This window comes from Scyliorhinus canicula, chromosome 3, assembly GCF_902713615.1.
Source record: "Scyliorhinus canicula chromosome 3, sScyCan1.1, whole genome shotgun sequence".
Lineage (NCBI taxonomy): Eukaryota > Metazoa > Chordata > Chondrichthyes > Carcharhiniformes > Scyliorhinidae > Scyliorhinus > Scyliorhinus canicula.
Genome location: NC_052148.1, coordinates 85,799,978 through 86,088,335, shown reverse-complemented (window position 1 = coordinate 86,088,335; position 288,358 = coordinate 85,799,978). Strand labels below are relative to the sequence as shown.

At 47.8% G+C, this 288,358-nt stretch overlaps 1 protein-coding gene across 3 annotated transcripts; it reads left to right on the top strand.

The window, feature by feature from the left end:
- The first annotated feature begins 89,816 nt into the window (after positions 1 to 89,816).
- Positions 89,817 to 261,931, top strand: fgf10a (fibroblast growth factor 10a). 3 transcript variants are annotated; one of them, XM_038790850.1, is made up of 4 exons: positions 89,817 to 90,044; positions 145,250 to 146,006; positions 256,864 to 256,967; positions 260,438 to 261,931. In XM_038790850.1, the coding sequence occupies exons 2-4, from the start codon at positions 145,718 to 145,720 to the stop codon at positions 260,654 to 260,656; spliced, it is 612 nt and encodes a 203-aa protein (XP_038646778.1). In that variant the 5' UTR covers positions 89,817 to 90,044; positions 145,250 to 145,717; the 3' UTR covers positions 260,657 to 261,931. The 3 variants fall into 3 exon arrangements, with proteins under 3 accessions (XP_038646778.1, XP_038646776.1, XP_038646777.1); XM_038790848.1 differs by having other exon boundaries at positions 144,824 to 146,006; XM_038790849.1 differs by lacking the exon at positions 89,817 to 90,044 and adding an exon at positions 90,978 to 91,047 and having other exon boundaries at positions 144,824 to 146,006.
- Positions 261,932 to 288,358: the final 26,427 nt, after the last annotated feature.

Here is a 288,358-nt window from a genome sequence, read left to right as displayed (position 1 = left end):
TTGCCACCCCCACATTGATTCTGTATACACCTCCCGCTGCCTCAGGAAGGCAGACAGCATTATCAGAGACCCCTCCCACCCAGGCACTGCCTTCTTCCAGACCCTTCCATCAGGTAGAAGATACAGAAGTCTGACGACCCGTACATCCAGACATAGGAACAGCTTCTTCCCCACAGCAACTGAACTCCTCAACGACTCCCCCTCGAACTGATCTGTTCCCTGTAAGAACACTATTCACGACGCCCTCTGCTGCTCTTGCCCATGTACTTGCTTTGCATGGCCCCTTATTCCGCACTGTAACCATTACTGTTTGTCAATGTATCATTTGTCAATGTTCTCTGTTGATTGTTGTTTTGTCTACTATGTATGTGTTGTGTACGTTCCCTCGGCTGCAGAAAAATACTTTTCACTGTACTTCAGTACATGAGACAATAAATCAAATCAAATCAGGTGACCTTACTGAGACATATAGGATTCTCAGGGGGCTTGACAGGATAGATGCTAAGAGGTTGCTTCCTCTTGTTGGAGAGCCCAGGACTAGAGGGTATAATCTCAGAGTAAGGGGTTGCACATTTAAAACAGAGATGAGGAAGAATTTCAACTCTCAGAGGGCAGTGAATATTTATTTTACTAATTTATGGGATGTGGGCATCGCTGGTTAGGCCAGCATTTATTACCCATCCCTAGTTGCTCTTAAGAAGGTGGTGGTGAGCTATCGTTTTGAACCACTGCAGTCCAAGGTGTAGGTATACCCATGGTGCTATTAGGGAGGGAATTCCAGTGGTTAAGGCGGCTAATGCCGCAGAGAGGCTCCTGCGGGCGCAGAGTGCTCAAAAAGTAGGCACTCCCTGAGCACACAGGGAGGCTACCAGGATTCATCTTACAGTTTTTCCATGTGGTGGAAGGCCTGGCAAAATATCAGCGGCAGTGGGAAGAGGCTCTTAATTGGCCACACATGGTTCAACCTGTCTGTGGGTGGGAGGGCTACTTCCACCTTCCTCACCACTTCTAAAATGATATAGTGGCAGGAAGACAACCAACCCTCCATCCTCCTGCCTTCCCTCACTATTATACAGGCCCCATCCATCCACCTCCCAACCTATATCCAGAGGGCTCATAAAATCCAGCCCATAACTTAAGTGGAAGATCGTCAACAATTTTCATCCCTGTCTCCATTGCCTCAGGCCTCAATTATATCCCATATAAACTCCAATATATCTAAAAACCTGCTCTCATATTCTATCCAGTACTAAACCTTCTGCCGACCCTAAACGTAGTGATTTCCACCCCCACAGTAAATTGAGATTATAATTTCTCAGAGGCTGAAGTTACCTGTGAGTTCTTCTACAAGGGTGGTAGCCAGTCAGCCTCTTATCACTGTCGTAGAGCACAAAAGAGTCTAGCTCCAGTGTGGCACAAGGCATCATGCAGAGTATGGAGCTGTTCCTTTCCAGCATAGAAATGGTGGCCAACTCTGTTACAGTACTTGTAGATCACCTTTGATGGAGCACTTAATGGTTGATATCTCAGCTTCCAGGACAGCACAGACAGAAGTTAGCCGTGCTGCTGTAAAGCTCAGATAGAGGTCATGAGGTACATGCTTGCTGCAGACTTAGACAGATACCAACACTGCTGCAGATCTTACAGTTCAAAGAGGCTTGCAGCCCATGCCAGTAGTTCAGATACGTATCCCCTAATAGATTATTAGGATCATTGAGGAGTTGTCTTGTGGAATGAATGGCTCCATGGAACATACAGCTGCTCGCCTCTTTCTGGATGATAGATTTCATGCTGCCGTCCCTACCGTTGCTCTTGCTGTTGCCTGTCAGCCAGCCAGCTAGACTTCTGCCACCCGTGCCAAGCGGGTGCCATCCTAGCTCTGCTGTGAAATTGCAGGTCCTGTTGAAGGAATTGCCACAGTTCTGTGACCATCTCATTGGTGAATCCTGGGTTCCTCGAACATTGCTCCATGTATGCATCAATTGTGATGGATCCAGGCAGCTATCGTCTCTGCATCCACATCCCTCCCTATTTCTTGTGTTTTTGTGTATGGTTCTCCAAATATTGTCAGATTACTTGTTCTGTAGTTACACAGCGTGCAACAAAACAACTCCATCAGAAATGAAACAATGAATGACCATGCACACAACAGATTTTCATTTTGGAAATGGGTATTTTTCCAGATTGAAGATTAACCACAATCTTCATTCTAATTGGCATGAGGTTGATATTTGTTCAACTGCCCAAAATTCATATTTAAATTAGAAATATATGGTACAATTCTTCCAACTTGAGACTGAGTGCTCCTGCTAGCGTGATAACCAGGGTGACTCTCACTGATGTTAAGAGCGACCCCGACATGCCATTCAATGACACTTAGAAAAACTTTGGGGCAAGGGGTACGCACAACTTCAGCCTGTCTGCAAGCTCCTGATCTGACCTCACCCAGGCTCATTACACAGCACTTTTCAAACCCATGACCTCTACAATCTAGAAGGACAAGGGCATCAGACACACAGGGAGTAGCACCACTTGCAAGTTCCCCTTATGCCACTCAGCATCTGATATGGAAATATATTGCCATTCCTTCTGGAGGTCAGCATGTGGCAACCAAGTGAGGCCCGAATGCAAAATTATCTCTCTATAACGTAGGTTTCCTCCGGGTGCTCCAGTTTCGTCCCACAGTCCAAAGATGTGATGGTTAGGTGGATTGGCCATGCTAAATTGCCTCTTAGTATCCAAAAGGATAGGTTTGGGTTACCGGGTTACGGGGATAAGGTAGAGGCATGGGCTTAAGCAGGATGCTCTTTCCAAGAGCCAGTGCAGACTCAATGGGCCAAATGGCCTCCTTCTGCATTGTAAATTCTAGGAAATACCTAATATGCCACGATCGTCAGACAAGAAAGGAGTTCTGATGATATTTGGAATTATCAACCTTATAGGCAAATTTATTCTGAATTTGTCCGCGAAGACAGCATGCCTGAGAGACGTCATAAAGAAGACTAATATTTTTGAATAGTCGGAGAGGCATGAGAAACAATGGCTCCAGTGCAAAACTTTTTTGACCTGACCAAGAAAACAAAAATCTCCCCTGATGCATCCAAAGATTCGTTAGGTGCAATGTTGTTACAGCAGGAAGGTGGCGAAGATTGGAAGTCAATTGCCTACATCGATGACCGATTACGAATGTCGATATGCTCAAATTGAGAAGAGTTGTCTCGATCAGTTAATGGTTTGGAAAAGTTTCAGAGCTATGTGTATGGCTTACAGACTTTTCTGGTCAAAACAGATCACAGACCATTAGTAACCATTGTAATAAAAAATTAAGTGAGATGTCACCATGACTCCAGAGAATGATGATGAAGCTCCAGCGGTATGATTTTAATCTCGTTTACACTCCAGACCAGCACATCGTAGTTGCAGCTGCACTATAAAGGGCTACAGCTGTGCTGGAAGAAAACCATATTGACAAAGATATGCAAGTGTATGTCAATATGATAACGGAGGCACTGCTGGTGTCTGATAAAAAATCAAAGCTAATAACCGAGGAGACCAAAAAGGATGAAGTTCTGCAGATGACAATCAAAAATCTCAATGAGGGATGGCCAAAAGGGTCATGCTCAAAGTATCACAGTTTTTGAGCAGAAATAATTAGCCAATGGATTCCTACTAAGGCAACAAAGAATAGTAATACCACAGTCTCTGTGAGCTGAAATGTTGCAAAACATTCATGAGGGCCATCTCAGAATTGAAAAGTGTAAAAGGAGAGCACGAGGCATGGTATATCGGCCAGGAAACAGCAAAGATATTCAAAGGATGGTAGAAGAGTGCGCAACATGTCAAAAATTCCAACACAGACAAATGAAGGAACCGGTGGCGATGGACGACATTGTGACACTTCCATGGCAGAAAGTAGGGTTAGACTTGTTTAATCTCAAAGAGAAGGAATATTTGTTGGTCATAGACTACTTTTCCAAATTTCCTGAAGTGGCACAGCTATCCAGCTCGTCGTCCAGGTGTGTCATCGCACATACTAAAGCTTTATTTGCTCATCATGGCATTCCACAGGTTGTGACAATGAGTGACAATGGTCCACATTTCAGTTGTCAGGAATAAGACCATAAGACATAGGAGTGGAAGTAAGGCCATTCGGCCCATCGAGTCCACTCCACCATTCAATCATGGTTGATTTCAACTCCATTTACCCGCTCTCTCACCATAGCCCTTAATTCCTCGAGAAATCAAGAATTTATCAATTTCTGTCTTAAAGACACTCAATGTCCCGGCCTCCACCGCCCTCTGTGGCAATGAATTCCACAGACCTACCACTCTCTGGCTGAAGAAATTTCTCCTCATCTCTGTTCTAAAGGGGGTAATATGCGCAGAAGTATGATTTCAAATGTGTCACGTCCTTTATATCGACAGTCGAATGGAAAGGCAGAGAAAAGTGTAAAAATTGTGAAACAGTTACTAAACAATCGATGGACAGCCAGGATGACCCCTATCTAGCATTACTCAGTTATCGACCATCACCGTTGAGCACTGGCTTATCACTGGCTCAGATATTGATGAATAGGAAGATAAGAACAATGTCGCCATATCTTTCGAATCAGCCCAATAGTAGTAAAATAACAAATCAATTGAAGTCTCAAAAGAAAAGGCTGAAGAGATACTATACAGATCAACCAGGTATCCACAGCCTTCAGAATGAAATGACACAGTCAGGGTGGAAGATCCTGATGGCTGGTCGAAATGTGCAAAAGTCATGCAAAAGATAGGTCCAAAGTCGTATAGAGACGTCACAGAACAAGGACAAGTACTGAGAAGGAACAGGAGAGCTTTGTTCAAGATTCAGCAACCTGTTACTTCATTGCCAGCAGATGATGAATGTGACAGTCTCTGTCTATCCAAACCAACGCAATCTGAACAAGAAGGAAGTAAACGATCTGAAAAATAAAATGAAATGAAAATAAAAATCGCTTATTGTCACAAGTAGGCTTCAATGAAGTTACTGTGAAAATCCCCTAGTCACCACATTCCGGCGCCTGTCCGGGGAGGCTGGTACGGGAATCAAACTGTGCTGCTGGCCTGCTTGGTCTGCTTTAAAAGCCAGCGATTTAGCCCAGTGAGCTGAACCAGCCCCAGGGGCTGTGATGCACACAGTAAGGTAATTCTACCAGAAACATCTTCAGAACCACTCGAATGCCAACCAGATTCAGTGAATCAACAACAGCTTAGAAGGTTACCAGGCAATGAAAGATGCCAGACAGACTGAATCTATAATGGACAGTGAAATAGTCAATAATTGGAATTGTTATGTTATGCATATCATCTGTATGATAATGATTTAAATGATGTACGTTAATTTTGTTAAACTCAAAAGAAAAGGGGATGTAATGATATGCATAAGCAATTCTATATGTTAACCCTTCAGGCCTCCAACCAGCAGGTGGCAGTAGAGATGTACCACCTGATACTGCAGCCTCGAGGAGTCTGGGGTTAGGAGTCATCGTGGATAGACATGTTTAATGTTAGCTCTCATATTATAGTTATTAACAGTTCATTGTTCAGTGGTATTAGTATTGTTTTCCTTCCCACTTACTGTAATTTAATAAATCTTGAACTAGTCATGAACCAGCTGTTCTCTGGTGCACTGGCTCAATTACTACAACGCACTAATACGTAACACCTATTAGCAATAGCCTTCAGCGGCACAGCCAGAGGCTTCGGCAGTTGGTGGCAGTTATGGGTGGTCGTTGGGGCAAATGGGCAGGGGCAAGGGTTGCCTCCGGAATGGGTAAATGATCCAGGGGTTAGCATGGTGTAACCACGAGCGGTTGTGCCCCCAATGTACCCTCCCCCCCCTCCTATCCTTGCGGGGGGGGTCCCCCACCCCCAGCTGAGGGTCCTCCATCCCCCACCAAGCACAGGGGTGGCAAGCCCAGCACCCCGAACTCTTTGTCTGTGAGCAAAGATGGCTACTCACCTCCTCGGCTTTCCACAGAAGCCCTTCTGCCAGGTTGGTGTTTTTCAAAATGAGTACTAATCGGCGCCAGCGTGAGCACTTGCTGGGGAGGCCACTGAATGATGGGAGGCCATTGGGATATGGGGTGGCTCCTGTTAATTGTATGGAAATAGGGCTTAAGCGGTGATAATTGGTTTCTCGCTGCGCTATTCCGATTTCGCCTACGGGAGCGGGCTAGTTATATCACCAACTATTTGGCGCCTGGCGCAGATCTTGTTCCTTATTTTAAAATAAGTTTTAGAGTACCCAATTCATTTTTTTTCCAATTAAGGGGCAATTCAGCGTGGCCAATCTACCTACCCTGCACATCTTTGGGTTGTGGGGGTGAAACCCACGAAAACACGGGGAAAATGTGCAAACTCCACACGGACAGTGACCCAGAGCCGGGATCGAACCTGGGACCTCGGCGCCGTGAGACAGCAATGCTATCCACTGCGTCACCTTGCTGCCCCGGATCTTGCTCTTGGCCTCTCCCGATATTCATCGGCCTCTTATGCTTGAGCGAGAGTGCAACGAGGGCGGAGAATCGTGCCCTCGGTCTCCTTAACGGACAGTCTCACCCACTGTGTGTGTTTGCATATCCATCAGTGTAGTTAAGTGTACTGTTGTAGTGTATTATAGTCCTTCTTATGTGTTTTTCCTTTAAGGTAATAAATATTCTTTATTAATTGATTACAAAACGTCTCATATTATACCAAAATATGGAAATATACACCACGAAGACCTGATGATTCAAATTACCTTCCTGGGTTTTGTGAATTCCTCACATTTAACATCAGAGGGGCTCTTCACACAATTATATCAATGTGAAATGCCTATCGCAACTGTAAATGTATAACCAACAAATAGCTAATGCGACACAATATTTATGCCTTCTGCATTTCATCCATTAACTCTATCTACTATTTCCATACTCTACTTTTAAGTGCTGCTAAGATTCAAAATGTCATAAATAATTGTTCGTTTGTGATTTTTTTGCCTGTTTTTTTTATCACTGGCAAGTGCTAATTTATTTATTTACTGAGTTGCTTGTATAGTTACTAATGAAAATTTGGTCTTATAAGTTCTATTATATTCCAAATTGGTTGATTTTGGCAAGCCAAAATTTAGCATCTTCAGAAATCTAAACATTGACCAATAATAAAGAGCTCTATTTTGAAGGTTGTTCAAAATAAAAATTGGATGGGATGTACAGCAGACTGCCAACATGTGTTTACCTGTTTACACTATCACCAAGTCAAGAGTTACTCCCATAATACATCAGAGTCATTGATGCTGTAAATCTAAGTAGGCAATTTGCATTAGATTGCATATACAAACTGGATGCAGGTTGTAATTTAATACATTTTAAATGAGATTAGGAATTATAATAGATTTGCTGACAACAGAACAGTCGTTATGGAAAACAGACTCACAGCCAAAGGTATTTTCAAAGAAAGAGTTGGACAAACTTTTTTATTGGGACTGAAGATTATAAACATTGTAACAGATAGATATGGGGCTGAAGATGGGGATTGGGGGGGTGTTGTGGGAGGGTGACAGAGAGTATCATCTCTGCAAGGCAACCGATTTGAGTTGAATTTGAGCAGGGATGTGCAGGTAAATTCATATTTTGGAGGCTAGTTTGATTTCCTTATAGGACTTCTGAAAAACATTAACTCAGTAGGCTAAACATTTAGATGGAATTTATAATAGGATAGATTACGTAAAGTCATCGCTCAACAAGAACTATGTGGCTCCTATTAATGCTGTCACACATGGATGTATTTGCAACAGCTAGATTAGTGATGACAAGGTCAAGCAGATTTTTCCCATGTTTGTTCTCTCACCACTTCCCTATCCACCCTGTCCGTGCCACTCATAATCTTTTTAAAAATAAATTTAGAGTGCCCAATTCATTTTTTTTCCAATTAAGGGGCAATTTAACGTGGCCAATCCACCTAGCCTGCACATCTTTTGGGTTGTAGGGGTAAAACCCACGCAAACACGGGGAGAATGTGCAAACTCCACATGGATAGTGACCCAGAATCGAACCTGGAGCCTCGGCGCCGTGAGGCAACAGGGCTAACCCACTGTGCCACCGTGCTGCCCCTGCCAATCATAATCTTGTACACATTGACCAGGTCTCCCCTCAGTCTTCTCTGCTCCAACGGAAACAACCCAAGCCTATCCAACCTCTCTTCGTAACTTAAATGTTCCATTCCAGACAACATCCTGGTGAAACGCCTCTGCTCCCCCTCCAAGGCAAGAACATCCTTCCTATAATGTGGCGAACAGAACTGTACACAGTACTCCAGCTGTGGCCTCACCAATGTTCTTTATAACTCCAACATAACTTTCTTGCTTTTGTAATCTATGCTACGATTGACAAAGGCAAGTGCCCCACATGCCTTTTTCACCACCGTATTAACCTGCCCTTCTGCCTTCACAGATCTATGGACAAACACGCCAAGGTCCTTTTGTTCCTCAGAACTTCCTAGTTTCAGGCCATTCATTGAATACTTCTTTGTCAAATTACTCCTTCCAAAGTGTATCACCTCACACTTTTCAGGATTAAAATCCATCTGCCACTTTTCTGGTAATTTGACCATCCCGCCTATATCTTCCTGTAGTAATGTCCCCAATACTTGGCCAGCTTGGATGGTAATGGTGCTACTAAGCCACACTTGGTGATAGACATTAAAGTTCATGTTGTGAACATTCTGAGCAGAGCATATTCTGTGCCCTTGCTACCTTCAGTGCTCCTTGCAGTTGGTGTTCAATGCAGAGGGATACTGATTCATCAGCTGAGGGAAGGTGGTAAGTGGTAAACAGCAGGAGGATTCCTTACCCATGTTTGACCTGAGTCAATGTTAAGGACTCCCAAAGCAACTCCTACTCGACTCTATACCACCGTGCTGCCACCTGTGGTGGGCCTATCCTACCAATGGGACAGTACATATCCACGAATGGTCTTGGAGGAATCTGGTTGCAAAGTATGGTTTGGTGAATATGACAATATCAGACTATTACTTGACTGGTCTGTGAGACAGCTTTCTCAGCTTTGGCACAAATCTCTGGATGTTAGTGAGGAGGACTTTACAGGATTGACTCGGTGAGTATTCTTCTGTGGTTTCCAATGTCTAGATTGTTGCATGGCCATCCATCTAGTTTTGTTATTTTATTTACCTTTAATTCATAGTTTGACACATATGGGCCACTTCAGAGGACTCTTGAGAAACAACCACACTTTTTTTCTGGAATCTCATGTAGACCAGACAAGGCCACGTATGGAGGATGATAGAGTTCCTTCCTTACAGCACATTAATGAACCAATTTGTGTTTTATGGCAGTCCAGTGGTTTGATGGTAACTATGACCGAAACAAGCTTTTTATTACAGTTTATTTAATTAACTAAACTTAAATTCCCGGCTGTCACGGTGGAATTGATCCCATGTCTCTGGACCGTTAGTCCAGAATTCTGAACTACTGGACCAGTAACATAACCATTACGGGGGTGAGCCCAGTAAGAAGTCTAACAATATCAGGTTAAAGTTCAACAGGTTTGTTTCGAATCACTAGTTTTCGGAGCACAGCTCCTTCCTCAGGTGAATGAAGAGGTGGGTTCCAGAAACATATGTATGGACAAAGTCAAAGATGCAAGACGATACTTTGAATGCGAGTTTTTGCAAGTAATTAAGTCTTTACAGGTCCCAACAGAGCAGCTGGAGAGAGGGATAATCACAGGTTAAAGATGTGTGAATTGTCTTAAGCCAGGACAGTTGGTAGGATTTTGCACGCCCAGGCCAGATGGTGGTGGGGGATGAATGTAATGCAACATGAATCCAAGGTCCTGGTTGAGGTCAGACTCATGTGCGGGGAACTTGGCGATACGTTTCCGCTAGGCGATTCTGCGTTGTCGTGCATCCTGAAGGCCGCCTTGGAGAACGCTTACCCGAAGATCAGAGGCTGAATACCCTTGACTGCTGAAGTGTTCCCCGACTGGAAGGGAACATTCCTGCCTGGCAATTATTGCACAATGTCCATTCATCCGTTGTCGCAGTGTCTGCATGGTCTCGCCTCGGGACATCCTTTCCTGCATCGTATGAGGTAGACAATGTTGGTCGAGTTGCACAAGTATGTACCTGATGGGTGGTGTTCTCACATGTAATGGTGGTACCCATGTCAATGATCTGGCACTTCTTGCAGAGATTGCCATGACAAGGTTGTGTGGTGTCGTGGTCGCTATTCTGAAGGCTGGGTAGTTTGCTGCAAACAATGGTCTGTTTGAGATTGCGCGATTGTTTGAAGGCAAGTAGTGGGGTTGTGGGGTTGACCTTGGCAAGATGTTGGTCTTCATTGATGAAGTGTTGGAGGCTGTGAAGAAGATGTCGTAGTTTCTCCGCTCTGGGAAAGTACTGGATGACGAAGGGTACTCTGTCGCTTGTGTCCCATGTTTGTCTTCTGAGGACGTTGGTGCGTTTTTTTGGCGGTGGTGCGTTGGAACTGTCGATTGATGGTTCGAGCACCATATCCTGTTCGTGCGAGGGCATCTTTCAGAGTCTGTAGATGTCTGTTAAGCTCCTCCTTATCTCGAAAGATGCCCTCGTATGAACGGGATATGGCATTCGACTCATCGATCGACAGTTCCAATGCGCCACAGGAAAAAAACCGCGCCAACCTCCTCAGAAAACAAACATGGGACGCAACCGACAGAGTACCCTTCGTCGTCCAGTACTTCCCTGGAGCGGAAAAACTACGACATCTTCTTCACAGTCTCCATTATGTCAACGATGAAGACGAACATCTTGCCAAGATCATCCCCACAAATGTTTCCTTTTATGACCACTTTAGGGTCCAGGAACAAAATGGCAACTTTTTATCGAAGACCAATCTTACAGCTCCCTCCAGTTGAGTGATGCTCACCTGTGAAGCTAGCTGTAAGCTGCACTCACAAATGTTTTGAATGGGATGCTCTGAGAGGTTCCTTGTAACTGATGTTTCTGCAGCAGCATATCAGGGATTGAAGAGTCTCCACATCAGAGATCAGTTTAATGTCAATTTTATTTTATACAGTTTGTATTCCCCTCAGACTCCTCATCTGGCATAAAAGAGAGAAAATATCAAAATATTCAATTTTTATCATAAAATAATATTCAAACAATTTACTTTCATTTTGCAACTATCCTCTTTTCTCAATGGCTGCATCGCTTGTCTTTTTTGAGCGAATTGTTCTTTAGCAACGAAATTGTAACTGAAAATTTCTTAATTGATCAATAAATTTACCTGGTGGTTAGCTGCCATGCATCGTCATTTAGGTCCATAAAATGTTTACAGATAGATATGTCAGAATAATTATTTTCCTTCATGGGAATTAAGCCTCACCGGCAAAATTCTGAGGCGGGATTCTCCGACCTCCCGCCGGGTCGGAGAATATCTGGGGGACAGTGCAAATCCCACCCTGCCGCTCTGACGCCAGCTGCCGCGAAAAACCCCGCCGACGGGAACCGCGCTTTGCGTCTCGCAGAATGGCGAGAATTGGCGCGATGCAATGGTCCCCGAGGCTGCTGCAAATCTCTGGTCTGGATGGGCCGATGTCCCGCCGATATGACCACAGGTCACACCGGCGTAAATCAAAGTAGGTCTTAAATGGTGTCAACCAGTGGTGCTGGCTGATGCCGGCGAGCGAGGAGGTAGGGGTCGGTTTGGGACGGCCGCCGGAGAGGAGACGGCCCGGCCATGGCTGGGGAGGGAGGGGGGGGGGGGGGGGGGGGTGTTGTGGGTGTTGGTGGAGGATGCTCCCCAGGGCTGGAGGTGCATGCTGGTGATTGGGGTCATGGCGGGGGTGGAGGTGCCAGGGATGGGAGTGCCGGGTATGCGGGTCAGGGGTGCCGGGGGTGGGGGTGCCAGGGATGGGAGTGCCGGTGATCGGGGTGGGTGCTGGGGGTGGGAGTGCTGGGGATGGGGGTGCCGGGGATGGGGGGTGGGGGGGGGGGTTTGCCTGGCCAGGTGCCAGCTGGCAACAGTCGCGACCATGCAGCCCACGGCTGCGGAGGGGGGAATGGGAAATGATGACATGCCGTCTACCCCTACCCCCTGCAGACCGTTATGTTTGGCCATCACCCAGCGATGTTGGCCACCGTAGCGGGAGCCGCCCTTCTACATGTTGCCCTGTGGGTACTGGAGCAGTGACGTGCCAGGGAGGTGGCAGTGGCTGCCGCAGAGGAGCGTTCCGCAGAGGGGCAGGTGGCAGCTGCCCAGGCTGGAGAGCCGCCCGTCCGACAGGTCGGTGAGGAGGAGGAGGAGGTGGTGGTGGTGCCATGGCGACGGAGGCGCCTGATGAGGCCCCCGTGTCTACCGGCGCCACTCGTCGTACCAGGACCACACGGATGGGGCATGCAGGAGGAGACTCAGGATGACCCGGGAAACTGTCGCCCATATCTGCCACCTGATGGCACACCTGGCACTGCATGGCACTGGGGGAGGACACCCTCACCCGGTGTCCGTCACGGTGATGGTGGCCCTGAATCTCTATGCCATGGGGGTTGTTCCAGTCGCCGAGTGGGGACCTGTCCAGTCTCTCCCGGGCGTCGATGCACCGGTGACTGACGCCCTGTACGACATCGCAGACCACTACATCCAGTTCCCTGTGCACCATGCCCACCAGGATGCCCGGGCAGCGGGCTTTTCTGCCGTGGCCAGGGTACCCTAGGTACAGGGGGCGATCGATGGGATGCACGTTGCCATGCGGCCACCAGCGGATAACAGGGTGGTGTTCATGAACAGGAAGGGGTACTAATCCATGAACATTCAGGTGGTCTGTGACCGCCGCATGAAGATCCTGCACGTCTCTGCCCGTTACATGGGCAGTGTACATGACTCCTTCGTATTGGCACAATTTATCATCCCTGCCATGTTCGAGAGACACCCCCCTCCCCCCCCCCCCCCCCCCCCCCCCAGGCTGAGGGGCTGGGTTCTGGGTGACAGAGGTTACCCATTGCGGTCATGGCTGATGACGCCCATACGGAGGCCACAGACTGACGCGGAGACCCACTGCAATGATGCCCATTCAGCGACCAGAGGTGTGGTCGAGAGGTGCTTTGGGTTGCTAGAAATGTGCTTTAGTTGCCTGGACCGCTCTGGAGGGGCCGTCCAGTATCCGTTAGATAGGGTTGGCTGCATTGTGGTGGTCTGCTGCACCCTGCACAACATAGTCCAGCAGAGGGGTGATGTGCTGGAGGCAGAGGAGGGAGAGGGGGAACACGACGAAGGGCAGGCCTCCCCAGATGAGGAGTTTGGGGGCACAATGTACGGGGCAGACGGGCTGGACATGGATGGGAGGCTGCCCACCATCACCGGCTGGGCCAGCGGGTTGATAGCCACCCGATTCACAGACTACGGGGGGTTGGGAATCACCAAGAATGGGCACCGACAACACAGTAGGGCACCAGCCCACCACCCTCACCCTGTCCACCACCCACCACCCTCACCCCGGCCACCAACCACCACCCTCACCCCACCCACCACCCACCACCCTCACCCTGTCCACCACCCACCACCCTCACCCCGCCCACCACCCACCACCCTCACCCCACCCACCACCTTCACCCCACCCGCCACCCACCACCCTCACCCTGCCCACCACCCACCACCCTCACCCCACCCACCACCTTCACCCCACCCGCCACCCACCACTGTTAACCCTGCCCAACACCCACCACCCTCACCCCGGCCACCAACCACCACCCTCACCCCACCCACCACCCACCACCCTCACCCTGTCCACCACCCACCACCCTCACCCCGCCCACCACCCACCACCCTCACCCCACCCACCACCTTCACCCCACCCGCCACCCACCACCCTCACCCCACCCGCCACCCACCACCCTCACCCTGCCCACCACCCACCACCCTCACCCCACCCACCACCCACCACCCTCACCCCGCCCACCACCCACCACCTTCACCCCACCCACCACCCACCACCCTCACTCTGCCCATCACCCACCACCCTCACCCCACCCACCACCCACCACCGTTAACCCTGCCCACCACCCACCACCCTCACCCCGCCTACCACCGCATCACCCGCATGCACACCACCCCTCCATTGCACATCCGCCTGCGGCACAATGTGCAAGGCTCACATGGTCGCCAGTGGAAGCGGGTCTATTGCATGCCATAGAGGATGATCACAGTAAGAAGTCTTACAACACCAGGTTAAAGTCCAACATGTTTGTTTCAAACACTAGCTTTCGGAGCACTGCTCCTTCCTCACCTGATCAGTGCTCCGAAAGCTAGTGTTTGAAACAAACATGTTTTAACCTGGTGTTGTAAGACTTCTTACTGTGCTCACCCCAGTCCAACGCTGGCATCTCCACATCATAGAGGATGATGACAACCCACTCTGCAATGAGCTCTGGGCTCTACATCGTTAGACAATATCTGACTCATGGCCACAGTAACACCTTCCACCTGGGAGATCCCTGCATGCGGCCTGGACACTGCGGCGCACGGACCCGTAGTCTGCCTGGGGGTGAGATGGCGAGGGAGACCCGAAGAGAGGGGGGCACACTCACCTGAGCACCCCTCACACACACACACTGGCGCTCGGACAGAGCACAGAGGCAACTTCTGTAGGTGATTTTAATGACAAACAGGTCATACATCTGCCCTCACCCCTATAGCTAATCTGTGCCCTGCACCCATACCAACTTATTCAGTGCATCATTTTCTGGCCTTACGAGCACTATGACTACATCTAGGTGGTTCCCCAGATGGTACAGCAGAACTGGATGTGGTTTGCTGTGATTCCTGCCCGGTGACTAGGGATCCCTTTGGTGGCCGTTTCCTGGGGCGGCCCAGCATGGATGGGCCAGGCTGCGCCTTGGGCGAGCGGAATGGCGAGCTGCCAGCCTGTTCTGCCTGTTGCCCACCAGATGCACCTGGGACGGAAGGGGGGGGGAGTCCGAGGTGTCGTCGTGTTTCGGGACTTCCCTGCAGGGGGACCTGGAACGGGCCCCAGCACCTCCTCCTCCCTCGGGGTGCCCGATGGGTCTATGGGTGGGTGTGGCAACTCCAGGAACTCGAGACCCGTCTGGGTGGCAGCTGGTTGCTGGGGCCTTGCTGCCTTCGACCATCCGGCCCCTCGGCTGCTCCGACCTCCAGCTGCTGTACCGGGACGGCTGTGTGGTACGCATCAGTGAGTGTACCAGAAGCCTCATCGCTAAAGTGACCAACCGAGGTGAGTGTCTCTGTGATGGTGGAGGGTGTAGGAGATAGCAGTGGCGTAATGTCGAGGTCCTCATCGGACTCGAAGTCCGGGATCCCCTGGGGTGGTGTTACCTGCCCGTCCGTCCCCTATCTTTGGGTGTCCTGGGTGGGTGTGTCCTGTGTGTGGGTGTCCTGGGTGGTTGTGTCCTGTGTGTGGGTGTCCTGGGTGGGTGTGTCCTGTGTGTGGGTGTCCTGGGTGGTTGTGTCCTGTGTGTCAGAGTCCTGGGTGGGTGTGTCCTGTGTTTCTGTGTCCTGGGTGGGTGTGTCCTGTGTGTGGGTGTCCTGGGTGGGTGTGTCCTGTGTGTGGGTGTCCTGGGTGGGTGTGTCCTGTGTGTGGGTGTCCTGGGTGGTTGTGTCCTGTGTGTCAGAGTCCTGGGTGGGTGTGTCCTGTGTTTCTGTGTCCTGGGTGGGTGGGTTCTGTATGTCAGTGTCCTAGGTGGGTGTGTCCTGTGTGTGGGTGACCTGGTGGGTATGTCCTGGGTGTTTGTGTCCTGTGTGTTGGTGTCCTGGGTGGTTGTGTCCTGTGTTTCAGTGTCCTGGGGTGACTGGGACGGGGGCCTGTTGGTGTGGCTGCCCTCCCCGTCGCCACTCTGGAACTAGATGGGGGCGATGGACACCTGATGGTCCGGGTCTATCCCTGACTCGTGAGAGCCCCAGCACTGAGTGGGGGCGTCGTATGCCTGATTGTCCAAATCGGTCCCTGTTTCGGGGGCGCCCCGGCACTGGGTGCGGGCATCGTATGCCTGATGGCCCAGGTTGTTCCATGTCCTGTGGGTGCCCTGACATGTCCTGGGGGCGGTCGGCATCTGCAGGGACAGGTGGGCCGCGTTTGGTCCTGCAATACACAATACAGCATGCATGGTTAGATACGCAGACGGGGAGGGGGGAAGGTGGGATGGGGGAAGGGGATGGGGGAAGGGGGAAGTGGGGAAGGGGAGATGGGGGAAACGGGGAAGGAGGGATGGCTGGAGAGGGCGCCAGGCAGTGGGGGAGGGTCCCACTTGGCGCTGCGCCCCCAACCTCTGCCTCCGCAACCTCGCGGTCCTCGGGTCTGCCTGCAGGGCCCGCTCTTCATGAACGGTGAGGTTGCGCAATTCAGGTTGACCCCCTCCGGTCCTCTCACGTTCCCAAGTGGTTCGCGCCGATTTTGACACTGGCGTCGGGTTATTGCGCCGATTTCGGAGAATCCTGCCTTGGGATTCACTCCACCCCCCGGCCATTCCCCGACCCGGCGGGGGGTCCGAGAATCCCGCCCGATTGCATTCCCAATTTTAATTACTCTACGATTGGTCACTGTGTCTCCAGTTGTCTTAAGCTTTAAACTCTGGGAATATTCTCCCTCCACCTCTCTGCCTCTCCCACTCCTGCTTTTAGGCACTCCATTAACCCGACCTCTTTGACCAAGCTTTTGGTCATCTGAACTCATTTCTCGTTATGTGGTTCAGTGTCATACTTTGATTTTGAATGCACCTTTGAAGCACCTCGGATGTTTAGTTATGTTGAAGGTATTATATCAATACAAATAGTTGCTGCTGTTGGTGTTATATCATCCATGACAAATTGCCCTTGAGAAGAGGGTGGTGAGCAGTCTTCATGAACCACTGTAGTCCATGGTGTAGCTACGCCCACGGTGCTGTTCAGGAGTGACCTTTGACCCAGTGATGGTGAAAGAGCAGTAACATAGTTCCAAGTCAGATTGGTGTGTGTGGCTTTGAGAGGAACTTGCAGGTGGTGGTGGTGTTCCCATTCTAGGTGGTAGAGGTCACAGATTTGGAAGGTGCTGTCTAAGGAGCCTTGGCAATGATAGACATCTGTATCTATAAAATTACTACACTGTGCAAAGAAATGAAAAAAGCTTCCACAAAATAGCCAGTACGTGTTAGTGGCAGGGAGATGTGTGTGTGTTGGGGGGGTGGGGGGGTTGCACAGGGTGGGGTGGTTGAATACCTTTTTTAATTAAATTGCTTTTATTTCATTGCGCAATTGAAAAATATTCTGAAAAAAAGATGTGAGGCACACATCTGCTGAGGAGCTTGTTAAAACAGCTGGGGAATTAAGCCTTGACATTTTCCTATGAAGATCAAGGAAATTTGCTCAGCTCATTTCAAATGAAACGCAACAATTCAACGTCAGGATTTACAAGATGAAAGCAATTGATTCACCAGGGTAAAAAGTATAATGGAGGAGGACAGACACAGAACACCAGGGAGCTTAGTAATACTAATATCAATGGAAACACTTAAAAGAGATCTAGGAGAGGAAATATCACCCCATAATAATAAACACAAGGTAGTGAATAATATTTGCAAACAAAGTCCAAAGCAACAAATGGACTGCTAAATGTGATAAGCTGAATGTTTTTCTTGAAAGAGCAGCCAATACAGACATATTTTAAGGTGTGGTATAAGGATTTTTGCTTCCCCAGTAACATAAAAGTAGAATCCCTACAGTGCAGAATGTGGCCATTCACCTCACTGAGTCTGTGTCGACCTCGAAAGAGCATCCTACCCATACTCACTCCCCCGCCCTATCCCCATAACCCCATAACACCACCAAACCTGCACATCTTTGGACTGTGGGAGGAAACAGGGGCTCCTGGAGAAAGCCCATGCAGACACGGGGGGGAGAAGGTGCAAACTCCATACAGACAGTGACCCAAAGCCGGAACTGAACATGGATCCCTGGTGCTGTGCAGCAGCAATGGTAACCACTATGCAATGGGAGATCATGGTAAATATCAGCCTCTGAGAGTCAGACTTAATCATTTTTGATTTGTAATGTTAATTTTGATATTTTTCACCATGGAAAATAAGCTTTGCTCTCTTTTGCAAACTGACCTATTCTTTTTGTCCATAAGTAGAAAGTTAACAGTTCCTTGATGTTAACAGAAGAAAGCAAGGACTCACTGAAAAAGACCAGCCCAGTTTGCAATTTATTTCTGATACTTCCTGAATGAAAAGCTTAGAACTTACTCAATTTAAGACCACAAATGGCGACCAGGAAGAACGGCACTTGGCAGGGTCTCCTCGGTGATCGGAAGCCCCCAGGTTGTCGACCTATGGAAAGGGTGGCACCCTGGCACTGCCAATGCCACCTAAGAACCTTGACACTGCCAGGCTGGCACCCAGGCAATACCATCTGGGCACCCCGACAGTGCACCTGGGTGCCAGCCTGACACTGCCACCCCTGGGGATTGGGTTGGGAGTCCCCTGCTTTTATGAAGTGGGGTGCAGGGGGCTCAAGGACCCCCCAACAGGTAAGTTGGGGATTTGAGGGGGTCTGTAGATCGCATTACCCTGACCATCCAGGGCCTCCAATTGCCTGGGAGATCCTCCCCAAGTGCCAGTACACCAGTTCCACATTAATGGAGACCAGTACTAACCGGTGCTTGCTCAGGGTCTCCGAGGCATGGGGTTAGATCTCTTGACTTGGGTAACTTGGCCGAGTGCATATTAAAGTGTGCCCATTGCGAGCGGGATCCAGATCGTGATGGCTCATGAGACCTTGTTAGGTCCCGTGAGGCGTAGCGAGCTGGGTAAATCACACGAACGGCCTCTCGCGAGATTTACTGGCTGCGTTGAGTCCTGGTCAGGTCTGACGCGGCTGTTTGATTTCACCCTTAAAACGTGAAACCTTGATTCTGGGACTTGGAGTGGCCAATCCACCTAACCAGCACATCATCGGACTGTGGGAGAAATCCAGAGCACCCGGAGGAAACCCACGCAGGCACGGGGAGAACGTGCAGTCTCCACACAGACAGTGACCCAAGCCGAGAATCGAACCTGGCACCCTGGAGCTGTGGAGCCACAGTGCAAACCACTGTGCTCCCATGCCGCTATCTGTAAATGCCTTTCAAAGATTGACACATGCTAATTTGAAGCTGGTGGCAGAGGAATTAAGAGTCCTTTAAAGGGCAGGATCTGTTGAAGTATTGGCTTGACACCCAAACCTTGAGGAAGAAAAGGGTAATCTCAATAGCATGCAGGTTCAGTTCGCTAGGTTTCTGCTGCAAATTAGACAATTGGAATTGAAAGAAGAAATGGAAAAAATTTTATTTGAGGAGGAAAGAGAAATGTGAAAACTTTAATTGGAATTCCAAAGAAAAAAAATAAACAGTTCCAAAATGAAACAGCAAAAAATGGCACGTGAAAACTTTGAATTCCAGAGAAAAAGGATATTTGATCTCGACAAAAAAAGGTTAGATCACGCAAACGGGGGGGGGGGGGGGGGGGGGGGTATAGGAAAAACTAGTGATGGCTCAGATTGACCTCCTGGCTTTGATTTCTCAAAGAATCTTCACCTCGTGCCTAGATTCAGTGAAGAAGAAGTTGAAATGTGTGCTGTTTGAGAAAATTACTACAAAGTTGCAAAGGCCAAAAAAACGTTGGATTACTTTATTGCGAAGCATGATCATGGGGAAAGCATTCGAAATATACGTATCTCTTTCAGATATTCAATCTAGTCATTATGATAGAGTGAAAACTGCTGTTCTCAATGCTTCTGAGTTAGTTCCAGAAGATTATAAGCAAAAGTCTAGAAATTCAAAGAAGATTCAGAATCGGACTTTTGTGGAATTTGCTACAGAAAAGAAAATGGGATTTGACAGGTGGCATAAGGCTATGAAGGTTAAACAAGGTTTTTAAAACCTGAGAAAGGTAATACTACTAGAAGAATTAAAAAATTGTTTCCCTTTAGGAATAAGGTCCCACCGGAAAGACCATAACATTTCTAAATAAGGGCAGCTGTTATAATGGCTGACCTTTATAAATTGTCTTACAAGTATGTAAGTAGAAGTCAGCCTTTGTTTGCAAACTTGAACAGAAACTAGAGATAAGAGATCAATAATGAACTAAATTATGGTTTCAATGGGGTAGAAAGCAGAAATCAAAAGACAGATACGCATCAGATTAGTAAAAAAAAACGCAGGATGCAGAATAATGATGATTCAAGGGAGCAAACATGTTATTTTGTCATAGAAGAGCACAAGTAAAGGCAGATTACTGGAAATTAAAAACCAAAATTGTAGAATTTGTGGGAGTGCATAGCATGTCTTCTTAGAGCACATTCACTGTGATCATCCAATTTAGTAACCTGTTCCTGCTTTTCCCCATATCCTTTAATCCCTTTAACCCCGAGAGCTATATCTAATTCCTTCTTGAAAACATGTTTTGGCCTCAATTGCTTTCTGTGGTAGCGAATTCCACAGGCAAACCACTCTGGGTGAAGAAATTTCTCTTCAGCTCAACAGTCCTAAATAGTTTACCTCGTATACTTAGACTGTGACCCACTGGTTCTGGGCTCTGCCGCCATCGGGAGCATCCTTCCTGTCTAGTCCCCTCTCAATCGATAGTCATTCAGATAATATCTGTCTTCCCGTTTTTGCTATCAAAGTGGATAACCTTGATTTGATTTGATTTGATTTGATTTATTGTCACGAAGTACAGTGAAAAGTATTTTTCTGCAGCTGAGGAACGTACACAGTACGTACATAGTAGACACAAGAACATTGACAAATAGTACATCGACAGAACAGTGATTGGTTACAGTGCGGAACAAGGGGCCAAACAAAGCAAACAATGCAAATACATGAGCAAGAGCAGCAAAGGGCATCGTGAATAGTGTTCTTAAAGGGAACAGATCAGTCCGAGGTGGAGTTGTTGAGGAGTCTTGTAGCTGTGGGGAAGAAGCTGTTCCTATGTCTGGATGTGCGAGTCTTCAGACTTCTGTACCTTCTGCCCGATGGAAGGGTCTCGAAGAAGACAATGCCTGGGTGAGAGGGGTCTCTGATAATGCTGTCTGCCTTCCTGAGGCAGCAGGAGGTGTATACAGAATCAGTGTGGGGGTGGCAATTTTGTGTGATGCATTGGGCTGAGTTTAACCCTCACGTTTATCCACATTGTCCTGCATCTGCCATGCATTTGCCCACTCACTCAACTTGTCCAAATCACACTGAAGCATCTCTGCATCCTCCTCACAGCTCACCCTCCTATCCAGCTTTGTGTCATCTCCCCAATGGAGATGTTACATTTAGTTCCCTCACCTAAATTATTAATAAATATTGTAAATATCTGGGGTCCCAGCACTGATCCATGCAGTACCCCACTAATCACGGCTTGTCATTTGGAAAAAGGCCCGTTTATTCTGATTCTGTGTTCCCTGTCTGCCAACCAGTTATCTATCCATCTTAATACAGTACCACAATCTCATGCACTTGTATTTTTCATGCTAATCTCTTATGTGGACTTCGTTGAAATCTTTCTGAAAATCTAAATAAACCAATCCACTGGCTGCCCCTCGTGAACTCTATGAGTTACATCCTCGGAGAATTCCAGTAGATTTGAAAAATCTTGAATTCCCCTTCATAAATCCATGCTGACTCTGTCTGATTTTGCCACTGTTTTTCAAGTGCTCTGGTATTAAATCTTTTATAATGGACTTTAGCATTTCCCCACTACTGACATCAGGCTGACTAGTCTACAATTCCATGTTTTCTCTCCACCTCCCTTTTTAAATAGTGTGGTCACATTGGCTACTGTAGGAACTGTTCCAGAGACTATGGAATCTGGAAAGATGACCATCAATACATTCCTTATCTCTACGGTCACTTCCTTAAGTACTCTGTGATGTGGATTATCAGGCCCTGGGGATTTATCGGACTTCAATCCCATTAATCGCCCCAATACCATTTCCCTACTAATGCTGATTTCCTTCAGTTCTTCCCTCTCACTAAACTCTGTGTTCCCCGCCATTGGTATGTTATTTGTGTCTCCTTTGTGAAGACAGAACTAAAGTATCTATTTAGTTGGTCAGCCATTTCTTTGTTACTCATTATAAATTTCCCTGTTCCTGACTGTAAGAGATCTACATTTGTCTTCACCAGTGTTTTTTCTTTTCACATACCTATAGAAGCTTTTATAATCAGTTTTTTTTAATGTTCCCAGCAAGCTTACTCTTGCACTCTATTTTCCTCTTCTTAAACAATGTTGTTGCACTCCTTTTCAGAATTCTAAGCTGCCCCCAATCCTCAGGTTTACTGCTTTTTCTGGCCAATTTGGATGCCTTTTCCTTGGATCTAATACTATCTTTAATTTCCCTTATATGCCATGGTTTGGCCACCTTTCCCATTTTATATTTTCTCAGCTCTATCCGTACAGATTGCCCATCATCGAAGCTAATGTCCTTCCTCACTATTGTGTTAATTTCTTCTCAGTCAGAAATGCAATCATACTGCCTATCTTTTCTGTCTGTCCTTCCTAAATATTGAATACTCCTGATGTTCAATTTCCATCTCTGCAGCCATCTTTACGTAATCCCAACTACATCATACCCATTTACATCTTTTGCGCAAATAATAATAATCTATGATTGTCACAAGTAGGTTTACATTAACACTGCAATGAAGTTACTGTGAAAACCCCCTAGTCGCCACACTGTGCGCCTGTTCAACTACACTGAGGGAGAATTCAGAATGTCCAATTCATCTAACAAGCTCATCTTTCTGGACTTGTGGGAGGAAACCGGAGCACCTGGAGGAAACCCACACAGGCACAGGGAGAACATACAGACAGTGACCCAAGCCGGGAATCGAACCCGGGACCCTGGTGCTGTGAAGCAATATTGCTAACCACTGTGCTAGCGTGTCGCCTGAGTGCTATCTGCCGCCCATTTCATCCACTTTATTGTGATTGCCCTGAGCATTAAAATGCAAAGCCTTGTCCAGTTCCTATTATATTCCCTGTGGCCCTGTTTGATTCTGGTCTTTGATATCTCTGCCGATCACTTTTTTTATTCTCCTATTTGGCTTTTGTTCTTGTCCGCATTTTCCCCTCTCTGGACTCCTTGGGCGCGATTCTCTGCTCCCCACACCAGGTGGAAGAATTGCGGGAGGGCCGGGAGACTCACAACACACCGCCCTGGCACCCCCTGCGATTCTCCCACCCCCCGCTCGGAGAATCGCCGCTCGCCGTTTTTCACGGCGACCGCCGATTCTCCGGCCCGGATGGGCCGAGCGGCCTGCCGTTCCCGACCTGTTCACGACGGCGGCAACTACACCTGGTCGCTGCCGTCGTGAACATGGTGCCAAATGCTCGTTTGTGGCTTGTGGGGGGCGGAGAGGGGAGTGAGCACCACGGCCGTGCTCGGGAGGGGACTGGCCCACGATCGGTGCCCACCGATCGTTGGGCCGACGTCTCCAAGAGCTGCACTCTTTCCCCTCCGCTGCCCCGCAAGATCAAGCCGCCACATCTTGCGGGGTAGCGGAGGGGAAGACGGTAACCGGGCATGCGCGGGTTGGATCTGGCCAACCTGCGCATGCACAGCTGACATCACTTAGGCGCCACCGTCGCGTCATTCTCGGCGCGCTGCCTTGACGCAAGTGTCAAGGCCCGGTGGCCAAGGTTTACGGAGTGCCGCTCCTAGCCCTCTGCGGGGGTGGGGGGGGGGGTGAATAGGGTGCGAGGAGCGGCCTCAGAGGCCGTCGTGAAACTCGGCTGAGTTCACGCCGGCCTTCCCGATGCCGCCCCTTGTATCAGTTCCTATCCTCTTGCCATTTTAGCTTAAACCATTCCCAACCACTCGAGCAAATAATTTCCCGAGGACATAATTCTCAGTACTCCCCCGGTGTAAGCAGTCTAGTCTGCACTGGTCCCTTCTCCCCCCGAAACTCGTCCCAATGTTTAAGGGTGACATATCACCATTTTGGTCCCCTAAAGCAGACAATCAGTTTAATATACTTAGACATACGGCATCAGCTCAATTGTAAATAGTGGAAGGCGATGGGGATTTCTCTCTGGAAGATTTCCTGTATGAAAATGTTTTGATTCACATTATTCTTTTTTTCCCATAAATTTAGAGTACCCAATTCATTTTTTCCAATTAAGGGGCAATTTAGCATGGCCAAGCCACCTACCCTGCACATTTTTGGGTTGTGGGGGCTAAACCCACGCAAACACGGGGAGAGTGTGCAAACTCTACACGGATAGTGACCCAGAGCCGGGATCGAATCTGGAACCTCGGCGCCGTGAGGCACCAATGCTAACCATTGCACCACCGTGCGGCCCTTTCATTCACGTTATTCATAGAGATTGTTTAACTGCTCCATTGCATAAAATTAATTTAAACTGTGGTTTAATTTCCAGCATTGTATCTGTGAGGATTGTGTTTCAGTTAACTTTGAAAGATGTTGGGTCGGAATCTCCGTTGGCTGTGCCGAAATCAGGAAGGCGATTGGGCGGAGAAAAGTTTCCGCGCCAAAATTGCGTGAATGCTGATTTGACGGCAAATCACAATTCTCCATCACCTCGATAGCAGCGTCATTGCGGATAGAATGCATTTACAGTAAACACCGTTTTCATGTCATTAGCAGGCTTGACCCGGTATTCTCCGGGGCCTCCGCGATTCTCTGTCGCCGATGGGCTGAGTTCCCGTAGACGCGGTTCACTTGTGCTTTTAAAAATCGTGAAACCAGCAGTGTGGCTGCTGAGGGAGAAAGAAGGGGTATGGAGCGTGTCCAACATCACCATAGTTTGCTGACAGTCGTGCCGCTGGCTGGGAGGCTTCTGCCAGAGCCGGTGTGACTGGCGGGGAGTGGCCAGGAGGTGGGTTGTGGGGTCGGGGTGCTGAGGCATGGGGCACCATTGCTGCAGCCCAAAAGGCAGCCATGCAGCTGCACACGCCGCTGACAGCCCGCTGTGAACTTAGGGTCATGGGTCCTATGGGTGTTCCTCCAGGCCACCCCACTAGGTGCCCTCTGACCCCAGCCGACCCATCAGCTGTATGGGTGCACTCCAGCACAACCAGTGCTATTTTGTTGGCTGGGATGACTGTGTGTAAGGAATGTAATGTGTATACCCGGGGCAGCTTGCCCGACTCCCGAGTGTCAATCACAGACCTGGCGAATCCCGCACTGTTTTTCATTGGAATTGATTGTGTTCCATGTGGCGCCAGTGCTGGCCCCTCCACAGTTTCGGCGCTAGTTTTGCTGTCATGAAAGTCATTGAATTCTGCGCCAGCGTCAACAGCATAGTCTCAGAAACGGAGAATCCCTCCCGTTGATTTGATATTAGGAAATGACCTAGCTTGAGATAAGGTACTGCTGTCTCCAATAGTTCCAGGAAAAACCAGTGAAGTTGCAATAATTGCAAATGTACAAGAGAAATCAAATGACATACAGAAATCAATGGCTTTCTATAATCCTATTATGAAAATTACTGTTTCAACTTAAAGATGTGTCCAAAGAGTCAAAAGTTAAATAGTCATTGGAATATAAGGCTAATAACAAACGGTTAATGGCAATTAGAAAGGGATTGGACTTGTCTGAATTAAACTTTCAGACTAAATCTAAAAAAGAGGTATCAAAGCAGATAACATCTCCACTCAAAGCTGATGATAGAACAAAGTAACGCATTGTTTGAAACTGAAAGACTCCAATCAATAACAATACCGTTCTTGAACATAAATTCTAACTTCAGCTTATGAAGCTCTTGCTCTTTCCAGAAAAGAATTGATCAAAGTTCATGATAAGTGGAAAGATGAGAAACAAAAATAATTTAAAATAATTTGTGAACCGGCCAGAAAAGAGTATCAGGATTTTCTGTCTGATTACTAATATAACAATGAAGTTCTTAAAGCAGTTAAGGAATGTTTTATTTGCGAATAGAATGTACTACTTACGCAGAAGGAGGCAGTATAAAGCCTTCATACAGTGGAAAAGGACATTGAAATTTAAATCATGGAAACAAACTTAAAGATTAAAAAGTAACCCAGCATTTAAACAGGAGAAATATAATTCATGTTTGACTGGTTAAGACATTCTTTACAGACTTACACATTAAAACATTTGCAGACATGGAAAAGAATGGAGCTCAGTGGTTAAAACCTGATCAGGGTGATTCGATGACAGTGCCAATTTAGAGCTTTGGCAAAGAGTCATTCAGAATTGAAGCATTAGCTCCCTTCTCTCTCCACAGTTGCTGTCAGACCTGCTGAGATCTTCCAGTATTTTCTGTTTTATGCCAGTTTAGTGTCTATCAAATTCGGTGGGTAAAAGGTATTATGAAAGATAATTTTTTATCACACCTGCCAGCAGCAGAAAGCTGAGCGGATTATCAGAAATCAACAATGTTGATGAACATTGACAAAATTAACTAGACTAAACCAAGCATACAATTTTCTAACGTGGAAAAGCTGTAAACCATGCTCAAAATGAGAAAGGTGATTTGCTGCGACGAGTGACAAAAAGTGAAGCCACCAATAGTAAAACAAACTCTCGTTCAGAAGGGCATTGGAATTCCAAGAACTAATATTAACCGAATTTCAAATCCTTATTGTTACATAACATTGGGTATGACGGTCAAATCTTATAATATTGCAAAGACGCAGACCATTGAATTGAGAAATGTGTCACCACGGGAGAGAATATTGCTTATACTGTTTTAGAAGTTTGTTGGTAAAAAGTTTTCAATGGTGCATTTTGATAGTGTTGTGGAAACATTCTCAGCAATTTTTTCATTTTTCAAGGAGAAGGTGATATGGCTGCTAGGCGTCATTAGATGTTAATGTTTTAAACTGCCTTTTTAAAAGCAGGTAAAATGGAAAACCTGACCTCCTACTAGTTCTGCCTGGTGATAAGTCAATGTGATCTGGTTGTTGTTGGGAAAGTGGGGTCCAGATCAAGTCCTATTGAAACCAAACTGTAAGATTTAACACCAAGACACAAAGGTTTGGATTTGTGTAATGTTATGATCGCATTAAAGACCAGTAACATGTTTATTTATTCTTTCACAATCTAAAATCTGAAAAGAATGAAGCCACAAGGTTCCTGGTTTAAATCAAAAGAATTTTACTGAACAAAAAAATCAAAGAAGGTGAATAAACGTAACCACACTCTCAGAAATAGTTACTTATGGTCACGATATTAAAAACATAATGAACACAGTGACTTATTTCTGCACCACACTTCTTCACTCAAATGCCTAATATGATAAATGAAAAATCTTGCAGCGGATATCTCATCTTAAATTAGATGTTTTCATCAATTGCACAAAATTTTAATTTGCCTACATTTTAACTGATAGCTTCTGGAGGGCAGGTCCTGCTATGTGTTATGCTGTTATTCCATTCTATCATTCTAATTCCAGATGTACCTTGCTGCAAATGACAAGAAGATGTGGTGAGTTTGATGCGGCATTTCCTGAAATGGTCATTTATAAAGACACTCTGTGAAGTTCACAATTAAGGAAATGATGGGTGAGTGCATAAGTTCATAAAGTCATTACCAGACAGCACAAAGAGTATTCCAAAATATGAAGTTGAATGGTTAAAATAAAGCAATAACTGAAGTATCCAACTTGAAACATCCGTACTTAAAATGTTACGGTTCCATTGGGAGGAAGATTTAGTGACATTAAAATACATTATAAACAATAAACTCCTACTCTGCTGTCTACTTGCAAATTTAGGCATTAGTACGGGAGATGGGCAGTGCAATCCAATCCTGTAAGACAGAAGGAAAAGTATAAGCTATCAGTGGTCACACAATAGGAGAGTTCCTTTTACACACCGACTCTTCAAACACGGGAAAAAAAAGCTTTGCTACAAAGAATTTATCAGAAAGCTGATATTAACTCGCTAAAAAATATCCTATACCTAATCCTGTTGAGATGATAAACCTTGAAAAGAAATGTACAGGTGAACCCGGTCAAATGTAATGGTGCCTTTGATGCTGGTATTCAGTTACCCATTCAGCTTTTTCTAATGCAATTCAAGTACATTAGATTTGAGAGTGCAAGTGAGTTACTTCCCTATAAGAATGGGGATTCAATGAGAATGCAGGTTTAGAAATAAGCTTTGAAAATGTTCTGCTCTCTATCTTTTAGTGCTTAAACATTACCAAGGTTACAGAGACAGTTTCATTCCTGCCTACAATATTTATTCCAACCTGTACTCCAATCCTTAAATGCAACAAACTAAAGAGTAGTCACATGGAACAGTCATTATTAACTATTGATTGCTTTTTTAAGGATTAATTCTTTGTCAGTGCTGCAAATGGTTAATAAACTAAATTGAAAATGAGGTGTACAGTGTGACCATGACGCCAACTCAAATTTGTAACGTAGTCTCTGAATTTGTGAACTATTAACAAAAGAATTTTTTTTAAAACATAAAATGTGCAATTAAAAATTGCATTGGCCATCCTCATATATTTTCTAAATGCAAAGACGGTGAGTCTGAGAATACAGAGCACATACATACATATATAATGCACAAAATGTTTGCCTACTTATATTAAAATCATCTCTTCACTATTTTAATTAAAGCATTCACCCATTTTACTTTAAATAAGTTACCTACCAATTCTGATCAAGCAGTGGAAATTGAATATGTTCCGAACACATTAAATACTTAAGAATCTACTTTTTGATAGCACTTCTCACATGTGGAAGGCATCTTAAGACCCGGGCTTCTCCCAATAATATTTCTCATGTCTCATACAAGAACACAGCTCTCATAGACAAGCCCACACTTCACATGAGCTGAAGCGTGACCTTGTGTGCAAAGCAATCAGGAATCATGTATCCTGAACAAACAATAAGTCTGTTTATTTTCTCTGAATTATATGTAGCATTTTTATTACTTTTCCATGCACTTCAGAAATAAAATGAGTAATAGCAATCATGCCAGACATGTTTACAATGCACTGAACTTACAAAGGTTTATTCACAGATCAGGCTAACTAACTGAGGTAGTGACAATAAATTGTTAAAATCAGTCCACATAACGCAGCAACTTTGGACCTGTTTATAAAGGGTTAAACAAGCAAAACCAGCAGTTTTTTTCATAAATTTCCATTGCAGATCTTTCAGTGAACAAAAATAAAACACTTGCTTTCAGAATGGTTGGAGATGCCTGATGCCCATTGGATAAAGGGAGGGAAATTGGTTTTGGCCTATTGTCAGGAGGAAAATGGTCACGTTCTCAGAATAAAAGGAAGAATTTTGTGTAAGCTGCTGAAAGCAGGTAAGAAATTGAAGGTTCTGATAGAGGAAGTTCTTGAGAACAAGATCACAGTGTAAAAGAGAGCTGAGCAAAAGGAGGTGGAGACATGGACATATTGAAGAGTGAAATGTGTGTAAAAGCAGTTACACTGAAGGAAATCACTGAGATAGGTGGGCAGCACGGTAGCATGGTGGTTAGCATAATTGCTTCATAGCTCCAGGGTCCCAGGTTCAATTCCCAGCTGGGTCACTGTCTGTGTGGAGTCTGCATGTCCTCCCCGTGTGTGCGTGGGTTTCCTCCGGGTGCTCCGGTTTCCTCCCACAGTCCAAAGATGTGCGGGTTAGGTGGATTGGCCGTGCTAAAAATTGCCCTTAGTGTCCTAAAAAATAAGGTTAGTGCGGTGCGGGGCGGGGGGGTTACTGGTATAGGGTGGATACGTTGGCTTGAGTAGGGTGATCATTGCTCGGCACAACATCGAGGGCCGAAGGGCCTGTACTGTTCTATGTTTCTAGATGCTGCAAGGTCATAATTGGATTTTTAAAAATAAATTTAGAATACCCAATTCATTTTTTTTCTAATTAAAGGGCAATTTAGCACAATCAATCCACTTACCCTTCACATGTTTGAGTTGTGGGGGTGAGACCCACGTAGACACGGGGAAAATATGCAAACTCCACATGGACAGTGACCCGGAGCTGGGATCCAAACTGGGTCCTCGGCGTCGTGAGGTAGCAGTGCTAACCACTGTGCCACCATCCCGCCTTGTCATAATTGGATTGTAAAGCAAGGATAGAATTTTCAAGTCAATTCAATTCACGGATCAACAATAGGTTTTGGAAAGGGGGGAGTAGAATGTTTCAATAGTGGAAGAAAGTAGTTTTGGCAATGCAACTTTTGCAGATGACAAATTCAGTTTGTCTTCAATCGCCCACCCTTCCCATGACACCTTCCCATGCAAAGGCAGGAGCTACAATTTCTGTCCTTTTACCTCCTCACTTATGTTGCTTGTTATGCTTTCCTTAATTTGCTCTGTTTTAATTACCTTTGCTCAAAAGTTGCCAGGTTTCTTTTTGATACCACCACAAGGTTCAAAACCGAATACTGATCAAAGACTCGATACACCAGTTAGTAAGTTTGAAATCAATGCACATTTATTTACACACAGTCAATCATACTCATGCACAAACTCTACTCACTAAACTACAACTACTACTAAAAGCCTATACTTAGCTTTGGGTGCCCACTCAGAGGAACAATGGCCGTTGTCCGATTCTGAGGCTGCTGGCTTTGAACTGGTGTAGAATAGTAGCTAGGAGCGCCTATCTCATAGCGTGCGTTGACCTTAGACTTACTTGGCTAGTGCTTGGCGGGTCTCTCGTCGCTGAGAGCCAAGGCCAAGATGAAGGTGAAGAAGAAGAGAGCGATCTGATCTTGGAGATTCTTCTTTATACCCCAAAGGGATTTGCGCCCTTCTGGGCGGGCCTTGAACTTGGCCCCAATTAATTGGACCATGTCCCAATCATTTGTATTGATTCTCTCCAATAAAGGGGTCGTTGCTTGATCACTGGGCGGGCCCGAGGTAACCGTTGGCCTGCCTTTGTTTTGGTCTCCACTGGCGCCGGGGAGTCTGCCCTGGTATCAATTGCTTAAATGTTTCTCTTTTGCCCCCGGAGATAGCTCATTACTATGCTAATGGCTTGTAGTATCAGTTTTGTCTGGGAGTTGCAAGTTCCAATCCACAGGCAAACCTTGCACCTGCTTGTTTCCTTAGCACTGTCCAATTTTCCTTTTACTCTTTGCAAGTGTCCATTTTGAAATCGGGACGTGGCCACCCCAGGTGGCTACACTTCCCACTGACTTGGATTTTCCTTCCAGGTGAAACAGTTGGCTGGACTTTGCTAGTTATGTCATGCTCCTGTCATCAGTCTCATTGCTGGGCAGGAACCACAAAACATCTCTGGCAGGACATCAATTGTAATTTCCTGGAGATGGACAATGAAGAAGAACCTCCAGGAACTCCTTTCCATTAAGGGTGTCAGATGTACCAAGGAAATAGTGAGCCCTAATCAAAGCGCTCATAGCAATGTCAAACTGGCAGCTCCATCAGGAAAGATTGGCTCTTCTAAGGCAGTCTGAGGAGCACAAGACCATCTCAACATGGAGGTTCGCTTGGTTGTCTGCAGAGGAGTAAGCAAATAAAGAGACCCAAAGCCAGCAGGGTCATTGGAGTAAAGGGAGTACCCCTTCACAGGAGTAAAAATGAAAGAGGTTGCAGCCTTTCATCCCCACATTTTGGTGTAGGGTCTCTAGCCATAATGACCGCCTTCCACTAGGAGTCCCCCTCAGATGAGCTGCCATACCCTTCACAAGGTTGAGGGAGGGCAGAGAATCCAGCCATTCTTAGGTAAGAAGGTCATGGGATATGAGTAGGATAGAGATTATGCAACTAACAGGAGGAGCCAGGTCTGCAGCAATCTGTTTTGGATGTTGAAATGTTTAGGCTGACAAAGACAGAGGATCTGCAGGCTGTTCCTGAAATAGTCTCTCTCTCCCTCTCTCCAAGCAGTCTTTGCAAGAAAGCTCTACACAAGAGTACAGAAAGTATCCTTCTACTTGCTAACTTCATTTAGAAAAGGCTTTGATCTATAATGGGCTTTGCTTAATTGGAAATATAAAAGGTATAAGGTAGGAATTAAAGTGTTTCCCTGTTTTTTTTCAGAACTGTTAAACTGTTGGAGCTGTTTTTCTGTGATGTTAATGTGGTTAATAATAAAGTTTGTTTTAATATAAAAGATCCCGATTTGTCAGTGGAATCACTTCTAGGGTGAAGAATCCTTTCCTCATAGTTTTGCAAATTGAAAAATTCTTGGAGTTACTCGTCCGGTTTCCGAATATAAATTGGGGTCTGGTCCGATGCCGTAACAAAAATTGGGGGATCTTGCTGGGATTTAAAAGCATAGTTCCCAGTTTGATTTGGCATAATTGGATTTAAAGACAGTGGGCGGGATTTTCCGTCCCGCTGCACCAGTTTTCTGGTGTGGCGCGCCCTCAACGGTGGCAGGATCTCCGTCTCGCCAGCCGACCAATGGAGTTTCCCATTGTAGGCAGCCCCGCGCTGTCGGGAAATCCCCAGGCGTGGGTGCGCTGCCAGCGCAACAGAGAATCCCGACAGCGGAGAATCCAACTCCGTGAGCGTGAGGGTCAGGTGCTTTCTTTGAGGAGTGACTGGTAAAAGGATGGCTGAAACAAAGCTTTTGGATTTGGCGGCCGAGCTGCAATTGGTTTGAACTGTAGAGGCGAGGAAGCTAAAGATAATTACAGCGATAGCTCAGCATTTAAATTTAGAAACGATGCCGGAGACACAGTCTGAATCATTTAAATGAGCTAAAACTGAATTGCAACTCAAATAGTTGCAACATGTACTGCAGAGGCATGTCTTGTTCCCCCTGGGGGCTACAACCTGTGCACTGCCGGCAGGTTCCTCTCGACTGCCTCATATTTGTGAAAAACAATTCTAAACCTCACCGATGTGACGTCTCGTCGATGAGGAGAGAATTCCAAAGGTGGGAGGACAATATAGTCGAGAAGTCTGCTAATCATTCTTTTAAAAATTTAAATGTATGGAGATGAGGTTCCCACCCTTCCTGGGCAGGAACCTCGTTATACCACCAGCGAGGGGCGGAGAGAATCAGAAAATGAGTTCTCGCTTATGAGATTTTTGTTTCCTGACTTTCATGATATTTTGCGCCTACATCATCATTTGTGCTCGTGGCAAAATAAAAATGCAAATGGTGAGAGCCAGTTACAAGTTTCAATTCGTTTTTAAAGTAATTTTTGATATCAGCAGATATGAAATTCTGGAGGAGGTTTATCTTGGCATGTCCTAACTGTGAACTGATCAACTTGTAATACCAGATGAGTTGGCAGCTTGTGGCAGTCACCTCAACTCAGTGACTTTGCTTACTTTACGTTTTTTCAAATAAGTACAATATATATATTGACCAGCCAATTAAATTAAAGATTAATACTAAACATGCCCATGTCGTAGAATCATGACAGTCTGAAGATAGAAAAAAAAGACAGCCAATAAACGACTACATTTTAAAGAAATGAAACAATGAAACAATGTGCACCAATGGTAAAATTAGAAGATATATGGAATTGTAAGATCTGAAAAGATATTCAAAACATTACAAAGTTCTCGACCACAAAGTCTGGCTCCTTAATACCTAGATTTTAATGCTGCTAGTCCCCAGAATGTCGCCCGTGGTGCATGCACACACTTCTGGTGTAAGCTATATCAGATGCTGTTCGGATGAGGGCTTAGCACACATACAGCATACAATCATAGAATGGGTGCAGCACAGAAGGACACCATTCAGCCTAACGGGACTGTGCTGGCTCTCTGTAAGATCACCTGCTGGAGGTGCACAGAATAGACATATTGTAGTGTCAATCAGCGTGTAATCAGCTACCATCTTGAAGCACAACATTCCAGCTAACGTGCTCTCTTAAGCACCCACAACTAATCAAGGGTTCAGCAGTAAGAAGGATAACCCAATAACACCCCAAGAACACTATTTGAAGAGAACCTCTCCTGCTGAGAACCCTTCTCCCACACCTCCTCCCTCCTCCAGCAAATTGCCCTGCTCCAAGTCACCACTTCTCATTTTCCTTGCTGCTATGCTATAGTTCAAAGGGAATGTATATTATTGCACCCATGTCTGGGAGAAAATGATTTGTGCAAAAGTCAGGATAACGTCATTTAGCATATGCCACACCACTCTTTATATTCTTTAGCAATTTAAAAGTCCAGAACTACCAATTCTATCATCACATAAAGAGCCTGTAGAAATCAATCAGTAACCAACTTGTATGTATTTGATGACCTATTGCCTGATGGAAGCAGGAGTAATAAGCATCAACATGTGTGAGGGTTGCAGTGTAAGGGGGTGTGAGGGAGGGACAGTGTGTGAGGGTGTGTGTGAGGGACAGTATGTGTGTATGAGGGTGTGTGTGAGGGACAGTGTGTGAGGGTGTGTGCGAGGAACAGTCTGTGAGGGTGAGTGTGAGGGTTGTGTGAGGGTGTGTGTGAGGGACAGTGTGTGTATGTGAGGGTGTGTGTGTGATGGATTGCAAACTTCCACATGGAACAGGGTGCTCATGTCAGCAAATACATTGATCGGAATTCTACAGCTGTTGTGATTCTCTTTTCCCGCCAGTAGCACACCCCCGCCTATTGGTTTCCCATGGCATGGGGTTGCTTCATTGGGAAAGCCCATTGACAAGTAGAAGAAGTATAGAATCTCGCTGCCAGCGAATGGCATGCCACCGAGAAACACGCGCTGGGGGACTGGAGAATTCAGCCCAGTGCTTTGCATGTCAACTCTGAGACCTGCCAGAACTAAAAAGGGATCCATTTCATCTATGTGCAGCTGGTATGTAACCACACACAATTTACCACACAGGTCAGTGGCAGCAGGCATGGTGCTTCATTATGCAACTGCCCCCTCCCCCCGCTGAAAGTCCGACCAACACAGGGTGTTGGGCCCTGGTTGGCAGAATCAACGGGTCTTGTCCGTGTGGTGGAAGATGATGACGACTCACTGTGAGATGAGGTCTGGTGCTCCAAAGTGTCTGACAAAGTCTGACTCTTGTCTTTAAGATAACATACCACTGTCCACCTGGGTGATCCCTGCATGTGTGTTGGTGATTCCTTCTCATGGGCCCAAATGTCTTTCGGGGGGGGGGGGGGGGGGGGCGGATTTGTGGGAGAGTGTGACTGGGTAGGGCTCACTTGGGATGCAGTCATACAAGGTAGACTCACACTACTGCCCCTAGGCCCTGTCACTTCTCAGTGAGTGTGTAAACATCTGGAACGTTCATGTGTCAGGGGCGCACTGCCCCCCATCTCTCCACCACCCCCCCCCCCCCCCCCCCCCCCCCCCCGCCCGGCCCCAGCCCACCCAGCCAGCGCACAACACCCAGCTCCAGGACATCCTTTACAACCATGAGACAGAGGCTAGAGGCAGATCGGACTAGTGGTGTAAAAGTGTTTAATTGTGACTATTTAGAACATGTGTGCACTTCCCCTTTACTATCTACTACACCTGTGCCAACTTAAATATCATTTATCTTTCTTGTCTTTTGTGGCCTACGCTTCTTCTACATGTTTCCCCAGAGAGACCATCAGCACTGGAGGCGGCCTGCTGCTTGCCTCATCCTCTGTCCCGTGCCATGTTCTGCAGACTGGCCAAAGTGAATGATAATCTTCAGAACATGTCGTTTAAAATAATTTATTTGAGAACAAACTGGGTGGTCGGATAACTAGGATAAATTAACTAACAAACAATTAACACTAGTCTATCTCCCAGCACGGCCAACTCCCAACTCCCAGATCACATGGTGATATGATATAAGCCAACAGTCATTTCCTGATTATATTTTCAGGTGTTCTGTTTGAATGAAATCAGCTTTTCATTCACGCCTTTATTCTGTTCATGGTTTCCAATGTGGAAAATTAGTTGGTTTGGAAGCAGTAAATGCACTGAGTATGAAATGCACTTTCCATTAGCGGAGCAGAAACAAATAACTCCACAAGAATAACAGTTGTTGACGAACCACTGCATTCAGTTAATCGCTTTATTGGTCAATTCTGCATAAATAACAAATTATTTTAATCGATTTTTCTGCACATTAAGGTGGAGTATTTCCTTGGTAAATTGCACTTTTTGATACCCTTTCGCGGGGATTGCTCAATATCTTATGCCTGACACTTGAGCAGTTTAATCCCAACCACCAAAGAGAAGCCCTACAGTTTATTAATGTTTCCATTTCTTGTTCAGATGCAGGATGGGAGAGGGGGCTGGTGACCGCACCAGAGAGGGTGAATAGGAGTTTTCTAAAATGTTGTGCACGTCGGAAACACAGGGATGAGTCGGATATGGTGGGGCTTTTGGAGGGATTGGAGGGCCCCATAGTGGAGAAGGAGGATAGGGCGGGGCTGGAGGAACTGTTGGGGATTGAGGAGGTTCGGATCGCTCTGGGGCAGACAGGGAAGTTACTGGTGCAGGTGATTAGAAACTGAACTGGACTAGCCATATAAATACTGTGGCTACCAGAGCAGGTCAGAGGCTAGCAATCCTGTAGCAAGTAATTGTCCCCCCAAAAGCTCTCACGGATGGGACTTCCTGTCCCTGAGGAGTTGAAGTCGCACTCTCAGTTTCATAGGATTGGGATTGGGATTTCTAATACAAATTATGGTTATATAAAATGACTACACTGAAGACCAGTAGCTCCTTGCAATTTCCAAATGGTGAGTCAGTAATGCAGCTCCATGACAGCCCATCATGTGCCGTGTGTGCCTGTGCTTCATACAGCTGGCTTTACCCATAACGTGAGGTCAGACAAGTGACATAATTTGTCACTGTACTGTGAATGGCAGCTGGGAGAATGTGAATATGCTGGGAGTGGTGTTTTGGGTATCAGTAACCACTAAAGGGTTATTGGTCGATTGCAGACTATTCCTTTTTTTGTATTAAATGTTTATGACACACAAGAACCTCATTCAATACCAGACCACAAATGCATGAATGAAGAGAAGAACATAGATTGCCCCTGTTGAAGGTACAGGATCACCCATCGAATCATGGAATAGCATCCCTACAGTACAGAAGGAGGTCATTCAGCCCATCGAGTCTGCACCAACCCTTCGAAAGACCACCCTACCTGGGCCCAATCCCACACCCTATACCTGCAACACCACCTTAAGGGGCAATTTAGCATAGCTAATGAAGTTATGTAGAGCATTCCCTTGCAATCCTGGCTATCACTTGTAGAACTTTATAAAAGGTCCAAAGGACTTACAAAAAGTCCAAAGATGTGCAGGTTAGATGGATTTGACATGCTAAGGTTAGGAGGAAATATGGGGTTACGGGCATAGGGGGGAATTGGCCGGTGTGAGTGCTCTTTCAGATGGTGGGTGCATACTCGATGGGCCAAATGGCTTCCTTCTGCACTGTAGGGACTTTCTGGACTCTATGAAGTTGACTGAAAGACTAAAGCCACTGTTTTGGTTCAGAAGCAACCTTATGGAGCTTTGGCCTCATTTAACAGAACTCTGGGCCATCAAAAAGATATGTGCTGACTTTATCTGACACACGCCAAGTAAAATGTCAATGAGAACCTCCTATTATGGACAGAAAAGTGCACAGCACCCAGTTAATCGAGGTCCCAGCCTTCTCCAGTGTTTCGTCTTTAGTTTGTTCAGCTGAACATTCCACACCCTGCCCTACGGCCCCTTCCCCTCCCCTCCTCACCAGAAATACTCATTGGGAGAGAGTCGGAACATCGAGTGACACAAGCCCTGTGTCATCAGTAAGGTTCTACGTAGAGTGGTCAAACCAGGCCAAAATCAAGCCCTGGATTCGAGCAGAGGAGCTGGATCCTTATTTTTCTTAATTTTCAATGAAACTCTCTCGTCAAAGGAGTTGGAGGGACCAACACAATGTTATTCTGAGGACAGGGAAATCCTTGCAATCTGCATGGCGAGGCATCCTCCCTCAAATCTCTTTCTACCTGAGCAACAACTCCAAAAGCTTCAGATGTTTTGCCTATTCCCAGCTGCCTCAAACTCTCCCATCTCCCAGGACAATGCTCGTGCTCCTGATTCTGGTGTGAACTCTCCAGGACAGTCTTTGAAAAAAGAGTATTTGAATTAAAATCTGATCCTTTCAACGAAACGTTAACGGTCAGTGGTATTTTATTGAGCTTCGAAAAATACTTTGTAAAATGGACGATTTTATGTGTGAGCTTGCTGTGGCTTGTGTTTGGGAGCCAGTAAAATAAAATCTTTTCACGATTGAAGTTCATCTTTTATTTTGTAATTTCATATCATTCAGAACATCATGTAAACACCAGCATCTTGCTGAAATGCCATAATGGGTGTCCAGCACAATGCAGATTGATGCCATTTTTGTCCTTGTTGTCAATCAAGGTTAAGTCTAGAAAGTTACTAGTATTAAATTTTCAGGGGTTAAATGGCTCTGGTAGACGGTCAGGAGTAAAAACGATGCTGATCCATCCTGGATCTTATTCTGTTAACAGCCATAAATTAAATTACAACAGGTGCTTGCAAGGATACATTTTAAAATATATATTTCTCCTACATGGTAGGCTTTGTGATATATTTTTACCAAGTGTGTGTTTGCTGGAGACACCGGTTTATACACAGTGCCTCCATTGTTTATTGCTCACATACAGTTTATGATGCCGTGTAACTTCATATCCTAAATCTCTGTCACCTTTATGAGCCTTTCACATAAGTTGTGCATTCAATACACCCACCACATAATGGTAAATTAAGTATTTAGTATATAATCTCTTCAAAATGACAACTCAGTGTACATATACACCAGAACAGCAGCACATAAGCTTCAACATCCATTTGTGACAAATTCGCATTATTATCTAATCAAAATAGTTTGGTTCATCAATTATCCTAAACTAGATTGGGAACATATTCATCCTTTTCTGATGATCTGCATTAAGTAAGATCTTATAGAGGAGGTAGTGGTGTAGTGGTATTGTCGCTGGACTAGTAATCCAGAGACCCAGAGTCATGCTCTGGGGATCCAGGTTCAAATCCTGCCATGGCAGATGGTGAAATTTGGATTTTAAAAAAAAATCTGGAATTAAAAGTCGAATGACGAGCATGAAACCAATGTTGATTCTTGTAAAATCCCATCTGGTTCACTAATGTCCTTTAGGGAGGGAAGTCTGTTGTCCTTACCTGGTCTGGCCTACATGTAACTCCAGATCCACAGCAATGTGGTTGACTCTTAAATGTCCTCAAGGATGGGCAAGCCAGCGACGGCCACATCCCACGAACAATTTTTTTAAAACTCAGTTAATTTGGTCAGATTAATCATGGAAACATGAGCTAAAAGTTCAGAATCAGTTACTTTCTTTTGCTCTGATGTTTGTTTAAGAATCTTTACCTATAGAAAGACTAAAGTAATATTTCTGTTTCTTTCCAGGTGAGACTGACTATTCCTGTGCCTATTCCAGGATCAACAAGAGCGGTCTTCAGGACACGCGACAACGCAGAATTGCCGAGCAAAAACTTATAGCTAAGTTCCGCACGCATGATGCGGCCTCAACAGGGATCTTGGATTCATGTTGCATTACATCCACCCCCCACTATCTGGCCTGGACTTGCAAATTCCCACCAACTGTTCTGGCTTGAGACAATTCACACCTCTTTAACCTGTGATTATCCCTCTCCCTGGATCTGTAATGATTTGATTACCTGCAAATGCTCGCATTCCAAGCATTGTCCAGCATCTCTGACTTTGTCTATATAAATGTTTCTGGAACATACCTCGCCATTCACCTGAGGAAGGAGCTGCGCTCCGAAAGCTCGTGTTTGAAACAAACCTGTTGGACATTAACCTGGTGTTGTAAGACTTCTTACTGTGCTCACCCCAGTCCAACACCGGCATCTCCACATCATAACTCTTGATTATGTGATAGAGTGCTGTGTATTGTGCTGTTCTCCATCTTGCAAAAAGGATATAAAAGGTGGGAAGAGGTCAGAAGGAGCATAAAGACCAGCAGGAAACTCTTGGACCTAGTGGCCAGTTTCTGTGCTCTAAAATTCACCATCACGTCTCTTGATTCCTCCACGGGCAAAATCATTGGCAATCCAACATCGAGTATCGGACAAGCAGGAATATTTTCCAATTAAATGTTGGATAAACAGTGATATACACTGATATAGATTAACGCCTGCTACAAATCATCGTATTGATATAAATCGTTTTGATCTATATTCTGAAGAGAATTGTTTTAAAGTTCAATGCAGAGTGTTTGTCTGACAGATGTCCATAATTTCAAAAACTATTTCACTGATACCATTCAATGTTGACTGCTGGGATGTTAACTGTCTCATTTGATGGTTCTAGCTCCAGGGAGACAAAGCAGGATTCTCCAGTCTGCCCGCCGAGTTTCCTGGGCAGTTAGCCCTCGCCGGCAGTGGGATTTTCCGTTCTTGCCACCTTCCAATGGGATTTCCCATTGTGGCATGGGTTCCAGCACAATGGAGAGGTCTGTTGGTGGAGAATGCCACTGGTTATTTTTAAAGATTTCTTTTGGTTAGCTGTTGATGTGTTGAGGACCAAACTCATCTTGTCAAATTCTTTAAAAAGATAAACGGGCAGTAATTGTGGCTCTCTATGTGTGTAGCTCTACATTTCATTCTTCTTTCATGTTTACATTTGTGGGAGACTAAGTTGGCCATTGCATTTTTCTCTTCATTGTTGGGAATAGCTTTGTTGTGGTAGGCAGTGGCTGGGGTGGAAGGAATCAGCAGTCCCCATTGTGGTCATACAGAGAGTCGGATGGACTACAGTCAATGTACTACAATTAGGAAAATGACATTTTGTTCGTGAGTATATTTACTCCTCGAGGCATTTCTCTAGTCATTTAATGTGAAGCATTCCACAAACTGAGCAAGTTTAGGCAACCTTTGATACAATTCAACAAAACTTCAGTCCCTGGCAAATAAGCTACAGCCATCTAACAAATATAAAGAAACGAATTGCTGTTAACTGGTAAAAAAAACAATTGTAAAAGCATTTTTGGTTTCTTTTCACTAACAGATGTAATAGTTAACTCCTCTCTTAGAGAAGAACAGTATTTGCCAGGATATATGGGAGTTTGCCGATTACATTTTTAAGTGATGGCCTGTGAGAATGAAACATCCATAGGTTTTATTTGGAACAGGGCTACGTGGTGGTCATCCAGGTTAGAATTTAAAGCACAGGAAGAAACAGATTGTTCATCCCAATGGACCTATGCCAGTGTTTATACTCCACACAGGCCTCACCACCTTAATTTGACACATCCTGCCAGGATATCTTTCTATTCCTTTCACCCTCATGTATTTACCTAACTTCCCTTCAAGGCATTTTTTTCAACTACCTACTATATCAGTGCGAATGAAGTTTTTAAATAATTATAATTTAATCTAATGGAAACACGTCTGTAGCCTGAAAGGATAAAGACAATTCTAGACCCAAACCTGTGTACTTAAATATTAGTTCCTGTGACATCACCTTTATGATTTCTAACTGTGAGTTCGGTGCTCAGTTTTTAAAGCTGTCACAGCAAGATGTACATTTTAACAGTCAACTGTTGGCCATTTTCATGTCGACATCAACCAGACTATATGTTGATTTGTGAGGCCCCGGGTGAATCATTAACTATTGTATTCATATTTGGCACCAATTCCATCAGAAACTGTTGCAACTCATCCTTTCTTTCCCGTCACATTTTCATTTTCTTCTACTCAATACGACAGCCCTGTTTTCTAACACCTTGCTTTTAGTTTGATGTGGGATAAATTTCAATTCCTGAGCATTGCTTACTATAAAATGTTATTATTTACAACTCACCTTTATGATTTAAATAATATTTTGGGTTTTAAAAAAATAACAATGATGGATTGTGAGAGTGAAGCTTCCCTTGGACATGAGCACAACACAGACATTGGTGAACCAGCAACCAGCATATTCCACCTGATTCTTTGGCTTCAGTGGGGAATGGTGAATGAGGTGCCAATCAAACTTTGTCCTGGATGGTGTCAAGCTGCTTGAGTATTGTTGAACTGCATTCATTCAGGCAACTGGAGACTATTCCATCACACTCTTGACTTGTGCCTTGCAGATGCTGGACAGGCTTTGAGCAGTCAGGAGATGATTTACTCATTCCAGAGCTCCCAGCCCCTGACTAGTCAATGGATGTCTATGGCGGGGGATGCAGCTATGTGTCTGTGTTGGTTTCCACCGGATACTCCAGTTTCCTCCCACAGTCCAAAGGTGTGCAGGTTAGGTGGATTGGCCATGCTAAACTGTTCCTTAGTTTCTGAAAGGTTGTGTGGAGTTACTGTATTACGGGGATGGGGCAGAGGCATGGACTTAGGTCGGGTGCTCTTTCCAGGGGCTGGTGCAGACCTGATGGGTTGAATGGCCTCCTACTGCACTGTAAATTCTATGATTCTAAATCTGGCTACCAATGTAACGCTGGCTATTGATTTGTGGAATAGAAATCTGGGTTCACGATTCATGAAGCATAAAGCTGCTTACCAATAGGCACAGTAAGAAGTCTTACAACACCAGGTTAAAGTCCAACAGGTTTGTTTCAAACACGAGCTTTCGGAGCACGGCTCCTTCTTCCGAAAGCTCGTGTTTGAAACAAACCTGTTGGACTTTAACCTGGTGTTGTAAGACTTCTTACTGTGCTCACCCCAGTCCAACGCCGGCATCTCCACATCATGGCTACCAATAGGCAGACTATAAAGCTGGTTACTGGTACTCAGAATTTAAAGCGGATTACCGATACACAGAATATAAAGCTAGTTACTGATAGGCAGACTTTAAAGCTGGATCCTGATTCACTATCACCCGTTTTGCATTGCTGCCCAAGACAAATTTCATCTCCAAAATATCAAATAAGGCAGCTGATACCTTGAGACAGTGAGCTTTGTTTTACTGACTAGTATTACTAATTGAGTTGGCAAGAGTAGTTTACTCAATGATGCAACCTCCTTATGCTTTGAATGTAAATGATCCTTAGTCATGTATCTGATGACATGGAACAAGCTCCTTTATTACCTACCTAAAATGATTAAATTCCTTCACCAGGCCAGGGAATACATCTGCTCATCTCACAGTAAAAACATCAGCAGCGCTGGCTCAAATGGGGTCCCAGGACCAACATAATTTTAAACCATTCGCAGAGGTGACAGTTTTTATGGTCCAACTGTATATTATTAGACAGCTGATTATATGTTAGTTTACAGAACAGTGAACGCAATGTTGGAACGATAGGGAACCAAATAGTAAATCCTGAAGACAGTGAAATTACTCGAGGTCACTCTCAGACTTGTAAATCAATCCCGAGTCACAGTGCTTTCTGTTGTTCTTCCAGTGGTGCAACACATTGCGACAGTCCATTAGCTCACATCTTCAATACACACTCAACCCCAATCTCAAGTCCCGCCTGGCAAATCATTCAGTCTTAGCCATCGCTTCAGAACAAGAACAGAGGATAAAAATGAAAACAATGCGGAGAACAAAATTAAGGAGCAAAAAATGTTGATATTTCAGCGTTACCATTTTATATCTCGAATACCATGACTACATCTGAACATAGAAAAAGAAAACTCATGAAATCTCTGTATTGTTGTAATGGCACGAGATATCATTGAGGAAGCTTCTTGTATAACAGAGGTTTATTGGAAATGACAATGAGGTTTAACTAGATACAGGCACAGAGGTATATCATACAGGTCTTTGCTCCTTGACTCCCAGATTTACATGCAAGATCCTCAACTGAACATCGCAGAGAATTAGCACATTTAGTGACTGATAAACATTCCTGATGATATAAGTGATTGTTTCCTCAAATGATGGCTTCAATAGCCCACCGTACTCTTGGGAAGCCAGCAAGCGAGTGGACGTTCCTGTGTGGGGGAAATACAGTACTTTATGAAGCTTTTGAGGGAAATAGATTCTCACAGTTACTTAGCTGATGTTACAAGTGTCCTGTGTCTGAGTGGAAAGAACTAATGTCAGAGAAATCGAGGGCTATCGTCACCTTCATTCACACAGCTTGGCCCCATGGGAAGTGTTCGAATTTTAGGTCTTAACCGAGCATCTCACACAAGTAGGCGACTTGATTCTTGGTGAAGTTCAGTTCGCGCTAACACGGCTCCTCTGACAATGGGTCAAATGATTTCCTTTCTCTGTGGGTTGAGGCAGGGGATGGTATTGCCTCATGCAATCCGCTTGCTCCCTCCGTTTTTCATTCAAGTAATGCATAATAATCAGAAAAGGTGAATGCCCAGCGGATGGATCAGTAAAGTGCTTTCATGTTTCTTACATGTAGGAATAGGTGGGAGGCCTGTAAGGAATAAATTGCCAAATCAAAGAGATTTAGGAAACAATTGCTGTCGGCTGCTGACAATGGAGGGCTGAACACCAAGAACAGATTTCTATCAGCTTTGGTGAAGATAACACTGGAGAAGCACAGATGATCCAGCAAACTATGACATAGCACAACCCATGGAATAATTCACACCATTCTTTCCTGGGACCTTTACTTTTTAAAGCCGGTGCACAACATTAATGTGTAATTTCCATGGAGCAAGTTTGCAGAAAATTCAAGCCATTTATAATATGAATGACATCAGTTCACATATATTGCAGTGATTCTTAAATCTTTTTTGGTTGAAGGGTCCATGTTCAATTAGATTAATAATAACAGAGCTTCATTCTAAGGGCACGATTTAATGCCCAAAAAACAGAGTCCCATTCTGGGCACAATTCAAGGGGTGTCTCCCGACACCTGCAGCATCGCGAACAACCCCGCTATCAAACGCGACTTTGTTTTATTTTGGCCTCGGCGAGGAACGCTCTGCTGAGGCCGCACTTACCTTAATTTCCTGCTAAGTCGCCAGTGCAGGAAGAGATCGGGACACCATTTTTGAATACCGCCCCAATCACTTGACCTCCCACTGTGACCTCCGGATCCCCCTCCCCAGCGCCCCAACGTACATGTCAGGGGATCCCCCCCTCACCAACCTCATGAGGGCAGGAAACCCTGGAGGTCCAATCCCTGGCACAGCCAACCTGGCACCCAGGTACTACCAGCTGGCACCCTGGTAGTGCCACCCTGGCACCCAGGTCCTACCAGCTGGCACCCTGGTAGTGCCACCCTGGCACCCAGGTCCTACCAGCTGGCACCCTGGCAGTGCCACCCTGGCACTGCCACCATGCCCATGTGCATTGGCAGGATGCCCAGGTGGCAGTGCCAATGTGCAGGAGTGCCAGGGTACCACCCTGCCCAGAACCCGGCCACCACCCTGCCCAGAACCCGGCCACGCGGGGGCCTCCAATTGCCTGTCTCCCCTGACCCTCCACCCCCCCAGGTGCCATTATGCCTGGTCTATGCTCAGGGCAGCACGGTAGCACAAGTGGATAGTACTGTGGCTTCACAGCGCCAGGGTCCCAGGTTCAATTCCCCGCTGGGTCACTGTCTGTGCGGAGTCTGCACCTTCTCCCCGTGTCTGTGTGGGTTTCCTCCGGGTGCTCCGGATTCCTCCCACAGTCCAAAGACGTGCAGGTTAAGTGGATTGGCCATGATCAATTGTTAGGAGGGGTTATTGGGTTACGGGGATAAGGTGGAAGTGAGGGTTTAAGTGGGTCGGTGCAGACGCGATGGGCCGAATGGCCTCCTTCTGCACTGTATGTTCTATGTTCTATGTTCCATGTTCTATGTTAGCGTGAACCAGTCCTAAACAGCTCCATGATAAGGTCTCCCAGGTGCAGGCATCCATTCCGGGGCTTCGGGAACATCTGGCGCAGACACATTTAAGTGAGCCTAACTGGTCACTTGAATATGTGACTCTGGATCCCACCCATCAACATCGTGCTAGACTTCGCAAGGCATTCTGAGCGTCTCAGATGTAGGGAGATGGCTCATCGTGTCACTGAGTCGGGAATGATGAGGCTGCTTGATCGCGCATTGAGTTTTCATAATAGGCACAATTCAACCGAAATATTTCAAGGTCCGGATTTAGACGGGTTTTAACGGGATGTTTCTCAATTCATTGCAGGTTTCAGCCAATTACTTGTTTGTCTTAAAGCAAAGTCAAATCTTAAATTTGGGTATAATGCTCGTGAACTTTATTTGCTTCTGTTCTACTTAATAGTGTTTATGGTTGCGATGTTTACACTCGATAACCTAGAAATTCAGATGCACCGCAGCATGGGCATGCAGGGTACAATTTCTGAGTCTCAGTGATGAAATCCAAAGTTTCCCCAAATTTGAACCTTATGCCTCAGTGCAACAGAGCCTGTGGCTGCCAGTTAATCATAATTGTAGATTGCCCTGAAGTAAATGAACATTATTGGGTCAGATGCAATTGGCAGCCAGTTGGAGCCTCTACTACAGGGGTGGGCAAACTTTTCCGTGCAAGGGCCACATTCAGAAATTCACAATTCACAAAGGGCCGCATAGTATATTAAGTAAAATAATTACTTCACCCGGTTATGATTCTGGGCGCCTCATATAGAACAGTACAGCACAGAACAGGCCCTTCGGCCCTCGAAGTTGTGCCGAGCAATGATCACCCTACTCAAGTCAACGTATCCACCCTATACCAGTAAGTAACCCAACAGCCCCCCACCATTAACCTTAAAAAAAAAATTTAAAAAAAAAAAAAAAAAAAATTTTTAAATAAAAAAATTTTTTTTTTTTTTTTTAATGACTTGGTGGGCCGCAGAAATACCTTTGGCGGGCCGCATGCGGCCCGCGGGCCGTAGTTTGCCCACCCCTGCTCTACTATCACTATCCATAGCTCCAGGCTACAACATGCATGTAAAAGTGCATGTTGCCATAGCAGCTTGGACTTCAAGTGATTTGTAATACACACATGCATCGTGATTAGATGTTATGAGCATGGGGGAGGCAATGCTTAGTAGTGTTGTGGCTGGACTGGTAACCCAGAGACTCAGGGTAATGCCCTGCGGACCCAGGTTCGAATCCCATGGCAGATGGTGAAATTTGAATACAGTAAGAAAATCTAGAATTCAAATTCTACTGAAAACTGTGAGATCATTGTCGATCGTCACAAAAACTCATCTGGTTCACGAATATCATTACGTGATCTGGCCTACATGTGACTCCAGGCCATTAGCAATATGGTTGACTCTTAAGTACCCTCAGAGATAGCAATAAATGCTGGTCCAGCCAGCGATGCCCACATCTCATGAACGAATAATAAAAAGACTCAAATCAGATTCACAGCAAATCAATATTGGGCGGGATTCTCCGACCCCCCCCGCCAGGTCGGAGAATCGCCAGCGGGCCGCGCGAATAGCGCCACACTACCCCGATGCCGGGACGCGATTCTCTGCAGAGCGGAGAATCGGCACCATTGGGGCCGGCGTGGTCGGTGCAGCGTCAGTCGGGGTATGCAATGACTCTCCGGCCCAAGCCGGCCCGGGCCGGCGCCCCGATTCTCCGGCCCGGGCCGGCGCCCCGATTCTCCGGCCCGGGCCGGCGCCCCGATTCTCCGGCCCGGATGGGCCGAGCGGCCATCATCAAAAAAGCCGAATCCCGCCGGCACCGTTCTAACATCCTCTGAGCCAGCGGGACCTCAGCGTTGAAGGGTCCGGGGGTGGCCTGTGGAGGGGGAAGGGGGTTCTGACCCCGGGGTGGCCTCCATAGCAGCCTGGCCCGCGATCGGGGCCCACCAATCGGCGGGCCGGCCGTTCTGTTCCCCGGCCTCCTTTCCTCCACGCCAGCTCCTATAGCCCTGCGCCATTTGGCGTCGGGGCCGGCGCGGTGAAGAAGGCCACTGCGCATGCACTAGTTGGCCCCGGCCCAACTGCGTATGCGCCTACCCCATGGTGCTGGTTTCAGGCGGGGATCGACAGTTGTAGCGGCGTAGGCTCCCCCAGCGCCATGCTAGCCCCCTGTGGGCCGCAGAATGGGGTCCCGGAATGGACGTCAACGCCAGAATAAAACACTCCCATTTTTACGCCGGCGTGGCACATAGCCACCCGATGGGAGAATCCCGCCCATTGTTTTTGCATTCCCAAGTACAGAAGGCACCAAGGCAGCACGGTAGCACATTCGTTAGCAATATTGCTTCACACTGCCAAAAATGGAGTTTTATTCCTGGCTTGGGGCACTGTTTGTGCGGAGTCTGCACGTTCTCCCTGTGTCTGTGACGGTTTCCTCTGGGTACTCCGGTTTCCTCCCACAAGTCCTGAAATTGTTAGGTGAATTGGACATTCTGAATTCTCCTCAGTGTACTTGAACAGACTAGGGGATATTTACAGTAACTTAATTGTAGTGTTAATGTAAGCCTGCTTGTGACACTAATAAAGATTATTATTATTAGAAGTTTAAGTAGATAGAGAGAAACAGAGATGATTCTTTACAAATTTCATAGCAAACAACTGCAGAGAGGATGTTTTGGAGATTAGTGGCATGTTGGAGTGTGGAGCCAGCAGAGATGGTGATTTTCCCTGCTCCTCCTCAGCCACTTCATCTTTTTTTTCTTCCTCCCCCTCTTCAGATTTGTCCTCAGACCAGATGTGATAATCACTTTGTTCCTCCTACAAGTCCCATCATCAGTGCTACGCAGTGTTGTGTAGAGCGCAGCATAGTGTGGTATTCTGCGGATCCTGGCTGGCCAGTACTGAAGTGCGCCTACAGCCCTGACCAGTGTCTAAACACCATCTTGACATGCCATTTACTTGCTCATTGACACACCTGGCTGTCAAATGAGCTTTGTTTCTCACTGCTGCCATCTGCCAAATTTGAAGGGGAAATCCTTTGTCTCCAAGCATCCACCGCTTAACTATGCTTCAAGATCCAAAGATGTCAGGGAGTTTTGGCAGGCACAGGATGACAGCACCAGGGCAACGCTCCAGAAATCTGCTGCATTCCTACATCAACCTTTTGCTATGATTGCACAGCAGCTGCACATTGATGGAATGGAAATCAAATACTCCTGGTTGATCTGGACGTCCATGGATTGACACATGTGTGGGCAGCACGGTAGCACAATGGTTAGCACCAATGCTTCACAGCGCCAGGTTCCCAGGTTCAAACTCCAGCTTGGGTCACTGTCTGTGCGAAGTCTGCACGTTCTCCCTATGTCTGCATCAGTTTCCTCTGGGTGCTCCAGTTTCCTCCACAAATCCCAAAAGATGTGCTGTTAGGCAATTTGGACATTCTGAATTCTCCTTCAGTGTACCCAAACAGGTGCCGGAATGTGGAGACTAGGGGCTTTTCACAGTAACTACATTGCAGTGTTAATGTAAACCTACTTGTGGCAAAAAAAGATTATTAAATTAAACACCCTGCACCTGTGAGAAGCTAGCCAGAGATGCAAACCCAGTGCTGACTCATTCTGATCAGTGTGATCAGAGGTGCAATTGGCATAATTTCCAGCCATGACAAATAAGATCCATCTCCTCGGGTGACAACCTCAGCCTCTGGAAATACTGCTGTTCCCAGAGGTCAAGAAAACTGACTCTGCCTGTACTGTCCATTACATATCACAGAATCAGAATCTCAGAAAAATACAGTGCAGAAAAGGCCCTTCAACCCATTGAGTCTGCACTGCCACATAAAAGGTACCTGATCTGCCAATCCTAATCCTATTTGCCAGTACTTGGTGATAGCCTTGAATGTTAAGACGTGCGTAGTGCTCATCCAGGTACTTTTCAAAGATTGTGAGGCAACCCGCCTCTACCACCCTCCCAGGCAGTGGGTTCCAGACCGTCACCACCTTCTTGGTAAAAGGGTTTTTCCTTAAATCACAGCTGAACCTCCTACCCCTCACCTTGAACTTGTGTCCCCTCGCAACTGACCCTTCAACTAAGCGGAACAGCTGTTCCCTATCCACCCTGTCCATGTCCCTCATAATCTTATACACCTCGATCAGGTCATCCCTCACTCTTCTCTGCTGCAGTGAAAACAACCCAAGCCTATCCAACCTCTCTTCATAACTTAAATGTTCCAACCCAGGCAACATCCTGGTGAAATGCCTCTGCATCCCCTCCAATGCAATCACATCCTTCTGATAATGTGGCGACCAGAACTGCACGCAGTACTCCAGTTGTGGCTTCACCAATGTTGGATATAACTACAACATAATGTCTTTACTTTTGTAATCTAAGCCACGATTGACAAAGGCAAGTGTACCATATGCCTTTTTCACCAGCTGATTAACCTGCCCTTCTGCCTTCAGAGATCTATTTACAAACACGCCAAGATCTCTTGGACTTCCCAGTGTGGTGCCATTCATTGAATATTTCCTTGTCAAATTGCTCCTTCCGCAGTGTACCACCTCACACTTTTCAGGAATAAATTATGTAGTGCCTCCTGCCAGCTGCACCCCTCTATTAGTCCTCTCTTTGCTAACCATCTGCAGGTCTCTCCTCAGGAGGTTGTAACAGTGGGTGGTCCACTATTTGCTGCTCCACTCTGTCATCAGATTGGTTCCAGGTTTGGGACATGAATAAGCTTTTACTGGTTTTAACGCATTGCTCACACATAAATACATACACTCTTTCAACTTAATATTTCCCTCATAAAACCTACACATGGAACCTACACATGGAACTGTAACATCGGAAACATCAATAACATCCTGAAGCGTATTTACATAGCATGCTTCACTTAGTAAAATATCCCAAGTTACTTCACAGAAACATTATCAAACAGAAGTGACATCAAACCACGTAAGGAGATACTAAGGCAAATGTATGGGAAAAGAAGTAGGTTTGATTAAGTGCCTTAAGTGGGAAAGAGAGGTGAAAAGTGAAAGGGGTGTCGGGAGGATATTTCACAGATTAGGGCCTAGGTAACTGAAGACACTGACACCAATGGTGGAGCAATTAAATTTGGGGATGCTCAGCTTGAATCAGAGCAGTGAAGGGCTATGAGGCTGGAAGTGGTTGCAGCGATAGAGAGAGGTGGCACCTTGGAGGGATTTGAGAACAAGTCGGGAATACTAATTCAAGAAAGTAAGGTAACAGAAAGCAGGAACCCATAGCTTAGTATCTATCATTTAAGAAACTAGTAGAATATTGAGAAAATCTTCATAAAATCAAGTAGTCAGCACGGTTTTACGATAGGGAAATAATGCATGACAAATCATTTTGGTTTTTTTAATACTAAAATCAAGGCATTGCTTTATCGGGAGCTCATGAACGTCAGCAAGCACAGGCATGATTGTGTGAGCAGGACCCGATGTGAATTAAGGTATGAGCAGCAGAGGTTTGGACACCTTCAAGTTTATGGAGAGCAGGACAGCTGACAAACATTATAATTTCAGAATGACCTATTTCTAGCAAACCCCTGTTTGGACCAGCGTCCTGTAGAGGAACATTCTAAGAGTGGATAGTTTGAGGAAATTCTGTTTCCATTACAGTAAATAGGAGCTTCAATTTCCACCTAAATATTTAAGCAGACGAATTGAGAAACATATTTCCTCTCAGTATTGTGTTTCCCTGATTAAGATTTAGCCATTTGGTCAGACACTCGTCATGTAATCCCTAATCATGTAACTATGCCCTGGTATTGCTGTAGTCACACATCGCCAGGTAAACTCATCTAAACTACAAGTTTGAATGGAGAATCCTGAGTCGCTACTTTATTCATACACTTCCAAAATAGTGTTAAAATTCTATTTCTTTTTTTAAAAATAAATTTAGAGTACCCAATTCATTTTTCCAATTAAGGGGCAATTTAGCATGGCCAATCCACCTAGCTTGCACATCTTTGGGTCGTGGGGGCAAAACCCACGCAAACACGGGGAGAATGTGCAAACTCCACACAGACAGTGACCAAGAGTCGGGATCGAACCTGGGACCTCAGCGCTGTGAGACTACAGTGCTAACCATTGTGCCATCGTGCTGCCCCGTTAAAATTCTATTTCACTCCAACGACGCTTCATACTTTTCAAACGCCAGACAGAAAATTTGGACCACTTCACTGAAAACAAGCTCCATTCTTCTGAAGAAAAGTGAATTTGATATACTTGAAGAAAAACAGTTTCTGGATCACGGCATAAATGTCTTGAAAATGGAATTATCGGATTGATTACCTTCTTTACTAGTTGTGCTGCTTTGAATATAATCCACATTTATGGCAATGTTTTCCAAGACCCCATGCCAATGGCAGAGTCTCAGAGGGAGTAGGTACTTTATCAGAACATCACGGGTATGCTGCCAGCAATTCTCCATTCATTGAAATCACTGGACAGAAGATTAGGCAGTGTGCCATTGATTTTCTGATAAGCTGCCAGCTACATACAACAGGTCTGCAGGATTCTTTCCTGCTATCATTATATGATATATTTCAGCCCTGCTGCATAAAAATAGCACTTGACGCACTGGACCCAGAATTCAGCGCTTTCGTCCCATGGGCTTCAGTGCTACAGGAAGCAAATTTCATTAAAATGATAAGGCATTCGCTGCATTGACTTCCAGCGCAACACATGCCAATCACCAGATTACAAAGGGCAATAGCGTGATCTAGAAGCATACCAAGTCGAATGTTTGTGACGTCAGTCAGTGTCTAATGCTGTTTACATAAAAACATGTCTCGCAAATAGAAGCAGGAGGAGGCCATTCAGCCCTTCAAGCCTGCTCCACCATTCATTATGATCATGGCTGATCATCAAATTCAATACCGGGATCCCACCTTCCTCCAATATCCCTTGATTCCTTTGGCCCCAAGAGCTATGGGCGCGATTCTCCGCACCCGCGGAAAATCGCGAAGTTGGCCGTGAAAACGGCCGACTTTTGCGACGGCCCGACACGGCCCATTTCCCGAGGTATTCACGTCCGGGAAATGGGCTAGGATCAGGGCCGCGTCAATCACGTGCGCGATGATGCCGGAACGCGGCGACGCTACGAACACGCCCACGTGACGCCGCCCGACGCTGTAAAAAGGCGCGGGCGAGCACAGAAACTAGGCCAGGATGTCGGAGCTCAGGAGAGCAGACCCGCGATTCGTTGAGGCTGACGTGGAGATGCTGCTCGAATCAATCGAGCAGAGGAGGAGCATCATCTGCCCGCGTAGAGGGCATCGCCACCCTTCCAGCGCGGTGCGCCAGGCCTGGCGTGAGGTGGCTGCTGCCGTTAGCGCTGTGGGGCAGACCCCTCGCTCTGCAGACCAATGTCGGAAGAAGATGCACGACCTCACCAGGGCTGCCAGGGTAAGTGCCAAGAGGGTGCCCCCGGGTCACAACCATCCCTCCCCCCTTAACTTAATCACCCACCTCACCCCCCCCCCCCCCCCCCCGGCACGGGGGGTGGAGGGGGATTGCGGCAGAGTGAGTTGAGGGTGGCTCACAAAGTAGTCACAGACCCAACGCTCTGGCCCTCGTGGAGAGATGCAATGGTCTTATTACAACTTGACCCCCAAACTGTGCCAGTATCTGAACGGCCTGCTGATACCTGCCGTATTGTAATGATATACCTATGCCCCCTCCCCCAACAGGACAAGACCGCTCACAACACCCGTGAGCGGAGCAAGACTGGAGGGGGTTCGCCCATCCTGCGCCCCCTCACCACGTTTGAGCAGAGGGCACTGGACCTTGTTGGGGGATCTGCCACCCGGGAGATCGCGCAATGCGAGGTTGGAGGAGCTGCAACAAGTGAGACAACCCTGCATGACAAACAACCCCCCCTCCCCCATCCTCTGTCCCTTCACACCCTGCCCACTGGGTCACCTCCCCCATCCTCTGTCCCTTCACACCCTGCCCACTTGGACACCTCCCCATCCTCTGTCCCTTCACACCCTGCCCACTTGGACACCTCCCCCATCCTCTGTCCCTTCACACCCTGCCCACTGGGTCACCTCCCCATCCTCTGTCCCTTCACACACCCTGCCCACTGGGACACCTCCCCCATCCTCTGTCCCTTCACACACCCTGCCCACTTGGACACCTCCCCCATCCTCTGTCCCTTCACACCCTGCCCACTTAAACACCTCCCCCATCCTCTGTCCCTTCACACCCTGCCCACTGGGACACCTCCCCCATCCTCTGACCCTTCACACGCTGCCCACTGGGTCACCGTCCAGCGGCCGGCCGAGCGAATCTAAATAACCCGTTTCATTCTCTTCCCTAGGAAGTGATGTCGAACGACCAGGGCCATCTGCCTCCAGTCAGACACAGGCATCTGCCCCCACCTCACCCAGGGCTGCACAAGAGAGGGTGCCCGATCAGCGGGGAGTCCCATCCTCCCCAACCGAATCTGTGGAGCAGGACGCCCAGAGAGCGGCAACAGAGCAAGAGAGAGAAATGGCCCGTGAACGCCCTGCGGCCTCTCAGCGGGCCGATGACATAGAGGAGGCGTCAAACCAAGACGACCTCGAGCTTGCGGCACAGCTATCTCCCACACCATCCACCATCCCAGTGACACTCACCCCGGTTGGCCTATTTAGTGATGAGGCTCCTGGGTCACAGTCTGGGTCGCACACCACAGCTGAGCAGGTATAGCAGGTGGAGGTCGGAGCAGCCGAGGGCCCGGACTGGCGGAGGCCAGGCCAGGCCCAGCATGCAGCTGGCTCCCAGACGTTTTCCGAGTTCTTGGACTTTCTCAACCCACCCGCACAGCCGATGCATCAAGAAACCCAGGGACACAATGACGGGATGAGGGCTGTCTTCCAGACTCTGCAGACGCTGTTAGATGAGTTGAACCGCGTCCACGAGCAGGGAGTGGTGCCGCTCATGGCAGCAACCCAGGCCGACACCGCACGGGTGGCATCCGCGGTGGAGGCAATGGGTCAGATTATGCAAAGCATTGGGCTTAATGTGCATCCTCGGCCCTGGACAGGGTTGCCCTCTCAGGCAGCAATGCGCCAGAGCCAACACAACATTGCCGGCGCGCTGCGGGCCTTGGCCGAGTCTCAGCAGGTCATGGCCCAGTCGCAGCACGCCATGGCACAGTCACAGCAGTCGATGGCCCAGTCCCAGCAGTCGGTCGCGGAGACCATCAACCGCCTGACACATGTGCTGGATGGTGTCGTGCACTCACAGGTTGAGATCGCACAGTCCCTGGCGGGAATGTCTAACTCCCTGGACTCCGTCTCTGCAAACCTTTGGATCCTGGTGGATACTGTTGCAGGCCTCCAGGACTGGCAGCGCCAAGTGTCGGTGGTGCGACGGGGCACCTCCCCGCTCGCACCTCTGTCCCAAAGTGAGGCCCGGGGGCCACCGGGCTCCCCGAGGGAGGAGGCGGTTTCGGGGCCCGTCCCATTAACTCCATCACGGGACGTCCCGGAATTCTCGGCCTCCCCCCGTCCCATCCCTGGTGCATCGGGTGGGCAGCAGGCAGAGCAGAGTGGCACAACGTCACCCGAGACGCCCGCAGAGCAGCCTGGCCCATCAAGGCCGGGTCGCCCCAGGAAATGCTTGCCGAAGGAGAAACGAGTCGAAGGGGGCGATTCGCAGCAGTCCTCCTCCACTCCTGCTGTATCATCTGGGGAATCACTTAGATGTAGTGGTAGGGCCCGTAAGGCAACAAAGATAGACACTGAGTAAGTTGGCACGGGTGAAGGGCACAGTTTAGTTGTAGGGGCTAGGGCACCTGTAAATTTTTGTTCACATTAAACGCACTGTTCCACCTTACTTGTAATACCGTGTGATTGTTCCACAGCCACAGGAATCGTGATGGTGACCGAGTGTCGCTGGGGTTGACGAGCGATGAAACTTCGGTGCCGGGTGTGCAGTCCCTTCCCCCCCACCCCCTCCCACAGCTAGCCCACGCGGGCGCGTGATGGAGTGTCCGTGACGATCTCAGCGGCCACCAAGGTGGATGGTTCAGCTATTGCCATGGGTCAGACTCTCTCTAACGATTCTGAGCTCACATCTCTTCGCAGAGCGGGCTGTCATCATTCCACATGGCACTGATCACACCCGCTGACACAGCCATCAATGTTGTTCCATACCGTCTGGACCCAGTGATAAGGGTGATGTCGAAGTGGAGCAATGTACACTGAGAGGGGGTGGGGGGGGGGGGGGGGGGGGGGGGGGGGGGGGTTGTGGTGGTGGCAGTTATGTGTTGACCCTCTGCACGACTAGCGATGCAGGTGGTGGTTTGGTGTTCAGCGGGGACGTCACATGCGATGCGTGAACCGTGCTGCCACCAAGGCGTCGCGTGCCCGCCGTCCTCGCCGGGTCCGTCGTGCCGCCTCCTGGACATCACCAGCACCAGGGTCGTGGCTGTGTGCTGCGCCCGCCACTCCGCCAGCCTCCTCCTCCTCCTCCTCCCTCTCCTCTTCCTCCTCCTCCTCCTCCTCCTCCTCTGTGCTGGCACCACTGCCACTTGCTTCTCCCTCCGCCTCCTGCAGCAGGTCATCTCCCCTCTGCATCGCAATGTTGTGCAGCGCACAGCAGACCACAGCAATGTGAGCGACCCTGTCGGGTTGGTACTGCAGGGCCCCTCCGGAGTGGTCCAGGCACCTGAATCTCATCTTCAGGAGGCCAAGGCAGCGCTCCACCACACCCCGGGTTGCTGCATGGGCATCGTTGTATCGGGTTTCCGCATTGGTCTGAGGCCTCCGTATAGGCGTCATCAGCCAAGACCTCAGCGGATAACAAGTGTCGCCTAACAACCAGCCCCTCAGCCGGGGTGGACGTCCCTCAAACATCGCAGGGATGAACGACTGCGCCAGTATGTAGGAGTCATGCACACTCCCTGGGAACCTTGCACAGACGTTCATGATCCTCATGTGGGGGTCGCATCCTACCTAGATATTCATGGAGTATGTCCCCCTCCTGTTTGTGAACACGTCCCTGTCCCCTGCAGGCGGGCGCATGGGGACGTGAACACAATCGATTGCCACCTGCACCCTCGGTATCCCGGCCACGCTGGCAAATCCACGAGCTCGTGAGTCTTGAGTTGCTTGGTCCTCAGGAAAGGTGATGTAGCGATCGGCGATGGCATAGAGGGCGTCGGTCACATCCCGGATACACCTGTGGACCGATGACTGGGAGATCCCGGAGAGGTCCCCGCTGGAAGGAGCCGGTCGCATAGAAGTTAAGAGCGACCGTCACCTTGATGGCAACCGGGATCGCATGTCCTCCCCCCGTTCCACGTGGGGTGAGGTGCGCCACAAGGTGACAGATATGTATCACCGTCCGCCTACTCAGCCAGAGTCTCCTCCTGCAGGTGATGTCGGTCATTGTTAGGAAAGAGACCCGGACACGGTACACCCTCGGCCTTGGTCGTCGCCTCTGGCACCGTGGCTGCACCCTCACTCTCTCCTCCTCCCCCTCCTCCTCCTCCTCCCCCCCATGCTGCTCGACGACTGGCAACTCCTCGGCCCTTCCCTCTGCTGCTGCAGCTGGCCCTGCATCCACTGCGGGTTGTGGCTGTGGCTGCTGCTGCATCTCCAAATGCAGTGCAGCGGCCCCAACCACTGCGCAGAACATAGGCGTTCTGTTCCCATACATTGTGCTAACCTACAGAAGGGTGGTGGGGGGCAGAGAAACGGGACATGTTAGACGGAGGTTAGTCGACAACTCGGCAGCCGCCTGCCACGGGATACCTGTGTGTCCTGGTGGCCTGGTCGCGCTGCTGACACGCGGGCAGCCTAATCCCTGGTTACTTTCTGCATCCAACGGGCAGTTAACTACGTCCTCTTCACCGATGCGTCAGTGGCCTGTGACGGTAAGCCACAGGGGAACCAGCGGCCGTGTCCTCGTGACCGGCACACCATGGCATGGTGGCAGACATTTTGTAACCGGGGTTGGACGGGTCACTCGCTCACTCTCTCCCTACCCCCCCACTCCCACTCCCCCCCGTCTCCCCCAATCCCCCCTCAGACTCCCCCACTCCATCTCCCCCACTCCCCCCTCAGTCTCCCCACTCCCCCCTCAGTCTCCCCCACTCCCCCCCTCAGTCTCCCCCACTACCCCCTCAGTCTCCCCCACTCCCCCCTCAGTCTCCCCCACTCCACCCCTCAGTCTTCCCCACTCCCCCCTCAGTCTCCCCCACTCCCCCCCTCAGTCTTCATCACTCCCCCCTCAGTCTCCCCCACTCCCCCCTCAGTCTCCCCCACTCCACCCCTCAGTCTTCCCCACTCCCCCCTCAGTCTCCCCCACTCCCCCCCTCAGTCTTCATCACTCCCCCCTCAGTCTCCCCCACTCCCCCTCAGTCTCCCCCACTCCCCCCTCAGTCTCCCCCACTCCCCCTCAATCTCCCCCACTCCCCCCTGCATCTCCCCCACTCCCCCCTCAGTCTCCCCCACTCCCCCCTCAGTCTCCCCCACTCCCCCCCTCAGTCTCCCCCACTCCCCCCTCAGTCTCCCCCACTCCCCCTCAGTCTCCCCACTCCCTCCCTCAGTCTCCCCCACTCCCCCCTCAGTCTCCCCCACTCCCCCCTCAGTCTTCACCACTCCCCCCTCAGTCTCCCCCACTCCCCCCTCAGTCTCCCCCACTCCCCCGTCAGTCTCCCCCACTCCCCCCTCAGTCTTCACCACTCCCCCCTCAGTCTTCACCACTCCCCCCCTGCATCTCCCCCACTCCCCCCTCAGTCTCCCCCACTCCCCCCTCAGTCTCCCCCACTCCCCCCTCAGTCTCCCTCACTCCCCCCTCCGTTTCCCCCACTCCCCCCTCAGTCTCCCCCACTCCCCCCTCAGTCTCCCCACTCCCCCCTCAGTCTCCCCACTCCCCCCTCCGTCACCCCCACTCCCCCCTCAGTCTCCCCCACTCCCCCCTGCATCTCCCCCACTCCCCCCTCAGTCTCCCCCACTCCCTCCCTCAGTCTCCCCCACTCCCCCCTCAGTCTCCCCCACTCCCCCCTCAGTCTTCACCACTCCCCCCCTCAGTCTCCCCCACTCCCCCCTCAGTCTCCCCCACTCCCCCCTCAGTCTCCCCAACTCCCCCCTCAGTCTTCACCACTCCCCCCTCAGTCTTCACCACTCCCCCCACAGTCGCCCCCACTCCCCCCTCAGTCTCCCCCACTCCCCCCTCAGTCTCCCCCACTCCCCCCTCAGTCTTCACCACTCCCCCCCTCAGTCTCCCCCACTCCCCCCTCAGTCTCCCCCACTCCCCCCTGCATCTCCCCCACTCCCCCCTCAGTCTCCCCCACTCCCCCCTCAGTCTCCCCACTCCCCCCTCAGTCTCCCCCACTCCCCCCTCAGTCTCCCTCACTCCCCCCTCAGTTTCCCCCACTCCCCCCTCAGTCTCCCCCACTCCCCCCTCAGTCTCCCCACTCCCCCCTCCGTCACCCCCACTCCCCCCTCAGTCTCCCCCACTCCCCCCTGCATCTCCCCCACTCCCCCCTCAGTCTCCCCCACTCCCCCCTCAGTCTCCCCCACTCCCCCCTCAGTCTCCCCCACTTCCCCCCTCAGTCTCCACCACTCCCCCCCAGTCTCCCCCACTCCCCCCTGCATCTCCCCCACTCCCCCCTCAGTCTCCACCGCTCCCCCCTCAGTCTCCCCCACTCCCCCCCTCAGTCTCCCTCACTCCCCCCTCAGTCTCCCCCACTCCCCCCCTCAGTCTCCCCCACTCCCCCCTTAGTCTCCCCCACTCCCCCCCACTCTGGACCCCCCTCCCGTTCTCGGGGATGCCTTCCCCGTTGTGGCCAGACTCCAGCAGTGCGCTGAGCGGTGCGCTGAGCGGTGCGTTCACCTAATCGAAGCTCTCGTCAGCTAGCACGACTGGTTGACGAACTTGAAAAGCAGGTGTGTTGGCCGGCGTGAAAACAGTGCGTGATGACGTCAGGACTTCGGCCCATCTGGGCCGGAGAATAGCGGGGGGCCAATAAGTAGCGATTCTGGTCGTGTCGGGGGCGCGTTTGAGGCCTTTGCCGGGAATCCCGACGTGTAGTTTGTGCGGGGTTCAGAGAATTGTGGGAGGGCGTTTGACCTGTGTCGCCGTGAAAATTTGCGCGGCCCGCTATTCTCCGAACCAGCGTGAGTGCGGAGAATCGCGCCCTATAAAATCCTTCTTGAAATCATACAGCGTTTTGGCTCAACTACTTTCTGTGGCAGCGAATTCCAGAGGTTCACCACTCTCTGGATGAAGAGATTTCTCCTCACCTCAGTCTTAAAAAATTTACCCCTTATTCTCAAACTATGTCTCCTAGCTCTGGGTTCCCCCACCATCGGGAGTATTCCTTCTAAATCTACCCAGTATAATCTTGTTAGAATTTTATAAGTTTCTATGAGATCCCCTTTCACTCTTCTAAACTCAATTAAGATAATCCTAACCGACTTGGTCTCTCCTCATATGACAGTCCCGCCATCCCAGGAATCACTGCACTTGCTCCATAACAAGAACATCCTTCCTCAGATAAGGTCACCAAAACTGCACACAATGCTCCAGGTGTGGCTTCACCGATGCCTTGTACATTTGCAGTAAAGCATCTCTATTCCTATACTCAAATCCTCACATTATGAAAATGAAAATGAAATGAAAATCGCTTATTGTCACGAGTAGGCTTCAATGAAGTTACTGTGAAAAGCCCCTAGTCGCCACATTCCGGCGCCTGTTCGGGGAGGCTGGTACGGGAATCGAACCGAGGACACCAAGGTCTCACTGAGTATTCACCTCTCTCAATTTACACCCAATCGAATAATAATCTGCCTTCCTATTTTTGCTACCAAAGTGAATAACCTCACACTTATCCACATTATACTGCATCTGCCAATCATATGCCATTCACTCAGCCTGTCCAAATCCCGCTGAAGCATCTCTGCATCCTCCTCACAGCTCACCCCCCCACCCCCCCACCCAACCTTGTGTCATCTGCAAATTTGGAGATAATGGGCCAGATTTTCTGTTCCTGAAACCAACTGTTGATGCCGGGGCAGGATTAGTGGACTTCTCTGATAGCAAAATTGGCGCTGCTAATGGGCTAGCACCGGCACCACATAGAAGACAATGGATTCCAATGAGAAACAATGCCGGATTCACAGGGTTCGGAATTGAAACTCAGGAGGCTGACAAGCTGCAGCCACATATACACACTGCTCTCCCCACACACACCATCCCAGCCAACAAGATGGCAGCAAGACAAGTGGCACCAAAGTTTAGAGATGCCGAACTGGAGACTCTGCTGGATGCCGTGGAGGATCGGGGTGGGAGGGAGGCTGCCAGCCACCGCCGTTCGCAGGGCGCAAGTGGCAGAGGTTGTCGGTGCCGTGAGCTGATGTGTTGGGTAATGGTGTCGAGATCGGATGCTGAAATGAGGTTCGCCGATGCGCTGGTGTCCAGCTTGAAACGGATGCGGGCCTTGTTAACTGTGAGGACAGCACACCACTCGTCGTCAGGATCCACGCTTAGAATTGGGAGGTGTTTCACCATCTTTGAGAAAGGCAGCGCATGCTTGGTAATGATGCCCATCCGGAATGGAGATTTGAGGCACTCGGCGTCAGGATCCGATGGGCTGTCGGGGTCAGAGTCCGGCACGGCCTGCTGAATCGAAAGGACACTTCTGCGCCGTGGCTGTGATCACTCGATGCTGGGCACTGGAGCAGATCTGCAAAGGGCTGCGTAGTGGCCAAGCTTGCCACACTGTAGACACCGTCGTGATTTTGCCGGACATTGCCGCTTTAAATGGGCGGAGCCACAGTTCGGACACGTCATGACGCCAACGTCAACACGTTCCGTGCGCCATTGCACATGCGCAGTGCTATTGAATCATGTACGCACCTGCGCAGGCTGTTCGTCGGTTTCGCCGTCCCCTCGGTCGTGGCGCACATGTGCTGGAGCCCGGGAAAAGTGCGCAAAATAGCCACTCTCATCAAGACTCAGGCCCTGCATTTGTGCGATGGCCTGCACCCGTTCTGCCTTGTGGGGGGTTAGCTTTGCCATTTCTGCCGCCCTGATGTGGGCATACCGGTTGTTAGCGTGCTCGTGGAGAACGCACATTTCGATGGCGATGGTGAGGGTGAGCTGCTTGACTTTCAGGAGCTGTTGGCAAAGGGAATCGGAGTGGACCTCGAAAACGATCTGATCCCGGATCATGTTCTCAGTTGTCGCGTCATAGTTACATGACTGCGCGAGGATGCGGAGATGGGTCAAAAAGGATTGAAAAGGTGACTTCCGGTGGCGGCGATGATGTAGGAAGCCACACATTTGGGAGCTCCCGTTTTAAACAGACTTTTCGGCTCTTTTTAGAGCCCAAAACGGAAGAGTTTCGACGTCTCCCGTTGGGAGAAGGTGTGCTGATCGACTTTCCCCGCAGTCCATGACTCGAACTCAGAGTGGAAAGGGGGAAAAAACGGCAGCAGCTCCCCAGAAAAAACGGGGGAAGGAATCCAAGATGGCGGCCGGCGGAGCTCCAGAGGAGTGGAAGCAGTGGGCCCAGGAGCAACAAGCTGCTCTCCTGCGCTGCTTTACAGACTTCAAGGCTAAGGTACTGAGCTCTCTGCAGGAAACAAACAGAAGGCTGTCGGAGATTCAGACGACCCAGGGTGCTGCCATCAAGGAGTTGCAGACGCAGGTCACTGAACGAGAGGAGGATGCCGTGGTCCTCGTGAGTAAGGTGGAGGGGCACGAGGCACTCCACAAGAAGTGGCAGGAACGCTTCGAGGAGCTTGCTCACCGCATGAGGCGGAAAATCCTGCGGATTTTGGGCCTTGCAGAGGGGCTGGAGGGGTCGGACCTGACAACCTACGTGGCTACAATGCTGAACTCGCTAGTGAGGGCCGGGTCTTTCCACCTGCCCTTGGAGCTGGAGGCAGCACACAGAGTACTGGCCAGGAGGCCTAAGGAGAATGAACCCCCGCGTGCGGTGCTGGTGAGGTTCCACCGGTTCAGTGATCGGGAGTGTATGCTGCGCTGGGCCAAGAAGGTGAAGAGCAGCAAGTGGGAGAATGGGGTAGTACGGATCTACCAGGATTGGAGTGCGGAGGTGGCTAAGCGGCGGTCTGGATTTAATCTGACGAAAGAGGTGCTTTACAGGCAAAAGATAAAGTTCGGAATGTTGCAGCCCACGCGCCTGTGGGTAACTTATTCGGACCGGCATTATTATTTCGATTCCCCGGAGGAGGCGTGGGCCTTCGTGCAGACGGAGAAACTGGACTTGAACTAGGGGTTGGGGGTTGCAGGGTCGGTTGTAATGCTTTATTGCTGGTTTCTGCTGTTGCTGTGTCCTTTTTTTTGTTGTTTTTTTTGTACTTTTGCAATTTTGATCTGGTTATTTATGGGGGTATTGTTCTGCTATGTTTTTTTTGCTGTGGGGCATTGTTTGAGTTTTGTATCTTGCGGGGAGGGTTGGGGGGTTTGTTGTATTCTATGTCGGGTTGGGGGTATGGAGTGGGGCTGATATTTGGGAGCTGCGTCAGAAGGGTGTGGTGGGGCAGTGCGAAAGCACAGGGTTTCCTCTGGTTTCCCGCGCTGCGGGGCTGGGGGGTGGAGACGATGACGGGGAGGGGGGGGGGAGGCGGGGCCTTAACTGGTTCTTCCCCGCGCTGGAGCGGTGCCTGGAGGAGGGATAGATTGGGGGATGATCCCACTTTGGGAGGGGTCGGGTTATTGGCGGGAGTTTCCAGGGTCAGCAGAAGTTAGCTGACCCACGGAAGTACAATGGAGGACGGTTGCTAGCCTGGGGGGGAAGGGAGGGGGGGAAAGGGGAATACCGGGTTGCTGCTGGTAGGGTCAGGAAGGAGCTGGTGGGGGCTGGGGGGACAGAGGAGAGGTGTTGTCGCTGTGGGGACTGGGTCGGGCAGGGGGTGCTGGCCTGGGGCGGGCAGTCGACGGGCTATGGCTAGTCGACGGGGGAGGGGGGCGGGACGCCCTCAGATCCGGTTGGTCACCTGGAATGTGAGAGGGTTGAATGGGCCGGTGAAGCGGTCGAGGGTACTGGCTCACCTGAAGGGGCTAAAGGCAGATGTGGCAATGCTTCAGGAGACCCACCTGAAGGTGGCGGACCAGGTCCGCCTGATGAAGGGATGGGTGGGGCAGGTTTTCCACTCTGGGTTGGATGTGAAGAACCGGGGAGTGGCGATTCTGGTGGGGAAAAATGTGTTGTTTGCAGCATTGGAGGTGGTGGCAGATAAGGGGGGTAAGTATGTTATGGTTAGGGGCAAGCTACAAGGAGAGAAGGTGGTACTGGCTAGTGTGTATGCCCCAAATTGGGACGATGCGGGCTTTATGAGGCATATGTTGGGATGGGTCCCGGATCTGGAGGCGGGAGGTCTGATCATGGGGGGGGGGGGGGGGGACTTTAATATGGTGTTGGATCCTTCACTGGATCGGTCCAGCTCTAGGACGGATAGGAGGCCGGCGGCGGCCAAGGTACTGAGAGGGTTTATGGACCAGATGGGTGGGGTGGATCCATGGAGGTTGTGAGGCCGAGGGCACGGGAGTACTCTTTCTTCTCCCACGTACATAGGGTCTACTCTCGGATAGACTTCTTCGTGGTGAGTAGGGGACTGATTCCGAGAGTGGAGGAGGCCGAGTATTCGGCCATTGCAATCTCCGACCACGCTCCGCATTGGATAGAGTTGGAGATGGGGGAGGTGCGGGACCAGCGCCCGTTGTGGCGGTTGGATGTGGGGTTGTTGGCGGAGGAGGAGGTGTGTAGGAGGGTCCGGGCAAGTATTGAGGAGTACCTCGAGGTGAATGATACGGGGGAGGTTCAGGTGGGGATGGTCTGGGAAGCCCTGAAGGCAGTGATTCGTGGGGAGCTGATATCCATCCGGGCACACATGGAGAGGAGCGAGAGGAGTGAGAGGGATAGACTGGTGGGAAGAATGCTGGAGGTAGACAGGAGGTACGCAGAGGCACCAGAGGAGGGACTGTTGGGGGAGAGGCGCAGCCTGCAGGCTAAATTTGATTTGCTGACCACTAGAAAGGCGGAGGCACAGTGGAGGAAGGCACAAGGGGCAGTGTACGAACATGGTGAAAAGGCGAGTAGGATGCTGGCTCATCAGCTCCGTAAGCGGGATGCGGCTAAGGAGATTGCTGGAGTGAGAGACAAGAGTGGGAATGTGGTGCGGAAGGGGGTAGAGGTGAATGAGGTCTTCAAGGACTTTTACGGGGAACTGTACCGGTCGGAGCCAACGGGGGAGAGGAGGGGAATGGAGAGGTTCCTTGACAGGCTTCCTTTCCCGAAGGTGCAGGAGGAGATGGTGGAGGGGTTGGGTGCGCCGATTGAGCTGGAGGAGCTAGTTAAGGGGATCGGGCAGATGCAGTCAGGGAAGGCACCGGGGCCGGATGGTTTCCGGTGGAATTTTATAAAACATTTGTGGACCTAGTGGGCCCCTTGCTGGTGCGGACACTCAATGAAGCGTGGGAAGGGGGGACTTTGCCCCCGACGATGTCGCGGGCGGTAATCTCGTTAATTTTAAAGAGGGACAAGGACCCCCAGCAGTGTGGTTTATACAGGCCCATATCTCTCCTCAACGTGGATGCTAAGGAGCTGGCAAAAATCCTGGCCACCAGGATAGAGGACTGTGTGCCAGGAGTTGTGCACGAGGACCAGACAGGTTTTGTGAAGGGAAGGTAGCTGAACATGAATGTGCGGAGATTGTTGAATGTCATCATGATGCCGGCGATGGAGGGGGAGGCAGAGATACTGGTGGCGCTGGATGCGGAGAAGGCCTTCGATAGAGTGGAGTGGGGGTACCTATGGGAGGTGATGGGGAGGTTTGGATTTGGTGAAGGGTTCATTAGATGGGTAAGGCTGCTATATGAGGCCCCGATGGCGTGCGTGGCCACGAATAGGAGGAGGTTGGAGTACTTCCGGCTTTACCGAGGGATCAGGCAGGGTTGCCCCCTGTCCCCCTTGTTGTTTTCACTGGCAATCAAGCCGCTGGCGATGATGTTGAGGGATTCAGAGAGGTGGAGAGGCTTAGTGCGAGGTGGGGAGGAACATAGGGTGTCGTTGTATGTCGATGACCTGTTACTGTATGTGGCGGACCCGGTGGGAGGGATGCCGGGGGTGATGGAGCTGCTAGCTGAGTTTGGGACCTTTTCAGGTTATAAATTAAATTTAGGCAAGAGTGAGGTGTTTGTGGTGCACCCTGGAGACCAGGAGGAAGGAATTGGTAGGCTCCCGCTTAGGCGGGCAGGGGAGACCTTTAGGTACCTGGGGGTGCAGGTGGCCAGGGACTGGGGGACTCTTCACAAACATAATTTCATCAGACTTGTAGATCAGATGGAGGAGGAGTTCAAGAGGTGGGACATGCTGCCATTGTCGTTGGCAGGGAGGGTACAGTCCGTCAAAATGACGGTGCTTCCAAGGTTCTTGTTCCTCTTTCAGTGCCTGCCCATCTTTATCCCCAGGGCCTTCTTTAGGAGAGTGACCAGCAGTATTTTGAGCTTTGTTTGGGCACATGGGACTCCGAGAGTGAAGAGGGTGTTCCTGGAGCGAGGGAGGGATAGCGGCGGGCTGGCGCTGCCCAAGCTTCTGGGGTACTATTGGGCGGCCAATGTGTCACTGGTGCGTAAATGGGTGATGGAGGGGGGAGGGGCGGCGTGGAAAAGAATGGAGATGGCATCATGTAGAGGTATGAGCCTGGGTGCCATGGTAACGGCGCCGTTGCCGCTCTCCCCTAAGAGGTTTACCACGAGCCCGGTGGTGGCGGGGACCCTAAGAATCTGGGGACAGTGGAGACGGCATCAGGGGGAAACAGGGGGCTCGATGGAGGCTCCACTGGGTGGCAATCATCGGTTCATCCGGGGGAACAGGGATGGGGGATTTAGGGGGTGGCAGAGGGTGGGCATCAGTAAATTGAGGGACCTGTTTATTGGCGGGAGGTTTGCGGGCCTGGGGGAACTGGAAGATAAATTTGGGCTTCCTCAAGGGAACATGTTCAGATACCTGCAGGTAAAGGCGTTTGCTAGGTGACAGGTAGAGGGATTCCCTCTGCTGCCCTCGCGTGGGACGATGGACAGAGTGCTTTCGGGGGTGTGGGTCGGAGAGGGGAAGGTGTCTGACATCTATAAGGTAATGCAGGGGGTGGAGGAGTCGTCAGTGGAGGAGCTGAAGGCTAAATGGGAGGAGGAACTCAGGGAGCAGATAGAGGACGGGACTTGGGCGAATGCCCTGGAGAGAGTCAACTCTTCCTCCTCATGTGCGAGGCTTAGTCTCATCCAATTTAAGGTGCTGCACCGGGCCCACATGTCCGGGACTAGGATGAGTAGGTTCTTTGGGGGTGAGGACAGGTGCACCAGATGTTCGGGGAGTCCAGCGAACCACACCCATATGTTCTGGGCATGCCCAGCACTGGAAGAATTCTGGAAGGGGGTGGCGAGAACGGTGTCGAGGGTGTTTGGATCCAGGGTCAAACCAGGGTGGGGACTCGCGATTTTTGGAGTTGCGGTAGAGACGGGAGTGCAGGAGGAGAAAGAGGCCGGTGTCCTGGCCTTTGCGTCCCTAGTAGCCCGACGAAGGATCCTGCTACAGTGGAAGGATGCGAGGCCCCCAAGTGTGGAGACCTGGATCAGTGACATGGCGGGATTTATAAAATTGGAAAGGGTCAAATTTGCCCTGAGAGGATCAATACAAGGGTTCTATAAACGATGGCAGCCTTTTCTGGACTTCCTGGCTCAAAGATAGGTAACTTGGTCAATAGCAGCAGCAACCCGGGGGGCGGGGTTCCTTATTGTAGTGTCTATTCTGTAACTTTATATTGTGTTAATTTGTGTTGTTAAAATGCCGTGTTGTTCATGGAGGTGGGGCGAATGTTTATGATTGCTAATATTATTGTTATTTTTGGTATCTTACTATGGTATAAATTCAAAATTTTTCAATAAAAATTATTTCGAAAAAAAAATGGATTGAAAAGGTTCATCCTTACCCTGAAGCCTCTGCTGGAAAACATACCGTTCAAAGCTCTCATTCACCTCAATGTCGCAGTGGCTGTCGAACTTCAGCAGGACTGTTTTAAATTTCGTCTTGTCTTCGCCTTCAGCGAATGTAAGGGAGTTATAGATGTGGATGGCGTGGTACCCGGCTGTGGAGAGGAATAGTGCGATCTTCCTGGCATCCGATGCGGCCTCGAGGCCGGTGGCTTTGAGATAGAGTTGGAACTTTTGTTAGAAGATCTTCCAATTTGTATCGAGGTTGCCGGCGATGCGGAGCTGCGGAGGAGGGCGGACATTGTCCATGTCACCGGATGGCTGTTTGCTGGTCAACGCTGATTCACTCAAGGTAGGTCCATCAAATTTCAGCATCAATCACAGGTACCATGATGTGTTGGGCAGGCTGGGTCGATGTGGACTGCACTTGATGTAGCGAGAGACAGACCTCCAACACTTGATAAGATGCAACATGATTTTATTTAACGTCTTAACTACTATACATGTTCAGCTGTGGGTTGACACTATGCTGACTTGACTGGAGACCTGAGGCTAGCCTGACCAGACTAACTGACTACCACATATTGTTTGTACTGGCTATGCTCACGAGCTCTGACTGTCTCAGAGGCTGGGTCCCAAGAGAGCGGGAAAACTGGTGCCCTCTGGCTTTATAGTGGTGGTGTCCTGTCTGGTGATTGGCTGCTGTGTTCTGTGTGTTCATTGGTCATCCTCTGTGTCAATCACTGCCTGCATGCACTCCATTATATACATGGATGTATATTATGACATGGGCAACACTGCGAGGACCGGCCAGCAGTGCCGGAAAAAACTGCACAACCTGCTCAGGCCGTTCAGGGTGAGTAGGCAGCATTGTGCCCCTCACGCGCCAACCCACGCCCCACACTCCCGTAACCTCCCCACCACCTGAAGAGCGGCAGAACCCCCACCCTGCACCACATGCTGGCACCCATACCAGCCGCCCTGGCCACTGAAGCCACCAGCTACCCACCCCTTGGACTGCATGTGTTGGAATGTTTAACACTGTGCGTTTTCTGTTCCCCCCCTCTCCACTACCTCCCCCCTCCCCCCCGGAGAAGGAGGGGGGACCCCCGGACCTGCGGCCCCTGACCACTGCGGAACAGAGGGTACTGGACATGGTCAGAGGGCTCCAAGAAAGGGCAGTCGCCAGGGTGGAGGTCGGCATTGGGTGAGGAAATTAAACCCCGCTGAGTTGTGGTTCTCCATGGCACATGTGTCACCCTGATCATCCCCACCACCCGCAAACCCAGACCGCCCCCACACCTCCTCTCCACCACCAGCCCCCTCCCCACACACCCCCCTCCCACCCCCCCCCCCACCACCCCCAGTCCCTTTCCTTCCCCCCCCCCCCACCCCCGGCCCGCAATGCAGTCAATGTGTCTTGCCGGAGCTGCTGGTGATGGGACGCGCCCTTGTGGTGTCCCCGAACTCCGGCTCCAGCCACAACCCCAGGTATTGCGTATCGATGATGATGACACCGATATGGACAGGAGCCGTCAACCCACGTCCTGTGGCACCCTGGAGCTCGAGTCTGTGGAAGACATCGATTTCCCGTCTCAGCTGTCTCCAACATCCTCCACCATCCCAGAGAGACTAACATCGGCTGGGCACTTTAGTGAAGAGTCTCCTGGGACCCTATCTGGTGCGCGCCACACAGCTGCACCAGTACAGCAGGTTGAGGTAAGAACCCCCGAGGGGGCGGACAGTCTGAGGGTGGGCCGACCCCAGGAACTAGCTCCCTTCCAGACAGGTTTCGGGCTTCTGGAACAGAAGATCACATCGATTGGGACTACATGAGGGGTAGGAGGCGAGCATCCAGTACCTCAGAGGAGTCCAACCACGTGCAGGAGTAGGAAGTGGTGCTGTCGATGCGTTCCACCCAGACCAACACCGCACGGGTGGCGTCTGCTGTGAAGGCATTGGGGGTGAAGGTTTTGGCCACGGGTCAAGATGTCCAAGGCCTGGGGCAATCTGTGCAGGCAGTGGCTGAGGCCCAGAACAGGGTTGCCCCATCACAGGCAGCCATGTACCAGAGCCGCCTGCACATTCAAGTGGCGCTCCTCAGCATGGCCCAGTCACGGCAGTCGATGGCTGAGAATGCTGGCGGCATTGCCCAGGCGCTAGCCGACATGACACAGACACAGAGGGAGGTGGCCCAGTCCCAGAAGAGAGATGACGCAGTCACTGGCTGATGTCACACAGACCCAGAAGATGGTGGCACAGTCACTGGGTGATGCGGCCCAGTCCCAGATGGAAGTGCACCACTGCCTGTGCTCCATATCCACGCGCATGGATACCCTGGTCAAGATGAGAGTGGGCCTCCAGGACTGGCAGTGCCAGGTGGCGGGGAAGCTTCAGGGGTTAGCTCTGTGTGGTAGTCACCACTGTTTGTATATATTACGTATATGAGAGGTAATACGGTAAGGCTCCTGTACTACAGGTACGGGGTAGATCCCTGCCTGCTGGCTCCCCCCAGTAGGCGGAGTATAAATGTGTGGGCTCTCCGAGCTGCAGCCATTTCAGCAGCAGCTGCAGGAGGCAACACATCTCTGCGTAGTAAAGCCTCGATTACTCCCTACTCTCGTCTCGTGATAATTGATAGTGAATCAATTTATTAAACAGAGATTTTACAGCGTTGGACCGACACATCAAGCCAGATCGCCTGCAGCTGCACCCTCAAGCAGACAACGCTAGCTTGCTTTGAGGACTACATCGGATCAGCGACAGAACAACCCTCAGAAGCACAGAAACTCCAGATCCTGTACACATGGTTGAGCTCCGATATTTTTCCCCTTATCCGGGACGCGCCCAACGACGCTGAGGCTATGGCGCTTCTGAAAGGGAACTACACCTGGCCGATCAACAAACTCTACGCCAGGCACCTCCTGTCGACGTGGCAACAACTCTGCGGTGAGTCATTGGAATATTTCTGGCGTGCCCTGCACGCCCTGGCGAGGAACTGCGACTGCCAGGCTGTTTCGGCCGTTGAACATTCCGAACTCCTAATCAGGGACACTTTCGTTACAGGCATAGGGTCGGCGTACATCTGCCAGCGCCTCTTAGAAGGGGGTACGCTCGAACTTGCGGCAACCAAGAAACTCGCGACCTCATGAACGGTAGCCTCCCGTAATGCACACGTGTACGCCCCTGACCGCACGGCGCCCCCCTTCCTGGACATCGTGGACCCCACCAGCGACCGCCCCCAGCCAACCACAAGCCTGCGCCGCGCGGCAGCCAGCCAACCCCGGGGGGCCCAAGTGCTATTTCTGCAGGCAGACAAAGCACCCCCGACAACACTGCCCGGCACGAAGCGCAACTGCAAGGCCTGCGGGAAGAAGGGATATTTTGCTGCGATGTGCCAGGCCCGGTCGAACGCCACTGTAACCAGGCCCACTGTTCCTGCAACCCCCCACATGCGACCCGTGGGTGCCGTCAACTTCATACCCGCAACCCATGTGCGGCCCGTGGGTGCCGCCATCTTCCTCGCATCAGAACACGTGCAGCCCATGGGCGCCACCATCAGACCTCGTGCGGCCATGGGTGCCGCCATCTTTAACGCCGCCCGCCACGTGCGCCCCGTGCTGCCATCTTCAGCACCATTTTGGACGGCGCCTCAGGACCCCTGCATGTTGAGCACCTCATCGGGCCGCTCATCGCCCGCCAACCCGGGGCCCACCAACACCAGCCGCAGCTCACCTCCATCAAACTCGACCAGTCCCGGCCACACAACCTCACAACCGTGACAAAGGTGGTGAAAGTCGATGGCCACAAGACACCTTGCCTTCTCGACTCTGGGAGCATGGACAACTTCATCCACCCCAATACGGTAATGCTCTGCTGCCTCGTGGTGCACCCCAATACCCAATGAATCTCCCTGGCCTCCGGATCCCACTCTCTGGAGATCTGGGGGTACTGCACCGCCACCCTCACCATCCAGGGTGTAGAGTTCAGCAACTTCCAGCTCTACGTCCTCCCCAACCTCTGCGCTGCCCTGTTACTCGGCCTGGACTTCCAGTGCAACCTCCAAAGTCTAACTCTGAAATTCGGCGGGTCCCTGCCACCCCTTACTGTATGCGGCCTCACGACCCTTAAGGTCGACCCACGTTCCCTGTTTGCAAAGCTCACCCCGGATTGCAAACCCGTCACCACCAGGAGCAGACGGAACAGTGCCCAGGACAGGACCTTCATCAGGTCGGAGGTCCAGCAGCTACTGCGGGAAGGTATTATCAAGGCTAGCAACAGCCCCTGGAGAGCCCAAGTGGTAGTTGTAAAGACTAGGGAGAAACACAGGATGGTCATTGACTACAGTCAGACCATCAATCAGTACACGCAGCTCGACGCGTACCCCCTCCCACGCATATTTGATATGGTCAATCAGATTGCACATTATCGGGTCTCTACAGTGGACCTGAAATCTGCCTACCATCAGCTCCCCATCCGCAAGGCAGACCGCCAATACACTGCGTTCGAAGCAGACGGCCGCCTTTACCATTTCCTTTGGGTTCCCTTCGGCATCACTAATGGGTCTCGGTCTTCCAATGGGAGATGGACCAAATGGTTGACCGGTACGGACTGCGGGCCACCTTCCCGTACCTGGATAATGTCACCATCTGCGGCCACGACCAGCAGGACCACGACGCTAACCTTTCCAAATTTCTCCACATTGCCAAACTCCTGAACCTTACGTATAACAAGGAGAAGTGCGTGTTCAGCACCAACCGCTTAGCCATCCTTGGCATGTGCCCCCTCATGGAACTCCCCCTCCCCCACTGCCCCAAGGCCCTCAAACGATGCCTGGTGTTATTCTCATACTATGCCCAGTGGGTCCCTAACTATGCGGACAAGGCCCACCCACTCATTCACTCCACAGTTTTCCCCCTGACGGCCGAAGCTCACCAGGCCTTCAACCGTATCAAGGCCGACATCGCCAAGGCCATGATGCTCGCGGTCAATGAAACCCTCCCCTTTCAAGTCGAGCGCGATGCATCAGACGTCGCTTTGGCTGCCACACTCATCCAGGCAGGCCGACCCATGGCATTCTTTTCCCGTACCCTCCACTCCTCCGTCGAAAAGGAGGCCCAAGACATCGTAGAAGCTGTGCAGCATTGGAGGCATTACCTGACAGGCAGGAGATTCCCTCTCCTCACTGACCAACAGTCGGTTGCCTTCATGTTCAATAACACACAACGGGGCAAGATCAAAAATGATAAAATCTTGAGGTGGAGGATCGAGCTCTACAATTACGAGATTTTGTATCGCCCCAGTCAGCTCAACGAGCCCCCCGATGCCCTATCCCGAGGTGCAGGTGCCAGCGCACAAGAGGACCGACACGATGGTCTCTGTCAGCCAGGGGTCACCCGGTTCTTTTCTTTCATCAAGGCCCGCAACCTACCCAACTCCATTGCGAAAGTCAGGGCGGTCACCAGAGACTGCCAGGTCTGTGCGGAGTGCAAACCGCACATCTACCGGCCAGACCGAGCGCACCTGGTGAAGGCCTCCCGCCCCTTTGAACGCCTCTGCGTGGATTTCAAAGGGCCTCTCCCCTCCTCCGACCGAAACACGTACTTCTTTAACGTGGTAGATGAATACTCCAGATTCCCCTTTGCCATCCCATGTCCCGATATGACGTCTGCCACAGTCATCAAAGCCCTCAATGGCATCTTCACCCTGTTCGGTTTCCTGGCTTACGCCACAGTGACCAGGGATCCTCCTTTATGAGCGATGAGCTGCATCAGTTCCTGCTCAGCAAGGGCATTGCCTCGAGCAGGACGACCAGTTATAACTCACGGGGAAACGGACAGGTGGAGAGGGAGAATGGGACGGTCTGGAAGGCCATCCTGCTGGCCCTACGGTCTAAAAATCTCCCGGTCTTCCGCTGGTAGGAGGTCCTCCCCGACGCCTTCCATTGCATCTGATCACTACTTTGCACTGCGACTAATGCAACCCCCCATGAACATCTCCTTGCCTTCCCTAGGAAGTCCACCTCCGGGGTTTCGCGACCAATGTGGCTGGCAGCTCCAGGACCCGTTCTCCTCCGCAAGCACGTGCGGCTCCACAAGGCGGACCCATTGGTCAAAAGGGTACAGCTACTCCATGCAAACCCGCAGTACGCCTACGTGACGTACCCCGACGGCCGCCAAGACACAGACTCCCTCAGGGACCTGGCACCAGCTGGTTCCCCACCCTCCCCCAACTGCCCCGGTACCACCCTTCCTCCCCCCAGCGCACCTCACCACAGCCCCCGCTCCAGGACGATCCGTCCTCCCCTTGGTCCCACCTGGGGATGAAGATGAGGACTACACACTCCCGGAGTCACCAGCGACCAAGCCGGCACCTGCATCGCCACCGGGATTGCGGCGCTCACACCGGAGGATCATGGCACCCGACCGGCTAAATTTGTGAACTTTCCCCCAAGCTGTACACTTTAAAAATGCTCACATACATGTAGTTTTTCTACCACCCCGGCTGGACTCTTTTTTAACAAGGGGTGTATGTGGTAGTCACAACTGTTTGTATATAATATGTATATGAGAAGTAATACGGTAAGGCTCCTGTACTACAGGTACAGGTGTAGATCCCTGCCTGCTGGCTCCGCCCAGTAGGCGGAGTATAAATGTGTGTGTACACCGAGCTGCAGCCATTTCGGCAGCAGCTGCAGGAGGCAACACATCACTGATTAATAAAGCCTCGATTACTCTCTACTCTCGTCTTGTCCTAATTGATAGTGCATCACTCTGCTCACACCCCCATCACATGGAATAGCCCAGGGGCCATCAGGCACCCCGAGGGAGGAGGAAGCGATGGGGCCCGTGCCGGTGACTCCCGCAGGGGAGGTGCCGGAACACCACAGCATCTTGGACTCCCCCCCCTCCTGTCCCTGGCGCATCACATGGGCAGGAGGCAGAACAGAACAGCACCAAGCCACCTAGACACCCAAGAGACAGCCGGGCCAATCCATGCTCGCTCGTCCCAGTAGACAGCCGCCAAAGGTGACCCAGGGCACATGGTGGGAATCGCAGCTGGCCGCCTCCACTCCTCTTGTAACAACTGGAGATCCACCTAGGCATAACATTGGGGCCCATTCGGCCAGGAAGGTATACTCCAGTTAAGTTGGCACAGGTGCAAGGCACAGTATAGTGTTAGGGGCTCGGGCAAACCTGTATATATTTGTTCACATTAAACCTGTGCACAACGTTACAACCTGTCTTGGCACTCTGTCAGAAGGGTGTGAGGGGTGGGCTGGTCTGGGCTGGCTGTAGAGGGGGCGCAGGGGAATGGGGGGGAATGGGTGGACGTTGTGTGTGATTGGCCCAGGGACCGCAGTTCAGCCAGTGTTCACCACTCCGGCGTCCCCCCTCCATCCCCCCCCCCCCCCACCCCCATCCCACCACCACCACCATCCCCACAGCTGTCACCCCAGGGATCAGATGGGACCGTGTGGTGGAATGGCCAGCTCACATGCAGTTTTCACCCAGGTGGACGGTGGAAAGTGCTACTGTGGTCAAGTGTCAGAATTTGCCAAATGATGCGGAGCACCAGAGCTCATCCCAGAGCGGGTTGTCGGCATCCTCCAGACCTGCTGTTATAGTCAACCCAGGGCCCGCACCCCATAGTGAAGCAGGTAGGAATCACGGAGGAGGTTGCAAAGGGCGGGGGCACAGGGAGGGCATTCATGGGAGGGGTGGCCGGGGTGGTAATGGTTGTGGGGGTGGGATGCAATGTCCATGCCCCTGGCCAGTCCCCCTCATTGATGAACCTGGAGGCGATCTGAGTATCGCGTGTGCATCGGCCCAGGCGCACACACTGTGCGGCCTCCCATATCCTACCCATCCTCACCCTCCACCATATCCTCCTCACCGGACGAGACCTAGCTTTCATCCTCCTCCTCCAGCACGCCGCCCCTCTGTGCAGGATGTTGTGGAGAATGCAGCAGGCCACTATGATGTGGGAGATCCTCCCAGCGCTGTAGTGGAGGGCCTCTCCAAAGCAGCCCAGGAACCTGAATCGCATCTTCAGGATGCCAGAGCATCGCTTGATCACTCCTCTGATTGCGGCATGTGCATCGTTGTGGCTTGTCTCTATGTCGGTCTGTGGCCTCCGGATATGCATCATCAGCAACGTCCGCAGTGGATCACCCAAGTCGCCCAGGAGCCAACCCCTCAACTGTGGTGTGCCTCGAAGAGGCCACGGACCGTCGAGCGTGCACTCTGCCCGGCTTCAGGCACAGACATGCACGATGCACATTGCATGGTCACACACCAGCTGCATGTTCAATGAGTGGAACCCCTTTCAGTTTGTGAAGACTGGCTCATTGGGTGACATGCATCCTGTCGATCCCTGCTGCACGGGCATCCTGGTGGGCTCGGTCCACAGTGAAATGGATATATGGTGCCGACCGGGTTTATAATCTTTATTATTGTCACAAGTAGGCTTACATTAACACTGCAATGAAGTTACTGTGAAAATCCCCTAGTCGCCACATTCCGGCGCCTGTTCGGGTACACTGAGGGAGAATTCAGAATGTCCAATTCACCTAACAGCACGTCTTTCGGGACTTGTGGGAGGAAACCGGAGTGCCCGGATGGCACGGCTGCACCTGTGCACCGAGCTCTGTGAGATCCCTGACAGGTCCCCACTCGGCACCAAGAAGCACCCGTGGTGTAGACGTTCAGGGCAACTGACACCTTGACGGCCACCGGAGGTAGGTGCCGTCCCCTATCCCCCTGCGGTGCCAAGTGTACCATAATCCAGCAAATCTGTCACACTGTCCCCCTGCTCAGCTGGAGTCTTCAACATAATGCCTGGTCCAGCAGATCCTTGAATGACAGGCGCTGCCGGTACATACGAGTCCTCATGCAGCACTCCCTTTTCACCTCCTCCTCCTCTGTCTGTTGGGTGGCCGGCTCTCCACCTTCAGTGGCTCCACTGCTGCAGGGTCCTTCTCCTCGAGCAGCTCCAGCTCGTACAGCCTCAGTGCATCCCCCCAGGGCTTCAGCAGCTAGGGGGAAGACCACCATTATCCATTGTCTGAAAGGCCAATATGTTTACACAGTGCATACCCCCATGCCCAATCAGGTCCAACGAGCTACATGGTGGCCCCGGTTGGCATTGCAGACCCTGCCCCCGCATTTCTCCTCCCACTCTTCCTCCATCTCCACACCCCTGGTCTCTGTCTCTGGCGCCCATCCCTGCTGCCAGGGGTACCATTGCTGACACCACATCTGGCAACCATATGACCGCGGCCCACAACTAGTGCTCCCTGTAGGGCCTACTGTGGGCGTTGCCCTTGGCTGGAACATGTGATGGCCGACCGACGGGTGACGGCTGGTTGGGGGAGTTGGGCGCTATGTGACAGGAGCTGGATTGCGGGGGAGGTGGGGTGGGGCACCCATATCGCCGGTGTCGCTCTGCACAACCAGGAGCCACGGTGGATGGTCAGTTGGGGGCGCAGCAAGATGACTACATTTGCAGGCCGCAGCACCTGGACACCTCAGTACTCTGGGGAGTCACCCTGGCCCCACGGCCCATCCCCTGGTCACCTTCCATCACCCCCCTCCCCCGACCCTCAGTCCATCACTCTGGCAGGTCCCAGCCAGCCAGCCCAGCCAGTGATAGGACCGGCAGCCCACGGTCACGTCTCTGTATGTCCTGTCCTCCTCTCTCTGCCTCATCAGCCACGGCGCCTGTTTCCTGATTGTTAAACGCACAAATGAACCTTGCCATCGGGAATTCCCTCCCGGCAGAGGCAGAGGATCGCGGAGGCCTCGGAGATTACTGGGTCAGGCCACCTAATGAAATTCCAACAGCGTTTACTGTGCTTGCAGAGTGGAACGCATTGACGCCGCCGTCGAAGCGACGACGAATTGCAATTTGCCATGACACAATTTCAGCGCCAAGACCGAACCTCCGCGCAATCGCGTTTCGCAATTCCGGCATCGGCCGACATCGAATCCCGCCCAATACATTTAGTTCCCTCCTCCAAATCATCAACATATAATGTGAACAGCTGGGGTCCTAGCACTGATCCCAGGAGTCACTGCCTGCCAATCGGAAAATGCCCATTTATTTCAACTCTTTGCTTCCTGTCTGCTGACCAGCTTTCCACCCATCTCAAGACACGACCCGCAATTCCATGCACTTTAACTTTACATAGTAATCTTCTATGTGAGACCTTGTCAAAGGCCTTCGTAAAGTCTAGATAAACCGCATCCACTGGTTCTCCCTAATTAACTCCACAGTTACATAGTTTGATGCCCAACCTGATATTTTGGGCCTTGGTACTGTTGTTAGCACCCTCTTATAAACATGCGTTCATGTGTCCAGCTGCACAAGGAAGCCCCCACTAGCGCTACTAAAGGCACCTGCAGGGGACTTTCGTGTGAAGTACATTGGACTTTCATTTGCTGCTGCAGTACCTTGTCCTGTATTGTTGAAAGATCCCACGGAAGTTGTTGGAGACAGAAACGAGTGGGATTGGGATTTACAAAGACTTGAGTGAAGTTTAAAAGCCTCTGAGCAGAAAGCTTGCTATGACTCATGGGGTCTCGAGCTACAGAACAGCAGGGAGATGGAGCACAGGTTGTCGAGAGGGGAAGCAGTGCACAGAGGAGGGAAGGGTCTCCCACAAAAGACCCTACCCAGCTACAGCCATCAGGTCGTACTTCTACAACCTCCACCTCAATCAGTATCTGAAGTGGTTGCACTTCACCAAACAGATGGTCACTGAACTCGAGCAGCTCTGGGCCGGGAGGGTGTAGACATGGACTGCAGCACTTCCACATGGACTGCAGCTGTATGGGGTGGCTGTCTGAGAGGCAGGGCCACTGGAAAAGTGGCAGTGATGGGAGGAAGAATGATGTCACCTCGAGAGAAAGCAGCATATTCCACAGAGCCACCATTCCCCTCGGGGTATACTTCAACAATCCGTGATCCGCCAGAGCACAGATTTCTGGACTGCTGTCAGAGCCTAAAAGCCCCTTTTGAGCAATGGTATTCACAGACCTGACAGCAGCAGTCTGAGCCTGCATGGCAACAATCATAGATCTCATGAGCTCAGCCTGAGAATCCACGGTAGCACTCAAATGTTGGGTGGTTTCTACTTGTGTTGCAGACACTGGCAACCACACTGTTTTGTAGCTGGGTCTGCGCAATTGCTGGTTTGTTGACGTGAAGTTGGTTACCACTCGCACGCTGGAAACTAAGGTTTCCACACTCTGTTAAAAGTCCTGTGACAAGTGCGAGCCAGATTTCTCCGTGCTTCTTGATATTGATGACAAGCTCTGTAGCAGACAATGCACCAAGCATTTTTGTGTACATGCTTGTCAGCCATCTCACTGTACATCGCTCCATCAAAGCTCTCAACTTGAGTTCTCTATAATAAAACTTGGCTGTGGCCTCACCCTCTGGGGAGTTCACACACAAATCATCCTTTCCTTCTGGCCAGGCTGTAGCTCAATCATTCTCGATGACTCACCATTTGCAGATCCCACCTCTGTACTTCCCTTTAAAGCTCACACCGTGCCAGTATCGGGTGACTACGAGAGTCAGATCAAGTAACAGTACTTCTTCATCAGACACCACTCTTCTTCTCACCCTTCATTGTCAGTCTGCACTGGCTGGCCGGCCATGGGTATCTGAAACCATAAATTGTATGAAGGTTGGGGTGAGAGAAAGGGGGGGGGCAAGGACGATTGTGGTTGAATGGGTCAGAAAGAAAGGGTACATAGCCACATAGCATCTGCAACTTTTACTTCATGCCACGTTGCAGGATGAGGGTGAAGTGAGATTTGAGAAGTTGCATAACAGAGGAACATAGCATCGTAGGAACACAAGAACATATGAATAGGAGCAGGAGTAGACCACATGGACCAGGGAGCCTGCTCCATTATTCAATACGATCAGGGATGATCTTGGACTTCAACTCCTTTTCCCCACCTGCCTCCCATAGTCCTTTAATTTCCCAGAGACAAAAAATCTGTCTATCCCTATCTTAATCTTCTGGGATAGAGAATTCCAATAATTCACAGCCCTTTGAGTCAAGAAACTTCTCTTCATCTCAATTCTAAATGATCGGCCCTATTCCTGAGAACGTGTTTTATGTTCCCTGAGCAGCAGAAACAATCTCTCAGCATCCCCCCTATCAAGCCACTCCCAAATTTTGTATGATTCCATGAGAGCGTCTCTCATTCTTCAAAATGCCAGGGAATATTGGCCCAATCTACTCAGCTTTTGATCATAGGACAACCCCTTCATCCCAGGAACCAACTTAGTTTGCTATACTGCCTCCATTGTAAATATACCCTTTCTTAAATGTGGAGGCCAAAGCTATACACACTACTCCAGATGCGGTCTCACCAAAACCCTGGACAGCTGTAGCAAAACTTGTCATTCTTGGACTCCAATCCCCTTGCAATAAAGGCCAACATGTCGTTTGGTTTCCTAATTACTTGTTGCACCAGCATGCCAACTTTCTGCATTCCTTGTACCAGCACATCCAAGTCTCTTTGGACATCTATACTTGCAAGTTTCTCACCGTATAAAAATATTCTTCTTTTCTATTCTTATAACCAAAGTGAATAACTTCCCGACATTATACCCGATCTGTCACCTTGTTGCCCATTCACCTAGCCTGTCCATATCTCCTTGCAGCCACTCTGTGCTCTCCCCACAGCTTACTTTCGCTTACTTTCTATGTAGCTTAATATTGTCAGCAAACTTTGATACATTACTCTCTGTTTCTTGAATTCATTAATATCAGCTGTAAAGAGCTGAGCACAGCACTAATAGCATCCTACTGTTCCTTGCCAACCAGCTTGAAAATTCCCCCTATTTATGCCAACTCCCTGTTTTCTATTCATTAACCTGCCTCTATCCATGATAAAACATTACCCCAACTTAATGAGCTCTTATCTTACCCATTAATCTTTTCTGAGGCATTTATCGAATGCCTTTTGGAAATCCAAGTATGCTGCATCTACTGCTCCCCCTTTATCTACTCCAAAGGTTACATCCTCAAAAAATTCTAATACATTTGTCAAACAGGATTTTCCTTGAGCTAAGCAATGTTGACTTGTTCTAACCATACTATGTTTTTTTCTGAGTGCATTTTTAAGCTTTCCTCAATAATAAAATCCAGACTTTTCCCAACAACTGATGTAAAGTTCACTGGCCTGTAGTTCACTCTTTTCTCTCTCGCCCCTTTCTTGAAAAATGGTGTAAGCGTTGCCCACTTCCAATATGATGGGACCATTCCTGAATCAAAGCAATTTTGGAAAATCGTAACCACTGACTCGCCTCTAACTCCATCTGGATGTCATCCTGATGGTTTCAGTGTTCATAGAATCATAGAATTTACAGTGCAGCAGACCATCCGGCCCATCGAATCTGCACCGACCCTTGGTAAGAGCACCTAGTTAAACAACGCCTTCACCCTATCCCAGTAAACCCACCTAACCTTTTGGACCCTAAGGGCAATTTAGCATGGCCAATCCACCTAACCTGGACATCTTTGGACTGTGAGAGGAAACCAGAGCACCTGGAGGAAACCCACACAGACACCGGGAGAAAGTGCAAACTCGACACAGTCAGCCGCGGCCGGCATTGACCCCGGGTCCCTGGAGCTGTGAGGCAGCAGTGCTAACCACTGTGCCACTGTGCTGTTGGAGTTTGAAACAGTCTCAGTGAAGGTGGAGCCAATAATTCAGAACAGTATCTCCTCCAAGGGGCTCAGGAGATGCAACCGGGCCAGATTCCTGCCCTTTTCTCTACTGCTACCTCCTGTTATGTGCCATCTTGTCCTGCAAGAGAAAGGGAGGAATATAAGTGAGTATGTTGCAATGCAATGTGTCTGTCATAGCTAAGTACATGGAAGCTGTGACTATGAATCTTGCAACATTAGTGCGTATGTGTTGGGCAAGGTGGAAAATCTGAACTTCAGGCATAAGTCACCAGTACTGAAGTATGTTGTTGGGTGATTGGAGGGGTGTACATTGAGCAGTATGATGTGCAGTGGGCAGGAGGTAATATTTGAAGATGTACTTACTGACCTTGGCCACTCATGTGAACTCATTGAGCTTTTTCTGAAACTGCAACCACAACCTCGGGCCTGACTACTTACATTGGAATCTGTGGCTATCTGCTCCCATTCCCTTGACAGTGCATGTCTGCAGGGTCTCCTGACATCATGATACATGACGTCGGGCAGCACATTGGCACAGTGGGTTAGCCCTGCTGCCTCACGGCGCTGAGGTCCCAGGTTCGATCCCGGCTCTGGGTCACTGTCCGTGTGGAGTTTGCACATTCTCCCCGTGTTTGGGTGGATTTCGCCCCCACAACCCAATAATGTGCAGGGTAGGTTAATTGGCCACACTAAATTGCCCCATAATTGGAAAAAAATGAATTGGGCACTCTAAATTTTTTTTTTTTAAAATGATACATGACGTCTGTTATCCTTTCCATCCCCTGAACTATAGTCTCCGCCTACCACTGCATCGGAGGAGCTGTAAGGCCTCTCTCTGGCCTGTTGCTTCATTAATCCCCACTGTTTCTTGTGAGAAATACTTTCAGATATGGCTCCAACATCCACTGTAACCAGAATGCACCTCCTCTTTAAGAGATAAAGGCTGGTTTTAAGAAATTTAGGGCGAATTTTAACTTGAGTTCGCCTCACATGAACCCATGCCCCATGCCTGCATCACCTCAATGGAACACAGGGAAATCACAGGAATGGGATTATTTACATATTTGGAATAGGTCCCCCTGTACCAATAGTAATAAGGGCATCCAATCTTCAATGATGGTGGGTCTCAAGACAGTATCCCATTCTGGTGCTCTGAGAAGGGGTTTCTGAACCAATGAGGGAGACAAGGCTACAGTTGAGCTACAATTTAAAGAAGAGCCCCTCAGTAGCCCCTACAGTCATCCTTCTGTTGCCATTTGGCTTTGGAGTGACAACCCTCACTTTATTTTTTTAAAATGTTTTTATTAGTTTTCACATCTTATATTTCACAATTCAATTCATAGGTTAAGTTACACATTGCATAACCGCACAAAAAGGGAAAATTAACAAAGAGACAAAGACAAACAGAAATCAGCGCATATATTTCCAGGCAATTGTCTTCCCTCCCGGTATGGCTGTCTACCTCAGTCAGCCTACATCTGTTATAATCTCCAGTGTGGCCTGAGCACGTATTTACAGGTGTGTATTTACATTTTAATTTGGGTTTCCGCTTGCATTCATGCTCGTCCCCTGAGGCTTTGTCCCTTCGCTCTCTTGCCAGTGCTTCCCCCCCCCCCCCCCCCACGTTACCCCCTCCCTCTCCCCTCCCTCTCTCCTTTTCCCCTTTGTCCTATGGCTTGCTTATGTCTCGCACCCCCCCCCCCCCACCAAACTTACTCTACTGGTTGCTGGATCCAATCAGATCTTGGAACAAGTTGGTGAATGGCGTCCACATCCTGTGGAAGTCCTCTTGCAACCCCCGGATGGCAGATTTTTTTTTCTCCAGCCTGAGAACCGCCTCCAGGCTGGACAGCCAGTCTGCAGCTTTGGGGTGCTGCCGATCACCAGGATTCTCCAGCGGGATACAGGAGGCAAGGCTGGGGCGCAAGCCTCCTCTCCCAACACAGGGTTCTGGCTTATCGGAAACCCCAAAGACTGCCACTTTTGGGCATGGCTCCATCCTCACTCCCACAGCCTTGGACATAGACTCAAAGAAGGTCTGGTGGAGGAAGTCAAAAGGGACCTGCAGAGGTGGGGCCTACTCTCACTCTCGCTGGCAGGGACACTGCAGATGATCAAAATGAATGCAATGCCCAGGTTCCACTTCCTGTTCAGATCCATTCTGGAATACATCCTCAAGGCCTTCTTCAACATGATAGACAAGCTAATCATGGTGTTTGAGTGGGGGGAAAAAAAATCCAAGGATCCAAAATAGTCCTACAAAGGAAAAGAAACATAGGAGGCTTGGTCCTCCCAAACCGACAGTTGTACCAGTGAGGGGATGGGTGAAGAAACAGGGAGCAGAATGGGTGAAGATGAGGGAGAGTTCTTTCATAGGGCCATCCTGCTGAGCCCTCGCCACAACCGCACTCCTCATTCCCCCGGCCAAGTACTTGATAACCCCAGTGGTAGTAGCCATGCTCCGGATGTGGTACCAAATGAGACAACACTTCAGCTAACCACGATAACCACTATGACCCCCATCTGCAACAATCACAGGTTTACTCTCGCAACATTGGACGCCACCTTCAAAAGGCGGAGGCAGGACGAGGGGACACTGATGGTTAGGGACATGTACACAGATGACAGAAAGTCATGGAGAGGTTCCAATAACGAAAAATAAACAGATTAAGGCATATACAATGGACAGGTCAAAAACTTCCTCTGTAAGGACATGATAACGTACCCCCAGATACCAGGACATTCTCTAATTGAGGAACTGTTGGATGTGGGCGACTTAGAGGAGGGAACTGCGGGGGCCTGTACAGGTGACTGTTGGAGGAGATACGCTCCCCCCTGGATGGGTCAAAGGAAAAATGGGTGGAAGAACAAGGAAAGAAGAACTGCACAGGACGCATTCCACCTCCATATGTGCAGGGCTGAGCCTAACGCAGATAAAGGTGGTGCACAGTCCACACCTAACCAGAACCCTAATTAATAGGTTCTCTCCAGAGGTGGAGGACAAATGTGAACAGTGCCAGGGAGGCCAGGCCACCCACACCCACTTGTTCTGGGCCTACCCCAGACTTGTCGGGTTCTGGACGACCTTCTTTGAGGCAATGTCCAGGGTTGTGGGAGTGATGGTGGAACCGTGCACAACCCCCCACATTAAGCTCATAATGATTTACTACCTGTTACCAGTAGACAATGGGCATGATTTAATGGCCACGTTATGTCCGGCGTGGATGTGGGCATGCCAGTTATAAGCGGGAGAAGCCAGAATCGGGGTCCATGTCAGCCACAAATCAGTTTGCATTCTAAACGGTCCGCTCCCGGTGGTGGGTTCCGGATCCTGTCCAGATGTGGTGGGACACCAGTTGACACCAATTAACACCAATCTCCATCACATTAGCAAGGTGGAAGTCCAATACAATGCCATCCCGCGAACTAACCGGCTCCCCAAGCGAGATGTCACTCGGGTGCCGAGTAAGTGAGACACTATTTCCATTCCCTGGCATGCAGCCCAGGGGCACTGGAACTGCTTCCCCTGTGCTCACAGAGATGGGGGAACCTCAGGGGGGTTGGGTCTGGTCGGGAGGCTGGGAGTCATAGGTGGGGGGTCGCCCCTAGGTTGGGGGTGAGGGGCTTGTCAACTGTGGGGTGTGCAGGCCATTATCCAATATTGTGCACACCCATAACAGGGGCAACTTCAGCTGTTGCTTGTCCATCCTACCAAACACTTCCAGAACAGAGCCCTGATCTTGGTTATATGCTTTTGGTCACTTTCACTCCCTTTGGCTGTGATCAGCCTCTGGCTGCACAGCTGAAGGCTATTGCTAATAAGGAATTGGCATTGTTAGTTATGTAAGGACATCACCAGCTCTCAAGTGCATTACACATGTCATGTCTCAGATGAGTGTTATTGCCTGGCATTCCAATCAAACTGTGAGGCCTGGACACTTTACCTGAACCCTGCGGGCCTCAGCACCACAGAAACATCAGCCAACCAACAAACACCCAAGAGCTGGGCTTCAGCACCAGGGATATCACCGTGACCAGAGGGTAAGTTTGTGGGTCAGGGGGTACCTGAGCTTGGTCCCTCTAATGTTCCTACCAGGGGTCAAGGACCTAGGGGCTCTTGCTGTTGCAGGGGGTGAATGTACTGAGCGAGGTTCTCCAGCACACTGGCTCAGTGGATGACACTCTGAGAGAAGGTGGTATACATAAGGGTGGGAATGTTTTGTGATTTGAGAGTCCTGGGGTGGAAGCCCTAACTGGTTGTCAGTCTCTCCCCAGGATGGATGGTGTTGTCGACCCCGCAGCGGCAGCCCTCGTGGTGCTGGTGGCAATCCTGGCGGCCAGACATCACAGAAGGTGGAACCAGCGTAGACGCAGGCTAGAGGCAATATCCCATGTTCAGAGGACCACAGCACTCCCTGCAGACCCAGCCGGCCATCAGGCAGAGGACAGACCCAGAGGGGGATGCTGGCGAGGGCCCAAGTTCAAGGAGATGACAGACAGCATGTGCCGCAGGAGCCTCCCTCTCAACAAGGAGACAATGCAGCATCTGTGCCATGTCCTTGCAGACTTCGTATCCCTTGGAGGAGGAGGAGACCCGTGTCGGCCGTTAAGATCACCGCAGACCTCAACATTTATGCCACTATCATTCCAGGACTCGAGCAAGGGCTTGTGCGGCTTATCACAAGCTACAGCCCATAAGTGCATCTGTGAGGTCATACCTGGACTGCTCTGGTGGTGCACTGCAGTGCACCCCCCAGAGTGTCTCCCACTTCGTGATGGTTTGTTGTGCCCGTCACAACCTGGCACATAAACGGGGCGAAGAGGAGGAGGAGGGACATGCGGCCTCATCTGAAGGGGCTGGGCCAGAAGGGGCTGGAGGACGAGCCCAGGAAGGGCCCGTGGGAGCAGCTGAAGGATGGAGGACAGGTGGCGGTGAGGGTTTGGAGGGTCAAGTAGACCCTCATTCCCGTCCGCTTCTCATAGGGCAAGACTTTGACCATCAACTTTCCCCCTTTTGCCCACTAACTCCCCGCTACATTCACTCCCACTCACATCCCCCTCCCTGACTCCCCTGTTCCACCCTCCCAAGTTCTGTGTAACATCACCCCACAGGGTGATGGGCCTGTGTTGGCACTGTCAGCGAACGGGTCAATATACAAGGCAGGAGAGTGACAGCAATCCACTGTGAGGTATGCTCTAGTGCCCCCTCAGTCTATGCCAAAGTCTGACTCCTGTCTTTCTGTTGATAGCACACTCATAATGGGGTCTGTATCAGGGGATTTTGCGCTAGGACCACAGGCAGGTGGGGGGAGTGGACAGCACTCCCCCCAGCTGGGGATGGGGGTGCAGCTTAACGTGACAGAGGCTGCACATGTATCAGGTGTATCATGCTTTAATAGTGAACATTCGAAACCTCCATCGTCTCTAGCTACAGGTGGTGCCACCCTCCAATCCTCCAAGTACCCCCTGGTGCTCTCTCAGTGATCTCAATCTTTTTCATCTTCCATTTTCTGCTGCTACATCTAAGTGTTACTCCAGGATGCACATCAGATGTGGAGGCAGCCTGCTTCTTCTCATGCCCTGTGGACTTTGATGCCCTTGGCAGGCATCCTCTGGGGGGCCTGGAGCTGGATGGCCCTAGCTGACTTACCAGTGTCACTGGAATCGTCATGCCACCCTGTTCTGCCCATTGACTGTGAGACATGCCAGTGTCACAAAGTGGGGGGTGGGAGGATTTGGGTGAGGTAGAGACCACCATCATCTTCCTGGTGGCAAGCACCAGGTCTGCCTCCAGCACTCCCTTCTCCCAGATGGTGCCCATAGGGCCCGAGGGGTCTCCATGGGACGGAGGGACAGCTGGAGTGAGTTCCAGAGTACTTTGCACCATTAGGATCTGCTGGCCCTGGTGCCTTATCATTATCTGAACCATGGTGTTGACGCCCTCAGCAATGCTCCTCAGTCACTGGGCAACGCTCGGCAGTGCCCGGCAATGTCCACCTGCATCTGGGACCCATCCTTCAGCGACTGGGACATGATTTTGAGGCCTTCACCCATGGCTGATGCTGACTGAACCATGCCTTGGACACCACCACTCATGACGCTGACCTCGTGCCTCAGGCTTTCCACTGCAGTCGCCACCCCAGTAGAGTTGGCAATTTCCTGCACCCTGTAGTCTTTGGGATCCACTAATCACTCACCGGAGTGTCGCTGACATCACCTCCTGAATCTCACGGCCGTGTCCTAGCATCTGCATCAGCTCTGGGATAACCTTGCCTAGAGGCTCGGCATCTTATTGGGATTCATCCTTTGGATGTTCCTGCCTCCACCTGATGTGTATCACAGCATTTGTGTGGTGCTCACCAGATTCTGCCCCAGAGGCCTGTCCACTAATGTCGCCCACCGAAGTGTGTGGGCGCAATTCTCCGCACTCACGTCGGTGCAGAGAATAGCGTGGCTCGTAAAATTTTACGGCCACGCTGTTCCGACGCCCTCCCGCTATTCTCCCCCCCACCCCACGCCCGACTCCCGATACGAATCGCTGCCGCCGTTTTTTTACGGCCAGCAGCGATTCTCAGCTGTCCGATGGGCCACGTTCCCAGCCCTTTACGGCTGTTTTTACGAACGGCAAACACACCTGGTCTGGCCGTTCGTAAAAACGGCCGTAAAGTGCCGATTTTTAAAACCATGGCACCGATTGGCACGGCAGTACCACGGCCGTGCCAAGGGTGCCATGGGCCCGCGATCGGTGGGCACCGATCGCGGGCAGCGGGTCCGATGCCCGCGCACTCTTTGTCCCTCCGCCGCCCCGCTGTATCACTTTGCGGGGCGGCTGAGGGGCAACCCGGCCCGCGCATGCGCGGGTTTCGCGCAAATGCGCGATGACGTCATCTGCGCATGCGCAGGTTGGAGTCTTCCAATCCGCGCATGCGCGGCTGACGTCATATGACGCGTCAGCCGGCGCAAACTCTGGCAAGCGGGCTTAACGAAATTCGTTAAGCCCGCGATGCCGGAGTTTACGGCGGCGGCATGCTAGCCCCGACCGGGGACCAGAATCGGTTCCCGGTCGGGGAGGGGGGGGGCTGGTGTCAAACCCGCCCGGATTTGACGCCAGCCTTACGATTTCTCCCCCTCTGGGAGAATCGCGCCCTGTGTTTCTGTGCTGGTGGAGGGTGGGGATGACAGCTGTGACACCTCGATGGTGATATCCTTAAAGCTGTTCTCTGAGGTGTTCTCTTGGGCGGCGGGTACGGCGGGTATGTGTGACCCCGGATGGTCGTGCCCCATCAGATAGAGACCCTGTGGGAAAAGGGACATGTGGTCACTGGGAGGGAAGGATCATTTTGTCTGATATGAAGAACTCACTTGAGACAGGTCATCTGGGTAAAGGGGCAGTGGATCGTAACCTCTACGGCACAGGCCAACCTCGCTGTCGGTGACTGCTCTCTTCTCAGCCAATCCCATGATTCCCAGGGCCCATCCTTGAAGTCATGTGGAGTAAATTGAATTGACTGAAGATTGGCATCTGTGATGTTGCGGAATCAGGGGATGTCAAGATGGATCATCAACTCAGCACTTCTGGCTGAAGATGGCTGCAAATACTTCAGCCTTTTCTCTTGTACTGGTATGCTGGGTTCTGCCATCAATCGAGATGGGATGTTTCAGGAGTCTCGTTTTCCCAATGTGGTGCATCTATAGTGCTAATACAACAACTTCTTGCCCTTTAATGTATTTCAATGGTGAGCCAGTGCGCGAAATGCCATTTCCACTTTGGGATATTTGCGTTTATCTGCACATTTGCTCCTTGCTTTATATTGCTGTGGCATTTGCGCATAAATATCAGGGAATGTCATTATTCTTATCTTCATTTTGACAGCAAACTACAGTCCAACAACTGGAATTGTCATGTCAGACGATGCAATCCTTAAAATGGTCCGGTGCAAAAAAAAACTTCCGAGGTTTCCAAACCTCTCGGTTGAATAATAAGAATATGCTTACTCAATTATAAAAGTATCGACTTTATACCATCTGTCAGTGTAATAATTTATTTAAAGATTTGTTTCATTCTTTTTCAGCCTGCCTGTAAAGTAACATCACACAGCAGTTCAAAGGAGTACATTTTGCCCTAAAGCAATTGCATCATTTTCTCTCATCTTCGGGTTTCTGCTGTTCACTTGACTAGTAACTTAGTGGGCGCAGAGGTCTGGACCGAAAGCATAGTCAGATATGGTTCAAATAGCAGGAGAGAATAAAAGACAGAAGCTAAACTTCAGAAACACCAGCAGAGTGTCTCGTCTCAGTATAAGGCTGACAAGTTGACATATCTTATGCTTCATTTAAGAGGGCGGGTTAGGAAGTCTTGGAGGAGGAGCACCAATTCCATTCCCCCCCCCCCCCCCCTCCCTACTCCAAATGAAATACTGTAATACTAGAGTCAATTTGAAGACTTCAAACAGTTACACGCTGGCTGTTGTGTTAACACCAATCCTTTTGTTGCAATTTGTGTGCTGGAACAAACTCTTGAGTTACGGTGAGTTTATTTAACATTAGCAAGCTGGTGAGGTGCAGTTCGCTGAGGTTGTTAACTGCAGAAACACCAACCTGCTGCCAAGTAGGATCTGCTGTGCTGTGACATTAATGGGATCCAGATTGAGAGGCTAGACTGCTGTGATCTCTTTTAACAACTGCACTACAGGGTGAGTATGTTTCTGTTTTTCTCCGAAGGAGAGGGAGAAAAATATATGTATTTTTTTAAATGCCTCGGAATTACAAGACAGATTCAAGATTAGAAGATTAGATTTGTATACTAACCTTGGACAAACTGACTCAGATTTTTCTGGGCAGCCTCCTTTCCGTCATAGGTGCATTGCTGAAACATAATTGGATGAAGTTAAAGGTTATAAAGAGTGAAAGAATAAAATAACATTGAACGCTGCTGACAAAAAATATAGACCTCAACCCGGATTAGTTAACCTCATGTCAGATCTGTGATTTTGATTGCCTTGTATAAAGGTGCCTTCAAAGGAGGGGCCTAGAGCCTGTGAAGCAGGGTAGTAATTTTTCCCAAATAAAAAATTGATAGGAAGCAAGTGTTAAAGAATGCTGTGAAATTGTTTTGAACCATTTTCTCTGCATGCACATTACTATTTTTAAAACAAATCCTTATTTTCTTTGCAAAGATGAGGCTAGAAAAAAGTTCATGTGGATTTTTCTAGATACTGCTTCCGACTATATGCTGCAGATTAACGGTCTGAAAGCTTCATTTGCGCACCTGACAGTAATGACATTAAAGGACTTCTCAATTCATATTGTTTCAAACACTATCCTCAATTGTATTTATTCTTTAGAGCACTCCATGGGCACACAAACCACATGAGACACAGCAAAGCCCTTTGGAATTTCATTCATTATTGTCACAAGCCAGAGCTTTCATCTGATTTAATGTTCCATCAAAAAGATTGTTCAAACAGGTGAAGACTTTCAATGGGAGAAAAATCTACTGGTTTTACAGCCTCTTTCTGTTGCCAGAAAAGATCAGTCTAATTTTACTACATCACAATTCATTTTGTTTGTAAATTGGAATTGAAAAGGTAATTGATAGGCGTTCGTCTGTTCATCGACTTTAAGGAGGGAAACAGTTTTGACAAATGGGGAGTTATAATTGGAAAGGAATTATACGAAAAGTACATTTTGCTTACGGTAATGATGATCTTATTCACTCTCTTATTTTCTTAACGAATGTAATAGTCAGCATTCCCCTGAACCATTCATGTTTAGTGTTACAATCACCACGGTGTTAACATATGAAGATAGCTGAATATATATTAAAGTACAATTTTTATGCTTCAATGTTATGGAAAACAACATTTACAGCATGAATAAAACATTTCCATTAATGTATATTACTTAGCCAGCTGAGGTGGCATTTTAGAATTTGTTTTAGATCTCTGAAGCATGGTCGGTCGCTTTACTTGGTATATTTTAGAAGCATTTACTCAAAATGAAACAATGTATTAGCTCATGGGTATGCTTTTCAAAAGATTAGGACTGGTAAATTTTGTCAAGTAATCTGTTCAAGTGACTTCTCATTAATAACCAAAAGTCCTTTTCTTCTTGGTGTTTGGATATTGAGGTGAATTTGTTTAAAGCTATGCCAATTTGAAGCCTGAATTAATTCAGGGTAAAGCATTTCAAAGTACATCTGGTTAAAGCGATGCTGTGTAATTTAGCACTTCTCTGTTGTTATTGTATAAGCGTAACAGATAAGGTAGAAGTTTTATTTGTGTGTGTGACTTTAAACATTCAGGCTCGGGTTCCTTTATGATAGCAGCAGTTTATTTAATTTTGCAGCTTTGGGGAAGAACAATTTCTAGCGCTCCCACTAGGAGTGTTTAGTTTTTGAGAGTTGCTTCAGCTGTTAAATGGTCACTTGGTGCAGCCCACATAAAAGGTAGTCATGCACTAAATGCCTTCCCATCAGCCTGCATTAGGCCATGTTTGATGTATTCTGTGTGAAATTGACTTAATTGATGAATTTATTTGCACCCTGATCATTCATTCCAACATTTCTCAAAGCATGAGTCACACTTTCACATGAAATAGCATTATTTAGTAGAGGTACTTGATTTTGATTGTTCACAAGCTTTTAATTAATCCACATTTGTGGTGCCCAAGGTCCAGGGATCTAAAATCACCTTTGACTTTTTTGTACTTTGTTTCTGCATTATTACATGATTAAATAAAATTATCCAGTGATTCACTTACTCTCCTGACTTGCAAACGTATCGCCGCCACCTTACTGTCGCTGGGGTAACATCCTGGGACTCCCTCCCTAGCAGCACAGTGGGTGTACCTACACCTCAAGGACTGCAGTGGTTCAAGAAGGCAACTCATCACCACCTTCTGAAGGGCAACTAGGGATGGGCAATAAATGCTGGCCTAACCAGCGACGGCCACATCCTGTAAATTTTATATTTTTAAATTACCTTGATTTAGTTTAACCACACCCCCCCCCCCCCCCCCCCCCCCCCCCAACCCCACCGCATCCCAATTTTTAATCCTTTCAATAAGGAGCTACATGATGCATTAAAAATGTATTTGGCAATTCGTTGGTGATACACACATATAGAAATCTTTAGCAATCTTATCCAGTTAGCATTGAAGGCTCATGTGTTTGGCGGATTATATATTTTCCATTGTCCATAACGTGAAACAACACAATCAATCTTTTGCTGAAAATTTCTGAGCAGCTGAATGCAAAGATATTGAGAATATTACGGATGGTTTCTTTAACATGCAGGCACCTAACTAAAGATTTATACTTGATCAGGAAGAAAAAGATTGACAAGTTCCCTCGGAGGTTCAATTGGTAAATGCATCACCTAAATGCAGTGCTGAGCTGTATGGGTCACGACAATCTCAAATTCCATCCGTTTTATGCTCAACTGGTTGTCCTTGGCTAGCTAAAAGCAGCCAGTGCCCCCACTTTTAATCACTGCCCGGTGACTCCTGTCCAAATAAACTGCTTCATATTTTAATGATGCTGGACAAGCATAAATTCAGGGCCTCATTGCACCTTGATGCAGAATTCTACTTTTCATGCTGGCCTTCAGACCTACCAACATTGCAGGTCACTGTAACTTAGATTATTTTATCCCACCATATTTGAGAGTGAACTGTGAAGCAATAAAAAGAGCATCAATTGAGAGTTCAATATCATTTAACCCAACCGGTTATTTATTTATGAAGTAACTAGAATTTATTGTCTACAATTTGATTTTATATTTTCAAGCATTCAAGTATTTATCTTAAATTTCCAGGTAAAATCCACAGAATAGAATCCAATCCCAACAGCGCAGAATGAGGCCATTTGGCCCAATGAGTCCGCACCGAACCTCCAAAAGAGCACTATATCTAGACCCATTCCTCCGTCCTTTCCCCATAACACCATACATTGATCATGGTCAATCCACCTAACCTGCACAACTTAAACGGCAAATGTTACTTCATTGAAATTCACTGCATCTGCCAGCAAACTTCCCTGTATATACTTCAGCTCAACTCGGAAAAAGTAATTGGGCGGGATTCTCCAACCCCTCCCCTGGGTCGGAGAATCGCCCGGGGCCGGCGTCAATCCCGCCCCTGCCGTGTCCCGAATTCTCCGCCACCAGAGATTCGGCTAGGGTGGGAATCACGCCGCGCCAGTCGGCGGGCCTCCCGGGGCGATTCTCCGTCCCATGATGGGCCGAAGTCCCGCCGCTGACAAGCCTCTCCCACCGATGTGGATTAAACCACCTACCTGACCGGTGGGATTGGTGACGCGGGCGGGCGCCGGGGTCCTGGGGGGGTGGCGCGGGGTGATCTGAACCCGGGGGTTGCCCCCACAGTGGCCTGGCCCGCGCGATCAGGGCCCACCGATCGGCCGGAGGGCCTGTGCCGTGGGGGCACTCTTTTTGTTCCGCCTTCGCCATGGTCTTCACCCGTGCATGCGTCAGGTTGACGTCAGGGACCGCTGACGCTCCGGCGCATGCGCGGACTTACGCCGGCCGGTGAAGTCCTTTCGGCCCCGGCTGGCGTGGCGCCAAAGGCCGTTCACGCCAGCAGGCTGAGCGGGAATCACTCCGACGTAGGCCTAGCCCCTCAATGTGAGGGCTTGGCCCCTAAAGGTGCGGAGACTTCCGCACTTTTGGGGCGGCCCGACGCCGGAGTGGTTCACGCCACTCCAACACACCGGGACACCCCGCCCCCCGGGTAGGGGAGAATCCCGGCTATTGTATCTTATTCCGGATGGTCTGGCATTAACCTTGCTCGAGAGGTTAAAATTGGCAGCAGCTTTGCTGCCTTGCTCTAGAGATTAAAATTGAATCCAGTAGAGACAAAATACAAAGGGAAATACCCATTCCAGACAACCTGAGTCCATCAGACTGCTTCAAATGTACAAAAACTGTAATTTAATAGCCTTGAATCACTTCTTTCACAACATGCTTTCAAGCAGCCTTTTGACCATCTCAATGGACAGTCACGACTGGCCATGTGAAATATAAAAACTGTTCACTTGCCCTCTCCTAAATTGAAGAATTTTCTTTTTGGTCAAACGTCATGTCTTTGGGTTAATTCAGTTGGTCAGCTCCAACTCTGGCCTAAATGAAAAAAGAAATTCTAAAACTGCACCTCGGTTTAGTAAGTATTTAATAGAGAAACACATAAAGCCCAAAATTCAGAACTAATATCTAATCCAGTTTCTCAATAAATGTTGGGAAAATGCGCCGCACATTTAGCCTCCTGAACACAATTTTATTTTTTCACGTGATTCACGCCCCACTCATGGTGGCTTCCTCTGATATGCTCACCCTGGAAAAACTTAGGCCAGGATTCTACAATCCCGCGGTCAAGTTCTGATGCCGGCGTGAAAAGCGGCGTGAACCACTCCAGCATCAACGGTTCTCAATTGTCAGGTATGCACCCCTTCCGAGGGGGCTAGGTCAGCGCCGGAGTGGTCTCCGCTGCTCCAGCAGGCGCACCGTGGCCAGCGTGAGTTCGCACATGCGCATGGGTTCACCTCTCCGCGCCAGCCCCCGGGCAATGTGGCGGAGCCCTACAGGGGCCCGCCGAGGAGGAACATAGGCCGCCACGGAACCCGCCTGCCCACCGATTGGTAGTCCCCGATTGCGGGCCAGGCCACCGTGGAGGCCCCCCTGGGGTCAGATCCCCCCACTCCCACCAGAACGACCCCCACAGACACAACTTCCAGGTCCCGCTGTGCGGGACCATACGTGACCCACGCTGGTGGGGCTCGGCCGAACACGGCGGGCACTCGGCCTGTCCTGACACCGCCCCCCACCCGGGGATTCTCCGACCGGGAGAAACCCGGCCTTAATCTCTGTAATCAGTGGGATGCTCCTTTTAAATTCCTCCCCTGCATTTGTTTTAAGTCCAGTTGGGGGGATGGCTGCCAGGAAGACAATACCACATCTCATGGAGGAAACCCTTACTAAACTCCTGGAAGATGTTGAACAGAGGTGCGACATCCTGTACCTGTGATCGGCCAGACGTCCAACAAGCAAGGTCACCAAGCCTGCTTCGGAGGCTGTGGCCCCAATAGTTTTTGCCAGCTCGCTCCATTAGAGCAACAGAGCAAAGAGAAGATGAATTACCTTTTTTGTGCAGCCAGGGTAAATCTGCCTCCTCATGTCTCCTGCTGTATCCCTTCACACATGCATCACACCTCCTCAGTGATCTCTCACCCAGCCACCTCACAGAGTCCTAATATTGTCATGCCGCCCTCCCCACACGCCAAACTTCATCGCCATCTGACCTGGCAGGACGTCCGCCTACCACTGTCTCATTGCAGGGCAAACTCAAGCACAATAGGCGTGAGCGGGCACAGCCTACCGGAGTTGTGCCCGAGCTGAGAACCCAAACACCCTTTGAGGAGAGATCCTTTGAGCTGGCCAGTGGGGAGCAGAACCGCACCTGTGCAGAGGGTGAGGTGGCAAGAAGCAAAGTTTTTTTGGGTTTTTTTTCCCCAAAATTTAGAGTACCCAATTATTGTTTTTCCAATGAAGGGGCAATTTAGCATGGCCAATTGACCTAATCTGCACATCTTTGGGTTGTGGGGGTGAAACCTACGTAGACACGGGGAGAATGTGCAAACTCCACACGGGCAGTGACCCAGGGCCGGGATTCGAACCCGGGTCCTCAGCGCCGTAGGCAGCAATGCTAACCACTGTGCCACGTGCCGCCCTGGCAAGAAGCAAAGGTGAGAACCCTCCAATCATGCAGCCATGGTGCAAGTCTCACGTGAGCTAACCTGCTCCCACCCGTCTGCCTCTGTAAGGCACTAATGCCATCTCACTTCCATTGCAGGTCAATCTGTCGACCAACCTCATACACTCCAGAGAGCACAGCTCTGAGGGCGACATCTTAGATCAAGTATTGAGGTGATGTCACAGCTGTCACCCACACCCTCCATCAGCACGGATACTCACACCTCCATGGGAATAACTAGTAGGCAGGCTTCTGGGTCACTCACTGGTGAGTAGCTCACAGATGAAGATCCACAGCAGATGGATTTAGAACATCCTGGAATCTGGCACTCAGAGGGATGCCGGAACTCAGGAGTCTGCTGAGTCCCAGACCAATGACATGCCCCTGGGTACAGCCATCCCAGAGCTGCTGGATCTAAGACTGCAGAGACCTGAACATTAGGAGGGGATGACAGCATGCCTCCTCGGACAGCAAGGCCGACTGGAGTAGTTCCATTTCCTTCTGTCTGAGTAGATAGTGCCGTCACTCCAATGCAATAAGGCCTACACTGTGAGAGTGATGTCCGAGGTGGAGACCTTGGTATAGGACATGCACTCCATGGTGGGGGTATCTACTCCATGGTTCATTTCATGACCTCCATAGCTCAGAGCATGAGCTCCATCATGCTGGGCTTCAACTGCATGGTTCAGGCACTGCTGGGAATCCACGAGTGAATGACATACCTCCAGTTCCGCACACCGAGAAGGGAAGCACTGTAACACCCCATGCAACCTGAAAGTAGACCTTAAGGTTCATCCCTCCCACAGAGGATGCCTGCCAAGGTCATCTCAGACATCAAGGCACGGGAGACAGCAAGCCGCCACAACCTCAACCTCCACTTCGGCCTCAACCTCAATCATCAACCTTACCTTCAAACCTCGACCTCAACCTCAATCTCAGCCTCAACCTCACCCTCAAACCTCAACCTCTGCCTCAGTCTCAGCCTCACCCTCAACCTCAGCCTCAGTCTCAAACTCAACCTCAGCCTCACCCTCAGTCTCAACCTCAGCCTCAACCTCAACCTCAGTCTCAAGCTCACCCTCAACCTCAACCTCAGCCTCACCCTCAAACCTCAGCCTCACCCTCAGTCTCAACCTCAGCCTCACCCTCAACCTCAACCTCAGCCTCAGTCTCAAACTCAACCTCAGCCTCACCCTCAGTCTCAACCTCAGCCTCAACCTCAACCTCAGTCTCAACCTCAGTCTCAACCTCAAACTCAGCCTCAACCTCACCCTCAGCCTCAACCTCACCCTCAGTCTGATCCCTAGCCTCAACCTCAGCCTCAACCTCCACCTCAGTCTCAACCTCAGTCTCAGCCTCAACCTCACCTTCAAACCTCAACCTCAACCTCAGTCTCAGCCTCACACTCAGCCTCACCCTCAGCCTCACCCTCAACCTCAACTCAGCCTCAACCTCACCCTCAGCCTCACCCTCAGTCTCAGCCTCAGCCTCACCCTCAGTCTCAACCTCGCCCTCAAACCTCAACCTCAACCTCACCCTCAGCCTCACCCTCAGTCTTAACCTCAACCTCAGCCTCAAACACAACCTCAACCTCAAACTTAGCCACACACTCAGTCTCAACCTCACCCTCAGCCTCAACCTCACCCTCAGCCTCAGCCTCAACCTCATCCTCAAACCTCAACCTCAGCCTCACCCTCAGTCTCACCCTCATTCTCAGCCTCACCCTCAACTTCAAACTCAGCCACTCCCTCAGCATCAACCTCAGCCTCAACCTCACCCTCAACCTCAACCTCAAACTCAACCTCAACCTTAGGCTCAGCCTCAACCTCACCCTCAGCCTCAACCTCAGTCTCAACCTCAACCTCAGTCTCAACCTCAACCTCAACCTCACCTTCAAACCTCAACCTCAACCTCACTCTCAGCCTCAACCTCAACCTCACCCTCAACCTCAGCCTCAGCTTCAACCTCACCTTCACCCTCAACCTCAACCTCAACCTCAGTCTCAACCTCAACCTCAGTCTCAATCTCAGCCTCAACCTCAGCCTCAACCTCAACCTCACCCTCAGCCTCAGCCTCACCCTCAGTCTTAACCTCAGCCTCAACCTCAACCTCACCCTTAGCCTCAACCTCAACCTCACCCTCAGTCTCAACCTCAGTCTCAACCTCAGCCTCAACCTCAACCTCAGTCTCAACCTCAGCCTCAAACTCAACCTCAGTCTCAACCTCAGCCTCAACCTCAACCTCAGTCTCACCCTCAGTCTCAACCTCAGCCTCAAACTCAACCTCAACCTCACTCTCAGCCTCAACCTCAACCTCACCCTCAACCTCAGCCTCAGCTTCAACCTCACCTTCACCCTCAACCTCAACCTCAACCTCAGTCTCAACCTCAACCTCAGTCTCAATCTCAGCCTCAACCTCAGCCTCAACCTCAACCTCACCCTCAGCCTCAGCTTCACCCTCAGTCTCAACCTCAACCTCAGTCTCAACCTCAACCTCAACCTCAACCTAAGTCTCAACCTCAACCTCACCCTCAGCCTCACCCTCAGTCTCAATCTCAACCTCAACCTCACCCTCAGCCTCAGCCTCACCCTCAGTCTTAACCTCAGCCTCAACCTCAACCTCACCCTTAGCCTCAACCTCAACCTCACCCTCAGTCTCAACCTCAGCCTCAACCTCAACCTCAGTCTCAACCTCAGCCTCAAACTCAACCTCAGTCTCAACCTCAGCCTCAACCTCAACCTCAGTCTCACCCTCAGTCTCAACCTCAGCCTCAAACTCAACCACAGTCCCACCCTCAGCCTCACCCTCAGTCTTAACCTCAACCTCAGCCTCAAACTCAACCTCAACCTCAAATTTAGCCTCAACCTCAACCTCACCCTCAATCTCAAACTCACCCTTAATCTCAAACTCAACCTCAACCTTAGGCTCAGCCTCAACCTCACCCTCAGCCTCAACCTCAACCTCACTCTCAACCTCAACCTCAGCCTCAGCTTCAACCTCACCCTCAGCCTCAAACTCAACCTCAGTCTCAAGCTCAACCTCAGTCTCAACCTCAACCTCAATCTCAGTCTCAGCCTCAACCTCACCTTCAAACCTCAACCTCAACCTCACCCTCAGCCTCACCCTCAGTCTCAACCTAACACTCAAACCTCAACCTCAAACTCACCCTCAGCCTCACCTTCAGTCTCAACCTCAGCCTCAACCTCAACCTCACCCTCAGACTCACCCTCAGTCACAACCTCAGTCTCAACCTCAGCCTCAACCTCAACCTCAGTCTCAACCTCAGCCTCAAACTCAACCTCAGTCTCAACCTCAGCCTCAACCTCAACCTCAGTCTCACCCTCAGTCTCAACCTCAGCCTCAAACTCAACCTCAGTCTCACCCTCAGCCTCGTCCTCAACCACAGCCTCAAACTCAACCTCAACCTCAGCCTCAACCTCAACCTCACCCTCAGCCTCACCCTCAGTCTTAACCTCAACCTCAGCCTCAAACTCAACCTCAACCTCAAACTTAGCCTCAACCTCAACCTCACCATCAACCTCAAACTCAACCTCAACCTTAGGCTCAGCCTCAACCTCACCCTCAGCCTCAACCTCAACCTCACCCCAACCTCAACCTCAACCTCAGCTTCAACCTCACCCTCAGCCTCAAACTCAACCTCAGTCTCAACCTCAACCTCAGTCTCAACCTCAACCTCAATCTCAGTCTCAGCCTCAACCTCACCTTCAAATCTCAATCTCAACCTCACCCTCAGCCTCACCCTCAGTCTCAACCTCACCCTCAAACCTCAATCTCAACCTCACCCTCAGCCTCACCCTCAGTCTCAATCTCAACCTCACCCTCAGCCTCACCCTCAGTCTCAACCTCAACCTCACCCTCAGCCTCACCCTCAGTCTCAACCTCAACCTCAACCTCACCCTCAGCCTCACCCTCAGTCTCAAACTCACCCTCACCCTCAAACCTCAAACTCAACCTCACCCTCAGCCTCACCCTCAGTCTCAACCTCAACCTCAACCTCACCCTCAGCCTCACCCTCAGCCTCAACCTCAGCCTCAACCTCAACCTCACCCTCAGCCTCAACCTCAGTCTCAACCTCAACCTCAGTCTTAACCTCAACCTCACCCTCAGCCTCACCCTAAGTCTTAACCTCAACCTCACCCTCAGCCTCACCCTCAGTCTCAGCCTCACCCTCAAACTCAGCCACACCTTCAGCCTCAACCTCAGCCTCAATCTCAACCTCAGCCTCAACCTCAAACTCAACCTCAACCTCAGTCTCACCCTCAGTCTCAACCTCAGCCTCAAACTCAACCACAGTCTCACCCTCAGCCTCACCCTCAGTCTTAACCTCAACCTCAGCCTCAAACTCAACCTCAACCTCAAACTTAGCCTCAACCTCAACCTCACCCTCAATCTCAAACTCACCCTTAATCTCAAACTCAACCTCAACCTTAGGCTCAGCCTCAACCTCACCCTCAGCCTCAACCTCAACCTCACTCTCAACCTCAACCTCAGCCTCAGCTTCAACCTCACCCTCAGCCTCAAACTCAACCTCAGTCTCAAGCTCAACCTCAGTCTCAACCTCAACCTCAATCTCAGTCTCAGCCTCAACCTCACCTTCAAACCTCAACCTCAACCTCACCCTCAGCCTCACCCTCAGTCTCAACCTAACACTCAAACCTCAACCTCAAACTCACCCTCAGCCTCACCTTCAGTCTCAACCTCAGCCTCAACCTCAACCTCACCCTCAGACTCACCCTCAGTCACAACCTCAGTCTCAACCTCAGCCTCAACCTCAACCTCAGTCTCAACCTCAGCCTCAAACTCAACCTCAGTCTCAACCTCAGCCTCAACCTCAACCTCAGTCTCACCCTCAGTCTCAACCTCAGCCTCAAACTCAACCTCAGTCGCACCCTCAGCCTCGTCCTCAACCACAGCCTCAAACTCAACCTCAACCTCAGCCTCAACCTCAACCTCACCCTCAGCCTCACCCTCAGTCTTAACCTCAACCTCAGCCTCAAACTCAACCTCAACCTCAAACTTAGCCTCAACCTCAACCTCACCATCAACCTCAAACTCAACCTCAACCTTAGGCTCAGCCTCAACCTCACCCTCAGCCTCAACCTCAACCTCACCCCAACCTCAACCTCAACCTCAGCTTCAACCTCACCCTCAGCCTCAAACTCAACCTCAGTCTCAACCTCAACCTCAGTCTCAACCTCAACCTCAATCTCAGTCTCAGCCTCAACCTCACCTTCAAACCTCAATCTCAACCTCACCCTCAGCCTCACCCTCAGTCTCAACCTCACCCTCAAACCTCAATCTCAACCTCACCCTCAGCCTCACCCTCAGTCTCAATCTCAACCTCAGCCTCACCCTCAGTCTCAACCTCAACCTCACCCTCAGCCTCACCCTCAGTCTCAACCTCAACCTCAACCTCACCCTCAGCCTCACCCTCAGTCTCAACCTCACCCTCACCCTCAAACCTCAACCTCAACCTCACCCTCAGCCTCACCCTCAGTCTCAACCTCAACCTCAACCTCACCCTCAGCCTCACCCTCAGCCTCAACCTCAGCCTCAACCTCAACCTCACCCTCAGCCTCAACCTCAGTCTCAACCTCAACCTCAGTCTTAACCTCAACCTCACCCTCAGCCTCACCCTAAGTCTTAACCTCAACCTCACCCTCAGCCTCACCCTCAGTCTCAGCCTCACCCTCAAACTCAGCCACACCTTCAGCCTCAACCTCAGCCTCAACCTCAACCTCAGCCTCAACCTCAAACTCAACCTCAACCTTAGGCTCAGCCTCAAACTCAACCTCAGTCTCAACCTCATCCTCAATCTCAGTCTCAGCCTCAACCTCACCTTCAAACCTCAACCTCAACCTCACCCTCAGCCTCACCCTCAGTCTCAACCTCACCCTCAAACCCCAACATCAACCTCACCCTCAGCCTCACCCTCATTCTCAACCTCAACCTCAACCTCACCCTCAGCCTCACCCTCAGCCTCAACCTCAACCTCACCCTCAGCCTCAACCTCAGTCTCAACCTCAACCTCAGTCTTAACCTCAACCTCTACCTCACCCTCAGCCCCAGCCTCAGTCTCAACCTCACCCTCAACCTCACCCTCAGTCTCAACCTCAACCTCACCCTCAGCCTCACCCTCAGTCTCAACCTCAACCTCAACCTCACCCTCAGCCTCACCCTCAGTCTCAACCTCACCCACAGTCTCAAACTCAAACCTCAGTCTCAACCTCAACCTCAATCTCAGTCTCAGCCTCAACCTCACCTTCAAACCTCAATCTCAACCTCACCCTCAGCCTCACCCTCAGTCTCAACCTCACCCTCAAACCTCAATCTCAACCTCACCCTCAGCCTCACCCTCAGTCTCAATCTCAACCTCACCCTCAGCCTCACCCTCAGTCTCAACCTCAACCTCACCCTCAGCCTCACCCTCAGTCTCAACCTCACCCTCAGTCTCATCCTCACCCTCAAACCTCAACCTCAACCTCACCCTCAGCCTCACCCTCAGTCTCAACCTCAACCTCAACCTCACCCTCAGCCTCACCCTCAGCCTCAACCTCAGCCTCAACCTCAACCTCACCCTCAGCCTCAACCTCAGTCTCAACCTCAACCTCAGTCTTAACCTCAACCTCACCCTCAGCCTCACCCTAAGTCTTAACCTCAACCTCAACCTCACCCTCAGCCTCACCCTCAGTCTCAGCCTCACCCTCAAACTCAGCCACACCTTCAGCCTCAACCTCAGCCTCAACCTCAACCTCAGCCTCAACCTCAAACTCAACCTCAACCTTAGGCTCAGCCTCAAACTCAACCTCAGTCTCAACCTCATCCTCAATCTCAGTCTCAGCCTCAACCTCACCTTCAAACCTCAACCTCAACCTCACCCTCAGCCTCACCCTCAGTCTCAACCTCACCCTCAAACCCCAACATCAACCTCACCCTCAGCCTCACCCTCAGTCTCAACCTCAAACTCAACCTCACCCTCAGCCTCACCCTCAGCCTCAACCTCAACCTCACCCTCAGCCTCAACCTCAGTCTCAACCTCAACCTCAGTCTTAACCTCAACCTCTACCTCACCCTCAGCCTCACCCTCAGTCTTAACCTCAACCTCAGCCTCAGCCCCAGCCTCAGTCTCAACCTCACCCTCAACCTCACCCTCAGCCTCACCCTCAGTCTCAACCTCAACCTCACCCTCAGCCTCACCCTCAGTCTCAACCTCAACCTCAACCTCACCCTCAGCCTCACCCTCAGTCTCAACCTCACCCTCAGTCTCATCCTCACCCTCAAACCTCAACCTCAACCTCACCCTCAGCCTCACCCTCAGTCTCAACCTCAACCTCAACCTCACCCTCAGCCTCACCCTCAGCCTCAACCTCAGCCTCAACCTCAACCTCACCCTCAGCCTCAACCTCAGTCTCAACCTCAACCTCAGTCTTAACCTCATCCTCACCCTCAGCCTCACCCTAAGTCTTAACCTCAACCTCAACCTCACCCTCAGCCTCACCCTCAGTCTCAGCCTCACCCTCAAACTCAGCCACACCTTCAGCCTCAACCTCAGCCTCAACCTCAACCTCAGCCTCAACCTCAAACTCAACCTCAACCTTAGGCTCAGCCTCAAACTCAACCTCAGTCTCAAACTCATCCTCAATCTCAGTCTCAGCCTCAACCTCACCTTCAAACCTCAACCTCAACCTCACCCTCAGCCTCACCCTCAGTCTCAACCTCACCCTCAAACCCCAACATCAACCTCACCCTCAGCCTCACCCTCAGTCTCAACCTCAACCTCAACCTCACCCTCAGCCTCACCCTCAGCCTCAACCTCAACCTCACCCTCAGCCTCAACCTCAGTCTCAACCTCAACCTCAGTCTTAACCTCAACCTCTACCTCACCCTCAGCCTCACCCTCAGTCTTAACCTCAACCTCACCCTCAGCCTCACCCTCAGTCTTAACCTCAACCTCAACCTCACCCTCAGCCTCACCCTCAGTCTCAACCTCAACCTCAACCTCAGCGTCACCCTCAGTCTCAACCTCAGCCTCAACCTCCACCTCAGCCTCAACCTCAAACTCAACCTCAACCTTAGGCTCAGCCTCAACCTCGCCCTCAGCCTCAACCTCAACCTCACCCTCAACCTCAACCTCAGCCTCAGCTTCAACCTCGCCCTCAGCCTCAAACTCAACCTCAGTCACAACCTCAACCTCAATCTCAACCTCACCTTCAAACCTCAACCTCACCCTCAGCCTCACCCTCAGTCTCAACCTCACCCTCAAACCTCAAACTCAACCTCACCCTCAGCCTCACCCTCAGTCTCAACCTCAACCTCACCCTCAGCCTCACCCTCATTCTCAACCTCAACCTCACCCTCAGCCTCATGCTCTGTCTCAACCTCAACCTCAACCTCACCCTCAACCTCACCCTCAGCCTCACCCTCAGTCTCAGCCTCAACCTCAACCTCACCCTCAGTCTTAACCTCAACCTCAGCCTCAAACTCAACCTCAACCTCAAACTTAGCCTCAACCTCACCCTCAACCTCAAACTCAACCTCAACCTTAGGCTCAGCCTTAACCTCACCCTCAGCCTCAACCTCACCCTCAACCTCAACCTCAACCTCAACCTCAACCTCAATCTCAACCTCAATCTCAACCTCAATCTCAACCTCAACCTCAATCTCAACCTCAACCTCAATCTCAACCTCAACCTCAACCTCAACCTCAAACCTCAACCTCAACCTCACCCTCAGCCTCACCCTCAGTCTCAACCTCACCCTCAAACCTCAATCTCAACCTCACCCTCAGCCTCACCCTCAGTCTCAATCTCAACCTCACCCTCAGCCTTACCCTCAGTCTCAACCTCAACCTCACCCTCAGCCTCAGCCTCAGTCTCAACCTCAACCTCAGCCTCACCCTCAGTCTCAACCTCACCCTCAGTCTCATCCTCACCCTCAAACCTCAACCTCAGCCTCACCCTCAGTCTCAACCTCAACCTCAACCTCAGCCTCACCCTCAGCCTCAATCTCAGCCTCAAGCTCAACCTCACCCTCAGCCTCAACCTCAGTCTCAACCTCAACCTCAGTCTTAACCTCAACCTCAACCTCAGCCTCACCCTCAAACTCAGCCACACCTTCAGCCTCAGCCTCAGCCTCAACCTCAACCTCAGCCTCAACCTCAAACTCAACCTCAACTTTAGGCTCAGCCTCAAACTCAACCTCACCCTCAAACCCCAACCTCAACCTCACCCTCAACCTCATCCTCAATCTCAGTCTCAGCCTCAACCTCACCTTCAAACCTCAACCTCAACCTCACCCTCAGCCTCACCCTCAGTCTCAACCTCACCCTCAAACCCCAACCTCAACCTCAGCCTCACCCTCAGTCTCAACCTCAACCTCAACCTCAACCTCACCTTCAGCCTCTCCCTCAGCCTCAACCTCAACCTCACCCTCAGCCTCAACCTCAGTCTCAACCTCAACCTCAGTCTTAACCTCAACCTCTACCTCACCCTCAGCCTCACCCTCAGTCTTAACCGCAACCTCACCCTCAGCCTCACCCTCAGTCTTAACCTCAACCTCAACCTCACCCTCAGCCTCACCCTCAGTCTCAACCTCAACCTCAACCTCAGCGTCACCCTCAGTCTCAACCTCAGCCTCAACCTCCACCTCAGCCTCAACCTCAAACTCAACCTCAACCTTAGGCTCAGCCTCAACCTCACCCTCAGCCTCAACCTCAACCTCACCCTCAACCTCAACCTCAGCCTCAGCTTCAACCTCGCCCTCAGCCTCAAACTCAACCTCAGTCACAACCTCAACCTCAATCTCAATCTCAGCCTCAACCTCACCTTCAAACCTTAACCTCAACCTCACCCTCAGCCTCACCCTCAGTCTCAACCTCAACCTCAACCTCACCCTCAGCCTCACCCTCATTCTCAACCTCAACCTCACCCTCAGCCTTACCCTCAGTCTCAACCTCAACCTCAAACCTCAACCTCAACCTCACCCTCAGCCTCACCCTCAGTCTCAACCTCAACCTCACCCTCAGCCTCACCCTCATTCTCAACCTCAACCTCACCCTCAGCCTCACCCTTAGTCTCAACCTCAACCTCAACCTCACCCTCAGCCTCAGTCTCAACCTCAACCTCAACCTCACCCTCAGCCTCACCCTCAGTCTCAACCTCAACCTCAACCTCACCCTCAGCCTCAGCCCCAGCCTCAGTCTCAACCTCACCCTCAACCTCACCCTCACCCTCAGTCTCAACCTCAACCTCACCCTCAGCCTCACCCTCAGTCTTAACCTCAACCTCAATCTCACCCTCAGCCTCACCCAGTCTTAACCTCAACCTCAACCTCACCCTCAGCCTCACCATCAGTCTCAACCTCAGACTCAACCTCAACCTCACCCTCAGCCTCACCCTCAGTCTCAACCTCACCCTCAAACCTCAACCTCAGCCTCACCCTCAGTCTCACCATCAGTCTCAGCCTCACCCTCAACCTCAAACTCAGCCACACCCTCAGCCTCAACCTCAGCCTCGACCTCAACCTCACCCTCAACCTCAAACTCAACATCAACCTTAGGCTCAGCCTCAACCTCACCCTCAGCCTCAACCTCAACCTCACCCTCAACCTCAACCTCAACCTCAGCCTCAGCTTCTACCTCACCCTCAGCCTCAAAAACAACCTCAGTCTCAGTCTCAACCTCAGCCTCAACCTCAAACTCAACCTTAGGCTCAGCCTCAACCTCACCCTCAGCCTCAACCTCAACCTCACCCTCCACCTCAACCTCAGCCTCAGCTTCAACCTCATCCTAAGCCTCAACCTCAACCTCACCCTCAACCTCACCCTCAGCCTCACCCTCAGTCTCAGCCTCAACCTCAACCTCACCCTCAGTCTTAACCTCAACCTCAGCCTCAAACTCAACCTCAACCTCAAACTTAGCCTCAACCTCACCCTCAACCTCAATCTCAACCTCAACCTTAGGCTCAGCCTTAACCTCACCCTCAACCTCAACCTCACCCTCAACCTCAACCTCAACCTCAACCTCAACCTCAATCTCAACCTCAACCTCAACCTCAATCTCAACCTCAACCTCAATCTCAACCTCAACCTCAATCTCAATCACAACCTCAACCTCAACCTCAAACCTCAACCTCAACCTCACCCTCAACCTCACCCTCAATCTCAACCTCACCCTCAACCTCAATCTCAACCTCACCCTCAGCCTCACCCTCAGTCTCAATCTCAACCTCACCCTCAGCCTTACCCTCAGTCTCAACCTCAACCTCACCCTCAGCCTCAGCCTCAGTCTCAACCTCAACCTCAACCTCAGCCTCACCCTCAGTCTCAACCTCACCCTCAGTCTCATCCTCACCCTCAAACCTCAACCTCAGCCTCACCCTCAGTCTCAACCTCAACCTCAACCTCAGCCTCACCCTCAGCCTCAATCTCAGCCTCAAGCTCAACCTCACCCTCAGCCTCAACCTCAGTCTCAACCTCAACCTCAGTCTTAACCTCAACCTCAACCTCAGCCTCACCCTCAAACTCAGCCACACCTTCAGCCTCAGCCTCAGCCTCAACCTCAACCTCAGCCTCAACCTCAAACTCAACCTCAACTTTAGGCTCAGCCTCAAACTCAACCTCACCCTCAAACCCCAACCTCAACCTCACCCTCAACCTCATCCTCAATCTCAGTCTCAGCCTCAACCTCACCTTCAAACCTCAACCTCAACCTCACCCTCAGCCTCACCCTCAGTCTCAACCTCACCCTCAAACCCCAACCTCAACCTCACCCTCAGCCTCACCCTCAGTCTCAACCTCAACCTCAACCTCAACCTCACCTTCAGCCTCTCCCTCAGCCTCAACCTCAACCTCACCCTCAGCCTCAACCTCAGTCTCAACCTCAACCTCAGTCTTAACCTCAACCTCTACCTCACCCTCAGCCTCACCCTCAGTCTTAACCGCAACCTCACCCTCAGCCTCACCCTCAGTCTTAACCTCAACCTCAACCTCACCCTCAGCCTCACCCTCAGTCTCAACCTCAACCTCAACCTCAGCGTCACCCTCAGTCTCAACCTCAGCCTCAACCTCCACCTCAGCCTCAACCTCAAACTCAACCTCAACCTTAGGCTCAGCCTCAACCTCACCCTCAGCCTCAACCTCAACCTCACCCTCAACCTCAACCTCAGCCTCAGCTTCAACCTCGCCCTCAGCCTCAAACTCAACCTCAGTCACAACCTCAACCTCAATCTCAATCTCAGCCTCAACCTCACCTTCAAACCTTAACCTCAACCTCACCCTCAGCCTCACCCTCAGTCTCAACCTCAACCTCAACCTCACCCTCAGCCTCACCCTCATTCTCAACCTCAACCTCACCCTCAGCCTTACCCTCAGTCTCAACCTCAACCTCAAACCTCAACCTCAACCTCACCCTCAGCCTCACCCTCAGTCTCAACCTCAACCTCACCCTCAGCCTCACCCTCATTCTCAACCTCAACCTCACCCTCAGCCTCACCCTCAGTCTCAACCTCAACCTCAACCTCACCCTCAGCCTCACCCTCAGTCTCAACCTCAACCTCAACCTCACCCTCAGCCTCACCCTCAGTCTCAACCTCAACCTCAACCTCACCCTCAGCCTCAGCCCCAGCCTCAGTCTCAACCTCACCCTCAACCTCACCCTCAGCCTCACCCTCAGTCTCAACCTCAACCTCACCCTCAGCCTCACCCTCAGTCTTAACCTCAACCTCAATCTCACCCTCAGCCTCACCCAGTCTTAACCTCAACCTCAACCTCACCCTCAGCCTCACCATCAGTCTCAACCTCAGACTCAACCTCAACCTCACCCTCAGCCTCACCCTCAGTCTCAACCTCACCCTCAAACCTCAACCTCAGCCTCACCCTCAGTCTCACCATCAGTCTCAGCCTCACCCTCAACCTCAAACTCAGCCACACCCTCAGCCTCAACCTCAGCCTCGACCTCAACCTCACCCTCAACCTCAAACTCAACATCAACCTTAGGCTCAGCCTCAACCTCACCCTCAGCCTCAACCTCAACCTCACCCTCAACCTCAACCTCAGCCTCAGCTTCTACCTCACCCTCAGCCTCAAAAACAACCTCAGTCTCAGTCTCAACCTCAGCCTCAACCTCAAACTCAACCTTAGGCTCAGCCTCAACCTCACCCTCAGCCTCAACCTCAACCTCACCCTCCACCTCAACCTCAGCCTCAGCTTCAACCTCATCCTAAGCCTCAACCTCAACCTCACCCTCAACCTCACCCTCAGCCTCACCCTCAGTCTCAGCCTCAACCTCAACCTCACCCTCAGTCTTAACCTCAACCTCAGCCTCAAACTCAACCTCAACCTCAAACTTAGCCTCAACCTCACCCTCAACCTCAAACTCAACCTCAACCTTAGGCTCAGCCTTAACCTCACCCTCAGCCTCAACCTCACCCTCAACCTCAACCTCAACCTCAGCTTCAACCTCACCCTCAGCCTCAAACTCAACCTCAATCTCAACCTCAACCTCAGTCTCAACCTCAACCTCAATCTCAGTCTCAGCCTCAACCTCACCTTCAAACCTCAACCTCAACCTCACCCTCAGCCTCACCCTCAGTCTCAACCTCACCCTCAAACCTCAATCTCAACCTCACCCTCAGCCTCACCCTCAGTCTCAATCTCAACCTCACCCTCAGCCTTACCCTCAGTCTCAACCTCAACCTCACCCTCAGCCTCAGCCTCAGTCTCAACCTCAACCTCAACCTCAGCCTCACCCTCAGTCTCAACCTCACCCTCAGTCTCATCCTCACCCTCAACCTCACCCTCAGCCTCACCCTCAGTCTCAACCTCAACCTCACCCTCAGCCTCACCCTCAGTCTTAACCTCAACCTCAATCTCACCCTCAGCCTCACCCAGTCTTAACCTCAACCTCAACCTCACCCTCAGCCTCACCATCAGTCTCAACCTCAGACTCAACCTCAACCTCACCCTCAGCCTCACCCTCAGTCTCAACCTCACCCTCAAACCTCAACCTCAGCCTCACCCTCAGTCTCACCATCAGTCTCAGCCTCACCCTCAACCTCAAACTCAGCCACACCCTCAGCCTCAACCTCAGCCTCGACCTCAACCTCACCCTCAACCTCAAACTCAACATCAACCTTAGGCTCAGCCTCAACCTCACCCTCAGCCTCAACCTCAACCTCACCCTCAACCTCAACCTCAGCCTCAGCTTCTACCTCACCCTCAGCCTCAAAAACAACCTCAGTCTCAGTCTCAACCTCAGCCTCAACCTCAAACTCAACCTTAGGCTCAGCCTCAACCTCACCCTCAGCCTCAACCTCAACCTCACCCTCCACCTCAACCTCAGCCTCAGCTTCAACCTCATCCTAAGCCTCAACCTCAACCTCACCCTCAACCTCAACCTCAGCCTCAGCTTCAACCTCATCCTCAACCTCAACCTCAACCTCAACCTCAGCCTCAACCTCAACCTCAGCCTCAACCTCACCCTCAGTCTGATCCCTAGCCTCAACCTCAACTTCAACCTCAACTTCAACCTCAACCTCAACCTTAGGCTCAGCCTCAACCTCACCCTCAGCCTCAACCTCAACCTCACCCTCAACCTCACCCTCAGCCTCAGCTTCAACCTCACCCTCAGCCTCAAACACAACCTCAGTCTCAACCTCAACCTCAGCCTCAACCTCAAACTCAACCTTAGGCTCAGCCTCAACCTCACCCTCAGCCTCAACCTCAACCTCAACCTCACCCTCAACCTCAACCTCAGCCTTAGCTTCAACCTCATCCTAAGCCTCAACCTCAACCTCACCCTCAACCTCAACCTCAGCCTCAGCTTCAACCTCATCCTCAACCTCAGCCTCAACCTCAACCTCAGTCTCAACCTCAACCTCAACCTCAGCCTCAACCTCAACCTCAGCCTCAACCTCACCCTCAGTCTGATCCCTAGCCTCAACCTCAACTTCAACCTCAACTTCAACCTCAGCCTCAAACTTAGCCTCACCCTCAACCTCAGTCTCAGTCTCACCCTCAACCTCAACCTCACCCTCAGCCTCACCCTCAGTCTCAACCTCACACTCAAACCTCACCCTCAGCCTCAACATCAGCCTCAACCTCAACCTCAGCCTCAACCGCAAACTCAACCTCAACCTTAGGCTCAGCCTCAACCTCACCCTCACCCTCAACCTCAACCTCAACCCTTGAGAGCTTCAGTGGTCCACATGCACCCACCCCAGGCCCCCCTGCTCCAAGGGTGAGGAGTTGGGGCAGTTCAATGGATCTGTGTTCTAACCTCATGGGGGAACAAGGTACTGCCACTCACCATCTCCTGAACAGTGTGATGGTAATTGAGCTCCTTCACCATAACATCTTGCATTGCAGGCCACATCTGTGTTACCTCTTGGTTCCCTTTAAAACTTCCCTGAGTTTTTCATCTTCCTTCTGTGCTTTCGCTAGATCCTGAATGTTGGTCTGTGAGACCTGAACTGCGTGTACTGGGGTGCTTTCAGGGGGGTTCCAAAAATAACCATGCCTGGAACCTGCCTTCGCTAGGGCGTCTGCTTTAACGTTACAGGGGGGAAGAACGGTGATGATTACGAACCTTAATTATACCATATTTTCTATCTTTCTTTTTCTCTAAGATATGTCAGAGTAATGGGGCTGAGGGTAGGGCTTTTCCGTCTGCAGAAACAAATCCTCTTGTTTCCCACAGGGGTAGGAATTCTGTTAAACTATTACAGATATACAAGCTGTCCGAATAGATGTCTGCTGGGGTCAGGAACGAGTCGGGGTGGTCTACAATATAAGCGATTGCTGCCAGTTTTGCTGCCTGCGAGCCTAAGTGTCCTGGCAACTTTAGTGAAATCTCATCTAGGGTGCGTCCCTGCGCATCCTCTACATAAATGCCGCAACCGGTGATTCTCTTTCCATTTAAACTGTGGAGGAGCCATCCACATAAATTTTCAGGGGTGCGCACGTATCTGTGGGCTGGGGTCTCTGGGGTGTACTACCTGCTTTCCTGGGAGGTGTCTTCGGTATAAATGGGCCTGTGTTATGTTGTGTGGTGATGATCTCACACTCATGAGGCGTGCCTGCATACTGCAAATTATCGGCAACGAAGGTGTGGGTCTTGGTTCTTTTTACTGTAATGACCCATCCCTGTAAAAGAAGGGCCCAACGGGCTGCGCAGATTTGGCTGACTGTGCCATCTTTAAGTCGGCCGTCTAACAATAGCTGTGTTGGGGTGTTTTCAGTGAGAATGGTGATGGGGTTGAGTCCTGTAATGTAGGCGAAGTACTGTACTGCCCAAAAAACTGCGAGCAGGTGCCTTTCACAGGCAGAGAATCCTTGCTCGACAAGATCTAAAACACGTGTGGCGTATGCTATGGGGCGTAATTGGTCATGGCGTTCCTGGAGGAGCACGGCTGAAAGGGTTCGATCGGTGCTTGCTACTTCGATAGCATATGGGGAAAGTGGATCTGGGACCTGTAGTGCAGGGGCTGTGCTGAGTGCTCTTTTTAAAGCATCCACGGCATCCGTATGCTATGTCAGCCATTCCCAAGGTGCCTGCTTCTTGAGAAGTTCAAATAGGGGCGCTTTTTTAGTGGCAAAACCATCAATATGGTTTTGGCAGTAGCCAACCGGTCCTAGAAATGACCGGAGGGCTGAGACATTGTGGGGAAGGGGCAATTTGATGATCGAGTCAATTCTCTTTTGCTCGATCATGCGCTTACCATGAGTGATTACTGTACCCAAGTAAATCACTTTTTCTTTCAAAATCTGGGCCTTCTTGGGGTTGACTTTACAACCAATTTCTTTTAGGAGTCCTAGAAGTTCGGCGAGAAGTGAAATGTGTTCTCACTTTGTGTCTGTTTTTGTAGCAAGTCATCTACATACTGGACCAGACAATCGGGGCAGGAAAATTTTGCTAATGCATTTGCCAGCTGTCAGTGGAAAATGGAGGGGGAGTTGTGGAAGCCTTGTGGAAGGCATGTCCACGTATATTGCTATCCCTGGAATGTAAAGGTGAATTTGTACTGCACGGTTTATCCAATGGAATGGACCAAAAGCCATTGCTAATGTCAAAAACAGAAAAAACATTTTGATTGGAGTCCCTGTTTGAGCATGGTCTCGAGACTCGTGGCTACGGTGGGGGCTGCTGCTGGGGTTACTTTGTTCAGTTCCCGGTAATCAATGGTCAGTCGCCATGATCCATCAGGCTTCCTGACGGGCCAGATGGGTGCATTGTTTGTGGAGGCTACTGATCTGAGTACGCCTTGGTCAAGTAAACTCTCTATTACCTTTGAGATTTCTCCCTCTGCTTCCTGGGGAAATCCGTACTGCTTCTGGGGTCTGGGGTCGGGACCTGTAATATGCACAAAGTCAGCCAATTTGCCACAGTCATGCATGTGCTGTGCACATGCTGCTTTGTGCTTCTGCAGGACTGCCCTAACCTGTTTGGCTGGACTAATGGCTCGAAGGTCGAACCAGAAGTCTCTAACTGAGCTAATTCTGTTTTCATACTCTCTACCGGTCTCGTCTGTTATAGCCGATCGCATCTAGGATCGCTGTGGCGTTTCTTGGAGTGTGCCTCCTCCTACATTCTGTGGGTCAGGAAGGGCTGCAACGACTGAAGGGTCGAGGCTTAAAACCGTGAGCTTCACTTGCTCCTTCTCGTCCAGGGCGTACAAGGTTGCCTAATGTTTAACTCTAGCGAAAAACTGGTGGGGGTCTGATGTGGGAAGGAACGGTGTAATTTTTCCACACGCATCCCGTAAGTGGGTTACAGTTAACGGGGTTGAATAAAGGAAATCTGCGTCTCCTTCTGCTGCGGTCCTGTGGTGTGTGGTTACAGGGTTCATGGGGGTATGTTCTGCCTGTTCAGTTGGGGTGCTCTCCTTTTCTGGGGTTTTTCCTGCGTACATGTCCCATGCACATATCTATGGGCAGTTTCATTCAATTCCTGCCAATCGGGGTCATTTTCCTGATCTAACTGGGGTCCAAATGTACTTTGAAACCCATTCTGAACGGAAAGCAGAGATTGCAATTCTGCAGTTTGCTTCCGGCACTTTGCGTGGTCTACGGAGCTCTGCCTTTGTTCCGTCGTGGAAGCATGGAGTGCTCGTAGGGCTGCTTTAAATCATTGCACTGTTTCTGCAATTTCTCAACTTGTTGCTGGGTTTCCTGTCTTACCATGACCGCTTGTTGCGTGTCCTGGTAGGCCTTATCATATTGGGTTTGGAAACGACTCAAATGCGCGAGACAAGACTGGTGTGCCCTCTTGGCATCATCCACCTCGCTGTCCCTCACTGCTAACTGCTCTCTTCAATCCTTATTCTCCTTCTCAACCTTCGCTCACATCTACCTCACTATTTCTGTCTCTCTTCTCAATCTCTCTACGGAGCGTCCTAACGACCTCCTCTGTGCCTCGCAATTGTGCCAAGCAGGACACGATTGCCATTGGCTTGCGAGCTTTCCTTAAGCTCGTCTTGTGGATCTCTGACAGGTTCTCCCACCAAGTATGTCCTATACTCCTAGGACCTATTTCGTCATTGGTGTAGAATTCACTCCAAAGGGGCCATCCTTTCCCTTTGAGATATTTTCTGATCTCAACTTCCCATACGGGACACTGTCCTACTCTACTGGTCGCTGCGACCTCAAATTCCTGGGGGTTCATAAGGCGTTCCATTGCCTTCATTGCCATCTTCTCTATCTAGGTTCTCTACTGAATTTGGAACAGGGGGTGATAAAGTGGTGATGTAAACATGGGTACGGCTTATGCTATTTCCCGGCCTACAAAGCTCCCGACAGTTTTACGCAACAAAATTTCTCAGGTTTATCTTATATCCCTGTTAGTACGCATGCGAATCTCGGAGGCTTGATCAGTATTGTTCTTACGCTTGTGGTTTTTCTGTTTCTAATTGGATTCTCAATTCAAATTTGGGTTCTCTCGGAGTGGTTAGGCCACTTCTAAATCGAGTCCCGGTGGAGTCACCAGTAAATGTTGCTAATTGTGTTCTCTCTTTAATTGGCTCTGTTTATGGTGGTTAATATGGTCCCCTTCCTTAATTCTAATTACGTTTGCTCTAGAGTCGCCAGGTATCTTTCGATACCGCCACAAGGTTCAAAACCGAATACTGATCAAAGACTCGATACACCAGTTAGTAAGTTCGAAATCAATGCTCATTTATTTGCACACACAGTCAAATATACTCATGCACAAAACTCTACCAACTAAACTATCACTACTACTAAAGCCTATACTTAGCTTCGGGCGCCCACTCAGTCAGAGGAACAATGGCTGTTGTCCGGTTCTGAGGCTGCTGGGGTTGAGCTGGTACGGAATAGCAGATAAGAGCGTCTGTCTCCTAACGTGCGTTGACTTCGAACTTGCTTGTTCTGGTGCAGCTGCTAGGCAGGCCTCTCGTCACTGAGAGCCAAGGCCAAGAGAGCGATTCTATCTTGGGGGATCCTTCTTATACCCAAAAGGGGTTCGCGCACTTTTGGGCGGGCCTTGAACTTGGCCCCAATTAATAATTGGACCGCATCTTGATCATTCCTATCGATTTCCTCCGATAAAGGCGTGGCTGCCCTGATTGCTGGGCGGGCCCTAGGTGGCCATTGGCCTGCTTTGTTCTAGTCTCCTCTAGCGCCGGGGTGTATGCCTTAGTATCAGTTTACTTAAATGTTACTCTTTTGTCGCCGGAGATGGCTCATTAGTATGGTAATGGTTTTGCAGTATCGGTCTTGTCTGGGAGCTACGGCTCCAATCAATAGACAAACCTTGCACCTGCTTGCTTTCTCAGTATTGTCCATTTTCCCTGCATTCTTTGCAAAGTGTCCATTTTGTAATTGGTACGTGGCCATCCCAGATGGCTATAGAAGTTACTGTGAAAAGCTCCTAGTCGCCATATTCCAGCGCCTGTTCAGGTAAGCTGGTATGGGAATTGAACCCGCGTTGCTGGCCTTATTCTGCATTACAAACCAGCTGTCGAGCCCACTGAGCTAAACCAGCCCTAATAGGGAGGAGTAACCAGGGAGTTTAATACCTTTACAGGCCTTGGTCCTATGACATCGGTAACAACATTTATACTCAAAAGGAAGCAATTCTAAATTATCAGGATGCTTTAAATATAATAATAATCTTTATTATTCGACTTGAATCCCATGTTTATCTCCCAATCTTCATTTCACTGTCTGTATAATAATGTTTTAAAAAGCAAAGGATTATCATCACTTTTTATTTCCTGGTTTTATGTCTGAGACCTCTTCAGTATGATTGACTGTTTACCCTGATGATGGCATCACTGTTGTTGGCTACCGAAGATCTCCTTGAGCAGATGTCGGAATCAAAGTAAGATCGGTAAGGGGGAAATTCACACCATAGAGATCACTGGTTTTAGGGGACAATGTGGTAATGTCACTGAGCTCGTAAACCAGAGGCTCAGGGTAATGCGTCAGGGGCATAGGTTCAAATCACACCATGGCAGCTAGTGGGCTTTGAATTCAACTAACAAACCTGGAATTGAAAACTGGTATCAGTGATGGAGACCGTGATACTAGCATCAATTGTCATTAAACATAGATCTGATTTATTAACGTTCTTTCGGGAAGGAAATCTGCCACCCTTACCCAGTCTGGCCTACAATGTGGTTGACTCTTGACTGCCCTGTGAAAACCACTCAGCTCAAGAGCAAATAGGGATGGGCAACAACTTCTGACTTTGTAAGTGATGCCCACATTTCATGAAATAATTTTTTTAAAGTTCCTTCTCAGCATCTTTCTTCAAGGTCAGTGATGAGAGTCATTGCTTTGCTGCTGACTGCAAAATCTAGGCCAATATTAATGAATAGCTCGATAGTAGCTGATAACCAAAGTGGTCAAGTGTTTGATTCTTAAAAAAAGGAATAGAGTTGAGTCTTGGTGGTCTACCACACAGTTGGGTGACAACAGTTCACAGAAACATTTCTTTAAATTATTTCTGATGAGGAAAGAATGTTGCAAAGTCTTGCTTCAATTGTACAGAACTTTGATTGTCCAAATTCACCCCTGGTCTTCCTCCATCTTCAGTATGTCCGAGGTCATCCACAGCTCTACTACATGTGTCTTTCACCCAATCAACACCTATTCACCCATCCCTGAAGGACATTAATGAACTAGATGGGTTTTTATGACAGTCAACAATGGTTTCATGGTCAGGATAGTTCCATTTTAATATTGGGGAGAGAAGGAGCTTTTGCAGGTGGGAGGGAGGTAAGATGTTGTGCTGCATCAATGTGCACCCAATGTGGAAAGGAGGCCATTGAGAGAGGTGGCCCCTGCTTCCTGCCCAAGACCTGAGCAGTGTGACTTGCCAGGCATCCTCCCTACCTCTGAAATCCTCCCAACAACCTCAAAATTGAGGCTGGATGAGAAATGGTCTTTCAGTGACACTAATTGCTCACTGAGGGACCTCAATTGGAGGAAGGATGAGGAGGCCAACCTAGGTCACACCCATCCCCCATCAATTGCGGGCAGTTTGGCATAGGCAGGAATTCAGTGGGAAGGTCATCCAGGGAATTTTACAGGCGCACCCACTCCCCTGCCCCCACCAGCTGCCCTGCTGACAGGGCACTGTAAAATTTTGACCATGGACCCCTTTAGAAACGGCTGCTCCTCGATTTTCCTGTCTTTTTTCTCTTTTGGTGCCATTAACAAAGCAATAAGGGCGAAGCCAGTAACAGTAACATGCTCATAGAATAATCAATGTTCATTGTAACAAATTTTAGATGGTTTTGAATGGTTCCCTTTTATGTCATTTTTTTGCCTGATGAGAACAATGTGTAATCTTTTATAAGTGTGGGGTCCTGCCTGTTGGGCCGTCATTATAGGATAAGATGCAGTGCTCCACAATGCGAAACAAGCCTGCTGGTCTGTGGCAAAGTTTTTTGTGTTTTTCTTTCCCCATGTTGTCATAAAAAAATCAAGGTGCTGCTCATATTCTATGAGCATGTTACTGTTACTGGCTTCACCTTTATTGCTTTGTTAATAAAATGATGATCTTTCACGACATTTAATTAGTTCTATCTACTGCACTGTTTTTAGCGTTCTGGCACAAAGTTTATTGCATGTTCATTTGCACAAACTCACCTCCTTGCCCATTACCCTGACATCTGTAGGCACAGTCAACAATCTTTTATTTGAATCTTACGCCTAATAACTTCCATACTCTCAGTATAAGAGGGGAAAGAATGGGATCTGCTTTCTCATTAGCACATTGAATTTATTCATCTTCCATAGGCGTGCTGAACCTTTGACTTCTAGAAGACCTGACAAAAATAATGGCCCCTGATGAAAGCGTGTCGAGAAATGCCATAATTGATTTGAGCTGAGAATCAGAAAGAGTGTAAAATACAGTCAGACTTCCGTAGTTTTATATCAGACATCAGAAAGAACTAATGTCTTAGTCAGAGCGCTGTCATGGCTTTCATTATCGCTTAAAGTTAATCAAAAACACTTCTAGCTCCAGCTGCCGGCCAGACACCACGAGACACCTTGTACACTAAGCCACATGAATACAATGACTTCGAAAGGTCAGCATCCCCAGCTCAGGCATTGGAGTGCCTGCTTTACAACCGGATGCTTGCAAGCATTGAGCACCGAGATTATTTGTCTATTTCTTCTGCCTGCTTTCAGCAAGTAACTCAGCAAGTTGCTGCTGTCGGTCCCGAGTCAGTCTGCCAGATTCTCCTTCCGTCCGTGATAGGATACTTTTTACCTCGTATGGCCTTCCTTTCACAAAGCTTCTTCTGATCTGCTGAGAATGAGTTAACATCACATCGACGGCAAGTTAACTATTTGCAGAAAACAAATAAAATTTTATGAATGGGAGAAAGTCGATTGCCCCTCACTCCAGTTTCACGCTCAACCAACTGACTGCGGAGCAATACTGATAGGAAGCAGCTAGAACTCCACCTCAATGGCCTTGTTATTTGCTAGAAATGAGGGTGCAACTGAGTGTTTGCCGTCACTACTCTGATTAAACTGGCAATAATGTCTAGAGTCTATATGCAGTTAAATAAAAATCCAGAAGCTGCTGACAGTGACTCTGTGCTTTCCCATAGAGTTCTCCATTGAAATTCCCTCAGACAGCAATCAACTAAAAATTACTGGGGCATGGGGGAAGGAGGGGGTGAGGTGGGCGTTGATGGAGATGGCGTTGGCGTCAATGGCGCTGATTATCCGCTCTCCGGAGAATCGGCGGACCGTCATCAGGGCGGCGTGGTGCCAGTCGTGCCGGTCCCGGTGATTCTCCGGCCGGGCCCCGGGGTGAGAGAATCCCGCCCCTGGTTCTATTTCTTGGATTATGCTCCCAAGTTCCAGAGTCCACTGAATTAATTGATCTCATTACATTTCATCACAGCTTCATTACATTTCCTTTATTACAACAGTGACTGCACTCCAAAGTATTTCACTGACTGTAAAGCACTTTGGAATGTCCAAAGGTCATAAAGACATTATAAAAATGCAATAAGAACAGAAAGTGCTGAAAACATGCAGCAGGTCTGGCAGCATCTGTGGGCAGAGGAACAGAGTTAATGGGCGGGATTCTCTGTCCAGTGATGCAGACATCGCAAAATGCGATTGGACAGAGAACAGTGCGTGAGTCAAAAACTGAGGTCTGCGCTGGGTGCCCAATGGAATGCCATGCTCCGGTGCCTCGATAGTGCAATGACTGTGCTCTACACCACTCATCAGTGTGATCATGCAAATTGTACAGTAACGGCCATAGGCATATAATTAACGGGCCTAACCAGGCATTCTCCGGGCCTCCCAAGATGTTCCGCCTCCGCCAGGCAGACGTGCCGATGGCATGGTTCATTTGTGGTATTTAAAATCGGGAAACTGGTGCCAAGGCTGATGAGGTTGAGAGTGGAGGTAAGACATGTTCCCAAAGGTGCAGCCATGGCTTGCCAGTCCTGCCGCTGGCTGGGGTGGTGTCTGCCAGGGCTGGGAGGAGCAGTGGGGAGCACCATGGAGCCAGGGCCCCTGAGGGCCTTAGTGTCGAGGCATGGATTGCCATTGTTGCGGCCTGCAAGGCAGCCTCCCGGCTTCGCCCTCCATGGCTCGTGGGTGTGCAGGGTGTCATCGGCCGCCCCAATCCCAACAACCGGGTGCCAGCCCATTGGCGGCGCATCACACGGTCACGCAAGGAAAACGCCCACAGTAGACCCCACAGGAGGGTGGAGGACAGGGGCTGTAGAGCGGACTACTGGCATGAGTTGTGTCAGCCATAGGTACTAGGGGGCCAGGGATGCGGTGCGGAAGGCAAAGGATCAGAGGGAACAGCTGGGGGTGGATATGTGGGGGGAGGGGGAGACAGGATATGCGGGGGCAGGGGCTGTAATGCAAGCCAGGGCCACCATGCAGCCCACCAGACCTGGTTGGGCACAGGAGTATCCTCCAGACTAACATGTCTCCCCTTTACCCCCTGCAGAGAATGGATTTTGATATCCAACCAGGAGTGGTTGGCATCTGGCTGGCCGCCACAGCCCAGGCAGATGCCATGAGGCAGTATGAGCAAGTGCTGCTCGGGGAGGGCCCTGTAGCAGAGGAGCTGCCCTAGAGAAACAGGAGCCAGCCGGTAACGATGGAGAGCCGACCACCCAGCAGGCCGAGGAGTTGACGGGATGATGGCACCACATCAGGCCCCATGTGTACCAGCCCCATGTGTACCAGCAGCACCCGTCATTCGAGAACCTGCCAGACCAGGCGTGTTATAGAAGACCCGGGTTGACCTGGGAGACCGTGCAACATATCTGCCACGTCATGACGCAAGTTGATCTGCAGCGTATGGAGGAGGACACCCGCTCCCGGTGGCCATAAAGTTGATGGTCGCTCTGAATTTCTATGCCATGAGGTCTTTCCAGGCGCCAAGTGAGGACTTGCTGGAGATCTCATAGACCTCCATGCACAGGTGCAATGTCACTGAAGCCCTATATGCTCAGTGGATGCAATACATCAGCCCGGAGATGGACTGAGCCCACCAGGTTGCCCAGACAGCGGGGTTCACCACCATCACTCGGTGCCCCTGATTCAAGGGATGATCGACGGGACACATGTCCCCTATGAGGGGGTGCACATCACAAACTGAAAGGGGTACTACTCCATGAACATGCAGCTGGTGTGTGACCACAAGATGTACATCAAGCACATCTGTGCCCGATAATCAGGCAGCATGCACAACGCCTTCATCCTGACTTACTTGATGGTGCCCGGCACTTTTTTTTTTATAAATTTAGTGTACCCAATCATTTTTCCAATTAAGGGGCAATTTAGAGTGGCCAATCCACCTAGCTTGCACATTTTTGGGTTGTGGGGGCGAAACCCACGCAAACACGGGGAGAATGTGCAAACTCCACACGGACAGTGACCCAGAGCCGGGATCGAACCTGGGACCTCAGCGCCATGAGACCGCAGTGCTAACCCACTGCGCCACCGTGCTGCCCTCTGCCCGGCACTTTTGAGGCACTCCTCCGGGTGAGGAGTTGGCTCCTGGGTGACAGGGGTTTCTACGGTTGTGGCTGATGACACCAATGCGGAGGCCACAGACGAACACGGGGACCCGCTATAATGACGTCCATGCAGTGACCAGGAGTATGATCGAGCGGTGCATCAGTGTGCTCAAGATGCGGTTCAGGTGTCTGGACAGTTCTGTAGATGCCGTCCTGTTCACCCCCAGGAGGGTCTCGCACATCATGGCGGCCTGCTGTGCCCCTGAGGTGGCAAGAGTGGGAACAGGGGTTGGTGTCAGAGGCACGGTGGCGGTGGTTTACCCTGGCCACCCTTAGAAAGTCGTGCAGCTTCTTTCTGAACTGCTAGCTGGTCCTAGCGGTGGGGCCCACGGCGCTCAAGGCCTCTGCCACCTCCGCCCAGGTCATGTTGACATCCACGAGTAGCAGGCTCCTTCCCACATTGGGGAACAAGGTGCCCCATGCTCCTCCACGGCATCCAGTAGCGTCTCCAGCTCGGCATCAGCGAACTTTAGTGCCACTCTTTGTGGTGACATCTTGTTGGCTGGAATGAGAGTATGTGGGGTGTGACGTGCTTATATGCGCCTGCAGCTTGTCAGGCTCTCGAGTGCCAATCTCGATCCTGGGGAATCACATGCCAGCTTTCGTTGGAATTGCTCTAGTTCCACATGGCACCTGTACTAGCCCATTCAAATGTCCTGAATTTCTGAGTGACTGGCGCCTTCGGGGCAATAAAACTCACGCAATTCAGTCCCGGTGTCAGCACTTGGGGCGGGATGCTCTCACCCCGGGGCCAGGCCGGAGAATCGCCGGGACCGGCGCGAATCGCACCACGCCGCCCCGACGCCGGTCCGCCGATTCTCCGGAGAGCGGAGAATCACCGGCATTGGCGCCGACACGGCGCCGATCAGGGGCCACTCTACAAGGCCCCCTCCAGTGATTCTCAGCCCAGGGTGGGATGAGCGGCCACGCAAAAAAAGCCAAGTCCCACGGGCGCCGTTCACACCTGCTCTTAGCCGGCAGGACCTCAGTGTGGATACACCCGGGGGCAGCCTGGGGGGTGGGGGAGAGGGGGGTCCGACCACAGGGGTGGCCTCCACTGTGGCCTGGCCCGCGATCGGGGCTTACCGATCGGCTGGCTGGCCTCTCGGGCTGGGGGCTTCTTTGTTCCGCGCCGGCCCCTGTAGCCCAATGCCATGTTGCATCGGAGCTGGAGCAGAGAAGGGAGCCACTGCGCATGCGCAGCAATCGCACCGGTCCTACTGCGCATGCACGCGTTGGAACCGGTGCCACTCGCGGCATCTGACACCAGAGATTGGCAGCTGAAACGGCGCAGGTCACTCCAGTGCCCTGCTGGCCCACTGTAGGGGTCAGAATCTCTGCTCCTGAGGACATGTTGACGCTGTCAAGAAACGCGACGGCATTTACGACGGCGTAAACACTTAGCCTCAGGATCAAGAATCCCGCCCTTAATGTCTCAAATGGAGAATCCAGCCCAATGTTTTGAGTCCAATATGATTTCTTCGGAACTGAATTCAGAACTTTGGAACAGTTCCAAAGAAGAGTCATACTGGACTCTAAATGTTAACTCCCTAAAGGTAGGAAAGGACATTAGTCAACCAGATGCATTCATTGGACTTTTACTTCTAGATTTTTATTCACATTCATCTGTTGTGGTGGGATTTGAACCCAGGTGCCCACTGTGGGCTCTGGATTACCAGCCCAGTGACGATACCATTGCTCCACTGCCTGCCCATGGGTGGTACACTGCCTCCTTCATGTGTGATAATAAATACATGCAAATGTTTCTTACAAAATAAATCTTCTCAGTATTAAATCATCCATTTAACACAGTATTCAGTACAATTATATCTACTGCATTTTTTCCCCAGAGGGTAACTCCTGAACGTATGCAGCCTTAAGCTACAGACTCCACATTAATTTGCAAGGCCCTCACTCACTTTGTATTTTTCTTGGCACCCAGTTAGCTAAGTATTCCTTTGTTGACAGGTTTAAAACTGTTTTCTCCCCTCCACAGCCTCCCTCCCTCTTGCAACTTTCTCCTCCATTTCACCTCTCTCCGCCTTCACAGCTTCCCTCCTCCTTCACAAACTCTCTCCCAATCTATCCCCAGTGCAGCCTGTCTCCACTTTGCTTTGTGGATGATGATGGCTTTGAAATGTAGTGACTTACAAAGAACATCAAGCTATGTTTCAAACAAACCTTATTTATTAACACTACAACTAAACTAGATGCAAACCAACTTACTAAGATACAAATATTACAAAATATACTAAGACTATTATTCTATCTACAGAGCTTCAGAAAACGCGACTACTCTATCACGCCGAGTCCCAGAATCAAGAGGCGAGATTCTCTGAGCCCCGCGCCAGGCCAGAGAATCACCGCAACCACGCCATGCTGCCCTGACGCCGGCACGCAATTCTCCGAGGAGCGGAGAATCGGCAACATTTGCGCCGGCGTGTTTGGCACGGTGCCGGCTGGGCTGCCAATTCTTCGGCCTTGATGGGCCGAGCAGCCGCGCGGAAACGGCTGAGTCCCACCGCCGCCGTCCACACCTGCTCGCAGCCGGCGGGAACTCTACACACAGGGTCGGGGGGAGGCCTGTGGGGGTGTCTCACCCATGATCAGGGCCCACGGATCGGCGGGCCGGCCTCTCCATCCCCGGCCCTATTTTGTTACGTGGCCGGGCCCCGAATCCCCGCGCCATGTGGCGTCGGGGCCGGCGCGTTGAGAAAGTCCCCCACGCATGCATGGGTTTGTGTGGCACCACTGCGCATGTGCGGGTTGGCACGGCGCCCAGTTGGCACTGGGAAGGGAGGCTGGAGCGGCATGAACCGCTCCAGCGCCGTGCTGGCCAGAATCGGTAGTGCCCGCGCCCATTTTGCGCCACAGTAAAACGCGACGCCGTTCACAACGACGCAGACACTCTGCCTCCATTTCGGAGAATCTCGCCCAAGGTATCACGTGATTTACGTGTGTGCTCTAGATCACCATCTAGTTGTTGGAAGCATTCATACCAATTGTTAACCCTTCATTTACTATACAATATACAAATTGTCACACTGCCCTCTTCACAGCCTCAATCCCACTCTCAGTCTCTCCTCCTTCTCAGTCTCTCTCTCCCTTCACAGCCTCTCTCCTCTCAGCCTCCCTCACCTCAGCCGCTCCAGCCGAATGGCCGCCACTCTCTTCCCTACACACCAACCGCTCCTCCAATCACAGCCTGTTTCATTCCCACATTTGATGCTGCCAACATTGGGAGAGAAGCATCCTGTGATTGGAAGAGCAGCTCCTCATAGATTCTGTCACATACAGGACAACTTTTCTTTCATTGGTGGCCCTGTGATTTTGAAACTTTTTGGGGTGTTTTCAAGAGTGAATTTACCTGCCATCCCGTGTATTTTTTGCCCTGTTACATTGCGCTTCTGCTGTAGAGCAGAAGGAGCAGCAACACCTCCCCTTGTGTGCGGCAGGCACAACTCCAGCAGCAGCACCAGCATTCAAATTATCTCCAGCCACATGTTCAAAATACCTATCCCAACACTATCTGAACAGGTCGCAAGAACTGTCAATACTTAGAATGGGTTTTCAATTAAACAGATGGCTGTATGTACTGAATTTAGTGTTCACAGTGAATGTTTCCCAGCAATTCACCTTTAAGTTGCCTCAGAGGTTGGGTAAAATCAATTAATCTCAGATAACTATCAGTGCTTTTAATGGGATCTTCCAGGTTATTCATGTAAGCACCTGAGTGCTTCTCAGGCCTCTCAATATACGGCCTAATACAGTCACAAGGAAGAAAATAAGCTGAAGTAATACTGTATAATAACATTTGATGTTTCAGGAATGTAAATCTTTGGGAAACCTTTGCAAGATTGTATTGTTGTTAAACTAATGTAACATTAATTTGCTGGCAGTACAATGCTGAAGATGATTAAACACATGATTCACTTATGTTAAACTCCTCTATTTAACGCATACATAAAATAGCCAGGTTCAGTGGGTCTATGCCAATAGTATTCCACTATTCCGATAACTTTTTTATTAATTCATGGGATGTGAGCACTGCTGGCTATGCCAATATTTGTGCCCATCGCTAATTGCACTGAGCAGGTGTTAGCTGCCTTCTTGAACCAAAGCAGTCCCTGTGGTGCAGGTAAACCTACAATGTTGTTAGCGAGGGGATTCCAGCTTTTTGACAAAGCGACAGTGAAAGAACAGTGATATAGTTCAAACTCAAGTTGGTATGTTGCTTGGAGGGAAACTTGCAATTGGTGGTGTTCCCATGGGGGCGATTCTCCGACCGTGCCGGGCCGGAGAATCGGTGCAACCGCGCCACGATACCCCAACGCCAGTGCGCGATTCTCCGAGGTGTGGAGAATCGGCGCCATTTGCGCCAGCGTGTTTGGCTGCCGATTCTCCGGCCCGGATGGGCCTAGCGGCCACGCCGATACAACAGAGTCCCGCCGGCGACGTTCACCCCTGGTCGCTGCCGGCGGGAACTCTGCAGGAACTGTGGGGGGGGGCGGCCTGTGGGGAGTGGGAGGGGGGCTCCTTCACCGGGGCGGCCACCAATGGGGTCTGACCAATCGGCGGGCTGCCCTCTCCTCTCCCCCGGGCCTACTTTCTGGCACAACCAGCCCCCGAACACCAACTCCATCTTGAGTCGGGGCTGGCGTGCTAAAGAAGTCCTCCGTGCATGAGCAGGATGGCACGGCCCAACTGCGCAGGCATGGGTTGGCGCGGCGCCAAGAGGCTGGGGCGGCGTGAACTGCTCCAGCGCCGTGATGGCCCCCTATGGGGGCCAGAATCGTACGTAACTGGGCCCGGTTCATGTCGTCATGAAACGACGGCGCGGGCATTTAGTCCGCGGATCGGAGAATCGCCCCCCAAGTGTTTGCGTGCCTCATTCTTCCAGGAGGATGTGTTTGGAAGGTGCTGTCAAAGGAGGCTTGGCAAATTGTCTGAATTTCCCAGGTTCAATCCCTGGTCTGTTTTGAGTTAACTAATCAGAGCAAGAGTAGTTGTAAGGAAACCATAAATGACCTCGAGCCAGTGTTTCCCCTCCTGATCATGGTCTTATGGCTGGTCCGGAAAAGTAGATACCAGGTGAGGAGTGGACCGGGCTGATCCATTATTTTTCTGTAGTCAGATATCTTGCCAACATTCATTGTCTGGGATGAAGTAAAATCAATTCAACAAAATACCAGAAAATGACTAGCACCCCAGCAATGCCTTTGTTAGGCAAGAGTGATACAGCAGGTTGAGCACTTACCTGAGAGGGTCTCTGGCAATATTGTGTTAAGCTTAATTGCAGGCAAAAAACAAGCCATAATGATGTCAAACATCAATTAAAATATGTCAGGCTTCATTTTACTGACACAATTTGTTATTTAATGTTAGAACAACCCTGATAAGGGGCTGGATTTTATAGAGCACCATGTTCCTCAACCCCCCTGACAGCCCACAAAAAAGCCAGCTGCCCCATTGCCATTTCATGCTGGTTGCGACAGCAATAGGCTCAGGGTGAGATTTCCACCTCCCACCTGAGGTGGAAGTCCTGCCTTCAAAAGCTGCACTATAGCTCAGCAGTGCCAGGTTCAAGGGGTAGCCACTTCAGGGACTCCAGCGAATCCCCAAAGAGGGGAAGTTTTGGAAGCCAGACTTCAGGCATGTCTAGGGTATCAGTGGTGGCTGGCCGGCAGGCCACAATGAGGGGGGGTTAGGGAGGAGGGGAAGGGGACCAGGTATGCAAGGCTGGGGGCGATGTCAAAGGGGGTATAACCTTGAAGGAGGGGGGATACCGTCAATAATAATAATAATCACTTATTGTCACGAGTAGGCTTCAATGAAGTTGCTGTGAAAAGCCCCTAGTCGCCACATTCCGGCGCCTGTTCAGGGAGGCCAGTACGGGCATTGAACCCGCGCTGCTAGCCTTGTTCTGCATTACAAGCCATTTGTTTAGCCCACTGTGCTAAACCATCCCACTTATGGGCAGAGGGTACTCCCCCAAAGGAGGCTCCCCTCCACTCCTTGCTTGATGCCTACCCACGTGGCCTGGGCATCTCCTGCCAGGGGTAACATTGCAGCAGGGGGAAAATGAGGCATAAAAGAGGCCATTAATAGGCCTTTTAATTACCTAAATTGGCCCAATGACATAAATGGTTTCACGCTTACTGCCCTTTTAGTTTTGCACTAGATACCTGTAAGCAGACAGATTCAGAGAGGGCAAGATCCTTTGCTGGGCCAGTGAAACTAAGTTACCTTTTTTGTATCTCATTTGGTCATCTGCTAAGTCAGCTGTTTTGATCACTGAAGCAGATGAAAGCACCTAGCTAGAATTTTAAAACCCAAGAAGTGAGTCATTCTTCACAGAGTGAAATCCAAATCCAGTTTTATTATGTTGTCAATAGTCTGCAGAGGTTCACTTCAGCTTGTTAACATGATAGCAGACAGATGAGGTGAAATAAAAAGTACTGGTCTGTGAAAGCCAAGTGAAGGGAAATTGAACAGGACTCTCAGGTTACTCAGGTGAGTCTCAAACCACAACCGGAGACCCAGCCAATGGCCAAAGTGATGCAAGTTCCATTTGGCTAAACCGAACACTTTGACATGGTATCCAACTGTCTGCACAAAAGAGCAGATTTGCAATTTCTTTTGTGGACTCCCAGCACAATGAACAAAGACTTCTTAAAAAAAAAGAGAAAAAGGTGCACAATAGTAAAGGAAGAGAATGTGTAGTCAGTAAGAGCACAAAGCCTTTAGAAAGCATGAATCACAGTACACATTATGCATTGTAGAGAGATTCCTTTGGTGACAATTTCTAAAACAGACATTCTTAGACAGTCTCTGAGTTCCTAAAACAGTGACTGTTTCATTTTCTTGAATTTAGTCTCAAAAACTTGTGCCTTCAATTCAGCTCGTCAATTTGGTAAGTTCCCTGGGGTGATTGGATGCAAACGAAAACTCCATTCTATGATTAGCTGCAGTAGTGCATTAGCAAGTTTGATTTGCTTGTGTTTCTTCTGAAAACTACAATGATTTTGTTTCAAAGCTGAGCTAAGCATATTTTGTGTGAGGGTTAACCCCTTAACTAGAACTTTTTTAAATGTACTGAGTTCCATTTTTTCCTTTTGCAATTTCAAACAGCACTAGTTCTGCATTGAAATCCAAATTAAATGAAACTTTATAGTTTATTTCAAGAATATTATCAATTAAATATGTTGGACTGCTGTCTATTTTTGCTGATCGTACTTTATAATAGTAATGATAAGAACTAACTTATGGGTTCATTTCATTACGATTCAATAGAACAGGAATGTAGGAATGGTGAAAAGGTTGTTATAAGTTAACAGCCCAAAAAAAAAACCTTTAACATAATGGAAGGCAATCGCTTCTCGGCCTTTTGGCTAAGGTGAGCGTGAAGTCAGGTGTAATGCCTGGATCTGGTATGTCTCTCTTGTGCGGACCATGAGTTGGATTCAATTTGAATTGATTTTTGGAGCAGGCAAGGAGTTGGATTAGGGGTCTGCCCCGTCCACACCTGTGCTCTGGCTTTGTAACTCTGATAAAGTAATTTTAAAAAAAACATAATGGAAGGCTCTAAGTGGTTCTAAGGCAAATATAACCAGACAGCAAGATGTCAGACTGTCCAAAGATATACAGGTTAGGTGGATTGACTATGATCAATGCACTGGGTTATGTGGAAAGGGCGGGGAGTGGGCTTGGGTAGAGTGCTCTTTCGGAGGGTCAATGCAGACTCAATGGGCTGAATGGCCTCATTCTGAACTATAGTGTTTCTGTGTGCTAATGTCTGTAATTGAAGATGATAACAAACTGATAAACAACTTAGAAACAAGGAAAAGGAGTTTGATGTGCTGGAGACTGGAGAACCAACAAAGATTGGTGAGGACAGAGATGATGTAGGAATTGTATTTAGTGTGGAATAGGAAGCATGTAATGGTGATAGGTTTATCACAGAAGGGTAATAAGAAAAACTTTGTGAGAAAATTATTCAGGATTCCAATTCAATACCCAAGACTCAATGTTCTGAAATTGTGGGGTATAGAAGGTGTGATTTAATGTAATGCATAAAACTGTCAATGACAATCCTGTCGTATAAATTGTGATTGTTTAACTGTGACATTCTTGGTTAGCACTGCTGCCTCACAGTGCCAGGGACCCAGGTTCGATTCCAGCCTTGGGTGACTGTCTGTGTGGAGTTTGCACATTCTCCCACTGGCTGAGTGGGTTCCTCCAGGTGCTCCAGTTTCCTCCTACAGTCCAAAGATATTATTATTATTAAGATGTGCAGGTTAGGTGTCATAGAATCATAGAGGTCTACAGCACAGAAAAGGCCTTTCGGCCCATCAGGTCTGCACTGGTCAAAAACAACCAGTTAAGTTTTCTAATCCCATTTTCCAACACTTGGCCCATAGTCTTGTATGCCTTGGCATCGCAAGTGTACATCTAAACATTTCTTAAATGTTACGAGAATCTTTCACTCCACCATCCTTTCAGGCAGTGAGTTCCAGACTCACATTACCATCTGGGTGAAAATATTTGACCTCACATCCCATCTAAACCTCCTGCCCCTTACCTTAAATCTATACCAAGAGGAAATGTTCCTTCCTCGGCCCTCATAATTTTATACCGCTCAATCATGTTCCTCTCAGTCTCCTCTCCAAGGAAAATAACCCCAGTCGATCTAATCTCTATTTATAGCTACCACTCTCCAGCCCAGGCAACACCCTGGTAATTCTCCTCTGCAACCTTTCCAATGCTGTCACATCCATTCTATAACATTGATTCCTGAACTGCACACAATATTCTAGCTGTGGCCTAACCAACGTTTGAAAAAATGAAATGAAATGAAAATCGCTTATTGTCACGAGTAGGCTTCAAATGAAGTTACCGTGAAAAGCCCCTAGTCGCCACATTCCGGCGCCTGTTCGGGGGGGCTGTTACATTTTAAATAGTTCCAGCACAACCTCCCTGCTGTTAAACTCAATGCCTCGGCTAATCAAGGCGAGTATACCATATGCCTTTTTAACATCTGAATCCATGCTCTGCTACCTTGAGGGACCAGTGTACTTGCAAACCATAGTCCCTCTGATCCTCGGTGCTTCCCAGGGTCCTGCCGTTTATCATGGTTTCCCTTGCCCTCTTTGTCCTGACCAAGTGCATCACCTCGCACTTATTCGGATTGAATTCCATTTCGTAGAATTTACAGTGCTGAAGGAGGCCATTTGGCCCATCGAGTCTGCACCGGCCCTTGAAACGAGCACTCTACCCAAGCCCACACTTCCACCCCTCCCCATAACCCAGTGTTGCTCATTCTGGGTGAGTGTGCTTAACACTCACTTTGGCTCTGTTTCTCGTTCTAAGCTCTGGAGTTGCCAGGTGCCGTTAAGACACCGCCACAAGCTTCAAGGTGAAGTTCAAAGCAATAAAACCGTACACCAATTAGTAAGTCCAAACAACTATAGTTTATTATAATACAATTATAATAACTACCCATGCACACGCTAAAGGATTACACTTACTCCTACCGCTAAACAACTAATACTTATCTCGAAGGAACTGCGAGGTCAGGGAACAAGGCCTCTTGCTCTGCTCTGGTCTGCAGACTTCGGATTGTTATCAATTGCCAAGGGTGTCAGGAGTGCCTATTTCTGGTAGCGGTCGTCGTTAGGCACTTACTTGTTGGTGGCTGCTGCTCGACGGCTGGAGTAGAAGACAGGAGCCCGGAGACAGGAGACTGAACCATGTGTGGGACCTTTCTTTTATAGGTCCCAGGGGGTCCGCGCCCCTTTGGGCGGACTCCCTTACCTGCTTGGAATCGATTGGGTCTCTTCCCAATCGATATGTTTGAACCCCCCAATCATAGGGCAGTTCCTTGGTTGCTGGGGCGGTTCTTGGGACCTATTGTTTTGGGCTTCTCTGGCGCCATTGGGTCTGGCCTTCCATAGAATGTATCGATTTGTGCTTAACTTGAGTCCATTGTATCTGGGACTCGCCCGGTATTGCCTCATTAGTATGTTAACGGGTTTTCTTTCACAGTGCTGTCTGGTCTCTGCAGCAGTCAAAACCAGTTTCTGCAGTCGTCCCAATACACAATCGCCTTGCAAGCTGCTTGCTTTCCAACATGTCCATTTTCCCTGCATTCCTTGCAATCTTCCATTTTGTGTAGGGCAGTGGCCACCCCAGGTGGCTACACCAGCAACCCCACTTAACCTTTTTGAACACTAAGGGCAGTTTAGCGTGGCCAATCCACCTAACCCGCACATCTTTGGACTGTGGGAGGAAACCGGAGCACCCGGAGGAAACCCACGCACACACAGGGGAGAACATGCTAACTGCACAGACAGTGACCCAAGCCGGGAATCGAACCTGGGACCCTGGAGCTGTGAAGCAACTGTGTTAACCACTATGCTACCGTGCTGCCCGAAGACCATTTGCCACAGACCAGGTCATCTGACCAGCCCATCTACATCCTTTGTGTAATCTAAGGCTATCCTGGCTCACTATTTACCACACATTTTCATATCATCCACAAACTGACGGATCAACCCTCCTACATTCATATCTAAATCATTTATATTAACCACAAACAGCACGGGCCACAACACTGATCCCTGCGAGACCCCACTGGACACAGGCTACCAGTCAGAAAAACACCCCTCGACCATCACCCTCTACTTCCTGCCATTCAGCCAATTTTGGATTCACTTTGCCAGATTTCCTTGGAACCCATGTGCTCTTACCTTTGCTATCAGTCTTGCATGTGGGACCTTATCAAAGCCTTGCTGAAGTCCAAGGAGACTGCATTAAATGCATTGTCCTCATCTACAAAAAATTCACCTGTTCAATAAATTCAATCAAGTTGGACAGACAATAACCCTTAACAAAACCATGCTGACTGTTTTCGATTAATCCATGCCGTTCCAAATGCAGATTAATTCTGTCTCTCAGAATTGCTTCCAATAGTTTCCCCACCACTTGAGGTTAGACTGACTGGCCTGTAGTTTCCTGGTTTATCCTTTCCTCCCTTCTTGAATAATAGTACCACATTGGCTACCCTCCAGTCCTCCGGCATCCCTCCTGTGGCCAGAGAGGAATTCAAAATTATTGCCAACGCCCCTGCTATTTCCTCTCTTGCCTCATCATCAGCTTAGGATACATTTCATCTGGTCCTTGAGGTCTACTTTGAAGCTTGCCAGACCACTTAGAACCTGGGGCTGGATTCTCCCCTACCCGGCAGGGGCGGGGGGTCCTGGCGGGATGGAGTGGCGTGAACCACTCCGGCATCGGGCCGCCCCAAAGGTGCGGAATCCTCCGCACCTTTAGGGGCTAAGCCCTCACCTTGAGGGGCTAGGCCCGCACCAAAGTGGTTCCCGTCCCGCCAGAAGGGACTTCGCCAGCCGGCGGAGGTCCGCGCATGTGCGGGAGCGTCAGTGGCTGCTGATGGCACCCCCCCCCCCCCCGCATGCGCAGGGGAGGGGGTCACTTTCGCGTCGGCCATCGCGTAGTCAATGGCCGACGCGGAAGGAAAAGAATGCCCCCACGGCACAGGCCCGCCCGCAGATCGGTGGGCCCTGATCGCGGGCCAGGCCACCGTGGGGGCATCCCCCGGGGCCAGATCGTCGTTCCCCCCCCCCCCCCCCCAGGACCTCGGAGCCTGCCCGCACGCGCCAATCCCGCTGGCAAGAGAGGTGGTTTGATTCATGCCGGCGGGACCGGCTTTACAGCAGCGGGACTTCGACCCATCGCGAGCGGGATAATCGCCGGGGGGGGGGGGGGGGGGGGCCGCAGACTGGCGCGGTGCGATTCCCGCCCCCACCGAATCTCCGGTGCCAGAGACTTCGGGAGACAGCGGGGGCGGGATTCATGCCGGCCCCCGCCGATTCTCCGACCCGGCGGGGGGGTCAGGAGAATCCAGCCCCACTTCTCTGTCTATGTTAATCTCTTAAATTTTATTACAGTCCTTCTCCATGATTTCTATACCCACACTGTCCCTCTCAGGTATTAACACTGACATAAAGTGTCCATTTAGAATCCTATCTATATCCTCCGGCTACACACAAATTACCACTGTGCTCTTTAATGGGCCCTACTCTTTCCCTAGTTATCCTTTTACCCTTAATGTGCTTTTAAAATAATTTAGGATTTTCCTTTATTTTACTTGCCAGGATCCTTTCATGTCCCCTTTTTACTACTCTAATTTCCTTTTTAAGTTCCCTCTTGCATGCCTCTGGGCTTCTGCTGTTTTGAGCCCTCAATAGCTGCCACAAGCCTCCCTTATCTAATGTCGTAAATTCCTTGATATCTAGGGTTCACTTGACTTATTGACTGGAACATGTTGGCCCTGTGCTCTCCCTATTTCCTTCTTGAATGTGCCCCACTGTTCTGTCACAGATTTAGCTAAAAATGTCTTCTCCCAGTTCACTCTAGCCAAAACATATCTGATCTTATTCAAATTGGCCTTCCCCCAGTTTAGAACTTTGATTTCAGGCCCATCCTTATTGTTTTCCACAACAATCTTGAATCTAACATAGTTATGATCGCTGTCTGCAAAATGCTCCCCCACTAATAATTCAACCACTCGTCTGGCTTTGCTACATATAATGTAGTCTTGGACCACCCCCTCTCTTGTAGGATCTTCTACGTACTGGCATAGAAAGTTCTCCTGGATGAATTTTAAGAATTCCGTTCCCTCTAAACCTTTCACACTCTGACTATCCCAGTTAATATTGGGAATGTTGAAATTACTATCACTACCCTACTATTTTAATACTCTCTCTGAAATTTGCCTACATATCTGCTTTTCTATTTCTCTCGGATTGGCATGCCCTTTGTGTCCAAGGAATGCAAGTTAGATGGAGTGGGCTAATGTAGGGTGCTCTTTTAAGAGGGTCAGTACAGACTCAATGGGCCGAATGGCCTTCTTTTGCACTGCAGGGATTCTACACAAAACACAAAATTTGTCCTGATGAGTGCAAGGCAACAAGCTTCGGAAATATGTCTCTCTTTTCAGCAGTATTCATGTTCTGTGTTGACAAGTGACTGCTAAATTTAACTTGTAACAATATCATAATCATTTTATTTATGTGACAATTTAAGTATTTGACAGCGAAAGATGAACATCTGCAGAAATAGATTAAGATATTTCACAAAAAAACTCATTTCAATAACAGTTATTTCTGTAGAAATTACATCTGATATAAATTAAAGCAGTGTGTGCCGCTTTTGAGAGATTGGTATAGCGCATAGCCTTAGCAGCTCATGGTAACTCCTTGTGAAGGGGAACCAAAGTGGCAGTTTCCTCTTAAAGACATATTATAGAAAGGGAATCAAGCTTCTGCTAGTCTTGCTTCACCAGTTTATGTACAGCACGGCCTAAGACCTGTCTACCATCACCGACTGCCATCGGCCCCATCCCAAGCTACATGGGTTAGATCTTGAATTCACAGGGCAGACAGCCCACACCTTAGAGAGCACGTTTAGGTGCTTGGCCTAATCCGCACATGAAAGTAGAACAACACACATCCATTTAGCTAGACCTACGAAAGCCTGAAGAACTAACTAAAGTAATTTAATGATGCTCTAAAGGGAGCTACATGCCTGATTGTTAAAGATAAAGATAATCAATCCCTTCTAGGTTTAATTAGCTCACCTTTGAGCATGCGAGGAACCTTTATGAGGGCCTCAAACAAACTCACACCAGTTCTCAGTAATCAGGAGTTCCATTGGGCCTAATGAGGTTGTAATGGGCACAATTGCTGGAATAACTGGAATTTACATTAGGTTCCTCACCAAATCTCAGCCTCCTACCCCCATCCCTCACCACTGCCCCCAGCAGATGATCCAATCAGTCCCTAGCAATCTGAATTTAAGGCTCAAAATATTTTACAAACTGCCTTGGTTTAAATAATAACCGAGTAAAAGATCGGCCCGAATCACCCGAGGAGTGGCAATTACCGCTGGAATGCTGCTCCACTCCTGTTTTCCTGCGCCATGCCGGAGCTCCGCATTTCTGGCCAAGACTATCAATTCCAGATTCTCCAGAAAAGCAAGCATAGCTGAAATGAGACTGCTTCTTCGTAGCACTGGATCACGGCGGAAGATAAGTCACACCTCCTTTTTACAGCACCAGGTGCCATATTCTGGCAAATAAAGAGTTTAAATGTCTCAAAGTTTCTTTGAAAAAATACAGAGAAAACGTAAGTAGGTATGGGGATAGGATAGGAGGTAGGGAAGATGACAAATTGGCAGCTGGTAGGATGGTAGGTAGATTGAGTGGCTGGGTGGAAGATGAGTGCGGTGGTAGGTTGGCTGGTGGTTAGGTTGGTAGGAGGGAGGTGGCGAGAGAGGCCGACATCTTGGCCTTTGCCTCCTTGGTAGCCCGGACACGGATATTGCTGGCATGGAGTGACTCGAAGCCACCAAAATCAGAGATCTGGGTTAGCAACATGGCCGGGTTTCTCAGACTTGAGAAAATTAAGGTCGCCTTAAGAGGGTAAATGCTGGGGTTCACCCGGAGGTGGCAGCCGTTTGTCAACTTCTTCGGGGAAAACTAATTTTCAGCAGAGGCAATAAGAAAAATGGGGTGGGGGGGGGGGGGGGGGGGGGGAGAGTTAGGCTATTTTCTGTTTAGGGTAGGTGGGATTTGTTCGGGATGGAGATAAAAAGAACAAAGAAAATTACAGCACAGGAACAGGCCCTTCGGCCCTCCCAGCCTGCGCCGATCCAGATCCTTTATCTAAACCTGTCGCCTATTTTCCAAGGATTTACTTCCCTCTGTCCCCCGCCCATTCATTTATCTGTCCAGATGCATCTTAAATGATGCTATCGTGCCCGCCTCTACCACCTCCGCTGGCAAAGTGTTCCAGGCACCCACCACCCTCTGCGTAAAAAAACTTTCCACGCACATCTCCCTTAAGCTTTCCCCCTCTCACCTTGAAATCGTGACCCTTGTAATTGACATCCCCACTCTTGGAAAAAGCTTGTTGCTATCCACCCTGTCCATACCTCTCATAGTTTTGTAGACCTCAATCAGGTCCCCCCTCAACCTCAGTCTTTCCAATCGCCGCAGGGGCCTCTCCGATCGGAGTGGCGAGATTCCTGCCCCCGCAGGTGGCGGAGAATCTCTGCCACGGCGGGGGCGGGATTTTAGGCGCCCCCAGACGATTCTCCGACCCTGCTGGGGGTCGGAGAACTTCGCCCCTGGTCTCTGCCGGCGGGAACAGTGTGGGAACGCTAGGGGGGGCCGGCCTGTGGGGGGGGGGAGGAGGGGTCTTGCACCGGGGGGGCCTCAAAAGAGGTCTGGCCCACGATCGGTACCCACCGATCGGCGGGCCTGCCTCCCTGAAGGAGGACCTTCTTTCCTCCGTCGCCCCACAAGATCCATCCGATATCTTCTTGCGGGGAGGACGGCAACCGCGCACGCGCGGGTTGGCGCCGGCCAACCTATGCATGCGCGGATGATGTCATTTACGCGGCGCCGCTTTTACGTGATGCCAAGGCCCGGCACACGTAAATGACATGGCGCCGCTCCTAGCCCCCTGCGTCGGGACTTAGGGCTGAATTCTCCGCTCCCCACGTGGCGTGGGAGAATTGTGGGAGGGCCTCCCGACATTTTTTACGCCTCCCTGGCGCCCCCAGCGATTCTCCCCCCACCGCTCGGAAAAATCGGCGCTCGCCGTTTTTCATGGCGAACAGCGATTCTCCGAGCCCAAAGGGCCGAGCGGCTGACCCTTCACGCCCGTTTCACCACGGCAGCAACCACACCTGGTCGTTGCATTCGTGAAATGGGTGCCAGATGCCCGTTTGGGGCATCTAGGGGCCCGATTGGGACGGGAGCACCACGACTGTGCTCGGGAGGGGACAGGCCCGCGATCGGTGCCCACCAATCGTCGGGCCAGCGTCCAAAACGGACCCATTCTTTCCCCTCCGCCGCCCGGCAAGATCAAGCCGCCACGTCTTGCCGGGCGGCTGAGGAGAAAGACGGCCACCGCGCATGCGCGGGTTCGTGCCATCTGCACGATGAAGTCATCGGCGCATGCGCGGGTTGTAACCGGCAACCCGCGCACGCGCGGATGACTTTACATTCTCGGCGTGACGAGGTCGCTGCCGAGAAAGACGGAGGCCCGCTCCTAGCCCCCCCGGGTGGGGGTGAATTAGGTGTGGGGGGCAGGCTCCGAGGCCGTCGTGAACCTCGGCCGAGGTCACGACGGCCTTCACGAATTCAGCCCCCTGGTGAGAGTTCCGCCCTTTGTCTCCCGATGGGAGACTAGGGCCCTGTATCTTTTTCAAGAAAAAATCCCACACCTCTTACTGAGCATTGTGGTGATATGCATCACTATAAATGCAAAAGGCGTTAATGTAAATACACATAGACTGGATATGATGTGGAGATGCCGGCGTTGGACTGGGGTGAGCACAGTAAGAAGTCTTACAACACCAGGTTTAAAGTCCAACAGGTTTGTTTCAAACACGAGCTTTCGGAGCACGGCTCCTTCTTCAGGTGAAGAAGGAGCCGTGCTCCGAAAGCTCGTGTTTGAAACAAACCTGTTGGACTTTAAACCTGGTGTTGTAAGACTTCTTACTGTAATAGACTAGATAGACACTAGAGGGAGCACCAGAGACATTACACACAGACATTCAACCAATAGGCCAGTAAGATAGGACACGACCAATAGGCATTCACGACACACACAGACGTGACACTTCCACAGGGGGGCATTACACCAACCCATATAAAAGGACACAGCACACATGATCTTCCTCTTTTCCAGTGGAGACACTTAGTGAGTAGACAGGGTTGATTTGGAACACATCACACCCACCACGTGGATTGTAGCAGCAATTTACTTGCAACTTTCATTTCCAAATGTATGCAATTCTGCTGTTTGCACCACCCACGTTGTATCATTGCATGGGTAATAGGCTGAGCAAGTGGCATGCCCCCAGCTCTTTGCCTCTGAAACTGCTTAGCAGCCAGCTGCAAAGCTATATCGAATTTGCATAGATACTGGAAATCCTCTTCTTTCTCCCCTCTAGGAAAAAGTAGTTTAAAGGGTTAATAGCTGTTATGTTAATAACTAGACTGCATCATCAGTGATGTCGGATGATGTCAGATTTTGTAACTGGAGCCTGAAGAGGAAGGTTCTAATGGCGTCCTGCTAAAGTCTGTCTCTGGAAGTAGTTATTCAATAGCTTGCAACTGCATAGGGCTTCCAGCTCTCTTCTATCAAAGACACTCAGAACCCGGCCATGATATTCATACCTAAAGCACTTTACGTTTTCTCACAGCCTTTCCAAGAGCCCAGGTTTACATCTAGACTCATTAGATGAGAATTTAACATGGTGCAAAACCCTTCGGAATCTTAGAGGGTGCGATTCTCTGGCCTCATTACGCCGTCGCTCAAGCTGGACACATGCAGGAGAATGGACATTTGGTCAGTGGGAAGGATGGGTCAGTCAGTCAGTAAGGCAATAACAACTCACGTTTGACAGGTCCTCCGGGTGGAGCCTGGTGGTTCCTCACCTCTGCGGCATCCACCAGTCTCCACGTGAATGACCGATCTATCATCGGACACACTGGTCACCTCCAGGGCCCACTCCTCGAAGGAGGCAAAGATTCTTATGTCTGGCACCCTCCTCCGGTCTGGGCCCTCTCCCGACGATTATGGGAGAGCTTTTCCTGAGGAGACACAAAGGGGGCATGGTTAGTCATACACGTGGTTCACAGTGGTGGGAGAGGGGGTGTGAAGGCAGGATTGGGGGGTTGAGGGAGGAAGGGAGGGTTGGGGTTCGCTTGGGGAGTTGGGAGAAGGGTGCTCCCTAGGCTGGGGTGTTGGTGTTTACTCACTCGTGCTGCTCGGTGTAGATCATTGACCTTCTTCCTGCACTGCTGGCCAGTCCTCCTGGTCATGCTCCTCGAGCTGACAGCTGCTGCCACAACATCCCATTCAGAACTGGCTCCTTGTGGCTCATCCTCTGGGACCCTCGGGGGAACAGGGCATCCCTTCTGACCTCCACTGCATCTAGGAGCCTCCCCAGGTCAGCATCTCCAAATCTTGGGGCTGGTCTCCTGGGTGCCATTGTTGCGAGCTGGCTGGGGTTGGCTGAGCAAGTGCAGCTTAAGTGCTACTTGGTGTTGTTAGCGGGGGGCTAGTGAGCGCGGTCACGGCGAATCAGCTGGCGATCCTTCATTTGCGATGAGAAGCCCATGAGGCCTCGTTAAGTGGACTCATTCATATTGAATTGCGTTGCAGGCTTGCTGGGCCGAGTGCCGGGAAGCTCGTGGCAATTCCCGTTCGCTATGACACTTAGAAAGTTTTCCTGAGAAATGCGCCCAGAGAGTGAGATCCCTGTAGGCCATTCTAGTATCAGACTGGGGACAGGTCATATTTCCATTGGGAAAATCCTCGCTGGCCGAAGTTGAGGTCGGATATGGGACTTGAAGGTAACATAGAAAATAAAGAAACTTTCCCTTCAGTCATTCTTCTGCACAAAGGACTGCTACTAACTAAAAAGTGACATAAAATGGGGACACCCACAAGGACAGGATAATGCTCCCAGAACATAGCTTGATGCATAAGTGTACAAACTGAGCTCCACATAATTGTTTGAACTGTCAACATGGAGGAACTTTGAGAAATAGGAAAAATGTATTGACAGATCAGAATTCTATTCAAACGCTTGTTGGAGTTGTCTTTACTTGCCCGAACCGAGTGTCGGCAAAATGCTTCCTCAGAGAAAGAAGGAACAGTCTGAGATTGGGAGAGTGTTGTTTGCTGTCACAATTTTGTTGGCAGCCAGTTACTGGAAACACGAGTAGAATCTTGGCAACAGGCTTTCTACCTCTCTTAGTTGTGGCATGGGGTGAAGCAAACAAGATCAAAAGCAGGAAATAAAAACAAATTAAAGTTACAGGGGAAGCAAAAGATTAAAAAAATATTTGTCTACCTCTAGTAAATGTTTGGGCCACTGAATGTGACCTAAAACCCATTTAATGCTGATATGAAGATTTTCAAATCAAACCACATCTTTCAAGCATGACCTTTAACAACTGCATGCTGTTTGGATGGTTCCAAGAGACACCAATGTAGGGAGTCTCCACTGTTTATTTAGAAAAAGACTTCAAAAAAAAATAAATGCCAAGGTTTAACAGTAGAATTGGATCCCATTAAAAGCATAAGTAATTTGTTAGGCTGCTGTATAAGTGAAGTGATTTAAAACAGTATATTAAATATTCTGTGCTTGAACCAGTTTTGCTTTGATAAACTCTCTGTTTGTCCAGGCTCGAATGTGTATTGAAACAGAGCGGACAGCTGTTGAAAAGAAAACCATTTTGGTTGTTAGCTTTCATTATTTGTAAAATGTACTACAGGGAACATCTAGATCTGACGCGGGCTGCACTTAATAAAACTCAACCCAAGGAATTAGTTTCATACTTTGTACTCCATTGCTTCAGTGTCAGTGGTGGAAGTCCTGTGGCTGAGCAAGTGCAGAAACACTTAATTTTGTATTTTGCAACAACTTGGAGAGGAGGAACAAACACTTTTCAGCTTTTAAAAAACCATTGTGCATTACTTACATGCGACAAAGCCACCATTTTATATTTGTCATGCACAAGAGGGACAGACCCTTTTCCCATTGTATTTGAAAAATATGGATGTAAAAATAGTCTCCACCTGGCATCTAGTAATTCCAGGGATGCAAGTCAATTGTATATTAAATGTGTTCTTTTGAGGGAGTGACATCAGGTCTAACCTGTTAACAGTTCAAAAATGAAGGGAACCTTTGGCTTAGTGGTAGCTTCTGTCTCTGAGTCAGAGGGTGCAAGATTTGAATACTGCTCTGAGAGTCCTGGTGAGCTCAAAGCAGGCTCTTCTGCACTGGCATCCAGTAGGATGCTGAACAGACCACTGGAGGGGATCATTTCTGTCCTCCTCCATTATCACAGTTTTGGAGCTCACAAAAGTACAATGACGGCTGAAGCCATGGAGGAATTCTCCGAAGACTGTTAATCAACCCACGAAACCTGCCACTGCTGCGCACCATTCCCCCTGTGAAGAGATGATAACAGCTTGGAAAAATAAAGATAGTTTCCTTGGCACTAAAATGTCACTGTGTTCATCCAACTGCTCTTTCCATAAAAGTATCCAATAATGTCTAAATATATCCCTCAATCAAGCTTCAATTTATAGCAGTAGCTGGGATGGAATTTGTCCTACATCGCAACAAACACAAAACAGAGCCCAGTGCATTTCTGCAAAACTTACAAATAAAACCCCTAAAATTTCAGGTTCTTACTGAAAAAGTAAATAATAATTTGTTTAAATTGCCAGTTTAAAAAAAGTATGTACTATTTTCCAACTTCTAATCCAAAGCCACTCACACCACAGTGAAAGAATATTGTTGTTCTTGAATTTGTTTGACTCTAAAATTGTCGGCATCAACCTTGCAAGTACTTCGGGCTGAAAACTTCCATCCAGTAAGGAGAAGTCTGGATCGTTTTTTTAGTGTCACTGGTGTGCTCACTGAACAATAGTTTGATCTTCTTAGAGCATAGAATCCCTACGGTGCAGAAGGTGGCCCTTCAGCCCATCAAGCCGGCTCTGAAAGAGCATCTTACCTAGACCCACTCCTCCACCCTATCCCCATAACATCACCTAACCTTCACATCTTAGAATACAAAAGGGCAATTTATCATCCACCCAACCTACACATCTTTGGACTGTGGGAGGAAACCGGAGCACCCGGAGGAAACCCACGCAGACACGGGGAGAACATAGAACATAGAACATAGAACAGTACAGCACAGAACAGGCCCTTCGGCCCTCGATGCTGTGCCGAGCAATGATCACCCTACTCAAGTCAACGTATCCACCCTATACCAGTAACCCAACAACCCCCCCCCCCCCCATTAACCTTATTTTTTAGGACACTAAGGGCAATTTAGCATAGCCAATCCACCTAACCCGCACATCTTTGGACTGTGCAAACTCCACACAGACAGTCACCCAAGACCGGAGTTGAACCCGGGTGCCTGACGCTGTGAGGCAGCATTGCTAACCACTGTCCCACCGTGCCACCCTTCTAAGTTGTTCAAAAAAATGTTGTATTGTATGCTTCATCATTGATCCAATTATAATGTGTAGCATTTGATTTTGTACAGTTTTCATCCTGCAAATAAGAAGTGGAAGAAGTTCTCATACTTCACAGGGAATGTAAATCATACCATCACTTAAACCTAGAATAACTGCCAGACTAGCTTCATCTAGGTGCCGCTGAGTAAGCGCTGACATCTACTGTATTTATATTACTGCACATCTGGGCCTGCTGCACATCCAGCTGTGCAGGCATCCAGGTGCCTTGAGATGTGGTGAGGATCAAAAGCTAAACTCTGTGGTATGTCTATTGGCAAAACTATACACCACAGCAACAGCAGTGAGTGTTCCACTGGTGTGTAACTCATGGCCAGAAGGGAGAGTTGTTGCACCATTGTCAGAGGAAAGAGTTTATAGAACAAGTTTCACAAGTTGAATTCTTTATAGCTGCTGTGCAGAGCAAAGCTTAAACTTTAATTAGGGCCTTGGTGAATCCTACCCCTGTGAGGAATAGGTAAGGAATTACAGTAAATGAACAGTAACTTAATCAGATTTTAATGTCAATTTAACATTTCTTTTGACATTGTTTACATTGTAAAAATGTTGAATAAATATATTTTTTAAAAAGCATGTCAATGGCATGTTAGCTGTTCGTATCACAGCAGTTTGACATTAAAATATATCCTGATGGCAACTACAGATACTTAGATCAAAACTGTGAGAGATAGTATGAGGCTTTTGGGATCTTTGAAAGAATCATACTGGAGAAGGTATTCTCAGTTATTTAACAGGGCTGATTGCCTTGCTCAGTGGTCAAGGTGGGAAATGTCTGGCAGTTCACAGAGAGTTAATTTCAATCACTGCGGTTTAGTGAAGAATGTTATTGTCTTGAATGTTGATAGCAGAGTGACAGATTCAGAGGCCTCCCTGCTGGAGCTTTCAGTCTCCTCTTCTGTCTCCTATGACTGTCTTTCTCACCGAAGCATCTGTGGCCACCTCTGCCCTGAATTGAAACCACCTTTCCTTTTCAATCGCAGTGCAAAACAGCAATAAAAGATCTGTGCCTTACTAATCAGATCATAGAGACAGGTTTTTTATATCCTAATAAAAGCAGACACTGAAGAATGGAATACAAGGCAAACATCTTAATTGTTACCGGACTAAATAAAGTGAATGTTGATTAAATTGGTTATCTGAAAAGAGTTAACTGTAAAAAATTTAAAAATAAGATTAAGTTAAACTCAGCCCTTAATTTGAAACTTTGTGTTAAGGACAATCCTTTTTTCCTCAAATAGGACAGAGAAACAATTAATAAAGGAGTCTATTAAGGTCTGATTGTTGCCACTAAGAGGGAGGTAGAATTTCAGTCCTTTGAAGTAACTGAGTATGAATCAGGCCTCATTACAGAGATATAATCTACATTCATACATTTATGTTAGCGACTTGAATCTATTGGGAGAGATTGAATTCCGTTACATAGTGCATCTTTACTCTGCAACTTTTCTCAGGCTTTCTCAAGTTAATCCAGTAGGTGACCCAATAATACAATGCAGTGGGACACCGAGGGACGCTGCAATACTGGTGCAGTATATGTGATTGAAAGGCAAAGGAGAAAAAAGTTCCATAATTTTTAAATGACCCATAAATGTGTCTGATTATCTTTATACAGATAGCATCACAAAGTTCCCGAGAATATGCTTTCTACATGCTTGCTGTTTGTTAAAGAGAAGAGTGTTGTACTTTTATGATCAAAACATTTGTAATGATACAAATGCATGAGCTTTGAAGAGAAAATGCAACTCAGAAAATGAGTCATGTTAGTAATTACAAACTGTTTACAGAGGTTTCTTTTAATCCTGTGAGCATAAGAAGCTCTAAAACTGACTGAAACTGTACATGTTTAAAAAAGAATAAAAAGCCGTGACTAGAAGTGTGAACACTTTGTTTCTTCTACAGAAGCAAAGAGCAGATGATTCATTAAGTTAGGACCTCCTTCAAGCTGGCAAAGGTTAAAAAAGAAACTAATTGTGTCTTTCTGCTCTTCCTGACCAGTACATAATCTGGTTTGCAGGACTCTGCAGACTGGACTCCTTCACATGTGCAGGAACAGTCAGAAAGCAGAAAGCTCCAGGTGGCTCTCAAGTACTTCGCTGCCAAAAAAGCCCACGCTGGAAAGCAAGTCCAAAGGGGCTCCCTAGAGGGAGTTGGGTTCAGCCCGGAAGAGAGTGAGATTAGTAAAGCATGACTATACAACCCATGCTGGTGGCCGGCTTTCAGAGGAAAAAGGAACAGTAACGGCAATTAGCAAGACTGAAAGCTCCAGAAGGCTTACAATCAGTGATCTGCATAGTTCCCTCAGAAGGAATTCTCTCCCAGTACATGGTTTCAGATGTCCACTGCTGCCTGATCCATAACAGGCTGACCACTGCGGTAAGCACATCCCACCTCAGTGTGGTAATCACTGATATTTTTCACCAGGGTTTGACCTGTTTACTACAAGGCAAAACACTTCTGTCTCTTCAAAGCCACCAGCTTCCCTTGGGCTGTCGGGTGTCTTCAACAGATTCAAACCAGCTTTGTATGCCGTAGCCAAGAAAAAGTGAGGTCGCTGCAGCACACCATACACCTTTGTGGAGTTATGTTATCAACCAGTTCTCAGAAAAGGGCATTTGCAAAAAAAATCCTGATGTGTCCAAACAAATAAAGAAAACATACTGAAGAAATACTTGAGGAGTTTAGTAATTCTGCAAATGTGGAAGATGGTAAAAGACATCCCACACTAGAGATGATTCATCACCTGAGCTATGGATATTGATGGACTTCATTCAAAGGATAACAGAGGTCAAACAGAGAAGACCAGCAACAAACTCTGCCGCATAAGTGTCCTTGGCATTCCAGTATGTTTCTTCTTATGAGACTTTTTCTAGTGCCAAGAGCTTCAGTACAATGTGGAAATGGATACTGACAAAGGGTGCCTCAGCCTTTACATACCTGACTTATGTCGTTCTCCTCTTCCTCATCTGTTCTTCGTCTGTTGCCTGCAATGACATCAGCAGAGATATGTTGTCTCCAAATATCACAAGCTCTTCATCCAGCCTGGGAAGGCATGTGCGCAGCTACAAATACCTGGAAGGAGATGTGCGGTGGAGGAAGCTTTTCTCTTTCACCAAGTACTTTCTCAAGATCGATAGGAATGGGAAGGTCGGTGGAACAAAAAAGGAAAACTGCCCTTTCAGTGAGTATGGAATCCTCATTCAGTTTCTTCCAGATGTTAGAAAATAAAATATTTACGTTAGCTTCATTTAAAAAATTGGAACAGCTGATTTTTATTTTTTTTTGAGCAAAAACACATTGCTTCATAAATGCAGACTCCGTGCATGCTTCAAGAGGGAGCTTTAAAGCATGAACGGTTCCTGTTATTACTAGTTCTTGCATAATTGCTGGGGTGATTATTGCATAATGATTTTCTTTTCTAGCAATTAATATTATCCAAGGGATCCCTAAATTATTATCAAAGCCTTAAAATAATTACTGGGTGTCATTAAAGCCATTTTATTTAAAGTTAAGGATACTGAGTCTACTGCAAGTTTTAAAAATGTGCCTGGTTCTGTTTTTGATTTCTTTTCCCGCATGTTGTTTTGAGTGATTGCATTTAAGAGGCAAAGTTAAGGCACCATTACAGCTATTTGTCTTCTCCGATGCCTTCTTGCTGGTAACTCGATACTATTCCATGCCTGTATTGTCAGTAACATATGTGGCACTTTGTGGTTCTTTGTGGTATTCTGTAATGTTATGAATCCTTGTCATATTCCTCTGACATTCTAAACTTCTGAACACTAGTAAAATGTATCTCAAGACAAAAACAGTACATCTCAGTTCATTTGAATGATAAATCCTTTCAAAATTGTCATGCTTTACTTCTGTGTGAGTCTTGCAGTAAGCAGTGAAGATTTTGTTTAAAGTCGCGAGTGCCTTAAAAATGTGGAGGAAAGTATGGCATTCAGTCAGTTAAATGGAGGATTTCTTTTTATTTCAACATAACATCTGACATTATCAGTGTCAACGTTTTGGCATCGTCCCTCTGCTTCGCAAGAGTAACATTTACCATGAGACCAGATTAGATTAATTGTGGTGTCTTTGGCCCCATATTTATATTTCATAGCATCCAAAATGCGCAAGTCGTGTTTCCGTATTCTGGAATCTCTTCATACCAACGCTATTGCTTAATAAATAAATGAGTGTAGATAAATGCACGTTAACTTATTAATGAAACTGAATCTCCAAACTATTTTAAGTTTATGCTTCGTACTGCAAACAAATTTCTGAAAACGCACAGTAGATCAAAACAGCATGTGAAAAAGATAGACTGAACTTTCACTCATAAGTGAAATGGATCTCGCCTTATCAGAATAAAATATAAAAGTTATCAAAGCAATCATTTATTTTTGAACTGATAATCACTTTTAATAAATAGTTAGCCTTATTAAGATCCACATTAAGATCCACATTACTGCAACTTTCAAGGTTATTTTTTCTGTTACATATAGTAATATATTAAGACTGGGGTATATGAAAAAGCTATTCCGCCAGCTCATTTCAGAGTTTGCCAACATTCTGAGCTTGTGCCCCTGACAAGTTATTTTATTTGTTTCCTGTAACAGCAGTAAGTCTGTCTCCTTCCCCTCCCTAATCAGAAACGTGTACATTTCTTTTGTTAGTGATTCTGCAGACCAAACACTCGCCACACTCGGTGGCAATTTGCTCCATTAATTTATGACTCTGAATAAGCTACCTCTTCAATCATATTTAGTTTGTGGTTTCCTAAGCTTGTAATCATACACTTATAATCAGTAGCCACTGGGGTATATAAAAGATATTGGAATTAAAATTAATATCAGTTTTCAGTTAATAGGCATCCCTTTCATAGTTAATTAATGTTAGAATGGAATCTAAATGCATTTGTGATTAAATGTGTTGCATTCAGCTTGAATCCGCTGTACTTCAAGGGTTGTTCCTTTTTCAAGTGAAGTTGTAGCGAGATGTTTAGAAAATGTGGCATTTCAATTCTGGGCAAAGAGCAGGGTTGAAAATATACAGAAAATAGTGTTAACTGAAAATCATTTTGAGTTTAAGAGTTTGACACGCTTCCGCTTTAATGTCTGAATTTTAACATTTTAGACAGAACCCGGAAAGAGAGTTTTAATTCATGGCCTTTAATATCCATGGCCAGAGCATACAGTAAATAAGCAAAAACAATGGGCTATGGAGTGATGTATGACAGTGTGACATAATTATTGGCTGGGATAGTAATTTAACACAAGTATAGTGACATTAAGATGTTGTCTTTTAAGCTGGGTAATTATGAGGAAATGAAGCCTTGTTGTCCTATGGAATCCCTCCAAATTGATGTCTGACTGCAGTTTAATCTATGGCCTATAACCTATGGCTATCATTTCTCAAATCTGAATGATATGTTTGGAGCTACTTTTATTCAATCAAGCAACAAATTATCCCCTTATTTAAGATATTGTAGGACTAATTGCCTGTTGAGCAAAGATGCAAATTGTGATTATTTTCATCTTAACTGTCTTATATTGAGTGAAAAATACCTTCAGTTTCATTTTTTATGATTCTAATCTATGTAACAATTGGGGCAGGTTTTGTTATTAGATTCAATTGTAGTTGTAATTTCTTATACATGTGTCTGTGTTACAGATCATTCAGGGAGTCAAAATTGCTGTGGAAACATGCACTTTTATATGTGTGTTGTAATCTGGAACTATGGATATTGACGGTAGAGGCTCCAATTCCCTTCCCATCATATGGCTGAGCAGAGATCTTTCCTGCTCTGACCACCTGCTACCACGATGAAAACATTTGCAGTTTAATAATCAACCTGTTTTAGCCCCATTATGAATGAATCTTCCTTGGCTAGAAAGTCCATAGGTGAGACTGGAACACGGAGCTTACGGTTCAGAGGCAGAGACACTGCCCACTGCCCCGCAAGACCTCAATTTCTTGAATATATTGTGAGAAAACCTAAAACTAGAATGCTTCTTCCTGTAAAATATAGTAGCCTTAAAATTAGTCTTGTAGCATCGCTTTAGTTCCACAATAATGTCCGTGCCACACGTGCTCAGTTCTGGTGTTGCCTGCACTGATCGCTGTCTTGCTCAGGCTGTTCACATAGATATTATGCCTGTTCGGGTGCACTGAGGGAGAATTCAGAAGTTCAATTCACCTAACAAGCACGTGTTTCGGGACTTGTGGGAGGAAATCGGAGCACCCGGAGGAAACCCACGCAGACATGGGGAGAATGTACAGACTTCGCGCAGACAGCGACCCAAGCCAGGAATCGAATCTGGGTCCCTGGCACTGTGAAGCGACAGTGCTAGCCACTGTGCTACCGTGCCGCCCATGTTACCCTCTCTTAAACACACACATCAAGCAGGAAAAACCCACAGCAGTACTATTTAAAGGGATCATCAACAACCTGAAGGTTAGTTGCTGATTCATTTCTACTAGTTCTGTTTGAATTTGTAGAAGTGCTACGAAATAGAACATGCTGGAAAATCTCAGCAGGTCTGGCAGCATCTGTAGGGAGAGAAAAGAGCTAACGTTTCGAGTCCGATGACTCCTTGTCAAAGCTGAGCTCTTTTCTCGCCTTACAGATGCTGCCAGACCTGCTGAGATTTTCCAGCATTTTCTCTTTCGTTTCAGATTCCAGCATCCGCAGTAATTTGCTTTTATTTTGTAGAAGTGCTAGGTGTTTTGGTGAGTTGGCTAGAGTTGGTGAAGTCTACAGTGAATGACACTGCTCTTGGGGAAGTCACTAGTTGTGACTGCAAGGGCTCTGGTTAGAGTACTGCCTATCAGCCATGCCATAGTACCTTGGACTACAGCATGAGAGGGAGATGGTCAGAGGCAGAAAATAAGAAGACAGGTTAGGGATCTGTGAGAGCACTTTATGCACCTATAAACCAGGAGCAATGTGTGCGTCATCTGAGATTCACAATTGCTGCCACCATTTGCAGGCTGACCTGTTGTCTGAGAACAGGGAGAAGACAGCACTGCCTGTGGCCATGAAAGTCACCATGGTCATGAATTTCTTCGCAACGGGATCCTTTCTGGTTGAAGTAGGCAACATATCTAACATCTCCCAGTTCATTGTTCATTGCTGTATCAGAGAAGTTTGAGAGGTTTTGTATGCCAGGAGAGTGCAGGCAGACATGAATAGTGCACTTCCCCCTGCTGGAAGATGCTTTCCGTTGAAAATACATGGCTTTGCAGGTTCCGCGAATGTTCAGATATACTCAAACTTGAAAGATTACTACTCAGTTGGTGTTTGACCATACTTAGCTCATCGAACGCTTGCTATCCTGGCAGCGGTCATTCTGCCTTTCATTCTGTGCTTGTCCGCTGTTTTCTCAAACTTTCAGTCACCATATCAAACCAGAGGATGACTGCTAGGTGACAAAAGCTATCCACTTGACATCTGAGTCGTGATTCCTCTTCAGAAGACAACCACTTCTGGCCAGTCTGTTTGTAAGCAAACCATGTTGCCACAGGAAACATCATGGAATAGATGATCGGGGAGATGAAGCAATGGATCCACTGTTTGGACCCCTTTGAAGAAGTCCTCAAGTACTTGACTCCTGCTGTTCTATTGCATTCGCACACCCCAAGAATGTACAGCCGATATCACCAAGGATTAGGAACCATGTCAGGAAGAGAAAAAGAAAAAAGACGAGGATAAAGAAATGAAGAGAAAAAAAAGTAGGAGTAGGAAGTGAGGAGGCAACCAAACATCCATGATCTGGACAAGCTGTCTGGGAGTGCCTGATATGTTTCCAGTTCTCGTAGATGATACACAAAATCCCCATGTTAACATTCCCACATCTTAGAATCCCTGAGTTAAAGATCATCCTGTTCCTGAAATAAAAGCCATCACAAAACAACCATTCCACACCAATTTTACCCAACAAAATCTCCAATATTCCATGCAAAACTCGATTACCCTTATGCATTCCCTTTGTCTGTCCTCATGCTCCTATGCAGTACTCCCCAATGGCTGTAAAATGGCTGGTGAAAGTCTGCTGACTTAAAATAGAGGATTCTGTGGATGAACTTGCAAGATGACCTCAAGCAGCTCTGGAACAAGACTGATAAATTTCAGATTGTGCCACCCTGGCATGGGTGCCAGCTGTCTAGCTGGTTGATAAACTGGCAAAAGCAGGTTCACTGGCAGAATGCCCCTGGTGGGACCATGAAGTTTGCCATCCTGAGGAAGTATAGCAGGTTCAGGCTATAAAGAGACTCTGCCACATCCCCAGAGTAACCCTTCAGTTGGAGAACACATTTCTGGAGTGCTGTGATCCCCTGTAATTCCTTTTGAGCACTCCGCAGGCAATGTGGCAACAGTTTGAATCTGCATGGCAGCAAGCTGGGCTTGTATGATAATTAGTTGAGATGTCATGAGCTCAGTCTGACCTTCCACTGCAGAACTCAGACATTGTGGGAACGATTATCCGAGCCCCGCGCCGGGCCGGAGAATCGCCGCAACCGTGCCATGACGCCCTGACTCCAGCGCGTGATTCTCCAAGGTGCGGAGAATCGGCGCTATTTGCGATGGGCCGAGCGGATATGACAGAGTCCCACCAGCGCCGTTCACCCCTGGCCGCTGCCGGCAGGAACTCTGCGCGAAGGGCCGGGGGGGCAGCATGTGGGGCGGGGAAAAGTGATTCTTCACCGGGGGGGGGGGGGGGGCTCCGATGGGGTCTGGCCCTCGATCGGAGCCCACCGATCAGTGGGCGGGCCTCTCCCCCTGGGCCTACTTTCCTGCGCGGCCGGCCCCTGAACACCGACGCCATGTTGAATCGGGGCCGGCGCGCAGAAGTCCGCCGCGCATGCGCAGGATGGCACGGCCCAACTGCGCATGCGTGCGTTGGCACGGTGCCCATTTGGCACCAGGGAGGGAGGCTGGAGCGGCGTGAACCACTCCAGCGCCATGCTGGCCCCCTGTGGGGGACAGAATCAGTTGTCCCCGTGCCTGTTTCGCACCGTCGTGAAACGCGACGGAGTTCACGACGGCACGAACACTTGCGCTGCATTTTGGAGAATCCCCCCCCCGGGGTGCCTCCTACTGCTGCTACAATGGAAGCTGAGACATTGATCATCAGACACCGCATCAAGGACAAGTCTGCAAGTGCTGTCATGGATTTGGCCACCACTTTCATACTGGAAAGGATGGGATCCATGACCAACACAAAGCTCCATGCCAAGTTGAGTCAGATTTCTCCATGCTCTTTGACAGTGACAGGAGACTCTGTTGTAGGCCTGCCAGTGCACCATGTGTGCATGCCCGCCAGCCTTTTTCGGTATGTTGCCACATCAAAGTCCTCATCTGAGTCCTCTGCAGTATAACTGTCTCAAGATTTCATCCACTGGGGCATTGGTATCATGAAATCCTTTCCCCTGGCTTGGCCACAACCCACCCTGGCCCAGTGACTCACCATGGATAGTTGCCACCTCTATACTACCCTTTAAGATTCATGCAGTGCCAGTATTTGAACTGATGGCTGCAAAGATCAGACCTAATAACAATGTTTATTCTTCATCATCTTCTTCTTCCCTCAGGAGTTCAGCCTTCTCCACCACTTCCTGGCCAGGCAGCAGCAGTTCTTGAGTATCTAGCAGCATAAAAGGCACAATAGCAGGCTTGGGAAGAGGGATTATTAGTTGGAGTGTGGGGGTGGTGAACAAGAAGTGTATAGTTATACCACCTGCAACTTGTAAATCATTGCAGATTACATGATGAGGGATAAGTGGCATATGAAAAGATGGATTAGGTAGGCACATATTGCCAATAATTCCCACCTCTGTATCCTCCATGGTGGTGAGGAGATGCAGCCCTGCCCCACCTACCACCGGGGTAGGTGCTGCTGCCGCCAATTATGGGCCAGAGGGAAGTTTGCAATAGCATTTTGGGAAGTGTGTTTGGGTGATGTGCCTACTACAGTTGCAGAGCTGACAATGTGTGCAAGCTGTGAGTGGTGCAATTTGACTCAGTGTTAAGGGTGAGTGCGGCTGTGGATGAGATGTATGGGTCATCGTTGATGGAGATCAGAAGGATTCAATTATCTTGAGCATTCATTTGAGGTCATTATTCTTCTACTTGCACTGCATCCAGGTCCTCAGAGCAAGATTACTGGTATTGACCAGTATGGTTACCTGTTACCATTGCCTTCTCAGCATCTGCCGAAAGAGCTCCTGAATTCCTGTTGATAGATTACCTCTCTCCTCCTATACCAAGGCCTCCAATGCTTTATCAGAGGTGTTTGTAACACCCTCTCTGACCTGTTGCATCGCTGATGGAACAGTGTCTGAAGGTTCTTTCTGCTCTTTAACACCTCTTTCGTTACTTCCAGTCTCTGCTGCAGCCAGAATTAATGTGGCCTTTAAGAGGTGCAGATTGACTTTAAACAGTGCAGGCTAGTTTTAAGTGAGGCAGGCTAGCCATAAGTGATGCCAGCCTTGCATGAACTCAGAGCCCTTGCTGAGCATGCAGCCACTCAACAGCAGGTTCAGCATGAGGCTGCAGGCAATTATCATTTTAATTAGTAGGCGGCACAAAGTTTGCGTATCACAATCCTCACAACTATTCCAGGGGCTATCCAAATTTGGCCCCACTGACTAGCTATTGGTAGAGTTAATGGGTAAAAGGATTGAGTCAGTATGGTCCCAGGTGATCATAGGCTGCTTTCCCCTTTGAGGGGGAGAGCTGACTGTGGTGATTTAACCTGAGGATCACCAAACCTCAGGCAAAGGGTAAGGTTGAGAAGGCACAGCCTTCATGAGTAACCTCAGCCGGAACAGGAACCCGCAATTCCGTCCTCACTCTGCATCACAAACCAACTGAGCTAAACCAGCTTCCAAATGGGTACAATAAGGACGGTAACATAGCAGTAATGTTTCTGGATTAATAATCCGAAAACCTGGACTAATGATCTCGAGACAGGTGTTCAGATCCCACCATGGCAGCAGAGATACTTTAAATTCAATTAATTAAAATGATCAATTAGAACCATAGAACCATCAATTTCTACAGTGCAGAAGGAGGCCATTCTGCCCAACGAGTCTGCACTGACTCTCTGAAAGAGCACACTACCTCGGCCCATTCACCTGCCCTATCCCCGTAACCCCACCTAGACTTTTGGACATTAAGAGGCATGGCCAAACCACCGAACCTGCACATCTTCGGACTATGAGAGGAAACCGGAGCATCCGGAGGAAACCCACGCAGACACGGGGAGAATGTGCAAACACCACATAGACAGTCAACCAAGGTCAGAATTGAACTCTTCTATAACACCCAACTCATTCACTAATATCCTTCAGGGTCTGAAATCTGCCATTCTTAGACAGTCTGGCCTACTTGTGACTCCAGAAGCATTTAATTACTCTTTGAAATGTCCTAGCAATCACTCTGTTATATCAAATTACCGGAAAGAATAGTACAGTGGGGGGTACCTGCACCACAACAACTGCTGTGGTTCAAGAAGGCAGGTCACCATCACCTTCTCAAGGGCAGTAAATAATAATAATCTTTATTATCACAAGTAGGCTTACATTAACATTGCAATGAAGTTACTATGAAAAGCCCCTCGTTGCCACATTCCAGCGCCTGTTCAGATACACAAAGGGAGAATTCAGGCTGTCCAAGTTACTGAATAGCATGTGTATCAGGACTTGTGGGAGGAAACCGGAGCACCCGGAGGAAATCCATGCAGACTCAGGGAGAACGTGCAGACTCCACACAGGCAGTGACCCAAGCCAGGAATCGAACCTGGGACCCTGGAGCTGTGAAGCAACAGTGCTATCCACTGTGCTACCATGCCAATACTGGCCTTGTCGGTGACGTTCACATCCCAAGAGTAAATCAAGACAAGTAACTAATTTCTCCCATGTCCAACCTTGAATGTGTAATTAAAACGGGCGTTGAATTCACTTGTTAAAATTATAAAGAGGCAACCATTTCAAAAATGTGCCTGAGCTGGTGAAAAACGGTGAAGAAGAAATCTTAGATTTGACTGCAGGCTTCATCCTCCAAGTACTGAACTCTGAGTTTCGATCATTGTACCTGTAGAGGGTGGAGAACAGATACTCACCCAACTGTGAAGGCGAGAAAACTGAGAGTGGCAGTTGTCCCAGGCCAACTTGATTACTTACTAGCGTGTGGTTCTGAAGAGCATTATTTTAACACAGAATTGAATGTCAAATTAGCGCTTTAATTATGAAGTGTTATAGGAATCATTGCCCTTGTATTGTTTTAAAATCCTTTTTTATTATACTAATGAGGCACAAATGACTTCAGTTTTGTTTGGAGGGCTCAGCATAGGTTGGCAGTCACCCACTCCTTGGCTGTAGTTGATACAGACTATTGGCATGTTTCATTAACCTATAACATTGATGTAAATTATGGTTAAAGGGTTGAGATAAGCAAAACATGAAAAGAATTGAGCAAAAATAATGAGCAGAAATTGGTACACAATAAGGGCTGAAATGGAGAAAGAGGTTTGATCAAATGTAAAACTGGAGCAAAGTTATTGACACAGGTTTTCAGGGCTATTCCACTCAAAACTAACGGAGTAAAGCTACTTTTCTAACAGTAATCACATTTAGACAAGATGGGTGGAATCTTACCGGTCTTGCAGCGGTGGGTTCAGGAGGAAATTTAAATATAAGGGTGTGTGGTAACAGTCTGACGTGGTCACACCTCCAAAGATCTTTCTGGTAGCCAATTTGAATTAATAAGTAGCCCATTGTGGGTAGATTGGGAATGCTTCAGACACGCAAACCCAGAAAGTTAGCAAATGATGAAGAACAGCTACCAAAACAGCTTATGCCAGCCCCCAAAAAGCTGTCAGCATTAGAATAGAGCGTTGACATATGAAAACAAATTGTTACACAGACTTTGAAATTTAAGCTGTCGGTATAGACAACATTCCTTTACTCCCATTAGCATCCATTTCCCCTTCCTTTCATTTCCACACTTCTACCTCTTTTCTTTTTTCCTTAATTTCTACACTTTTCCCTTTCTTTAATTTCCCTTCTTTCACTGCCACCCATTCCTCTCGTTCAGCTATTCATTTCCCCTTTCTCTCTTCATCTATTTCCCATTTCCTAAGCATTCTACTCCACCCCGTTCTAATCATTTCCTGTTCCCTTCCCTCATCACAACATCCCTTCCCTTTCCTTTCCTTTATTGAGCAGCGCCTTTGTACCAATTATTACTCCTCCCCTCTTGTCATATCCCCCAGCTGCTGCTAACTGAATCCAATGGCTTGGTTACGAGAAAGGTTCCAATCCTAGTGCTAATGGGCAGGATTATTAACTTCAGACAATATGTAGGAACTGTTCTCAAGCTACATTATACACAGAAGGCCATACTGATTATGAGCACTGGGAGTGCACTGATTGGAAGACAAAGGGCTTTGTGGTATATAATCCACTAAATTAAGGAGCTGCGGGAGGTGCTGGTGGGTCTTTGGGGTTTGGAGGGTGGGAGATCAGAAGCTGTTGTAATATGAGTTCTTTACCTGTCTCAATGATGAGATCTTGAGAGTTGTATGTTAAACATGAACCCTTTATTGTTGATCTTTAATTTACAGATCTCAATATTGTCATACATGATGCTGCTTCTCCATTCAGGCTCTTTCCAGAGTGCTCTGCCTGAATCTCTTACCATATGACTCTATACAGCATGGTGGTGCTACTCTCCAATTACGTTTGACCCTTGCTCTACCGGGTACCTTTATACACAAACGGCATGCAGACACATAACGCAACCAAAACCCCTTCAGTGCTCATATGTGCTGATACAGAGATTGGGGCCCAAAACCTTAATTTCAGTGGAAAACACTGATGGTTGCCATTTCTTATGCCTTGCTTTGCAAACAAATATTTGCTTTATCTTTATTTGAAGGGAAACAGACGTGGTACCATGTGATATATAGTGATAACATATGGTGATCATGTCTCAACCACAGCAATAAGTTCAATGAGGCTTATTCTTCAATCTGAATTACTTTTTAAATATTTTTATTAAAGGCATTTTGCTGATATACATAACAATATCAGAAAACCACAAATACAAAAACACAAGCCATCTGCAGCCGCTGATAACAATCCCACAACTCACCTTGACCCCTTAGTTTCCCCCCGAAACAGAGAAAAGACAAAAGAATCGGCACCTTGGATGAGTCTTAACCTTGCACATGACAAGAATGCATTCACCCTCCGCAGGGCTTTCTTCCACAGCCTGACCCTTAATACCTAACCCAACTCCTCTTCCCATTTGCACCTGATCTCCTCCACCAGAGCACTCTCCTCCCCATCAGCTCTCCACAAATGTTTGCCACGTTCCCCCAGTGTCATCTCCGGATCCCAACTTATCCTGCAACACCAGGGGTGGTAGCCCCTGGAAGGACGGCACCTATTTCCTCACACAATCCCTCACCTACAGGTACCTGAACCCACTGATACGTTTCCTGAAGCTATTCCAGGCATGCAAACCTATCGAGCATGAGGGTGATTGTGACATCAAAGCAATAGCAGAGAGGAATTAGCAATAGCACTACCAGAGAGCAAGGGAGACATGATGCACAGAAAACTAATTTCCTGGCTAAACTGCTGATCTATGGACAAACTGTATCTACCCATACTCAAGCCATCTTCTCCCACACATTTATACTCAATTGTTGAAAAAGCATCTACCACCATTGAATGCAAAACTCCTGCTTTATTGTAATCAATGACTCAGCCCAATGTTCAAGTTAGCATTTATTTCTCCTGTCTCATAGCGTATGAATGTTGACACTTCGAATAGATAACATTTGTGCTTGAACTTTTTTTTAGATCTTTTGGCCAGCATTTGTTTCCGATCCCTAATTATCACCAAGAATGTGGTGCCACCTTCATGAGCCCCTGACGTCCAAGTGGTGTAGGTAGACCCACAGCAGTGTTAGGGAGTTGTAGGATTTTAACTAGAGACAGTGAAGGAACAGCGATACATTTCCAAGTCAAGAAAGTGATTGGCTTGGAGGAGAACCTGTGGGTGGCGATGTACTGTTGTTGCAGTACATCTTGTAGATGGTACACATTGCTGACACTGCGTGTCAGTTGTGGAGGGAGTGAATGTTTAAGTGGTAAATGGGGTGCCATTCAAGGGGGTTGGTTTGTCCTGGATAGTGCCGATAGCCTTGAGTGTTGTTGGAGCTGGACTCATCCAGGAAAGTCTATTGCATCACAATTCTACTTGGTGCCTTGTAGAGGTGAGCTGAGATGGTCGACTGGTATTGCGGACTCAGGAGGTTAGTTATTCACTGGAGAATACGCAGTCTCTGATCTGCTCTTGTTGCCACAGTACTTAAATGGCTGCTCCAGTTAATTTCTGATCAAGTAACCCTACCACCAACCACCCCCGAACACCTCCAAGATGGTGGTAGTGAGGGAATCAGCAATGGTGATGCCATTGAATGCCAAGGGAAGATGATTAGATAGAGGTCATTGCCTGGCACATGGGTGGCGCAAATGTTAGTTGTCACTTATCAGCCTAAGGCTGAATGCTGTCCAGAGTTTGTTGCACATCAACATGGACTGACATGGACTGCTTCAATACCTCAGAAGTTGCAAATGTTGCTGAACATTTTGCAATCATCAGTGAATCCCCACTTCTGACCTAACGATGGTCATTGATGAAGCAACTGATGATGGTTGGCCCACGACACGTCCCCGAGGGGAAATATATCGTAAATGGCAACACTCTTAGGAATATAAAAATCAGAGAGATCTGGGTGTGCAGGTCCACAGATCTTTGAAAGTGGCAACATAAGTAAACAAGGTAGTCAAGAAAGCATACGGGGCATCGGGTATAAATACTGACAAGTCATGCTACAGTTGTCTAGAACCTTGGTAATGCCGCACTTGGAATATTGCACACAATTCTGGTCCCCACACTACTAGAAGGATGTGGGAGGCTTTGGAGAGGGTGCAGAGGAGGTTTACCAGGATGTTGCCTGGTCTGGAGGGTGTTGGCTATGTGGAAAGGCTGAATAGTCTCTGACTGTTTTCATTAGAACAACGGAAGTTGAGGGGTGACCTGATAGCGGTCTACAAGATTATGAGGGGCATGGATAGAGTGGATGGGCAGACACTCTTTCCCAGGGTCAAGAGGATCAGTCACCAGGGGGCATAGGTTTAAGGTCTGTGGAGCAAAGTTTAGAGGAGATGTGCAAGGCAGGTTTTTTATGCAGAGGGTGGTGAGTGCCTGAAACGTGTTGCCAGGGGAGGTTGTGGAAGCAGATACATTAACGGTGCTCAAAAGGCATCTTGACAAATACATGGCTAGGATGGATATAGAGAGATACGGCACCTGGAAATGCTGGGGGTTTTCGCCAAGGGTGGTATAATGACCGGTCCAGGCTTGGAGGGCCGAAGGGCCTGTTCCTGTGCTGTATTCTTTTTTGTTTGTTCTTTGTCCTGCAGTGATGTCTTGGAGTTCAGATGACTGAGATTTGGAATAACTAACCTCCTATTTATTCTAAATGATTCATTATGGCTGGACTAATTGTTTTGCCTGGCTGCAGATTTGCACTGACCACCTGCTGGTTTTATGATGGCCAAAGACTTTTGGTTCTGGAGACTGTAGGGAGAGACATCAATCATCTACATTCTGTGCCTCCTTACTCAATGTTCAGGAATTGGCTGGTTTTGTCGTTTTGGCATTAAGGCTGATCCTTAACTGCCTATTAGTTGTAGTTCATAGGTCATTGAAAGGATTGGTCTTGCTCCATTCACATTGGCTAACCCATTGTGCAAGAACAGGTGTCCAAGACTGAAACAATAATACTATGGCCAAATTAGCAAGATTGTGTTGTCTCAGAAACTTTAATCATTCGCAATTATGACTAACACGCAGCAATTTCTTGGATAACACAACAGTAAATAGGATGTTAAATTATTTTAATACAAAAATGAATTGGTTATGGTTTGGTGGTTTGCAAATTCTATGATAATAAGTGCATCATGATATAATCTGCACTGAATGTTAATGATTAGTAATCAGCTACAGATGATCAATAAACCCGCAGTGATTATGTCATGATCATTTTATTTTCAATATGAATGTCAAAACACATCAGCTACAAAGAGCATGTGAGCATGCAATCTCAGAAACCCCCAGGCAATTGAAGTAAAAGCAAAATAAATACCTCCTGCTTCTGCTGCTTGCATATAATAAAGAACAGATAAATAGGAGTGATGTCCAGCAGCAATCTGGAGCGGCATGGCGGCACAGTTGTTAGCACTTCTGCCTCACAGCGGAAAGAACCCAGGTTCAATTCCGAACTTGGGTGACTGTCTGTGTGGAGTTTGTATATTCTTTTCATGTCTGCGTGGGTTTCTTCCGGGTGTTCCGGTTTCCTCCCACAGTCCAAAGATGTGTGGTTAGATGGATTGGCCATGTTAAATTTCCCTTTAGTGTCTAGGTTTAGGTGGGGTTATAGGGATGGGGAGTGGGCCTGGGTAGGGTACTCTTTCAAAGGGTCAGTGCGGTCTTGATGGGCCAAATGGCTTCTTTCTGCACTGTAGGGATCCTATGATTCAATTTGATCCAAGCTTTTCTCTGACAGGTTTTGATATCATGAAAGTTCCTTGATAAGGTTGCTGCCCAGTTGTCATTATTAAATACCTTAATATTGTGTGATAATAAACAGGTTATCTTAGATTGTAATTATATACCAGATAAGAATCATAGAATGGTTATAGCACAGAAGGAAGCCTTTCAGTTCATTGAGCCAGTGCCAGTTCTCAGCACGGAGCCCCATTACCCCGCCATTTATAGAATAGAATCATAGAATGCCCACAGTGCAGAAGGAGGCTAATCGGTCATCACGTCTATACCAACCCTCCAAAGGAAAACCCCCACCCAGGCCCACTCCCCCATCCTACCCCATAACCCCAGCTCACCTTTGGACATTAAAGCGCCATTTCCCCCAAAACTCTTTTGAAGTGTTTTCCTCCAGGTGCTCATCCAATTCCGTCTTGAAAACCAGCTGCCTCCACCTCACCCTCAGGCACTGCATTCCATTCTGGTGCATTCCATTCAGTGAAAAATGCATCACAATTGGTTCTTTAACTAATTATTTTAAATTCATAAATCTGAATTAAAATGATCAGGCCTCAAAATTCAATTGAAATAGATTGCACACTTAAATCCCACCATCTGATCAATAAAGAACTTAAATACTTTCAATACCCCCAGCGCACATCATGGGCGCGATTCTCCGGAAATGCGGCGAGTCGTAAAGGCTGCCGTGAAACTGGCCGTGTTTCACGGCAGCCTCCGCACCCCCTCCCAGGACCCGATTCTCCCCCCTGGGCGGGGCTAGCAGCGGGGCCCCGTGAAGCATGGCATTGTGGGCTTAGCGACCGTCGCTAAGTCCACGCGCCAAGCGTCAAGCCGGCTGACGCGCACGATGATGTCAGCCGCGCATGCGCAGATGATGTCATCACGCAGACGCGTCAAACCTGCGCATGCGCGGGCCATCATGCCCCTCAGCCGCCCCGCGGACTGATCCTGCGGGGCGGCGGAAGAACAAATAGTGCGCGGGTATCGGACCTGCTGCCTGCGATCGATGCCCACCGATCGCAGGCCCATGCCACCCTTGGCACGGCCGTAGTGCGGCCGTGCCAATCGGTGCCATGGTTGTCCGGGACGGGCACTTTGCGGCCGTTTTCACGAATGGTGAGAGCAGGTGTGATCGCGGTCGTGAAAACAGCCGTAAAGGCCTGGGAACTCGGCCCATAGGCCTGGGGAGAATCGCTGTTCGCCGTAAAAAACGGCGAGCTGCGATTCGTGTCGTGGGGCGGCCGTGGGGGGGGAGGGGGGGGGGAAGAATAGCGGGAGGGCGTGAAAATTGTCGGGAAGGCCCTCCCGCTATTCTCCGACCCGTCGTGGGCAGCGGAGAATCGCGCCCCATCTGTTTTGTTGAATATATATTCAGACATGGCTATCAATAAACCTAAAAGAATCAGGCCGAAAAAGTGGATAGTGCTGCCTGCTCATGAAAATGATTGTCGTGTGCAGCCCACACTAAGCTGAGTGACCAGCCAACTCAGGAGGGAATGCACAATTGTGAGAATCTGGCACAAGTTCAAGCTAGTCTGCACTACTTAAAGCAAGCTTGCACCTCAGAAAGAGGAGGCATATTTAAGCTGGATCAGCTGCTGGGAATCTTTGTTAAAGTGAGCTGGAAAATACACAGAATGGGGTCAAATGGCAGAGAACGGACTCCATGATTTCCAAAGTGTCGCTGGAGGGAATGGTGGAGGATGTCGAGGAGTTGGAGGGATGTCATCTGTCCACATGTTACCAGGAGGCCCACTAGACAAACTTTGTGAAGGTAGCGGGAGCAGGTAGTCTTGGAGGACTCAGTTAAGCACTTTGAAAGCTGACGATATTATGCAGAGAAATGCTTGTTGCATTGGCAGCCTGCCAGAAAGCTTACAAGGTATGATTTATAAATTTGCTTTGGCGTGTTTGTGTTGCTTTGTGGCCAAGCGAACAGTCTGCTGGTTAGTATCAGACGCAAAGTTAGGTGTTGGAGTGTGGGTGAATATCGTAGATGTAGTCGATAACAAACAGTCCATTCAGAAAGTGACTGTGTTGTGGCCAGCTTGATTGGCATCCAGTCCACCACCTGAAACATTGACCCCGCCCCAGCAATTATGCATGGTATCAGCAGTGTGTGCCACCTACAAGATGCGCTGCATGAACTCACCAAGATTCTTTCAAAAGCACCCACCAAACCCATGACCTCTATTACCAAGAAGGACAAAGGCAGCAGGTGTATGGGAATATCATCACCTGCAGGTAATTCCCCATTCACCAACACCCCAACACCTGCAGGGTTTCCTCCAAGTCACTCACCACCCTGACTTACCATGGAATTCCTACCGTGCAGAAGACTATTCAGCCCATCGAGTCCGCACCAACTCTCTGAAAGAGTACCTTACCTAGGCCCACTCTTCTGGCCTAACCCATAACCCCATAATCCCAGCCTAACCTGCACATCTTTGGACACTAAGGGACAATTTAGCATGGCTAATCCACCTAATCTGCACATATTTGGACTGTGGGAGGAAACTGAAGCACCCTGAGGAAACCTACGCAGACACGGGGAGAAAGTGCCAACTCCCCACAGACAGTCACCCAAGCCAGAATTGAATCCGTGTCCCAAAAACTCAATAAAAAACATTTCCAGAATTGAACCCGGGTTCCTGGTATTGCGAGGCAGCATTGCTAACCACTGTGCCACTATGATTTGGAAATATATTGCCATTTCTTCACTGTCGCTGGGTCAAAATCCTGGAGCTCCCTCCCTAACAGCTCTGTGGATATACCTACAAAATATGGACCTCAGCATTTCAAGAAGGTGGCTCACCATCACTTTCTCAAGGGCAATTGGAGATGGGCAATAAACGCTCCCCTAACCAGCAGTCTCACATCCCACGAAAGAATAAATAAAAAAGACCTCAACCCTTCCTCGTCCATGACCTCCTCCTTGTCTTCCTCCACCCTTTTCCACCCACACACCCTGCTCTTGGTTACTTTATAACTGCTGACATGGGCTGTTCCCTCATGTTAACATGTTGCAAACTGTCACAAATCTTTTTTTTTAAATAAATATTTTATTGAGGTATTTTTGGTATTGTAACAACAACAACAAAATAAACAATGTACATGAAACTATACAAATAGTGCAAAGCCGTCACCCTCCCTTACAGGTCCCACCTTTATTAACCCCCGACTCTAAACTAACCCCCCCCCCCGCCTTCTGCTGACGATTAATCTTCCACGAAGAAGTCGACGAACGGTTGCCACCTCCGGGCGAACCCTAACAGTGACCCTCTCAAGGAGAACTTGATTTTCTCCAAACAGAGAAAGCTAGCCATGTCCGATAGCCAGGTCTCTGACTTTGGGGGCTTTGAGTCCCTCCAAGCTAATAGTATCCGTCTCCGGGCTACCAGGGAAGCAAAGCTAGAATATCTGCCTCTTTCTCCTCCTGGATTCCTGGATCTTCCAACATCCCGAAAATCACCACCTCTGGACTCAGCGCCACCCTTGTTTTTAACACCGTGGACATGACATCTGCAAACCCCTGCCAAAATCCCCTAAGCTTCGGACATGTCCAGAACATGTGGATATGGTTCGCTGGTCCTCCCGCACATTTTGCACACCTGTCTTCCACCCCAAAGTATCTGCTGATCCGTGACACTGTCATGTGAACCCGATGAATGATCTTGAATTGTATCAGGCTGAGCCTGGCACATGTTGCGGACGTGTTGACTCTACTCAACATGTCCGCCCCTAGACCATTTTCTATCTCTCCTCCCAGCTCCTCCTCCCACATGCGCTTCAGCTCCTCGGTCTCCGTCTCCTCCGATCCCATAAGTTCCTTGTAAGTGTCAGAGAAGCTCACTTCGCCGACACATCCTCTGGAAACTACCCTGTCCTGAATCCCCCTTAGCGGTAGGAGCGGGAATGTTGACACCTATTTACGTAGGAAGTCCCGCACCTGCAGATACCTGAATTTGTTTCCCCTTGCCAACCCAAACTTTTCCTCCAGCGCCCTCATATTCGGAAAGCTGCCCTCTATGAGCATATCCACCATCCTCTCAATCCCCGGTCTCTGCCATACCTGGAACACCCCCATTCATGCTTCCTGGGGCAAACCGGTGATTATTACAGATTGGGGCCCAGACCAATGCTCCCTCTGCTCCCACATGTCTCCTCCATTGCCCCAGACTCAGGGCCGCCATCACTACGGAGCTGGTGGAATACCGTGCCGGCAGGAATGGCAGAGGCGCAGTTACCAACGCCCCAAACTGGAGCCTTTGCATGAAGCCATACGCTCCAATGCTGACTCCTCCCCCACCACCCACTTCCTGATCATGGCTATATTCGCCACCCAGTAATAGTTACTAAAATTTGGCAGAGCCAGCCCACCCTCTTCCGACTCCGCTCAAGCATTACCTTCCTTACTCGCGGGGGCTTGCCCGCCCAAACAAAGCCAGTGATCACTTTGTTGACCCGTTTTAAAAGGACTGCGGAATAAAGATGGCGAGACATTGAAACACAAACAGGAATCTTGGGAGGACCGTCATCTCCACTGTCTACACCATCCCAGCCAGTGAGAACGGAAGTGCGCCCCACCTTCGGAAATCGTCCTTCATTTGGTCTACTAGCCGGGCCAGATTTAATTTATGCAGCCGGTCCCATTCCCGCGCCATTTGAATGCCTAGGTACCTAATGCTTCCCCCTACTAATCTAAATGGCAGCTCCCCCAATCGCCTCTCCTGTCCCCTCGCCTGGACCGCAAACATCTTCACTTTGCCCCATATTTACCTTGTACACAGAAAACAGGCCAAATTCCCCGAGAATCCTCATAATTTCTTCCATCCCCTCTATTGGGTCTGATACATACAGAAGCAGGTTGTCTGCATTGAGCGAGACTCTGTGCTCCACGACCACCCCCCCCCCCCCCCCCCCCCCCCCCCCCCCCCCCCCCCCCCCCCCCCCCGGACCAGCCCTTTCCAGCCCCTTGAGGCTCTCAGAGCAATTGCCAGTGGCTCTATCGCCAGCGCAAACAACAGTAGGGAGAGGGGGCATCCCTGTCTCGTCCCCCGGTGCAGTCTAAAATAGTCCGATGTTGTCCTATTCGTCCATACGCTTGCCACAGTAGCCTGATACAGCAACCTGACCCAGTCAATAAAGCCCCGCCCAAATCCAAACCGTCCCAGTACCTCCCACAGATAATTTAATTCTACACGATCAAAAGTCTTTTTTGCATCCATTGCGATCACTACCTCCACCTCCCTACCTTCCGGGGGCATCATGGTCATGTTTAACAACCTTCTTACATTGGCTACCAACTGCGTACCCTTAACAAACCCCGTCTGGTCCTCCCCAACAATGTCTGGAACACAATCCTCAATCCTGGAAGACAAAATTTTGGCCAGCAATTTTGCATCCACATTCAACAGGAATATCGGCCTGCAGGACCCACACAGCTCCGGGTTCTTGTCTTGCTTCAGAATCAGTGTAATCGTGGCCTGTGACAATGTCGGGGGCAGCACCCCTCTTTCCTTTACCTCATAGAATGCCCTCATCAACAGCATCCCCAATATCCCAGAGAACTTTTTAAAGAACTCCACTGGGTACCCGTCTGGCCCCAGGGCTTTACCCGACTGCATGGCCTTCAGCCCTTCCACTATCTCTTCTAACCCGATCGGGGCCCCCAGCCCTTCTACCAGCACCCCGTCCACCTTCAGGAAATTCAGCCCCCCTAAGACGTGCCTCATCCCCTCCGGCCACGTAGGAGGTTCCGACCTGTACAGCCTACAGAATTCCCTAAATGCCTTATTCACCCCTGCTGAATCTCCAACCAGGTTCCCATCTCCGCCATTTACTTTCCCTATCTCCCTGGCTGCCTCCCTCTTTCTAAGCTGCTGTGCAACCATTCTGCTAGCCTTCTCTAAATACTCACAGATCGCCCCCCCCTCGCCTTTCTCAGCTGCTCCACCACCCTCCCTGTGGTTAACAAGCCGAACTCCACCTGTAGCCTCCGCCGTTCCCTTAAAAGCCCTGCCTCTGGGGCCTCCGCATACTTCCTATCAATCTGTAGTATTTCCTTTACCAGTCGGTCCGTCTCTGCCCTGTCCAACTTCGCCCTTTGGTACCGTATCGAGATCAGCTCCCCCGCTGACCACCACTTTCAGTGCTTCCCAGACCACCGCTGCTGAACGTTCCCCCGTGTCATTGACCTGCAGGTAGCTCTGAATACATTTCCTCAGCCGCTCACACACCTCTTTGTCGGCCAGAAGTCCCACATCTAACCTCCAGTATGGCCGCTGGTTACTGTCTTTACTAACCTGCAGGTCAACCCAGTGCGGAGCATGGTCTGAGATTGTGATTGCCGAGTACCCCATGTCCACCATGCCTGGCAGTAAGGCACTACTCAAAATAAAGAAATCAACCCGGGAGTACACTTAAGCACGTGTCAATAGAAGAACTCCTTCACTCCCGGCTGCCCAAATCTCCATGGATCTAACCCCCCCTCCCGCCCCCATCTGCTCCATGAACCCTTTTAGTTCCTTTGTCATTGCTGGCCCACTGCCCGTTTTCGAGCTTGACCGGTCCAAGCCAGGGTCAATAACTGTATTGAAGTCTCCTCCCATGACCAACCTGTGTGAGTCCAGGTCCGGTATCTTCCCCAGCATCCTCTTTATAAACTCCACATCATCCCAATTTGGCATGTACACATTTACTAAGACCACCTGCACCCCCTCCAGTTTCCCACTGACCATAATGTAGTGACCTCCCACATCTGAGACTATTCTACCTGCCTCAAACACGCTTACTGATCAAGATCGCGACCCCTCTAGTCTTTGAGTCTAGTCCTGAATGAAAGACCTGACTAACCCAGCCTTTCCTCAATCTAATCTGGTCAGTTACTCTGAGGTGCGTCTCCTGCAGCATTGCCACATCCGCCTTCAGTCCCCTAAGATGCACAAACACACGTGCCCTCTTGACTGGCCCTTTTAACCCTCAAACATTCCAGGTTATCAGCCTAGTTGGGGGGCTCGCCCACCCGCCTTCGCCGATCAGCCATCCCCTTTTTTGGGCCCACCTCCAGCCCATGCTCCGTGCCTCCACCGGACCGCCCCCCCAACCCCCTCTCTGTCCCTTAGCCCAATTCCCTCCCTCGTCAGCAGAACATTTTCCTCCCTCCCCCCAGTAACAACACTCTGTAACACAACCACTGTAATAAACCAAACATATGCACACCCACCCACTGCGCTTCCGTGAGCTAGCCCGCCCAGCTAGCTTGGTGGCTCCCATCCCTGATGCCAGATAGTCTCCCACCTATTATTCCCTCCCCACCCTCCCCCCGCTCATGCAATCATACTCCAACATCAAACAATCCCCACACAATTGCCCAACAGAAAAACACCAAGATCTGAACAAGCACCTCCATCCCCCAACAGTGCAAATGAAAACCTTAACTCACTCAGCTCTACCACTGGTCCCAAATCAATGCAAAAGACATTACAAACAGCTTCCAAAAAACAAAAAAACGAGAAACTTTTTTTTTCAAAAAGAACATAAGAACCAGCAGCTTCTCGAACTTGCCGCTATGTATGCCCCAGCATCTGCTCCTTCGGACCCCTCCGGGAGCCCTACGATTCTCGGCGGGACCTATTCTCTAGGTCCTCCACCTTCTCCAGGAGCTTCTTCTGCTGGTCTCTCAGCATTCCCACCTCCAACTCCACCACAGTTTGATGTTCCTCCTGCTCAGCCAGCGCCTTCTCTACCTTCTGGATCACCCGATCTTGGGCGTCCAACCTAAGCTCCAGCCACTCAATTGACTCTTTTATTGGGTCCAAGCAGTCCCGTTTCTGCTTAGCAAAGCCTTCCTGAATATCTTGCATCAGCTGCTCCGTTGACCGCTGGGTCGACAAACCAGAGGTCCGGTCCTCCGTCATGCTGTCTCCCGCTGCAGCATCAGCCCAAGCCTTCTCTGTCTTTCTGTTTCTGCCTTTACGAGCACTTCTAGTCCTTCTCTCCATGCACCAATGTGGGAATTCAGTACACAATTGTCTTTATCATCAGTTTTACAATTCAAGTCTGGTAGAAAATCAGAGGAAAAGGTCCAAAAGTCCGACCCGAGCGGGAGCCACCAAATGTGCGACTTACTCCTTCATAGCCGCCATCGGAAGTCGACAACTGTCGCAAATCTTAACATGCATTCTGTCATGCTGCAAGGCTAATGCATAGTGATCAGACAGTGGAAGAGTTGCCTAAGCAGACCAACAATCTGCTGTATCTGTGGGAGGTGGGACCTCACAGAGATGGCATACAGCACCAGCAAAATAATGTGTACGAAGAATGTTCTCACTGCACCTGCTTCTCCCTAAAAACAGAGAATGGCATGCATTGAGCTATCCAAAGCAGCGCTTCAGTGACAACAAACTGGGAGATGTAGAAACTTTCACCTGCTGTAGCCTGGAAGGAACCAGAGGTCATGGCCACAGCTACCTTCACAACCACTAGCAATGATATCCTCGCCCTGCTCTGAGGTTGCAGTTGTGGCTGCCGCTGGTGGCAGGTTTCAATGACAGCATCCTTAGTGAAGTGCAAACATCTGATGCATTGTGCCTCATGGAGGTTCAGGTAGGAAAATTGCTCCTTGATGATCCTGCTGGCTACACTCCTGCTCAATGTGTGTTCAGTTTTCCGTATTTAAGACAAAGCTTTACATTAAGCCTTGAGCTCCAAGATGATACTGCTGGCAACAGATCTGCATTGTACAGATAAATGTAAAGATCCAACTGCTCTACATATTTCTGCTGAATGCTCCCCACATGCATGTTAGCCCCCACATTCATAGCACCAAACAACGGCCACTATGGATCCTAATTTCACAGCACCAACCTTTTTTTTAAAAGTTAGTAGTAGGGCATGAAAATGTTCCTTTTCTCACATTTTAGCATCATTAACGTATGAAAGCTGGATTTGTAGTTGCTTCATACAAATAAAAACGTACACTGGTGAGAGATCGAACAGATACAGTACTCTACAAAATGCTTTGGCAATATTTAGGTGATTATTCATTTTCCATTCCAGAGAACAAATTCCTATCATAGTTCAATAAGTCATCGATGATCAATTCACTTTCTGTTAAAGTAATAGACTCAGTAGTCAATTTCATTTTTAGCAATCGATTGATTTGATGTTATTTTAAATTTTAATCTCAGCATCAGATTTTATATTCCAGCTATGTAAACAAGCATATATATCAGATTTATGAACATATGGGAACTGCATATTTTACTGCCTGTCTAAGCTGTTTAGTGTTGAACTTTCACCTCATCACCTCTCCAACCTTCCCATGCTCCCTCCTTTCGTATTTTTAATCTGTTTTTGTGATTTACATCTTTTTAATTTGTTGGACATTTGCAGTACCAGTTGAGACTGTGTTGCAAAGCTGTAGTGAACTCAAAGGGTACTGATAATAATAATCTTTATTATTGTCACAAGTAGGCTTACATTAACACTGCAATAACGTTGTCTTGTAAACGGGATGAGGACCACAAAGTTGTGCCATAACTTCTCACCTGACTCGGAACCGTCAGCTATTTTGTATAACATAAATCAAGTTTGTTTCAATGTAACAAGTCATTTCTGATTGATTCTTGTCACGTTTACATCATGTGGTGGGGGAGGGGAAAACAAGCTTTGTGAAGTGAGCTGTTGGGTCGAACCTTCTGGTCCCAGGAGGTTTGTGGGCGGGGGAACTAAACTTGGCGTGAGGCCAAAAATCAGTTTCCCGACAGCGGGATAAAATTTAGCAATTGAGATCTCGAGACATTAAAGGCGGGTTAAAGACGGGTTGAGCTTCTCGAGGAACAATGTAAGAAAGCCCTTTTGCATGCATCAGCATGTCATGAATTGTTCATTAAAAAGGCCATCTTGACAGAATTTAGTTCCGCTCCAAATGAAGTTCTCCCACCAGCAAGAATTTAGAGCATTCACATTTACGATTGTTTCTAAATGGCATGCACATGGCGAACGTGATTTCTTCCACGACTTTGAAGTCAGTAAACTTGGGGACCAGTTAGAAATCTCAGCTTTTGATTCAGATTGGATGGTGGCAGGCCAAGCTGGTGAAAGGGAGGCTGTCTAAAGAAGGAAGACAGACTGTCTAGGGCAGGGAAGGAGGCAGTGAGGGAGTCCAAAGATGAGAAGGTTCAGTTGATTGGCCATGATAAAATTGCCCCTTAGTGTCCAGGGATGTGCAGGCTTTGTGGGGTTATAGTTACAGGGATAAGGCGGGGGAATGGGGTAGGGTTCCCTTCCAGAAAGCTGGTGCAGACTCAATGGGCCAGATGGTTTCCTTCTGCACTATAGTGATTCTATGGTTATGTAAGGGTGCAAGGACCTGGAATGGAAGGTAATGTTGGGTCTGGGGGTTCTGTGATTCTGTGGGGGGTCTTGGAGAGTCGGTTTCCAGGCAGTAATGATGGTTGAGGGATGGTCTGAAAAGGTAGGACTGTGCTGTCTATGGTGGGGTCCTGTTGGTTGAATTGAGGGTGTGGGGTAATGGAGCGAACAGTCACAGTGAGCAACGAGTGGGATTTGATTGGGTGATAGTCAGGTAGCTGAAGGTTTTCTGGGGTGGGTCACAGAAACAGAAGAAACAAGGGGCTCGGATAACAGGAAGGGTCAGGCTCAGGGCAAGCATGGGGCCAGTAATGGGTGTAGGCTTAGGCAGAAGACATGTTGAAGGTGATGTTTATAGGTGTAAGACCAACATGGGGCACTCCAGGGTGACCAGGGGACAAGGAATGGTTATTGTGGGTGGATCAAGGGTTATGAGGGAAGTTGGTGGGCGACAGGTAGAAGAGGTAGAAGGTAGTGGAGCGAGTCTCAAATGTCACATGCACCATTTTGGGATTCTTAGCTCCGAAACACTGCTGCTCTGAAACTGTGATTCCCCAAGTGAGAGGAGGCTCTTTTCGGGTGGGTGGCGTTGGAGGTCAGCATAATCAGCTGACTAAAGGGGCAGCCTAATAATCATGAGGTACCTGGATGAGGACCATGCTCAGTTCTGTTCTCCCCTCCATGGTGAAGCCCACATGGCAGGAGGTGTGCTCCTGACTCATGGGTCTCTGTCGAGAATACAGCAAGGTTTGGAGCTACCATTCATTCTGTGCCATTTGCCAGCTGCTGCTGTCAGAGGCAGTGATGAAGAGAAGGAATGAGGTGGATGCCTCCAAGGGACATGGTTGGTGGACAGCAGCTAACTCCCCCCTCCAAACCTCCATCTTCCCAGGCGAATGGCCATGACTGACAATAGCTCATGCACTTAGTCTTTTTATGCTGTCACGGCAGTGGTTTCTCTATAGAGTCTCAAGGATAGTGGAGACAAGTGGACTAGTGTCACAAGGAAGGTTGTAGCATATGGCTCTCATCTCCATGGACAAACAGCAAAGTCGCCATGTACAGGAATGTATGAACAGGAGGAACACTTATCGCTGCTCCTCCAGGATGTCCGCCACCATGAAGTGGGTGGAGTAGGGTGGGATTGCCATCTCTAGATGGAAGCCAGGCACAGGGTTTAGCACTGGTTTGGTGGCTCTGGGATTGAGACAAACCTAAATGGAAACTGCTCCGTAGATTAATTACTGTAATTCATTCACAGATCCACTGAGACCTAGATGATGCAAGCTCCAGGCAAACTGTTTTTCTATTGGCTCTCATCCAAACGAAGAGCAGAAGGGGCTGGCACAGGTTGGCACAGGGCCAGGAGGAGAAATTGCCTGAGCAATAAGAGACAGCTAGGCTTCAAGAATGTTACGATGCTGGCAGATGCCAGTGTGATTGCAAGCATTGGCTTGACCAGGGTATACCATAGCTGGTGCACTAATCTACAGATTAATGAAAGACAACACCAGAGGCATCTTGGAATATCCAAAAACATGTTTGCTGACCTCTTCCAGTATCTCCATAACAACCTACAGCTGCAAGGATTGGAGGAAATCTCATGCCAGTGGCATTAAAGATAGCGCCACCTCATACTTCTTTTCCAAAGGATCCTTTTTGTCTTCACTGAGACCATGTGCCGGGATTCTCCAAAATCCCAGCCAAGTGTTGACGCCTGCGTAAACACCGCAGTGGTGTACGCCAGTGTCAACGGGCCTCCTGGCTCAGCAATCCATCGGCGTTCAGGGGGCTCGCATGGCGCCCAAGTGCTGCGCACTGCTCCGGCGCCGAAAGGTGGCCCAGCTCGGCCGGCGCAGGTCCGCGCATGCACGCAACGGCCATCTCCGTGCCGGCGTATGCGCGTGGTTGCCGTCGCCACGCCATCGCAGAACAACATGTCAGGGACCTTCCAGCGGGCCGCGCGGAAGGAGGTAGGCCCCCTCCACAGCCGCCCGCCGATCAGAAGGACCCGATCGCGGGCCTGGACCCCGTGGAGGCCCCCACCCCCGGAGTCAGATTTCCCTGGCCCCTCCCACCTGGACGTGCAATGCGGCCGCGGGTCCGAGCTCCCGCTGGGTGGTACCAGGTTTGAACCACAACGGCGGGACTCGGCAGAACTCAGCGGGGGTTCGGCCCATCGTCCGCGGAGAATCTCCGTGGGGGCCTATTTCTGCAGCCCCAACCGGCGCTGCAGTGACTGCGTGGGCGCCATTGGCGCCGATTCTCCAGGCGCCGGAGAATCGCGCCCCATGTCGGAGTGGCGAGGCGGGAATTTCCCGCGCCCCCACCGATTCTCCAACCCGGTGCGGACTCGGAGAATCCCGCCCCACGTGTGGAATCTCCCAGTCAGTGACACACAAGTACATATGGCAGATGACAGATTCCTGTTCAGGTGTAATACCTATTTGTCCAATTCTGCATGGATCCTGAATGCCAGGCGGCAAGAGCGTTGGGTTTTGCAGTAATCACCATTTTTCCACAAGTGCACGGAGCTATTGAATGCACACGTGTGCCCTTGAGAACTTCCTGGCAGCAACCAGCAACATTCATCAATAAAAAAGGTTTCTGCTCTTTGAATGGTGAACCTGTGGAACGCTTTGCCGCAGAAGGCCGTGGAGGCCAAATCACTGAGTGTCTTTAAGACAGAGATAGATAGGTTCTTGATTAATAAGGAGATCAGGGGTTTTGGGGAGAAAGCAGGAGAATGGAGATGAGAAAATATCAGCCACGATTGAATGGCTGAGCAGACTCGATGGGCTGAGTGACCTAATTCTGTTTCTATGTCTTATGGTCTTATGGTCTATGCTTCCAAACTGTACAAGTGAACAAGTGCCAAAAGTATGTATAATGGTTGTGCACCAATGCCACCTGTGTCTTCAAAACCTCTTTATCTTTCTTTTTATATTACGACTTCCAGGTGCAGCCCCATTGACAGTGATGAATCTGGGAGCCACACTCTGGTGACCTGAGGTTGAGAAGGTCCCGACCTGTTAAGGGTCTCCTGCTCGGGTGCAGATGCATCCTCCTCGGCCTGAACTACTGGAGGTGATGGGGTCACTGGCAGAGGGGAGGTGGAACAGCAGGACAACTTTGGAGTATCCTGGGCTGAACCCCCAGGGTTGCCTGACTGGTGCTCCTCCTCCCTGTGGATGCTCAAAGACACTCCCTGACTCGGTGTCATGGTGATATGTTTGCACGGTGGCACAGTGGTTGGCACTGCTGCCTCGCAGCACCGTGGTCCCGGGTTCAATTCCGGCCTTTGATGACTGTGTCGACGACCTTTTATGTTTTCCCCATGTTTCATGAGTTTCCTCCGGACGCTCTGATTTCCTCCCACAGTATGGCAGGTTAGGTTATGCTAAATTGCCCCTGAGTGTCCAGGGATGTACAGGTTAGGTTCTGGGGATAATGTGGATGAGTGGACCCAAGTAGGGTACTCTTTCAGAGGGTCAGTGCAGACTTGATGGGCTGAATAGCCTCCTTCTGTACTGTAGGAATTCCATGACTCCTTGAGGAGAAGGACACCTGGAGATAGGTTGAAGTGACCCGTCCCTCTCTCACCTAAACACTGCTGCACTGCACCCATGGTGAGAGCGACAGAGTCCAGGTCCAAGCACATATCCAGCAGCTACTGTGTGTTCTGCTGGACCTTGGTCTCCAATGACCCACCCTTTCTACGGACGCCAAGCGCTCACATGCCAGAGCCATGATCTAGCTGTCAGAGAACTCAGCCAACAGTGATGTGCTCAGCAGAATGTGTACCCAAGCCTACTCTAGAACATGTGCCCACTGAAGTCAATGTCTCTGCACTGGTGGAGGGTGTGGTGAACACTATGGATTGTACATCCTCTGAGGCATCATCCTCAGAGATGGGGTTGGAGATGTAACTGTGTCCTGTCGTCAATGTGGGCCTCCCACTTTTCTTGCTGGTACCTGGAATGGGGAAAAGAAAGATTTAATGGTTGGGCATTCTGTGCATGCATCTGACAACTGCAGACTGCAGGCATCCTCTCTAGCTTACTACCTCACATTCAGCAGAGACACAGTCATGCTCGTGATGCCCAGTCAGCTCAGTGGCATCAATAGGGATGAGGACTCGCTAAGTTAGGAATACAGCCGCTAGTCATGGCCCATTACTTCTTATTATGGATGTTTTTGTCCTGCAGACAGACAAATGGATTGAGTGTCATCCCAATTGACGCATGAGCAGTTTAGGAGTATGCATGCCGATGGCAGCTGTTGAGCCCTCCCCAGTAAGTGATTAACAAGCAGGATGTCCTGAAGATGATAGAGCATTGTGAGTGTGATGTGTTTGCCACACATTCAGTGCACATGTCCCATCTGCTGCTGAGTCCTGCAACCCAAACCCCTGTCTGCACTTGTGCACTTACATTGAAACATAGCAACATAGAAAATAGGAGCGGGAATAGGCCTCCGTCAATGTGGTCATGGCTGGTCCTCTATTTCAACGATGCCTTCAGTGCCCAGAAATCTATTTCTTTGTTAAATTTATTCAGTGACTTGGCCTTCACAGCCTTCTGCGGTAGAGAATTCCGCAGGTTCCCCACCATCTGAATGGAGATATTTCTCCTCCTCCCAGTCCTAAATGACCTACCCTGTATCCTGAGACCGTGCCCCTGCGTTCTTGACCATCCAGCAAGAGGAAACATCTTCCCTGCATCCTGTCTGCCCAGCCCTGTCAGAATTTTATACAATTCAATGAGATTTCCTCTCATTCTTCTAAATTCTAGTGAATACAGGCCTCGTCGACCCAATTTCTCCTCTTTTGACTATCCTGCCATCACAGGAATCAGTCTGATGAACCTTCTATACACTCCTTCCATGACATGTATACCTTTTCTGAAGTAAGAAGACTAAAACTACACACAGTACTTCAGCTGGGGTCTCATCAAGGTGCTATAAAGCTGTAGTAAGTTCCTATGCTCAAATCCTCTTTCAATGAAGGTTAAAATGCTATTTGCTTTCCTAACTGCTTGCTGCACCTGTACATTTGCTTTCAATGACTGATGCCTTAATGACTGTCATTTTGCAATGAGTAGACTGTGGCACTTAATCTGGGGAGTGTAGAAGATTGTTTACCCTCTTAGAACATAGAACACTACAGCGCAGTACGGGCCCTTCGGCCCTCGATGTTGCGCCGACCTGTGAAACCATCTGAAGCCTATCTGACCTACACTATTCCATATTCATCCATATGTCTATCCAGTGACCACTTAAATACCCTTAAAGTTGGCGAGTCTACTACTATTGCAGGCAGGGCGTTCCACACCCCTACTACTCTCTGAGTAAAGAAACTGCCTCTGACATCTGTCCTATATCTCTCACCCCTCAATTTAAAGCTATGTCCCCTCGTGTTCTGCACTGTTGGGCAGTTCTGATGTGGGTCCCATAGTCTCTAGCCTCTGTTGCAACCTCTGTGCATGCCACTGTGGTTAGATTGGAGGATCTCCTCTTGCCATCGCTGGGAAACAGCACCTCCCACTTATCCTGGACTGCCTGGTGGAGAGTCTGCAGGCAGTTTTCGCAGATCTGAAGGGCCCCACATTGCCTGGTCTGTGAGATCTTGATCTCAGCAAAATGCGGCGCTCCTGGCTGGCAATGATTGAATGGTTATCTGGGTGCCTTATAAATAGGCAGCAAGCATTGTTTGTAAGTTAAACCAAACAGCCTGACTCTGGTTGGTCAAGATACTGGAAGCTACATACATTAATACACAGGGCCCGCTTCTTTGTAGTCAGAAAGAGCATGTGCACATATTGCGCCTGTTTCAGTTAAACAAAATAAGTGGCAGCATTCACTTGTTCATTCTTCAGGGCGATGCTTTGCCTTATCAGAGTCAAGCTTCTTGGTTTAAATTTCAAACAATTCACACCAAAAAACGTGCTGCGGGAGGGTGGAGAAATCCCGGCCCATGTCCCACACAGCCAGAATTGCATAATTTTCCAAATCCATTCAGTCAGATTTCATTTTATTGCTCAAGCTCACCGCTTGGTCGCCTGTTTAATTTCAAAAAATGTTTTTTTTTTAATTTACTGTTTCATGGGATGTGGGCATTATTGTCCTCGAGGTAGGGCATTTCAGTGGGCGGTGGGTTTGGATTCACATGGAGGCCAGTCAGTAAACTTGGCACCAATGGGTATTTGTGAACAAGATGGGGTTTTACAACAATCCCACAGTCACTATGTCCAGCCTTATATTCCACATTGTAAATTGAATTCAAATTTCTCCAGTTGCTGTGGTGATATCCCCAGTGCGTTAGTTAGTTCAGTGGCATTACCACTCTGCCACTGTCTCCACTAAATGAACATCAGCAATTACAGCTCATTTTCACAGAGAAGAATGAATTGAAATTTGATAGATTCCACCAACAAATGTTGAGATGTGAACTAACATCCAAATAAATATTGCAGCTCAATTAATACCAAAATCAACATTTAATCAATAGAGGTCCAAACAAGCAGCGCGATTTACACAAACATTTACCTATTGCACTAAGCCTCCATCAATACTGGCATTCACATTGATTACTCAGTTAATATTTACAGCTGTATTCATTCCTAAGTCAATTCAAACTTGTGATACAAAATAATTTAGAGTGGAGTTATTTTGCATTTGTCAGGTTAACACCATTAGTTCTAGAGTTGCACAGTGTATTCAGGCAAAGCAGAGCTTTGCTCACACGGACATGTCCAATGCCCGGGTGTTCCGGTCCAGATGGTCAGAGTCCAGAGGTACCCAGGAAGATGTGCTGGGGGGATCCTCGAATGTCCCCGTGCACTGGAACTTCCATTGGGCAATTTCCTTGCATCTGGAAACCTCAAACTCTGAGTTAGTCTGAGATTTTGGATCATTCCAATTTACTTCACAGAATAATCACCCAGGAAAATATAAAAAAGGATTTAGACCATTTCTCACTCCAAGGTGACCCCCTGACTCCCAATGGACCCCGACTACATCCCCACCCGCCGACTACCTCTTCCTGACGACCTGCCTGATACACTCCGACTACCTTCTGGACACCCCGGCTCCCTCCCAACCCCCCAGACTAATCCCACGACCACTCATCTAACCTCCAACAACCCGATTATCCTTCCAACCCTGACCAAACAACTGCCCTCCCAGCCCCAATTGCCCGAACTACGACCAACTCCCCCACTAAAAATCCCGACCTCCAAATACCCCCCATACCGACTATCCCCACACTCCTGACTACTACGCCCAATATCACCCCACGCCTCGATGCTCCCCACACAACTCCTTCCCCCTGACCCACCCTGATCCACCCTACCCCCTCACCCACTAACCCCACACACATCTTCTCTCAGTAGCTTGGCTAAATGCTGTGGGACATCAAATGTAACAGTATATGGCAGCTAGTGTTGCAATATGCAGGCGCCGTTTGGTTTCCCCCAACTCTATGAGGGATGGACCCCAGAAACAGGTACACTTCCGGTTTCTCAGGTGGCCTGGTTCAGACACCCAGAGAAATGTCGAGCTCCAGGGCAAGGTAGGTAAACAGGAGTGAGGTAAATCCTCGGACGATTAGGCCCCTATTGCTAGGAGAAAACGGACGAGACAATCGTTTCTAATGCTACATAAAAAGACACCTGGATTTTTAAAAAGTATTGGATTTGCAGCTGTGCCACTTGTAACACAGTCAGATTGGAAAATGCCCGACTGATTCCAGTTCAGTTTGCAACAACTCGAGATGTGCAGTCTGCATTCAATTTACGTCAAAAAAAACTGCAGATTTAATGAACTTAATCAAAATGATGCTTTTTCCACCAAAATGCAATTGATCATTTTAACACTGGCCCTGAAGGTGTGTCCCTGAAAAGTGCCATATTCCACCCCCATCCTGCCACATTACACCCTCATCCTGCTACATTACACCCCCATCCTGTCATATTACACCCCTATTGTGCCACATTACACCCCAATCCTGCCACATTACATCCCCATCCTGTAACATGACACCCGCAAGCTGCCACATTGCATCCCCATCCTGCCATATTACTCCACATTCTGTCATATTGCATCCCTATCCTGCTACATTACACCCCCATCCTGCCACATTGCACCCCATTCTGTCACATTACATCCACAATCTGCCATATTACACCCCACTCTAACATATTAGACCCTCATCCTGCCAAATTACACCCCCATCCTGCTACTTTACACCCCCATTCTGCAACAATAAAGGTAAAATTGCCATGGTCCCAGATGACCATAGGCTGCTTTCCCCTTTGAGAAGGAGAGCTGACTGGTGATGATTTAACCTGAGTATCACCACACCTCAGGAAAGGGCAAGGTTGAGAAGGCACAGCCGTCATGAATAACCTCAGCCGGAGAGGAAATTGAGCCGCGCTGTTGGCATCGCTCTGCATCACAAACCAGCTGTCCAGCCAACTGAGCTAAATTACACCCACACTCTGCAACATGACACCCCCATCCTGCCTCATCACATCCCCATCCTGTCATATTACACCCCCATCCTGCCACTGTACCCCTCATCCTGTCAACAGTAGCTTGGGTATTTGGGACCAAATTTATTTATACCTATGTTATAAAGAATCCTTCAGCTGAAAATGGGAACTTTTTCCTATTGAATCCGAGATGTAGTCACTTTTCCTTATGTCCTATACTTTTGGAACTAAGTTTAGCCAATTGCTGTGACTGCAAATAAGTCTGTAGAAATCAACAACAGACTTTCTCGTCCATATGTTTTAGTTCCTGCAGATTTTAAAAACTATTTCATCAGAATTAAAATATTCTTTAAAGAATATGTGGGATTCCAAAGCACGTTCTTGAAAAGAAATGATTAGTCTAAAATGCTTGCTTCTGTTTACCTGAATACTTGTTCCTTTCACTGCGTTCTATTCATTGCAAGTGGAGGCTGACACTATTGGATCAATGTGTGAAATTGTAGCCCCTCATAGTTTTTGACATCCCACATATTGACCTGGCATTTTCTTTTTGAAGGAGGCCCAGTCTTATCAGATCATGATGTCACAAGGCACTAAAAGTGTCAGAATCCCACAGCAGGCCTGCAGTAGCTTGTTACTTCCCCTGTCCACAAAAGGAAACTGGCTGACCCACTAAAATCTAATGAGGGCCAGACATAACAAATGCCTACTAACTCCCACTTGACAGAGGTGTCCCTTGAAACAACAATGTTCTTTTTTTAATTATAGTTTTCAAAACTTAAAATGCACACATACTAATAACTCAAATATTCAAATACATCAATCACATCAACAGTTTTGACCCACAGGATGATTCCATTGCTTAAATTTGGCATGCCATATATGTTGCAAAAATTATTTGTGCTTGCAAAATTCTCAGTGGTGACTTTGAGGTGGAAAGGTGTGCTAAAGGTGCTTAGTTTGTGTGTGGAGGAGAAATCAGCATTGTATTTCTTGCCAGCTTTGAATGATTCTTGTGTAGTGAAGCAGCACTAACAGTGGTTGTGGAGAGGTTTATTGCCAGAATTTTTAGTTCCCTCAGGTGCAAGAAGATACATGACATTTTGCATAAGGCTCACAAATGAGTTTTTAAATTAAAAATTCTATTAGATAAACAAATCCACAAACTCTTTTCCAAAATAAAAGTACCAATCTTCTTTTCAAAAACAAAAAAAGAGCAATGTGTGAATTTTGTGATTATGAAATAAAAATTCTGCATTTTTAGGTGATATATTAGCTCAGAAGTCTGGGAGTGTTGTTTATGAGAAGTTATGGTGAATGTTTATTGATGGTTTTGAAAAAGGATGGTAAAAGATTTGTAAACTCACAAACCAAATGGAAGCTCTGCAGTTGAATGATAAACCCATTTATCTTTGTCATGTGTCCCACTAAGGCAACTCAGATAATGTAAACGCTGCAAGCTGGCTCTCGCTGACAGAAAACATTAGTTGTGTGTGGTTAAAGGAATTATTGTTGTGATGTTTTGCAAGGTATAGCTCTTTAACTATTTTACATATCAGTTGTAATTATTAGTTGTGCCATGCATCACTCAATTTATCAGCTTAAACTGCTGGCTTGGAAAAGCTCTGCTCAAAATCTTGCTATTTTAGAACAATCAGTTATCAAGGACTGAATCAAGCATTCAAAACTTAGTTAGAATATTCCTAAACTCTGAAATGATTGAAGTGCAATTGCACTGTGAAAAATTAGCAAGCAACAATTTAATGCATTTACTTGAAATTTTGCTGCCCCCTATTTTAATAATGGTATTTCAACATGAAAAGATTTTAGTGTTCCTTAAAATAGTGGCTAAAGGAATTTTAAAAATATATTAAATGTCACAGATGTGACAAAGCACAATTTCATCCCTCAAACGGTGAATTCATCCATGCCTGTCACTATTCTTGTGTGGTGCATTCTTCAAGGCTCTGTTATTAGACACTGTTTGGTGGCAGATTGTTATGGCAAGAACATACCAGGTACTATTTGCATTGATGTAGCACTTTTACTTGCTTCAATTGTGTGAACATGCAATTAATCATTTTTGAAGTGCAGTGACTTATTACATTTTCCCGTTGTTACACAAAAGCTTAACCTGAACTACACACCAGAATAGCAACACTGAAGCTTGCATCAACTGAACTTTAACATTAACAATTTTACACCAAATGGTGGCAGTATAATTAACATGTACTTATGCAAATATTTTATTATGACAATTTAAAGTCAGAAAATACAAAATAGCTATTTTAGTCCTGAATGTAAATACAAAATGTACACCAACCTATCCATGAGTTCTATTCTAATCCTATTGAGCAGGGAAGTGAGCACATTCATGATGGTAAAAGATTGATCTGACCTAAAGAGAAACCAAAGTGTATTCAGGTGAATTGAGACCCATCAAGAATCACCATTTATTTTTCTGTTTGTTTTTGTGACCAATCTGCCATGTGAGACTTTATGAAAGGTCTGGCTAAAATCCACAAGTAATTATTCAACATGAAAAATTAGCTATATTACACCAGACAAAAGGGTTGGAAATACCTCAATGCAAAAAAGAAGATTCTTCAAATTCACACTATTCCGTTACCCTAGCAATATCCTTACAGACACGCAAACCAGTGAAAAGGTATTAATTACTAACTTGGCACAGAGGGCAAGTTTCTCTGGCCTCCCAACAGCATGTTTCTCAGCAGAAGTGGTGCGCTGTTGGCTGGTGGTGGGATCTTCTGGTCCTGCCGCTGTCAATGGGATTTCCCATTGAATCCATCCCATGCCTCCGGGAAACCTGCAGCGGGCATGTGTCATCAGCAGAGTCAGAAAATTCCTTCAGCCTGAACAGCTGGAAGATCTTGCCCAAATATTTCGCACTTAGGACTGGCACAGTTGCAAAGTGTTTTCTTCCGGTGAATTCCTGAGCATTCACTTGATGCTTCTCCTATAACTTGCATCACTTCTCAAGGCACCCAAAAAGTACACTCCAAACTTACTGGGTGGGAAATTCTGGCCCTGCCTGCCACCAGAATCGTCCGGTTCCACCAGAAATCAATCGACTTTTGACTGGGCCACCCCCACCAAATCACCCACAATGGGTCCCACCGTGAAAGAACCAGAAAATTCCGGCCACTGTTTCTTCAAGTATGGAGCAAATAAAGGAGTTCCGTAAACTGAGTCTTCCAGTAGCACCTCTGCTAAACAGATCAATTTATTGCGTTCTATAACTGACTGTTCAGGCAACTACTGTCCCCAATAACCTTATAGCTTTTCTTATCAGAGATCTCAAAGTTCCTGCCCCCTCTTTGTGACACACATTGGACTCTCTCCCTCGCAACTCCTGACTTTCTTTGTGTCTGTGTCACTGGGCCATTGTCATTTGGCAACTGTAAAGTTTGTTTTACTTTGTTTTTTCCCAGAATCATTGAACTTTTAACTGCTTTCAACCCATCTCTTTCATTTCAGGGGTTGTAAAACCTCATTAAAAATGTACATATCAACAAACCCAAAAGATCTGAAATCTTTTGATCACAATCCGGTCTCCCAGAAACTTAAGATCATAGCCAAAACCTGATTTAAACTGAAACCATCTATACCTTTCTTGACACACGAATATATATAAATTTCACTTAAAAACAGGTACTTTGACTCTCCAAGCCTGTGTCAATCATGATGCCTGTCTAAATTTAAAACTTCCAGAGTCCTTATCCCTCTATTCTCATCCTATGCATATATTCGTCAAGATGCCTCTTAAACACCGCTATCGTATTTACTTCCACTACCTCCCCCGGCAGTGTGTTCCAGGCACTAACCACCCTTTGTGTAAAAAAAACTTGCATTGCGCATCTCCATTAAACGTTTCCCCTCGCACCTTAAACCTATGTCTCCGACTAATTGACTTTTCCACCCTGGGAAAAAGCATCTGACTGTCCACTCTGTCCATGTCACTCATAATTTTGTAAACCCCTATCAGGTCGCATCTCAACCTCCGTCAATCGAGTGAAAACAATCTGAGTTTATCCAACCTCTGCTCAGAGCTAATGGGCGGGATTCTCCGACCCCCTCCATCGGGTCGGAGAATCCGGGGGGGGGGGGGGGCGTGACTCCCGCCCCGCCGCTCCGACGCCGGCTGCCATAATCTCCAGCATTGGTTTTCGGGCGGTGGAGGGATCAGGCCGTGCCGGTTGGGGGCCGTTGGCAGCGGCCCCCACGGCTATTCTCTGGGCCCCGATGGGCCGAGCGGCTGTCGGTTTCTGGCCAGTCCCACCGGTGTGGATTGGACATGGTCCCACATGGCGGGACCTGGCTGGTAGGCCGGCTGGTAAGGTCGTCGGGGGGGGGGGGGGGGGGTGCGCGGGGGGATTCGGCCCCGGGGGGGGGGCCATGGTGGCTTGGTCCGTGTTCGAGGCCCACCGATCTGCGGGCGGGCCTGTGCCGTGGGGGTACTCCTTCCTTCCGCACCGGCCTCTGTACGGCTCCGCCATGGCCGGCACGGAGAAGACACCCCCCCTGCACATTAGCTAGAATATGCTGGCCAATCTGCGCATGCGCGGAACCACGCCGGCGGCGGTGCGGAGGATTCCACAACTTTTGGTCGGCCCGGCGCCGGAGTGGTTCACACTGCTTTTTACACCAGTGTCGGGCCATTGCGGGGATTCAGGAGAATCCCGCTGAATACGTCTAGACCAGGTAATATCTTGGTAAACCTCTTCTGTACCCTCTCCAAAGTCTCTCCACATCCTTCTGCTAAGTGGTAACCAGAATTGTATGCAATATTCCAAATGTGACCTAACTAAGGTCTGTACAGCTGCAGCATGATTTGCCAATTTTTATATTCAGTGCCCAACTGATGAAAGCAGGCATGCCATATGCCGTCTTGACTACCTTTTCCACCTGCATTGACACTGTCGGTGATCTGTGGACCTGTACTCCCAGATCTCTCCTAAAACTTCTGCCTTTTACGGTATAATTCCCACCTTTATTAGACCTTATAAACAGCATTTGTCCAGATTGCACTCCATCAGCCATTTCTCCGCCCAAGTTTCCAACCGATATATATCCTATTGCATCCTCTGACAATCCTCTTCACTATCCCCCAGGGGCTTTTCACAGTAACTTAATTGAAGCCTACTCATGACAATAAGCGATTATTATTATCATTAACTCCACCAATCTTTGATGTCCGCAACTTTCTAATCAGACCAGCTACGTTTTCCTCCAAATCATTTATATATACTATGAACAACAAAGGTCCCTCCTAACTGTTTGCTTAAGTTCCTTCCTACTTTCTTTATATTCTTCAAGGACTTTGTCTGTTCTCATCCTTCTAGACCTTACAAATGCTTCCTTTTTCTTTTTGACTAGTCTCACAATATCCTTTGTTAGCCTAGGCTCCGGAAACTTGCCATACTTATCCTTCATCCTCACAGAAACATGCCGGTCCTGAATACTAATCAACTGATATTTGAAATACACCCATATGTCAAATTTTTTTAAGTTTTATTTTTCCAATTAAGGTGCAATTTAGCAGGGCAAATATCCATCTACACTGCACATCTTTGGTTTGTTGGGGTGAGACCCACGCAGACAAAGGGAGAATGTGCAAACTCTACACAGACAGTGACCCGGTGCCGGGATCGAACCCAGGTCCTCAGTGCCATGAGGCGGCAGTGCTAATCACTACCCACCATGCCTCCCCCCCACTCCACCCCACACCGATAATACTTCAACCATCTGGCCGACCTTAATGAAATGAAATGAAAATCGCTTATTGTCACGAGTAGGCTTCAAATGAAGTTACTGTGAAAAGCCCCTATTATTCCCCAACAGCAGGTACAGTATGGCCCTTTCCCTAGTTAGACTAGTTACATATTGTTTCAATTAACCCTCTTAGATGCTCCTTACAAATTCTGTCTCATCCAAGCCTCTAGCTTGGTCAGTATAGAGGAAGTTAAAATCACCTACCACTACAATCCTGTTGTTTTTACATCTTTCCAATAATCTGTCTGCATATCTGCTCCTCTATCTCCTGCTGGCTGTTGGGAGGCCTGTCATAAACCTCCGACACTGCCACCCTATTCGGTAACCCCACCTTACGTTTTGGACATTAAGGGAAAATTTAGCATGGCCAATCCAACTACTTCGTGTATCTTTGGACTGTGGGAGGAAACCGGAGCACCCGGAGGAAACCCACACAGACATGGGGAAAACGTACAGACTCCACACAGTGACCCAAGCCAGGAATCGAACCCAGGTCCCTGATGTTATCAAGCAACAGTGCTAACCACTGAGATACCGTGCCGCCCCTTATGAGGCGATATTACACAAACTAGGGTTCCATTCCCTTCAAATTAGGGGAGACAATGGCAAAGTGGTATTGTTCATGACCAATGACCTAGAAATCCAGAGACCTTGGATAATGCTCTGAGGACCTGGGTTCAAATCCCACCATAGTAGATAGTGAAGTGTAAATGCATTTTTTTAAAAATCTGGAATTAATAGTCCAGTGATGGTCATGAAATTACTGATAGTGGTAAAAGAAAACCCCATCTAGTTCAATGGAGGTGTTGTGGCGCGGTGGGCATCATCCCTGCCTATGAGCTATAAGCTCTGATTCGAGTCCCAACCAAGGACATGTGACTCCAGACCCACAGCAGTGTGACTGACCTTTCACTGCCTTCTCAAATGGTCTCGTAAATCACTCAGTCCAAGGGCAATTAGGGATGGGCAATAATTACTGACTCAGCCAGTGACATACATATTCCAGAAATGAAATTTAAAAAAGAATATTAGAGGGTGATTGATTTGATTCAATTCTTCAAGATATTAAGAGGAACACATTTGATGGACAGCAAAAAAACTGTTCTGCTGGTTTGGGAATCTAGGTCAAGGAAATAGTCAAAAATAAAATCAGTTCTTTCAGGAGTGAAGCTTGGAAACATCCACAAGGGCTGGAGAAGTTTGGGAATCGCTTCTGCAAATGTTAATTTTAAATCTGAGTTTGACAGAATTTTTTGTGAACCAAAGTTGATAAGGGACATAGGGAACCAATGGATATACAAATTTGGTCATGATCTCACTGAGTACAGGAACAAGCTGGAGGGGCTAAATGTTCCTCTGCAGCTATGCACCTGCAATAAGGTCGCTAAAGAGCAATGAGGTGACTGGCCAGATAATGTTTTTTTGCCTATGTTGGCTGAGGGTCAGGATGCCTACTTTTCTGCTGAGTAGCAGAGAGGAACTCAGTTCCACATTTTATCTGAAAATAAGTACTCCAACATTTCAGTTAGCTTTCCAACATTACATGATCAGTTCTCAAAGTGGAGCTTGGAACCACAACTTCCTGATTCACTGACAAGAATGTTACTGTTGAGCCAATACTGCCACTACCATGTGAGAACAGAATGCTGTTAGTGGCTGCTGTGAAGGGAGCAAGTGAGGTGTCAGTGTGCGTTTGAAACAAGAATGAGGGACTATTGTCAGGTGATATATAGCTTTTGAAAGTAATCCACTTGAGTCAGTAGCGATGCTGTAATATTTACCAATTCAATAATTATTATAGTGCTTCTTAATAATAAACTATTTCATTAATTTCTGTTCAGTGTCTCAGAATTCAGTTGCTATCTTTTTACTTCCATCCTCTGATGCTCTTTGTGTTATTGCTATGACTTACTTCAGGCCAGACATCCACAATCCTATATTGTTGTCATGCTGATAAGGAGTGTGTAATACAACCAGCAGCCCTCTGCAAAAACAGATGATTGCTCCAAAATATCTGCCACACTGTTGAATCTTACAGTCTGTAAGAACTTCTACATGTACATAAAAAGGAAGAGGAACAGCTAAAGTGAGCATTGCTCCCTGGAGAATGAGACTGGGGAATTCATATCTACGAACAAGGACATGGCTGAAGCATTGAACAAGCATTTTCTATCTTCTTCATGGTACCGAAGAATAATAGGAGAAATACAAGAAGCAAAATAGACGGAGGAAATTAAAACAATCACTATCACTAGAGAAAAAGTACTTTGAAAACAAATGTGACTGAAGGCTGACTAGCCCCCTGGACCCGATGGCCTGCATCCTCGGATCACAAAAGAAATAACTGCACAGATAGTGATTCTAATCTTCCAAAATTCCATAGATTCTGGAAAGGTCGCAGCGGATTGGAAAACCACAAACATAACACTTCCATTCATGAAAGAAGGGAGGCAGGAAACAGGAAACCTAAGGCCAGTTAGCCTAATATCTGTCAAGGGAAAATCTTGAATTATTAAGAAAGTAGTAGCAAGGCATTTAGAAAATCAGAATACAATTAAGCAGAGACAACATAGTTTTATGAAAGGAAAATCATGGTTGACAACCTATTACAGATCTTTGAGGTGTCATGTGAGAGTACCTTTAAGAAATGGGTGTTTATAAATGGGTGTGTATATAAATATCTGTAGTGAGAGTACCTTTAAGAAATGGCTGTTTATTACTGCAGTGATGTCAGAGTGTGGGTGGAGCTGGGCTGTCTGTCAGCTTTTTACTTTCACTTGAGGCTTTTTGCTGCAGGGTGGGTTTGGTTTCATTTTAGTTTTGGAGAAGCTGCAATCACAGCAGGATATGTATGAATCTCTGCAAGCTTATGAATGTCCATTTTCTGATTTCAACGTGGTAACTGCTCTCAGTAGTGAATTTAAACCTGATGTGCTTCTGTCAAAAGGTGTTTTTTTTAAGTCTTATGGATGTTAAAAGGAATGTTTAAGTATTACTAAGTGTTGTATTCCTTGGGGGTTGTATTTGAATTGATGGTTGCTAAGATGTTCACTGCATGTTTCAAAAAGGTTAACTTGAGTTCATAGAATAAACATTGCTTTGCTTTAAAAAATACTTTTCCATTTCTGCTGTACCACACCTGTAGAGTGGGCCATGTGCTCCCCATACTACAATCTATTAGAAGTTGTGGGTCAGGTGAATACCATGATACACTTTGGAGTTCTCTAAACCCTGGCCCATAACAGAGGACATAACAACGGGGTGGATAAAGGAGAACCAATAGATGTACATGAAAGCATACAAATTGGGAGAAAGAGAAGGCCTTTCAAATGTTTGAGCCTGCTCTGCAATTTGATAAAATCATCACTGATCTGATTGTGGCCTCAACTCTTTGTCCATTAATGCACCCTTTGACCTCCGAGTCAGCAAGGATCTACCTAAATCAGCCTTTAAAGTATTCAACATGCCAGCCTCTAATGCTCTCTGGAGAAGAAAATTCTCCAGGGTGGCACAGTGGCACAATGGTTAGCACTGCTGCCTCACAGCTCATGGGACCCGAGTTCAATTCCAGCTTCAGGTAACTGCCTGTGTGGAGTTTGCACTTTCTCTGGGTGCTCCGGTTTCCTCCCACAGTCCAAAGGTATGCAGGGTAGGTGGATTGGCAAAGCTAAATTGCCTCTTAGTATCCAGGGGTTCGATGGTGTTATTGGGTTGTGAGGATGGGCTTATGTAGAGTGTTCTTTCCAAGGGCCGGTGCAGACACGATGAGCTGAATGGCCTCCTTCTGCATCGTAGGGGTTCTATGATTCTACACAGACTAATGACTGTCTGAGAGAAAAAAAAACTCTGTCCCAGAGATTGCAGAATTTTGTGGCACAGAGGGATCTGGGTGTCTTGATATGTGAATCACAAAACATTAGCATGTAGGTACAGCAAATAATTAGGTGGGCAAATGGAATGTTGGGCTTTGTTACAAGCATGATGGAGTTTGAAAGTAGGGAAATCTTGTCTCAACTGTATAGGATATTGGAGTGACTGCACATAGAATACTGTGTACAGTTTGGTCTCCTCAACTAAGGAAGGATAAACTTGCATTCGAGCCAGTTCAGGGAAGATTCACTGGGTTAGTTCCATGAATTAATGGGTTGTCTTATGAGGAAATGTTGAGCAGATTGTCCTGTACTCATTGGAGTTTAGATTCTGAGGGAGCTTGACAGAATTGTTGCTGCAATACTTCCCCTCATGAGGGAATCTAAAACAGGGGCGCAGTTTCAAGATAAGGGGTCTCCCATCGAAGACAAAGACAAGGACATTTTTTTCTCAGAAGGTCTTTACACGTTGGAATTTTATCCCCAGAGAGCAATGGAAGCTGAATCGTTGAATAAATTCAAGGCTGAGTTAGACAGATTTTTGATCTACAAGGCAGTCAAGATTTATGAGGACAGGAAAGTGGAGTTAAGATGAGAATCAGATTAGCCATGATCTCATTGAATAGTGTAGCAGGTTCAAGGGCTGAATGGCCTACTCCTGCTCCTATTTTTCACGTTATTTTAGTCACCTTTTTCTCGATGTATTTGGAACATGATATATTAGATCTTTGAGCTCTTAAATTTTAGGCTCTCCGTGGAAATGGGGTAATAAAGATCAATTCAATAAATTTGTGAGAATAATGTTCTCTTGAATAGTAAATATTAGATAATTTAAAATAATCACCATATAAGGTAAAATATATACTAAAGGCTGTTCTTGATAAATGATGGAAAATCCTTAGCAGTAGGAAGTGTAAACAACTACTTACGAATACTTTGGTCAAGCTATCCCCTTATAAAAACAGAAAGTCCCAGAAAATCTCAGCCGGGTGACTTTCTGGCCATATTTTGCATAGTGCAAATAGAACAAAAAGCAAGGTCAGGGATAGGTTAGATGGTGGGAGAAATTAAATAACAAAGATGAAATGAAACAAAAGGCAAAGGCCGTGGTATTGGTTATCGTAAAGAAACAACGCATGGGTCAAATGTAAGTGTTAATAGCAGATTAAAGGACATTTCTGTCTGAATGTAAAGAGACTGGTACTTGGCTAACAAAAGAATCAAAATGGAGGGCAGAGTTCACGGTCTGAAGTTGTTGAACTCAATGTTGAATCCAGAAGGCTGCAAAGTGCCTTATTGGAAGATGAGGTGCTGCTCCTGAAGCTTGCATTGGGCTTAACTCACTGGAGCTAAGTAACTACGAAGCTTCAAAATGTTTAATTCTGACTTTGGTCAATTGTCATAGAAATTACATATAATTCAAGACAAAAAGACCAATTTGTGACCTTTGCTTTACCAGATAACACTTCCTTCATCTGGTTTTCATCAGCAACTGCTTAATTAAATGTTTCAATCTTGTTTTGACTGTGTTAGTACTGTAATAGGTCACTTATGTTGTGTGGAAAACATGACTTGTTGACAAACTCACACTAATAAGACCAAGTTTAATTATGCTTGAATGGCACCAATTTTACCTGCCTTAGAACAAAATTGAAACTCCAGCAATCTTGAGGAGAATATTTAACGGTTTTGACTTTTATGAATATTTTGAACTCCACAGCCTGGCTTTTTTAACCTTCCATTATTTTGTGCATAAACCAAGTAATCAAGCTAATGCATTTTTATCATTAAAAAACAATGGTAATCATCCAGATTAATCAGGAAAAAGTGGTAGTTGTAGTCCAAAGACTCAGCAAATTGTGGCGCCAATGTGCAGTTTTACGGTTTCAACTTGATCTCCAACATAGGAAAAGGGATAAGATGATTTTAGTTGTGTCACTGTGAATTGATGTTGAGTGAAGCCAAGTGCCTGTCTAAAATAGGGGTTGGGAACAGCCTGTTGAGGGTTGTCCTTAGGTCTGTCTTACCTGTGTTCTGCCAGCTGATTCAGAACTCCATTGGCAAGGCCTCAGAGTGAGTAATCTGCCTTGATAGTGTGTGGCCCAGATAGAGGGGAGTTGGAGGGGGAGAGGTGCACAGGAAAAACATCAAAGGATTTCACACTAAATGTAAATTTCTTTAGATTGAGGATGTTTAGAAATCAAATGTTAAACGTCTTGATAATTAATCCATCGTGGAGTCAAATGTGACTTCACTGAGCCCAGTGGCTATGAAACCAGGCATTTAAAAAATGCTAAACAAAAGGGAACTATTAATTGTAAATTATTAAAACAAATTGGATTCAATTCAACCACACCACAGATGTTTTCAAAAGAAGCTGGGGAATTGTGGAAATTCTCCAGAGGAGCTGCAGCAATGGACAACTTACTAGGTGGCTGCTCTGTTTCCAAGTTAGGTGTCAGATGTTACCAGAATTAGACAAGTCAGTACACCATAAAGCGATCATTAATGCAGCAGTCCAAAATAAATATGCAGCTTTTTTGTGTGTGAAACAGCCAACATAACATAGAACATACAGTGCAGAAGGAGGCCATCAGGCCCATCGAGTCTGCACCGACCCACTTAAGCCCTCACTTCCAGCCTATCCCCCTAACCCCTTCTCACCTTTTTGGACACTAAGGGCAATTTAGCATAGCCAATCGACCTAACCTGCACATCTTTGGACTGTGGGAGGAAACCGGAGCACCCGGAGGAAACCCACGCAGACACGGGGAGAACGTGCAGACTCCGCACAGACAGTGACCCAGCAGGGAATCGATCCTGGGACCCTGGCACTGTGAAGCCACAGGGCTAACCACTATGCTACCGTGCTAACATTGACAACAGTAATTGCAGCAACAAGTAGAACAGGCAGCATCAAATATACTCAGAGCAAATCTTTGTCCTAACAGGTAAATTGCATTTTTCAATTTCAGTCAACAAATGATTCATTTTCTGAGTTCTACCAGTGCTCCAAGCTTCAACTGTATATCCATCTGATCGCAGTCATTTCATTAGTACCTCAGTGAAATCATCTCCACACCATCACTCTTACAAAGTAAACATCTGGCCTATCATCATTCTTACTAGGGCAGGAGCTCCATCGAACATCAATTTAGCTGTCCTGTGTTTGCACACTCGCCAAGACCGGGGTGCCCTCTCTTTGGAAATATGCTTCGAGCATCCAACATCAATTTAGTTGTTCTGTGTTTGCACACTTGCCAAGACCGGGGTGTCCTCTCTTCGGAAATATGCTACGAGCATAATCTGACACACAAATGAGTCAAATTACTGTTCTGTGAGAAGTAACTACTACTTCCTCGGACATATTCACTTTCCTAAAATGTCCTTTTCATGGCATTTCTGTAGGTTCATAGAGAGAAAAAGTAATCAGTGTAGCCAGTACAATGTTCTTGTACAATATAAAATTTGCCCTTTCTATAATATGGTAACACTGATCTCCAAACTGTGAAGCTGCTGTGACTGTGTAGCGCAGTCACACTCAAAACAACCAGACAAAAACTAACATTACAGGTGGAATGTTCCTGGTCACGAGGAGGTTAAGGTTACAGACCTGGAATCTTGGGCAGGATTTTCTGACCCCCCCCTCCGGGTCGGAGAATCGCTGGGGGTGGCGTGAATCCCGCCCCCGCCGGCGCCGAATTCTCCGGCGCCAGAGATTTGGCGGGGGCGGGAATCGCGCCGCGCCGGTCGGCAGCCGCTCACAGTGGCCCCACCGGCGATTCTCCGGCCTGCGATGGGCCGAAATCCCGCCCGTTCTATGAAGATCCCGCCGGCGTAGTTTGGAGTAGGTCCCTTACTGGCGGGACCTGGCGGCACGGGCGGGCTCCGGGGTCCTGAGGGGGGCGCGGGCTGATCTGACCCCGGGGAGTGCCCCCACAGTTGCCTGGCCCGCGATCGGGGCCTACCGATCCGTGGGCGGGCCTGTGCCGTGGGGACACTCTTTCCCTCCGCGCCGGCCGTGTAAGCCTCCGCGATGGCCGGCGTCAAGATGACCCCCCGCGTATGCGCCAAAGGCCTTCCATGCCGGCCGGCAGGGCGCAAACCACTCCATCGCCGGCCTAGCCCGACGCCAGAGTGGTTCCCGCTGCTCCACTGCGCCGTTTCTGTTCGTCCCGCCGATTCCCGAAGAATCCCGCCCCTTAAGTCCATTTTTCTCTGCATAGGTGATGCTTGACCTGCTGAGCATTTGCAGCATTTTCTGTTGTTATTCCCAGAATCTGCAGTGTTTTGCATTCGTGTTGTGGGACCGGGAATAAGAACAGAGATAAGGGCCCCAATGCTTTCCTGTCTCCCAACAATCTCGCCAGAGATAAATTTTATCTTGTCTTCCTCTACATACACCAACTGCTCCATTATTTCATGCTGAAGAATCTCATGACTTAGTGGCTGAGTCATTTACAAATGATGAATTAGCTTCTTTGCATGGAATTCTTTAAGACCACAGCTCCACTGACTTTATTTTCCCCTTGAGGCATGATTTATTTGTCAGCTGCAGGATTCTTCTACTCTTATTGGCTGAACAAAGTATGATGCTGAACAGTACAGAATGTAGTTTACATTCCAATCACTAACCTTGCGGCTTTTCTTGATATCATCCGGATATTTTTGGCACTTTATTCTTCTTCTTCCAAGCACTGATCAGCAGCCCTGAGTTGTGCGACCCACCAACCCAAATATTTGAGACTGACAAGCCAGCATTTTTCTACAAGTAGATATGTAGCATGGACAGTGAAATATACCACATTTGCATTGGTAACAGCCAAAATTCCTCTTGTTTATCCACTTCCATAGTTATTCTGCCCACTGCAGTTACTTTTAACAAGACTGTTAAAGTGATTAAAGGTCTTGGCCGGGATTTTTTTGAAAGGGAGTAATACTTGCAGCAGGACCATGAATGGAATTTTCCCTTGGCCCGGCCAGCGAATTCAGCATTAAAAATCGGTTTTATGCCCGGTGTGAATTTTGCACGCGATCGTCTGCTATGGCGGATCAGGAAACCCGCTGGAGGCCAGCATGAAACTGATTTGCATCCCGGGCTATCCGGGATTCTCCACCCACGCCCAATTCTCTGTGACGCCAGTGGGAAAACTCACCGGTGCAGAACACGTCTGGAACGATGTGGCATGCAGCAGTCAGGACTCACCTGAAGAATGTCGGGGGCTGCCTCCCGAGTTTTGGATGGATTCTGCCAGCAGCCCTAGAACCTGGAACACCCCAGTACACCTACTGGCACCTACAGATCTTTCAGATTCATCAACTTGATCCATCTTCCAGCCTCGGAGTGTTCCTGGAGATACATTTTCTTTTTCAGGAGGTCTATCTTCTTTCTTCAATGGTGAGTGAGTGGTGTTATATGCCGAAACTCAAAGTAATGCTTCTAAATCCCTCCAGGCTTTTAGATTTATCGAAAACCTCAAAGAAAGATTCACAACTTGAAAGGTTGGAGTGGAACTACCACACAGAACGTCATTGGGCTTTTAAATTTTTTTTAGAGTATCCAATTAATTTTTTCCAATTAAGGGGCAATTTAGCGTGGCCAATCCACCTACCCTGCACATCTTTGGGTTTTGGGGGCAAAACCCACGCAAACACGGGGAGAATGTGCTAACTCCAAATGGACAGTGACCAAGAGCCGGGATCGTACCTGGGACCTCGGTCAGGGTAACGTTGAGGCAGAATTAGCGAAGTTGGTCAAGACGAGAGTCCTCTAACCCATTAATCGAAATGATTGGGCCACGACAATAGTACCTGTGATGAACATAGATGGTTCGATATGCATATGTCACCACAATCCAGTACTGTGTATCGAGCAGTACCCTTTGCCTTTGATGATTTATTTGCTGGTTTGGCTGGGAGCCAGCATCTCAGTAAAGTTGACCTTAGTCAAGCTTATCTCCAGATAAATGCAGATCCAGATTCACAACAATATTTGACACACAAAGGACAATTCAAATATAAATGACTTCCATTTGACATCATGTCCACACCTGCAACATGTCATGGGTCAAATTCTAAGCAGACTAGAAGAAGTCCAGTGCTACTTAGATGATATCTTAAGTAATGGAAAGAATGAAGAAGCTGCTACACCCCAGAGACTAGAAGATTACAGACTATGAGTACAGCAGGATAAATGTGAATTCTTCAAATCTTTTTAATACCTGGGGCATAGATGCAAAGGGACTGGACAAACCGTCTTCAAAAGTAAAAGCCATTACTTTGTGAAAAGTGGGCAAATAAAGTTTCTGTATACACCATAGAAAATATGAATCTTGTGAGTGGGATGGCATGGGAGTTTGCATTCAATTAGGCTTGCTTTTTTAAGGCTTATAAGCGTAACGGAGCAAAAGATCTCAAGATTTTAAGTACAAATTGCATTCAGTGCAAAATGAGCTTCTGTGATATTTAACATGAGGTTTATAAACATCACACCAGAGGCAGTCCCCATCCACAAAACTGCCCTTGGCCTCAGTGTGAATTGAAATGAAATGAAAATGAAAAATGAAATGAAAATCGCTGATTGTCACAAGTAACCGAATACTGATCAAAGACTCAATACACCAGTTAGTAAGTTTGAAATCAATGCACATTTATTTACACACACAGTCGATTATACTCATGCACAAACTCTACTCACTAAACTATCACTGCTACTAAAAGCCTATACTTAGCTTCGGGTGCCCACTCAGTCAGAGGAACAATGGCCGTTGGCCGGTTCTAAGGCTGCTGGCATCGAACTTGTATAGAATAGTAGCTAGGAGCACCTATCTCGTAGCGCGCGTTGACTTTAGACTTACTTGTCTGGTGCTTGGCGGGTCTCTCGTCACTCAGAGCCAAGGCCAAGATGAAGAAGAAGAGGAGGATCTGTCTTGGGGGCTCCTCTTTATACCCCAAAGGGGCTTCGCGCTCTTTTGTGCGGGCCTTGAACTTGGCCCCAATTAATTGGACCATATCCTAATCATCGGTATTGATTTTCTCCAATAAAGGGGTGGCTGCCTGATCGCTGGGCGGACCCCAGGTGACCGTTGGCCTGCTTTTGTTTTAGTCTCCACTGGTGCCGGGGTGTCTGCTTTAATATCGTTTGCTTAAGTGTTTCTCTTTTGTCCCCGGAGATAGCTCATTACTATGCTAATGGCTTTGCAGTATCGGTCTTGTCTGGGAGCTGCAAACTTCAATCCACAGACAAACCTTGCACCTGCTTGCTTTCTTAGCATTGTCCAATTTTCCCTTCATTCTCTGCAAGTGTCCATTTTGAAATCGGGATGAGGCCACCCCAGGTGGCTACAGGATGAAAGGTTATCAAGGTTGGCAGGAATGTGGGGTTGAGGAATTGGAACAGAGTCCTGTAGCGAACACGCTTAGCTGGGTTTCCCCAGCACTCGGAGCATCGAGAAAAAACACGCTACTGAGAGCCCATTCGGGTAGATATGGGGCCTCAGCAGGGAACGACCCGATGAGGCTGCACTTAGTCTCATTTTCTGCACTGAGGAACTCCGCTCACTGGAACTCCTCAGTTCAGAAGGAGATCGCGACATTTTTAAATGGCATCCCGATCTCTTGTACCCTCAACGCGACGCCCAATGCACCTATAAGGGGGTCCTCAATCCTCTCTTGCACCCATACAGGGCATCCCGGGCTTGAACCCCATTGTGGGAAAAATTCCAGCTTGGACCTTGGCACTACCAGCCTAGCACCACCCATCCCAGCTGGCAGTGCCACCTGGGCACCTTGGCAACACCAGGCTGGCACCTATGTGGCACTGGCAGGGTGCCAATCTGGCTGTGCCTCGGTGACACCAGCAGTGCCAGGATACAAAACATCTGGATGCCTCTGATCTCCTGGGAGACCCCTACAAGTGCCGTTCCATCTGGTCCCTGTTTGTGGAGACCAGCACTGAACAGCACTCACTCGAGGCAGCATGGTAGCACAAGCAGCTAGCACTGTGGCTTCACAGCACCAGGGTCCCAGGTTCGATTCCCGGCTTGGGTCACTGCCTGTGTGGAGTCTGCACATTCTCCCCGTGTCTGCGTGGATTTCCTCCGGGTGCTCCAGTTTCCTCCCACAGTCCAAAGGCGTGCAGGTTAGGTGGATTGGCCATACTAAATTGCCCTTCTTTGGAGGGGTTATTGGGTTAAGGGGATCGGATGGAAGTGAGGGCTTAAGTGGGTCGGTGCAGACTCGATGGCCGAATGACCTCCTTCTGCACTGTATATTCTATGTCTATGAGATCGCCAAGGTGAGGGGGTTAGCTCCCACACCTTGGGTAGATCGAGGGAGTGTATATTGAAGTGAGACTAGCTGTCTCACCTAACGTGCAGATTTGCTAAAAAGTGATCCCCCCCCTTTCATATCTTGACATCTCACGAGATCGCCTTTAGGGCGTGACGCGGCCGTTGATCACACCCCGAAGTGCCATTTTGAGGCCAAACAACATTTACAGCAGTGAAAAAGAGGCAGAAAGGAACTGCGTTTTGTGGCCATGGTCTTGTTTATTTCAAAACAGAAATGTAATTCTGATGTGGCAGAGGCAGGATGCTGCAATATTGAGGAAAACCTACATAGACCTCATAGTATTTTGCAACACAAAATCATCTTATTAAAGCAAGATACTCTTCCACCTTCTTCTTTTTAAAAATCATTTTCATTCAGATTTTTGTCAAAAACATAATCTTTGCATAACTGTACGCAACAATTAACAAAAAATACATGTTAACCATAAAAGAAAAGAACAATACAACATAACGATTCCCCCCTCCCCCTTCCCCCCTCCAGCCCCCCCCCCCGCCCCCCCCCCCCCCTCCCCCAATGCTGCTGCTGCTGACCTTTACTACTCTCCTAGAAAGTCGAGGAACGGCTGCCTCGTCCGAGAGAACCCCACCATGGACCCTCTCAAGGCAAACTTTATTTTCTGGAGACTGAGAAACTCAGCCATGTCACTAGCCCAGGTCTCTACACTCGGGGGCTTCGTGTCCCTCCACATTAAAAGGATCCGTCTCCAGGCTACCAGTGAGGCAAAGGCCAATACATCGGCCTCTTTTGCTTCCTGAACTCCCGGATCATCTGATACACCAAAGATGGCTATCTCTGGACTCGGCACCACCTGCTTGTCTAAGATCTTGGACATTGCCTTAGCCAAAACCCTGCCAGAATCCCTTAAGAGCCGGGCATGCCCAGAACATATGGACATGATCTGCAGGGCTTCCCACACACCTCGCACATTTATCTGAGGAGCTTGCTCATCCTGGTTGCCGTCATGTGCGCCTGGTGGACTACCTTAAACTGGATTAAGCTAAGCTTGGCACATGATGAGGAGGAATTGACCCTGTTTAGGGCACCTGCCCACAGGACGCACCAGCTCCCCACATAGCTCCTCCTCCCATTTGGCCTTAAGTTCCTCCACTGGGGCTTCCTCCATCTCCTGAAGGTCCTGGTAGATGTCCGACACCTTCCCCTCCCCTACCCATGTGCCGGAGACCACCCTATCCTGTATCCTGCGTGGGGGTAAACGCGGAAATTATACCACCTGTTTTTCAGAAAGGCGCGGACCTGAAGGTATCTGAAGGCATTTCCAGGGGGCAGATTAAATTTCTCCTCCAGCGCCTTCAAGCTGGGAAAAGTCCCGTCTATGAACAATTCCCCCATCCTTTTAATGCCTGCCCTATGCCAGCTTTGAAACCGTCCGTCTATCTTGCCCGGATAAATCTGTGATTGTTGTGTATCGGGGCCCAGACTGAGGCTCCCTCCACCCCCCTGTGCCTTCTCCACTGGCCCCAGATCTTTAATGCTGCCACCACCACCACCGGACTAGAGGAGTAACGGGCCAGCGAGAACGGCAAGAGGTGCCCCTAGGCTTGTACCTTTACATGAGGCCGCCACTATCCACTCCAACTTCGACCCCTCCCCCAATACCCATTTCCTAATCTTGGCTATATTAGCCGCCCAATGGTAGCTGCAAATGTTCGGCAGCGCATCCCCCCCCCCCCCCCCCCCCCCCCCCCCCGACTGGGCTCTCGGTACAGTCTCTTTACTCGCGGGGTCTTATTTGCCCATACGAGTCCCGAGATGATCTTGTTCACCCGCTTAAAGAAGGACTTAGGGATGAAGATGGGAAGGCGCTGGAAGACGAACAGATATCTGGGGTGGACCGTCATCTTAACGGTCTGCACCCCTCCCCGTTAGAGATAGCGGGAGCATGTCCCACCTTTTGAAGTCCCCCTCCATCTTCCCTACCAGCTGAGATAGATTAAGCTTGTGGAGGGCATCCCACTTTCGAGCCACCTGTATCCCGAGGTACCGAAAGCTCTTCTCGACCAGCTTCAGCGGAAGCTCTCCCAGTCCCTTTTCCTGCCCCTTAGCTTGGATCACGAACATCTCGCTTTTCTTCTCGTTTAGTTTGTACCCCGAGAAATTGCCTCAGAATCTGCATGACCTCTCCCACCCCCTCTAGTGGGTCCGAAATGTACAGGAGAGATCATCCGCATAAAGCGAGACCCAATGCTCCTCCCCCCCTCCCAACAAACCAACTCCCGCCAGTTCTTTGAAGTCCGCAGCACTATAGCCAGCGGCTCTATCACAAGGGCGAATAGTAACGGGGAGAGGGGGCACCCCTGCCTTGTCCCCCGGCGGAGCCTAAAGTATTCTGACCTCACCCTGTTCGTGCAACACACTTGTCACGGAGGCCTGGTAGAGTAGTTGAACCCAACCTATGAACCCCTCACCGAATCCGAACCTTCTTAGCGCTTCCCACAGATACTCCCATTCCACCCGGTCAAAGGCTTTTTCCGCGTCCATTGCCACCACTACTTCTGCCTCCCCTCCCTCTGAGGGCATCATGATGATGTTTAGGAGCCTCCGTACATTTGAGTTCAATTGCCTGCCTTTGATGAAGCCTGTCTGATCCTCCCCTATCACCCCAGGGACACAGTCCTCAATCCTAGCAGCTAAGGTCTTGGCCAGCAGTTTGGCGTCTACGTTCAGGAGCAATATTGGTCTATAAGATCCACACTGTAGTGGATCTTTCTCTCGTTTGAGGATGAGTGAAATCGAAGCCTGTGACATTGTTGGGAGGAGGGTCCCTCTCTCTTTGGCCTCATTAAAGGTCCTTAGTAGGAGTGGGCACAGCAGTTCCAAAAATTTCTTGTAGAATTCTACAGGGTAGCCGTCCGGCCCCGGGGCTTTCCCCGACTGCATGTTCCCTAACCCCTTTACCATCTCCTCCAGCTCCAACGGGGCCCCCAGTCCCTCCACCAGATCCTCTTCCATCTTTGGGAACCTCAGTTGGTCCATGAATTGCTTCATCCCCTCCGCCCCCACCTGACTCATACAATCTACAAAATGCCCTAAAGACTTTGTTCACCCCCTCTGGGTCTATGACGTGTTGCCCTCCTTATCCCGTACTTCCCCAATTTCCCTGGCCGCCTCCCTCTTGCGAAGTTGGTGTGCCAGCATTCTACTCGCTTTCTCCCCGTATTCGTAGACAGCCCCTTTGACCTTCCTCAGTTGTGCTACCGCCTTCCCCGTGGTCAGCAGGTCGAATTCCGCCTGCAGGCACTGGCGCTCTTACAATAGCCCCATCTTGGGGGTCTCCGCGTAGCTCCTGTCTACCCTGAGTATCTCCCTGACTAGCCTTTCTCCCTCCGCTCTTTCTTTCTTCTCTCTATGGGACCTGATAGAGATCAACTCCCCTCTGATAACTGCCTTCAGGGCCTCCCACACCATGGACGCCGCTACCTCTCCCGTATCATTAGTTTCCAGGTAATTCTTGATGTTCCTCCTTATCACCCACAGACCTCGTTGTGTGCCAGCAGCCCCACATCTAGCCTCCATAGTGGGGGCTGACCTCTCCCCCCCCCCCCCCCCCCCAAGACGCAAATCCATCCAGGGTGGAGCATGATCGGAGACTGCAATGGCCGAGTATTCTGTCCCCTCCAGCCGAAAACATGGCCAAGGAAACAGGGAACAAACAAAAATAAGAGGAAACAACATAATGTCGCTGCCTCCGGCTACTCGGCAATTACCATCCCCAGCAGAGTAACATTCCAGTGTGGCTGTCCTTTAGTTCGAGTCCAACTTTTCTTGCTTGATGAAATTCCATGCCTCGTCCGGTGTATCAAAGTATTGGTGGCGATCTTGACCCACAGCCTTGCCGGATGCAGCAGCCCAAACTTCTCCCCTTTGCTGTGGAGGGCCGCCTTAACACGGTAGAATCCAGCGCGCCTCTTGGCCAGTTCTGCTCCCAGGTCCTGGTAGATGCGGATTAAACTGTTCTCCCACCTGCTGCTCCGTTCCTTTTTTGTCCATCGCAGAACTCGTTCATTATCTCAGAAGCGGTGGAACCATACCACCACGGCCCTCCGCGGTTCATTCGTTTTGGCTTCCTTGCAAAGACTCTATGCACCCCATCCAGTTCCAGAGGCTGAGGGAATGCTTCTGGCCCCATCAGGGACCCCAATAACCTGGTCACGAATCCGCTCACGTCCGACCCCTCCGCACCCTCTGGTAGGCCCAGAATGCACACGTCCTGCCTCCTGGACCTGATTTCCAGGTCTTCCAGCCACTCCTGCCACCTGTTGTAGGCGTCGTGGGCCTCCACCCTGACGGCCAGGCCCTGTATATCGTCTTCGTTATCCGCGATCTTTTTTTCAATCTCCTTGATCGCCTTCTCCTGCATTTTCTGGGTCTCAACCATTTTCTCCATAGAGGCCTTCATTGGGGCCAGCATCTCCGTTTTCAGGTCAGCAAAGTAGCTTCTAAGGAACTCCTGCTGTTCCCGTGACCACAGGGCCCAAGCTGCCTGATCCAAGCTGGCCGCCATTTTCTGATCCCACGCCCGTTCCTGCTGCTTCTCGCTGGTCGTTTGTTTGGCCGTCCTGCTCCTGGTCCCCTCCATAAACTGCTATGGGGAGCCTTCTAGCGCCGTTTGCCCGCCGCTTTGCGTCGAAAAGGGGCCGTCAAAGCTCCTTGAAAGGGCCTGTTAGTCCGTTAGCGGCGGGAGCTGCCGAAAACGCGACCTACCCGGGCATGGCCGCCACCGGAAGTACTCTTACACCTTCAACTGTAATTTGATCAATATGTATATAAGGGTCGATTTAAAATAACTAACTGTCATTAAGCAGCGGAGCTTTCTGTCCAAGTGAAGTTGGTAAACAAACTCTATTTTCTAATGTTATTATCAGATTGTCTCTGCATTTCTCATGTAAATGATTATATTTTGTTGCACTTTAAATTAAATAACAGTGTTCTAAAAATTGGATCAAATGTTCCTGTGCTTTTCTTTTATAATATAAAAGATAAAGATTGTGGAAAGAAATCTGCTTTAATATCATAATTGTTCCACAATGATATGGTTTGATTCTCATTTTGGAATAAGTTGTGAGGAAAGATTAATATGCTGTGGGAAGTAATAGTTTGTGAAGATGAAGTCTGAACAACATAGATCAAACAGACAAGAGCATCAGCTTTAATGAATGTTATCAGAGATTTTAAAGACGGGTTCCTCTCAGTACTGTCCGACTTACACATGTTAAATATTAAAGATAATGTTCTGCAGAACCGTTTTGATTTTCAGTTTTAAAAAATGGAGAAATGTCTGAAGGGCAAATGGCTTAATTTCAAAACTCCGAGTAAGAAACAAAACCCAGTGCAGATCATCTGATATTTGTTCAGCCGTTTGTTTTTTTCCAACTCTTCATTCAACAAAGTGCATCATTAGCGAGGGGCATGCATGTCTCTTCAACAGTCATTGGCGGGCCGAAGGAGCACTACACTCTACTTTGAAGCTAATCTTTCTTCAACCACATCACTTACACCCACTACTTAAAGATCAGACTTTACATTTTTTTTTAAATCAGTTATAAATTATTATGTTTAACTTCATCCTCCTTCCCGCCCTCCTCCTTCCTTGTTAACTTTTATGCAATTAATGCCTGAGAGGGTGGTTTGATATTAGCAATGGGGGAATCTCCACACCTCCATTACCCACTGATGCCCTGTCCAAATCTCGTCGACTGTAATTTTATGTTTTGGGCACCAAGGAAGTCTGTCCAGGACTAATAGGCCTTCCCTTTAGATTAAGTGTACTCACATCAGTGGGATATCAGTCTTCTTAACGTTGGCTGATGCAGGAGCCCCTCCAGGTAAGTTTATTGCTTCCCTTTGTTGGGCCAGGTGCTATCTTCTCCTCCCCTTGATGTGTTGGGTACTCTGGATCTGTGGAGACTGCGTTTACCTTAGCAGTAACATAGACAGGCTACCAACACTTGTAATAGTACAACTCTATTTTATTTAACCAAGAGCTGTTAAACATACATGCACTGTGGGTCGACACTATGTTAGATTGACTGAAGACCTATGCCTAACCTGACCAGCCTATACTGCTAGCACATGGTAGATGTTTGTGCTACTGACTGCGGGCTCTGTCTGTCTCAGAGGCTGCATCCCGAATGAGCGGGAAAACTAGTGCCCTCTGGCTTTATAGTGACCATGCCCTAACTGGTGATTGGCTGCAGTGTTGTGTGTGTTGATTGGTCTTGCAGTGTGTCAGTCAGTGCGTGTCTATGCACCATCATATACATATGTGTATATTATGACACCCCTTTCCTCACAAGGGAGGTGTCAGCCTCCCCTACCAAACTGTCCCGCCCACTTTCCAATTCCGTTTACTGTCTGAAACTCCCACTTTCTATCCCTGTATTTACCTTGGGCACTGCTGGCGGCCTCCGACATGTCTGATTTTAATTGCTGGTCAGATGCTTCCCACTTACTTCCTCATCAGGAAGACAGCAAGCAAAATATTAATATAGCCCCAATACACCAACAGTCCCACAGTGCTCATTGTATATGATAGCTGTAGCTCAGTAGTGGTACCCTCAGCTCTGAGTCTGAAAGTTGTGGGTTCAAGTTCCACTCCAGTATAGCAGTTTCATCTTCATGTTCTATTCTTACAACCATCTAATTATGTTGTGCATACCAGTTCCCAAATGTTCTCCTGTTAATTGCCCAAACTTTCCCAGAAATGAAGCTGACCTCAAGAAAAAGACATCTTTGTTGTTGGGACTGGAAACATAGAAAGCAGTTCCTGGGCCACATGGGCACGACTAGATAAAGCAAGAGGGGGTGGTCACTGGAATATCATGACTTGTAACTATGTAATAAACAGAAACAGGTCGATGTAACAGAGGGCAGTGATTTATCAAAGGTAATAAAAACAGGGTCAAACAATCTGGAGCTAAACTTTTATGTGGCAGGCAGGAATGCATACTAATGGTGCATATTGTTAATATATTACATGTGTTGTAGTGAGTGGAGATGTGTGACTGAGAGCAGGTAGTAGCTGAGCCAGTAGCACTGGATTTCATCCATTGCAAGTTTGGTATTAAATCTCCAGCTGCTTTACAGCTTTCTAATAGGGTGTTGTGCTATGCAATATCTGTTAGGGTGTTTGACCATATAACTATGCACTCTACTGAGGCATTACATTTTTTAATGTATCCCTTTTTAGTTAAATCGCTGCATACACCTGCTAATTAACCCGATAGGAGGTGGTGACATATTCCTCCAAAATTTCTTGGATCTTTGTTTAATTCCTTTCTCATGAATTACATTGTACTGATACAGAATGGTTTTCACTGAGCTGTTATAAATCAGACCCCTTTACTGAAACAAGGCTCTGAGCAAAAGTAGCATTCACAAACTGAGTGGAACGTATCTTCCTAGAAATACTTCATTAAAAGTTCTGGATTACTTCATTCTCACATATGATACAAGTTTGTTTTTATTCATATACGGGGTGTGGGAGTCGCTGGTTAGGCCAACATTTATTGCCCATCCCTAGTTGCCATTCAGAAGATGGTGGTGAGTTGACTTCTTGAACCACTGCAGTCCCTTAGGTGTAGGTACACCCACAGTGCTATTAGGGAGGGAGTTCTACAACTTTGACCCAGCAGCACTGAAGGAACGGTGATATATTTCCAAGTCAGGGTGGTGAGTGGCTTGAAGGAGAACCTTCAGATTATGGTGGTCCAGGTATCAGCTGCCCTTGTCCTTCCAGATGGTAGTGGTTGTGGGTTTGGAAAGTGTTGCCTCAGGAGTCTTGGTGAGCTCTTGCAGTTCATCTTGTCGATGGTACACACTGCTGTCGCTGTTCGTGGAGAGTAGTCCATCACACTCCTGACTTGTTCCTCGCAGATGGTGGACAGGCTTTGGGGAGTCAAGAGGTGAGTTACTTGGTGCAGGATTCCAAGCATTTGACCTGCTCCTGTAGCTACAGTATTTATATGGCTAGCCCAGTTCAATTTCTGGTCAAATAGTAACCCCCAGGATATTGATAGTGGAGGATTTAGCGATGGTAATGCCATTTAATTAGAAGGGTGATGGTTGAATACTCTTTTGATCATCATTGCCTGGCAACTTGTGGAGCACAAATGTCACTTGCAAGAACAATCCTTGATATTGTCCAGGTCTTGCTGCATTTGGACATGGACTGCTTCAGTGTCTGAGGAGTCGCAAATAGTGCTGACCATTGTGAAGTCATCAGCGAAATACCCCACTTCTGAGCTTATGATGAAGCAGCTGAAGATGGTTGGGCCAAGGACACTCCCCTGAGGAAATCCTGCAGTGATGTCCTAGAACTGAGATGATTGACCTCCAACAACCACAACCATCTTCCTTTGTGCTGGATATGATTCCAACCAGTGGAGGGTTTTCCCCCTCATTCCCATTGACTCCAGTTTTGTAAGAGTTCCTTGATGCCATACTCAGTCAAATGCTGCCTTGATGTCAAGGCAGTTACTCTCACCTTACCTCTAGAGTTCAGCTCTTTTGTCCATGTTTGAACCAAGGCTGCAGTGAGGTAAGGAGGTGAATGAATCTGGCAGAACCCAAACTGACTCCAACCAATGGAGGGTTTTCAAGTGCCTGACCCATGTGCTGGGAATAGCCTGTATTTTCTTTTGTGCATTGTCCCTTTAAGATCAAAGTGGGCCAGGGAGAGTTTTGAAAGATAGGGGGCGGGATTCTCCGTTGCCTGATGCCGATATCGTAATCGGCAATCGGGTGGAGAATCCCTTCCGACACCCAAATCGGGGGCGGCACCAGTTTGATGCCAGTTTTCGAGTCTCTGCCCCTTCCAAAATGGCGTCCTCGCTTCATGTGCCGCACGCAATTGAAACGCCGTTGGTGTGTCATCAGAAGTCCCTCCCGTGATGCTCCATCCCCGATGGGCCGAGTTCACGACCGCGCGGTTGATGTGTGGTCTGAGCAGCCGGGATCTGTGCCGCTGGCCGGGGTGGGGGTGGGAGGGAGGGGGAGTGCTGCCGCGAGGGCTAGAGGGACTGGTAGGGGGTGGACAGGAGGTGCCCTGTGTGCTGCTCACATTTGGCGGGTTGTGTCCGTGCATGGCGGTGCCATGTTGTTCGGCGCCTCCGCTGAAGCTCATCGCCGTACGCACGCATGGCCAGGGACACAGCCATTCTCCGGTTTATGGCGCAGGAGCCGGGAGTTTCACCCGGCGACGCTACTAGCCCATCACCGGTCCTGGAATCGGTGAGGCTTTGGCGCCGATTCTGGCATCGTAAAATGGCACTTAGCCGCTGAAACGGAGAATCCAGCCCGGTTAATCAGTTTCCTGATTATGACATCACTAAGTTCCAAGAAATGCCATGTGACCTGAGGCTACCATGTTGATGAACAGCTAAGAAGCCCAAAGAATGATAGAAAGCTAATTGCTGTAGGGTTGAGTCAGCCAATGTTTTCTGTTTGGCAGTTCTGAATGCACTGAAAATTCAGGCAAAGAAGAAACAAGCAAGGTCCCCTCTGAATGTAACATAATTCATTTGTCAGTCTTCAAACAGATTGCAGTGTTGAAGCAGGTCTTAGAGAATCGAGCAGAGATGGTTTTGTATTGTATGTTTCCACTTGGAATGATTGGAGAGTTGAAGACAAAAGGGTAAAGGATTGTGGATTGGACTAGCCCCATTTCTACTGTTTTAGTATTGCCATGGCCCACAAGAACATTTTATAGGGATCGGAGGAGGAAGTCTCTGAGAATTCTGTATCATCAGGACTGCCGTGGCCGACTGAGAGGGATTTTGTAGGTGTGCACTTTGTTGGTAACTGTGTCCGGGACTTCAGATTGAATACAACTGCTGGTGAATGCAACAAGCTGAAACAATTGAATGGGAAGTCAGACACCCTCCATAATGGAGGCAGAGTTGGAAAGACCGGTCCCACATTTGTGAACAAGTAATGCGAGTGTTTGTAACTATATGAAGCGTATCTTTGTTGTACCGAATATTTAAAGGGAAACGTATTTCTTTGTTTGAGTTAATGTTTTAATTATGATGATTATAATTGGTTTATTTCAGCGAAAACTTTAAAAAGTGAAATCCTGTGCATTGTTTTTTTTTCTGGTTGACTTTGTGGGAATTCCTTCCTTTTAAAAGCTATTGGTCTCAAAGGGGGCAGTAACACAAAATAAGCAACTCTAAAGAGTTTGTCATTTATTTTGTTGACTTTCACTGCACCATGTTACTCCTAAACAGTCCAGTGCTGGTTTCACATAATGAAATCACAAGCCTTCTCAATGGATTGAAAGTATTAACAATCAGCAAAGTGCGCCCAAACAATTTGAACTTCCAGAGTCTTTAAAACCGTGCCCCATCTGAGACAAAACAAATGTCTCAGTGTTACTGAGATTTCAGTGAATGAAGGCATTCCCCCGTGGAATACTTCACAGTTAACCATTCACCGTCTTATAAATCTTCCTCTGGTACTTTGCATACCGAAGTTTGGAAAGGTAGACAGCCAATGAGTCACACACAAAACTGTGTGTCTATCTTTGTTATATTACTGACCTCCCCAGGCCCTGCTTTCTGCCACCTGAGCATCAACAGTGATACAGTCACAGCTACACTACATTCAGCAAAGGAGCAGCGCTCTGAATATTTTGGATTGCGTGCTCTGTAAGTCCTGGGATGATGCCAGCAGCAATCACATTAGATCCTGCTTACGTCGTTCCAATGTCTTCATTTCTAGTGGAGTTGTAAATTCTGGTGGGTAACAATACCAATGTCACGCCAGCACAGTATCTGTACTTACCAGATGAAAGTGCTGTAATATGAAACCCAATCCCAGGTGGATCGTTTCTCTGCCAGTTTTATACATTATTTTACATTGCAAGCTTTGCACTACCAATTTCATACCACATAATGATTTATACCAGTTTTTGTCTTGGTTTGTTTGTCTGAGGATATTTAACCAGGGGTTTTCAGTAAGATTTCTCATTTAAGAAAGAAGAAAAGAACAGCATGAACTTATATCGCACCTTATAAGCTCCTCAGCAATTGACAGCCAATAGCTTATTTGCTGAAATGCAGTCACTGTTGTTCTTTAAGCAGTCACAATGCATAAGTTGAAAACAAACAACCTGAGATCCTCCCCTCACTCCACCACCACCTGTTTTTAAATAGTACCTTGGAAATCCTCAGGTTGAGTAACAATTGGGGTCTCATGATAACCTGATCCAAAAGGTGGCACATCTGACAACGCAGCACTCCCTCACCACTGCATTGAAGTGTTCACCTAAATTTGGTGAATAAACCTGTTTAGGAGCCACATCTCTCCACCTCAAAAGGTAAGTGTGCTCTCAATAGAATGAAGCTTACATTAAAGCCCTATGAATGAGGTCTATTGGGAAGGTTTTGCAGATAACAGGGGGAGAGGCTTGATAGTGATAACACAAATGGGAAATTGGAGGTGGTAAGAATGTAGGAGGATAGGATAGGTGGGTGCTGGGGGAGGATGGAAGCTCGTCTCGCAGATGAAGGCCAGCAGAACCAATTTGGAACTCACTTTACAATGACGCAGTCCAGAAAATGAGGACGTTATGATGAAGCTTTAAAAGACACTGGCCTGAAGAAGAATCATACGGACTCGAAATGTTAACTCTGTTTCTCTCTCTACACGGATGCTGCCAGACCTGCTGAGTTTTTCCAGTATTTTCTGTTTTTATTTCAGACTTTCAGCATTTGCAATATTTTAGTTTTATTTATTAAATCCTAGAAATAATATTGTTTGGGTCGTGTTCTCAGGGCATGTGAAGCGAGTTCAGCACAGCTTTTCTTCACTTATTGAAGGGATACCCGATAACTGTCCTGCTCAAACCATGGAGAGCATGGATCAGCTGAGTGCAAGGCTCAAGGATTTAATGCACAAAGACAGAGCTTGGCTGCTTTATTAATGGTGCTCATTCAGGTGAAAATCTATGAAGTTTAGGTGTTGCTGTGCACATAGTCTTAATTGGTATCTGATCATCACAGAGGCATGTCAGAATGGTGTAGGATTAAAAAATCAATGGCCAGGTCTGCTGCACAGCACCATGTCTCCAAAAGCCAGCTCAGGCATGGAAAATGCAGAGGCTGCATTTTGATACTGAGCCCCAGGATGCCATTGGACATCAGGACACAGTGATCTATTGCACAACAACAAGCACTCAAAGTTGTGAGTTATGCATGAAAGGTGTTCAATGATAAATACTAGTATTCCCAAATCTTCACTCATAAAACAAACACCATTGCAAAGTCCGCTTGGGTGAATGGGCAGCACGGTAGCATTGTGGATAGCACAAATGCTTCACAGCTCCAGGGTCCCAGGTTCGATTCCGGCTTGGGTCACTGTCTGTGCGGAGTCTGCACATCCTCCCCGTGTGTGCGTAGGTTTCCTCCGGGTGCTCCGGTTTCCTCCCACAGTCCAAAGATGTTCAGGTTAGGTGGATTGGCCATGATAAATTGCCCTTAGTGTCCAAAAATTGCCCTTAGTGTTGGGTGGGGTTACTGGGTTATGGGGATAGGGTGGAAGTGTTGATCATGGGTAGGGTGCTCTTTCCAAGAGCCGGTGCAGACTCGATGGGCCGAATGGCCTCCTTCTGCACTGTAAATTCTATGTAATCTATGTAAAAGTTTCCCAACATTAGTCGCGACAAATACTTATAACATCGAAAAACAGCATACTTCAGTGGGACCACATCAAGATAAATAACCTTGATGAACAATTCTCATGGGATCACATAATGCCTGCCTGGGATGCAAGGATTACATGTTTATTGCCCTTGCCTTTGTTCATGTTGCAGATGTGGAACAATAGGTGATGAGATTGAATGAGACTTAATGGAGCAAAGGGACAAGAGGGGAGATAATTGTGGGGGTGGATTATTTTTATAGCCTTCAATTAATGCGGGGCCTGGCATCACATCAATGAGCCATTCAATAGCTGAGACTTAGAGACTGCTAAATGTAATCTTTATTACAATAGCGCAGATAATATACAGTGAATGAACACCCGTGTCACCTTTGCCCATTCAAAACTTCTTAATTTCTCTAAATCTTCTTCTATGTCTTGGTGCAGCACCAACATCCAAGCCGATGTGCTGTTGTCTGAGAAGACTTTGGCGAGCATTGCCTGGACAGGCCAGGTCTGGGGCAGGTGCACCCTCCTTGGCCTGACCAGTTGAAGTTGATGGAGTCGCAGGCAGATGGGATGTGGAGTGGCAGGGAATCTTTGTAGTGTCCTTCGTGGATGCCCTAAGAATGTATGGATGCCGCTGCTCCTCCCTTTGGGTGCCCCAGTGCACCCTCCCTGACTCCTTGAGGAGAAGGGGCACCTAGAGAGAGGTCAAGACCATAAGATATAGGGGCACAACTAGGCCATTCAGCTCATCGAGTCTGCTTCACCATATGATCATGGCTGAAATGTTGCTCATCCCCATTCTCCTGCCTTCTCCCCATAACCCCTGATCCCCTTTTAATCAGGATGCCCTGTCCCCCCTCTGACTTAGCCACTGCTGGAAAACAGCCATGGCTAGAGTGATGATGTACAGGTCTGAGTACAAATCCAGCAGGAACTGCTGGACCTGGGTCTCCAAGGTAGCTGCCACACTTTCCGTGGAGGCTTTGATGCACTCACATGCCAGAGCTATGACATTGGACCGAACATAGATGGATTCCTCCATCCTTTATTCCAGTCCAGCTTCTGACAACTCTGCCTGTTGTCCCCCTGTCTGGCTTCACACCTCCAACACTTCTCTTCGGGCCAATTGCAGAGTCCCATCATCTGACTTGGACTTAGTAGGGGCCTGGTCTCCAGGAGTCCTGTTAGTGTCAGTGCCCCCATCTACTATGGATACGTGTCCGGGAGGTGATTACCAGATTGTGAACCCAAACTTACCCGAGAGCTAGGTCCCTCTGAGGTGTGTGCACTGATGGAGGGTGCAGGTGAACACAGTGGTGAGTCTTCCTCTGATGCTTCCTCTCCTTCCTCAAGTGAGGACATCTGCGGGACTGGCACTGAGGTGCTTGTCATCTTCCTCCGCCTTTTCTTGCTGATGGCAAGAATAGGGAGAAGAGATCATCAGTGATTCACTCAGCATGCCTGTGGACTCTACCCCTTAGACTATCTGATGCCCTTATGCGAGTGTGAGTTGGAGTGAGTAGAAGTTTAATTTGCTCTGGCACAGCACATCAGATCATTCGTTAATTTTCTGAACTGCCGTGCTGGCATGGGCACTGTCCTCACTGGTGACCTCCTCCCAGGCCAGTGTGGTCCGGTGGGAGGACCTCCTGCTCCCATTCCTCAGAAGGAGGAAGGAGGACCTACTGCCCTTACTGAACCACTTGGAGGCGAATACCCAGGAAGGCCTCTCTGCACTCCAGATTTGTTATATATGAGTGCCACAGTATTGCAGAGGTTCACAACATACCTGACCTGCAGTGAGCGAATGTCCGTGGAGTTTTAAGATGGCGCAAGACCATTGACTCCATGAGGTACTGGCAGAACGGAATGAATCCTACCAGCCCCACCACCAAATTGATTCATAATTAATGAGCTGAAAAGCAGAAAATTGGGCGCAAAACGCTACCCGCTGCCCAGCGGGAATCCAAGGCAACTTTCACCACTGTAGTTCAATGGAAAATTCCGCCTATAGTGTTTAGTTAGACTTCAAATATCATATCCTTAAGAGAATAAATTCAGGAAAAACTGAGGCCTAGTTTTAGCTTTTAGTTTGTGGATAAAGTATATTTTAATGAGATTTGTTTGAGTCGGTCGGTTTCGATAAAATTTAAATACTGAAAACATTAATTCATCAAAACAGGGAGGGAATGGAATAGGAAATTAACTTTTATTCATATTATGTTTCTTTAGAATTTGATTCTGTAAGGCCTGTTTTTTTGTGAGCTGTGGTTTGATAACACTGCTACAAAGCAAAGTTAAATCTTTTTCAAACTCATTAAAAACCGCTTGTGGTCATTATTTGCAGAAAATGAAATGTTTCCTGTCTGAGTGCTTTGAACACATGTTTGCTATTTTGCTCCCTAGGTGGAAAAATCTAGTATGACTACAAACGACATTAATGAGGTACAGGAGCTAAGAAGTTCAATATTTAAGTTCTTATTTGAATTGTATATATACTGCGATGAAACCAAATTAGATTTCAAAAGGTTATTGTTGCCTTCAATATAAACCAACGGCAATATGGTGATTTACTTAGCAGTTTTGTGGACAATGCAAGGCAATTAATATATAAAAATTGATGCTTTGCAGCAAGATGCTTACCAGTAAAATGAGCAACATCGATGTGGGGGTTGGGGGGAATCCTGCACTTCTCGATGCCCGGCAGCAGGTCTGTTTATTTCAGAATTTGTTGTGGGCCAGGAGGAGCAAGTATGCTCTGTTCAGGAACCCATGGGCCGCCCCATCAATTCTGCAAGATTCCGAGAGAGCTGACATGATGCCTTCATCCTGTGTCAATCAAGCTTCTTTGAGTTCTTCACGCTATGAAGCTGAGTTAGTGGTTGCTGCAGGGTGACAAAACTCTCCTGGGCATCAGGTGTTTCATTAGAGTAATGGATGTCTGGGCTTTCAACAAAGCCTCATTATGTATTTTTGACTAAGGTCACAAGAATTCATGAGAGTACTAAAACTCTTGAACCCCACAGAAAATATTGCTTCATTGACATCTCTGGTCTTCTGATATCTGCTGTCAATTTCACAATATTTATTTACACAAGGTTAAGCGGCTTCAAGTGCTTGCCGTTTAAGCAACAGATACTTTAAAAGGTCTTGATGATTAACATATTTATTGGGCTGCAGCAAACAAACAATTATTTTATATATAGTGTAACTGTTCAATGAATAATTACATTTTTTAAAAAATGTGTTTATGGGATGTGGCGCGTCGCTGGCTGGGCCAGCATGTATTGCCCATCCCGAGCGCATTTAAGAGTCAACCACATTGCTGTGGCTCTGGAGCCACATGTAGGCCAGACCACATAAGGACAACAGATTTCCTTCCTGAAAGGACATTAATGAACCAGATTCTTTTTACGACAATTGACAATGGTTTCATGGTCACCTTTAGATTTTAATTCCAGATTTTTATTGAATTCAAATTTCACCATCTGCCATGGCGGGATTCAAACCCAGGTCCCCAGAGCATGACTCTGGGTCTCTGGATTGTTAGTTCAGCGACAATACCACTACCCCACTTTCTCCCCTAAAGCTTTCTTGTTGCCACTATGGGGTTTATTCATTCTATACAGCATGCAATGGGTGAATGGACATGGAAATGACAAAGCTTGGAACAGGAGGCATGATGGGCCATGGAGAATGAATAGGGGCATAGCTTGGCATAGGCAGCATGAAGAGCCATTGGATGGCGAGTGGCACAGCCTGGCATGGATAGCATGAGGTGGCAGGAATGGGGCAATGGGAGTGTGTGGAGGGTGAGGGATGAGGGCTGGACTAGTTTGGTTTTAACTGGGACATTGTTGCACAGCACTGAGGCAGCTCTTTTAAACATCTCACCTGTGCACCTGGCAGCCCTTGTGGCTGCCTCCAACCTCTTTCCTGGGTTGGCTGGCTTGACTGCCATAGTACCCAGTCCCCTCCTCTCTGGCAATGAGGATCCCGTCTCTAAAGGCACACTCTCCCAAGATGGGTGGGCCGAGTCAGGAATTTTCTGCTACCCATGTCGGTGATCAAAATCCACATTTGAATCCACATAATATTTGTAGCAAAACAGGTGAATTGCCAGCTCATATAGAAATGCATGGAATGAAATGGAAGTCAGAACAGTCCCAGAGGCTGCTCTCCCGCTTGAGAGAGAGAGAGCTTACTGGTGGTGATTTGACCTGAGGGTCACCACACCTTATGCGAGGACAAGGTTATGAAGGCGGGGCTTTTTGAATGACCTCAGTCGGTACGTGAATTGAACCCATACTATGGCATCACTCTACATCACAAACTAGCCGTCCAGCCAACTGAGCTCACTGACTTCCCAATACAGATGACCTGATAAGCCATTACAGAGACATGGCTGCAAGTTGACCAAGGCTGGTAGCTGAACATTCCAATGTACTTGACACTCCAGAAGGACACGAAGCTAGGAAAAGATGGTGGGTTAACTGTTAATTAAAGATGACATTCGCACAAAAGTGAGAAGTAACCTTAGTTTTTAGATGCAGAATTAGTTTGGGTAGAGATAAAAAATAACAAAGGCAAGAAGTCACTTGTGGGAATAATTTATAGGTTCCCTAACAGTGACCACACTGTAGGATAAAATATAAAGCAAGAAATAATGAGGGCTTGTGAGAATGGTACGGCAATAATCATGGGTGCATTTAGTGTACGTATAGATTAGACAAATCAGATTGAAAAAAGTAACCTGGTAGTTAAGTTTATAGAGTATTTTTGGGACAGTTTCTTATGGCAGCACATTCTAGAGCCAACAAGAAAGCAGGCTATTCTAGACCTGGTAATGTCCAATGAGACAAGATTAATCAATGACTACCTAGTAAAGGAACCCCGAGGTAGAAGTGATCATAACATGATTAAGGTTTGCATTCAGTTTAGTGGAGAGAAGAGTGAGTCTCAGACTAGTGTTTTAAATTTAAAACCCTAACACCTCCGAGCAGAAACTTATAGCCAAGTTCCGCACACATGAGTGCGGCCTCAAACGGGACCTGGGATTCATGTCGCATTACATTCATCCTCCACCATCTGGCCTGGGCTTGCGAAATCCTACCAACTGTCCTGGCTTGAGACAATTCACACCTCTTTAACCTGGGGTTACCCCTCTCTCTGGATCTGTAAAGATTTAATCACCTGCTAATGCTTGCATTCTAAGCATTGTCTGGCATCTTTGAATTTGTCTATATATGTTTCTGGAACAAACCTCGTCATTCGCCTGAGGAAGGAGCAGTGCTCCGAAAGCTAGTGTTTGAAACAAACATGTTGGACTTTAACCTGGTGTTGTAAGACTTTTACTGTGTTAAATTTAAAGGATATGAGGACAGAGCTGGCTAAAGTGAATTGAGAAATTAGGTTAAGGTGTAGACCAATTGAAATACAAGAAATATGTCTCCCTGGTTGGGGGGATACAGTTTAGAACCAGGGACATTGTCTCAAAAGGGCATTTAGGACTAAAATGAGCAGGATTTTCTTCAGTCAGAGTGTGGTAAAGCTTTGGAAATCACTGCTGTACAAGGCTGTGGAGGCTGTCATTGGATATGTCCAAGGCAGGGGTTGATAGACCTCTTGATACCAATGATATTAAGGGATAGAGGGATTGTGCAGAAAGGTGGCAGTGAAGTAAAAATCAGCCATGATCTAGTTCAATGGCAGAGCAGGCCCAAGGGGCCAAGTGGCCTATTCCTGCTCCAATGTTTCCACATTCCTTGATGCAGCGGAAGACATTTAAGGAGCTACTTCATAACACTCAACGAAAATTTATCCCAGTGAGAAAGAAAGGCTCGAAGAAAAGGATGCCTTTTTTGTGGCTCGACAGAAGACAGACTCAAAGTGAAAGAAAAAGCATTCACTTCTGTGAAAATCAGTGGTAGGTCAGGAGATTTGACAGAATATAAAACCAGCAAAGGATGACAAAAAAAATAATGATGGAGTGATTCGAGTATGGGACCTAGTTAGAAGTTCAAAACAGATGACAGGAGCTTCAACATGCATTTAAAAAGAAAGAGTAACCAACATGAGTATAGGTCCTCTAGCAAGTGCTTCTAAGGAATTAACAATGGGAAATAAAGAAATTGCTGGTGAAAAATGTATCTGTCTTCACTGTAGAGGATACAAACAATATTCCAGAAATAATTGTAAGTCAAGAGGTGAAAGGGACTTAAAAACAATTACAATCACTCGGGAAAGGGTACTGAGAATATTATTAGAACTAAAGGCCGACAAGTCCCCAAGTCATGATGAACTTCATCCGAGGATCTTAAAAGAAATGGGTGCTGAGACATGGGTTTGTGAAAGATAAATTATGGGCAGAATTTTCCTGTTTCACTACTTTATTCGAGTTCTTTGTGAAAATAACAAGCAACCTGGACAAAGGGGAATTTGTGGATGTGCTTTACTTAGATTTCCAAAAGGTTTGGATTTGAAAAGGTTCCACATCAAAGGTTACTACATAAAATAGGAGTTTATGGCTTTTAGATGCATGGATGTTTAGAGCACAGAGAGAGAGCATTCGGCCTATCATGTCCATACTGGTCAGCAAGGATCTGACTACACGTATCTAATTTTCCAGTGCATGGCTTATAGCCCTGGAGGTTGCGGCAGTGCTGGTGAATATCTAAATACTTCCTAAATGTTACATGAGTTTCTGACTCAACCATCCTTTCAGGCATTGAGTTCCATACTCCCGCCATATAGAATTCTGGCCAATGGGTTTCCTATTTAAGATGGAGTTGAGGTAATTTTTTTTTTCTCTCAGAGTGTCATTAGCCTATGGGATTCTCATCCTCAGAACGCATTGGAGACTGGGTAATCGAACATTTTTAAGGCTGTTAAATAGATTTGTGCCTGACAAGGGAATCAAGGGGTATCGGGTGTAAACAGGAAAGTAGAAGCCACACAAAATCAGATCAGCCATGAGCTTAACAAATGGAGGAGCAGGCTTTAGGTCTAATCCTGCTCCTGGGTCACATGATCATATGTTCGTATAAGGATCAATGCAAGAATTCTTGTTTTTGTTCTGATGAGTGAAAGCTGAAAAGCTTTGGCAACATAGACACTGCTTCAAGCTTCATCCTTGCACAGATCCTTTATACTCTTCAACTTAAATAGACTCATGCAAGTTGGTATCATGACCGATCCTGTTAACTGAAACCTAGAAGCCAGACACTAACACAGTGACTGGATTAAAAAATATATGATTGACCAATGGCGGCACGGTTGTGGTTAGCACTGCTGCCTCACAGCACCAGGGATCCAAGTTCAATTCCAGCCTTGGGTGACTGTGTGGATTGGCCATGTTAAATTGTCCCTCAGTGTCCAAAGGTGCGCAGGTTAGGTGGGGTTACGGGGATTAGGCGGTGGAGTGGGTCAACATAGGGTGCTCTTTCGGAGGGTCGGTGCAGACTCAATGGGCTGAATGACCCCCTTCTGCTCTGTAGGGACTCTATGGACTAATGTGATGCTTAAATAGCTGCTTTCTCGTGTATTACTGGGCTCCCCTTCCATCAGGTCATCAAATGGTTAAAATACAACCAGTTAAATAAGTATTTTCTATTCATTTTTACAGTTTTGGAAGAGGACAAACTGCCAGTGTACAAGGAAACAAAAAATAAATCGGGGGGGAGGAAGTTAGCAGATTTCATGTATGTTTTAAAGAAAAGGTTGAGTTAAATTATTGCTTTCCATCCCACAGTAGTAAACAAATAAGTGAGAAAATTGCAGATTGTGAACCATACTTTTCCAAAGCTCCCTAATATCAGGAATTGTGCTATTTTGTCTGGAAAATTGCAAATGTAACTCTTTTATTTAAGAGAGTGAGGGAAAAACCAACACAGCTTATGCTCATCTCCAATTCTCTGTACCTCTAATTTTGCTATCAATCTCTTGATCTCGAAATCCAGACAGACAGCACCCATAGACAATTCCCTATCCACCATGCTTGTGACCTCCTCAAGCAATTCAACCGAGGATGCGCAGGTTAGGTGGATTGGCCATGCTAAATTGCCCCAATGTGTCCAAAGGTTGGTGGGATTACAGGGATGGAGCGGGGGACTGGGCCTAGGTAGGGTGGTCTTTCGAAGGGTCGGTGCAAACCCAATGGACCGACTGGCCTCCTTCTGCACTGTAGGAGTTCTATGATTCTATTCTATGAACTATATTAGTCAACTTACCATCAGTTGTGGGGAAGTTACTGGAATCTATCATCGGAGACAGGATGATTGAGCAAATGGACAAATATAAGCTGATTCAATACAATTAGCATGTGGCAGCATTTTGAAGCAGAGTCCGACTCATCCAGTCCCACACCACATGGTTGGATTTTAACACCTTCAGGACAAACAGAAATGGACAATAAATGTTTAATTTACAGGAAACTCACACCCCAAGGGCAACATGTAAAAAATACAGACAAAAGTATTAGGATGTTCGAGTTGCAGCTGAATGGACGAATGGCCAGTTAAATTCAAGGTGCGAGCTTTGATCTATGGGCACTTTTGCTTTCTTGAATCTTTTAAATTTTTTACTTTCTTGAGGCACAAGTTAATTATTCTTTAATGGTATCAATATTTGCTTTTCACTTTAAATAAATGGAGTTATGATCTGAGTCCACAAAAGATCAGCCATGATCTAATTGAATGGCGGAGCAGGCTCGAGGGGCCAGATGGCCTACTCCTGCTCCTAGTTCTTATGTTCTTATGTTCTTATGATTCTCTGGCCGCTCCCGCCCAGCGATCGGAAATTCCCGCCCGAGGTCAATGCACCTTTATATGGTTCGCATCCCGCCCGTGGCGATCTTGCAGTAGGTGGGGTGGAAGAACACAGCACACAGTAAAAATGCATTGGCAAAAATGAAAGATTAATAAAAACGATAACCAGAAAAGGATCTGCTCCTGCAACACAGTAAAGTATGAACACAATTCTTTTTGAAATTGAATTGGCAGGGTACAACTTTTTTATTCTATATCATTGAATGTCTACAGACACAGTTGTCTGAATGGCCTCTTTCTGTGCCATACCCTTTTTGTGGTTCTGTATTTAGATGAGCTAACACACTGTTGGAAATGGCATGTGGAGATTCCAAGTGAGAAGGATTAGGCTCGGTTATCATAGCGCTGCAGTCAGCACTCGCTGATTAGGCTGACATATTAAGAATGGCTATTTATGCCGTGGACTAATGAATTTCTAGTGCTGGTGGAATCACGTCCTACCAATCAACCTCCAAGAGGGAAGCGAAAAACTGGTAGAAAATAGAGTAATGCCAGACAGGTTGTGTTTGTTTAATGCCTTCCCTGTATCGTACACCTTCTGACAAAGGAAGGGCATTTGATTATCATTAACTCAATAAATGAATGTACCTGGCTACAATAATAGACAAAATTCCAGATGAGGATTGCGAAGACAAATGAAAGTGTAGGGTTGTAGGTGACACGGCAGGGTTAATTAAATCTTTTGTTGACACATGAGAATGTGTTGCCTTAATAATGAGAGCAGCCACTACAGGGTACAGCTCATTGAATAGAAATCAGCCCCCCTCCCCCTTCATAACAAAAGCCCAGTGCAGAGACCAGCAGAGAACAGATCAAAGGTGCTAGTCACCGGCATTACCAGTAAATGCAAAGTCAACATAAAATGCTATCTTTAAAGAGAACCTCCTCTATTTATTACTGAACAAACTGTGAAGTAATTGAAAAAGCATGTCAATCAGAAGTTCAGATCTGAAAACCATATTGGGGTTGTTACTAAGTTCCCAGCCACCTGAATGCAACTTTCATGTGTGTGTGTGTGTGTGTGTAAGGAGGCAGCGGGGGTGGTAGGGGGAGGGGGAGGTGGTTGTTGCGTGGGAGGGGGGTTGCATTTAGTTAGATTTACTTTGAATTAACATGGAACAGTACAGTACAGAACAGGCCCTTCGGCCCTCGATGTTGTGCCGAGCAATGATCACCCTACTCAAACCCACGTATCCACCCTATACCCGTAACCCAACAACACCCCCCTTAACCTTACTTTTTTTTAGGACACTACGGGCAATTTAGCATAGCCAATCCACCTAACCCGCACATCTTTGGACTGTGGGAGGAAACCGGAGCACCCGGAGGAAACCCACGCACACACGGGGAGGACGTGCAGACTCCGCACAGACAGTGACCCAGCTGGGAATCAAACCCATTTGATGCCCATTTCATCAGAAAAAATGTCCTGAAATCATATACATCACCGCACCTTATTTTCTTTTATCTCACCATTGCTTGTGGAATCTCGCTGTGCATTGGATTGGATTGGATTTGTTTATTGTCACGTGTACCGAGGTACAGTGAAAAGTATTTTTCTGTGAGCAGCTCAAACAGATCATTAGTACATGGAAAGAAATGAAAATACATAATAGGGCAACACAAAGTGCATAATGTAAATACATGGACGTAAAGCATACAGGAGTGTAGTATTTTTTAAAAGAAATGTCGAGTACCAAATCATTTTTTTCCAATTAAGGGGCAATTTAGCGTGGCCAATCCACCTTCCCTGCCCATCTTTCGGTTGCAGGGGCGAAACCCACGCAGACACGGGGAGAATGTGCAAACTCCACATGGACAGTGACCCAGAGCCGGGATAGAACCTGGGACCTCGGCGGATAGAACCTGAGGCAGCTGTGCTAACCACTGTGCCACCGTGCTGCCCAGGAGTGTAATATTAATCAGGTCAGCCCATAAGAGGATCGTTTAGGAGTCTGGTAACAGTGGGGAAGAAACTGTTTTTGAATCTTTTTGCATAAAGCCTGCTGTACACTTGCACTTCACTAGTGTCTTGAACTATTTATGTGTGATCTGATAACGTCCTATATAAATGTGGGCATGACCTAACGGCTGTGTCACGCCCAAGGTAAATCTCGCGACAGTTAACAGGCTCGCCGTGCCTGGTGAGATCTAATGGGATCTCTTCTGGAAATTAAGGTAAGTGCTGCTTCGGCAGGGCCTTCAAGCGCTGGGTACCCTGCTGTACCTGCCCATGATAGGACTCCTTTTTTCTATTAAATCACACTCCTTGTTTTGTATTCATTTGAATTATGAATCCTTGTTACTGTCCCTATCTTTCAGATACTGCAGATCACCATGACCCATGCCAGATAAACATAATCTACATTAGGGTTTGTATTCAAATAAAACATCAACTATATTCATACTGTCTTCCAACAACTTACCCATTCATTCCAATTGAGTGGAGCTCCAAAATCCAATTGTTCCTTTCATCCATTATAAAATCAAATGATAACATCCGCTATAAAGTGGAAGGTTTTTCTACGCACAGAATTTCAGGAGCGCTATTTTTTTCAAAAGTAGATTTTGTTCTCTCTTAGCCAAGTTCAATTAGCCTATAGTCTCATATTTTTCTCTGCATTCCTCAGAGCTGGCCCAATGGAAAGCTCTGTTGCAATTACTTAAGACTTTAACAGCATTGGTTTCACATAGTGAAATAAAAATTCCCAAGAACTGCCGGAGGTGTAAAGTTGCTTACAAATTTAGATTGACTGCAAGTGGCTTCCAACAGCCAAATAAAGTAGCAACTTAATTGAAGATACTCATTCAAAAAAGCCTGATCTTTGAAGGGAAACCAAACCACTAAGGATTAATGCAATGTTCTGGCATCAGATAGAGGAAAATTTGTAGGGAGCGTGGCCACAATTTGTGCTTCCTGCAGGCACTGCTGTACATTGGGAGCACACATTCAGAAAATCAGCCTTTAAGGACATAAGACCTAAACGGGGAAGTGCTACTGTATTCGAGGGTAGGACATCCCACTCATCATCACTCTGCCTTTGCAGAATGTCAGATGTCACCAGGCCATCTGGGAGTTGCATTGTAGAGACATTACTCTTTATCTGAGACTGGTGGAAGCAACAATTTAACACGGATGGTCAATAACATGACACCTACAGTGTGCTTCAGCCACCCAGTGCACCCAACATTGGTGGGGAAATGAAGAAAATTGGGAACATGGACACAATGTCCATTTGGGCCAATTGCAAGGAAGAATGAACTTGACTTTTCACATCCTTAGCAGTCACTACCGGTTTTAGGGAAAATACTGCGGAGAGTTTGAAAAACAGGAAATTGGATAAATAATAATTTCACCTATTTTGATGCTCTTGATTGAGGGATGAATGTTGTTAAGATATCTGGAGAACTCTCTACTTTCTTTCTCTCACACTGGCATTAGATAATAATAATAATTGCTTATTGTCACAAGTAGGCTTCAATGAAGTTACTTTGAAAAGCCCCTCGTCGCACTGCTGGCCTTGTTCTGCATTACAAGCCAGCTGTTTAGCCCACTGTTCCTTTATGCCAAGCTGAACCGACATTAGGAAATCATTTTAATGATCTTTTGAATGATAGCACCTTCCACAAAGCAGCAATCCCTTAGCATTGCAGCACAATATCAACGCAGATATCTACATAAATCCTGGAATTGGGCTTTGAATTGGAACTTTTTGACATGGACATGAGAATGTTGACACTGAGCAACTTCCATGTAAATTCCTAAAGTGCTTTGAGCACCTGACCCAGGCTTCAGTTTCAGTGGCCATTTGGAATGATGGAGAGGCCACAGCGGCACCTCCTGAATGCACATACTTCACCACCCAGAAGGGCAAGGGCAAATGATGCATGGGAACACCATCACCTTCAAGCTACACTATCTTTACCTGGACATACTTCACCGCTCTTTCATTATCCTGAGGTCATAATAGTTTATAGATTATAGAATTTACAGTGCAGAAGGAGGCCATTCAGCCCATCGAGTCTGCACCGGCTCTTGGAAAGAGCACCCTACCCAAGGTCAACACGTCCACCCTATCCCCATAACCCAGTAACCCCACCCAACACTAAGGGCAATTTTGGACACTAAGGGCAATTTATCATGGCCAATCCACCTAACCTGCACAACTTTGGACTGTGGGAGGAAACCGGAGCACCCGGAGGAAACCCACGCACACACGGGGAGGATGTGCAGACTCCACACAGACAGTGACCCAAGCTGGAATCGAACCTGGGACCCTGGAGCCGTGAAGCAATTGCGCTAGCCACAATGCTACCGTGCTGCCCACGGTACTTCGGGCACTTCCTGGCACTTCCTATTGACAATGTGGAAGCAGATTCTCAATATGGGTGGGCAGTGGTTTAAAGAAAGCTCACTTACCACCTTCTCCCGGGCAATTAAGAATGGACATGAAAATGGTGACCTTGCCAGCACATCCAATAGCCAAGAATTAATTGAAAATACATTGTAAGAAGCAAACTTACATGCAACAACCATCGGCATCCTGACATCCCCTGCCCAGCATATATCCAATGATAAAGTATGTGGTTTATACTTTAATTATTCAAAAATAATAGAACATAAATACTTTAAAGTGGCAACCAACCAAGTAGATCATCAGTCGGGCTCACAATGTAATTCACTTACGTTTGTTAGAAGTTACATATATTCTTCATATGTAGGGGCCTGTTTTCTTCAGGCATGAGGAATATGTCCAGTCTATGTATCTTTTTTGAATCAACTAAAGTGGGGTTGATAACTCCTGGTGTATTTGCCATGGCAATGTCTCAACCAATCGGCACACTTTTTCTCATGACGGTATCACTTTCCAACACCTCCATCCCCCACTTGGACAGTGTGAGGGCTCTCTGCTTCTTGCTTAAACAACCCCATCCACCACCATCTCCTCCACCTGGTTAAACGTCTTCCCTCATTGAACATTTTTTACTTTCAACTTGTCTCATTTCCTCCAAATATATGTTGTTGCTATGGGTAACCACATGTGCCCCAGTTGTGCATGCCTTTTTGTGGGGTATGTTCCAGTCCTACTCAGGCCAACTCCTCAACTGTTTTTCTGGTGTTTTGATGACAGTATCAGTGCCACTTCCTGACCTTGATTTGATTTGATTTATTGTCATGTGTACTGAGGTACAGTGAAAAGTATTGTTCTGCGTACAGTCCAGGCAGATCGTTCCATACATGAAAAACATAGGACATAGGATAAATTGCCCAGAACTGGGAAAAATGATCCATTCCACTTCTAATTTTCACCAATCTCTTACCTTCACTTGCTCCATCTCCAACACTGTCCTTTCCTATCTTCACTTCTATGTCCCCATTTCTGGCGATAGGCTGTCTACTAAAATTTATTATAAGCCCACTGCCTCCCACAGCTTCCTCATACTCCCTTTCCTGCAAGGACTCCATTCCATTCTCTCAATCTCTTCACCTCCATTGCATCTGTTATGATACCTTACACAACAGTGCTTTGATCATGTCTTGACTTTGTTCAAATGAGGATTTGGCCCCACTCCCCCTTTTAAACAGCAGCCCCCACCCCCTCACCACTACTACCTCACATCCACCTTCCACCCAACTGTGGATGACCTGGCCCGTGACAGTGCCTGACCCGTGCTTCTGCACTCACCCATTCCCCTTCCTCTCCACGATAAGGCGCCCCTTGTCCTCACTTTCCATCCCACCCGCCGTCCACATTCATTACTCGAGGATGCTGCCACCACAGTTTCCTCTCCCTCACAGAATTCTAAAGGAACCATACCCTCCCCGACATCCTGGTCCACTCCTCTATTGCCCCCAACACCTTGTCCTCCTTCCATGGCACCTTTCCATGCAATTGCAGGAGCTGCAACACCTGCCCTTATACCTCCTCTCTCCACTGCCCAAGGCCCCAAACACTCCTTCCATGTGAAGCAGATATTTGCTTGTACATCTTCCAATTTGGTCCACTGTATTCACTGCTCCCAACACAGTCTCCTCGACATTGGGGAGGCAAAATGCGGACTGGGTGGCCGCTTTGCAGAACAGCTCTGCTCAGCTGCCTAGGAAGACTCAGACCTTCCGATTATTTGTCCTTTTAATTCACCACCTTGATCTCATGCTCACATTTTCTAACCGCGACCTGCTGCAATATTCCAGTGAAGCACAATACAGGCTTGAGGAACAGCACCTCATCTTCCAATTGGGCACTTTAGAGGAACTCGACATTGAGTTCAACAACTTCAGACCGTGAATTCTGTCCTCCGTCTTGATTTCTTTTGGCCAAGTGCCAATCTGCATCTTGATTTTATGCTTTTTTTCAGACAAAGCTGTCCTGCATTCTGCCATTTCCACTTACTCTGGACCTGTGCTTTGTTTCTTTTACTTTTTTACAACCCTTACCATTTCCTTTGGTCCATGGCATCTTTGTTAGTTTAATTTCTCCCGCCATCTAACCTAGCCTGACCTTCCATTCTGTTCTATCTGACCCTCCTCCCCACCCTGCTTTTTCAACAGCATAAAATCCATCACTTTTCTACTCACTTCAGTTTCAAAGAAGAGCCATATTAGACTCAAAATATTCTCTGTTTCTGTTTCCACAGACTCTGCCAGACCGGATGGGTTTTTCCAACACCTTCTGTTATTATGTTTAGGACAGACACTAACAAGCGAGAACAATGTTTTTTCCTAAGCGCTTGAAGTTCCTGTGGTAAATCTTCTGTTCCCGCCCACTAAGGGAATCGTGGCGGGCGGGATGGACAATTTGATGGACCATTTAAATGTCCATTGACCTCGGGCAGGAATTTCCCGTCTCAGAGCTGCACGACGGAAAAATCCCACCCACCTGTGATTGCCACACCTGTTCATGCCTCCCTACATGCCTCATTAAACTGCTTCTCTTCAAGCAGCCCAGTAGGAGGCATAGAACAGTGAGTTAGCAATAACATGGCTGATAATAGTGACCGAGAGAAATGGGCTCCAACTTGCTTCACTTACTGCACTGCTCTTTCATATTTTAACACGGTCGTACCACTGCGCTGTCCTGCGTTGGGGTTACTGCCTGGCAACTCCGATGAAAAGTCATGAACCTGAAATGTTAACTCCGTTTCTGTCCACTGATGTTGTCTGACCTACTGAGCTTCTCTGGCATTTTGTTTTGCTCTTGCTGCCTGGCAGTGCTCAGGTCACAAGTGCAGTCACTGGTGGTCCACAGAATAGTTTATAAAATTCTGATTAAATAGCTAAAGGGAGTAAACACTAGAAATTTCTTCACAACCTATTTTCTTTTAATTGTGGATGAAAAGTTAAGACTAACCACAAATTATCCTTATCTCCATTTGCATTTTTATAAAAAAATGGAAATTTGGAACAGCGGTTGGAAAATTCACAGACCTGCCTCTTATAACCGTATTCAGCAACTTCAACTGCTGGAAGCAATTATCCCCTTAAATCCCAGCCAGTACCAGAAAGCATATTTTGACATGAAATGTACTATTTTTTCCAAAGATATAGGAAGTTTAAAATAGAAGAACATATTCAAATGTGCTCAATACAAATCATCTCAATCTTATTTGTCTGTGCTTGTTTAAAAGTACAACAAAATTGATAGGATTGCCATGTCTGAAATGTTAACGCTGTCTATGGCTCGGGGCCAATTTATACGAAGCGCCTGTTTTGCTCCTGTTGGTATTATCAATAGAGAATAGCATGATACAGCTTTGCAATGTACTCCCCAACACAATTAAAGGATCACTGCCTTGAGGCAATGTGTCTGGCAAAACAGTTATTAGTTTGCTTTTCTCGATGCTTGCAATTTCCTTATTGTCCAAGTGTTGGACTCACCCTGTCTTGTCGCAATGGTTCAAGACAAGGGGGTACAGCCAAAGAACTATCTCGGCTGGTAAGGGATTATACTAATGCTGTTGGAATTATAAAAGCAAATTACTGCGGATGCTGGAATCTGAAACGAAAGAGAAAATGCTGGAAAATCTCAGCAAGTCTGGCAGCATCTGTAGGGAGAGAAAAGAGCGAACGTTTCGAGTCCGATGATTCTTTGTCAAAGCTGTTGGAATTATGCTGCACTACCCGAGAACCATTATCCAACTGAGCTAACCAATCTGCCCCCCCCCCACCCACCTTATGAATTTGTTCACAGACACATCGCATTTACTCCAACTAAACACAAGGAAGATCAAAATCAGTGCCTGCCACAAATTATATTCCCTAACCACCAACTCCATCCCTCTTCCTGGCAACTCTTTGACACAATTTAACCCAGCAATGAATCTGACCACATATCCGCTCTATCCCGAAGACCGCATATTTCTAGCTCCACAACATCGTCTGACTCCACCCATGCAGTCAAAACTTTGTTACCTCCATTCCTGATTATTACAGTGCACTCCTCACAAGCCTCCCAGGGTCGGAGTGGGGAGGGTCTTTTCAAGGTGGTGGACGGTCCATTTAAAATTAGTGGAGAGTTTATAGACGCAATGTTTGCTGTTACAAGTTCCCTAGCCCACAGTATGGGAGTACAAATTTATGATAGAGTCATAAACATTTCTGAATGCCTCCTAAAAGGTGTGTTTTCCTTCTGCAAAGTTCTGCAAAATTGAGCTTTGAGCACAGAAGCCTTATTTCACAGATTAGAAGGGCTAATGGCAAAGGGAGTTAGAAGGGAAAGAGTTAGGGAGTTAGAAAGGGGGGAGTTAGAAGGGGTTGTAAAAGTGGAGTGGTGCATCCGTGTGGCCCCTCAGGCTTATTCCTTGACTTGGGCAGCGAAGCAGGAGACAGAACAGATTTCCAAGCTTGTCTGGTGGAGAGTTTGAATGGGGGCAGTGTGAATACTGGATGGCATTTGTTTTTGGCATGCCAACATGACATGTTGTGTTTCTAAACACCCATACTCCTGTTGACCTGCTCCCTCTGAGTCACACTTATCTAAAATCATTGCCACTATGAGGGTGATGGACAAGGCATCACCCTCATTACCTAAGTTAAAGGTGCTATATAAATCCAGCTTCTTGTTATTTATTGTAACATAACAATATCTGAGATCTTAAATAACCACGAGAGAACCATGGTAAACCTCTCTCTGTTTGCGAAAAATACCAATTCCCAAAGCCGTGCCCCTTTCAGATTTTCAACTGCCATGAGTCCTAAACCTTTTTATATTATTTCTGATTTGTATATATTGGCTAACTAATTTTTTTTTTAAATCCAACCACCATCTTGCCTTCAGGAAATGCTCTCTTTATTCTTTACCACATAACCACAAGCAGGTGGCTCCAGAACCTCTTTCATACATCACCTTCATCTGCTCTTCAAAGTATTTTGCATCAACAAAGCTCCAGCCAATTTTTGTCTTGTGCAAGAATCACAAGAAAGGGAGAACAATGCAATTGCTGAACCATTGATAAAAATTAATAAGGTACTTTTGGTCAGCTTTGCAAGTTCCCTGTTAAATAAGGCCATAGAGGTAAGCAGCAAAGCTTTGTGTTTGATTTCAAAGCTATACGGAGCTCTGTTACAATGCAGTTCTTTTCAGCTCCTCGCGCAGTCAGACAAGAGGGAGAGAAGGAGGGGAAGAAAAAAACTTGTTGATAGTTTAAAAACCACATCAAAGCCTTGAGACTAAGCAGCCAGGACAAATGCTTTTAATGTTGTGAAGTGTATCTGATTTTCCAATCTGGAGCATCAGAAATGATGTATCATTTCCTCGGTAAAAGAGGTCAGGACAGTCAGAGATGAGTTTTGTGTGAAATCACCAGCCACTGTGGATTTCTCATGCCCCCCCCCCCCCCCTTTGTTTTGTGAAGACTGCTTTACCTTTGATCGCAAAGGATTTAAAAATCTCCCAGCATCTTCTGTCATCTAATTTCACCTTCCTTCTCTTCTATACTTATGTTCTTGAACCTGAGGGTTGGGAGGGGGATGCTATTCATTTACGTCTCCAAAGATAATGGGGAACCCGATATGTTTTGAAACACAGAATAACTCTCTTTCCATCTCCCTCTCATAACATCTCTAATGCTGCTACAGCAAAAAGAATTCATGAATTAGTAAGCAGCTACTGCATATCACATAGTAATATACTATTAGGTTTCGTTTTTAATAATCCTTGCTTCGGAAGGAATGATGCCAGAAATTGCTGTCATATAACGGGTATTAAATGTATATATAATCTATCACTTAAAAGCGCAAATAATTATTTGTGCCTCATTTCAGGGAGGAATCTGGGTGTACGTGAATTAAAAAAGGTTGGCCTTCAGGTACAGCAGTATTTAGGAAGGCAAATGGAATGGTGGTTTTTATTGCAAGGGGAATGGAGTATAAAAGCAGAGAAATTGTGATATAACTAGGGCATTGGCGAGACCGCACCTGTAGTACTGTGAACAGGTTTGGGCTCCTTACTTAAGGAGGAATATACTGGCATTGGAAGCAATTCATAAAAGCTTCACCAGGTTGATTCCTAGGATGATGGGATAGTCTTGTGAGGTAACGTTGGGCAGGTTGGGCCTATACGCATGGGAGTTTCAAAGAATAAGAGGTGAGCATATTGAAACAGAAGATGCTCAGGCATCTTGACAGGGTCAATGCCAAAAGGATGTTTCCCCTGCTGGGGAAATCTATAACTAGGGGGTACAGTTTCAAAATAAGGGGGCCACGCGTTTAAGATCGAGGTGAGGAAAAATTTCCGCTCTGAAGAAGGTTGCTAGTGTTTGGAAGCTGAGGACGGGTCATTGAATATATTCAGGACTGAGTTAGGCAAATTTTCCATCAACAGGAGAGTCAAGGGTATCAGAGAATAGACAGGAAAGTAGAGATAAAGCCATAATCAGACCAGCAAAGATCTTATCGAATAGCAGAGCATGGTCGATGGCCCAAATGGCCTACTCCTGCTCCTATTCCTTACGACATGAATTTAAATCCTGGTTCAATGAAGAATGCCGGAGGGTGTGTTCCGTGATCTTGTCTTCCAATGATTCTACAGAATTGCTGGTGACTTAACCAGAATGATAATTTATTAACGTACATGTGGTAAGGTAATGATCAGAATGCTATACAGACAAAGCTATTACAGAATTACATTAGACCCTCCTGGAACCACCCTTATGTACGACTGCCCTCATGTACGCCTTATAACCTTCTGTTGGTAGCCGGATGTCACCTGACTGATGTCTGACACCACCTGCTGGTGGGAGGTCACATTGCTGAGTACATGTAATATTATCTACAGGCATATCACCACAGAGGGTATACCTAAAAATAAGATGTTGACGTGGTAAAGCTATAATACAGGACTACTTGAGTACCAAACAGCATAAGCAGAAAGTAATAGACAGAGATAAGCAATTTCAGAACCAACTGATTAGGTCTAAGCCCGGCAGTCCTGCCACATCCAGCCATGAAAAGTGGTGGGCAATTAAACAGTACAGTCCAGGAGGAGGATCCACAAATATCCCCATCCTCAATGATGGAGGATGTGCAAAAGATAAAGCTGAAGCATTCGCAACAATCATCAGCCAGCAGTGCCAGGTGGATGATCTATCTCGGTCTCCTCCAGAGGTGCCCAGCATCACAGATGTCAGTCTTCAGCCAATTCCATTCACTTCACGCGATATCTAGAAATAGATGAAGGCACTGGATACTGCAAAGGCTTTGGGCCCTGACAATATCCCGGCAATAGTACTGAAGACTTGTGCTCCAGAACGTGCCGCACTCCTAGCCAAGCTGTTCCAGTGCAGCTTCAACAGTGATATCTACATGACAGTGTGGAAAATTGCCCTGTTATGTCCTGTACACAAGAAAGAGAACACATCAAACCTGGCCAATCACCACCCCATCAGTCTACTCTCGATTATTAGCAAACTAATGGAAGGGGTCATCAACAGTGCTATCAAGCGGCAATTACTCAACCTGTTCACAGTCGCTTAGTTTGGTGGTCGGAATCGGAAGGCAGTCCACTCCCTCAATATCCAGCTGGAGTGCAATCTCCAGCTGTGTATCATGCACATTTATTCCCGTTTTTCAGGGACCATGCATGGCAGCTACATCCTTGGCCAGTCACAGATTCCTGGAATCTTCAAAGGATACTCTAGACTACATGGATGGCTCCTTGGGGCAAGGAATATCCCTCAGGTCAGAGCTGAATATGCCAGTGTGGAGGCTAAAGACCGCTACGGAGACCAGGTACAATGTTGTGCGTGGTGCAACCCGAGCTGTCATTGAACAGTGCATTGGTCTGGTGAAGATATGGTTCCACTACCTTGCGAGGTCCACTGGGGTCCTACAATACAGCCTCCAGAGGGTCTCCCACATTGTCGTTATCTGCTGTGTCCTCCACAAGATGGCTGTACAGTGAGAAAAAGAGCTTCCTGAGGGTGACCTAGGACGAGAGGACGTTATTTGAGGATGCCGAGGAAGAGATTGTCGAGATGCCTGAGGATAGAGGTCAGGCGGGGGCAAAGGTGCGCATGTACAGGAGGGCTAGACATGCCATCATCCCCTCTCGCTTCATAGAGGAAGACTAGCTCACTGTCCAGCCTGACCACATCCCCAGAACGTCATGATCCCTCTGTGATCAGGGGAAGAAGGGTGTTGGGCTGGGAGGTCCTTGACTGCCTACAGCCCCGTCAATGCAGGAGGTGATGATGACTCACAGCGAGGAACAGTCTATGATGCTACCCAGCTGTTACTTTTGTCTGATTCCTGTCTGTCTGCTACCATCACTTTGATTCCCCAATTGATGGGTGTACGAGAATTGGTCCTACATTCCTTTGTCCTTTTGCTCTAGAGAGGGATTGGAGCAAGGGTCTAAGGTTCACTGAATCATGCCCGAGTCCGAACACTGTGAATGAAACATTTGCTCTGAGAGGGCCAAACCATCCAGCAGACATGGAAGCCCACTGAGAACACTTGCATCCGAATGAGGAGAGGTGCCATGCCACTGGATGGTGGGTTTAAGATTCTGAGGCATTAGCAAGGTGAGCAACAATAATATTTAATATAGTGAAATATCAAAATGTGACAAGTGACAATTCTCCCAACTACCTTCACCCATGCTCACGCTGTGCCCCTACAATTCCTTAGCCTTGCAAGCACCCCCCCCCCCCCCACTACATCTAGGTGTGTTCTCAGAATGCACATCAGTGGTGGAGGTGGCCTGTTGCCTTCCACGCTCTGATACTTGAGAGGCCCCTGGCGAACATCCTCTGGAGGGCCAAGTCTCGGAGGGCCCCAGCATACTTTTGGGTGGCACTGGTATTGCAGCATCACCTGGTTCTGTCCGCCGTGCCTGAGTTGCGCCGGTCGAAGGAAGAGGGATTCAAATTGACTTGTCTTGTTGATGGAAGGCCCCAGGCTGTGCTCCAGTGGATACGCCTCTCTCTGAATGTCTTTGGTTCACTGGGCTATTCTAAGGGATGGAGAGACAACTGGAGTGAGCTCCAGAAGGTTCAACATTATCTGATGCTGCCAGTCCTGGAGGAACACCGTTGTCTGAACCATGCAATTGAAGCCCTCCACCATGGACCTCAGGGACTAAGCCATTCTTTGGAGTTCTCCGGCCATGGATCTGATGCCTTGCCCCAAGTTTTCCACTGCAGACGACACCCATGCAGTGTTGGCCTGGGAGCCACAACTTTCCAGCATCATCTCCTGTGACAGAAGGCTTTTGGACTCCTACATTCGGTTTTGCAGTCACAGGATGTCATTAACGCCCCCTCCTGGTATTCCCGGCTCTGCCTTTGCATCTCAAGCAGCTGTGGGATAAACATGTCCAGAGCCACTTGGTTGGGGCACAGCTAAGTCCTGAGATCCAGCAGACCTCCGACTGTCCAATTCTTCAGACATTCCTCCCTCCACCTGATGTGCATCAGAAGCAGTGTGGTGCTCAACAAATATTGAGCCAGAAATCTCTGCAGTGGTGGATGTTGCGGGTGATAACTGTGACGCTGTCCTCCTCTGACATCTCCTCTGAGGTCGTGCCGAGGGTGGGTGGTAAGACACTGCTGGGAGACAGGCCAAACTGATGGGTTGATTGTCCTGCAAGGAAAAGGACATGGTATGACGACATAGCCTGGTCAATGATCTGGGATGCACTGAATTCACGTGAGATTGGTCATCTGGATGAACATGTAGTGGCAGGCCCATCTCGCTCCCAGCACAGGACTGGTCCTGCTCCTCCCTGCGAGCTCCAGGTCTGCCTTCTCGAAGGGAGTCAGCCATCCTACCGCCTCTTCTCACACGCTCGTGGCGATTGTGGGCAAGCTTACCCTGAAGGAACACAAATGAGAATGTCTGTTTGAATATGACTTAAGAAGGAGTAAAGCAATGTTTGTATGATGCATCATGTGTACTCATTATTGTGTGACAGTTACTGTATGATTTATTTCAAAAAGTCATGAAACTTCATGAGACGATAAGAGAATGAGTGATCACACCTGTTGTGCAGAAATTGTGATCATGCCTATTTTATTATTATTGTGATCACGCCTGTTGTGCAGAAATGGATTGGACAGGTTCATTATCTGTTGTGTCACCATGAGATCCATATTTAGAATAATATCTGAATCTGAATTGCATTGAGACATAGGGAGACACTGAGAGAGGGCCCGATTGAACTAATTGGGAACAAAGTCCCATAGCGAGCAGGTTTAGCCGTGTGTTTCCCAGTGCTCACAGTGCCGAGAAACACATGGCTATACAACGGGACTCGCATTTTATAAGGGGCCTCATCGCTGATCGTGCAGCCAAGCCATACATAGCCCTGTTTGTACACTGGGGAGCTCCACTTTTAAATGACGTCCCAATCTCCAACGTCCCTCTTGCACACTCCCCAACATCCACATACAGCACCCCTAGCCCAATCACACACAAAAATGCCAGCTTGGCACCAGAAAACTGGCAGTGCCCCTGCTAGTGCCACCAGGGCAGTGCCAGGCTGGCACTAGGTGGCACAGCCAAGGTGCCAGGCTGGCCTGAGCACCACCTTGCCCAAAAGGCATGCAGCTGCAGGCCTCTGATTCCCTGGGAGACACCCACGAGTGGCATTCTGGAGACCAACACCAACCAGCCCCCACCCAAGGTTTCCAAGGCAAAGGGGGTGAATCCCAAAGCCTCAGGTACCTCGGGAATCTGCACATTAGAGTGAGACTAGCTGTCTTGCTCTAATATGCAGATTTGCCGAAATGTGATCCCGCCCACAATGGGCAGGATTTTGATCACGTTGGATCTTGCGAGGCATTGCGAGCCAGTTAGATCCCGGGAGCCGGTGTCCCGGCTTTTCACGGCCACGCTGCACCACATTGAGTTGTTTTTCGGACTCAGCTTGGCCATTGGATTGTGCTCATTGTTATGATACCATAATTTAACGCTATCGCAACCAGTGTTTGAATGAATCCTGCATTGTGACCTATAATGAACAGAGTTCTTCATTCCAACCTGCTGCAATAAATCAATAAATTGTTGGGCCAAACCTTTTCGGCCTTTACTGCAGGAGGGTTACTGTGGTCCCACCAAATTCACGGACATTTAAATGGCACGCCAAATTTGCCGCAAGGGAAACCAACTGCCATGGGGCTGGGAAATTCTAGCCTTGATGTTCATTTCTTATCCATGAAATGTATGGAGATATTGAATAAGTATAATAGATTTTGGCAAGGGCTGTCTGAGGACATGATTCTGTTGAGTTATACATTAGTCCATTGCCACTGCAATGTGATGTAAAAGCAAATCTTTGATTTTTATTCCATGCGGATGTGGAATAATGCCTATCCTTGAAAATTAACTGATAAGGATCACAAATATGCCATCAGGGCTGGGATTCTCCGATCTGAGTTCAGTGGGACCGGAGGATCCTGTTGGCGTGAACGGACGGAAAATTTCGGCCCAGAACACTGATACATAATAAATGGCATGTAAATAACCAAAATCATACAGGTTTAAGATTCCAATGTAACATATTATCTCATTAAAACTTCATGGGTCCATTTATTTTACATTATTTGATACATTTCACATCCCTGTGAAAAAGATTGGGAGTGTTTCTAACCCGATTGACAAAGAATCTTTTTTAAAATAAATTTAGAGTACCCAATTACCTTTTCCAATTAAGGGGCAATTTAGCGTGGCCAATCCACCTATCCTGTACATCTTTTGGGTTGTGGGGGTGAAACCCACGCAGACACGGGGAGAATGTGCAAACTCCACACGGACAGTGATCCAGGGCCGGGATTCGAACCCGGATTGACAAAGTATCTTACTGGAAGCAGCTGGATCCTGCCTTCCGCAATGTTAGCTCACTCTCTTGAGCAGGCGGTACAAATGCCTGTCAAAGCCATTTTTGGAAGGGTGTCCTATGCTGGGGTTTAAATGATAGCCGACCATTAAGATTGGCAATGCTTCAGCCTGCCGCAGGTTGGCATGCAAATAACTCACTAGCAGAGCTACACGTTGGAAGCCTGTCGGCGACTAATATCCAAGCTGAAATCTCCAGGTGCTTTACAAGGACAGGAAAAAGGATGACGTTAACAACCAGGGGAGGATAAGTGGGTGCAGGGCAGTGGGCAGAGGGTACAGGCGACAGGTGATGTGTAGCCACTGCCGACTCTCCTGGCAGCAGGGCCAAGCCAAACAGCAGCCGCGGTCAAATTTCCACACCGCTGACATGTTTTGGGTCATCCCACTTCATCATTCCGGTTCTGTATGGACAGGAAAATCTGTCAGTTGTCATGCTGAGCCAGCCAACAGTCAGAGCCTGCAGGGTGATGGGACAATCCCAGAGTGAGGCCTGACATGCCCTGGCACCAGCCAGCACCTTTCCTGTGAGCTTAGAAGCACTACTCCTGTTCCTGCTAGCCCCACCAACATAAAAAGTTATGCATTCCCGTGGCCATTTTGCAAGCAGCCTTCAGCAGCAACTATGAAACTGTCGATTAGGGCGCAAACCACCCAGTGCAAATGATGCATGGCGTACACTCCATCTATTTCTACCTTGAGAGGACAATTATAGGACTCTGAGTTAATTAATAATGAATTGAGCGCCCCCCCCCCCCCCCCCGCCCACCCGCCCCCACGATTCAGTCAATTCAGTCAAACAGCTGGACTGCCTTTGTAACTGCTGTGGGAAAAATGGAGGAGAGCAGAATCAGAGCAGGAATGGAGCAGTAATTTGCAGCACTCAGATTTTAGCGCTGCCACTATCTCATTCCTCCTTGGCGAACCAAGTTAAAACAGACTTTCGGGACATCAGACAGGAAATGAAAAATTACTGGCGGAGCCATATGCTGTGGCCAAACACATATGTTTTTAGGAGCTTTTTTAAGGGAGGGAGAGGTGCAGATTTTATGTAGCATAGCCCATTGACCTGCTATAACCATTGTTTTATTTTGAGGTTTTAATGAGAAATGTAGCAGTGACAGCTTTGTGCCGGACAGGTCAGGGTTCCATCAGGAACTGGCACTCTGAAGATATGATCATTGCACAGTCTCCAACACACAAGAGAGGAGCACCGAATAAAATACAAATGAATTAAACCTTCCAAAAAGCAACAAATTATTCTGTAAATTCTCAGAGGATACGAAGCTCAAAGCACAGAAGTAACGTAGTAGCTCACACATCCTCAGAATTTTGTATAAGCTTAATGAATTATTGCCACTCTTGACCTAACCATCTGCTTGGTTAAGTTTTATTGCACTATTTTTCCGTGCAAGGGTGTGAAGGAGGACACAAATTAAACTAAGTACTAATATATGAAGGTAATTAAGGGCAGTGTAGTCTATTTTATTGCTTTTCTTCCATTAAATGCACCCACTCTTGCTCCTGCCAGCCATTACCTTCATCTGCCCTTCATTTGGAAATGCATGTCTTTAATTTGCCTAGCTCATTGTTGAGATGTATAGAGAGGTGAAAGGAATAACTACTTATAATAACTAGCTTGCTGTCTGAACTTTGTGAGTGTAAAGTCAAGTTTAATTATAATGTAGAGTCCAAAGTCTTGACCCCCATCTCCCGCTTCATTTTAAGGTAAACGACTAGTGGGGAATAACACGATGCACATGTTGTGACAGGAAGCAGCTGCCTTAGTTGTAGCTGCTCACCCTGTGTGAGCTTTACAAAGGGCTGTAAAACACCTTGTCAGAAAGTTCAATGGCCAACTGTGGTTGTAAAGGTGCCCATTTAGAAGGTGCCTGATTGGATGTAACCAAAATTTGAAGGGATTCTGAGCAGCACATTGATAATTGACCAAACTGGAAAAACAATATTGGATGGGATCTTGCCCTATTTTGTCAAAGTGTCAGGCTCTGAATGGACATTACTCTGGCAGGGCAGGACTGATAGAGCCGGCACCCAGTTGCACAGAGGTCGGGGTGGCATCTTTAAAGCGCACCCGATCAGAACTGAAACTGAACGACACCAAACCCACATCACAGAGCTATTGGGGGTTCCGGAACCCCTCCCCCCAGCAATCATCGGGGACTTACCCCCAGACATTCATCGGAGGATCCCCACCACTGTGTAAGTATCGCCGATGTTCCCCCCCTTGTCACTGCCCTCTTCACCCTCCCCAGCCACACATAACTGCAATGAGGACCCGCCTCTGGCACTGCCCCCTGGCACTGTCCCGGTACTGCCCCTTGGCACAGGATGTCGCTGTCAGGTTGGCACAGTGCTAACCTGTGCCCAAGGCAGTGCCAGGGCATTGACCGGACATATCACTCCACCCCCCCCCCCCCCCCCCCCCCAACCCACCCACTCCCAAGGGCCCAAGGGGCTATACTTACCTTTGTGCCCCTGGAGGGAACCACTCAACTGGATCTTATATTGCCAAATCTGTTGTCAAACTCACCAACATGTCCCATCAGCAATTTATGAATATTTAGTGAGGGGGGGATCATGTGGCGGGGGAGGGCCCATTAATAATATTAAAATACAATAAAATATGTTACAATATGTTAAAAAATTACCCCTGTCATCTATAAATGCATTCTGTGGGTTAAAAACTGAAGATAGGTGAGGAAGTTAATCAGATTGACTGAATCACCTTATTAATCATACAACTGGATAATACATTTAACATGAATGTCACAAAGCAATGAACCACATATCTCATAAAATCCCTGTAAAATCTGCACAGTCATTTAATTTAATCAGCTTTTTAAATCTTGCTTATTAGCATTGGTTCATATGAACATATAATTGTACGAATTAGGAGCAGGTGTAGGCCACTCGGCCCCTCGAGCCTGCTCTGGCATTCAATAAGACCATGGCTGATCTCCTTTTCACCTCAACCCCACAACCCTGCCTACCCCCAATAACCTTTCACCTCCTTGTTAATCAAGAATCTATCTAACTCAATCTAGGATTATCACATATATTCCACAGGGAAACATTTGCTCCGATTTTGTAACTGCTCACAGAATTGAAAATGGGCTCAGAGGCCCAATAGATTGGGGGCGGGATTCTCCATTAGCTGACGCCGAAACCAGGAAATGTGCTTTGGCGGAGAATAGCTTCTGATGCCAATTTGACGCCAAATCTCGATTCTCCGTTACCTCGAAAATGCCGTCAATGCGTTTCACTCCATGCATACAGGAGGCGCCGTTTGCATATCATTAGCGGGCCCGACCCAATACTCCCCAGGGCCTCTGCGATTCTCCACCTCCGATGGGCCGAGTTCCCGATGGCGTGGTTCACTTGTGCTTTTAAAAATCGTGAAACCGGTGGGTTGGCTGCTGAGGGAGAGAAAGAGGGTACGGCAGGTGTCCAACATGGCCATAGTGTGCTGACGGTTGTGTCACTGGCCGGTGGGCCTCTGCCAGAGCTAGGGAGAGTAGCTGGGGGTGGCCAGGAGGTGGGCTGTGGGTTCAGGCAGGGAACACCATTGTTGCAGCTGGCAAGGCAGCCATGCAGCTGCGCGCACCACTAACATCCCACTTTGAACCTGGTGCCACAGGTCACATAAGTGTTCCTCCAGAGCACCTCCCCCTGGGTGCTGTCTGGCCCCAGACAACCCAGCAGCAGCATTGGGTGTGCTCCAGCACAACCTGTGCCTTCGTTTAGGCTGGAATGAGTGTGTGTAAGGAGTGTAATGTGGATATGCGGCTCCAGCTTGTCAGCCTCGTGAGTGTCGATCACGAACCCAGCATAACCAGCACAATTTTTCAGTGAAATCGAGTTTGTTCCATGCAGCACTGGTGCTAGTCCCTCAATGGTAGCGGAATTGGTCCAGGAGCGTCGCCAGTGTTTCTATCATAAAAGTGCATGGATTCTCCATTGGCATCAACCCAAACGGACAATCCAGCCCCAGGTGTCCCAATATCCTCGGACCATATGTGTCATGTTGTAAACAGAGTTTTCTGAAGATAATACATTCCCAGAGCAATCTTTTATGACATTTCTTAGCCTGAGGCCAATGTCCTTGTCGTAACAGCGGCTTTTTGGCCTTGCCTAATTTTAACTTTAAAATTGAAGTATACAGCCCCAATGGAAAATTATATTTTTGTTTTCAGCTGCAATTTGAATGTACTTGGGCCTGATTCTCCACGCAAACATTCAAAAAACGGTCCAGGGCCGTTTGAACTTTCCAGTTTTTTTCTTTTTAGAGCTATGCACATTTCCCATGCTTTCCAATTGCTGAAAATGCGGGTGTGAACTTCCCACAGGAACAGTCTTGGATTTGGCCTTGACTGAACTCTCTTTCTAGATTTTCATATGAGGACTTGGTGCTTAGTGAAGGTACCAAAGGATGCATACAGTCTGTGGAACTGAAAAAAGAAGTGGAATATTGAAAATACCCCTCAAAAAATCATCTAACACAAGACTATAGAGAGCTGGTTCCATGTCCCAGTATTGACAGCTGTTGCCAGGTATCTAGCCTGCAATCTTTGTAAATATGACACCTCATTCGAGCACAGGATTGGGAATTAAGTAAGATCAATTTTGAACGCGAGAGCATTGGAACTATTTGATACTCAAAAATATGAAAGCTTTGATTGAACTCTGTCAAATGTTGAGGAGTTTAAAATGGAGAATAGATTTTGCATCAATGAGTTACATATGCCAACCGTTCACATTTGATGCTGACCATCTATGTATGTGCATACCTCATGTCCACTTCAACATTTTCTACTGAAAATCAACATCAAACTTAAGCTACCCACTCTTTCCTGATGCCACACCGTAGTGACCCCGAGTAAAGCTCTTCTGCACTTCTCCAATTCCACCAGGTGGCTTGTTGGTTTAGTCAGCAGTAAAACGTGAGGCAGCATAACCTGGGATTTTCTGGACTTTCCCACCGGCCACAGGTTCCCCAACAGTGGGCCAGGTGAACAATGCAAATGACTTCGGCGCGAATGGAAAATTCTTCCGGTGGCCAATGCGAGCCATCTCCGCCACCCAAAAAGTTGCCGTGGCAGCGAGGGGGCTGCAAGACCCCGGCCATAGACTGTGGCCCACTAGCAATGGATTTGTGACGCGCACCCAAACATCAGCTATCCTTTGTCTGACTAGCTCTTTAGTGCTGGTGTTTTACAGTAGGGGGAACATTTGTTCAGGCCATTTCATTCAAATAATGTTACAATTTGTTATACCTTCAGATCCGAACAGTTGGTACTCCTCAAGAAGTTTTCTGAAAGAATCCACTACTACCTAAAATATCAAAGCTGCCTGATTTAAGCCCATTATGGTTACCAATTTTTATTATTTCATTTACTATAATTTATGAGCAATATATTTGAAGATTTGTGAAAGTTGGATTGAAAGTGTTATAAATCATAGGTTGTCACTCATGTTAAGGCGCATTGCCTTTTTGGCTGCTGTTGGCTGGTTTGAATCCAATGCTTTTTATATTTTTCGTTTTATTGAATTAAATACGCACACATTTGTTCAGGTTAAGCAGAATCAATGTGGCCTTAATATAACAAGTCAGAATGAACAAAGAAGAAGTTACATCCAAGCATGAAAGTTACAGACAGTTAATAACCATATAATTGAGTAAATAGAAACAAATGACAATTAATAAAAGTTAATTTTGTGTAACTAAGGGTAAATTCCAATGCAGGAAAACTGGAGCCTATAAAATTTCAGTAATATTTGGATCTTATTTTCATATTTACAATATCTGTAATCTTTCCAAGATTTTTTTGATTTGAACTGAATGACAGCAGACTTCAAAATGCTGCAGAATGGAATCAAATTAAGTGTCAAAAGTCACATTGTGTTTAGAGTAAAAGGCTTCCAAATCCAACCAATAATAATGTTCCTCCTATCAAAACTCTCTTTGCCGTCAAGTTTTGATAACTTTAGTTTGTGATGGAATGTTAGGTATATCTGCAATTTAGATTATGAGAAGCCATTGCACTTCCATTACAACCAGATGTAATGGCCTCTATTCAGAGCTCAGTACATTCGCACGAGAGTTGGATATTAAGGGAGTGAAACCTTCCGAGGTCACTGTACATCTCTTAAATTACTTGCAGTGCCTGCAGAGTGACATGGGTGCAGTCAATGATGCCTTGCACCATGGGAAAGTCTGCTATGCTGGCAAAGTCACATGTTTGCTCTGACTGTTTCTCTCAAATACTAGTGTTTTGTGTTTAAACAAAGGAGATTACAATGGGATGAGAGAAGAACGAGCTAAGGTAGACTGGCAGCAAAGACTTTATGGTGGAACAGTTGAGGAACAGTGGAGAACCTTCCAAGCGATTTTTCACATTGCTCAGCAAAGGTTTATACCAACAAAAAGGAAGGACAGTAGAAAGAGGGAAAATCGACCGTGGATATCTTTTTTTTTATAAATGTTTTTATTCAGTTTTCATATTTTATATTGAACAAATTACAAATTGTTAGGAGAGAGAAAAAAAAACAAAAAACAAAAAAAAAACAAACACGCAAAAATTAACATACATATTTACAGGTAAGCATCTTCGTAGTAGTAACTGCGCCCCCCCCCCCCCCCCCCCCTCAACATGTTTATTTAGTTTGGTTTTGGGCCTTAGCTAGCCATCGAACCCCCGTAACGAACCTGTAGCCCCCCCCCCCTCCCGCTACCTTCCCCCGACTATTCTTCCTCTTGTACATTGGCCACAAATAGGTCCCGGAACAGTTGCATGAATGGCTCCCACGTTCTGTGGAAGCCGTCGTCCGACCCTCGGATGGCAAATTTGATTTTCTCCATTTGGAGAGATTCCGAGAGGTCGGACAGCCAGTCCGCAGCTCTGGGCGGTGCTGCTGACCGCCAGCCAAACAGGATTCTACGGCGGGCGATCAGGGAGGCAAAGGCAAGGGCGTCCGCCCTCCTCCCCAAGAATAGATCTGGCTGTTCTGAAACCCCGAAGACCGCCACTATCGGGCATGGCTCCACCCTCACTCCCACCACTTTGGACATAACCTCGAAGAAGGCTGTCCAGTACTCCACGAGTCTGGGGCAAGACCAGAACATGTGGGCGTGGTTGGCCGGGCCTCTTTGGCACCGTTCACATCTGTCTTCCACCTCCGGGAAGAACCTACTCATACGGGTTCTTGTTAAGTGGGCTCTATGTACCACTTTTAGTTGCGTCAGGCTGAGCCTTGCGCACGTGGAGGTGGAGTTGACCCTATGCAGTGCTTCGCTCCAGAGTCCCCACCCTATCTCCATCCCCAGGTCGTCCTCCCATTTCCTCCTTGTTGTGTCCAGTACGGTGTCGTCCCTATCTACAAGTCGGTCATACATGTCACTACAGTTCCCTTTCTCTAGGATACTTGCGTCCAGTAGGTCTTCCAGTAGTGTCTGTCGTGGCGGTTGTGGGTACGTCCTTGTCTCCTTTCGTAGGAAGTTTTTGAGCTGCAGGTACCGTAGCTCGTTCCCCCCAGCTAGCTGAAATTTCTCTGTCAGTTCGTCCAGTGTTGCGATCCTGTCGTCCGCGTATAGGTCCCTGTCTGTCAGTGTCCCCCCGTCCTGCCTCCACCTTTTGAAGGTGGCGTCGGTCAGTGCTGGTTTGAACCTATGGTTGTTGCAGATGGGAGCCCTGTTCGACATTTTGGTCAGGCCAAGTTGCTGCCGCAGTTGGTTCCAGGATTGGAGGGTGGCTGTCACCACTGGGCTGCTGGAGTGTTTTTTGGGTGGGGATGGGAGTGCTGCCGTGGCGAGGGCCCGGAGGGAGGTTCCCATGCAGGAGGCCTCCTCCGCACGCACCCACTCAGCTTCTGGCTCCTGGATCCATCCCCTTACTCGCTCGGCTGTTGCTGCCCAGTGGTAGAATTGTAGATTCGGGAGGGCTAACCCTCCCCTGGTTTTTGTTTTTTGTAAGACCTTCTTTGGGATCCTAGCATTTTTACCCCCCCATACGAACGCCATGATGAGTTTGTCCAGCGACCGTGGATATCTAAGGAAATGAGGGAGAGTATCAAATTGAAGGAAAAAGCATACAAAGTGGCAAAGATTGGTGGGAGACTAGAGGACTGGGAAATCTTTAGGGGGCAACAGAAAGCTACTAAAAAAGCTATAAAGAAGAGTAAGATTGAGTATGAGAGTAAACTTGCTCAGAATATAAAAACAGACAGTAAAAGTTTCTACAAATATATAAAACAAAAAAGAGTGGCTAAGGTAAATATTGGTCCTTTAGAGGATGAGAAGGGAATTTTAATAATGGGAGATGAGGAAATGGCTGAGGAACTGAACAGGTTTTTTGGGTCGGTCTTCACAGTGGAAGACAGAAATAACATGCTAGTGACTGATAGAAATGAGGCTATGACAGGTGAGGACATTGAGATGATTGTTATCACGAAGGAGGTAGTGATGGGCAAGCTAATGGGGCTAAAGGTAGATAAGTCTCCTGGCCCTGATGGAATGCATCCCAGAGTGCTAAAAGAGATGGCTAGGGAAATTGCAGATGCACTAGTGATGATTTACCAAAATTCACTAGACTCTGGGGTGGTCCCGGTGGATTGGAAATTAGCAAACGTGACACCACTGTTTAAAAAAGGAGGTAGGCAGAGAGCGGGAAATTATAGGCCAGTGAGCTTAACTTCGGTAGTAGGGAAGATGCTGGAATCTATCATCAAGGAAGAAATAGCGAGGCATCTGGATAGAAATTGTCCCATTGGGCAGACACAGCGTGGGTTCATAAAGGGCAGGTTGTGCCTAACTAATTTAGTGGAATTTTTTGAGGACATTACCAGTGCAGTAGATAACGGGGAGCCAATGGATGTGGTATATCTGGATTTCCAGAAAGCCTTTGACAAGGTGCCACACAGAAGTTACTGCATAAGATAAAGATGCATGGCATTAAGGGTAAAGTAGTAGCATGGATAGAGGATTGATTAATTAATAGAAAGCAAAGAGTGGGGATTAATGGGTGTTTCTCTGGTTGGCAATCAGTAGCTAGTGGTTTCCCTCAGGGATCCGTGTTGGGCCCACAATTGTTCACAATTTATATAGATGATTTGGAGTTGGGGACCAAGGGCAATGTGTCCAGGGTTGCAGATGACACTAAGATGAGTGGTAAAGCAAAAAGTGCAGAGGATACTGGAAGTCTGCAGAGGGATTTGGATAGGTTAAGTGAATAGGCTAGGGTCTGGCAGATGGAATACAATGTTGACAAATGTGAGGTTATCCATTTTGGTAGGAATAACAGCAAACGGGATTATTATTTAAATGATAAAATATTAAAGCATGCTGCTGTGCAGAGAGACCTGGGTGTGCTAGTGCATGAGTCACAGAAAGTTGGTTTACAGGTACAACCGGTGATTAAGAAGGCAAATGGAATGTTGTCCTTCATTGCTGGAGGGATGGAGTTTAAGACTAGGGAGGTTATGCTGCAATTGTTTAAGGTGTTAATGAGGTCACACCTGAAGTATTGTGTTCAGTTTTGGTCTCCTTACTTGAGAAAGGACGTACTGGCACTGGAGGGTGTGCAGAGGAGATTCACTAGGTTAATCCCAGAGGTGAAGGGGTTGGATTACAAGGAGAGGTTGAGTAGACTGGGACTGTACTCGTTGGAATTTAGAAGGATGATGGGGGGATCTTATAGAAACATATAAAATTATGAAGGGAATAGATAGGATAGATGCGGGCAGGTTGTTTCCACTGGCGGGTGAAAGCAGAACTAGGGGGCATCGCCTCAAAATCAGGGGAAGTAGATTTAGGACTGAGTTTAGGAGGAACTTCTTCACCCAAAGGGTTGTGAATCTATGGAATTCCTTGCCCAGTGAAGCAGTTGAGGCTCCTTCATTAAACGTTTTTAAGGTAAAGATAGATAGTTTTTTGAAGAATAAAGGGATTAAGGGTTATGAAATGAAATGAAATGAAAATCGCTTATTGTCACGAGTAGGCTTCAAATGAAGTTACTGTGAAAAGTCCCTAGTCTCAACATTCCGGCGCATGTTCGGGGAGGCTGTTACGGGAACCGGACCGTGCTGCCAGCTTGCCTTGGTCTGCCTTCAAAGCCAGCGATTAGCCCAGTGAGCTAAATATGGTGTTCGGGCCGGAAAGTGGAGCTGAGTCCACAAAAGATCAGCCATGAGCTCATTGAATGGTGGAGCAGGCTCGAGGGGCCAGATGGCCTACTCCTGCTCCTAGTTCTTATGTTCTTATGTTATGTTCTCTGTCAAGAGAGATTGAAATGCATTCAGCTGTCTTTGAATAAAAAGACTGAGTGATCTCTCATATACAACAAGACAGTGAACTGCAAGATGATAGAGATGTTACTTGCTCCAGCCTGAAAGGAACTCAGCACAAAAAAGTCAATGGCCACGGTCACTTTTAAAGCCACTGACAATGGTGTCCTCGCCCTGCTCTGCATACAGTAGTGGTCGAGTGAGCTCCACCTTAATGAAATGGAAATATCACACACTATTTCTCACTGAGATTGAGATAGGAGAATTGCTCTTGATAGGCCCTGGCCTCTTGCTGAATGCAAGGTATGTGTACACAAATCTTGGAAGGCGACAGGACAGCACGGTAGCATAGTGGTTAGCACAATGGCTTCACAGCACCAGGGTCCCAGGTTCAATTCCCGGCTTGGGTCACTGTCTGTGTGGAGTCTGCACGTTCTCACTGTGTCTGCGTGGGTTTCCTCCGGGTGCTCCGGTTTCCTCCCACAGTCAAAAATGTGCAGGGGTAGGTGGATTGGCTATGCTAAATTGCCTTTAGTGTCCAAAAAAAGGTAAGGTGGGGTTATGGGAATAGGGTGGAAGTGTGGGGATAGGGAGGAAGTGCGGGTTTAGGTAGGGTCCTCTTTCCAAGGGCCGGTGCAGACTCGATGGATGAATGGCATCCTTCTGCATTGTAAATTCTGTCAGGGTAAATTGTCAAGGCTGTAACAGGGGATGTAGGAACCTTGGTGTCATGAATAGTTGAATAAAAAGATATGCAAAGTTTTATAAAAACTCTGGTTAGGCCTCAAGTGGATTATTATGCTGAATTCTGGGCATCATACTTCAGGAAGGGTGCATGAGATATTTAATTGAATGAGGCCAGGGAAAAGTATATAAGAGTTATATGGAGAGATTAGAGAATCTGTTTTTCTCCTTATAGCAGAGAAGAAGGGGGAAATGAGCCAAAAATGTTCAAAAGAATGATAGATTTTGATGTAATAAATAAGGAGAATATGAATGCAGTGGCAGAAGGGTGTGTAATCAGCAGACACAGATTTAAGGTGATTGGTAAATGAACCTGAGACAAGATGAGGAAATCATTTTTTTACACAGCGAGTTAATTGAAAGGATGCTGGAAACAGAGTAGCAATCTCAAAAGAGAATTGGATAAGTACTTGAAGGGAAATCACTTAGGGCGCAAACTACCAGCCAGAATTGGGGTGGGATGTGGCCAGTAGATTTCAGCGGAGGCCTCCCTTGGGATTCCTGACAGCCGTTAAGCCTCGCAAGTTCTAACCGGGTCTCGCAAAACATTGTGATTTGGGTCCTGCCAACAATGGGTAAGACCCAGTCTCACACAGTTAAGTGAGTTTGAAAACCCACATAGCCATGCTGACGCAGATGGGACACCATCCGGCATCTGTCGGCCTCGCTGAGGAGACCCCAGCCGAGTGCCGGTTCGTACAGATCCTCACAAATGGGGATCAGTCATATCGGCACTGGGGGCATCTCCTAGGCAATCGAAGGCCTCCGGGTGGTTAACCTCTGGCCAGGCTGGCAGTCTAGCACTTCTAATGCCACCTGGGCACCATGACACTTCCAGCCTAGCAGCTTGCTGTGTCACCTTGGTGCCACCCGATCTCATCCTGCATTGAGGAACTCCGACCAGGAAATGGCGCTGACTGGTAGCCCAAGCGGGGGGAGGGGGCGCGTTCTCCTCCGGTGCCCGAAACAGAGTGCCGTATGATAGTGGGGTAGTTCCCGGTTCCCCGCTAATCCCACCCAGAATGGACTTTGTTTTTTTTTCACTTAGATCACACCCTTAGAGTTCTCTGGTAAAGAGCGGGATCGAATAACTCTACCAAAGAGCCAACACAGGCAGGCCCAAATGGTGTTCTCCTTTGCTGGAACAGTCTGTGATTCCATACCATTTATTTCAAAGAACCCACTTTATGGAAGTCACTCATGGCGGCAGCAGCCTCCCAGGAAATGACAGGCACATTTCTTGTGTTCAGAGCGTTCGTTTCTTTTTATGTTAATTGATGAACATTATGGCCATCACATCTACAATGTAACAAAAGTACTGCCAGTGTGCAAGGTTCCACTCTGAAGTGACTCCATAATATTAACCTTTCAATAATATTGTGACACAGGTGCAGCACAGCACACAGCTTTACTGGCTCCTCTCCCTGGGCAAGAAAAGAAAAGCTTTGCCAAAGACATATTACAAAGTTCATTAATCTTTGAGTTCAATTATCAGTGGTAAGAGGAAGATGAACAATGGATACAATATGTGGATTTTCTTCTACAAAGGCTGACCTCATTAGTTGTTTAATGACGAATCGCAGATCTAGGTAGATCAAGTTAAAATCCACTGAACAGAGTGTTTCGCAGGGTGTTTCTCAGTGGCTGCAGAGCCGAGAAACTCCTCGATACCCAATGGCACTTTGTCATTGAGGACATTTCCTTTGCTGAGGCTGCACTTAGAGGGACCCTGCACCCTGGCAGTGCCCCTGACATCTGGCAGTGCCAAGGTGCCCAGGTGATAGTGGGAGTGTCAAGGTGCCACCCTGCCCTGTCCCCAACCACCTGTGGGTTTCCAATAACCTGGGAGACTGTCCCCTCACCCCCCAGGTGCCGTTACGCCTGGTCCACGTTTGTGTATTAAAAGGCTCCGTAAGGCTCATTTAAATATTGGGTGAGATCCAGATTGTGCCAGGTGGAGCGAGTCAGGTGACTCCTGCGCGGTTTCGCGCCCTGTGCGGTTTCACGCCCTGCGTAGAGCCCAATTTGGGGCTCAAAAGTGATTCACCATTGCGCCAGCATGTGTGTTGGTGCAACAGGATCGCTGAATCGCGCCCTAAATATCCATTCGTTGGATAGCTGTCATTACAACGCAATATTTATAATTTATCTAAAGCTGAACCAGGGTAAAAATGTTCATAGAACAATGATTTTATAAAAGTTTGCATTTGCGTTTTTGAACCATTGCAGCAGGAATGACCCCAATGCACATTTACCGTACACACTGTAGAGGGATTTCACCCATAGCAGCTTTATGTGAGTTAAAGCCAAAGTGGTCCACTTGCCTCCCTTTTTCCATTCAACAGCTATTCAAACAACAAAACAGTAGCACAGTGGTTGGCACAGTTGCTTCACAGTGTCAGAGTCCCAGGTTCAATACCCGGCTTGGGTCACTGTCTGTGCGGAGTCTGCATGTTCTCCCCGTGTCTGCTTGGGTTTCCTCCGGGTGCTATGGTTTCCTCCCACAAAATCCCAAAAGACGTACTTGTTAGGTGAATTGGACATTCTGAATTTTCCCTCTGTATACCTGAACAAGCGTCCAAGTGTCCAACTAGGAGTTTTTCACAGTGACTTCATTGTAGTGTTATTGTAAGCCTATTTATGACAATAATAATGATTATTATTATTAAAAGTCAAACACCTGAGATGCCTGCCTCAGGAATTTCTGCTAATTAACAAGATAGGACCCCAAAACTACTTTCATGGCTCACCTAGGGAACATCCAACTTCGTTCGACACAGAAGATGGGTCTTTGCTGCTGGCCCAGTATATTGTACCAACATGAACCTGCCGAACTGCCTCTGTGCCCAATTGCCGTAAGCCGCCCAATGGCGCCATTTAAATGAGGCATGGCTATTAAGATGAACTGGGCGTCCCGCTGACTCCCCTGGCCTGCCCACGCAATCTAACCAATCAAAATTTCACCTCAACATTCGAGATTCCACTGGTACTGATAAAGCAATAACTCACACAAATATCCTGAATTATTAACAAAATGAAGCCTAATCTGAATGCTTCCTATTTGATTGCGAATATATTGCCTGTTACATCTATTTGTCAACTTTTGACATATTACCGAACTTTAATAAATGTAAGAGTAAACTTCTCCTTCAAAACGCAGTCAAAATGGATAGTCTTAAAATTTGCTTGATTGAAAAAATTGCAATTGTCAAGTATGTAAAATTAATTAAAATTTGTAACAGCACAAGTGTTTATGCAGGACCCCCAGAACAATACAGTTCCTGTAGGAATGGAAATAGTGCATATTCTGTACTTACCTCTGCAGAATGTAAGCCTCGAGGAATAGCAAGATAATTTGAGAAACCATTAACTAAAATTGTTATATTACCTCCCGCATGACTTTTCCCATGACTTCAACTCAAGTTTACTCTTTGTAAGCAGTTGGTTGGGATTCCTGGAAACTATAAATACACAAAAAAGGAAAATCACATAAATAACAAAAAAGGAATAATCACATAGAATTTAATTTGCATGTGGTCTGCATCTTACTTATCAGCATATAAGTAAATCCATAAGACCATAAGACATAGGAGCAGAATTAGGCCACTCGGCCCATCGAGTATGCACTGCCATTCAATCATGGCTGATATTTTTCTCTTCCCCATAATCCCCGATCCCCTTATTAATCAAGAACCTATTTATCTCTGTCTTAAAGACACTCAGCGATTTGACCTCCACGGCCTTCTGCGGTAAAGAGTTCCACAAATTCACCACCCTCTGGCTGAAGAAATTCCTCCTCATCTCTATTTTAAAGGATCGTCCCTTTAGTCTGAGACTGTGCCCTCTGGTTATAGTTTTTCCTACAAGTGGAAACATCCTCTCCACGTCCACTCTATCCAAGTCTCGTAGTATCCTGTAAGTTTCAATAAGATCCCCCCTCATCTTTCTAAACTCCATCGAGCACAGACCCAGAGTCCTCAACCGTTCCTCATATGACAAGCTCTTCATTCCAGGGATCATTCTTGTGAACCTCCTCTGGACCCTTTCCAAGGCCAGCACATCCTTCCTTAGATACGGGGCTATCCACCACTGCATGCAGTTCATTACAATTTAATCAAAAATGGAGCAAACAACCAAATAACCAATCTACAAGCAGATTTGTGGAATCTGAGAATTAAGGGGAGCGATTCTCCGCTCCCCACGCCGGGTGGGAGATTCGCGGGAGGGCCGGGCGACTCACGACACGCCCCCTGCCCCCCCCCCCCCCCCCCCCCGCGATTCTCCCACCCCCCGCTCGGAAGAATTCCCGCTCGCCGTTTTTCCGGCGATTCTCCGGCCCGGATCGGCCAAGCGGCCTGCTGTTCCCTACCGGTTCACGACGGCGGCAACCACACCTGGTCGCTGCCGTCGTGAACATGGGCGCCAAACTGCCGTTTGAAGCTTGTGGGGGACGGAGAGGGGAGTGAGCACCACGGCCGTGCTCAGGAGGGGACTGACCCGCGATCGGTGCCACTGATCGTCAGGCCGGCGTCTCAAAGCGACGCACTCTTTCCCCTCCGCCGCCCCGCAGAATCAAGCTGCCACGTCTTGCAGGGCAGCGGAGGGGAAGACAGCAACCGCGCATGCGCGGGTTGGATCCGTCACCCGTCGTGACGTCAGCCGCGCATGCGCGGGTTGGAGCCGGCCAACCTGCGCATGCGCGGCTGGCGTCACTTAGGCACCACTGTCGCGTCATTCTCGGCGCGCCGAGAATTACGGAGCGCCGCTCCTAGCCCCCCGGGTGGGGGTGAATCCAGTGTGAGGAGCGGCCTCCAAGGCCGTCGTGAAACTCGGCCGAGTTCACGACGGCCTTCCCGATTCATCGCGGGAGCGGAGAATTCCGCCCAAGCTCTTTTGTTCCAGTTGTCTTCACTGAAAATGTTTTTAAATGTTTGTTTTGTGTTGTAAATCGCACAATACCATCATCTGAATTTGACCCCCAACTCATGATTAGCAACCAGATGTGATAAGGCTTCTTTTCGGAATGCGCCTTTTCTCCCTATCCCATAAGAAACATCTTTAACAATGGAAAAGTTAAATTTACACAAATTCCTTCCAGCCCTCAATCACTGCAGTTAAGTCATTATCACCCACAATTTGAATTGCTGCCAGTCAGATCAATGCAAGACTGCAGTGGACAAGTCCATTATTCCATCTGGTTTCCACCAGGTTTTAGATTTGTGTCTATCTCGAGGAGACTGTCAATAGCTAAGTTGTGCTGTACTAGAGTACGAATATCTCTCACTATGCACTGTAACATGGTCTTCTTAAAACTGACAATTGCCAGTATCATCTCAAGGAGTCAGAGGGGACAATCTCCATCTTCAAATCAAACCATTTACATATAAAAACAGGATAGTAAAAGAAAAATAAATCACATGGGACACTTGATTGTTCAGTTTTAAGGCAGACTTCAGTTTAGGTGCTCAGGACTCCCCAGTGCGGCCACAATGAAGATATGCAAATCATCAGATGATGATGTCACTGCAACCACCAACATCATTTTCACCTTGGTTCACATTGCTAGTTCCTGCGAGCATCAATAAGACATGAGTGGTTCAAGGTCAGCCAACAGGATTCTCAGCTGCTACCTGGTAAAATGCTGAAAGGCTTTGGGAGATATTCAGCTTGGATTAGATAGTGGTCTTTGTAGAGTTACTGACATAACTGCAGATATAACTGTGATATAATGTTACATAATTAATTAACTGAGGTCTGATGAGGAGCAGCAGTACAACCTCAAGTAGAGTACCGAGATGTGCATGATCTGCAAGTAAACAAGAATGTTTTTTAAAAAAATGAAAAACAGCATATGGTAGCATTCTTAGGGTAACAGGCAAATCCTAAAGAAACCCCATCTAGGCTCTGAACTCAAGACAAAACATAGTTTTTCCCCTTTAAATGGATGCAGAGTGGTGTAATGATTACAGAATATTTTGAAATCTCAGGGGGACAACTGACATGGCACTTTTTTCCTAATGGAGTCTTTCTGGCATGATCGACAACTAACTGTTATATCTAGCACAGCACTGCCTGTAGCAGTCAAGGTCACTGCAACCCTGAACTCCCTTGCCTTAGGCTCCTTTCAGACTGTCACAGGGAAAATCAAACACCAGTCAGTCTTCAGTTCATGCTTCCATTAAGCAGGTGACTGAGGTCATGTTTCTTAAAGCAAGCAATTTCATCACATTCCCCACAGACAACCAGAAGCAGCAGGGTAGAGCTCTCGGGTTTACACCGATTACAGAGTTCCCCACCATCCAGGCCTTCTCTAACTTCACCCATATCATGCTGCAGGCTTCTTCACACAGTCCCATTGCTTTCATGAATCACAAGAAATTCAACGCCACTAACAGCCCATTATGGAGAGCAGTTCCCTCTTTGCTGGCAGCTGCCATGAAGCTTTTGATGGGCGCTAATCCTCCACCCCTCAATGTTTCACCCTGCACAGGAAGGTGGCTGCTTGGGGTAAGAGCTATCTCTTCCACAATCAACTCTTGAATTCTCGCAACTATCTGCACTGAGCAGAAAAAGTATGATCCACGGGACACCAAAAGCCCTCTTCGAGCAGGCGGTTGGATGCAGGAACATAGGACTTAGGAGCATCAGTAGGTCATTAGGCAATTTGAGTCATTTAATAAGTCATACCTAATCTGATTGTGGTCTCAACTCCATTTTCCTGTCTGCTCACATAACCCCCAACTCCTTTGTTGGAGGTTTAGGGAAGATGCATGTTAAATGAGTGGTATAAGCGAGTTTGGTCAATCAAAATGTTCTCCGTCTGTTAGCTGTTAGGGTTATGCATAAAATGGAGCTGAGTGTTCCGAATTCGGTTCCCATCAATGGGTTTTTGATAATGTCAGTCGTCACGTTGTTGCACTTAAACAGCGAGAACCACGTGAAGGCTAACACCTCCCTCTTTCGTGTGGCTCAGCCTTGGCACCATTGCTTCTTCATTTTCATCCTGCCAACTCAGTCAAGAAAGTGCAGATAGCCATCTACCTGAGAACTCATGACCAAACAACATATGCTCGGGGAAGGCTTGAGAGCTATTATGAACTGTTACAGCCTTGTCCGAATCCTCATAAAACACTTGTTTCTATATTTTATTTGAACAACTGTCATGAAAGAAGTGCTTGTGTGCTCTCTTCTGTACAACTGAACACGCAATTCCCCAAATTATCGTGGAGTGGTTCTGGCTTGTAGTTTATCAAACAGTCAACATCTGAAGAAAACTGGAGCCAAAATAAAGACTAGGCTCAATTCAATCAATTTAATCCACAATTTAGCTGGTGACCAGCTGGGGAGCAGATGCTCACACCCTGCGGACAGCCACCTTGGCCTTTGTTTACTCAGTAGCAGAATAATGCGTAGCAGCATGAGCAGGAAGTGTACATACAAACCTTGAGGACGTGCAACTAAATCATTCTGCAACCAACACCGACAGTCTGGCTCCCTGTACTAGCCTGCATCTTGTCACTATGATTCAGGAGGGAAACAGCAGTAATCAGAGAATCAGCAAACTCAGGTCTGCTTACTAATGAAGATGTCCAGTAACTCGTGAGATGCCACCTTAATTCCAGGAACACCATCAGATTAGTGCCCAAACAAAATCTCATAATCACGGAACTTTTACCAAACAGCAAGGGACGAGGATATGGGATATCAACATTTAACCCCTCTATTGCTGGTGGTTCATGATGATTTAACTTGTGTACCGAATCTGCCTTACCACATTACTTAGTATTTCATTCAAATGTCTGCTCAGTGGTATCAACACTTGACTTTTTCCTCACGAGGTAATGTTGGAATTGATGGTTTCCTGTACTATTCAGGTTGGACAGTAATGAAAGTATTTAATTTGTAAACTGTAAAACCCTACTTAGGATATTGATAAACAATGCATATCAAAGTATATTTTCATAAGTGTGATCAGTCATATTTATTTCATGGGATGTGGGCATCATTGGCCAGCACAGAACTTGTTGCTCATTTCTAATTGCCCAGAGTGGCTTGGTAGGCGATTGCAGCGGACAGTTAGAGTCAATCACATTGCTGTGGGTCTGGAGTGACATGCAAGCCAGATCAGGTAAGGATGATTTCATTCCCTCAGCAACTTTAGGGAACCAGTTTTTAAAAATAATCAATGATAGTTTCATGGTCTCCATCACTGATGACTAATTTTCATTTGTAGATTCTTTTTGAATCTCAATTGAACTTAAATTTCACGTTGGTGAAATTTGAATCCTAGCATGAACTTGGATCTATGGATTACTAAGCCTGTGGCATTACCACTACGTTACTGTCTCCCCCTATCTAATAAACTTAGAAGATGCATCATAGATCCATGATGCCTATTATATTATCTACCTTCGTTTCATCATATGCTTTTCTCAACAGCTCCAATATTAGAACATCAAGATTAACATTGACTCAAATGTTTGTTGAAGTTCTGATTGATTAGTTTGTATCAGTTATTCCACCAGAACAATTCCAGTTAAGTGTTTGGAAATTCTCTTCAAGAAGTGAATTGTCCAGCCGACCAAGGATCAATGTCTGAGCCAGGAAATGGTGGGGGTTATTTTCTTTCTCAGCATATGTTGTTAGCAGTCCAAGGGATCGGCGCACCTACCTGTGTAGGCAGATGAACCCCCTCTTCCTCTTCCACTTTAATTCCAGAGACTAACCTGAACTCATCCAGCTTCGGTAAATTGGCCAAGGTTCATCACCAGGTACAACTCAGTATTCTTTCAACCGTTTGTTGTACTACTTTTAACTTGTAAAAGTCACTACCCTGCTCCCTTCTGTTTCAATCAATACCCAGAGGAGCCATTTCCTTTTACTATCCTCAACACTCAAACAGTACTCACCCTGATGATCACTCAAGGAAGTATGCTCCCAGCTGCTATTATCATTGCAAGTTGTAGCCATTGTCCCTAACTGCAAGATTCTCGTAAAACAAAATCATACCTGTGACAATGATTGATGCAAACCCCCCCCCCCCCCCCCCCCCCCCGCTTTTCGATTGTAACATCTTAAAGCTTGCTTCAATTCCACATCCTGTTTGTGAATATCCCATTAATATATAAAGGTGTTTCGATGGGGAATATTCTGGGTTTATCAGAATCATCAAATTGGTGAATAACTAATACCACCTGAAGCAGTTTTGGAATGAGCATTTTCAAGGGATGTGGATGCCAACCCAAACACAATGGAACTGGTTTACTTGTAAGTGCTATTTAGAGTTTGGCCACAGGAGTTCAATGGTCAAGACTGTCAATAAAATCTGGACAAACACATACAATTGTGTGGTCTGATTGTATCAGCCACGTCTTGGTTAACATATTCATAAAGTCACTTCATAATTTCTGTGTCTCTGTTTGATTTATTTCATTTCAGCTCCCAGTTTTTTTTTTCAACAGTTAAAAGTTTCATTTGTTCCTGGGATACGAAACCTGGTCCATTTCTGATGATTGCCCATTTACAAACTGCTTTTGCAATGCAGTTGTTTGAGCTTTTATGTCATTTAAGTTAAATGCGTTCTCGCTGAAGGACTAGCTACACGTGAACTTACCAAACATTTGGATGGGTGACTCTCATTTGCACAAGACTGAAAAGCTGCTCGTGTATTTCCAAAACTGATGGGCGACTTGCTGATTGGTGGTGGGAAGGGGCCATACGAAACTGGAGTTCCAGCAGCCAAACCATGGTTCTGAACTGGCAGAGAGCCCGTTACAGGTTGGGGCCAGGACTATGAGGGTACGGTGAGGTGGAAAATTGGGCAGCCGCTGGGAGGATTTTTGGTGGGGACACAGCAGGAGCTATCGAGCTCATTCAGCTGCTCCAGACCTGATTTTTGGCCTTTTCTGAACTGCTGGCATTATCTGTTTAATTTGGTTTGGCTAATTGTCTGTCAACGTCAGAGATCAGGGCTTGAGCAGCATAGGCACAGCATATTTACATTGGAAAACTGCATTGTGATCCTATAAATGTCACTGGCTCCTAACACACCTATGAATGAGGCTTCCAGCTATTTCCAGCAGTTAATATTACAGCAGTATATTTCACCTGTTAACACAGCGAGAGGCTTCTGATTGCAATTTTAGTCTCAGCATTGCCCTCTCTGAAGAAATACAGGGTGGTAGGGACAGACCAAAATGTCGGAAAAAGCATTTTTCCTCACTTCATGCTCAATGGCAGTGCTTTAATCTCTGTTACAGTTTAATTCAAATCAGATGTGAGGAAACATTTGTCCTTTGTTGATTCAGCATTGCAAGTCAACCACTATCCTTGTGACAACCTCTGCTATATCATTCCCTTTTTCTGTCCTCTCATAGTGAGACTGATAAATGAATATCACATTGTACAGAACTGAAATGTGTTTGAGGGGGCTTTAGTTTACAGTGAAATTGTTAATATTGCCCAAACTTAATTTCCGCTACACCATGGTTTCTTCTTAAAGCACATGTGCAGCATGAGAAATATGGCATTTTTACAACCTCTATATAAAGCATTTTCCTTTTTCGCAATTGGAGATATTTAGATTATACTCTCTGAATTACCCCTGCTGTGGTCTTCATAGTAACAAGATAATTCTGTTTGTTTCAGGTATATTAAAAATTACGTCTGTAGAAGTTGGGGTTGTGGCGATTAAAGCAATTAACAGCAATTATTATTTGGCCATGAACAAGAGGGGAAAGATCTATGGCTCGGTAAGTACTCTTTAAAAGCATTTCAATTATAATGTAGTTAAAAAGAGATTATAATGATTAATGGCTTAATTATCTGCAGATTATAATGTGGTCAGCAATTGGCTTAGTTACTAACAGGCCAAAGCTTAAATCATAGAACATATTAACTGTCAGATTACTGCTGGGTTGATTGGATTGATTAGATTAGATTTAATTGAACTAATTGCTGAAGAATTGCTGTATTACTTTATTCCTCTTGTGGATTCTGTGGGACCTAAACAAGCCTTTTAATGCTTCATCCCCCTCCCCACCCCCCATTCAATTTTTCTCCCCCCCCCCTGGTAACTCACCTCATCCAAAGGAACAATCTTCCTGTAGAACTTCCAACTGCAATAGTGCTACAGTTCAGTCCAAACTTGTCCCCGTGCATTTGCTTTCCTTCAATATAACATTCAGAAACAGGAACAATAGCTGATTCGCCCTTCCATCGAGCCTAGAGACCAATTGCAGCACTCCAACTGCCACTCAACTATCTCAGCACAGGACAAGGATAATCGAAGTACCATTGCCCTTCAGTATTTGTAGACAATGTGATGACGTGCTTTATATTCAAAACAATCTAAAAACAACTTTTGAAAGGATACCTTTATTCCTGTTCACACTGCAACTCAATCCCCCAACCATACATGAACTAAAAGCAAAATACTGGGGATGCTGAAAATTTGAAGCATAAACAAAAAGTGCTGGAAGTACTCTGGCAACATCTATGGAGAGAGAAACAAACAATGTTAACATTATAGGTAAATGAAGGCAATCAAATATCTTCCACTTACGATCAAGTTGAAGAGAAATCTTTCTCTCAGAGGGTTGTTGGTATGGAATTTTCACCCTCCGAAAGCATTGGAGGCAGGGTCATTGAATATTTTTAAGGCTGAATTAGATAGATCCTTGATTTACAAAAGAGTCAAAGGGTATAAAGGGGGTAGACGGTAAAGTAGGATTGAGGCCACATCAGCCATGATCTTATCAAATGACAGAACAGGCTCCAGGGTCTGATTGGCCTACTCCTGCTCCTAATTGAAATGTATCAAGCTAACTCTGTATTTCCAAAGATGGTGGCTGATGTACTGAACTGTGAACCACATTAACATTTTTTGTGTCTGCCACCAAAATCTATCTCACCTTCACCGGCAGCTCACATTTGACTTAGAAGGGATATTGGACTTGGTGACAAGGCGGGGATGGGAAACAAAGGTCACAAGCGCTAGGACTGTAGAGTATTCCTGCTCCCCTTCCGGCTCACTGGAGGTTTTCTGAACAGGTTGTCCTTATAAGAAAGTGTGCCTTTAGTTGACAACAACTTAAGAAGCCTGAGTTAGGCAGGCTTGGGCCAATCATCACCACACATTTAATGTGAGGGGCTCACAAAAGGACTTCTCACTTACATACATAAGGAATCTAATGCCTGTCTCAAGCAGCTGCCAGGGACGCCTGGGAAATGACTCAATCCAGTTTCTGATTGGACATTATTCAGACCTCTTTGGACACAGGACATTGGTCCCCAAAATTGTTATTGTGCAAACACAGCAAGATCCAACGTATAACCCAATAATTGAAAGGATGGCCACCAATGGTGGAGACAAGGGTGCAGAAAATCAGCAATAATCCAAGAGTAGAGAAAACTGGCTAAGATGTATTGCTAGAGAAAATTGTTCAGATAGTATGGAATGATGGGCAGGGGAAGTTGGTATTGACATTGAATATTGCAACTGGGAAGATTGAAATCAAATACTTTAAAATCAGTTCACTGAGGCAAGGAAATTGGCAGGTTCATGGGGATGCCGGAGGAGGTAAGAATGAGAGGTGATAGGCACGCAAGAGAGAGGGCACAGGTGACAAAACAATATGTGAAGAACAAAACTCTTCTATAAGTTTCATGAGAGAGGGTGGCACAGTGGTTAGCACTGCAGTCTCATGGCCCCGAGGACCCGGGTCACTGTCCATGCGGCGTTTGCACATCCTCCCCGTATCTGCGTGGGTCTCATCCCCACAACCCAAAGATGGGCCGGGTAGGTGGATTGGCCACGCTAAATTGCCCCTTAATTGGGGGAAACAAAATGGAGTACTCTAAAAAAAAAATTTTTAAGTTTAATTGTGAATGTTCTACATATTCACGAGTTAAACTTAGAATGGATATGTTGCCATTTTGTAAACAAGATCAGACTAATATTAATGTAAAAGAGTAAAATCTGTTACAGAAAAGTACAATTGGACACTGAGTGGAAGTGTGATGGTTTTGACACTTGAACAAGTAATAGTTCAAACTCTTCAATTATTATTTGAAGATCTGCAAATCATACAACAGGTTTCTATTCACCATCCCGGCAACTCTCTCATGTTGATTGAGAGGTCTGAAATAGCTGTATTGTTCTGTCCTTGATCAGCCCTCTGATTCATGTCTGCATAAAATTACATTGTCATAACTTGAGAACCGTTACACTAGAATAGTGGAGCAGGGCTACGTAGACCACTTCCAAGAAATGAATAAGCAATTTAAAAGCAATTTATTCACAGGACCAATCTGAATAAAATAATGTGATGAGCAACCTCGAATACATCCCAAATTAATTTTCTTTTATTTTGTTTTCATTTAATTTCTTAAGTTTTTGAATAAAAAATTCAATCCACTGTTTTGAGCAGGCAACAGTGACAATCAGAGCAAGTCAAATGATTCAATATGAGTTTTTAAAACAGCCATGTCAAAATTGTTAAGGCATCCTGAAGTTAAAAAAATGGCTTTCTGAGGAATAATCTTGTCCTCACTCTCCATTCCACCTAACTCTGCATTCAAAGGATCATCCTCTTCCATTTCTGCCACCTGCACTGTGATGTCACCACTGAGGACATCTTTCGCTCCCCTGTTAGCATTCCAAAGGGACTGTTCCCTCGTGATACCCTGGTCATCTCTCTATCACCCCTAACACCTCGTCCCTTTCCCATGGCACCTTCCCATTCAATCATAGGAGGTGGAACAGCTGCTCTCTGCTCTTTTATCTCCTCTCTACCCACTGTACAAGGCTCCAAACATTACTTCCAGGTGAAGTAACAAGTTGCCTGTACATGTTCTAATTTAGTATGCTGTATTAGCAGCTCATAATGCATGCTCACTTGGGAATCTGACCAACTTCCGGGTCCAATGGCGGGACCGCCATCGCCTGGATTAAGTACAGCCCCCCTCCCCCCTGCACCCCACCACCACCACTTCCATCACCACCCCCAATATCTCCAAACCTACTAACTGGCAGTGGAGCACCCTGGTGCTTGAGCAAATAAGTAGTAAACATTTTTTGTTATCATAGACAAGCAGAATATATATTAATTAAAACTTTGGTGATTTTCTAATCCATCATCACATTGCACAGAAATTAAGGATTATTGTGTCATTCTGTAAATTTAACTTTTGTAACATTGTCTTAATTATTGTTTTGCAGAAAGAGTTTAATAATGACTGCAAACTTAAAGAAAGAATAGAAGAGAATGGCTACAACACCTATGCTTCCATGAAGTGGAAGCACAATGAACGGCAAATGTTTGTGGCCTTAAATGGAAAAGGGTCTCCACGGAGAGGACACAAAACAAGGCGGAAACATCCTTCAGCCCATTTTCTACCAATAGTGGTGAGACACGATGTCTCTATAATATCAGAATAGAATCAGTGAAGACACACTTTCGCAGTAATGAGTCCTGGTATTAATTCAACACTGCATTTCACTCCAAGCATGGCAAGACTCTATTAAATGTTGAAGTCTTAATGATGAACATTATCAGCGCTCAGGCAATAAACTCACAGACATCTGCTTGTAAAACTTGGAACAAGCCTTTGATATTCAAATGAGTGTTACTGGCACAAGGAGTTCCCAGGCCAGTAAAGATTGAAGCAATTGGAGAGAACATATTTCACTGGCGGGCAATGGCAAAATATCTTGTGATGCAACCTGAAGCACGAAAGGCAATGCAGTTGTACAATGTTGTATGATCTTTGTGAGAAGATGTTATTTATGGAGTACTAACCCATATCAAAGACATTATGCTCATTCAAGCCGGATTATCCAATGAGCTGTTAAACACGCAAACGTTTATCTGGAAGCACTTTGGGTCAGATGCGAGAACAACTGTTTTCTGTAACTACACTTCAGCAAAATAGACAGGCTCCGAAAGTATATATAAATGCACAAAATGTAAAGCTGCTCTAACAAAATGAGTCTTCAGTTGATTCATTCTGAATTCAACTTTAAAGTGTGCTGACGTTGCAGAAACAGTATGACTCCACAAAGTAAGGCAGTGTAAAATTAGCTTAGTACTGATCTTTGATTGAAAATTATCTCTAGAAAATAAACACTTACGTTTGTCATTAAAATAGTACTATTACAGCACCACGTATTAATCTTCTTAAAATGGTCACAACAATGCCGAAAGCTAGATTCATTTTGATAGAGCAGGTCAAAAATAGTAACAGTATACATCCCTTTTCTCATTGTAACACACTATGTAAGTTGCATTAAGCCTCTTTTGCAGTGTGAGTAGAAAAATACAAGTAGTAATCAAATTGTTTTTTGTTCAAAATACTTTTAAAGATATTTCTATTGAGATTAATATTGATGCTGCATTCCCTTCATACTTCATTATTGTAAAATGGTTTGTTTATTTTTGTTGTTTGGGAATAGTATTTTTGGTACAAAGAAGAGTTTTTGACAAGTCGGATTGTAGATTAATTTGTTCTAGAATTTAACCCCTTTATTACTGGTGTCCCATGATTATTTAACTTGTGTCATTCCAGGCATTTCTAGCCAGCATGTCAGATATTTAATCTGTTGTTTATTTGAACAATTTTTTCTACATTGCATAGTGGAAATCAATAATTTGATCACTCTCCTGGTTTCTTTAATAAAGTTGGTTGTCTCTTACACATGGGACAATATATCATAGCTAGCTTTTGTACTTCAGTTGAAAGAATTTGAACTTGAACGGAATAATTCCCCAAATTTTCACCTTCCGAGTGAGAAATGTTTTTATTTTCTTTCCAGTTTTCTCCTCTTACCCCTTCAGACTAATAGCAGCAACTGACATTTGGGATATGCTGCGGGATTTTCCTAATGGGAGTCTAAGTGCTGATGCCGGAGTGAAAACCGAAGTGTTTTACTCCGGCGTCGGCGCCCGTTCCCAAACCCCTATTCTGGGGCCTCCGTGGGGCTGGCAGGGGCGTGGCGTGATTTGCGGGGGCGGGGCCTCAGCGCAGCATCGGAGACCTGGCGCCGTGTAAAAGACGCAGCGCCTTGGATCCCAGGCATGCACAGTTGGGCAGGCGCCAACTAGCACATGTGCAGTAGCTGTCCTCCCCCAGGCCGCCCCGCACAAAAATGGCGCAGGGATATAACATTGCTGTCGGGGGAAAGGAGGCTCGCCGACAGAGAGGCCGGCCCGCCGATCGGTGGGCCCCGATCACAGGCCAGACACCATCGGAGGCCCCCTTAGTGCTGAGGGAGTCCCCCTTCCCACCCCACAGGCCCCCCCCTCCCCCCGAGTGTTCCTACAGAGTTCCCGCCGGCAGCGACCAGGGATGAACAGCGCCGGCGGGACTCTGTTGTGTTGGAGCGGCCACTCGGCCCATCCGATTCCAGCGGCCCGTGGCCGGCGCCGTGCCAAACGCGCCGGCGCAAATGGTGCAGATTCTCCGCACCTCGGAGAATAGCGCACCGGCGTCGGGGCATCATGGCATGGTTGCTCCGATTCTCCAGCCCAGCGCGGGTCTCAGAGAATCGCCCGATTCTGCAGCTACTGACTACTTCAGTGCCTCCTCACCTGAGTAATTATTGTCCATGCGTGAGCATGTGGTTGACTGGTGTTCAGTGGGCACCACAACCAAATTTGATTTGTTTTGAACCAACATTCATACTTGCACATTTTCTGATTGGATCATTGGATCAACTGTGGGGAAATTGCCCTCTGCCTTCTGGGAATATGCAGAGTTAATTTTCTAACCCTCGCCTTTGTCCAGCGGGGATGTCCCAACTCAGCACAGATCAAGGACTAAACCTTGGCCCTTCTTTGCTTGCACTGGCTCACTACCAAACCACAAAGTATACCTGCTGACTAGGCCCTTAGGGGAGCTGATTATATATTTTCCTGACTCTGAAATCTGGCATTCTTATTTTGTGTGTTGCTATAGATTTCCTTTTTCTAAAAGTACCAAATGAAGACGTTCTTGGAATTAGATCAGAGGAATGATTTTTACAAAGCCGACCTCCCAGCATGGAGCTTTATCCAGCCTGAAGAACATATTGAAAATCGGTGCACTTGCTGCCCCAAAATCTTTCACCATTTCATTTCATTTCGACAAAGGAAAAAACACAGGGGATTGCATACTGAATTTTTAATATACTGTTCCCAATGGGCAAACCTTCTTGCCAGAAACATTGGGCGGGATTCTCCGTCCCGCAGCACCCGTTTTTGGTGCGGTGCGCCCCCGCCCGCAGTGGGATCCTCCATCCCGGCAACTGGCCAACAGTGTTTTCCATTGTGGGTACCCCCATGCCGCGGGAAATCCGTGGGCGTAAGTGTGCTGCCGCCGATACGGAGGATCCCACTGACGGAGAATCCAGCCCATTATCTCTTTCACATAGTAACATTACTTTACTTTTTACTGTGGAAATTCCTTCTAACACCCGTTACAAAACATGTAACATAGAGTCATAGGAATTAGGAGCAGAAGTCGGCAATTCAGGCCTTCGAGCCCTGCTCCGCCATTCAATCAGATCACGGCTGATCTCTTCCTGGCCTCAAAGCCAGCTCCCTACCTGTTCCCCATATCACTTTAACCCCTTTTTTTCTCAGAAATATATCCATCTCCTTGCTGGGTAATGGTTTACTGGAAGGTAAAGGAACCCACATGTTCTTACTCACTGTTGTCAAATGGTGATTGTTACTCATTATAACGGTACTGTACACTTATAATAGCTGTGAAGCAGCTGGCCTAAGTGCTTACCTTTCTACAAAATCAAACTTAAAGTGATATTTCGCTAAATGCTGCACCAAAAACCCAGTTGCCTGTGCTTATGAAACTATTTCTATTAAAATTAATACTGCGTCCATTCATTTCTTGTCATTGTTAAGTGGTCTGTTGATATATTTTTGGGGAAATGGTATTTTTGCTTTTGAAATCAGATTCAAAATAATTGAAAATTCAGGCCTCCCAATGATAATTGTTTTTCCGATTACTAAACTGAACTGTTTTATTTTCCTGTTAAACCCATATAATGTATGCTGCATCTGGATTGTTCCGCTAACCATTAAAGAGGCCTGAAACCTCACATATTTGAGCCTATCTTCAACAGCAGAAGCTACTGCATTTTGGTGGAACACTTTGAGAAATACACTCTCAGAATTAAGTGTGATTTGGTTTTGTACATGATAATAACTTAGACCAGTTTCCTCTTAACAACTATCTTTAAGCGTTTAGAGTAATGGACGGTTATGTCATTCATTAAAATAAATGATTATCCTGAAATACTGAAGTGTCACATAGAGCAAGCATCAGTTTTGAAACATGAAGTTTTGATAGAAGGTTCTCAAAGGTTTTGTTACCAATTATAGAGTAGCATAAATATCTTTTCCACTGTAATAATCATAAAAGTGTAATATTAAGAAAACAGAGTGTGTAACATTTCAAATTATAGGAATAAGTCTTTTGCTGCCACACTGCTTTGTGGCGAATGAACCAAGAAGATATACACCTGAGATATAAAAGTTTCCTTGAGCTGGATATAACAGAAAAGAAAAAAAGGCAACTAATTAATAAACATAAGGCATCTAGTGGCCTTTCTAAGATTTCTCAAAACACACTATACATGTGGCTGGCAGATTTGAGTGTCAACCACAACTGGAACCTGAGCCAGAAACCACAGCAGCATAAAGGGAGTGTCTAAACCACTACACTACCAGACCACAACAATTACTATATATTTATAAGATTCGTTTCTATCTTTCTTCCTTCCCTTTCTTTTAATTGTCATAATCCCTATTCATCATAGCAGTAGAAACCTTTAGGCTATTAGTAGACAGAAGGTTACAATAAACAATAGGCATACAGTGGAGCACTATTTATTTATTTAATTATGTAGTCCAAGGAAAAGCTGATCTTAAGTAAGTTTGAATAGTCATAGAGTTATTTTGTTCTTTGGTAAAATAATGAAAATAAAAACAATATTGTATGTTGAGATTTCCTGTTGCTGGCTTACTTGGTCAAATTTATTCTATAGACGATTGTGTAGTCATTTTGTGAAGTGCACCAATCAACTGTGCTACACGCATAACTTTTGTCAGATTACATCATGGCTGGGACATTGTTGGCTGATCATCTATTTCTAACGTAATTGTGTAGTGCCAACAAGATGTAACTTTTGTGAGGTAGAAAAGTCATTTGGAATCAACGCAGATTCATATTAAGATCTGGGTTTCTCTCAGTTTATTTACACACTGACCCAACGTGGAACCCTACAAAAGTTTCTTCACTCCGTTACATTGTATGAATTTTCCACTAGTCCTATTGCAGAATCTTTATTATAGAATTGATATAATAATATTTTTAAGCTGTCAAATCTACAAGTTATTAATCATTTCAATTTGCTGGTGGCAACAAGAATGACTCAAATGATAATCCCTTAAATCCATCAATGAATTGGCATTTGCCCAGGATATAATTTTAATAAGGAGCTGCATTACTTTTCATACCAGGGTAAACATATTGAAAATAACTATGAGCACAATCTATCGGCCTCGTCACGCCCGGCTCAGTGACGCGACAAGGCCCTTTAATCTCTCAAGATTTACCACCCTCGTTGCGCCTCACGGGATCTAACAAGATCTCACGCGGCATCATGATCTGGATCTCACCCTCAATGGGCGGGATCCAGATTTGCATATTCAAGTGAGTAGTTAGGCTCACTTGAATACATCTACTCCAGAATTACCCATTGTGCAGGATCGAATGGCCTCGCCCCGGAGATCCCGCCATGGCGCTGTTTAGCACTTGTTTCCACAAATGTGGAGCAGGCGTAACAGCACTTGGGGGCATCTCCTGGACGTTTGAAGACACCTGGATAGTCGGGCTCTGGGCATGGTGGCACCCTGGCACTCCCAATGCCAGGTTGGCAGTGCCAAAGTGTCCGTGTGCCAAGTAGCCCATGCTACAAATTGAGGCCAGGAGCATTTGCCCTTGTGAGATGCAAGGTAGCGGTGGGATGGCGAGAGATTGGGGTGCCATTTAAAAATGGCACCCCAAACTCTTCCTGCAGTGATGAGCTGAGCTCGTCAGTGCAGGAAATGAGTCTAAGTGCAGCCTCGGTGGGGCGTTCCTCAACGAGGCCCAAAAAAGAAGTCCCAATCAATAGCAGGGTTGTTCCCGGCGATAGAAGCACCAGGAAACAGTCCACTAAATGTACCCAAACGGGTCTCTGACTTTTTTTCCATTAAATAATGCCCTATATCTTAAAACATAAGTGCAGGACACTATAAGAACAAAGACACATAATTATTTCTGGTAAATTCCTCAGAAATCCACTGAGCTAGCCAGAGCTCAGGTATTCCAGTGTGCTGGGATCATGCCTTGCCCAGGAAGTCCCACTTGGCTTTGTAAGAGGCACAGCTTCTGTTTACCCAGATGTGTAGGATTAGGAATAGCCAAGGACTTCCGCTTTTTGTATCTGCCAGCCTTTCAGCCAGTGGAAATGGAATCGTTGGCTACTATAACTGGTGAAATCAAATGTACCAGAATAGGAATGGGAAAACCAGGGTCCAGCTAGAGTTCCTAGCCCACAAGTATTTATAAGGCACTCTATCAATTATTTTCACCTGCACGTCCTTTAGAGGTATTTGGGGTGCATAGAACATATAGTGCAGAAGGAAGCCATTCGGCCCATTGAGTCTGCACCGACCCACCTAAGCCCTCACTTCCACCCTATCCCCGTAACCCAACAACCCCTCCTAACCTTCTTGGTCACTAAGGGCAATTTATCATGGCCAATCCACCTAATCTGCACATCTTTGGACTGTGGGAGGAAACCGGAGCACCCGGAGGAATCCCACGCAGACATGGAGAGAATATGCAGACTCCGCACAGTGACCCAGCGGAGAATCGAACCTGGTACCCTGGCGCAGTATAGCCAGAGTGCTTTCCACTTGTGCTACCGTGCTGCCCTACAGTGGCTCAATGTAATTGGCATAATGTTATTGGTCTAGTAATTCAGAGGCCTGAACTCATGATCTTGACGCATGAGCTCAACAGCAGATATGGAATTTAAACTGAATAAGTCTAGAATAGAAACTGAAATCAACAATGATATGAAACTACCAAATTGTCTGAAAAACGGATCTGGCTCACCAAGTTTCTATAGAGAAGAAAAACCTGCTACCATTACCTGGTCAGGCCTGTACATGAATCCAGATAGAGAGCAGTGCCATTGACTCTTAACTGCCTTCTGAAATAGTCTGACAGGTCAATGGCAAGTTGTATTTAAGAAGGTGGTTCACCACCAGCTTTCCAAAGGCCATCAGGGATGAACAATAAATATCTTCCAGTCCGTCTATATCCTTGTGTAACAAAGGTTATCCTCCTTATCATTTACCTCCTGTGGTAGTATGACTAGGGGTATTACGGTACCTGGAAGTGTGAGCTGCCATTGGTGCATAGGACTCGCTGCCCATTGGCCCGGGTAAGTCATGTGCCTCTCAGCCGATTGGCTGAGAGGTAGGTAGCTCCGCCTACAAGGCAGGATATAAGAACCCGTGCTTCCCAGCAGTCGGCCATTCTTCAGTACGTCTGCTGCCGGGTACACTTCTTGTGTATTAAAGCCTATCGTTCGGACTTCATCTATGTTTCGTGTCCATTGATTGTGCATCCCCTCCCCACCAATTTTTTTATTATCTGCGAACTTACTGATCAACCATTCTACATTCAAATCTAAATCCTTTATATAAACCATGAACAGAAAGGGCCAAAACACTGATTCCTACTGGATAAAGGCTTCCAGTCAGAAAACCACCCCACGCCAATCAACCTCTGCTTCCTGCCATTCAGCTAATTCTGGATCCAATTTGCCACATTTCCTTGGATCTCATGGGCTCTTACCTTTGCAATACCTTCACAGTCTTCCATGTGGAACCTTATCAAAAGTTTTGCTGAAGTCCAAGCAGACTATGTCAAATGCATTGCCCTCACCTAGACACTGTCATCTCTTCGAAAAATGCAATCAAGTTGGTCAAACATGACCTCCCCTTAACAAAATTATAGTAGATGCAATGCTAAATCAGATGTAATCTTTGTAAATTTGAATCATGAGTCTTTGCACTGAATTGTGTTTTAATTTAATCAAAGCCAACATGATTGCCACCGTACTACATCCACAAAATCTTCATCAGAACATTAAATGCAGTGCAAACTGCTCAGATAGGAATGTCTTAACAGGCACATTTGGTCCAGCCATGATGTCTTTATATTCAAATGGGAAATATAGTTGATATGACTTTAAAGCATAACTCTTACACAGTATAGCTTTGCATCTCATCCACACCTGTATTAGCACATAAGTGAAGTACAGCTTGTAATTGTTTCGTGAGGTGTAGCATCACAATATTCCACTGCATCAGAGTAGGCTTCGCTATAGATCAATGTATCACAAAACGTTTTTTTTCTTTTTTTTAAATTTAGAGTACCCAATTCATTTTTATCAAATTAAGAGGCAATTTAGCGTGGCCAATCCACCTAGCCTGCACATCTTTGGGTTGTGGGGGCTAAACCCACGCAAACATGGGAAGAATGTGCAAACTCCACACGGGCAGTGACCCAGAGCCGGGATCGAACCTGGGACCTCGGCACCGTGAGGCAGCAGTGCTAACCACTGTGCCACCGTGCTATCATAAAACTATGGTAGATGTGATCGAGTCTTAGCCTTGGTTCAGCGGTAGCACTTTCACCCATCAGTCATAAGATTGACGATTCTAGTCCGGCTCCAAATACTGGAACACATAACCTAGCGAGACAGTCCAATGTAATACCAAGAGAGTTCTGCGCTGTTGGAGGGATTATACTTCAAAGGTGCTTCATTGACTGTAAAATGTTTTGGTGCATTCTGAAGTTGTGAAAGGAACTATGAGAGGTATTCTTTCTTTATGGAGCTCAGTAAATTTTCTTAATAAAAACATGCCATTAGAGTGACAGTAAAGACATTAATTATTGATCAGTGAGACACATAACTACCTATCTAAATTGGCAAGCATTTATTTCTTTCAATTATTTTGGCTGAACCGAAAGATTAGGTCAAACAAAATAGTGTGGATTTCACAGTCCATAGTGAAGTGGCAATGCTTGGAATTGATCACAAAGAAAACTGCCCACAAAGATCCAGCCATGCTATTTGGAGTGCCGAGTCAAGGATGTCTCCAGGCATCCAACAATGGTGATGTCATAAAAGGCGATAAACAGAGAATCACAAACTTTAAAGACATCAAAATAAATGATTTATGCTTACACAGGATCAAGATAGAATCCTAAATGTCATAAAGTTTTCAAAAATAAATATCTTTAAAAATCTGAATGATATTCTCAAAATGGTGAAATTTGACATTCCGCATATATAAATGTAGTTTTTCAGCAATAGTGAGGCTGTTCAGAAGCAATTATGGCCTTAGTACAGCATTGAAATCCCAGTCATTCAAAAATGGCACTTTTTCAAGGGTTTTTCAGCAGGTCGAGTAGTGTAAAAGGGCAAGTTCTCATCAGGCCGAGTGGCTTCCTTCTGCGGTGTGCATTTTATGATTCTATGAACTCAGTGGTTGGCTTGTTGGTCTAGGAGTATGATTCTCACTTGGGGGTTTTCATCTTAAAAAAAAGGGAAAGCACACTGGTTAGCACAGTTGCTTCACAGCTCCAGGGTCCCATCTTCGAATCCCGGCTTGGGTCACTATCTGTGCAGAGTCTGCACGTTCTCCCCTGTGTGCATGGGATTCCTCCGGGTGCTCCAGCTTCCTCCCACAGTCCAAAGATGTGTAGGTTAGGTGGATTGGCCATGCTAAATTGCCCTTTAGTGATTCTATGATTTTAGTGATTTCTATTTGATTCCAGATTGAGGGACTTCAAAGTGCACCCTCTCAGGGGAAACATAACTGATAGCAACTTCTGTATTTTCGCATTTAGTTGCACAAGAATGACTAGGGTAAGAGTAGGGCCAGTCAAGGACAGTGGTGGGAAGTTGTGTGTGGAGGCTGAGGAGATAAGCGAGATACTAAATGAATACTTTTCGTCAGTATTCACTCAAGAAAAAGATAATATTGTGGAGGAGAATGCTGAGACCCAGGCTATTAGAATAGATGGCATTGAGGTGCGTAGGGAAGAAGTGTTGGCAATTCTGGACAAGGTGAAAATAGATAAGTCCCCAGGGCCGGATGGGATTTATCCTAGGATTCTCTGGGAAGCCAGGGAAGAGATTGCTGAGCCTTTGGCTTTGATTTTTAGGTCATCATTGGCTACAGGAATAGTGCCAGAGGACTGGAGGATAGCAAATGTGGTCCCTTTGTTCAAGAAGTGGAGTAGAGATAACCCCGGTAACTATAGGCCGGTGAGCCTAACGTCTGTGGTGGGTAAGGTCTTGGAGAGGATTATAAAAGATACGATTTATAATCATCTAGATAGGAATAATATGATTAGGGATAGTCAGCATGGTTTTGTGAAGGGTAGGTCATGCCTCACAAACCTTATCGAGTTCTTTGAGAAGGTGACTGAACAGGTAGACATAGACATAGAACTGTACAGCACAGAACAGGCCCTTCGGCCCTCGATGTTGTGCCGAGCAATGATCACCCTACTCAAATCCACATATCTACCCTATACCCGCAACCCAACAACTCTCCCCCCTTAACCTTACTATTAGGACACTACGGGCAATTTAGCATGGCCAATCCACCTAACCCGCACATCTTTGGACTGTGGGAGGAAACCGGAGCACCCGGAGGAAACCCACGCACACATGGGGAGGACGTGCAGACTCCACACAGACAGTGACCCAGCCGGGAATCGAACCTGGGACCCTGGAGCTGTGAAGCATTGATGCTAACCACCATGCTACCATGCTGCCCCTACGATGGTAGAGCAGTTGATGTGGTGTATATGGATTTCAGTAAAGCGTTTGATAAGGTTTCCCACGGTCGGCTATTGCAGAAAATACGGAGGCTGGGGATTGAGGGTGATTTAGAGATGTGGATCAGAAATTGGCTAGTTGAAAGAAGACAGAGAGTGGTAGTTGATGGGAAATGTTCAGAATGGAGTTCAGTTACGAGTGGCATACCACAAGGATCTGTTCTGGGGCCGTTGCTGTTTGCCATTTTTATAAATGACCTAGAGGAGGGCGCAGAAGGATGGGTGAGTAAATTTGCAGACGACACTAAAGTCGGTGGAGTTGTAGACAGTGCGGAAGGATGTTGCAGGTTACAGAGGGACATAGATAAGCTGCAGAGCTGGGCTGAGAGGTGGCAAATGGAGTTTAATGTGGAGAAGTGTGAGGTGATTCACTTTGGAAAGAATAACAGGAATGCGGAATATTTGGCTAATGGTAAAATTCTTGGTAGTGTGGATGAGCAGAGGGATCTCGGTGTCCATGTACATAGATCCCTGAAAGTTGCCACCTCTCAGCCCAGGTTGATAGGGTTGTGAAGAAGGCCTATGGTGTGTTGTCCTTTATTGGTAGAGGGATTGAGTTCCGGAGCCATGAGGTCATGTTGCAGTTGTACAAAACTCTAGTACGGCCGCATTTGGAGTATTGCGTACAGTTCTGGTCGCCTCATTATAGGAAGGACGTGAAAGCTTTGGAACGGGTGCAGGGGAGATTTACCAGGATGTTGCCTGGTATGGAGGGAAAATCTTATGAGGAAAGGCTGATGGACTTGAGGTTGTTTTCGTTTGAGAGAAGAAGGTTAAGAGGCGACTTAATAGAGGCATACAAAATGATCAGAGGGTTAGATAGGGTGGACAGCGAGAGCCTTCTCCCGCGGATGGAGGTGGCTAGCACGAGGGAACATAGCCTTAAATTGAGGGGTAATAGATATAGGACAGAGGTCAGAGGTGGGTTTTTTACGCAAAGAATGGTGAGGCCGTGGAATGCCCTACCTGCAACAGTAGTGAACTCGCCAACATTGAGGGCATTTAAAAGTTTATTGGATAAGCATATGGATGATAAGGGCATAGTGTAGGTTAGATGGCCTTTAGTTTTTTTCCATGTCGGTGCAACATCGAGGGCCGAAGGGCCTGTACTGCGCTGTATCGTTCTATGTTCTAAGTGGAAGCTCCAGAAGTAGCTGTCAATTTCAAAAGAGTAATGCTGTTGGATATCATCATTACGAGTACCATAAAATCTGGGCTAATGTTGCTTCCCAATGCTTCCCGTTGAAAAGCCACCACATTATATGCTTGTGTTTTATTCATTCAAGGGATGTAGGCTTTGCTGGCTGGAGTACCATTTATTGCCCATCCCTATTTCTTTGAGAAGCTGGTGGTGAGCTGCCTTCTTGAACCGCTGAAGTCCATGTATGGATACACCCACAGTGCGATTAGCGAAGGCATTCCAGGATTTTGACCCAGTGAATGAACAGAGATATAGGGCATGATTCAGCAGCTGCATTTCTCCTGGCATAGATCGGGGTTTGCCGGGTTAATAGCGGGAGAGGACAAAATCGGGATTCGTGCTGGGCGCAAACCATTTTGCGATTCATCCAGTCCGCCCATGTTGGCGAATTCCGGATCTCACGCAAAATGACGAGAATATCATTAACCTTCATTTTAATTTCAATCTCATGAGTGAGATTGAAGTTGAATTCAGTGGCCTCCGAGGAATTTTCCAATTCCCCATTAGAAATTGAATGGGCATTGTTTAAGGCTCCCTTTCAAAAATATGAAGCTGGTGCAATGGCTACCAAGGGGAAGCTAGGAGTTAAGGAGCCATTTCTAGATTCTGACATGCAACTCAAGGGAACCGGAGCTGCTGCCCCAGTCCTTGGCAGCGCCGGCCCTAGGGTTGCTGGCGCCCCGGGCAAGCTGAACTTCTGCGCCCTTGGGGGGGCGGGGCCGAGGGGGAGGCGGGGGGGGGGGGGGGGGGCGGGGCCGAGGGGGAGGCGGGGGGGCGGGGCCGAGGGGGAGGCGGACCCGAGGGGGGGGTGGGGCCGAGGGGGAGGCGGACCCGAGGGGGGGGCGGACCCAAGGGGGGGGGCGGACCCGAGGGGGGGGGGTGGGGGGGACGGACCAGCGGGGGGGGCGGGGGGGGCGGACCCGAGGGGGGGCGGACCCGGGGGGGGGGCGGACTCGAGGGGGGGGCGGACCCGGGGGGGGGTGGCGGGGGGGACCGAGGGGGGGAGCGGACCGAGGGGGGGAGCGGAACGAGCGGGGGAGCGGACCGAGCCGGGTGGTCGCCCTGGGGGAGGGCGGCCACCGCGCATGCGCTGGTTGGCACCGGCCCAACTGCGCATGCGCGGGACCCGAGTCTCTGGCGCCCCCTAGCACATGGCGCCCCGGGCGACTGCCCGAGTTGCCGGTGCCTTGAGCCGGCCCTGGTCCTTGGGGAGGGGGTTGGTCTTGGTCAGGGGGCTGAAGCGTTCCAGGTCGGGCGTCCCACCCCTGGGCCGGGGGCGGGTTGTGGGGGGGGGGGGGGGGGATGGGGGAGGAGTGAGAGGCATTGCATCTGTGAGGCTTTCATGCCATCTTTAAATATTGCAAAGACCAATAACAGGGACAACCACAGCTTCAGCCAGGCGCAGCTTGGTAGCATATTGGTTAGCATAATTGCTTCACAGCTCCAGGGTCCCAGGTTCTATTCCCGGCTTGTTTCACTGTCTGTGCGGAGTCTGCACATCCTCCCCGTGTGTGTGTGGGTTTCCTCCGGGTGCTCTGGTATCCTCCCACAGTCCAAAGATGTGCATGTTAGGTGGATTGGCCATGATAAATTGCCGTTAGTATCCAAAATTGCCCTTAGTGTTGGGTGGGGTTACTGGGTTATGGGGATAGGGTGGAGGTATGGGCTTGGATAGGGTGCTCTTTCTAAGAGCTGGTGCAGACTCGATGGGCCGAATGGCCTCCTTCTGCACTGTAAATTCTATGCTTCTATCCTACTAAATACTCCCAGGACAGAGCCCTGCTGCAGCTTCTCTCCTGAAAGTCAATTTCACTCCCTTTGAGTGTGAGCAGCCTCTAGTTTCACAGCTGAAGGCTATTTCAAATGAGGAATTAGCCTGGTTAGTTGTAAGAGCACGTCACACTCCTGAACTCTCAAAGGCCTCCTTGAACGTACAGGTGCTATGTCTGAGAAGACGATTAGTGCATTGCATATCCAGCAACCTTTGATGACTGAACAGTGTGCCTGTAGTCTAGGAGCATCAGCACCATAGAGGCAGCTGTCAACAATCAAACACTATAAAGCAAGGCTTCGCAACTGAGGACTCTCTCTTGGACAAAGGATAAGTGTGTGGATGAACGGAGGGCAGCTGAACACAGCTTCCTTAATGTTCCCGACAGAGGTCTGGGCTCTAGAGGCTCCTGATCTGGCTGGGGTAAGTGCGCAGAGTGCGGTTCGCCAGCACAACTGGCTCGCTGGATGGCATTCTGAGATGAGGCAGGACAGTCATGGTAAGGGAGTGAGAGGCTTGGGAGATTTGAGGGTCCCGTGGTGGAAGCCTTCTCCAATTCATTCCGGATAAAATTATGTGATTGTGGAAGCTGAGGCGGGCAGAGGCTGTAGAAAGTCACGGTAGCATTGTGGATAGCACAATCGCTTCACAGCTCCAGGGTCCCAGGTTCGATTCCGGCTTGGGTCACTGTCTGTGCGGAGTCTGCACATCCTCCCCATGTGTGCGTGGGTTTCCTCCGGGTGCTCCGGTTTCCTCCCACAGTCCAAAGATGTGTAGGTTAGGTGGATTGGCCAGGCTAAATTGCCCTTAGTGTTGGGTGGGGTTACTGGGTTATGGAGATAGGGTGAAGGTGTTAACCTTGGGTAGAGTGCTCTTTCCAAGACCCGGTGCAGACTTGATGGGCCAAATGGCCTCCTTCTGCACTGTAAATTTTATGTAAATTCTATATTATGTAACGTAGCAACAACAACACAGGCTGGAGGCAGAGCACAATGTGCAAGGTGCCGGCGCACACCCAGATGACCCGACTGCCCATTAGGTTGAGGAGGGACCCAGAAGGGGAGGCCAGCGATGGCCCAAGGTGTACAGGTGTTGTCAGTCATTCACTGAGCTGACGGACACCATATGCTGCAGAAGACTCCGTCTCAGCAGAAGAGATGGTGCGGCACCTGTGACACATCCTCGCGGACATGGCACCCATGGAACAGGAGGGCACCCACTCCCGGTCACCGTGAAGGTCACCACAGCCTTCAACTTCTATGTCACTGGCGCATTCCACAGCCTGAGCGGGGATCTGTGTGACATATCCCAACGTTTCGCCCACAGGGAGGGGACAGGTGCTTTTTACGCCCAGGCACCAGGTTATATCACCTTCGACCTGGACTAGGCCCAGCAAGATGCCCGGGCTGCATCACAATCATGCACCTGTGTGCCCGTTATCCTGAAAGAGTGCACGACAGCTACACCCGGGGGCATTCGGAGGTCCCCGGTGTTTTCGAGGGCCATCCCAGGATGATGGGTTGGCTCGTGGAGGATAAGGGATACCTGCTGAAAACATGGCTGACAATGCTGGTGCGGAGGCCTGAGACCGAGGCAATGACCTTTTACATTGAGACCCACTCTGCCACCCGTGCTGTCATTGAGCGGTGCATCGGGCTGCTGAAAATGCGGTTCCAATGCTTTGACTGCTCTGCCGGTGCCCTGCAGTACACCCCAGGTCTCCTGCCTTGTGGTGGTCTGCTGTGGCCTCCACAATCTGGCACAGCAGCGGGCCGATATGCTGGAGTAGAAGGGGGAGGAGGAGTAAGCAGATCTGAAGGGGCTGGAGACGAGTCCAAGGAGGTGCTGGAGGATGGAGGAGAGGACGCGGTGAAGGTCTGACACGTGAGAAGTACCAGGGAAGCCCTCATTAACCAGCCCGGGGCTGGTTTAGCACAGGGCTAAATCGCTGGCTTTGAAAGCCCACTGTGAAGATTAATGTGAGAGGTCTTCATTCTCCCTAGCTACTGATAGTGACTCCACCAGTGCCCACTCAGTGCTCCTCCTCTTCATGATCTTTTGTGATCTCATGCTACATCTAAGAGTGTCCCCAGGATGCACATCAGAGGTGGAGGCAGCCTGTTGCTTTCCGCGCCCTATGGCCTTTGATGCCCTTGGCAGAGGTCCTCTGAAGGGCCTGGAGACAGAGAGCCCCGTGCCACCCTGTTCTTCCCGCTGCACTTGAGATGTGCCGATGTCTGGAGGGGGGAATTCAGAAGAACTGGAGACAGCATCGTCTCCTTGCTGGCAGGCACCGAGTTAGCCTACAGCGCTTGCTCCTCCCTGAGCATATGGGCAGATGGAGTGAGCTCCAGAGGCCTTTGAATGCTCTGGCGCTGGCATTCCTGGAAGCTCCCCATTGTCTGCACCGTGGTGTCAATGCTCTCAGTGATGGTCCTCAGTGACTGGGTCATGCTCTACAGTGCCTCAGCAGTATCCACCTGTGACTGGGACACATCCCTCTTTGACTGGGACATGATGTTGAGGCCCTCAACCATTGTTGTCACAAGCCATGCCTTGGACACCCCCCACTGAAGATGCAGATGTCATGCACCAAGTTTTCCACTACGATGGCCACCCTAGCAGTGTTGGTCTCGGTGCCAGACATTGTTGGCACCATCTCCTGTGCTCGCCTGTGCCTAAAGCCTTTGAGACTCTTCCAATCGGCCTTGCTGGAATGTCATTGACACCCACTCTTGAATGTTACGGTTCTGTCCTATCATCTGCATCAGCTCTGAGAGAACCTTGCCCAGAAGCCCGACATCTGCCTGGGACACAACTGTGTCTTGGGATCCAGCAGGCCTCCGACTGCTGTCTTACTTGGATGTTCCTGCCTTCACCTGATGTGTTTTTTATTCGTTCTTGGGATGTGGGCATCGCTGGCTGGGCCATCATTTGTTGCCCATCGCTAATTGCCTTGAACTGAATGGCTTGCTATTTCAATGGGGCAGGTAAGAGTTAACTGCAGCGCTGTGTGGGTCTGGAGTCACATGTAGGATGGTAGATTGTCTTCCCTGAAGGGCATTAGTGAACCAGATGGATTTTTGCGACAATTAGCAATGGTTTCGTGGTCATCATTCGACTTTTAATTCCAGATATTTATTGAATTCAAGTTTCAGCATCTGCCATGATGGGATTCAAACCCAGGACCCCAGAGAATTACCCTGGGTCTCTGGATTACTTGTCCATTTACAATGCCACTTTGCCACCACCTCCCCTAGTGACCCAGAAGCCTTCCACTAATGTTGCCCACCGAGGTGTCTGTCCCTACGCTGGTGGAAGATGTGGGTGATAGCTGTAGTGTCTCACTGGTGGCCTCCTCAGAGCTCTCCTCTAAAGTGTTCTCTTGGGTTGGGGGGCGGTGATATGACTCCAGATAGCCCGCCCTCATCAGATAGTGATACTGCGAGACAATGGACGTTTGGTCAGTGAGAGGAAAGGATCATTTTGTCTGACATGAACAATTCTCTTGAGACTGCTCATCTGATGAAGGGGATGTGAATCCTCACCTCTGTGACGCAGGCCAACCTCGCTGACAGTCACTGCTCTCTCCTTGGGCAACTGCCTCGATTCCCAGGGGCCGTTCCTCATATGGAATGTGGCCACGGATCTCGGGGACTCCTTCCCCTCCACCCCCGTCTTGGCCCTTTCCTGTGTATTATGGGCTATTTTCTCTTACCGGGACAAGGAGAGGGCATTCTGAGGCTCACACTTCAAAAGTCAGGGGGGTCTATAGCAGGTGGCATGTGTGGGCACCGCACCTGGACATGAAGGGGTTGTGCTAATTGGAACAAGCTTGTGAGGAACAAGCTTGAAGATCGGATGTTGGGAGATATCAACCAGTGGATTGCGGGGTTGGGTTTGGGAGTTTGAGGGGTGACAGGCAGGAATAATGCCAGAAGAGCATTGCAGCTCTTTGGAGGTCGTTGGGCTTCTTCCGACATTTGACGGCAATCCTCCTGGTCACGTTGACCACACTCACTGCAGCTGCACTGTCTCCGAGGCAGCACTGCTGACCTTGTTGCTGGTTCTCCGACCCCCTCGGGAGAGCAGCATGCCTCACCACAGCATTGAGAAGCCTTGTGAGATCGCCATCCCCAAAGAGAGGAGCAGGTCTGCGCGCTGCCATGCTTGTGTGTTGACGGGGAGTGAGTGGTGAGGGAGTGTTTAAAAGCAGCTCGACCTTGTTATCAACGAGCAGCTGAGGCACGAATCCAGTGAATCAGACGGCGATGAGCCAGCAATGTTTAGAATCTTGTGGGGGTTTATTTTTGGCACTAAGTGCGATTGAAAGAGGCTGAAACATCAGCAAAGCGGCCATAATGAAACACCCCGCCAAACTCACCTATAGTTTCAAGCCAGGATGGTGAGTGGCTTAGAGGAGAACCTCCAGATGAAATGAAGTGAAATGAAAATCACTTATTGTCACGAGTAGGCTTCAATGAAGTTACTGTGAAAAGCCCCTAGTCGCCACATTCCGGCGTCTGTTCGGGGAGGCTGGTACGGGAATTGAACCGTGCTGCTGGCCTGCCTTGGTCTGCTTTAAAAGCCAGCGATTTAGCCCAGTGTGCTAAACCAGTGTTTCCACACATTTGCTGCCTTTGTCCTTCTAAACGGTAGTGGTTGTGTGTTTGGAAGGTGCTGTCTATGGTTATACTCCATCAGCAGTCACTCGGTGACTGGTAACATATATTAACATCTTCAAAACCTTGGACCATGACTCCAGCTGCTGCTGCACAAGTGCCGCAGACTACTTCATAATAATTCCAGGAGTACAGCAAGGCTGCATAGTCTCCTAATTCTGTTTCATCTTGGTTATTGATTTCATCATGTTAAAGGCGATGGTAGGTTCAGACTTTAGCACCTCATGGCATCACTGTCACAAAGCTCACTGATGTTACCTGCGAGGGTGTCCTAACCTGGAACACCGGTTCATTGGGAGTTTTGCTTTAGTTTGAGGAGACAAGTGAAACACCAGTGAGAATAAACAACCCTGTCATCATGTAACAATTATTAAAAACTGTTTATTAAAGTAAAGAAAAGACAAATTCACATGAACTCTACTCCCATACAATTAAGATGTGCAAATTACTAAACACATGCGCTGTTCAAACAGAAGATATTCCAAAATATATCTACAGTACATGAATTCAGTGAGGCTTCCCTGTTTTCCCCAATAACATACTAATTAAAGAACCAACTTATAGTTACCGCACAATATAGGGATGATATTCAAGTCTGGGATCCGTCTTTTCCTAGTCCAGCAAAGATATGTAAAACTGCCATTACAAAGGTTGTCTGGTCTGCCTTGGCGCTAAGACTTAGAGATTTGTTTCATGTAAACATTACTTCTAGGCTGCTAGCTACAAAAACTAGTTTTCAGACATCATGGCTGGAAACTAGTCTGTCTGCTCTCTGAGACTGCTAGATCTTAACTACCTCCCTGCCTTCTCAAGGTCTGGTCAATTCTACCTTTGTTCTTCTTTGATTATGCCTTCTGTGTATTTGGCTGTCTGCCCCTATCAACACCTTTACCTATACATTAACATATGTATACCTCAAGGATGTTCTGAACTGTCTATAAGCTGGTTCTCCTCATAAGCGATTCACACCTAATTATTATCTAAACAGCCTTCTAAACTAATTATTAGGAGAGACGGATGTCAATGGGACCTTTGAATATTGCTGCAGTTTCTAGACAGATTTCCACCTGGATATTGCTGGATATTTCACACCCTATTATATTTTGATACATTTGTTAAATACTGTTGCTGGACAGTTTCATGACAATCACCACCTGGATTCGCAGATGACATAATCTTTCTGGCCTAAAAATCACACGTGATCCAAGATACGGTCACCAGTCTTAAGAGTAGCAGCATCAAGGTTGGCTTATCCATCAGCTGTGAGAAGACCAAGACAATGATGAGTGGATGGCCCTGCCATCAGCATCAGGCAACAGAACATCGACTAGGTCGACCACCCCCCTTGAATAGGAAGACACATCTCCAGGGAGGGTGATACAGAGATCGACATTCACAGCAGAATCAGCAAAGTTGCATTGGTCTTCCTGCAGCTTCTCACAGTCTGGGTGTTGAATAACATCAACCTGATTGAGAAGCTGCGACTCCATATGTCCATAGTAGTACCTAACACAATCTCTATCAGTGAGACATGGAAGGAAACAGCAACAGCGGACGTCTTTCACCAGCACTGCCTTTGTAAGATTCTGGGCATCACATGGAGAGATAGCAACACCATTAAATAGGAGTGCTAAAGAGGACAGATCAGATGTGTCTGCGGGACATCATAATAGAAATATAACTGAGGCTGGCAGGACATTTATTGTGCCTCTCAGATGTGCACCTTGCCAGAGTGGACACCACTAGACTCAAGAAAATGACGGGGCTGGCCAAAGAATACATTTAAGGAGGGTCGCCAAGATCGGGTCACCAACCGGGTTGGATCAAAAGACATTGGGATGGACCAGGCTGATGGAATATTGCTGCCCATGTGGGACTGAAGGAACTAACTTTAAGTCTAAGTAACATTCAATAAGTAATTGCAGATGTTGCCTTAGAACTTTGTGTCACCAGGTTCACAAGCTTTGACAGCAATTAAATTATTGAGCAATAATAATTGTTGGGATAATAAACAGATTTGAAAGAGATATAAATCACTAAAAGAATTAACTTCACTGCCATTGAAGGGCTGCAATCCATTTCTCTTTGGTCAAAAAGGTTATATTTTCTGGAATCTTTGTTCCAAATTATTTTCAAGCGTCCACACTGCTCCCAACTCAGTTGCTCCTTAATGCAAAGATGTAAAGGATTCTGCTTTATTAGTCTCCCAGGGTGTAGCATGATGCCAGCTTTATGCTGTTTAGTGTGTGGGAAGACTCGCACAAGCAAGTAATTTTGTGGAAAAGGCAGAGGTACTCTGAAGAGTATGATATTCAATTGAACAAAGCCACACGTTATTGAAAATACTATTCACACTGTTCCAACTGGAAGTGCAAACTTCACTGTCAATCCAATAGTTCAGTTTGCTTATCCCATCTCTATAAACGTCAGTTGGCTTGTCCAGCCTTTGGGGAATTTGGGCATTTATGTCATTTGGATCAGAGTGAGGAGCATCATGTTCCATTTCACAACATTACATTTAAACAGGGGGACATAGACCTCATAAAACATAATATGACTCATGTGTAATGCTATAAAATTTAATCGGAGTCAGGTTTTATGGTTTTTAATAAACATTTACTATGAACATGGTTTTTTTCAGCTTTTATTTTGAAGATATAAAATAGTTATTGGGGGTAACCTTCTTCTCTTTGATCAAGTGGTTTGTTCCTGAATCGAGACTATTTGGCTTGTCCATGTTGTATAATTTGTGTGTCACTGTTCACGTGTGAAATATACCCAGTGATTGCTGGCAGTGTATTCAAGCCTGGAAGTAGGGGGCAGGCACCTCAACTGATGCCAAACACATCCCGGGCGGGATTCTCCATTGGCTGACGGCAGAATCAGGAAATGCGATTGGGCGGAGAATCGGATTTGACGCCCGAATCCTTACTGGCGCCAGTTTTACGGCAAATCGCAATTCTCCGCTTCCTCGACAGCGGCGTCAATGCGTTCCAGAATGCACATACAATAAACGCTGTTGGCATAGCGTTAGTGGGTCTGACCCAGCATCCTCCGGGTCCTCTGTGATTCTCCGCCTTCACTGGCGAGAATTCCCGATGGCGGGGTTTGCTTCTGCTTTTAAAAATCGTGAAACTGGCGTTGTGGCTGCTGAGGGAGAGAGAGGGGGTACGGAAAGTGTCCAACATCCTCACAGTTTGCTGACAGTTGTGCCGCTGGCCGGGAGCTTCTGCCAAGGCCTGGGGAGTAGCTGGGGGTGGCCAGGAGGTGGGCTGTGGAGTCTGGGTGGATGGGCACACCACTAACTGGCCACTATGAACTTAGAGCCACAGGTCAGATGGGTCTCCCCCCAGGGCACCCCCTAGTTGCCCTTTGACCCCAGCTGACCCATCAGCGGGTTGGGCGTGCTCCAGCGCAAACAGTGCCACCTTGTTGATTGGGATGAGTGTATGTGGGGAGTGAAGTGTGTATATGCGGCTACAGCTTGTCAGCCTCCCAAGTGTCAAACACTGACCCGGCGAATCCCGCACCATTTTTCATTGGAATCAACTGTGTTCCATGTGGGACTGGTGCCAGCCCCTCCACAGTCACTGACTCGGTCCAGGTGCAGCGCCAAGTTTTCTGCCATGGAAGTCCACAAATCCTGCCCTAGCATCAACACTTAGGGCGCGATTCTCCGGAAAAACTTCCAAGTGCTGGAGCGAGCAGGAATTGTCGCAAGTTTCCCGGTGCTCAGCCCAGCGAGGCCGGCAATGCTAATCAACATTAATTGGTCCACTTAACGAGGCCTCAGGGGCTTCTTGTCCTGAATGCCGGCTGGCCAGCTGATTCGCCAGGACCGCGCTCACCAGCCACCCACTAACAATGTCGAGCAGCACTTAAACTGTACTTGCTCAGCCAACCCCAGCCAGCTCGCAGTAATGGCTCCGAGGAAACCGGCCCCAAGATTTGGGAATGCTGACCTGGGGAGGCTCGTGGACGTGGTGAAGGCCAGGGGGGATGTCCTGTTCCCCCGAGGGTCCCGGAGGGTGAGCCACAAGGCAGCCAGTGCTGTGTGAGGCGAGTTGGTGGCAGCAGTCAGCTTGGGCAGTGTGACCAGGAGGAGAGGCCTCCAGTTCCGGAACAAGGTCAATGACCTACACGGGGCAGCACGAATGAGTAGACACCAACGTCCTACCCCCCAACGCCCGAAGAGTGCATATCCCCAGGCGACCCCCAACCCTCGCTCCATCCTCCTCCCCTTCAGTACGCCCTCTACCGACCACTTCAACCCTCCCTCCACCTCAACACTCCCTTCACACCGCCCCCCCCTCAACTGTGAACCATTCGCATGGCTAAAGATGCCCTCTCTGTGACCCCTCAGGAAAGGCTCTCTCATAATTGGCGGGAGAGGGACCAGACTCTCGGTGCGGTGCCGGACTTGAGAATCCTCCCCTCCATCAAGAACTGGGCCCTGGAGGTGACTGGTGTGGCCGAGAACAGAGCAGTGACCAACGCAGAGGCTGGCGGACACCGCAGAGGTGAGGAACCACCAGGGCTCTACCCGTAGGATCTGTCAAACGTCAGTAGTGATTGCCTTATTGACTGACCCATCCCTCCCACTGACCACATGTCCATTCTCCCACAGATCCAGCAGCCGACGGCGCTGGCCCATCCCGGGCGGCCCCCTCCCCTGTCTCCGGGGAGACCACCTCGGAGGAGAGTTCCGAGAAAGCAACTGTTATAGTCCCCGCACAGCTGTCATCCCCGCCCTCCAGCAGCACAGATACACACACCTCGGTGGAATATGTTAGGGGTCAGGCTTCTGAGGCACAATCTGGTGAGCACCACACTGCTGATGATGCACATCAGGTGGAGGATGGAACCCGCAGGCGAGACAACAGTCGGAGGTCTGCTAGGTCCCTGCACCCAGCTGAGCCTCTGAAACAGAGTTCCCGGAGCTGATGGAGATGATAGGAACCATCCTGGATGTTCAGAGGGAGATGTCAGCATCACTCCAGCAGATCCATAGCCGATTGGAGGAGTTCCAAAGGCTACGGGCGCCGGAGATGGCGCCGGCAACGAGTGTCACCGAGGCCAACATTGCTAGGGTGGCGACCGCAGTGGGGAGCCTGGTACACGACATTGGCAGAATGAGTGAAGGTGTCCAAGGCATCGTGCAGTTGGTGACGGCCATGGCTGAGGGTCTCGAAGGTATGTCTGACTCACTGGGGGATGTCACCCAGTACTGGGCCAACCTTGATGGGGTTCTGCGGGACATGTCCCGCTCTCAGATGGGAATGGCCGAGGCGCTGCGGAGCTTGTCCCAGTCACAGATGGGCATTGCTGAGATACTGTAGAGCATGACCCAGTCATAGAATCATAGAATCATAGAATTTACAGTGGAGAAGGAGGCCATTTGGCCCATCGAGTCTGCACCGGCCCTTGGGAAAGAGCACCCCACTTAAGCCCACACATCCACCTTATCCCCGTAACCCAGCAACCCCACCTAACTTTTTTGGACACTAAGGGCAATTTATCATCGACCTAACCTACACATCTTTGGACTGTGGGAGGAAACCGGAGCACCCGGAGGAAACCCACGCACACACGGGAAGAACGTGCAGACTCCACACAGACAGTGACCCAAGCCGGGAATCGAACCTGGGACCCTGGAGCTGTGAAGCAATTGTGCTAACCACTATGCTACCGTGCTGCCCTACTGGGGAGCATCGCCGAGGGCGTCGACACAGTGGTGTGGAATATGGGAAATCATCAGGGCTGGCAGGAGCAGCCAGGGCTAGTACAGCTGGGGTATTAGCCCTGGGGTTCACCTTGGGATGGAGTGCCAACCAGTGCAGGCGACGGTGACCATCAGCACGCCCGAGTTCCACCCATTTGATGAGGCCACGTCTCAGGGTCAGCACACAGGACAGGGCGGCAGGGCTGTGAATGTGTCATCGACAAGTGAGCCGGGGCTCTCCAGCCTCAAAGCCCCCAGAGGACACCCACCAAGGGTATCGAAGGACACTGGATGAGGTAAGCAGCTGGCTGCCTCCAACTTAGATGTGCATTCTGGGGACATAGTGGTTGAGCTAGGAGGGCCAGGCACATTGAGCATCACTGAGGGCACCAGGGTGGGGGGGAAGGGTTAGGTACGAGGCGGGGTTGGGAACCGAGGGGGTTGGGGGCGGCACTATCGGGAATGGGTTGTTGTACAGCACATTAAACAACTTTTTGCACAACCATTATGGTGCCTCTGTCACTTTCTTCCGTGCTGCGGAATGACCCCCAGACCCTTTGCCTGTCTCTCCAGGCAACCCACCCACCCTCCAGCCGTGTTCATGTCCCAGGGGCTGTGTCCCGCCCTTGGGTGTTCGGATGTTGGATGCTGCGTGTGTGGCGTTGACTCCCACACAGTGTCCAGGCATCAAGGTGCGATCGGAATGCTAGGCAATGACTCCCACATGCTACAAGGCCCGTCCACCCACTTGGCATGTGTTAAGTGCGCACTTAACCACGATTGCCAATCCCCTATGAGCAATAGCCTTCAGCCGCGTAGCCAGAGGCCTCAGCAGTCGGTGAGAGTTATGGGTGATCAGTGGGACAGACGGCCTAGGACAGTGTTTGCCCCGGAATGGGGTTGGGATCCAGGGTGGCATGGTGGTGCCGCGAGCAATTGCACCCCCAGTTGCCCCCCCCCCCAGCACGTCCCCCCCCCACCCACAGGCGGCCCACCCAAGAAGAGGATCCCCCACCCCCACCGAGCACTGGAATGGCAAGCCTAACGCCCCGGTCTATTTCCCTGTGAGAAAAGATTGTTGCTCCTCTCCATGGATCCCCACGGAAGCTCTTCCGCCAGGTTCACATTTTAAAAAAGGAGTATAAATCAGCGCCAGCATGACCACTTGCTGGGGAGGCCACTGAATGACAGGATGATGGGTAGCTCTCGTTAATTGTATGGTCTTAAGTGGTGATACCTGGGTTCTCACCGCGCTCAGGCGAGATTCTGAATTTGCCTACGGGAGCGGGCCGGTTGCATCGCAAACCGCTTGGCGCCTGCCGCAGTTTTCCCATTTTTGACCTCTCCCACTATTCACCAGCTTCGTTACACTTGAGCGCGAGTGTAACGAGGCCGGCAGATCGTGCCCTTAGTCTCAGGAATGGAGAATCAGCCGCCTATCTTTATCTGATATCCATTCACCCATAGTTTACAGCAAGAGTTGCTGAATCATAAACAGGGGCGGGAAGTCTATTTGCTCATATCCCTAGTTCAGGTGCACGGAGGCTAATTGTCACACAAGAGTGTCAAACCCACCCCTTTACTGAAAAAGGTTTGTTCAGCACACACCGAGGACTGAACCTGAACATGTCCTGTGGTCAAGACAGAACCATGAAGCACAGATTGAGCCATGAAAATGCTTAGATAGGATTTCAGGTTTCTTTAGGCTGCAATTCTGCCACCGCGTTGCACACAACGCCGATCCCATTACATCGGGTGAATAGCGGGAGAGGCCAAAAACGGGATTCGCGCTGGGCGCCAGAAAATTTGCCATTCTCCTGGCCCACTCCCGATAGCGTGATCAGGATTTACTGCGATGCAGCTCGAGGGGACTGTAACTGATGCCCCAGTGCTGTGGGTGGGTGGGCGACCCATTAAGGGGCAGGGGTTGTTCAAGGGGGCTGGAGGAGGCCAGATTGGGGGTCTCCCCTGGGCCAGGGGGAGGGGGGGGATTTAGCATTTGTAAGGCATTCAAGTTACCTTTAAATATTGTGCAGATATACAACTGGGTCAACCATAGTTGCAGCCTATCTGTCTTACCAAATGCCCGCTGGATAGAATCATGTTGCAGCTTGTCTCATGAAAGTCTATTTCACCCCCACTTGAGGTTCCAATAGGCTTTGTGGTTTCAATGTTGCAGTCTGCCTCTTTTCTACCTTTGCACTTGGCTGTTCACATTCCATTTCACATCCCATTGACTGTTCACAGCTTCACAGCTGAAGACTATCTCAAAGAAAGGATTAGCCTTGTTAGTTGTGATAGCATTTAATGGTCCCTGAACTCTCAAGTGCCTCCTTGAAGGAACAGGTGGCCTGTCTGAGAGGATGTTTAGTGTACTGGATGTCCTACAATCTTTGATGCCTGAACAGTGTGTCTGTACTATAGCAGCGTCAGCACCATAGATGCAGCTGCCAACAATCACAGAGTGAACAGCAGGGGTTCATCATTGACTATCCTCTCATGACCAAAGGGTAACTATCTGGATGAGCAGATGACAGCTGTGCATGACCTGCCGAATGTTGCTGGCAGAGGTCTAGTGTCTAGGGGCACCCAATCTGGCCGAGAGTGAGTGAACAGCGAAGTTTTCCAGCACATGACTCGCTGGATGGCACTCTGAGAGAAGGCAGGACAGTTATGTTAAGAGTGGAGGAGGTTTGGGGGATTTTAAGGTCCCGGTAAGGAAGACCTAACTGATTGTAGGTCTCTCTCCTTCTCCGAATCCTTCCATATTCAAAGATGAATGTTGGAGTTGATCCGATGGAGGTTGCAGTTGTCCTGCTTGTCTCAGCCAATGCGGGCAGACGTCGTCTAAGGCATCAGTTCCTATGAAAATGAAATGAAATGAAAATCACTTATTGTGACAAGTAGGCTTCAAATGAAGTTACTGTGAAAAGCCACTAGTTGCCATATTCCGGCGCCTGTTCGGGGAGGCTGGTACAGGAATTGAACTATGCTGCTGGCCTGCCTTGGTCTCCTTTCAAAGCCAGCAATTTAGCCGTGTGCTAAACCAGCCCCTATGCAGGCTGGATGCACCACCGCATGTGCAGGGGCCGCCATACCCACTCAGGACCAGGGTGTCCATTAGGTTGAGGAGAGGGCCAGAAGGAGAGAACAACGACATGCCAGGGTGTACAGGAGTCGATGGTCGTACAAGGAGCTGACAGACAAGAAGTGCCACAGAAAGCTGCGTCTCAGCTGGAACACAATGTGGCACCTGTGCCACGTCCTCATGGACATGGCACCTCATGGAGGAAGAAGACACCCACACCCGGTAGCCGTGAAGGTCACTTCAGCTCTTGATTTCTTTTATTAAAAATATTTTTATTAAAGTATTTGCAAATTTTTATAACAGTAACAAAAACAAAAATATTAACATAGTAAAATAAACATTTCCCGACCCGACCCAACCTTCACACACCACAACCATCCAACACCTATCCACCCGAAGCCCCCTTTGGAATTCTGCTTCTGCTGACATTTCAATTTTCCCCAAGAAAATCGACGGACGGCTGCCACCTCCGGGTGAACCCCAACATTGATCCTCTGAAGGCAAACTTTATTTTCTCGAGGCTGAGGAACCCAGCCATGTCACTAACCCAGGTTTCTACACTCGTGCTTCGAGTCCCTCCACGTTAAAAGGATCCATCTCCGGGCTACAAGGGAGGCAAAGGACAAAATGTCTGCCTCTTTCACTCCCTGTAGTCCCAGGTCATCTGACACTCCAAAGATCGCTACCTCTGGACTCGGCACCA

What these genes read in the sequence shown, in the direction of transcription:
- fgf10a (XM_038790850.1), top strand. Translation starts at nt 145,718, where the DNA reads ATGTGGAAATGGATACTGACAAAGGGTGCCTCAGCCTTTACATACCTG. An exon ending in AAAGGAAAACTGCCCTTTCA is followed by an intron (nt 146,007 to 256,863) that starts GTGAGTATGGAA and finishes TGTTTGTTTCAG; the next exon opens with GTATATTAAAAATTACGTCT. An exon ending in GGGGAAAGATCTATGGCTCG is followed by an intron (nt 256,968 to 260,437) that starts GTAAGTACTCTT and finishes ATTGTTTTGCAG; the next exon opens with AAAGAGTTTAATAATGACTG.